Below are 281,776 nucleotides of genomic sequence, written 5' to 3'. Positions count from 1 at the left end.
AGATTGGCAGATTTTGTGATGTTTTATTTTTAATGTTAGCGAGGGCTGAAAAATATTACTGAAATAGAAAATATTTAGTACAATGTATGTATCTTTCTTTATATTTTTAACAGCTTTAATTATTTTTTTTAACTATAATTTTTTTTGCAAACAAGCGGACTATTTAAACATAATAACCTGAGCTAAATACAGAAAGCTTTTACAAAAAATTAACCATGTTAAAAGCTTGATTCTGAGAAAGACTAATAAAAAAAAAACTTGATGAACATTTTTGAAGAGGTTCAAATACAAAAATGTTTTTTACAATATCATGTAAATTAGAAAATCAAACAAAAAAAACCTGTGCCCCGAGAGTGATTCTAACACGACAAATTTTGCTTGCGAAAAGAAAAGTTTGGACAGCCCTGATTTACAAAGTCTGTAATTAAAAGAGCCTAACCAACGAATTGTCCAACTGGACAATGTTTGGTGATCTTTTCCATTCACAAAATGTCACATTCCTGGGCTCTAAACACACACACACACACACACACACACACACACACACACACACACACACACACACACACACACACACACACACACACACACACACACACACACACACACACACACACACACACACACACACACACACACACACACACACACACACACACACACACACACACACACACACACACACACACACACACACACACACACACACACAGGCTTCAGGGCACTTCAGCAGTCCTGTGAATGTGATGATGTGTTTGTAGGAAAAGAATAACTTCCTGAAAGTCTCTAGGTGGCACTGTTTCACTCTGTCACAGTTTGTTATTCTTTTTTCACATGTAAATCAAAAGCAACAATTTTATCACATGTAAACAAAACCAGGAGATGTTTGACGGTCCACCTTTATCTTTTTTTTTTTTTTTAAGAGCATGCAGTGTCGCTGGAACATTTCTGCTTCCACGCCTTCAAACTACGTGAATTTGTTTACAAAGCAGAAACTGTTGTCTTAAACTACAAGCCTAATCCCCAACTAGGAATAAAAAATATGAATGTGTTATCTAGAATTTCTTTAATAACATTGTGCGTAGATAATTACAAAATCAAAGGAAATATTTTAAAAAATACACTGAAATCAGGCGTCCCAGCTTACTGGTAAAGATGACCATGTTTGGATTGAACTTGCAGACTTTTAGCTTCATTTCTCTGTGTCTCCCTCTCTCTCTCTCTCTCTCTCTCTCTCTCTCTCTCTCTCCTGTCTAAAGTGGAAAACTAATGTCTCAAACCACATCTAAAAAAAAACAGGAGGCAGCACAAACACATGTTTTAAAACTGACTTAATGAGAAAAAAAAAAAAGTCCCTTTCCTTCAGTCTGCTGCTCATGAGTCATAATAGTCTTTTGGAAACACAAACGCAGAGCCTGCCTGTTAAACAGTTTCTTGGCCTGTGGTGCCAGCGAGGCCGGACAGACGCCTGGGCACGACCACGAACCCACTGCACCCCGGGGCGGCAACAAGGAGATGGAGATGCTCTGAGTAAAATGGTGAGCTGTCTTGTTGCACTGTAATTAAAGCACTTAGTGTGAAAAGAGACTGTGCTTCAGTGGGACAATCTGGTTTCCGTTTTGTATGTAATATGATAAAGGCCACATGTCAACCAGGTCACTAACAAGTCTGCAATCTAATCTTCCAGTGTCCTTTTTTACAGTGTACATGTGGTAGTGTGAAAGAAATTCCCCATCATGCACTCTCATGAGAAAATGAAGTGCAAATTCATCTTTCACAAGAATGAGGATGATTTCACCAAACTCGATGGAATCATCATTCTTAGTGACAACAAATTGGCCCTTCTTGTAAATGATCCCATTATACTGCACGTTAACATGAATTGTTGTATTTCTTTCAGTGAAGCCAAAATGGAGGACTGTGCCTTTAACTTGCTCACTGTAAAGCTCTGAGTAAAATGGTGAGCTGTCTTTTATTTGCAAGGCTGGAGGACTTACTGACCCAGCAGAAAGAAAGGCCTGAAACATCTGATGCCTCTCTGAAAGAGTCAAACACAGATTTTTGAAATTCTTCAGATGCCTTGTACATCTTTTGAAGTAACTATGTTTGCTCTCAAACCGCATAGTCCATAGCCTGATGAGTGGGCCAAATTTCAGAATCAGTCCTGAATAATGCCGCAAATAATGATGTTTAGGTCTCAAGTTGATTTCTGGAAATAGTGTCTTCCTGGTTTCCAAATATTCTTGGATGAGTACATCCAGATAAGCGACCTGAGCTATGGAAATTTGCTGAGCACAAATCAGGTCAACAATGTCCTTAAGCTGCAAAATTAACTGCCACACACTATCTTGGGGGTCCTGCACTTTGTCTCCAATTATAAGAGGCAACAGTCTCAAGAAGTTCCAGTTTTGGACAGCATGTCCACTCAGTTTTAGTGTTTGAGGACTGACCTCACAAGGTTTGGAACAAGCATCTGTTGCTTTGTATTCAAACTGCTTGATTCGCCTGTTCAAAATTGTGTAGGTGAACCATTTCTTTTTGTTGATGAAGTATTTGAGGCAAATAGCAACATCATACGAGAGGACACCCTCAAAGATGTCATGACCGAGACAGGGAGGCAGGCCAGGTGAACAAACATCAAAGTTTTGCAAAGTATTAAATACCGACCTGAACTTTATCCCTTGTACTTGTGGCGAATCCTCCTTCTCCAGCTGTTCAATGGCAGATCTGTATATTTCTGGAGTCCGCTCCAGTCCACAGATGTTAGGATCAGCACCCTGAAATTCAGTTCGAGAAATCAGACAATATCTGCAGAAGTACTCGGAAGAACTGAAATTTTCTGTAAAACCACCAATTGCGTGAGAGCCCAGGTTGTCTCCAGCAATGCAGTAGAGAGCTCCCTTTACTACAGGTTCATCTCCTATTGTTATCCCATTTTCCTCCAGTTGTTTCAGATCAGTAAGCAGTTCAGAAAAAACCTTGGCATGGCCAAACTCCTTAAAATCTTTCTCTCTACACAATAAAACCAGCTGCATGTGGTCAACATTTGATCGCACATGGGGGGGCATGTTGAGTAGAGAGAAGTACACAGCCAAAACCTTGTGCTTCTTTTTTGCAGAACCTAATGGGTTCACAACTTCGAACGCATCCTGGTATAAAACCAGCTTGAGACAGTTTGGGTTTTCCTGAAAAAATGTGTTTGACACAAACACCTTACCATCACAACTGTCAGAGAGAACATCTGTTTTGGAAACATCATTAGGATCCACTGACATGAGGCCCTGCCAAAAACCAGACTCCAGCATACCCTTTAAAGTGTCTAGCACAGGAATATAATAGGCACACCTCTCTGTCCTGTTCTCATCTCTGCCCAACAACACTTTTTTGGGCTCCACATATTTGAACATGTCTTTAAAGCTCTGGGCCCTTGAGTAAGCAGTTCTCATGGGCCCTCTGTGGCAAGCTGTAAACAAGTCAGATTGTTTAATTGTGTCACAGATTTTTACAATGTCTTCATCTGAAGCTGACATATCTTTTAGAAGTAAGTTAAGTTGATTCAAAGTATATGTCTGTCCCAACTCGTGTATATTCTGTATTTCTTCAACAATGTTTTGAATGGTAGACACTGGAAGAAGATGCTGTCCCTGCAGTTTTATGTAAAACATACATATATTTCTCAGATACAGGTCACTGAAATTAGACCCATCCCCAATAATGTTTTCAGCATCTGACATGCTGGCAGCTCCCTGTGTGCTAGCACTTGTAGTGGGACTCTCACACTGTGTATCTTTGGTTGATGGACAAATCACATTTTCTGACCAATGTCTGTGCTTTCTGGACATGTGAGAGGTAAAGGACGTTTTTGCAGTGAACACATTTTTGCATCCTCTCACTGGGCAAGCTACATGACGCCCTTCTGCTATGTGCTCCTTTAAGTGAGCGACCAACGATTTAGTTCCCTCACACTGGCGTTCGCAAAGTGAGATGGTGCATTTTAATGGCGCTAAAGTCGTATCCTGAGTAACTGTTGGTGTACTGCTGTGGTGACGATAGAAGTGCGACTTTAACGCGGTATATCCAGAAAACACCTGCTTACAACTTGTTCCAACACATTTGAAAACACGTCGGGGTTCATTGCGGTGCAGTTTGCAATGTAAAAGATAGGCTTTTACAGACGTAACGTTTTCTCCACATACATTACAGGAATACATATTCAACAGTCAAAAACACACAGAGCTTATATCCACAACACGAGCAGCGTAGTTAGCTAACCGGAGGCTTCAGCACAGACGGACCCGCTTTAGCTTGATGCTAAGCGGCTAACTACACAGCGCATTTTTTTTAAAGCAGTCAAACTGATTAAACGATTGCTAATAATTCACTCGGTCTCTTTAATTGGTGTTGCTGTACTTACCGAGGTGTACTGACGACAGGCTTTGGCTGGAAATCATAAAAAAGTCCAGACGCTGATGAAAGCTGCTCCTCTGGTGAAGACCGTGAACCGGAGTGTGTCAGAGGTTAACGTACGATGCGTCAGATGCGATGCGCTGATTGGCCCGTTTTGAATTTCAGGCGCGCTGTCAAAGAATGCACAGTCTGTCGAACGAACTGTAGGGGGGCATACGACTTCTACTCAGTTTAGATAGATAGATCAGATTAATGTTTTAAAACAAATGTGTGTGTGTGTGTGTATATATATATATAATACAAAAGTTCATATGAGAGTTATTTTCAAGATATGAATTTAAACAACATTTTAAAACATTTAAAGGCAAACTGTTGTCTTAGGATAGATATTGTTAATATAATTCATTGTAAAGGGAAATAAACAGGCTCTTCAACCATATGAAAAACAATGACAATTAGCATTGTAACAACAGAGAAATAATCTAAATAAAGTTAAAAATTAAAAATAAAGTTTTCAGTTGTTCGGTTATCAGCACAATAGTATAGTACAATAGTAGTTACAAACTGCATTCTTTATGAGAAATGAATGTAAAAACTGTAGTGTGACCTGTTATAAATATTAAAGTATGTTTCAGTGATCAGCACAACAGTACATACATTTAACTGTGAAATATTGTATTCTTTTCAAGAAATAAATGCAAAAATCACAGTATTGAATGTTATACATATTACGGCATTTTTCCATTAAAAAAAACTGTGCAAGAGTAGGGAAACGTATTTTTTCAAGAGAAAAAATGTAAAAAAACACAGTTTTTTCCTGATTAACTTATTTACGGTGATTCTGTGTTATATAAACAGTATCAAACTGTTTTTGAGATTTACAGATTTTTATTGTCACGATTGACAGTTTTTCACCGCAAAATTTACGAACATTTCTTACAGTGTAACAGTGCGTTTAAGATTAGATGTATGGCCTCTGTAGGTGTAAAGAGAGATGTGATTTGACCACGGTCAAGGTTTCCCAGAACTCTTTTTTTATGCAACATGACCTCTCCTCTATGCAGCTCTTTGTAAGAATAGCACCTTCATCATAAAAGCTTTACAGGACTTTACTGCTGTAGGTCAACGTGTGCAAACAAACCGGCGCTCTGTGATAAATCAACCGCAGTCAGACCACTGAAAATAATAAGTTATACATATACATATTCAGTGTGTTCAGGTGATTTCAGTGCGGAAAATTGTAATGTTTGAACAACACAACACAACATTTGAGCAAGATGTTGATTTATTGTTGAATTAAAGTTGAATTATTGAAAAAGTTTATAGACATGCTCGGAGCAGACGCTCAGGAAGAAAAGACGCTCGAGCGCGGCGCTTTTTACTCCAGGTGGCCGCTTTCTGCTGCTTTTTGTGAAAAAGACTTTCCCCCGACAGCTGCTGACTTTTCCTCCTCTGAAATACTTTTACATTTTCTTTTTCTAAGGGTGAGCAGATTTGTTTGTCAGTGTCTACTTTTTTCCATTTCATCAAGTTTTTAATGCATTTTTCTCGCCGTGCTCAGTCTGACGCCTCAAAACAGATTTAAAGGATGAAAGTGTTTGATTCTAATTGTTCAAATTGGCCATTTTAACATTTGTTGAACAAGCGACGAAGGAGACCATTTAAGAAGAGAACTAAGAGAAAATCTTTCCTAAAAACTTGCAGAATTGTCAGAAAAGTGTGAAATTACTTGTTGTTATCTCTAATCCAAACTGTCAATTCTCTCGATGTCATTTTGAGTTATATTTGAAAGAAGGTTGAGTTTTATGCAGTCTTTGAAATCCCCCGCTTTGCTCATTGATAGACTGAAACACTCTGATTTTCTCTCGCCTCTGAGGCATGCTTTGATGGTACAGCACATACAGTAAACGCTTCATGTATGACATGAGATCTTTGTAGCTCAGATGTGAGACCCGGGCCAAGTTCAGAGTATAGCTGCAGGGCCGGTTTTGACCTCGCAGAGAGACGGCAGGACTGCGATAGGTGAGGAATGTTTGGTGCCTCTCTCTGCAGGCTGTTCGCTCTGCACATGCTCGTGTCAGTTTGGTGGAGGGAGTGTCCAGACACTTTTTATAAAGAGGCTTGAGTTAGCCGAGTCTGAGTGCGCGCTGTCAAGTTGATTGGGTTGAAGCTCTTCGGCACACGTGGAGCAATAAATGATGAATAAATGATGAAGTGTTGGATCTGTTTTTTAAATCATTTCTAGAGGGACAACTTATTTATTTCTCTGCTGCAGACTTTGGCACACCGACCCCACGACTCAATGAGCTCGTCTTCGGGGGGCGCTGGAGGTGCAGTGTCCTCATCAAGGCTATAGTCCTCAGGCGGGCGGCCTGCATGTCCATCCCCACTCTCGCTCCCTGATTCCTGTCTCTATCCTCTCTCCTTTATCTGTAATAAAAATATAAATCTTTAAATGATCTCGTCTTCTTTCGGGTGCTTTTATGCCACGACTGACTCAAAACAAAAGCCGAGTTGAAAAATGGAGCTGCAGTTTCAGGAGGTTCACTTGAATCTTGCAGTCTGTTATTTTGGTTCGAGATTGAAACCTTCGTCTGCCAGATACTTTTTTTTTTAAGCTAAGTGGGAATCCCATGCTCATGAAATGCTGCCAAGTCGAGCAGAGACATTTGCTGTTAGGAGGGAGTTATAAAAGCAGTCCGGTGTGCAGAGCTGTTAAAACCATTTATATGCTTTAAAAAAGACATGTGAGAAGGATTGAGACTGTTCAACACATCATGTTGCAGCCTGAAATATGAACGTTAAACTGTTTTCCTGCCATGTGACACATCTGAAAGGCGTGTAATGTCTTAAATCCAATGAGCGCTCGTCCTGAATGCTCTCATTCACACGCTGCAGCCCGGCCCCTCGTCACAAGATCTCTAAATATAGAAGTGGACTTATTCGGCCCGCAACTCTTTGACTGCTCCGTGTGTCTGTGGGAGCAGATGTTTCAGATGCCAGTCCGCGGAGATCCCTCCATCCGTTTTTAGTCCGTGATCAACCTCCACGGCTTTACAGAGATACGACCTCCAGCATGTAAAAAGCTGCATTAATGCTTATACATGAAGTGTGTGTGTGTGTGTGTGTGTGTGGTGGAGCACTTAATCATGCAAAGACTAACTCTTCATTAATCCAATTTCTTAACAAAAGTGCAGCGTATGGTGAAGGGAAAAAACAGCAAGTGTCCCATATTTAGAGGTGCTATGGAAGCCTTTAGCAGGCGTCCATCTCGACTTTTTATTTTCTTTATTTTCCCGTCAATGATTTGACGCACCAGCAGAGAAAATGTTCCCTCCTCACGACTTGCAGGCCTGGTCCAGAATCACAAAGATGAACATTAAACTCGGAGCTAACACGTCACGATGGAATAATTCATGGATGCAGTTTGCAGGAGCCGATTCCTGACAACCCTATTTTTGACGTGATCAACGGTTCACCTTATTGACGCTAGCACGCTCGCTCCGGTCTCCTCGGTCTGACTCAGTTCAGCCCAGGGCGATCCACCATCACCGTCACCCTTCACATGACTTTGGTTCCCAGGCGGCTTTAAAAAATCTTTTTTCTATGCTTGGGGTCAGGTTGCCTCACGACCCACCGTTTTCATTAAATCTGATTTTATTGACATTATTGACTTGGAGGGTCCGCGCACAACCTCGGGCTAAACTGCTTCATCTTGCTGCATTCTTACCTGACAGAGACCTCAGGAGGCTTGATGGGCCTCTCTCTGAGCTGCGAGCTGAAGTTTGTGAGATTGCCTTTAGTTTACTTATTACAGTTCTTTCTAAAGAGAATCCTGAGTGTCTGAGAGAGGAAATTGAGAGCAAAGTTCAACTGACAAGTGATGATATAGTGAAACACTGGAGAAGTGGGAGGAGAGATTTGTAGGACGAGATACTTTGAGTCAGGACAGCTGACTTCAATCCCCTCAAACTTGCCTTTTTTCCCCCCACAAAGCGTGGATGAGATGTAAGACTCTGGCAGCGTGCCTGCACAAAATGTTCCTATATGTGAGACAAAAAAAACCAAACTGCATTCACTGTGTGCACCAATATCCTGCATGTACATGTGTGTGTAAGGAGCTGCGTGGCTGTTCAGTGAAGAAGCAAGCTTTGACACGATTTCATCCAACACGTGTTGACGTGTTTCTTTCAGCTTCTCCTCTAAAGTCCTTATCAGGAGAGAGAAAAGCCCCTCCAGTGTCAGCGGGAGCATGAAGAGCTTTTTGCAGACTTTGTGTTGAAGGAGAATGAATCAAATCATTATGGTGCTTTTTTTTCTTTGTAATTCCCCTCCAGATTGTGTTGACAGTAACCGCCCAGGTGCTGCTTTTGTTCAAACCCTCCTGGAGACTGGTGTCTGTGAAAAGCAGAGTCATGTATTAGACGCTCGCGCGGCGTCAGACAGATAACGACGGGAGAGAAAAACCAGGCCTCTTCAGCGTCAAAGAAATATTCAAACTAATCATGCGGAAGCAAAAAGTCTTTTATCAGAGACTGAAGCGAGGCGAGGCGAATTTATTTATGTGGCACTTTTCAACAACAAGGCGATTCAAAGTGCTTCACACGAGACATCAGAAGCATCATGACAGACGAAAGACGAGAAACATTAAAATAGAACATTTAAAAAAAATTATTAAAAATAAGCAAGCAAAAATAATTCAAATAAAATGACTTGAAGTAAGAATATAAAACGAGTTAAAAGTGACGGTGCAGATCGAAGGATTAAAGTCTTTATTAAAACAGTTTAGTTAAACAGGTGGGTCTTAAACCTGGGTTTAAAAACGCTGAGTGATTCAGCAGTTTTCTGGAAGTTTGTTCCAGATATGCGGAGAAACTGAAACGCTGCTTCTCCGGGTTTGGTTCTGACTCTGGGGGCAGACTGCAGACCTGGACCAGACCACCTGAGCGGTCTGGACGGTTTGTAGTTAATCAGGAGGTCACTCATGTATTCTGACCATAAACCATGAAGCGCTTTATAAACCGGCAGCAGGATTTTAAAGTAAAGTAAAGACAGACTGTGTCTCTATATCTGTGTTTTTGTTCATATCAGACTCACAGTATTGATTAAACTAGAGGAGGAGGAAGATACACTTCAGTAATCCCTGAGGACACACACACACACACACACACACACACACACACATGCAAACCCTGTTGATATGCACGATAGTGGTGGGATGTCGGAGTGAGGGGGCTGCACACAAATAAATGCTCAAGCAGTTTGGCGCCTGAAGGAGACCTCAGCACCTCGCCAGCTAGCGTAGCTTAGCGTAGCTTAGCGTAGGAACAAGCTAGTTCGGATGGGAGGGAAATTTGATTCACAGCAGAGGGTAGAAACAGAACACATGTATTTATTTGTTGGGGACGGTGCATATTAATGAACAGCTGTGAAAGATGACAGATTATAGCAGAAGAGCTGGTTTCCATCTGTTGGCCCTCGGCAGGTAACAGAGAAGTTGAAAAGAGGAAACACAACCTGATGTCAAACAGCCAAGATAAGAAAATGTAAACTGTTTAAAAGTTTAAAATAAAGAGCTGTAGTTGTGCTTGGTGATCTGGTACGACTACCACCCGACGCCCACCAACATCCATCGGGCCGTGTCGCCCGTCAACAACCGCCGTCCTCATTCATTCACAGCCTGCTCCGACCTTCACCTCAACGGCAAGGACGTGTAGAGAAGAGGAGGAATCCTTCCTGTGTCTTATCCCACATGCTCGTTCGTAAAGCGTCTCGAGATAACATTTGTTATGAATGAAAGAGCGATTGATTGAAGACTGCGTGTGAGAAAAATACAGAAATGTGTATCTGTTGCTCTGAGCCTTGAGCAGCTTGAACCTCGAGGTCAGAAGAGAGGACTCTGGGCAGAGCTGGACCACATCGACTTTGCTTTCTTCACAATTTGTCTGTTCCAGACTTCGGACGAGGAGAGCGGCTGTGTGCCAATTATTTTACTGGCTGTTTTTGGACTGCACTGAAAGGTTACCATGACATAAAACAAAAGGCTCAAATAGACTCAATAAAAGATCTGTGGGATAAAAATGTGTGTGTCCTGCAGTCTGTGTGAATTTTTCAGCTCTAAAAGTTTGTTTGGAGTAAAAACACTGAAATCTTGGATGAATAAATGTTTTTATGAATAAAGTGTCTGTGACTAACGCTGCCATCAGGCACAGGCAGTACTTCATTTTTCAGAGTTCAGTAAAGGCCTGGGGCAAACTGTGAATGTCACAATGAACATGGAGTGATTATCAGCTCCGAGTCGAGGTTCGGAGAATAAAGAGCTCGTCTGTTTAGTGAGCGGGCAGCAGCCAGCCAGCCGCCGGACAACGCTGGGATCAACCGTCCCAATTTATTCTTCTTATCCAGAGTCAGAGAAGAGAAAAAGTCTTCTCAAGGCTTCAGAAACCAGAAGACAAAAAAAAACGTGCTGAACTGAACTCAGGCTGAGAAGAAGAGGTGACGAGAGACAAATAATGGGTCGACCCTCCGAAACAGCAGCTGGCTCATTATCTACACAAGAGGGAACATGTCAGACGTGTTATAAGAGGAAGAAGTTGTGTCGTAGTCAACACCACACTAACCAACAACGAGCCGGGCGGCTGAAAAACTTTCTTTGAGTTTGAAAGTTTGAATGAAGTTGTTATGATTTGGGTTTTGTTAGTGTGTGCTCTTGTGTTGTTAGTTTCCCTGTTTGTCTTCTCCTCCTGTGCTCCCCTTCCCCCTTGATTGTCATTAGTTTCAGCTGCACACCCAGGTGTTGCTCGTCCCACTGCTCATCAGCTCCTGCTCTTAAACCGGCTCTCCACATGCAGCCGGCGCCAGATTATTGTCAACTCACCGTGGTAGCGTACCGCTAAATCAGGCTTCCCAGTATTTTGATGTTCCTCGTGATTTTCTCGTGCTTATCCTCTCCGTGTTTTCTCCTCGTCAGCTCCCCGTCCAGACTTACCTGCCCTCTCGTGTCCTGTCGTCTCATCATGTTCACTTTGGATTCACCTCACGCGTGCTGGATTTGGGATTTTGGATCGTCACCTGGATTGTTGTCTGCACTGCTCACCTCTGAGCTTGGACTCTCGCTCATTGTTATCACTAGTGTCACTACCCCCGTTTATAATAAATTGTTATTGGTTGGATTTTATCGATGTAATTGTTTCTTTATTGTTTTTATCTTTGCTTTGTAAAGTGACCATGAGAGTTTCGAAAGGTGTCTTTAAATATATATAGCAGGTGTTTGCAGGGTTTGTGGGTTTGGACTGGTCGTCTAATTTCACTGAGCGGGACAAAATGAGGGGACATGGGGGGGGGGGGGGGGGGGGGTCAAGCTCCTGTTGCCTCTATGTGTCTTTACATGTGTTTTTATATACAGTACATGTGAGTCACCTTTTGTCTGTGTGTATGTTATCGTGTGAAAATATGCATACACACATTCATGCAAAGAATGAAAGATCCGCTGCAGAGCACTCTGGGAACTGGAGGGGTTTTTCTAACACAAACACGCAGAGGGAAGGACCCCACTGACGCACTAATGCGGGTGCAGAGGGGTTAAAACAACAGCCGTGTGAATGCCCGGCACGCACACGGGGAAAATAACCCACAAATCCCACGGCAACCCCCCAAGCTCACTGTTTACAACGGCATGAAAAGCAGACGCCGCGCTCGGCTCAGGTTTCAGAGAGCCAGAGACTATTTCTGACCACGCTTTGACTGAAACTGAGAGGAGACGAGGAAAGCACGTCTCTGCTGGTGCACTTTTATAGATGTACGTTTGAGTAATACAACAAACATGTTCAGATATTGAGGATCCAGTTCTCCCGTCAGGACGAGGCAGAAGCGGGACAAAAAGATTCGACCCCTGCACAGCACCTTTAAAGAGCTCTTTATTCTGGGTCACTTTAATAAAGTTTGTTCCTGTCCTTCATTTACTTCCTTCTCTTTCCAGTTTCTTCATTTGATTATTTATTTCACCTGAAGTGTTGTTTCCTGTTTCAAAGCAAATGTCAACATTGCAATGTTAAATTAAAAAGCTCTGGAAAATTCCTCATGGTGCCCCCCTAGGATTAGTATAAAGGACAAATCTCATATAGTCCACAAATTAATTATTTTATTTCCATGTGATGTTTCAACACACAAATAAAACAGTATTAAAAAAAAAAAGAAGGAAGGAAGTAAAAAATAATAAATAATCAAAGCGAAGCTAATGAAGAGAGTAACGTACAGTCACTTTGCTTGGGTCATTCTGTACATGTGTCCTCATATTATCATTTGGAGTTTTAAAAATAAAAATCACACATAAATATTTTAAGACTTTACACAAGATCAAATCACTTTCCAAACATTTTCAGTGTTAATTGTGGTCACATGATCTCCTCCCTTTCAGTTTAAATCAGTGTCAGAGCTCCTCTTCATCATGTGTGTGAAGTGTGTTGTTGTATATCCACTCTGATCCTGTATTTGATCATGTCTATAAACCCCTCTATTTCAGCCCTGCTCAGAACAGGCTGTTTCTGTGTCTGTAGCTTTAAATATGTAAATGAGCTGTGTCTGACCACGCCCCCTCTCTGGAAGGGCTCGGGTGTACTCGCTGCTTTCTGGCTCCATGTCCTATTGTTTACGGTGAGAAGGCAGACTCAGAGGGCAGAACAAACACCTAGCTGTGGGAGTGTCACCCACCTGGGGGAGGGGCTACTGCCCTTTGTGATGTCATGAAGGGAACAGCTCCAAACGGCCTGTTTGAGCAGGCAGAAGACGGAGAGGATGGACTTTTCTCATCACTGGGGGGTTTGTAGACAGACTAGAGACACATGTTAGAGGGACATGGGGAAGGAGGATTTTACAGAATATGTGACCTTTGATGAGCGTAGTAGCGTTTTCATTTACCTGCATGCTTAGAACAGTTTACATCATCTCATGAACTCCTACCTTTTTTTTTAAAGTTTTGTAATGGTCGTTTTTGCCTTTATTGGAAAGGACAGCTGAAGAGAGACAGGAAATGTTGGGAAGAGAGAGCAGGGGTTGACATGCAGCAAAGGTCAATATTAAACCCTCGGCCGCTGTGACTGTAGCTTTGCACATATGGGTGCAGGAAATAACCGCTAGGCTATTGGTGCTCACGAGATCTTCAGCCAGCGCTGACTGGTTAAAAATCCATGCTGAAGACTTTCTCTTCTCTCAGGCTTTCCCTTCACATCTCTGTCTTTTATTAGAGGAGCGGAAACAAAACAAAAAAAGTGAATTCCATTCGTACACGATGTAAATGACAAATGCCCCAGGATGAGAGAAAGTTATAACAGGAACAGAATATATACGTACTGATGGCAGTGCACTCTCCTCGGGGGAGAGAAAGAAATGAAGAGGAAACCCGGTTTCTGTAAGTCAAATGTCACGCGACTCACTTCTCATCTTAGAAAAAGACGTGAACGCTTCTTTAACCTCAAATGACCTGAATGTTCGTACAGTTTTAAGAACACATTTAGAGATCCTTCAGTAGGCTCATTATAATTATCTTTTTAAAACAATAAATTACTTCTGACTTGTCTTCATTTCTCTGTTTGGATTTTGGATGACTGGCGGCCTGAGGCTTTCGCATAGTACTGTAGCTTTATATTTAAGAATTGGCACATACTGAATAACGCTGAATAATTTTAGCTTCAACCTCATGTAGAAAGTGAGCGTCCTGTATGAGGACGCAGTGAATTCACAGGCACCATCTCTCAGTCTCTCAGTCTCTTTGCTCTCACGTCAGTCTCATGCATTCATTGTGACGACTTTGATCCCGTGAGCGTTGATGTAGGTGAGGAGCACCCTGACCCGCCTCTCGATGACGTCGATCAGTTTGTCGATGCCCTGCCGGCCGCCTTGGCTCTCCCAGTACGTCTGGTCCATGAACAGGGACTGGAGGAGCTTCTCCCCCAGCTTCCTGCTCCTCAGCACGGACACGGCCTGCTCAGGAAGCCTGCGAGGACAGACAGCGAGTCATGAAAAATGTTGTTGCACATGTCTCAGGGCTGCAGAGAACATCTATATTCTTAATGCTCACTGCCCTTATATCAACCTGAACATGGTGATGCAGTCAAGTGTGTGTTCGCTGCAACTTTATCTTGGTTGTTTAGTAACACATAGCAAAGATTTTTGGCTTGTGACTGCAAACAACAACATGAGCTGTGCAGAAAAAGACGAAGAACCAGGACAAACGCCACGAAGTCTAGTAATCTCTTGCGCACCGCGTGTGTGGGTGCAATGCTACGCAACGAGGTAAACAAACTTCCAATAACTAACAAACGAGGACAAGCTGCAAGTTAGAACTTCTGGTATTTTGTTTTGAAATGTGAACAGCTTGCATGTGGGTGAAACATCCTGTCGAGGGGACAGATCCGCTCAGCAGGCTGGTTTCTGTTCAGCTGTGCAGCCAGCGCTCAGGTTTGGAGTTTTCATCAAGTTGTAATTCAACGAGAACAAGATTGATCAAGCCATGTTTGTCCTGAAAGCACTGAAGATGAGAAAGTATTGAGACTTAGCTGTGTTTTCCTAAAGCCACTCTTCACATATCAGTTTAAAGTGCGCTTCGAATAAAATGTCAAACATGGGTTTATTTCGTCTTCTCGGCGGTTAAAGGGGAACTTCAGATCTGACGCAGAAAGAGCTGTGAGTTCTGACATCTGGGATCTAAAACAGCTTCATTTACATTCATGTTGACTTTATGTCCGATGTGCGGCACAGATTAGAAGCTGAGGTTTTTAAAAAGGACCAAAGAGATTTATATTATGGAAAGACACCAAGCCACTCCTCCGTGATTTATTTATCAAAAGGTGACAGATCAAAAAAGGATGTTAACATGCTCCTGAACACACATCAACGTTGAGTTAACCAGATATAAATATTTACCAGGATTCCACTCTGCGGTGAAAGTTAAGATTTATTTTTGAGGTTTAGGAACAAAACAAAAAAACAACATTTGAACGTACTCTTTGATTCCTTCCAGGAGCCTGAAGTCCAGGTTGTCCTCATTCCGGTCGAAGAATCCCTTATTGTTGGTGAAGACCAGGTGTCTGGGGTCGTGACCTCTGCGGACGATGTTCGCCAGTTGTATGTTGTTTTGGACGACACATCCGGAGTGGCGTCCGAGTTCAACGCACAAATCCTCCTGCCGCGGCCTGAAGCCGCAGCAGCTCTGATCCAGACGCTGATGAATCTGACCACAGAAAAAAAACAACAAAGTTTACAATAAGAGTTTTGACATGTGACATTTATTTATTAATAGAAACGGAGAATCTAAAAGGTCTGACGGGAAAGAAAAAGAAAATCATTTTGGGGCTTTCAGTGCAGTCAGCACATATCCGGCTGAGTGATGACGGATGTCCAGAAGATTTCCTCTTTCGTGCCGCGGCCTGAGAATGAGGTCGAGGTCGAGAGACAACATCTATGACTGGAACATTGTCTGTTTATAGAGACGAATAAAAGCTGCCCTCAAACGGGACTCTCTGTCTTCTTGGGTCAATAAACTCACCACCTCCCTACGGAGTCTGCCTTCAAACGTGAAATCTGTTTTCCACTTCCTGTTTGGCCTGAATACTGATTGTTCCCCTGATTTTACTTTGAGATTACTCAGATCTCTGGACGGCCGACTGACATGACTTCACTCGGGACTTTCCTGAGCCTGCGTGGGAGTCACTGCAGCTTCACCCTCTTTGTGCTCAAATGTGACTGACGCGAGTTAGCGAGGTTGTAAACATTAAACGCAGCGATGTCTCTCTCAGGGTGAAGAGAGGACTCTTAAAGTCAACGTTACATGCCACTCACAGGCGTCTTTATGACACACTTTGGCGTCGGAGTGACACGTTTGGATGAGCTCTAAGGCAATGAAGCGTGACAGCTGAAATGCTTCCTGTCAATCGAGCCGACTCGCCTCTGAGCATGTTGTTTTGTAACACCTGATATCCAGAACAAAACCTTCACATTTCTCCAAGTGATTGTTTGACGTGCACATGATTCCAGGCTCAGCTGGGGACAATAAAGCAACTGAGAAGTAATGAACTCTTTACATCTGTTCGCTCATATCTTCCAATATTTGTTTTATATTCTCTTTTCATGTTTCAACACATTTCTTACGACGTACTTTGTGAACCTGAAATCAGAATAATAATGTGACACAATGGACCCAACAAAGTGTAAAGCGATATCCAAACTATTTCTTCTTCTCTTTCTACACTCTGCTCTTTTTTGCTCCGACACGACGAGAGGACGAATCAAAGAATCCCGCGGAGACGTGTCCTAAATGCTAACGTCTGATCAGAGATCCGGGCTACCCACACAGGAAACAAGACGCGCACTCAGCCAAGAGCAATACTTCTGAGAATATCCAACCTAGATCTTGTTTTACCAATAACAGCTGTAGGAGTGACACCATCATGTTTGCTGGAGTCATTACTAATCTCTTCAGTAAAGTCGGAGGATGCTGTTGTTGCACAAAGAGCGAAACCAAAGCACAGAAAGACACGTAGGAAGTTTTCAAACTTTAACCTGTAACAAGAAGTCAAACAGAGCCAGTTTGCTCCACTCGTAGTGATGAACTGTGGAGCAGCCAGAGTCGGGCTTCGGGCTGATGTTTTTGTGCCAACATCTCTGTTTCAGGGAGATCTGGTACTCCCCCCACGTTAACCTCAGGGTGGACGAGCCTGCAGCAAGGCCTTCTGGGTAGAGAGATGCATCCCATGACACCACTGGACAGGGCTGGCCGTCTGAAGAGGGAGGATAAACGGATTATATGATCAGGTTTCAGCAGCTGTTCTGTCTCAGTGAGTCTCTTTTAAAAAGCTATTTTTATCCAGGAGAAGCTTCAAACATCTGCACACATTTATTCCACCGTGGATTTCAATTTGGATCATAATTATTAACTGTAATTAGTTAAATGATGTCTCAAGGTATGTTCACATGTTTTCTCTGCAACTAAAAGCAGATCATGTTTCACAATGCACAGTCCAAGCTCACTATTGAAGCTACTTTAAAAATCATTTTCACCGTTTTTACAGAATTTATTGTTAATTAGAGAATGATGAAACAAAAATAAATAAAAACATAAGACATCCAGAAATTCTCTGATGTTTTCTTCTCTGACACATGTAAAAAACAAAACAAAAAAAACAATCTAATTTTCCCTTTTTGCAGGTTGGAATAAAATCTGTCACCTGCTGTTAAAAACCTTCGCAGTTGATTCTTGCACCCTCGGGAAGAGCTCATTATAAAGTTCTTCTGCCTTTCTCAAAATGAAAGCAAAGTTAGAGATCTTTAAATTTGTTTCATGCCCTCCTCTTGTACTTTTTATTTCATGTGATTTTAGGATATTAAAGAGACACTGACGTCACTGAAGACTGAATATGAGAGGATTTGAGGGCCGTGTCCCACCGTGACCCTGAGTGAAAAGGTCAGCTGTAGGTCAAACGAGGACTGCCTTCAGTCTCATGGCTCTTTGGACACTGTTTGATATCTGATGATATAGCAAAGTCACACACATATTTTGCACTTTGAATGCCTCTTGTGTTTTTTTTAATATCTGGACTTATCGACTATTTTTCCATCAGTTTTTCAGCCCTGACTCGTGTGGTGATGGAAACATAAAAATGTGAATAAACAGTTCCTGCCAGTGGCTTTCAACAATGCTATACACAACAACCTTAATTAGAGCCATGATTTAATGGAGGATTCTCTCATTTGTGACATCCAGTGAGTCGGGGATTTGTGCAGGATGAGGGGATAAAGGGGATTTTGATTACTTTTGTTGACTTTGTTTCTCACCTATAGCTGTGAAGATTCCCTGAACAGGGGGAGATGATGATGTTTCAATATAGTTCTCAGGAGAAATGAGTGTAGCACCTGTGGTGTTTGTAATGCAGTTTGCCATTTTAATAAAAAACAAGTCTGAGCAAGAAAACTAAATAATTAAGTTAGAAAATATGACTTATCTCCCAGAAATAAACTTCCCCACCTCTCGAGATTTACTAAGCACTGAATTCAAAAGCTGCAGGCACTTGTTTCCTTATTTATTGACTGAAACGGTGTCAATCCTCCTGCCACTGTTCTGTTGACATACCGTGGAAGAAGCTGAACTTCCTGCTCACAGCCGGTAACGTCCTGTTGAGCCCCAGCACCCGGTCCAGATGGAAAGCGAAGACCTCCGTGTTGTCCACGGGGCTTTTGATCACACCACACTGCCCTCCACACACATCGAGTCTTCCTGAGAGTTTTTGGTCGGATCCTGAATCACTAGTCTCCCCCTGAAACATCAGAAGTGACGGAGACTCCGCTTGGGAAACTTCTTTGATGCGCAAAACTTTGGCATCCGCGAGAAAGCGCATGGCGCTCACGTCCTGCGAACTGAGCCATGGCGGTGACGTCTGGCTGTAAATTCGGATAGAACTAACACGAGTGTCTGCAAAGTTTGAGTTGTGTATTGAATCCAAAGATTTATAATCAACATTCAGGGTTTCTCCCCAGGAAGTGTCGAAGTTGCTCTTGACTTGTCCCGCGTCCTGCTCCAAAATAGGAAGTTTGTTCTGCGTAAAAGCTGAACTCGCCGTGTTATTCCTCCTTAATTTCCTCCTGAGTTTTGGTCTGATTGTACCCCGGATATTGGCTGGTTTCAGCCGCTTAGTCTTTAGCGTTATGTACACTACATTAGACCTTGTTGGGACAGAGTCTAGCAGCGCATCACTAGTTTCTAAGTTGTACAATCCACGGGTGTGTCGGTACTTGTCCTTGTCAGTCCTTCTCTCCTGCTCTTGCTGCGAGTACCCAAATTCCGAGACTACAAAAAACAAATAGATAACACAAATAATCCCAATGATCAAAGTCCTTTTGGTAAGAGGGCATCTCCGAAAGCTGCCGGTCAATCTCAGGAAAGGGAAGCAGAGCCAGCTGAAGCGAGACTGCCCCATTAGAACTAATGATGTGATCATGGTTGAGTGTCTTTATAGCGCCAAACTCAAACCAGGAGGAGCGCTCAACATCGGAAAACTCATTTTGGGAAGGGAGGATTTATGGCCACATTGTGCACACAGATAAGTGAGCAGGGGATGGACAGGCTGGGAAACAACCCTCCAATCCAGCATGGGGGAGGGGGAGGGGGGTGGAGGGTTGATTTTGTTTAACTTTCCTTTTCCTGATAAATTCCAAATAGTTAAACACATTTCCAGAACCGTGACACCGAGAACATCAATTAAACACCTCTGGAAAAATAACTTCTTTATAAATGTATAAAAGTACGAGGCCACTCAACACTGGTTTACACTTGTTTATTATATTCTTGGATAACCTCTCATCGGCCTATCCAATGAAAGTGTTTTTAAAAGCATCGTGATGCTGTAGCTTTAATGGACAAATTATCAAAATAAACAGCCCTATAGTTTGTGTATTTAACACCTGAATAAATGTCAATACTGAGGTTAGAGGTGAAGGCGATAAATCACTTGATCCATTAGACATCCGCGAGTTTAAGGCGACATCTGCTGGTCAATTTACGCATTAATAATTAACTTAACGTGTTACAGGCTCATTAGAATATTATAGGAGTGAAGAGACAGAGAGAAGGACACAGTTTCTCTAAGAGCAGGGAAGACATGACTCATCCTGTTGGCAGGAAATGTCAGCACAGACAGGATTTCCTGACCTGAATATAAATAGGTTTCCCTGAGAGCTCCAGGTCCAGGTGATCTGAGTCAGACTGGTTGATTCCTTTAAGACCAAGGGAGACAGAACTGAGGCTATCAGGAGAAGCAATGGGCAATGACGTCACATAAGTGTCTACATGAATGCTGCAGAGAAAAGTCAAGGAGGTCCTGAGCAGCGGGATTGTTTGGGTGGCACGTCTAATTATTTTAATGCTACAAATAATTAGCATTATTGTAGCTACTTTCTCTTTCGATACAAAACAAAACATCAGCTGTGAGAATAATAAAAAAACAATAACTAACTGGCCTGTTCGTTCAACGTTACTATGGAAACAGCACATCTGCCAACTTTCATTTTCATCCTCCATGTGACACAACAGGCCTGTAGCATCCTCACTGTTGGTAGCATTAGCAGCCTTTTGTTATAGCTACAAACTAAAGGATTTATTTTTTCCACTTATCGTTTGTCTTCAGTCTCATTTTGTAAAAGTGGGAGAATCGTATCTTGAGTTTAGTAAATCGTTACATCCCTACAATGCCATCAACTTTGAATTGCCCTCCCCCAGGTGACAAATAAAGTTTTTTTTAAATTGAATTAGACCAGATCATAAATATAAATCCATATCACTGTAATGACATTCCATAAATTCTTTATCACAACATTATGGAGGGTTTACTGAGGGCTTAGGAGTTTAAATCCACCAACATGGCAGACATGGATAGTGTATGAATACAATTAATGAATATGTTACTGTAAGGTGGTCACGTGTCATGATTGGTTAAACTTTGTCATATCAAAGACACAAAACACCTGGCAGAATGAAGATTACCTTTTATTTCTTTTACATTTAATGGTGATAATATTCAAAAACATTTTTCCATCACCATTCAAAGCCCTCGTGCACTCACTCACACTCACGCACTCACGCGCCTGACGTCAGTTTAATCCATACAGTTTTATCATGCATTCACGTGCTGGGGAAATTATCGGAAAATGTAGATTCCTGCTGTGAAAACTGTGTTGAGGGTTCCCCAAAAAATGAAAATAAAACCTTTGGGACGGTGGTTTAAATTCAGTCTTGTGTTTTATGACTTACTTTAAGTTATATTAAGCCGAAACATGGTTGACCAGTTAATTTAAAGACATATTTTTAGGATAGGATTTTAATTAATTTAGGTATGCTAATTTCTTAATAGTTAGACTATGCAGTGACTATTCAGGATGAAACTGTTAGCTGCCGCTCACGCAAAGTGATGGGATTTCGTTCTGGCTGATAAAAAAAGGATAAATCTCGTTTTTCATAACGATTCAATATTTCTACTTGAGGTCCGTGAACGCACCGAAGTCGCATGAAAAGACTTCCTAACTTTGGGAACCCTGAACATCTGAGCAGCACGTGAGCGCAGGAATGGTGCCTCGGCTTTAAGGCTTGAATAGTGTTTCATTCTCCTCTCGCTCATGTCTATTCGCTGCAGCCTCGATGCGTCCGGCTCGTTGATTGGATGATTGATCGCACCTGGATGAGAGAAACCCCGCAACCCTGAAGACACGCACGCGGGCCTGCTGCTGGGTTTTTTTTTGTTTTAAACACAAGGAACCGGCGACATCAAAGAAAAAACAAGTGTTTGATTTTTAAAATGCTTGAAGCAAATTCCTTCTCTTTGCTTTTATTCTTCTTAGCGTTTTTGATTGTGAGCTGTCAGGGCACCGAAAATGGAACTGAAGAAGGTAAGTAAAGGCTGAAAGTGGAGTCTTTGTATGGGGAGATTTTGTTTTATTAAAATAATGTTTGTTTGTGTCGCTTTACTTTATTTCAGATGTCAACAATATTGTATCTGGCGAAATGGGGCTATTTAATCACACCATTAACTCCACCAATATGACTCACTTTGCTTATGGAATCACTGCTAATGTGGTTGCTGTGTTGCTGTATGGAAGCAACCTGGTTCCTGTCAAAAGAATAGAGACAGGAGATGGTGAGCACGTGACTCTTTTCTGCTCAGATTTGACACTGCGTGACATATCTCTATCGTTGTGGTATTTATGACTGTGGATTTTTCCTCTCTTCTGTCCACAGGTATGTTTTTCCAGTGGGTCACCTGTGCAGCGATTTGGGTCGTCGCCATGCTCGGAGACTTGATGCTTCAGTCACCCAAGTTCCATCCTTTCGCCATGCTCGGCGGCTTCATCTGGGCCACAGGTTGGACCCTTCAGTCATTCCCAGGGCTCTTTGTGGTTTAGCTCAGGTCGCTTTCAGGAGGATTAAGTTTTCTCGGAGAGTGCAGCAGCTGGATGCTGCGATGCAGAAGTTGGGATTTAAAGGATCCCATTTAAAAGCTCTGCTGCTGTCCAACTTCAAAAACACGACGCTGATTCTGTTTCTCAGAGATATGAGACGAGCTTTGAGGACATTGATGTTTCCTAGTTTTATATTTCACATACTCTACTTTCACACTGCTGCCTGTCAGTGCACCTCACCTGTGTTTGTGCCATAGATGATACGAACTGTGCGCCTGTAGTCCATCTACTTGACGTGACTTGAGTTTAAAATGATCAGGAATAAGAAGCATTTCAATCGTGCTCTTCTAAGCTACCAACACCAGGTCACTTATTATTATTTTTATGAGGTCACATGATGTCACAGGGTCTGTCTTGCTGTTGTGAGATGATGTCACATTAACGTAGCGGTTTTCTGCCTCTGTGTCAGGACCTAAAAGTGGTTAAAGGAGCCATTTTCAGTGGGTTGAACAGAAACATCAAAACGTCTCTGTGAAGCCCCTTTTTAAAAAAAAATTTTTATTTATTTATTTTGACCACGTTTGTTTTGTTCGGTCTCTTTGTTTTCCAAACGGCATCATTATCCATCAGATGAATCTGATCGGTTGATAAATGTCAGAAACGTGGGTCGATGTGTCTCATTATGGAGATGTTGGGTCCTCAGGCTAATCCATAATGAGAAGTGCTGAATTAAAGAAGGACATGGTGTACAGCCGTGTTAAAGCTCCTGGTTAGGAAACCGACCTGATATCGACACTGATGCCTCCGTGTGACCACAGAAGCAAAGGAGACCTGAGATTAAAGTCAGATCTTCTTGGTGTTGTTTGTCATCTCTGCTGCGGGCTCGGTGTCAGAAGAGACGACGAACAACATGCTGCTCGATCTGCCTAAAAAAAGTTCCTCACAAAAAACTGAGCATTATATTTTTTGACAGAAATATGGCAGAACAAGATCAGCTAAGAGAAACATTCTCCCTTTTTCACTGACGCAGTTTGTCGAACTCGACAGAACCAGGAAGTTCTTCACAATTAGCTTAAAAAGAGCGATTTGTAACTCCAGACTGGAGCGCCTACTGTCTCTGGTCCAAACAAATCCAGACCCTTCAGGAGCAGAATCTAAAGTTAGCATGAGGACATGCTGGCTGCTGCATTGTTGACAGAGAAGCTTCAACACTTCTTTTTTTGAGTCTTTGTGGAAGATTTTCACCCGGGCCGGTAACGCACGTGACGCTCTGCGGTCTTTTATCTCCGAGCGTACTCACTCACTTCTCTCCCGCCTTTCTCTCTTCCTGCAGGGAATGTTCTCGTTGTTCCGATCGTCAAAGCGGTCGGCCTGAGTCTTGGAGTTTTGATTTGGGGATCCTCCAGTTTGTTGATGGGCTGGGCCAGTACGAGGTAAGAGGAACATAATGCTTTTATTTTGTTGACTGTTGAAACAGAACTTGGTCAGGCCCTGTGGTGCTAAATGTAGTGTTATAAGTAGGAGGGGGGCTGGTTGATGTTTTGAGTGTTTTTCTGTTTGTTCTTCACAGATTTGGCTGGTTTGGGATTAATGCTCAGGATGTCTCCCGGCCTGTGTTAAATTATTGCGGCGCGGCGCTGTGTCTGCTCAGGTACAGAACGCCTCCCGCTCTCCCAGCAGCAGTTCAGCAGCTCTCCTTTATTTTCACTTCAGTGTCCAGTAACAAACACGACTCTCGTTGTCTTCTCCAGCGGCCTCATCTTTTTCTTTGTGAAATCAGACGTGGATCTGCACAACACGTCGGAGACCATCCCCTTACTTATCGACAGAGTAAGTCCATCGATTGGTTGGTTGATTTTAATGTTTGACCTCGCGCTCGACGCGTATCTAACTGAACCGTTCTTCTCCGTAGGAGGATCAGTTCCTGCCACTCGGTCTCTCAAAAGTGAGTCGACTTCTTCTTCTCTTCGACTGTTTTTTTTTTTTTATGAGACTGTAAAAAGCCTCCATGTTGACACGCTGTCTCTCTCTCTCTCTGCAGAGACCCATCTCAGGCATCAACGGGCCGAGCTCGACGCCGTTCTGGATCGACATAATCGGAACTAAGACCAGGCGGTTCATGTGAGCTCAACAGATTAGCAGTCAGTGAGCTGTGTGTGTACAAATACTGAGCAGTCAAGTAGACAAGGAAGGGTTTATGTAACGTTGACTTTGATTTTAAATAATCAATAGAAATGCTCCATGAGGGAGAAATGCAGAGATCTTTGAAATGAAGCCTCAGGGTTCCACTCGAGGCCTTTGGATCCCGGCTGCAGCACATCTCGGTGTTGATTTCTGAAAGCATAATTTCATGATAAATAAAACACTTTGATATCATTAGTGAGATTAGTTGTACCAGCAACGTGATGAAAAAATCATGAGGTGATGGAAGCAGGCAATTAAACCGGGAGAAATAAACACGAGGAGATGAATTCTGCAGACCTGCTGACAGAGGTCAGTCTTCACTGTGTTCCCCACACACAGCGCACAGTAAATCCCTCTTCATTAGAGGTGTGTGTGTGTGTGTGTGTGTGTGTGTGTGTGTGTGTGTGTGTGTGTGTGTGTGTGTGTGTGTGTGTGTGTGTGTGTGTGTGTGTGTGTGTGTGTGTGTGTGTGTGTGTGTGTGTGTGTGTGTGTGTGTGTGTGTGTGTGTGTGTGTGTGTGTGTGTGTGTGTGTGTGTGTGTGTGTGTGTGTGTGTGTGTGTGTGTGTGTGTGTGTGTGTGTGTGTGTGTTGTAAATGAAACGGACTCCACTTGATGTCAGCGGCGGTTTTCAAACCCGTCCGTCACTCGGCTTGTCTTTGCAGCGGCTGCATGCTGGCCGTGTTCTCCGGCCTGCTCTACGGCTCCTCCTTCACTCCCATCCTCTACATCAAGGCTCGCTCCTCGTGCACCGACTGCATCTTCAAAGGAGCCAGCGCGTTCGGTGAGTTTCGTCGGACCGTTTCAAGCTTTCTGCCTCGTCGTCTTCAAATGTTGCCCTGATGATTCTGAACGCACGGCTCACTGTTTTTAACGGTTCTTCTGTCTTGTGCGATGCTCCCCCCCCCCCCCCCCCCGGAGTCAGTAAATTATATTTAATCACATCTAATAAGACTTCTTGAAGCTCGGTGTATGAATAACTCAGGCTCCTGCAGAGAGCAGCTTTAATATCCTCCTGCTGCTCTGATGTGTCTCTTAAGCTCTCGCTGTTCTTGACGTCATCGTGTGAACCTGACCTGCACGTGATCGATCGAACCTTCAGGAGAATTCGCTGCCTGCTTTAAATCTTGTTTTTCCCCTCTCAGACCTGGACTACGTGTACGCACAGTGCTCTGGTATTTTTGTGGCGAGCACCGTGTACTTTGCCATCTACTGTGCCGCCATGAGGAACAGGCCCAGAGTCTACTCCAGGGCCATCCTGCCAGGTAACTCGCCCACTCCCTCACCTGGATCCACTCGTGACATAATAATAATGACCTGCTGTGAAGTTTCCTGAATGTGTGAACGTGCTGAACGTGTGAGAGCACGACACGACTCGAGTTTATCTGCTTTACGCTCAGTTTGCAGAGAATTATTTAGAAGTTTAATGTCATTAAAGTAGTTTCTACCTGACAGAGGTTGACCCCCCCTCATATGACCTGATTTGAGAAAAGAATTGCCCGTGACGATCCCAACATACAACGGTGTTCATTTCCTCTCACATTTCTCAGATTCTGGATTTCCTGTCCGACTCTAAGACGTCTTTCAGGCGGGGGAATAATCATTCACATGAAACGGCCTGAACAGAAAATCTGTTAATGCCTAACTTCAGACCTGAACTTGTGATGAGGGTGCAGCCAGACTTGACTTATTCAATGGGCCAGAAGCCAAAAAAAAAGAAAAGTGCCGGCTTAGAGCGAGCGTGCAGGACGTGCACGTCATTCACTACACTAAAGAATAATGAGAGTACATGCAGAAGCTTCCTTTAGCTGTGTGTGTGTGAACACATCCACCTGGGGGAGGTGTGTGTGTGTGTGTGTGTGTCTGGACTGCTGGAGGCAAACATCAGACCCACAGCCTGGCAGGCACAGTGAGCCTTTAGATCAGTCCTCTGCTTTAACAGCTGGCTCTGCATCTTCCTCTTAACTCCCGTTTTTAAAGACGCTGAAAAGACAAACTGGATCTGTGTGTGTGTGATTGTCACGGTTCACATTTCACGCCGCTGTCTGAACACGTTTCACGGACACGCTGTGGTTTCTGTCTGCTCCTCAGGTATCTTGTCGGGTGTGATGTGGGGACTGGCGACGTACTGTTGGTTCTTGGCCAATAACTACCTGAGTGCAGTCATTACCTTCCCTATCGTCACAGCGGTAAGTACTGTACGCCGTGCTGTCGGCGTGACTCGTCTTTTATCAGAGCGACTCCAATTAACACTTTGCTCACACCGGCCAGCTGCACTGAAGGACGTATTGTCCCCCGCTGCTGCACTGTGTCCCTGCAATCACATCCCGCGTCTGCACATACATGAGCGCTCCTTGGAGTCGTGTTAGTCGGATCCAGCCTCAGTGTGCGGGGTCGTCGTCTGACTCCACGGATTGTTTCAGTGACGTCACAAAGAAGAGCGAGTTCACAGTTTGAGAACGAAGCGTCAGTAAATAAAATGTGCGTGTTTGTTGCTTTAAATTAGGACGCACCTTGTTTTTCTTGTGTGTAGCTCTCAGACCTGAACTCGTCGGTGTAACGAGTCACAATACTGAACTTAAGCTTTTTACCTTTTCAGTTTAAAATTGTATTGTACAAAAATCACATTAATCTTTCGGAGAAAAGATGCTTCATACCAGATTATAGCAGTTTGCTCACTTCCATCTGCAGGACACCACAGAATACACACACACAATAAAACACATCCGTTCACATCACAGTGCACGTGTGCAAAGACGCGAGACGCCACACAAAAGCTAAAACATGTAAGATAAACGTTTGCACCGTTACATTGGGAGTCGGAGCTCGTGGATTAGACGACGCAGATGCAGCACAAAACGTGGGCTCAGAGTCGGACAGGAAACGGCCTCACTGGCGTTCACACGATGGAAGGTTGTGATTATTGGTAAATCTAAAAGGAGCAGCTGGACATCAGGAGGACAAAGTGAATGCTGCTGATTGTGATGTTGGCTCTCTGCAGGGATACGGTCTGGTTGCAGCACTGTGGGGATGTTTGGTGTTTAAAGAGATCAAGGTGAGGATCACTTCCTGTTTCATCTTTCATTTTAAAGCGTGCAGACGATGTTTTAGCATTTAGCATAAATTAACGCTGGCGTTGACCACGTCTGTCTCCCTCAGGGCTTGTCCAACTGCTTCGTCTTCCTGCTGGCGTCCTTCGTCGTCCTCACCGGCTCCTTGCTGACGGCCATCTCCAAACTTTAATGTTTGAATGTGTTCTTCACCGTTCTTCTTTTCTCGTTCTGGAAAAGGAAAACGCCCTCGGCTGTTTAAAAACTGTCAGACTGTGTCGTTGAAACTGAATGTAAGTGCCTTTTGCTTTGAAGCAGAGCGGGGGGGTTAAAACCCCGGACGGACCCTCGTGCCCCCCCCCCCCCCCCCCCCCCTGCTGTGATCTCTGTATTTGTAAGTTTCATAACGTGTCACTGTTTCAACGCGTGTGTTGTTCTAATAATTTAATTTATTTGTTTTAAGAATATATTTTGTCACATGATCTGTGTTCGGCTGCTACTAACGGTGTCCTCACTTCATTTTTAACACTTTTTTTCCGTTCGTCACTTCAGAGGAAGACGTTCACTGCACACGTTTCTCGTTCCACGTTCACTAACAGAGCGGTTTGTCTTCACCTTTCAGCACAACAGAAATCTAATGAGCTGTCGGGGTTTTCTCTGTGTTTATTTTTTTCACACATGCTGCTATTAAAAACATCTGATACTGACACATCTTTGTACTCGTGTTCTTACACTTTGTTGTGTATCGCTCCCGTCTGTGTCTTGGCCTCATGTCGGCTGTAACATGAAAGCAGTGAGCTCTTAATGATTGGATGAACAGCTGTCTTCTCTGAATATCAATTCTCTCTCTTTCTCTCTCGGGGTGGCAGTAGCTCAGTCTGCATGGAGTTGGGATCTCCAATCACGAGTCAGACATTTTTTTTATTTTTTTAACAGGCTGTCAACATGTTTATTTATGCTGTAAAAAAAAATCAGCAAGTCGTGTTACTTCCTGTCTTCATGGAGTCGGCTTTAAGCGAACCCTCGATGAACTGCAGGATTTTACACTTCATATGCAATGGCTTCATCTGTATCTGAATCACAGACGGCTGTGAGGTGGTCACTCACTAAGAGTTGAACTAATTAAAATAATCCTGGAGTGTTTGTGTGTGTGGACAGGAAATGTTGGGGGGGTTAACATACAGCAAAGGTCAGAGGTCATGTTCGAGCCTAAGTCTGCTGCAGCGAGGACATGAGATGCACAACATGATGGTCCCGTCTCCTGCGTGTTAATGAGGCTCATTAAATCTTTTAAAAACAGATACAAGTTGATTCCCAACCTGAAGGGCTGAAACTTTTAACTCTGGGAATTTATTTTCATGAAGGATTTCAAAACTGTCACCTCTTCTTCTGGTGCCGTCGATCAACGTGTCCTTCCCTCTCAACACGAACATCATCAGAGACCTTCTCAGTCTTTCCACTATAATCTAGGTGCTCTAGCATTATTTGTCACTCCCGCCCTTCTGGAGACACAATCACGCCGTGACTCAGTGTTGACGTGGGAAGGTGAGACCTCAAAGACCATCATTTAAAGTCTTAAAATACAGACGGGTTGACAGCTGTCACAAAGAAACGGAAACAGCCTCACACGTTACTAAATCACAGCGGCGGGACGAAGTGTAGACGGTCAACAAAAAAGATGAAGAATGACTCGGCACACTCATCAAGGATCAATGATTCTGCACATCCGAGGTCGTCCGAGGGGCGGAGCTACACGCCGACCGAATAGTCACAAAAAAACATCCCAGAAATGTCTCCAAACCCAGAGGATGTCTAAACGCTGCATTTTGTGTCGAGTGGTTTCTCGAGCACATTTGGGATAATATGCGTTCCTCGCTTTCCTGTTGGACACACTTCCTTGCCGCTGAGGTCGGAGGTCGGAGCAGGCCGTGCATGAACGAGGACGGGACGACACATTTATTTTGTAACGACTCAACTTTGTTTTGAGGAAGCGTTGAAGGACACTTCGCTTTGTTCTTCTCCAGCATCGTTCCCCCTGGTTCCACTCGCACTCTGGAAAGATTCGACTTTTAATTTTCTTAATAAGAAATCTCTTGGCATTCATGGTTCAGCACACAGTGACAATAGAGGGACATAAAAGGAAATGAGAGATGACAATCAGACACTTTCTGACATTTGGCTGAAATGTTCCCGTGCCTTTTTGTCTCATTCTTGAAAAAAAGTTTCTTCAAGTTTGGATTTGATCTCATCTGCTGCAGACAAAAAGAGTTGGAGGTAGATTTCTGCTTGAATACTTCTTGATTCCTAATCTCTGAAATGTTTACCCGCCTTTCACACGACACATTTTCAAACAGCTGGAGACGTCTGATTTTAACTCGTGGATTAGCATGAAACCTGTCTTCAGTGCTTTTTGTAATCTTTTCTTAGATGCAGATTTACGCGTTCGCAAAGCTTCCGTTTTTAATTAATTTTCCGTGAGCTGGTAGAAAGAAAATCGACAGTGTGGTGCAGCTGAAATCTGGGCGGCCATGTTTAACTTGCTTTTTACTAAACCCTTTTGGCTCTGCAGAGAAATATGCCTGACTAAATATCCTCCTCCTCCTGTTTTTGCTATAAATGAAAATGTGAGCCGAACGACTGGTACGTGAAATGTTGTGACAAATTGAGCGCTGGCTTCTGAGTCGCTATCTTGGTTCTATTTAGCAAACGTAATCCGGACGCCAAATGAACCCTTAAAGAGAGCGAGCGTTAAATCCAAACAGGCTGTCCTCTGAACTAAATCAGTAATGAGGCTGCAGCGTGTGTCTTTGCGTGAAGAGCTTTAGGTTGGAAACAGGATTTATCATAATGTTGTTCAGCTTTAAAACAGGATTATCTAACAGGGAGAATTGCTGGTTACTTTGCCAGTTGTCCTCCTGGGGTCTTATTGGTCCATTATCTGGTTCAATGTGACAGACAAAAAAAAAAAACTTAAAACTCCAGAACTTTTATAACATCTGTGTTTTCATAATCTTTCCTCCTTTCAGCAAAAGAAAGAAAAAAAAAACATCTCTGAACAGTCAGTTATTTCATGTGGGCCATTCATCTTTGTAAACATATCCAGTATTGATTAAAAGGCTCACCGGCTCATAGCATTACCTCCCTCAGGGTCCTGATATCCTAATGTTACATAAGTAGACCGAATGGACCACGATGCTCCTGATCTCACAAAGTACAGGACTTAGAGAAGACGTATTGTCCGTCTTTTCCCCCCCTTTTTCAAACACTCCCCCTTGTGGTCTAAATGAAAACATCTGTGCTGTGGTCCAAATATAACATGAATCAAGCACCAGAGGTTTGTCTCTCAGAACGCTCCATTTTGGTGTGTGTTTGTCTCTTTAAATGCAATAAGCCCCGCCCCCTGAGCGTTTCCCAGTAGACATCACTCCTTTGCTCGCGAAAATAAAAAATGGCAGACGTGCTTCAAAGTTTAGCTCAAGGCTGGAGGTTGAGTCCATGGGTGGAGATACAAGTGGAGGGGATTTTTTGTTTTTTTATTTTTTACCAGAATCCCACTGTGACATCACAAGGGGTGGACATCAGAAACAGAGTATTTTTCTCTGGGTTGTAATATAAGACTTCTGCATGGATAGATTTATTTCACATGTTGTGGGTCTGCAAACACTCAGGTTTCCCAAATAAATGTTCAAAAACCCCTTTAACAGTGAATTTTTCACCCTTAACCATTTAAAATGACAGAACATAACCCGGAGACGGAGGAGCGACTGTTAGAAGACGTATGTCTCTCCTGGTCAGGTTTCATTATTAAAAATGTCACCGCTTCTCTCGGAAGCACATGAATGTACCCGGCGGTTTTAAATTGAAAGCTGTATTTTTATCTTTCCACTTGATGTGAATACCGGACAATAAATTCAGATAGCACAGTGATTTCATGTTTCTAGGTGGAACGTATATGCTCCACATAGTTGATGGACTTGGTGTGAAAAGATAAAAAAAAAGATAGCCACCAGGTGGTTAGAAAAATCGAATCAATCTAAAGCAGACAGGTGGCGATCAGGCCCGGCGCAGAGCGCTGACATATGATGGATCTTGGCAGGCAGAGATTTATCTATACATAGCATCTGAGCAGACGCTGTAAAGGCAGAGTCGTATAACCAACTGATATAAGTCCATTAATATTGAGGTGGACAGGCGTGGAACCAGATACCTGAAATGACAAGAACATGTTGGACTGAATGAGTGGAAGATTCTGATGAAGAGAAGTGGACGGACGGAGAGGACGAAGCAGCATGAGAGGAATAAATGTAAATAAAGCAGGATTACGTGATACGATCACTTTCAGTTGTAGCTGACGCACTCAGAAAGAGGCGTGTACGACAAACCTGGCGAAGGATAGAGGTTTTTTTTGTTTCCTTGATGTTCAGATTAAAGCCGCGCGGGAAGCAAAGGTGCTCTTTGGATCGATCGGGTTTGAGAGCATCATCAGAGTGTGCAGCGCCGGCTTCCCACAAACATCGTCGCCCGCCTCGTGTCCACAAGATAAAACAAAAATCACACAGCTGCATGCGGTCATAATGTATTCGTTCCTCCTGTACTCCACTAACTCAACTAAAAATAGTGTTATTGATTTTTTGAGGCTGCGGTGAAACAAGAAACAACACGTTTCAATCAGGACAGACTTTAGAAGGAGTTTATAATCATTGATTTAACCGGTAAGGGAAAGATGAACATGCAACATCTTTGGTGCCCAACAAACTGTGCACACAATTTAAGTAAAGCATGAATTTCAAAGTAAGGTGGAGGTAGTTAAACTTGATGCAAGTGTTTGCATCACAAGTGGAAACCCTCAAAAAAATGAAGCCAGAGCGGAAAGAATTATCTTTAAACAGAAGCACCTTTTAAAAGTAGTTAAAAAATCTGCATTTCCTTTGTCTTTTATCGATGTGACGTCCAACATCAGTGCACAGCAACACAACGCCTCTCACCAAACTAAAACAACTTGAAAAAAAACAAACATCAGTTTTGGAATCACAAAGGTCCGAGCACCAGGGTCTCTGATTTAAAGCCTGGGCTGCAGAGCGCTCTGCTGGAGGCTGTTTAGCGTCTCTGGCATCACTCGAGCTGAAAAACAAATATTTAGCTTTCACATGACTGCGCTGGTCATAAGTGCCTCATTCAGGACTTTTTGAACACCCAGTGAGCAGTGAAACCGCTTTTTTGTATCATCAGAGAAAAAAGAAAAAACAACAACAGCAGCAGCTGCTTTTATTTTCACCAAATGCCGCTGATTTCACTCACACTCCTCCTAAAACTGTGATCGGTCGTCCAGCTGGCTCATGTGTCGGACTTTGAAAAGAATAAACAGGCTTTGCTGTTTGAACCTGCCAGAACTCATTTAACATTCAGGATCCGTTCTGTGCATTTAAAATGTCACATCACAGCAAACGCAGACAAATTATATCTTCTGTAGCTCAAAATGATTCAGTTTAGAGAAATAACACAATTACTCTTCTGATGTGGAGTCTGAACTAAAGAGGAATACCTCCAAGCTTTTACTATTCTCTTCATCGTGACCTTAAAGCACTTTAAGCTGCAAACCCAACCTCCGGAAAGGCCACAGCTTTGTCCTCCTCCGTGTATTTCACGGGAATCCAAAGCCCAAAAATGATTGCTGGTATATTTCTCTCTGCTCATCTCTCACTTTAATGTCTTAGATAAGACCCTCAGTGCCTTCCTGAAGTATTCCTGCCTCGTCTTGTGCTCGTGCAGCTAATGGTCATGTGGGTCAGATGTTGTAATTAGAGTGATTGAAATGATGCCGATGCTAACGGCGTTCTTCCCTGGTTGCATGATTAATCCGCATGATTCCGAGAGGAGGATGTTTTTAGCATTAAGTACCTGGGATTAAGATTTAAATTGAATTAAGAGTGTGTGTGTGTGTGTGTGTGTGTGTGTGTGTGTGTGTGTGTGTGTGCTCAGTTTAGGGAATAACAGTTTGATTTCCGTTTTCCATGTTTATGTTTTTAATCTTATTCGGAAGGTGCAGAAAGTAAATCCAACACATAGCATGCACAAAGCATTTAAACTGTGTTCACTCATTTATAGGGTTATGTGATGATACGTGTGATTACTTATTCGTTCATGAACTGCAGTACTTGTTTGAAATACTTCCTGCAGCGTGATAACTCCCAGATGATCGGAGCTTTTCCATCGTAGCGCACGCGTTGAGATGTTTCAGAGAGCTTTTCAACACGATTAAAGAAATGAAGGATGCGTGACCATCCTGTCACACGGTGCAGCGTGAAGGAGGCGAGGCCCGTGACCTGCTGCGTGTCAGCCTGACAACTCCAGATTGCACCGATTTCACACTCGACACTCGTCATTATCCACAATCACCCGACAACGCGCCCTTTTCAATTTGCAGTCTATTTACGCCGCAAGATTTCTCGTCCTTCCCTCGGTGCTCTCTGACCTGCAGCAGTTCTGCACACTCAGTCCCACTTGCACTCATCCACTTCTAACTTTCCCATCCTCAGCTATACATGCACAGATGCTAGCATGCAAATGCTAAGAGCTAGCATGTTGATCCAGTTTGCATGAGGTTTACATTTTTTTGCAGAACAGCATTTAAACCTGACACTGGCGTGGCTACCTTCTGCGTTTCCACCACCTGATTTGGACTTTGGATCATTATTTCCCCAGTTAAGATGCAAAATCTTGCATATCTTGTCGATCATTCCCTTTTATGAGCTAATCTATAAAATGTCATGAGGTTAAATTAGCAGCACCTTCCTTATTTGTAGCTATGAGTCATTGTTAAGTGTTTCCAAAACACTTCTTCTCATGCATTTTAGTGTCCTTAGGACCGCCTATGACCTAAAGGTCAAAAGGTCATTGGAGCGTCGTATAAAGCAGCAATAGTCCAGTCTGTGCGAGTCAACATAGTGGGAGAGCGACTGACCAGACTCACCTCATGTAAACAAACAGTGTCGCACGAGGACGTAAAGTCAACTGTATTTATGTAGCACATTTATAACCCAGAGTGCAAAATACATTTCATCCAAACGTCATAAAGAAACGTCGAAGCAAATTTAAAAAAAATAAATAATAGTAACAGTTCTAGTGGACGCGCACAACTACATTTAAAAGCCAAGAAAAATAAATAAGTGGGTTTTTAAAAAATGTGTTCAGTTGTGGCAGCAGATCTTGAAGCTGCAACAGAAAAGGCTCGAGTTTAAAACCTCGTTTTGGGCTCGTTAGATAAACATCCAAACAAACGAAAGTGAACACACAAATCATGAAATCATGTATAAAGTAACTGCACTTCCTGCATACTCCATCCAAGTGTTTGTTTAGCCTACATGAACTTACTTAACATGATGTCGACCAAATTCTTGAAAAGAAAAAAAAGGCCTGAGGAGGAACTTCTTCTGCTCGAGATAACGAGTTAATGAAGCTCTCAAAATCTGCTGTGCAAGCTTCCCGCTGCCTCACAGAATCACAGCGTTTAAATATATTTGATGTCTCAGACTGGTTCACTGTGTAGTCCTGATGCAGACTGGGGACAAAAATTGGGGCTTAATAAAGACGGCGGCGGCGTCAGGCGGAAGAATGCCATCTGATCGTGGCGGTCGGAGAGAATAGAGACGAGGAAGCCTGTCGCTGATTTAAAGCTTGTCTGAAACTCCAGCTCAGAGTGTTTAGTGTGAACAGGCGAGGTTGTCTCGGGGGTGTTTCACAGAGGGCTGCTGGAATTATATGCTGCTGATATCTCCTCTCTTTTCAAACAGGCAGACGGAGTTGGTTGCTCGGCAGACACTTTGTACTTTAAGCGAAAGTCTCGCCACTCAGCAGCGCTGAACCCGAATGTGCACGGCTCTTCACACGTCGAGGTGTCGCACATTTACACCTTTCATCATCATGCCTATACCGTCCATCGTGATGATGTGGAGACGGTCACCCTGACATGCAGAGATCTGCTGATTGTGGCTGAGGTCTCGATGGCGATCAGCTGATTTGGGGCGTTTTTACTCTAAAAGTGATAATCCAACCCGACTCCGTCTCGACCTCTCGCCATCAATCATCCTGCTGCGGTCAGATTTTAAAACCTGTTCTCTCTCTCTCGCCCCCGTCGCCCCCCTGCAGAGTTCAGATCTTAATTAAGACTCGACTGAGAGAAATGTCCCCAGTGAATCTGTACCGGGACACATTTGTATTCTGAAATACCTGATCAGGTGTTTGAAGGTCCAATCTCGCCAAGCGTTGCCTCTCATTATGCTTTTTATATATTACGAGCATGTAGAGAGAAAATGAGACGTAAGAGCCAAAAGGTTACGTGAACAAAGATCTGAGAAAACTGTTGACTTTTGTATTTCTGCTGTTTAGGTGACTTATAATAAGAGGCAATATTTTTAAAAAAAGCTTTACTTTGTACAGTATGAGCGTTTATGTTTGGGACTTATTTACTCTTAAAATGTTGATCTTATCTTGTTTATTTGTATTTACTGACTTAGAGGAAGCTCATCTCATCTCCTGCGTTCTGCTCCTGGGCCTGAATGGAAATATTTGTAAAGATTAATCTGTAACTGTTTGGCTTTTTTTTTTTTTGTCCTCAACCTACAGTGTACATAGAGCTGCAGGGTATACACACTCTTTTCTTCCCACACACTTACAGACTGAACAATTTCACAGCCGACCCTGAAGGCCGAAAGGAATGCCTCTGCACAATAAAAAGTGGAAAGTGTAAGTGTTGTTTTTTTAATGTGAGTTTCACATTTAGTGAGTTTTATGAATGCATACTCTGTGTGCTCGAGCAGCTTCGACTCTGACAGCTCATAAAAGTCTGATTTCAGCTTTTAGACAGAAAGAAACACGACATGCTCGGCGGCTTTGTCCGTATCTTTTTTACAGCAGCAAAGAAGCGGATGAATGGACACACCAATTAAGATATTAATGCATAAAATGAAGCCAGCAGGCAGTTCCAAGGCCATGTTGTTGTTTGTGCATTTTTCATTGAAGCAACCAGCGGTGTTGTAGTCCAGATAACGTTCATTCCTTCTCATTCAGTTGGTAGGAGTTTGTCTTGGTGTGCTCACTTGAACCACACAGTTACATCGATGCACAAACCCGTCATGATCTGGTTCTCCGAGAAGCTCCAAAGTGCTCCTCCAGGCATGAGGAGGGAATAAGTGCTGTCAGTCAGGACTACAATAAGAAGACATGTGAGACCGAGGCGTGACCAAGACCGTGAATATCACTGAGTCTTTATCTCCCATTCAGTTTGTCCAAACTCCCTCTCAGCCGCCTGCAGGATATGTTGTCTTCTTTCTTTACTCTGACAGGGCGGTTCAAACCCTTATATTTGACTTTTTTTTGTTTTTTTTTGTTTGTGGTCTTTTCACCGCCAACCTGTTGCATTCTCGCTGTCCTTTCAGTCTGTCAGTTCGATCTGCATCACAGAGCGGCCTCTGAAACCTCACACGGCCGTTAACATTTCAAAACAGACGAGTGGACAAAAAATATGTAGCTTTTTTTTAAAAAATGCTTCTTTTGTATCTCGAAGAAAACTGTACCGGGGTTATTGGACCTGGATTGGTCTTTTTCTATCTCCGCTGACATTTTGTTTTTCATACACTTCAATGTTATTACACACACTACAGAACTGTGACAGGTCGCACTTCAGAGTGTTGCATTTATACGGGTATTGTCAATCATGGTTTTTATTTATTTTATGAGAAAGAAGTGTTTTCTTCAGGCCGTGATAAGTTCTGGTGTCAGGTTGGTCCGGGAACAGTGCGGGCTAAAATAAAGATTTTGACCCCAATCTTTGCAGCTTTTGTGACAGTCAGACTTCACAGACAAATAAAAAAGTTTGGCTGATTGAGAGAATATAGAAATGTGTATATAAGAATGTGAATAAAGACTCTGACACACCAAGGAGATCATTGGTCTGAGCGTTCGTTTTTGGGGTTTTTTGGACACTGTAGCTTCAGTGTTTAGCCAGCTCTGCATGTGGTGCACACTTTAGCTTCAGTGTTTAGCCAGCTCTGCATGTGGTGGACACTGTAGCTTCAGTGTTTAGCCAGCTCTGCATGTGGTGGACACTGTAGCTTCAGTGTTTAGCCAGCTCTGCATGGGTCTGTAAAGCTTTCTGCGTTCTAACCTCTCTCCATGTTTCAAAAGCATCTCCAACATTGATCCTAGTTTGAGCAGCTTTCTGCTGCTGGAGCTTATTAGAAACATGCAGAGGCTTTTTAGCTCGGGTACAATCACTTCTATCTGAAGCGCTTCTCTTTATAAGATTATTATTATTAAAAATGTGGTCCAGAAAGTGTCCTAATCATTCATCATTCAAGCATATATCACACCAAGACGGCAGCTGGTCTGTTCAGTGATTGGTTTAAGCTTTATGTATTTTACTAATCTGATATTCATTCATTCATTTTACAGCAGCTGTTGAGGTCAATGTGTGCTTGCCGTGTTTCATTTAAGAATCATGTCATTAGCATAGGAGAAGCAGCAGTGCAGGGTTGGGTGTGTGACAATAGAGTCATTTACATAGTTGCCATAGTTATACATCACCAAGTTGCATTCAGCAGCGTTGTTACTCTCCCTGCTTCATTATCGTCCTGCTCTCTGAACTGAAAACATGCAGAAACTGCTGCACTTTTCAACAACCTTTCATTCGGTGTTAGATTGATTTATTGTACCAGGAGAGAGTTTAACTTTTCGATCTGAACTTGTTCTCTTGCCCGCCTCCATCGTTACAACACCTGTGTGTTTGACCTGATAAGTGTTCTCTGGCAAACCTTCAAACTGTAAACAAAACAACCTGGTGAATATACGGTTCTGTTAAATCAGAGAAATGGGCAAACAGGAAAATAAAATCCGACCTGATCTCAATCAAAGTGAGCTAGTTTAAACAGAATAAAGATGCAATGTAAATATATATTTAACTGTGAAGATTTATTTTTATTATTGGTGAGAAAGTAACTTCCACGCATTCCTTTCAAAGCGGTTAAAGAGTTAAACCCACCAAAAACTGACTGTTTGCCTTCAAAGGTCCACGACAGAAGAACAATGCAAAAAATATTCAGCTCTCAGTGTGAATGAAAATGTAAATAAAGCACTTTGATGTGACAGAAATGAGTCCTCGATAATGTTTCGGGATTGCTCATTCCCAAAATGACGAACACACACACACACACACACACACACACAAAAGGGATTTGCGTATAAATGTTTGCACAGAGCTGACTGCATGGGTGGTGCATCTCATTTTCATTCATGTTCGTCTCGTGTCTTTAGCATTATTTGAATTGTGATTGTGGCTATGTAAGGACAGCCTGCGTGCCGCGCAGGAGACACTAAATTGCTGTTCTGAAATGAAATCGAAAGCTCACAGCGGTGTGTTACAACAAAGTTCCTGAGGATGCGCATTTAAACGCTCTGCTCCGAGGAAATCAAGTCTTTGAAATTCTGCCTTTTGAGAGCAGGAACGTGTGAAATTATCCGGAGGGGCTTTCAAGCTAAACTGGATTGAATCCTGTAGACTCAAATAACCGCGTAGCGTAAACAGCGGTGCTTTTGAGATGCAACCAATGGTAGGAAAGACATCGGGAACAAAAACACGCAGCAGATGAGACTACCTCAGAACACCTTGTGCATAATGGCAGATCTCCGAGTGTCTGGCCTAAATTATAATCCGTAGGAGGGAAGACTGAGGGGACGACTCCTGTAAGCTTGAACGCTACCTTTGGGAATAAATAAAAAAATTCAATAAAAGCCATCATTACACGTTAGTTTTTCACAGGGAAATTGTGAGGCAGTTAAACTCTCCACTGGTACAATAAATCAATCTAACACCGAATGAAAGGTTGTTGAAAAGTGCAGCAATTTCTGCATGTTCTCAGTTCAGAGAGCAGGACGATAATGAAGCAGGGACTCCGAGTAACTACGCTGCTGAAAGCAACTTGGTGATGTATAACTATGGCAACTATGTAAATGACTCTATTGTCACACTGCACTGCGGCTTCTCCTATCCTAATGACATGATTCTTAAATGAAACACGGCAAGCACACATTGACCTCAACAGCTGCTGTAAAATGAATGAATGAATATCAGATTAGTAAAATACATAAAGCTTAAACCAATCACTGAACAGACCAGCTGCCGTCTTGGTGTGATATATGCTTGAATGATGAATGATTAGGACACTTTCTGGACCACATTTTTAATAATAATAATCTTATAAAGAGAAGCGCTTCAGATAGAAGTGATTGTACCAGAGCTAAAAAGCCTCTGCATGTTTCTAATAAGCTCCAGCAGCAGAAAGCTGCTCAAACTAGGATCAATGTTGGAGATGAAACATGGAGAGAGGTTAGAACGCAGAAAGCTTTACAGACCCATGCAGAGCTGGCTAAACACTGAAGCTACAGTGTCCACCACATGCAGGGCTGGCTAAACACTGAAGCTACAGTGTCCACCACATGCAGAGCTGGCTAAACACTGAAGCGACAGTGTCCACCACATGCAGAGCTGGCTAAACACTGAAGCTACAGTGCCCACCACATGCAGAACTGGCTAAACACTGAAGCTACAGTGCCCACCACATGCAGAGCTGGCTAAACACTGAAGCTACAGTGTCCACCACATGCAGAGCTGGCTAAACACTGAAGCTACAGTGCCCACCACATGCAGAGCTGGCTAAACACTGAAGCTACAGTGCCCACCACATGCAGAGCTGGCTAAACACTGAAGCTACAGTGTCCACCACATGCAGAGCTGGCTAAACACTGAAGCTACAGTGCCCACCACATGCAGAGCTGGCTAAACACTGAAGCTACAGTGCCCACCACATGCAGAGCTGGCGAAACACTGAAGCTCCAGTGTCCACCACATGCAGAGCTGGCTAAACACTGAAGCTACAGTGTCCACCACATGCAGGGCTGGCTAAACACTGAAGCTACAGTGCCCACCACATGCAGAGCTGGCGAAACACTGAAGCTCCAGTGTCCACCACATGTAGAGCTGGCTAAACACTGAAGCTACAGTGTCCACCACATGCAGGGCTGGCTAAACACTGAAGCTACAGTGTCCACCACATGCAGGGCTGGCTAAACACTGAAGCTACAGTGTCCACCACATGCAGAGCTGGCTAAACACTGAAGCTACAGTGTCCACCACATGCAGAGCTGGCTAAACACTGAAGCTACAGTGTCCACCACATGCAGGGCTGGCTAAACACTGAAGCTACAGTGTCCACCACATGCAGAGCTGGCTAAACACTGAAGCTACAGTGTCCACCACATGCAGGGCTGGCTAAACACTGAAGCTACAGTGTCCACCACATGCAGAGCTGGCTAAACACTGAAGCTAAAGCATCCTCCACATGGTGACCTGTGTGAGAGGAGGGGGGGAGACAGCTCTCTGTGATGATTAGAATTTGGGCTGCAGTACCCATTTTAAACACTAGGAGTCAGAAATACAATATCTCTTTTTTTATTGTTGTTGAAACTGCTGTGATAAAGTTTTGTGAAGCTGTTTGTGAGCTCGCTCTGTCAAAGACACCACAGACCCAACATCAACGTTTCACAGGTTTTTTCCGGCTGCCTCTGATGTCGACTAATATGTAATCCTTCCAATCATCGAGGAGACGCTTTTTATCCAGAGTAACGAACATCAGAGCAAGCGAGGGTCGAGATGCTCCGGCCTCTTTTTCACGGTGTAAACAGCAGCAGTGACAAGCCTGCTGAACTTTGTCGGCGTCTGATGGCTGTCGGACAGTTCAATGCAGCTTCTGTCCGTCACTTCATTACTGTGATGTTGCAGGCTGCACTTTATATTGACACATGTTGACTACAAGCTGACACATGATTTACTTCTGCGAGCCAGTTATACTATTTTCCCTTCAACATAACTGGCGCGAAAAACATCTTCAGACACGCTCATTCAGGATCTGACACTTTGATGGCATGTATAAATGTCATTCCTGGTGAAGGACGGGGATAATTACACACACACACATCACAGCACAAACATGTGTATCACACAGTCCCTGTCGCTGTAAACTCAAGGTTACATATCCTAAATGCACTTCACCGTGTTTCTCTCATTCTGCTCCGTTAATTATTTAATTGTTATAGTCCGTTAATTATTTCTGAAAGTTGTCTGCAAACGCTTGGTATTTTTATCGATCGATCAATAAATCCTGTAATTGTTCTATTTCCTCGTGAGCACTTTGAGCACCGGCCTCCTCCTCCTCCTCTGCAGGGTCCTGTTCTCTCCCGTCCTGTCACAGCTGGCTGAAGACGCTCTTCAGTTCACAAACTTCACACAGCTATCTGAGTCCTTGAACCTAATCTTCAAACACGCCGTGGGTCCGCTTGAGCCCAGAGTCAGCTGAGCTCCCAGGAGGGAAACTCTGACCCAGATGGTGAGCGAGCACACGGAAGGAGCTGCGGGACAGAGATGGATGTCTTGTTCAACATAACTAATCACAAAGACCACAGCTAAACCTTGAAAGGAAGAACTCCAGAGAAAAGCTGGAGAGGGGGGATCAGCTCGCTATATTTCCAATACATGTAATTCTCTTTGGACATCAAAGAATCACCAGCGTCCGTCGACTCCCTGAATGAGTTGGATCTGCATTTCCAGTGTCGAAGGATCCTCGACATCATTAGCGGAGAATGGTTGTTGTTTTCTCAAAAAAATTCCCCCTCCAAAATAATGGCTTGAGTGTGTCTGACCTGCCAACACACCTGTTGTTCTCAGGTTTCACAGAAGCAGGAGGGAGTTACATCACGTTTACATGCAGGACAGCAAAAACACCAGACTGAGGAGAAAGAGTTGAAATGTCTCAGAAAGGTTTTAAATCACCACACTCACAATGTTTCGACCATGACGTCTTCTTCACGGGGTCATTTTCAAACACAAAACAATTATCAGCTGTTGTGACGTACTGTATATGGTCATAGTGTCGTGATTGTAACCTGTCATCTCGTTACATCTGGTGAGCTGAAGCTGCTGCAGAGATGCAAACTCTCCCTCGGCTCTGTTTGGTCAAGGACAAGGTCTGTAATGTTCTTTATGCTTTTATTTTGAAAATCAAACTGACGCGATCTTGGGGAAGTTACATTTTCTTTCACATTTTGCAGATGTTTTTGTTGGTGTCAGATTGTAAGATAATGACGACCAGAAAAATGTTCACGTTTATATCCTGCGACTGGTTCACTGTGATTCTGTTTCACTTCACCTGGCATTGATATCCAGGCACATATTCCCACTATGGTATCGTACATCGACATCAGCCTCTTTCCCCTCGTCCCGTCTGATATATGTGTGAACAGATTTTTATCGCTTCAGTTCAAATGTCCCTGCACACGTGATTCCTGGAGTCACTGATGAAATATCATGAATGCAACATTTTCCTGAAGCTTCCTCAGGTTTCACCCTAAAGTGACGACAGTCTTCATTTCCTGTTTTATTTTGGACTTACCCATGTCCCCGTCCTGCAGATCCTGCTGGTTTATACTCACCTGCGTCTCATTATCCCCTGATGTCCATGTGTTTAACCTCGTGTCTCCTCCTCCTCGTTACTAATCCGTCGCCTCGCTCCAGACTTCACCTCCACGTGAGTGTTTTGATAGAATATTAGGCATTTTTCTGCTTATAATCAAAGTGTTTACTGCAATAAAGTTTCATCACCCGATCCAAAGGAAAGGTTTGATATTTACAGTTTGAATGATGTTCGCTTACATTTATATTATACCAGTTATTTTATCATGTTTTATTCCAGGTTTGTGTGTGTTAATAAAATTGCCATACTTTTCAGTAAGGTGTTTGTGTGAAGAGGGCTTGCAGAAGTGAGTGCACATTCCAACATGTGTTTTTGGCCCTTTAAACTGAATCACTCACCAACTCAAACATAGGTTTAGTTCAAGGCCCTGAACAGTTAATTACTCATCCACTTTTATATAGGTTGAGTGAGTCTTGATTCTTAATTACCTAAATTGTCTTCTCCTTAAAAGGAATTGGTTGTTCTCAGGTTTCACAGAAGCAGGAGGGAGTTACATCACGTTTACATGCAGGACAGCAAAAACACCAGACTGAGGAGAAAGAGTTGAAATGTCTCAGAAAGGTTTTAAATCACCACACTCACAATGTTTCGACCATGACGTCTTCTTCACGGGGTCATTTTCAAACACAAAACAATTATCAGCTGTTGTGACGTACTGTATATGGTCATAGTGTCGTGATTGTAACCTGTCATCTCGTTACATCTGGTGAGCTGAAGCTGCTGCAGAGATGCAAACTCTCCCTCGGCTCTGTTTGGTCAAGGACAAGGTCTGTAATGTTCTTTATGCTTTTATTTTGAAAATCAAACTGACGCGATCTTGGGGAAGTTACATTTTCTTTCACATTTTGCAGATGTTTTTGTTGGTGTCAGATTGTAAGATAATGACGACCAGCAGAGTGTGGAGTTTACAATATTTCATTCCTTTGCTTTTTTTTTTTTATCAAGTAACACAATTAAAGAAATGTACTCTTAAATCTGCTCTCTTTTTATCCTGAATAAGTTATTTTTTTATTTTTTTTTAAGTGAAGCACAGATTTCTGATTTACTTGATGTAAATCTTCACTCATAAATACCTGGAGTGACATTTTTCAATTTTTTGGAAATCATTCATGACGTGGAGATAACAAGCCGTGCTGATAACTACAAATTAAAACAATTCATTGCACTTTGGATCGTTAGTTTTAATTCACGACAGAATTGCATTTTCATCTCCTCATTACATTTGTGCTCTTTCTGTTTTTTTTTTTTTTTTTTCAAGTCTTTCAGATTTTAATTTCACCTGATTTATTCCACTTCTCTTAAACCTTATTTTGGATCTTTTGGTCCAGGAAGCCTCGGTGCTTTTACAGCCGGTACAAACCACTTTGCATGATGCAGTAAATTTATTAGAAGCAGGAAGGTCATCAGCTGTCCCCCTGCGCTCTCGTGTCTGCACCGTTTGTTCTCAACCCAGCACCTCTGTTCGAGCACATCATTACACTCTGCTCCGTTTCCCACCCGGCGTCGCTCGTCAGTTTTCATCTGGGACGTCTCTTATCGTCTCAGAACAGAATTGAGTGGAGGACGTCGACGGTGCATTCACACATTCGTTGGGTTTTTCCTTTTCGTGTTAAAATCTGCTGCCAGATTTAACGAAAAACCTTTTATGGAACAGTTTGTATTCTGAACATTAACACACACACACACTCTCTAATTTAATGCTTTGGCTGTATCTTTAGAGCTCCTGCAGCTTTTTAACCGATCACAGACGTGAAAATGTAATTATATAAAGGTGCACTTAGGTTTGACGAGGTCCACAAATTACACTTAAAGCAGCCGGATGGATTCACAATACAAAGTTCACTAGCATCCTTCTATCTCACCATCCATGCACAAACAATTTCCCCAGATAATTTGGCCCACATCTGAGAGCATCCATCAGGTGACTCCTGGAGGTTTGTATGTTTTAAGTGCACGCCATATCTCTCTGTCCTCAGCACACTGAAAGCCTTCTCTCAGGTCGATGGTTAAAGGCTGAGTGAAACACTGAATGCTGCTCCCTTCATCTAGTAGACTCTTGAATGAATAACATATTTCATTCATTTTTTTAAAATTTCCTTTTGAACCTTTTTATTCATCTTTCTCTCACCATTATAGATTATGTGAATTGATCGTGACAGTATTATTAGAAACTGTGTTTTTAAAGTAAAAATAACGCTCGCACAAAGGTTTCTTTATAAAATGAGATTAAATGTACTTTGATCATAAGTTTAAGCTTTAAACAAACATGTGTAGCTGTATATTTCTCTCTGCCCCTTCGGTACACAGCACAGACACGACTGATATTAAAAATCCCAGAATGCATCACAACAGCCAGTGCAGCAATCAAGACCTGCAAGCACCAACTCCCACCTCGAGCTGTTGCTGTTGTTTCTGTGCAGCATAACAAAGTGTGTCTGTGAGCGCCAGCTTCAGGGACTGTGTGATCCCAGGCACGTTTGCTGCAGGTGGAGCTGCGCCTGTGAGGGACTCAGAAAAAACGATGCCTAACAATGTGCAAACCAGGGCAGCACCACTGTCTTCTCAACTGCACATTTCTGTGTTAAAGTGAGCACATTGACGCTTCAAATATCCATCTCGTTGCTCAAATTCAATTTGGAACTTGTGAGTATTTTCATGTGCAAACATCTCAATGATCCGTCAAAACGAAGCCCCTCCGACTCTGCACATCTGCTCCAACGCTCGGCTTCTTGAACTGAATCTGGAGCCAGTGGCAACCTTGAAAAGAAACCTTGAAAAATACATGAAGAAACGTGCACAGCATAAATAAACAAGTTTACAGCATGATACAAAAACACACAAACAAATCAAATAGGTCTGACTAGTTCTTGTCATCACTGGCACACGGGGGGAGCTTAAATCCCATCTCAGCATCAGCTCTTTCAGGATTTCCAGCACGGCGCCCCCTGCAGGCACAGGCTGGTGGCGCCACTCAGGCTTCGTCCAATAATATTACAGTCTCTGGTCTGGAAGCACAAAGCTGTGTGAGCAACTCTGCTGTGATGAAGGTGAGCGTTGTTTCCTTCAGTGTAGAAATAAATAGTGGCATGTTTCTCAGGGAGTCGAGTGCACTTCAAAGTGTTGTTTTCCCTTCCTGCTGTCATTACAAAGTCTTTGGTTAAATTATTTGCACACTCCTGCGAGTCAAATTGACGTGCTATTATTTTGCTTTAAAAGAAAGAAAAGCAAAGTACTCATGAGGTCTCATTTAAACTAAATCCAACCCCGATCCTTGAGTGAGTTTGACGCCCCTGCTGCTGTAGTGCCCAAAGACTTGAAGACTTCAGGGAGTCAATTAAGTGTTCTGTAAAGCAGATCAAGAAAAATAACTTTTAAAAATATGGAGAAATTCAAGTAATGCCTTTGAGGAAATAAAGTTTCCGAATGAGGTTTTTAAGCTTTTATTTGAAAAAAAAAAAAAAAAAAAAAAGATCCTTGAAATGTTGGCTGTCTCTCATTAAGTTGTTAATTTTCTGTCATTTTAAATCTTGGTACCCGCTTGGTAGAAATCCAAACTCACATTGTGTTCTCACTACATTAAATGCAGAAGTCTTTAAATTGTTAACACGACTGTAAAATGTAAAAAGAAGCTGAAAACCAAACTGACAGCGCTCAGTGTAAGGCTTCTTTCCCCTCACAGACCTCACAGGGTGTTTTTTTCTTCTTCACAGCTCGAACGTCTGAAGCAACAACAAACATGATTGCAGGTGAAATCCCATTAAAAGACAGGCCGACGAGAGAACGTCTCGTTTCACGCTCCATCCTCCCTGCCGAGCGTCTTCCTCGCAGGCGCACGCCAGGCGACGGATATGATGAGGGATTTTTACTTGGGAGTGATTCACACTGCAGCTGGAGAGAAACACCTGAACTTCAGTTTATCTGTAACCTTCAGCAGCTGTGAGCGTGTCACTATCCATCGTGGCGATGGCGCCCTGGTCCCCCGTCTTTAGAACCAAGTTTACGTTTGTATTGTTTAGTTTGTCTATCACAATAAAGCATATTTCAGGCATCTCTGCAGCCTGCCTGCCTTTGTTTCCATTTCCCATGTCAATGATTGACCTCTGAAAGAAAGCAGCAGGAGATGCTCAGCAAGTAAAGATTAAATATTTTTTCTTCTTCCTCCTCAAACATCCGTCAAACGTCCGGTCAGAACTAAACTGTGTTTCTAAAAGTGAACCACATGTTGGATATGCTTTTCTCTCTCTCCACCTGTCTCAGAACTGTAGTTCAGGCATTGAGTTTAAATAAAAACACCCCTCCACAACCACATAATGCTGTGTTTAGAGTTGCCATTTAGGATGTTTGTGGGCGGGCGGGGTTCAGCCCGCTCGGGGGGCCTCTGATGCATCTGTCTGCTGCTGTGAGTTTGGGTCAAAGGTGAGGAGTGAAATTATCTTCTCAGCCTGATGACAGTTTCATCAGAGAGCCTGGAGAGTTTGGAGCGCCTGCTCTGTGAACTTTGTGCTCGCAGGGCACCTGGACAGTTTCAACCTGTTTTACTCATCATGTTTTTTTTTTTTTTAAGAGGTTATACTTTTCTTTTTGTGCGTGAATGTTGAAGTTAACCATTTCCTCCTGCAGGAGGGACAGGCTGTCTCTTCAGTAAGGACGATATCGGCCACACACGTGGAGTCTGTTCCTGTGGTGTAAAGTTGCAGGAAACTCCAGACGTGATCCGGAGGAGTTGTACGTGTGAACGCAGACTTCACTCAGACTTCACCCGGAGTTTATCCTCACTGCCACCAAACTTTCTTTTTCTGCAGCGAGTCTGCGTGGGACGATGTGAGAGAACACATCGGGAGATTATCCGGAGAACTCGCCTCAAGCAAGTGGAAAAATGTTCACGTTTATATCCTGCGACTGGTTCACTGTGATTCTGTTTCACTTCACCTGGCATTGATATCCAGGCACATATTCCCACTATGGTATCGTACATCGACATCAGCCTCTTTCCCCTCGTCCCGTCTGATATATGTGTGAACAGATTTTTATCGCTTCAGTTCAAATGTCCCTGCACACGTGATTCCTGGAGTCACTGATGAAATATCATGAATGCAACATTTTCCTGAAGCTTCCTCAGGTTTCACCCTAAAGTGACGACAGTCTTCATTTCCTGTTTTATTTTGGACTTACCCATGTCCCCGTCCTGCAGATCCTGCTGGTTTATACTCACCTGCGTCTCATTATCCCCTGATGTCCATGTGTTTAACCTCGTGTCTCCTCCTCCTCGTTACTAATCCGTCGCCTCGCTCCAGACTTCACCTCCACGTGAGTGTTTCTACTAAAAGTCTGATTTTATCAAACGTTTGAGTCTTCTCTGCTTTCAGTCTTTTGTGTTAAAATTTTAAGTTTCTTTCTTCGATGTGGGGACAAGCTGGACTTGCTTGGTTTGAATCTTCTTCTTGTAACATGAGCCGAGGGTTCACTCAGCTGAGTCGTATCTATGGCCGGTCCTCTTTACCGACATCGCCGACTCGTTTCTATGTAAGATGTAGACAATGGTCCTTCAACTCGTGGTGGCGTATCCATAATGTGGCCGTGCTGGAAACAGACGAGGCAACAGATGGACGAGCACCTCCACGTCATCCGTCGTGATCCCTGATAATGGACGACTCTTTTATCCTCACAGAACAAGTAAAGCAGAAAAACAGCTTTATGTCAATAAAGAGGAAAAAAACGGTCTCTCAACGTGGATCGATACCTTTTTGTTTCCAAACAAAGGATCCTTAACAACAGAGCAAAATCTATAAACTAATGCGAGGCACCGACCGGGGAAGAAACAAACACAGCTGTTGTCCTTTTTCTTCGTATGACACGTGACGGTGTTCTTCTGTATTTAGAAGAAAACACGCTCAGCTGACACCTGCAGAGATAAGACCTGAGAACACACTGTGGCACGCTGCATTTGCTTTCCCCCCCCCCTCTCTCCACACCTTCGCCTTTCACAGTTTCTCTCAGTTTGCACGCTCGTATGGCAGGTATACAGTACACGCCAAATCGGGCGCCGTTCAAAATGTCTGAAGGCGGCGTGTGAGTGGGCCACAGTGCAGTCTCAGAATAAGCAACAATAATGTGCTTAAAAACAGAAATGCCACCAAAGAAGACAGAGATTTGTTTGAGGGATTTAAAAAAAAAGGCGAACTGTGTTTCCTGCAGTTTAATTTAACCCGTGGATCCAGAATCTGAGGTGTGAAGCGTTTAAAGGAGCAGACACTCTCTGAGGCTTGATCCCAGGCCACATTACGGATAGAAGGACAATTATCTATATATTAATTTACAGTCAACTTATGATTTATGCATGAGTGCAAGCAGGGTCCGAAATTAACTTTGTGACTGACCGGCCAAGGTGGCAGACATTCATGATTGAGGATTACAACACATCTGTTGTTGTCATTATTACAGTGATCTGCTCAAGTTGATGATATACTGTAGATACCAGTACATGCTAGTTGCTCACATCAAGGTGGAAAACCAATGTCTTACCAACAGTCATATTTTTTGCACCTTGACGTATTTGTGTGCCATTAGTGTTTTTGTTTAACTGTGTTTTTTTTTTTTTTTTTAGTTCAGAGCGCTCAGACGAAAGCTGGACAGAAAGGAGAATGAAATATAAATTTCTGTAAATTTTGCCGTTGAGAAATAACATTAGAAGTCACACCTATCCACACATTTTGAACAGCTTTAAATCATTTATTTATTTTATTAACTTTATTTTTTAAATAGGTAGTCAAGTGGCGCACAGCCCTCTGAAATCTACCCGCTAAATGAAAAATCTACCCGCATTTGGCGCTTGTTGATTTCGGACTCTTAGTCTAAGTCTGCAAAACTTCACAGTGCCTCTTAAATATTGGTCAAGAATATTTTAACGAGTCTTTTTTTCACATTTTCCTGCAAAGGTAACCTATAGAAGTGCTTAATATGGTACAATAAGGGAGCTGAAGGGCGATTACTCAAACTCCACCCACTGGTTCAAACTGCAGGATGAAGCTAACGTGACGCCCCAGGATGAAGCTAACGTGACTGAGCGCTGGCTGTTCAATGCATTGAGATGTGTCTTTGTTGGAGGCGGTCTGCTTCCAGCACTATATGTCTCTTATGACCAGACAGCTTTTTCCTCCTGCTTAAAAAAGAAACCCCTCAGTGTGTGTGTGTGTGTGTGAGTCCTGACTGTCTCCAGTGAGGGAGAAGCTGGAGTCCTGCTGGCTGTGTTGTTGTCAGAGCTGTGTTTACATGGACGAGACGGCCGGCTCCTCCTCCTTGTGTATAAAAGCTGTTTGAGTCAAGAAGAAGAAGAACATACTCACGGATTATTTGGATGTCACGTAAGCGTGTTTAAATCACGATCATTCTGTGTCGATTTATGTGCAACAGAGCTCAAGGGCGACACCTACTGGATTAAAAATAAATAAAGCAGACCAATCTCATCAGACTGTAACAGTTTGATTCTTTTTCTCTGTTGTTACACAAAAGGTGACAGAAAGAAATTCACCGGTCAAATGGATATTTTTCCACTTTCTCTCAACGTGTCTATCTGCTGGACTAAAGCGTGTGACCCAAAACGACCCCGCCAACTGTTTAAAGTTTTAGATTCCCCACATATGAAAGCAGTGCCGTGCTGTCCCAGTTAAAAAAAAAAAAAAAGGTCTATTATGTTCTGCAGCCTAATCTTTTCAGGACATTAAATACTTGGACAGAACGCCCCCGTAACTCTGCGGCGCCATCTCCATATTCATCACAACATTAGCTGGAGTCAAACACAGACCTCCAGGCACTTGACTATTTATACATCACAATGTACACTTCGATAATTCAGCTTTCTAACAGCCTCTTTTTAAGGACCTGACCTCCCTCTTTTTTCTGTTACAGCAGATTTCAACAGGCAGAAAAGCTGGTCGCTGAGGCGCCGTGTACTTTTGGCAGTCTGGGCTCAGTGGCTGAGGCTAAGAGACGGGACAGGAAGGTTAGGGATGAAGCTAAGAGACGGGACAGGAAGGTTAGGGATGTAGCTAAGAGACGGGACAGGAAGGTTAGGGATGTAGCTAAGAGACGGGACAGGAAGGTTAGGGATGAAGCTAAGAGATGGGACAGGAAGGTTAGGGATGTAGCTAAGAGATGGGACAGGAAGGTTAGGGATGTAGCTAAGAGATGGGACAGGAAGGTTAGGGATGTAGCTAAGAGACGGGACAGGAAGGTTAGGGATGAAGCTAAGAGACGGGACAGGAAGGTTAGGGATGAAGCTAAGAGATGGGACAGGAAGGTTAGGGATGTAGCTAAGAGACGGGACAGGAAGGTTAGGGATGAGGCTAAGAGACGGGACAGGAAGGTTAGGGATGAAGCTAAGGAGAGAAAACAGAGAGAGAGAGAGAGATCGAGCAGGAGCAGAGGGAACATCTCTGCAGATAATCTTATTCACTTATTTACTCATTCTTTTGTGAGTAGAGCATGAAAATAAGACGGGGTAGGATCAGAATAGTTTGTTTTGACTTCTTCCGCTCTCTATTGAACATGAACTATATTATAAATGGACAGAGTTTGGTGCCGTTGTTTTTGTTTTCTTTCTTGCTTAAACTTCTTATTTGTGTTTGTGTTATTGCATTTTAACACGTTCAATAAACTGAAAACATTTATTATCCATAACCTGGGTCATCGCTGGCTCGTCGTTAGCAGCTTCACTGTGTGAGTTATGTGTCAGGCACTCGCCCGGGTGTTTTTACAGCACCGCCGTAAAGCGACAGGCTGAGAGCTGAGGCGGGCGTTAAGCTTCATGAGAGACCTTTACATCGGGTCCACCTGTCAATCATGTCAGCTAAACTCAAATCAAAACAGAGCCGTTTATATATTTATGTGTGTGTGTGTGTGTGTGTGTGTGTGTGTGTCAGTAACAATAACTAATCAGACCGTTTGGGGTTTCTGTTTAACATCGTGGTTACACAACACGTTGAAGTTTGTTACTGTGATGGTTATTTTCTAACAACACAAAGATTGCATTTTTGATTGAGCTCCGTCTCCACTGAAAAACTATTTCATGTCGTAATTGAGAACCTTGACGACAAATGTTCGACCCGTGCGGTGAGCTTTTCCATTTCCTGCTTTGAAAGCGTTTTTTTTTTTTTCCAGGGACAACTTCCATACGGAAAAGAAATAGAAAAGAACGCATACAATTGTTCACTGCCGACAATATGAACTCTTTATGTCTTTATGTCTTTATGTGTTACATGTATTGAACACATACATGTTCTTTAAGACTTGTGTCCAACAAATAAGGTCTTAAAAAAACTATTTACTTTAGTTACATGAATAAATATGTTTGTTTTTTTGTCACATATATTAAATAAGAAATAAATTAATTCATGATTGTTGTGCACAATATATACTTTTCAGCCATAAGTTTATACAGTAAAAAAAGATAAATAAATATGAATGCAGTTTTAAAATGACTTAATCTGTCATTAAATTGATGCCGTCTGTAATCAGAGCAAAATGAATTTTAAAACATGCAAGAAACAGTTTGGTCATCATGTCCTTCATTAACTTGAAGTTATTTGCAGAGATTTGACGTAATGAGAGTATTTCCTCAGACAACGCTGCGAGACACGTAAGCACTCAAATCTGAAGTGAAGGATTACTGATGCAAAAGAAAAGAGCCGAGGCGTCAGGAGAAATGTAATTATTTTCTAGTTTTAAAGTGGATGGAAAAAAAAAATCCCCTCTTCAAATGATGACGAATAAGAAGATTACAGAGTCCTGCTTTTGTTGTGTGTGTGTGTGTGTGTGTGTGTGTGTGTGTGTGTGTGTGTGAGAGAGAGAGAGAGAGACCACCCAACATCAACATTGGTTTAAACATGTAATTCGGTGTATTTTATGTATGTGCATGAAAGGAGTGGAGGTGAGAGATGGCCGCCGTCCTTTGGTGATTATTTGGGAGGTTGATCAGAGATCGGGCGAAGGCAGACTCAGAGTTCAGGTTCTGATTCTACCCGGACCTGATTACAGACCTGAACCTGGAATAAAAGAGAGAGAGAGACATGGGAGAGATGTGCCAGGTTGAATGATCCCGTTTTATTTCATATTCGATCATACCGGGGGAGAAGAGGAAACATCGCCGGAGACAGTCGCAGTAAATTCTTTGTAAACCAGAACCGGATGCATATTTATTTTCTGACCCATTTCTAATAAAAGGTTCAGAACTGCTGGCTTGCAACTCAAACGTAAGAGGTGCGACGTCGGCTAACGTGGTGTGTATGATCCGTCTTTGAAGAAGGAAGAGTGTGTGTGCGCTTTAAAAGGCCAAACCTGCAGGATCTAATTTCAGGTCATGTCACCAACTAGGACAAACAACAAACACTCGGGCTTTTGATGCTGACTAAAATGGGCTGCTGGTTGTGTAAGAGCAAATGTCTGCAGTCTGCTGAAAGTGTCTGACACGCAGTCCTGAGGATTAATATCGAGGTCGAATACAAGCAGCGTCTTTAATTTGTCTTCCGTCTCTGCTGTCGTGTGGGTTTCTGCACATCTCCTGAAGGGTGTTGCATAACCAAAGGAACTGACTTTGATTGTTTGATAAGTCAGGTGGCCAAAATCACAGCAAAGTGAAAGAGACAGAGGAGGGGCTGAACCCTTCAGCAGAGAAAACGAGAATCCAGACCCTAAACTATAAATAACCTCAACCATACACTCCTCACGATTTGTCTATATTTCTCCGAGCAGCAAATTCCTGGTAACCGTGGTAATGAGTGTGCACGCAGCATGTGTGGGTAGGGGGGTTTCCACCAGGCAATTAGAAACTAATTTACACTGCAGTGTGTCTGAGAGGTATCTCACTGAAAGCAGTGAAATGCAGCCACAACACAGGAGCTGTATCTCTCACTGTGAGAGTGTCCAGCTGCACGGCGTCTGAGGATCATTTAGTGATCACAGCATGTAAAGTAATGATCCAGATAAATCCCCAGGGCCTGGCTTCCTTTATTCCATCTTGTAAAACATGGTTTGCAGTTTCCTTCTGGGAGGTTATCGATTGTCTCTCAGGTGGGCGTCCATGCCAAAGGCACCTTCACAAAGGCATCCTGCTTTTTACTGGACCACGCACCGTGGACTGACGTCGCCAGAGACAAATAATAAACGAGTTACTGGTTTAAACTTAAGCCGTCGATACAGACGTGGAACAAAGAAAGGAGCCTTGAAGACGTTAAGCAGATGTCGAAGAACAGTTGGATGGATGGCGTGCTTTGCAGCTGTCAGAGCCTGACAGTACTTACAGCTTGAAAACAAAAAGATCACCTGCAGAGAGAATGGATCGCGACATTTAAGCTAATTACAGACTTTGCGGATCCAGAGGGATCAGCCAGTCTTTACTTGAGCCATGATAAAATGTTACCTGTGACAGAAATGTCTCCAAAATATAAGAATTGTTAATTCTCACACAGGATTTTTTTTTTTATATATATATATACGTGACTGCAGAGAGACGACGTTTCAAAACGATTTTCTGGAGAGAATCCGCTCGTTTGCTTCTTGATCAAACGCAAACTATACACGCCATCAGCAACGCCGTCGTAAAGGGGCGATTACACTTCTCGTAAAAAGTGATGTAGTGGCACCGGTCTCTTTCTTTGTCCTTTGTACCACTTATTGGAGTCAACTCACAGTATTTGCAACGCGAGCGAAACTTTTCTTCGTTTTAAAAAGTTTACTGTAAAAATTTCAAAGTAAAATAAAAGTATAACAAAGGTCGAAAGCACGGTCAAAAAACTGTGTAGCTTCCATCAACACTTGACTCCAACTACCTACGTTACATTTAAATACGCAGTGATGTCATGACCAAAAACATTCAGAAACATAAAAAATAATTTATAATGACTAAATTATGACTTTACAATTTTAAACATTATGAATTAACATGAACTTACTGAAAATCAAATTTTAATCATTTTTAACTAAATATTTATAATCAAATCAACAATATGCATATTGGCTCTTACAAGTGATAAAACAGACGTAAAGTCGTAGAATCAGTAAAAACCAAGACGATCCTGCATCTTAAGACTCCTGTTCCAAAGATTCCCCGACAAACAAACACCTCACTCACTGTTATCTTATCTACAAACACCCGACATCAATCCGTCATCAGAACAGCACTAATAATAGTAAAAGATAATCCCGTGTAAATAACGCTTCAATCCACCTTCAGAGCGTCTTTTTGTTGTTGTTTATTTGAAGCGTCTCCATCAGGTCGAAGACAGGATTTGCCAGACTTTTAATTTGAAATTATTGACGGCAGTTTTTGCGTCACTGTTTTCGTGTATCGGGATCATCGCACGCTCCGTGATGCATTCTGATCATTTACATGTACAGGGCAATTTTCCTTTCACGCAAATCAATAAATAACCATGGAGGGTCTTCCTCCATCGATGTTGTTATTTTTCTGTAATTAATCCCCCGGGTTGGGAAAGTGTCGCTCAGCGGTGCAGCGAAGCACAAACTGTCTCTGAACTCTTCCCTGCTGCGCTGGAAGCTTTCGTTCCGTCTGCAGCTATTAAACAGAGCGCAGCTTCAGATCATTGGCCACAGTTTAGTTAAATGATTCATGAGATTGAACCATTTCTCTAATCTGCGTTTACATTCTGCATGCTAATATGTCCATTTCTGGATTCACAGAAGTTCGGCAGAGTCGAACGCTTTGGGTTTCCTGCTGTGAATAAATTGCATAAACAAGAAGCGAGTATTATTTCAGAGCGTGCAAAGACCTGTAGATATAATTATGAAGCTTTTACGTGTCATTTCAGAGCAATCAGAAATGCACCAATCACCTACCTCTATTCTAAACAACAACCCAAGGCCTTCAGCTCGTGTTTCAGAGTGTCTGAACGGTTGGACTCGATGGAAGTCAAAGCACATAACGTGAGTGTCAGAGTTACAGAGAAGCTACGCTAAGCTAAGTCCAAAAGCGAGAAAGGGGAGGAGCTTATTGATGAAGGTGTTCGTCCTGCAGGCGTCTCATTGAAGACGGCGTCGTGCAGAGAACGTTTTTTTTTCCTTCTTCTGCCGCTCCGTGTTTAAGCTGCAGTTTGACGCTGGGAGGAAAGATTTCCTCGTTGCTGAATCCTCGTGGTCATTCAGTCGAAACTGATTAAGATCAAGCTCGGTGTTTTTTTTTTTTTTAATGGTTCGGATGCATCTTTTAAGGAAATGAGTTGTTTTTTAACACCCACAATGCCGTGCAAAATTTAACGTGGGACGTCATCTCACGTGCGCCTCCTCATCAAAACAAAAGGGAATGACGATGTGCCCTTAGGCAAGGCAAAGCAGCTCTCAGTGACATGTAGTGTAACATTGAATTTCCCCCTCGCAGGATCGATACATCTTCTTTTTGTTTTGATTCAGCTGATCATCATCGATCAGACTGATGTTTTTGCGGATCGTTGTCAGGCAGCTTTCATCTATTCAAGGAGCAATGAACCGGTTGAACTCCACAGAGGTCAAACCCTCCTTCAGACGTCTTTTCCTCGTGTTTCGCTGTGTCACCGTTTGGACGACAGATTTGTAGAGGATAAAAATGTCAGCTCTCAAATCGATGCCTTATAGAGGAGAAAGAAGAGAAAGGTTGTGTTTTAAGTGTTTGCATACCGAAGTGATGAGTGTCAAGTACGGGAACTACGACTGTTTGTGTTCGTCTTAAGAACCTTAAGAGGACTTTCTGTTCAATATCAAAGTGTGAAACACAAAAGATTTACAGCTGTTTCTTTTAGACGTTATGTCGCACATTCAGAGACAGCAGAGTGTTTTATATTTCAGCTAAAAATAAATAATCAGAACGTAAACATTAACAAAACATTTTTCTCCCCACGTGACGACGATTCTGACTTTAATCATTTTTCTGAATTTCCGTTGATGTCGTTCATTTTTACAACTTGGAAACTTGTTTTTCTGACACCACATGAATGCAGCGTTACGTACTCGGAGCCACAGGTGCACAGGGACAACATGCAAACCGTGCAACATACATCCAACGCTTTATACCAACACGGCCTGAAAAGATAAAAGACGCTTACATCAAGGAGAAGTCGAGGGAGGGGTTGTTTTCTTTTCCTCCTGGTATGTTTTCTTGAGCTGGAGATTTTCCACTTATCAGAACAAAAACCGTACGGATATGAACTCGGATCTTTAAAGTGACAGCTTAACGACAACACACTGAGAAGCTCTGCTGTTTACGAGGCTCTCATGACAACCTCCCACACAGAGTAACCCTGCCGTGACACTTCTGCTCCCTCGTTAGCTCCACGCCTCACGTAATGTGAGGCTCTTCAAACACGCTGTTAATTTACAGCCACTTCTCAACACTAAAACACTGTTTTGATCTGAAACAGTTAGGCACTGGAGTTAGCAATGCATTGTGGGATATGCACCTCGAAGCAGCAGGGCAAAGGCCCCTAACCAGTGATGATGTTTTGAAAAGTGTTCTCGTGGGTTTTCTGCGTCTCGTTAAGAAATCTCCGGGGTCAGAACGTTAAGTTCTGTTAAGACTTACTCACTTACACTGAATGACAGGGAGTTCATTAAAAGCTACAGATCGTTTCTTCTCCCAGGTGCATCGACGCTGTGCCACACACGGTGCTGTCACGCGTATCAGACCGAAGACACCGTGCGTCTGTTTACCAAGTGAAAAAAGTCAACGTGACACGACAGGGTTCACTGATGTTACTGGATTTGCACAAATATAACTCGTAGTTTTCAAACCTGTTAGCATGTGGAGTGTGTGTATGTGCATGTTAACATGATGTCTCAGTCTCTTTTTTGGGAGATGGGGATTTCTTCTGCTGCTCTTATATGGAGACATGACCTTAAACTTAAAGCTGCAAATCATGAGGCAACGCTGACCCAGATAAGGACAGCCTAAAGTTACGTCTTCACCTGCTAGGAATAACATGTGCAGGGATGTGCTGGACTCTCTCTCTCTCTCTCTCTCTCTCAGCCTTTGTATGAAACCGTACACAGACATGCTGGCTTCTTTTTATAACTGAAGGCTTGTTTGTTAACACGGGTACATAAGCCTTTAAGATGACCTTGGCCCACTGATGAAGTTACATGACAGGACTGCAGGGTGCACAAAGGAGAGAGGTCATTCTCCCTGTTGGTAATGACTGGGCTTATAAATCAACATTTGAAGCGACTTTTTCAAGGTGAAAAGTCAAACGTTGTTGCTTTCAACCATTTGCAGGCTGCGTGAAGTTTATTTCACCCCACATCACCAGGTCAGGCTTTTTGCTGTTGTCTATATTCCGTCTATATTCAAATCACAGCTTTAACACTCATGCATGAAAAACTCAGACGGAAATGTAGTTATAAAAGCTACAAAAGCCAAAAATAAACACGTAATCCTCTTTTTCAAAGAGGGAGAAAGAAAGGATGCGTTGGAGGGCAGTAAATCGACTCATTTATTGACTGCCAAAACATTATATAGGCTTGCTGAGCCCCCTGGGGGCTTGTTTGCATCGACGATCTGACAATCCCACACTGGTTGGAGACTCCCAACAGCAGAAGAAGAAAAACACAGAGCATGCTTTGCAAGACAAGTGTTCAAGGATTATCTGACACAAACACAAAATAGACGTTCAGAGACAGGATCTCGCTCATCGCTTGCACAGTATTCATCATGAGTCCAGTGCTGACATTGGCTTCTGAAGAGCTGCACTTGTTATATTATAAAATAGCAAACTTTCTGTCCACCTGACTACAGGCAGAGAGCTGGACCTGAGTCGGGCCTCAAGCGTCAACAAAGTGCTGCAAACTGCTGCTTGCTTCTGATCTGTCACACCCTTTATCGTGCATAATTTATACCCTTCATGAAATTAAAATGGGTGAGTTATAAAAAAAAAAAAAAAAAGTGCCAGTAAAGACATTACCTAAATGTTCCTGCTGCTGCACGCCACAGAGACCAAGACGTACCTGAAACCAGACAAGACCTTTGATGTTTTTAGCTGTTCGAGGGCCACATGCTCCTGCTGCAGCGGCACACTGACAGGTCAAAGGTGGCTGCATCCTCTGTGCCGGTCACATGACAGAAGGCTACAAACTGGTTTACGCATTTTAGGTAAAAAACAAACAAAAACAAATTAAAATGTGCACCCTGTAGGGGCCCGAAACTTTTTTTTATGAGAGCACAATCCAACATAAGGAGGTGTGGCGAGCATGTGAGGTGGATTGGAAAACTGCTGCACAGTATGACAATAGAAAATCACTTGATTTTGTTAAGCTTTCTCAGAGTGGGGCCAAAATTGCACAGTGCCATCTGCAAAACAAACACACCCGGCTGAGCCGCACCAGGTGGTGGAAAATCCAGTTTGCATGACAAAGTCTCGTAACCAGCAGGAATGCATCTTTTTCCCCTCATGATAATAGTTTACCTTCCCCTTATAATAGTAATTAGTTACTAACAAGAGGACAGGTGTGGCTCAGTCTAAAGGTAAAAAGGCAGGCGCAGATGCACCACATGTCAGGCGATGGATGTTGAAGGTGGAAAGAAAATAAAGCAGGTAATCAGACTTCAGGCTTACAGTATTTCCCCCTGACTGACTAAATGTGAACCTCAGCGTGAAAATAACACCAGTCAATGATGTGAACACACAGCTGCTTTCAGCGCTGCATTCTCTTTCACTTTAACACCACGGGACATCTCGCAGGTCATCAATCAAGGATCACTTTGTTTTCGTGAAAAATCAAAAAGTGATATCTGCCTGAGGCTGACGTCCGTAAGCTTGTTTGAATGCATCAGTGCATCTGATACGAAAAATAATAGATGGAGGAGCTTCTCCGGTTTCTTCACGGCTCACACTTTCTGCCGCCGCTTGGAGATTCGACAGAGACAAAAGAGTCCAATGAATATAAATTGTTCAGGGTGGCCTTGGACCTGGACTTTTCATTGCTGCTGCGGAGCATCTGATTGGTGCGTAACTCCTCCCACACACAGCGACCCTCGCGCTCGTGCTCGCGCTCTGCACGCTGCACCTGTGCTGCTGCTGCTCGTGCGTCAGCTGGTGATGAAGACTCAGTCTGTCGCCCTCTCTCTTCCTCTCAGACTCTATGGCTGCAGAACGAGTCGACCCACTGTAGTGGCGACAGCTTCTCCTCACTCGGACGCTCCACTCCACTCGTGTCTTTTCTGTGAGGACATCATCAGCAGCGCAGAAACAAACTTTTGGTGATATTTTACGCACAGGGGGGGTTCATATTCTTTCAAGCAACCGAGACATTTTCCTGCTCCCTGTCCTTTTTGTTTTGTTTTAACACACAAAAACAACTTCCAAGACGTACCATGCAACTTTATGTGGCTGTGATGTTCGTCTGTGGAGTCTCGGGTAAGTTCAGCAACCTCTTAACTGTTGTGTTTAAAAAAGCCTCGAAGAAAAAATCTCAGTCAGTCAAATCTGCTTAAAAAAGAAATGAACTCTGTACAGGGAGGAGGAGGCTTTTCGAGCAATTTGAATTCTGCATGTGAGTGGACATGGGTGCACAATATCAACAGGGTGTCATAGAAGAATAATTCTGTACATTACTTAAGAGCTGCATCAGTGCTTAAAAAACAGTATTTACACCACATGTGATGCAAAAAGTCCGTCAGTGTTGTGAATTCTGTGAAGGTGGAAGAGATTGCAATAACTACGAGGAATATATAGCTTATAAAAAATATACTAATGACATCCTCTGTGTGTGCCTCAGTTATGGTCCTGTTTCATATGAATGTGCAGCCTCTCCAGTATAAATATGGTCGTGTGTAAGTCCTCTGTGTTTTGCGTGTGTGTATGTCTGTGTGAGATTGATTGTCTCTTTGAAGCTCTTTATAAATGTGCTTGCATTGTATGAGCAGTTCAGAAGCTCATCTATCAGTCATTGGAGGGAGCTGTTATCAGTCAGTGTCCAGCTGTGTGCTGTACTGAGGGAGCTCCGGTCTGAGTGAAGCCTGCAGGACAGCGTGCTGCTTTCAAGCTACCAGTCCTGTGTTGACTAAAAAAAAAAAAAAAATTCTCTTTTGTGGCATAATGACATATCCCGATGCTGTGAGGTCAAAATATTGCTTTCAATATTTATCAATAATCAGCTGAGTGTATTTCTGTTTCTGCACAGATGATGACAGACGGACATAGATGATCTATTATTTAGCAAATGTCACATTTTGTTTCCACAGTCTGCACAGAACCTAAAATATATTTGACAGTACAATGAAACTACATGAAAGACGTGTGGTACGTTCCCATTGAACCACTCAGCGAGCGAGTGCACACACACACACACACACACACACACACACACAGACGCACTGATGTGTTTTGTTTGCAGGATGCTTTAACAGATGGGACAAAACTCCTGCTCGAATGCTAAATGGACTTGAGCTTGAATAGCGCCTTCGTAGTCGCCACAGCAGGTCACACCTACGCACTCACACACTGATGGTAGAGGCTGCTGTGTAAAGTGACCATCAGTATTTACCCACCCCATTCATTCACATTCAGAACCTGCAGACGAAGCAGAAAGAGCCAGATGGGCTTTAGTGTCTTGCACATCGGATGTGTGGCTCCAGGAGCTGGTGACATCTGGACTCTAACGTATGTCTTTATTTTATTGTTATTTTACAGGGACCATGCATATTAAAAAAACACATTTCTGTTAAGATACAAGCCAAAGGGATCATTTTCATATTTTGTCCCTGGACAGATTTTATGAAAGGCTCCCTGGAAAATCAAAACAAATTCAAACATTGCTAAAAGCTACTAATAGAAACAAGGTGGAAGTAATTACCGAGCGCCAGCCGCCTCCAAAACATTTTCACATCAAATCAAGCATTTGCATTTCAGCTGTTGAAAAATATATCCAGCAAAGTGCATCGTTTTAAATTCCCCAACAGAAACTCTGCAGTGGAAAAAGTCAGTGGAGATGGTGAAATGTTTGCAGCCTGGGGATCTGATGTTTACTCGGGACTGTTTCTGGGTTAACTGCAGACTTTGCTCAAACTGAAGACCGGTTTACCTCGGTGCATCGGAGGGAGTTTAACTGAGGCAGCCTTGATCAACACTTAAAATACTGCATTGTGTGTCAGTTAAACTGGTGCAGCCACTGGCCAGCCAGTTAATCTGTGTCTCTAAAGAGAAAACACTAAACGTGCCCTGCTGTTTGGTTGTGCATGAAAAAGACAAAGATGCCTCCTGCTGTGAGAACCAAACAATAAAGACTCTGTTTATGAGCTTTTCTTCAGCAGCTCACAGATCAGTGCGTCAAAGATCTGAAGTAGACGACTGGCTGACCACGTCTGTGGTTTTCGTGACACCCCCCCAGCAGTGCTGGTTTGTGGGTCCTTATCAGCTTCTGTTTGGCTGAGCCTGCATTGAATCAGCGCTGGAGGCAGTCAGTGAGAGAGAGAGAGAGAGAGAGAGAGAGAGAGCGTCCAGCCTTCCAAATCAGTGTTTCCAATTAGTGCGGCCACTCGTGTGTTTTCAGTTCCTCTCTGAAAAGCAAACGATGTGAGGCTGACAATGTGAGCAAGCTGTATTGATTGAGCCTTTTATTAGACCGACGTTTGTTTCACATGTAGAGAAAGACTTCTGAATATTAATGGATCCATGTTTCCCTTGAGTTAAAGGAAAAGAAAGTTTCCCAGGAGGAAACCTCAGGAAAGGAAAGCTTGGATTCCATCATTTTCTTTGGAATATAAATGTGGGCAAAAAGTACATTTTTCTTCTTATGCATGGCTCACAACTCGCATCCATTAGCTTGCTAGCTTGGGGAAGACAGCTTATGGAATAAATTACATTGTATTCTATCCATCCATCCATATTTTAATTTAATGTTTGATGTCTTTTTTCAACACCAACTCAAATTCCCAAGCAATTGAATGCACCAAAAAGGAAGTCTTGACCTGAAGCCCCTGAAAGGTCATCGCTCCCTGAGATTATTTCCAATGGTTTCCAAAACTGCATTGTAGCCCAAAGTGCTGCTGGGTTTTAACAGAGGTATCATCTCGGATGCTTAACAAAACCAGGGTTGATCAACCGCTGAGCCACAGCGTCCTGCCGTTTCTTCCTCAGCTCTCACTTACAAAGTAACGAGTTAGGTGAGGATGCCTTCGTGCCGCTGTGAGACCACGCCCCCTGCTGAAAAGACCACGCCCCCTGCTGAAAAGACTCTGAGAAAACTCTTTTTATTCATAACAGACCTGCAGTCTGAGAATCTATTTTTGATTCTGGATTCATGATTCAAAGTCTTATTTTTGAATCAGTACATACTTCAGGATCCACTCCAGCCGTCTGTGAGACTGGCTAAGAGCTAGCGTTAGCACTTAGCAGGGAATAGTCGAAAATAAGTTATGAATCTATTCAGACTCTTATAAGAATCTGAATTTTTACTTAATTTTTTTTTTCTCACCTCAAGTCTTAACGACAAGATTCAAAAGATGTTTGAGGACGGTTCCTGTGTGACTGCCTTCATTACTTTGGAGTTGATTCACTTTCTATCCAAAGTCTCAACAGATTGCTTGAGCGTGCGTAATCCTTGAACTTTCAAAGCTCTTCCGGCTGAATTCATTATTTTTAATTTTTTTCTCGGTTGTGATGCAGGCATTGTAATCTCCACACATTACGAGAACGTCTGGCTCCAAGATAATTGCATGTTTGCCAAAGGTTTGAACATCTTTACTCCAAGGAACGCTGATTTATGTGGCATTTGTTGGAGGAGAAACCGACTCATTTTGGCCTCCTTCCATCTGGCTTGGTGTCATGCTGTGATTCATCAGTCGCGGCAGGCACGCGGGAATTTCACAGTCGAGTGCAGGCACTTAACTATAACCTCATGATGGAGATAATAATGAAAATAAGGGATATATAACATTTTGGGGGGCGGCTGTGGCTCAGTGTCTCCGGGGGGGGGGGTTTGATCCTCCGCTCCTTCAGTCACATGTCGAAGAGACACCGAACCTCTCATTTCTTCTGCTGCTTTATCAGCGGCCTGTAAAGGGATTAGATCCTACAGGTGGACACTTCACAAAGCAGGTGTGAATGTGTAGGTGTTGTGACCTGCGGTGTGAAAGAGCATTATGACCCCCGCAAGTGAAGATTCAGTGTGTTTCGGTGAACAGGCAGAAGACACATGCACAAACAGGATCCAATGGACAGGTGCTGACGGAGAGAAGGAAATCGTCTGCTGCCTCTCCAACTACCACACAAATTACCAGATTTGGTCTGCACCGGGATTTGAACCAGCGACCTTCCGGTTCCCAACTCTGAGATACTAAAGTAGTCAGAAGATTTGGTTGTTTTTGTTTGTGACCTCAACTTTTTGCACATGCTTAGAAAAAAAACCTCTCAGACATCTTAACGTCAAGTTTTAAAGGAGCAACCAGTAAAAATATCGTCTGAACTTTCTGTATCAAACAATCAGTTCATCAGGCGCTTAACAAAGACCTCATTGTTAAAAAAATATGGATAATATGCAGGAAGGATTTCTTCTTGGTATTCCTGTCGTCCACACTTCCTTACCGCTGAGGCGGAGGGCGATTGTCGTTCTGCTCCTGAATGCTCTGGATCTGATTGGACCAGAGAAGGTAGGCGGGGCTTTGAAGGCCGTTTTGGACGCCCCTGGGTTTGCCAGATATGAGAGCAGTTATCAGGTGAACAGGTGTCGCAGCGATGGAAGCGGGCAGTGGAACTGCTTCAGATAGAAGTGATTGTACCCGAGCTAAAAAGCCTTTTTTTTGTATCTTTGCTTTTCAAGTTGAGATGAGACGAAAACGAGTGAATCTGCTCAGTTCAGCTGAAGATCCACTCCTCATGTGAAGTGTAAGAGAAATGAGAAGCAGCAGAATTCTCTTTAGCGGTAGAATCAGAAAAAGACTGAAGTGATTATCTTGATCAGTAACTCAACGTTAACACGCTGCTGCAGTGCCTGATGTTGATGCTTCTGATCGTATTGCTTCCTTTATAAAACATCAACTATAACCACTACATCGAGACCTTTGAGCTCCATATCGCCTCCAGTGTTATAATCATTTGATGCCAGTGTAGGAATGCATTAGGCAGAGATGTTGCTTTTAAGAAAGATGGTTTCTGGTTTGAATCTTCATTTGGACGAGCGTTTTCTGCGTTATGATGTCACTTCCTCCCCGTGCAGGCATTCTTGCTTTCTTGATGTCTGAGTTTTGTCCTCCAGCCTTAAAAAAAAAAAAAAAAAAAGGCTTATCAGGTTAACGAGCGATCCTATTTTTATTTTCATTTGACCTTTTACTCTGCCAGGAACTTTCTCGTTAAAATGCAAAATATTTTTTTTTACCAGCAAGTCCCGGCCAAGACGTCTGAAGTTTGACTCAAATAACAAACAGTGGAAACTAAGAGGCAGCACATTTCACCAAATGATAAATTACATGATGCAAGGATTTATGAGCGTTTAATGAAAGACTCTTCATGCATTCTCTTCTCTGCACATTCGCTGGTCCAATGATTTAAAAACATCCAAGCTGACATGATGCTCTTTTATAATGTGAGCCTGGAGCTCAGACGAGGAAGAGGGAGCAGAAATATTAGAATCGAAAGTACGTTTACATATATAGAGGAATTTCTCCTGGTGTGTTGGTGCGAAAGAAAAAACGGGTACTCAAATGAAATAAGATATCAGGAGCAATGACCTAAATTTAAAATAGAATTAAAAAAAATGAAAATGAAGAAGTCCAGTGAGTGTTAATGTAACGCATAAAGAAACAGTTTGAGTCTTCACATCACTGTGATGTTTTCTGACTGTGGGGCTGATGACAGTCTGTGTTATTTGGGGGGGGGGGCATGATCATGGTCCATGTGACTAAAGGTGAAAGCTCCAGTCAGCTGGTTTTGAAGTCAGTGGAGAACATAAGAGTAAATAAGAAGGCATGTTATGTGCCATCCTTTAGCACTGAACACAAACCTGTCTCAGATGAAATGATTTTCCTAGAATCCCAAACCACCGACCAATGGGAATGTGGCATTTTCCCCTGAAGATGAGGCAGCATGTTACTGAAAAATATTCCCGCTGTCTATCCCTGAATTTCACACGTTTAAAAAGTGGAGATAATGGATGAATTGCACTGTTTTCATAAGACCCATGCACAGATAGAAACGCCTACAGTGTGGTTTTTTTGTACTTCCAGCTGATGATGCTGATTGCTTCTTTGTTTACTTGTTGTTTTATCGCGCTCCAAGCGTGGCGGATCCTGTCGAGCCTGAGCAGCAGCACTCTGGATATCATTAAGGAGCCTCATGGAGCAGGGGTCAGAGTTACCTGAGGTGATTACTGTGCACCGGTGGTGGGATGACTCATCCACAGTGTCGGAGACTGGAGGTGTATCATAAACCACCGTCATAAACAGACACTCCCAGTGTTGTCCAGTCATATTTTCACAGACTGTAAATATCACCGGACGCAGCCTGAGTGACGTCACCCTTCTGTTCCTGCAGGGGGCGCTGGAGTGCCATGGATGGCCGTCTCTCAAAACATTCAGCTCCAGCACAGCGTGTGCCGATCGAGACAGGAGCTAATAAGACCTTTTTAGCTTTTTTTATGACCCTTTTTTGTTGGTTGTTTTTGGGCTTTGTATGTAATTATTTTAGAGATACGAGAGAGAGAGAGAGAGAGAGAGAGGAATGTCATCCAGGGAAGGAGCCTCAGGTTGGATTCAAACCGTCTGCTAGGAGAAGAATTTAGTTTTTTGAAGCAGGCTGTAAACATGTTCATGTCTGCTGTAAAAACAGGCTTTTTGAATGGGTGTGTATGTGACTTCCTGTGCGTCTGCAGCCAGCCTCTAGTGGACACTTGATGAACTGCACATCCTCATCAGCTTCTTTTTCCAACATCGGAGGTTGCAGCTCGGACGATCCTTATCCTCTCTCGCCTGCTCCGTGCTAATGATAAAAATCCCTCTTTAATGCTTCCGTAGTTTTTGTTCCTGTCATGACTCATCACATGTTACATCACGGACTTCTTTACTTTGTGTCATCAGGAATCACCCAGAACAACGAGGTGTGGGGCGCCTCCTCTCTCTCTGGAGTCAGTCGCGACGAGAGGACGTGATTGAAATAGACGAGGAGGATGTGGATGTTTTGCAGCCAGGCGGTTTCCTTCAAGTCTGTTATTTTATAGGATTATATCTGCGTGCATGCTCTGCAGACAAAGATGAACCATCCGAGTAATGTTATTGATTTAAAGGTTCGGATAAATGTGGTGCTTTGGTTTCTCTAAAATGCTCATTTTGCATAACTGCAGACAAATTGCATAACCGCAGGCAGAAGTAAACAGGTCAGAGATGTATTTTTGATTGGATTAAATCTTTACAGCAAAGTGCTCCAGGACACAGAGGTCATATCAGATGTTTTTAATTCCAGCTGGATGATTATTTTTTTATTAAATTTGAGTTTTTGTTGCGTTCAATTTCACCTCGATTAATGAAGAAATGTTTGTTTTTGTTGTTGTCAAGATTTAAGATTCAGGCAGCAGTATCTGTCTGGAGGGACTTGGGTTCAAAACTGGAGGGTCTCTGGTTCAAATCCAGATGTGAACCAATCTGAAAATTGGTGTGGTACCAGTTCACTTTCTGAGCACTGCTGAGGAGCCCTTGAGCAAGGCATCACCTCCCCTTTGTACACTTGTGCGTAAACATTTCGGTTGTCGACCTTCACCAGGCAAACAGTCGTAGTTATGTATGAAACCACGCTGATAAGTGCGCCATACAGGATCTGAAGAAGCTTGACTCTTTCCTTAATTGGGTGTCGGTGCAGGGATGCCAGACGTGCTCTGACGTGCTCTCTGCAGCTGGATTCTGATTGGCTCGTCCGCTCTTCTCTGAACTTAAAGCGAGATAAGGCCGACTCCCCGTGGCAGATTAACGAGCAATTTAGAAATCAAGACAGGACGAGAGGAGGGACGGAATAATATAAGCTCACAGCGTGCGTTGCATATGACGCCTGTTTTTTTTCTCCAAGCTGTACTGTTTGTTCTATGTGGACAATTAAGAGTCCAAAGTTTACAAAAACAAGAATATCCACTCTCAACATGGAGCTCAATAAGGACACAGCAACAAGTCGTGTTAGCACCAATTCACTCAAAAGCTCCTTCAGACGATGACGAGGGCCATCAGTGACTCTCTGATGAAGGTGAGAGGCGTACATATTCATATGCTGGGATGTTCTGCTTTGTTTGCAGCACTAAACATCACAGAGGAGAGGGGTTCCTGCCCACTTGGATATTTCCCCTGCGGCAACCTGACCGTGTGCCTCCCTCAGCTCCTGCACTGCAACGGCATCGACGACTGTGGGAACCAGGCAGACGAGGAGAACTGTGGTGAGTCATTGTTTGTGCTAATATCACCTGCTTCTTTAAAACGGACCCCTGATCCGCTCTTGGTTGTCAGGAGACGCCTACATACATAGAAAAAATACAAAGCGTCCAAATGGCCCGATCAAACATGAGGGAGACGCTTTGTGCAACATGTAAATGTGTTGTATGAGACTGGAAGATACACTGGTCAGGGGCACGGATGACTTGTTGTGACGGGGACGGGATGGATGATGATTGGCGGTGATGGGGAGGTGGAGGGGCGTATAAAAACATCAGCATTGAAGGAAGTGAACAAGGCACAAAAAAGAACCATCTTCAAACGATGACAGGCTGACAGTGAGGGAGGAACGCCGTGCCCTTGGTTTGATGAGTGCCGCTGATGAGACAGCTGAGCACCAGATGTCAGCCCCAGAACGTGTCAGCAGAAACGTGAGCGAGCGAGCGAGCGTGAGAGGGATGAATGAGCACCGTCTGAACTCACGCTGCTGCTGCTTGAGTAGAATCATTTCCCCCCACACTTTATTAAAAAAGTTTCTGGATTCATTCGACATAAACGTTCTGGACGCGCTGGTCGCTTTGATAGCGGCCTTCAGCTCGCCTGTATTTTTGACTCTCGTGTCTCATCTTCCTCTTGGACAGGATCCCAAATTGAATCTATTGTGTATCGACTTCTGCACGCTGTTCCACCTTCTTTTGCTCTATTGTGATTTCTTATAATCCCTGTGCTTTTTGTCACTCAATCTTTAATCACTGTTGTCGTCTAGCAAACACTCATTTGAGTGACAGCAGCCACACACCGGCTCTAACCGCCCGACAAATTGGTTGAATTAACCCCTCAAGACCTGTTGTCGCAAATTTGCATCGAACCTCTTCCGCTCCAAATGCGGCCAAATTAGCGTCCGTATTCCTCCACTGCAGGTCGATGCACTTTCAATACAAACCGAGGAACCTTTAGCGAGCATCAGATTGTCACAGGAGCAGTCGGAGACATGCGTCATGAGGAACACTGTAACCACATTCAACCACATTCAACCACAAATTCACTCTGTTTGAAACCGTGAAGTGGACGCCACGTTGAGCGAGTCAGCTGAGCTGTCTGGGAGGTTTTTGTTCTGTTTGAGTGAAATGAGCCTTTCAAAGATGCAGCGAGGTCGTTCTTTTCAGTGGCTCACCTGCAGTCACACCTGTCGCAGTGCTATTAACACATTTTTATATTCTGTCACAGAAAGCCAGCTGCAGAAGCCACACATATCCAGCATCACGTTAGTGTGAGTTCACTGCTGGCTGACTCAGTGTGAGATGACAGTCTGCAGAGGATGGACCTCGCGTCACTCTGAGAGGTGTCGGCACTTTATTGGGACCCCAGAGTCGATCGCTGTGTGGTGATTAATCCCGCAGCAGTCGGCACTTTTTGTGGTGGGAAACCAAACAGCTGTCCTGATACCTTCTTGATGTGAGGCCACAGAGCAGGACAGGAAAGGAAACGGCTGTTTCCGTCTGATCATCTTTTTATTTTTGGATATTTGGAAAGGGACAAAGTTTGGTAACGCGGAAAAAAAACTTTAAACGTTAAAGAAATGTCATTTTTGTAAGCTTCGTGTTGAGTTGTTCCCAACGTACCCTAAATAAAGCAATCATTATCCCTGAAGGTGCAGTGTGCAAAGTCCGCCACCAGGGGGCTCTCAATCAAAGCAATAACATAAAGATGATGTCGAGGCTGGCGGGGAATCATGGGAGTGATTCCACCCCACCGAAAAGGAAGAATTCAGACGAGTAGTAAAGAAAACGGGTGAAACCGAGCGGAGGAAGAGATCGTGGTTACCAACGAGCGAATGTATCCGAGTGACGTTTTCTTTTTTGTTTTTTTTTTATCGCAGGAGCTTTTCGCACTTCCTCACGCAGCGGACTATAACGTAACAGCTGGTGTTTCCATGGCAACGATAAACATTTGTCTCTCATGGCACAATCAAATTAGGCATCTCTGTCTGTTTGACTGCTGTTGGAACTATTTGAGCAAACCAACAAATAAATAAAATAGTTTCAGTCTTTCATTATGATTTCAGACATTTTCATAGACAAAATCTACTTTTATCTGAAATAATTAAAGGAATATTCTGAAAAGGTTTCTGTGCCTTTTGCTGTAAAGATGACGCTTCTCAGATGAAGGTTGCGCTCTCAGGTGATCAAAAGGACTTTGAGAAAGATGAACATTTGTGTCTTTGGAAATCAAAACGTATTCAACGTTTTGTGCTTTTGGAAGGTTTCACAAGCGAACTCAAGAACTACTTTGATATCATCCATGTCAGCAGAAACACTTTGCCTGTCCTCATCTCTGAGGGTCACTGATCCTCTCAGGGCACCAAGACGATGAATCCCTCTGAATGAGTTTGAGGATTAAATGCATCAAACTCCTTTTTGAAGGATAAAGAAACTTGAGATTCCTGAGCTACAGATTGAGGCGAGATAAGTCATTGGAGGGAAACTTAAAAGCTGTTTTTGAGTTTCTGAATGAAGTAGCAGCTTTTGACAATCCGGGAAAAAAGAGCGGGACTCGTGTAAGAAAAAAAAAAAAAGAAAAAAAAGCAGCCTGCCTCAGAGGTCTGAGGAGAACAAAACACTTGTCCCAGTTGAAAACTGTGTGATCAGCAGCAGGCGGTGAGCGGTGGGTAATCAGAGCGAATCTCCATTTCATAGGGACGAGGATTTGATACTGAACCAGCCTGATGGGGTCTCCCCATTGTTCATACAGAGGATTATTCTGAAATCCCCAGGAAGCATTTCCTGATGAAAGGTGGGAAAATATCCACTGATGTGTAAATCACAGAGTTGACTTTGTTAATGTCACACTTCACTGTGAAATGTGTCTCACATTACAATCTCAGAAATCACAATCACACACAAAAGATCCGGACCGCTTCAGCACCATGGACAGAGCCCGATGCACATAATGCATGCAGCTCTGAGCGGGGCAACAAGAGTCAGCTGGGGCAGCTTTAGGACGGTTTTTTTCTTCCTGTCTAAAGAAAACTAAATGTGCAAACTGTGGGCCAGTGCCCCCCCCCCCCCCCCCCCCCCCCCCAATCCACAACAAGGGTCTGAATCTGAGGGGTGTTTAGTGTGTGCAGATACTTTAGTGTGGGTATTTGAATCTAGTCAGGAAGTGGTAAAACAAAGAAAAACTGTTATAATAACTTCTCCCTTTCAAAAGGAAGTTGTAGAGAATACGTTCATTTTTTAGTGTTTTTGATTTCTGCATCAAATCAAATGATCTCAGTCGTTCTTTCTCCAACGGGAGTGTGCAGGTTTTGTACGTATTGTTTCCAAAGTCTTCTCTCGACCTCTCTCTTATAACAGGAGTGAGTTCAGTGTCAGATGCTCCGTCATTGAAAACATCTTCTATGCTGGATTGACTTTTACCTTTTTTCTTTCATGTGGACGTTGATTCAGAGGTGGGCGGGTGTTTATCTAAATATATATCTTTTTCTTTTTCCTACCGTTCACCAAAGTGTCATCTAATCAGAAAAGATCCAACAGAAAAAGAAAAGTTAGTCGAGTCTTTGTTTCGCTGCATTCAGAGCTTCGTCCTTTGAGAGTCTTCAGATTTCACTTTGACCTGAAGAGGAGATGAAAGACGTGTCAACCTTCACAGCTCTTTGATAAGACAAACGGTCAAGTAAAACAATTCAACGCAGTGAGTCTAAAAATGTCTGAGCGTGGACCGTTGTGTTTTCAATCTCATCAGACGGATTGTTGTAATTCCTGGTGAAAATATTTGCACAGCGTGCTGAACCAAGACAGAAACAGCAGACGCTGTTTTAGCTGTTTTTATCCACATTCGATTGCTTCATCGATCAGAAAGTCAGCATGCCGAGGATGCTGCAAAGACCGAGGATTTGACAGCTCGGACACGTGCTAGAGTAAAGTATCTCCTCTAATGGTTTAGACACATTTAAAGACATAACATAATGAGCATATTTAAAAGAGAGGAAAGTGTTGTGCTGCTGTCGTCGAGCTCTGGAGACGGAAACTGGAGCCTTGATGAGAGGAGCAGGGAACCATGCTGGATTGCATGGCACCGGTGGATCTTATATTGTTTGCAACTTAATTTTATTCTACGTTTGTTCTTCAACAGTTTCCTTGTTGGGGGGGGGGGGGGGGGGGGGGGGGTCCAAGCAGATCTGGATTGCTGATCTGATGTTAGGACAAGAAAAAGATCTTCATAAGCATTCAAAAGAGCCAAAAATCTCTCCTAACATCAGAGATTGTTAAAACAGCAGGGGGGCTGGAGAGGCATATTTTCAGAGTGGGTGGTGACTGTGTGTGTGTGTGTGTGTGTGTGTGTGTGTGTGTGTGTGTGTGTGTAGCTTTGATGCAGAGTATAAAGATAACAAATTCTGACAAAAGAAGGCTGGGGGAGGAAATCTCTCTCACTGGTTTCATGAGTTCAGAGGACTCGCTTCATGAAACACGAAAACATCTGCTGAGTCACCGTTGCGTGTCAATCAATGCTAACGCTAATTTGTCTGTTCAGCAGACACAGCAGGTCTGTGTTTAAGAATCGAGCCAGTTAGTTAAAGAAGGGCTGTATTTGTAAAGTAGAACGATTCACGTCACAAAACAAAAACAAGGTATAGTCTTGAGAAAACTCGTTTTTTGTTTGTTGTGAAATCTGGCTGAAAACTCAAGTCATCAGTATGCTAGTAGCTGAATGTGGTTTATGCATTTCTCCTGAAAACTGCTGATTATCAGAAGACGCCGCCCTGTGAAGCTCCTCCGCTCAAATCCCTTTTATGCCTCTGCACCTGCTGAAGCCTCCTTCTTTCTGTGACTTCTGTTTGCACGATCCCGTGTGGATCCTAAGAAAGAGATCTCTCAGAAAACATCTAGAGGAAGTGGCGGCTGGTTGCATTTTAAGCTCCGCCCACATGAACTTCAGGGATTAAGATTATTCCGAAACACCTGAGCCCAACCGATATGGGATTTTTCAGGCTGATACTGAGGAGACACCCTGGTGGTCTCTGTCCTTACTGCAGCCTTTTTAAAGGTGCAATTCAAAATGTCATGCATAAAACATAAAGCATCCAGAATATCAGGCACAGACGTGTATTACAACCATGACATTTACAGACGGACACGAATTCATACCTTCTCCTCACAACATGCAAACTGTAATGTGTTTCTGTCTTCGGCCTGTGCTTCGTCTTTGCCTCCTTCTGACCTCTGCAGACTGATGTTCTATCAGTGCTGATGCACGTCAAAGCCCCTTTCTCCGTCTCTGCCCCGGCGTTCGTGTTTTACTTTAATCAGTGTGTGTGTGTGTGTGTGTGTGTGTGTGTGTGTGTGTGTGTGTGTGTGTGTGTGTGTGTGTGTGTGTGTGTGTGTGTGTGTGTGTGTGTGTGTGTGTGTGTGTGTGTGTGTGTGTGTGTGTGTGTGTGTGTGTCCACTGGCTCAGCAGCACAGTGCATCAGTTAACCTCAGAGCAGAGCGAGTGGGACTGGAAGTCAGACACTGAAACAACATTATAAGGTCCAGCTGATTTTCTGAATAAAACCCCACGACCTTCTCCGTGTTTAATGTGTGTTTAAACCACATGTATCGTACTCTCTCTCGTGACTCTGTAGATAGATAGATAGATAGATAGATACTTTATTGATCCCGAGGGAAATTCGTAATGAACGAAGACATGAACGAAGAGACTCCTCTGTTTGGGGAGTCGAGCTGGCCGGCGGAGCTGCGCTCTGATCGCAGCCTCGGGGAGCTGAGGGAGCTCATTTCACCACGCACGCCGATCTGCTGCAAGTCCTGGCCTTGAACCCTCTGCAGATTCACAGAGCTGTCGAGCCTTCCTCCTTATTTATGTCACATTTTTTAACGTTACGTGCTGGAAGTTGTTTCTCTTGCTAACAGACAAGGCGAGGTGCAGAAGTTGTTACAGGTTTTAAAATAATCACTTCAACCCTTTTTGAAGGTTTGATGAAACTTGGCAGCACTCTCTTACAGATGATTGGTGTGCTTCCTTTGTTTCGTGTTTCGTGTTGGAGGTTTAATCAGCCGCAGCTGTTTGACATCCGTTGGCTTCCTCTCCGCCAGGATGTCGCCCTGTTTCAAGAATGCTAATGCATTATTCTGATTGATTAATGTGCAGACTCGGGCTGCGTGATAGGACACTAAATATGATCAGGAGTAAGTTTGGGCTTTTTCTCAAACCCCCCCCCCCTCTGCTTGTGTGCTCACTGACGCGGAGGTCAGGTGTGTTGCATCACCCTCCAACAGCGAGCCTGAACCGCTGCAGTCATAAGTCATGAGGAGCAATGTGTCATATTTATGAATAGCTTGTGTGCAGTCACGTAGTCGTAAGGGAACAGCTGTAACTTAAAAACAAGAACACACACACTGCAGACTTTTAGGGTTTAGCGGCTTCGCGATTGGAGCTTTCTTTTAAACACTTGAGACGTTAAAATGATAATTCAGTGGACTCCTCCTCTCAGGCAGGATCCAGAGAAAGTACTTGAGTGAAAAAGTTTGCTCCAACATAAATATGCCTGGAGTGTTTTCTTTGGAGCCTGCCTGAGAGAAGAAGCTTTATTTTTAGACTTTGGGCTGCAGAGCTGCAGAATCACAACTTCAGCTTGTTAGCTAACGAGCAGCTTTACAGAGGAAGCAATTAAAAGTGATTCTTTAAGCACGGAACAACAGCTTCGATCTGTTAATGTGACAGCTTTAATCTGAAGAACAACTCCCTGCACATAAAATAATGATCACGCTCTTCTACTTCCAGTCCTGCGATCATTTGAAAGTCTCGTTGTTTCGTGCGACGGATCTTCTCGAGTGTGGGGATGCAGCTGTGAGACGGACACTCCCAGTTCATGTTTTAATGTCCAGCTTGGATCTCTGTTTTATTTAGATTGAGGCAACAGAGGATAAAAAACTTCACTCACTCACTCATGAAGGAAGGAAGGAAGGAAGGAAGGAAGGAAGGAAGGAAGGAAGGAAGGAAGGAAGGAAGGAAGGGGAAAAGGAGGACTCACAGTACAGGTGAAGCTACGATATGAAGATACAGCTCTTCATGTTTGTCTTTGTTTTACCTGGAGGTGTTTTTTTTAAGGTTTGTTATTTTACTTTTCTGTGCGTTTTTAATGTAGGAGAGTTTATAGAGTCATAAATCACTGAGAGAGACGCAGCCGAGCAGCCTCAGGTCGACTTCATCTCCAGCCGCTTGGAGCCTCCGCACATGTGACACACATACTAACCACTCTGCTTCCTGCACCCCGAGGTTTACGCACTTTAATTTCTCACTTGCAGCCGGGGTCACCTGCATGCACAGCCTCAAAAGGAGACGTCAGAGGCATTACTCACCAATGCCATGTACACACACTCAGATTTCTTGTGCAGACAAAGAGCTTTTTATTAGTAATAATTAGAGAACATCTCAACCTGACGGAAAGCCTTTGTTTCCACGCAGAACAACTTCCCTTCTCCTGGTCTGATAATCAACCTTAGCTCCATGTGTGAGCTTATAGATAGAGATTAACAGAGCTCTCACACCTCAGCCTCCCATTCATTGGGAGTCTTCTGCTCGGCTCCACAATCCCTTCCATTCCTCAGATGCGTTTGCACAATGGACCTAATGGCTTCATGAGTATTCCTCTAACCCTTGATGGTAGCAGCAGCACCATCTCTGTAGTGTAAGGTGATGGAAAAACCAATAAAGAAGAAAAAACTCAAAGAATCAGCCCGGCTGTGCTTGTACCACTCGACAGCTTTTTCTTCCTCTTTGATATTTGTGGATTCGCACAGTGCGAATCCTTCAGGCTGAATAAACAGGATGAGCGAGGAGTTCGATACAATTCTGATCCTTCAGACTGAACCTCTTAGGAATATTATTACCATCATGCTTTCTTAAACCCTTCAACATGAGGCCAATACGTGGTCGTCTGCTCCTCCGTATTTATCATCAATTCAATTAAAAAAAACTTTATTTGTCCCTGGGGGGGCGATTCAGGGCACACAGAGCAGCAAATAACGACAAACACATTTAACCTATCAATACGAATAAAGTGTAGAAGAAGAATAAGTGTCAGGATGTTAGTACAGGTTAGCATCCAATCACAGAGTTAGATACGACGAACAGCAGAGAGGAAAGTGTGTAGATGTTCGTACAAGTTAAAAACACACAAGTCACAGTTAGATTCAGAGGACAGCGTCGACGTGAGGTGTAGAAAGACATGATGATCATGATGAAAGCAGACATGTGAACAGGTGTAAATGATGTAGACATGCATGTATCAGATTTTTATTTGTTTATTTAAAAGGATCCCCATTAGCTGACGCCAAGACGACAGCTAGTCTTCCTGGGGTCCAGTCCTGACATACAAAAAAACAACAACAACAACACTTAGGCTATTAAAAATAAAGATAAAAACAATGAGATATAGAAAAGCAACATACATTTTCCTTGTGACATAACACAACCTTTCTCAATCAATAATCAAGGTGGTATTATGGCTTTGAGAACAAATCCAATCTTAGTCTCTTTTTAAAACCAGTTGTGAACAGGTGTAAATGATGTAGACATGCAGTAGACTGTTGAAACGGGAATAAATGATCAGATCAGATATTGATCCTCATGTTTAAACGACACCACAGAAGAATTACGCGAGCGATTTGTAAGACGAAACCAAACTGATTCCTGACTGATGCCGAGTTAAGACACGATCCCTCTTGTCTGTTACGATGGCGATCACACCGCCACACATTCGCAACGTGACGTTAGAGGGAAGAGGGGCGGGGCTTGATGACGCTCGGACAGACGGCTGTAAAGAGAGCCAGAGCTCTGCAAGCGTTTTCCTCTGTCAGCACCGACTTCATCATCGTTCTCTTCTTCGCTGCGTTTGTTTGTTTACGCTCAGGACTGTCGTGTGTGCACAGAGCTCAGAGTCCAGCGCCGAGAGCAAAAAAAAAAAAAAACCCGCTGTGTCGACTTTCTGTCCCACACGTGGACCTTATTTATCATTCATTGAGACACACGAGGCGGGACAAGAAGCGTTGTGTTGGGTGGTGGTGTCCTCCGTCTGCTGGATGGAGCTGTTATCATCATCACGTGTAACGTGAAGGCTGAGCTCAAACACACCTCACCTCTCATGTGCTCTGCATTTACAATCATTCATTTCCTTTAAGAACATCGACTCCGCTTGCAGCCTTCCGATCAAAACGTCTCTTTCCTCACACACGGAGGCCCCCCTTCCACACGAGGAGGCGTGTTTGCATCCCAGAGCGATGGCTCCCAGATAACTGAGCTCAGCCGAGGAGCACATTGACAGGCAGTTTGGGGTTTAAATGAATTTGCAGAAGCGAGCTCGTTCTCATTATTCATACTTTTTCCTCAGATGCTTGAATTAGGAGTCATTCTAGTGTGGTGCACGCCGCACTGCTATCATATCTGTTCTTCACACTTAATCCCTTCTTGCATTTGCTTAATTGCGACATTATGCTAATCAGGGAGCGGGGTGAGCTGCTAACTCCGTCGCCGTGCATAGAATCTGAGATAAAGAAAAGGTTTAAAAGAGTGTCACGTTTGTTGCTCGTGGTCGGGTTTCACATTTCAGCTCTTTGAGGTTTCGTAAAGGTATCAGCTCTCCTGTGCACGGCTCATATTTCTGCATCTTGCACTGAAATGTGATTTGCTGCTGATGAACAAGATACATATTTTAGCTCAGCTGAGGTTTTCGTAACGATTGCAGCAATCTTACGTCGCGCTCCATTTCTGTGTCTTACACAGATTCTCTCCTCTTAGTTATGAGTCGGTGGACGGTCGGTGAGGTGAATGATTTTGTCTTGGACGTGATGCATTTTGTTGTAAATGGCAGCATAATTGTATAGTGCTCTTATAATTACAATGTCCCCATAATGGGGGAGTGTTTTCCGTGTTGCTGAGCATTCAGCCTCTTTAGATGGAAACAACAGACGCGTGGGAGATTAGAGTTGTGTTTTCATACAGCGGTGATCCGAGGGTCAGTTAGGCATAAACTAATTTGGGGGACCTTCAACGAGCATTAATCACCATCACGTCTGCCAGAGAGTCCCGACGCCGTCTCCTCGTCCACGAGAACAGCGCGACACGGCTGGCAGGGCGTGCACATGTGCTGAGAGTTTTAAAATCTTTACAAAAAAATAAACAGAAAAGAATGTAAAGCTAGAATACGTGCACGTAAGTCATATGCACTGATGCAGATATTCTTCTGAAACAGGCGCCTTAAATAAATGAAATTTAAACCACTACTCTAAAATCTCTAAAAACATTTTTGTTTTCACCTCAAATCAGCGTTTAAATTAACTCGTTAATGATGATGGATGTGGCATGTGTTGTTTACAACTCAGCTCGGTGTAAACTGGATCTGTTCAGCAGTAATATGCAAAGGACACACGAACTGTCAGGGATGGTTTTAATAAAGCTTTAATATGCACATTGTACATTTCATAAAAGTTCAATAAAAACGTTAACATAATATTATATTATAATATTTTATCTGTGAGGTTCAGCACATCTCATAATGTTAAAACTCTGTATGCACACCACTGTACATGTCAAACCCTGGTTGCTGCCTTTCCTCCTCACCATTCTTATCTCGAAGGATGATTCATGTCTTCTCGTGTGCCGGCGCCTTTTCTAAAACATTCTTCTTGTTTGTGATTAATGTTAGCTGTACGTCTTCTTGCTTCTTAATAAGGTATCTGTCTGCAAGAGATATGGCAACGTCACAAAGTACTGAAAACACGACACGAGTAGAGCCAAAACAAATAACTCTGGAGAGAAAGTGTTTTCATGCAAAGTGCATCAAGAAGTTGATACAGATTGTGAATACTGTCACGTACGAGGGCCACACCATGACATGATGTGTATTTTAATGTGCTCAGAAATGTAACCCGAAGACCTCAAGGGTCTCCAGAATAAAAGGTCCTTACTCTAATGAATTAAAGTAGACATCCAGGCGTGCATGGGTCTTATAATAACCTTTACTTGATGCTGGAAAAAAAGACTCAACGTGGCTGCAGACTGCTGGACATCTCAGTGCACTGAGTCACCTGTGTGCATAACACTCACACACGATGCAGTAAGTGTCAGCATACACTGTAATTCTTACTGACGCTCAACAGTATTCTGCACTATTTCACTATAAATAATAAAGCAGGCTTCAGAGAGTTTAGCTACATTTTGCTAACATGCAAAACACAGCAGGTGCAGCGGTCACATGTCCTGTTTTATCCACTTCCCCATCTTCCTCTCACTCTAACATGCGTCTCTAGTCTGTCTTCAAACCTCCTATTGATGAGAAAAGTCCATCCTCTCCGTCTTCTGCCTGCTCCAGTTTTCAGAAAATGTCTGCTCAAACAGGCCGTTTGGAGATGTTCCCTTCATGACATCACAAAGGGCAGTAGCCCCTCCCCCAGGTGGGTGACACTCTCACAGCTAGGTGTTTGTTCTGCCCTCTGAGTCTGCCTTCTCACCGTAAACAATAGGACATGGAGCCAGAAAGCAGCGAGTACACCCGAGCCCTTCCAGAGAGGGGGCGTGGTCAGACACAGCTCATTTACATATTTAAAGCTACAGACACAGAAACAGCCTGTTCTGAGCAGGGCTGAAATAGAGGGGTTTATAGACATGATCAAACACAGGATCAGAGTGGATTTACAACAACACACTTCACACACACGTCTTGAACATAAATATTTGTAGAACATTTTGACTGAGCGAGATGATTAAACAAAAAATTAGTGCAAACCAGAATTTCCCCCCTCGACGATTAATGAAGTATATAAAATGAAAGAAAAAAAAAAGAAGAAGACAAATTGAAAGAGGATGAAGCACGTTGGTTTTCATACATTGACACAGATATGGAAGGACTGTTGAGACGAGGAGCTTAGAGGATTATGTAAGAACCAGGGAGAACATTTTGTCAGCGACCAGCTCCGGGGTTGATCATTGTAAACACAATGTTCTCTGTGGAGTCCTCATGAAAGAAATCCAATCTTATTCTGCTCAACAATCACAAACAGAAAAACAACACTTACGACATATGGAGCGTTCTGTTGAATCAGATGTGATGAAGGACACATGGGCGGCGTGCGCGCTCTGGGAAAGTGCTCCACACTGACATGATAGACAGTTGTAAAAGCGCTGATTATCTGAGGGAGCATCGGTGTCCTCCGAGTGTGCCACATGAAAGCCAATTTAATAGTTTAATTAACATCCTCCTGCTGATGCTTAATTAAGTGTTTGTTTTGGGTTTGCCAACCAATCATCTCTGATTTGAATCCTCGGTTTTCATAAAACACTCGTTAGCGTGTGCTCATCCACACGCGTGTGGCCTGTAATTGCACGTTATGAGACCCCTGACATTCAGACTAATAACCGTGGCTCGGAGAAACTTGATGTTTCTGCAGCGCTTGATTGATAAAGAAAATGAAACATGCTGGTGAATATATTATTTTCTCTTTCTCACACGTGGAACGGAACATTAGCCAATAGGGAGGCAAGCCGGCAGAAGCAGGAAGCACAACGAGCATTACCATGGCAACGCCAGCAAAAAGAGAAGCGTGAAGTTACACACATGCGTCACAACTTGTTGATTTGAAGTTAGACGCCACACACACACACACACACACACACACACACACACACACACACACACACAGCCGGCGCCGTGGTCCGTCTCTGGAGCGCCGCTACACCTGAGTATTAGAGAGTCAGGTGTGGACAGATGCGTCGATCAGCTCTTACACTCTGGTCTAATCCAGGAAGCATAAATGTTATACTGTCAGGGCGTGCAGATGGCCTAGTGGTTCGGTTATAGTCCTCCGAGCGGCCGGCCCGGGTTCGAGTCTGACCTGTGTGTACTTCCCCCGCTCTCTTTCTCCCCGGAGTCCTTCTCCCTCCACTCTGCTGACAAGTCAATAACCAAAAACATCTCTCTCAAAAGAAACAAAAAACAGGTCAAATAAGGAAAATCACTTAAATTCGTCTCACAAGCTCGGGAACGCTCTGCGACGCTCCTCCTGCTTCTAGATGTAAGAGCAGATAAGGCTCGGCTTTTCTGTCCAGTGTTCAGGCCTCCGAGCTGTGACGGTTAACCTTTTCATGCTCTCTGGTGGGGATTGGATCCATCCGGCTGCAGATGAAACGTTTTCTGTTTCTGACGGGTTTTTAAATGTCTCATCGTGGGTTTTTGTTCGTGTGAAACTAAACAGGGGGGGGCGTGTCCGGCGTCCTGAAATCTGATTTGCCACCCCAAAATCCTAAACAATGGTTGGCATTGAACCTGACCTGCAAAGTGCATCTTCTATTTTGACATTTAGAAGCACAGATTGTGTTTCTTCACACACATCAGGAGGATCTTGCAGACCGCCTGCAGAGCGTAAACCCGTCATCCCAGCCGATGCTTTGCAGCTCCTCTCTTTGTTTCTGATTCCTCAGCTGGAAAAACACGGCTCTCTTCTCGACTGACCTCCCAACGAACGTGTGCTATTATCCATGTTTATACCTGGAAGCTGGACGGAAACATCAGTCGGATTTCACCCACTGATTGTTTGGATCTCTTGCTCGGACGGATCGTGAAGCGGCGTTCCATTAACGACCTTTTCCACATATCAGCATGTTTGTGAATGTGTGTTTTAAAACAGTTTTTTTCCACATTATGATCACGAGTCTCCGGCGCCATCATCGGCCCGACGTGGATAATTCGTCGCAGCTTGTGAAAAGGAGGCTTCAGATACAGAACCTGCGTTCATATCATCAATCCTGTCGGCCAGCTGGCGTTTATTGTTCCCAGAACTTAATTGAAATATTTCTGTGTTCGCTGCGGCTCAGTTTGCCGGGGTGACTCTGGTCCTGACAGGTTAATCCTCTTACTGAAGATCAGCTCCCGTGAAATCTTCGGTGCATAGCTGAGAGCTCATTGCTTAAACACGGTTGCATCATTTTCAAACGTACGGCCTGCTGGATTTATCCTCCTTGTTAGTGAGTAACATGATGATGGGAAGGTCAGCTCAGCAAACAGCGAGAGCCGTGTATGTTTTTAGTCCAGCTGCACAGCTCGCTCGCCCCTCACCGTCGACGGTTCTGTCCACACTTCTTGACAGTTTTCTCCTCGCCTTGACTGACGTGAAACAGAAAAAAGTTTGACTGATATCATAACAACGCTTCCTTCCTGGAGTCTCAGAGAGCAGCTGCAAAAAAATCTCACTTCACCTTCTTTTCTTTGTAGCCAAAAATCCAAATTATCTCTCTCTCTCTCTCTCCTTCTCCCTCTCTCTCTCCCTCTCTCTCTTTCTCTCTTTCCCCCTCTCTCCCTCTCCCTCCCTCTTTCTCTCTCTCCCTTTCTTTCTCTCTCTCTCTCTCTCTCCTTCTCCCTCTCTCTCTCCCTCTCTCTCTCTCTTTCCCCCTCTCTCCCTCTCCCTCCCTCTTTCTCTCTCTCCCTCTCTCTCTCTCTCTCTTTCTCTCTCTCCCTCTCTCTCTCTCCCTCTTTCTCTCTCTCTCTCCCTCTCCCTCCCTCTCTCTCCCTCTTTCTCTCTCTCCCTCTCCCTCCCTCTCTCTCCCTCTTTCTCTCTCCCTCTCCCTCCCTCTCTCTCCCTCTTTCTCTCCCTCCCTCTCTCTCTCTTTCTCTCTCTCTCTCTCTCTCTCTCTCTCTCTCCCTCCCTCTCTCTCTCCCTCACTCTCTCTCCCTCCCTCTCTCTCCCTTTCTCTCTCTCTCTCTCTCCCTCCCTCTCTCTCTCTCTCCCTCCCTCTCTCTCTCTCTCCCTCTCCCTCCCTCTCTCTCCCTCTCCGTTTCTTTCTCTCTCTCTCTCTCTCTCTCTCTCTCTCTCTCTCTCTCTCTCTCTCTCTCCACTTGAATCTGCATTTTTAATAATGAGAAGAATAAGGAGTCGAACTGCAGTACTTGATTTGGATGCATATACTGAACATGAGCAGGTATCCACATCTGACATTCCCCGTCTGCTATCGAGCCCTGCTCAGTTAAACTCCACGTGTTTCTCCTTCCAGCTGCGTGTAGCCTTCCGATGCTAAAAGCTAAAATAATGACAAGAAGGTAAGCGGCACTTGTCATTCTGTCACTCTGTGAGGACACAACGTTTCTTCTTGCCAAAGTACATAATTACATTTTCTGGGCGTCCCAGGTTTGTTCCTGATCAGATGACGAGAATGAGAAACAGCAGGGGCTCCGGGTCACCGAGACCTCGATTGAGTTTTGAAAGCAGCCTCTTTTGCTTGGTAATCGTGATTCAGGGCTGATGACTGTTCAGAACGAGGTCACAGCTGTTGTGAAGTTTGTGCAGCAGTACGAACCAGGAAGTGCAGCAGTGCACAGAGGAACATGAAGCCTCAGACTGAAGGACATGTAACAGTATGTAGTCCTCTGTTTGTATCTGCAGTCATGTCAGTCCTGTCTTCACATCCACGTGATGTTGATCTGTATTCCCTCTGGACGCCATCAGTGTTTTAATTACCGGTCGTTCATTTGTCTGTTTGTCATCATTAAATGATTACTGTCTAATCAGCCTTTGAAGCTGAAAGTGAAGAACTTCAAAATAATTCACGCCCGCCAAACGACGCACGATTTCAGTCGGAGTTTGCGTCGCTAGTCGTGCGGTGTACACTGAGGCTCTGATCAGCTGTTCAAGACCGCTCCGATGTTTTTTTTTGTCTCATGAATGGACACGTTTGGCAGAACGTAGCGCACAGCCAGGAAGTCCATGTCGGGCTTTTTTTTTTTTTTTTTTTTTTTCACGGTAAAATCTGAATAAGCAGCGAGTACCAGAGTGCTCATGTATAAAGTAATGTGAGTACTAAATGTGGGAATGGGAACCAATATGTAAGGTAGGAATCCGAACAAGCTAAAACGTGGATGGGATGTTTGGGAAGGAGCCAGACTTGAACCTGGACCGCCCCCCCCCCCCCCTTGGAGGACTGTAGCCTCCATAACAGTCCACGGGGGAGCGACGGAGCCGCCGTGCCCTCACGCCTCCCCTCTGACCTTTAAGTTCCCGTGGGTGTCTTATTCCACTTTTGTTTTGTGCTGCACATTCTTGGCCAGATTGACGGGATCCAGTGACCCGCAGCCTGATGGTTTCCCAGAGGTCGGTGTGAGTCATGTTCCTGAAAGCAGCACTCTTTTCTGTCACTTTGTGTTAGCGTGACGTCCACAGACTTGATATGTTCCATGAGGATACCCAGGAAGTGAAATCCAAACTAAAGGCTTAACGCTGTTACGTGACACGTGCCCGGAAAACGACCATTTTCATCTACTGGGAAAAGTCTCTTCTTGGAAATCCTTGATTGTCAGTCGATGAGGAGACTGAATGTGTCGACCCGACGCTCAGCATGTCGCTCGTCTTATCAATTTATACAAACATAACGTCAGTGTGCTCAAAAGGTTTTTTTTAAAGGTCTGACCTTCCCGCTCCAATGTTCTTCTTTTAAGACATTAGCATTAAAAAAACGTGATTTAAAGGGCGTCTCATTTATGCTCATTATAGAATATCTCGGGGTCTGGTTCACGAGTGAGGGTTCAGATGGAGCGTGGGATGGACCGGTGGAGTGGCTCAGCGCCTGCAGTCGTGCGGTACAGATGAAGAGCTGTCGCCCTGTGGTCATGAGCTAATGTCGCTAATGACCGACGTATTGAGATTACGGATGCAAGCTATTCAGGTCTGGTGAGAAGCTGAAGAGCTGCTTCACCAAAAGGAGCCAGTCGAGGTGGTTTGATGGATTTAATGTTGTTGTTTTTTTAATCATTTAACCCCACCATAACGAAACAACATCACATCTTCATGAATGTCCTGTCATGAGAGAGAGAGAGAGAGAGAGAGAGGAGAATGTGTAACCATGAAGCTTTGCTGTATACCCGTCTGTGTTGTCAACAAAAAGCAAACTGCAGTCTGGCTCAGGGTCACGGCGACGGCCGTCTCTTATCATCAGGTCTTTGTGTCTTCTGCAGCAGGTCGGTGCTGTTTCACATCTCGTGACTACGTGTTACATTCGTGCAAGTGTCGTTGTGCACAAGCGTGACATTTGCAGGGGTGTGTGTGCGTGTGAGAAGTTAGCATGCCACGCCGGGTGATCTCTTCTGATTGGCTGAGGGAGGATCACATGCTTCTCGACCTTACTCAGGTGCAGAATGATGGCCTCATGTAACGTTTGTGGAAATGACCAAAAATACTGACTTGCCCTATAAAGGGTTAACGTGCAGAACGTACAGAACATGGAGGACTCGTGCATGTTGCATCGGCGAGGTCAGACATCTGAAGAGGTCAAATAAAGGCCGTTAGTTGGAGTTTATCTCGACCTCACTTTGGAACAATCTAGAAACAGGCAAACAGGTGCAGTAGAGGTTGTGTGCTTCGTTCACCACTGACTGTAAATATTTAAGATCAGAGGAGAAAAGGATCTTCTGATCAGTTCATCCGTTCATCATCAGGCTTTAGCAGATGGAGGAAAGCCCTCGGTTTCACACAAGCAGGTGAAATTAAACCCTTTTATTCAAAATCTTTCTGGACTGCAGCTGCTCTCCCATTTTCAATCTTGGCTGAACGCTGCACGCGCAGCAGTAACCCCGGAACAGGAAGTGAGTTAACAATTGATTTTGGACTTTTCTGCATCGATGCAGAATCTTCCAACAGAGCGTCTTCGATCTGATGATTTGTCCTGTATGTGTCACCTGATGCATGGACGCTGTCATGTGAGGTTTTGATGCACATGCTCAGTGCGAGAGTTCGTCACCAATCGAGTTTTGGCTCAGACAATTTCTCTTTCATCAGAAAAAGGTCGGACAATCTTCTTTTCATGTTGCAACATAAATACTGAATATTTAAAATCACGTAGTCATACGATAGCAGTTGTTGTGCTGCTCTGCTTTCTTGTGCTTCGGACGCTGTTTGATATCTATGTGGTTTGGTTCTACACTGTATTGCATCATAAGTTGTTTTTTGGTACGGCGAAAATAATAAACTTCAAATCACAGCAGGGCGGCGGGGAAAAGAGAATCTGTGAAGAAAGGAAAGATGTCGCCTCTGACGAAACAAACATCTTGAAAAGTAACTCGTGGATCCGTTTCTCATGCAGCAATAAGATCCATGACTCGGGGGCGGGATTAGATCCCAGCTGTCATTAGGTGAGAGGCGGGGCTACACCCTCGACTGCTCGCCAGCCACGCTCACACTTACACCTACAAGCAATTAATTAACCTCCGGAGCCTGTGTGTGGACTGTGGGAGGCTCCTGGCACACCAGGATTCAAACCAGGAACCTCCTCAGTGTGAGGCTTCAGTGCTCACCATGACAACACCAATCAATGTAAAAAAAAAATCAATTATTCCAGGGAAGTTTCATAATAACACGATCAATGCACAAACTAATCATTAAAGGGAGATGTCTCTTTAAAACGTGAAGAAAAGAAATCAGTCGACTGAGGACAAGATGAACGGACATCAATATTTATTGATTTATCTAAATCTCCCAGTCAATTCAGTCCAGATTTTCCCCGTCAAACAGTTTCTAGGAAAGCAGAACAAGTGTGTGTGTGTGTGTGTGTGTGTGTGTGTGTGTGTGTGTGTGTGTGTGTGTGTGTGTGTGTGTGTGTGTGTGTGTGTGTGTGTGTGTGTGTGTGTGTGTGTGTGTGTGTGTGTGTGTGTGTGTGTGTGTCTTCCGTTTTGCTACAGAATAATTAATTACATTGTGCAGACAGAAAGTCGGAGAGATGTTTTCTCACTGTGGAAGTCGGACTTGATCTTGAGTTGCCTCTTTTCAAAGAGTATGGATTATGTCTCTGCTCCGTGCGCTTCGCTCTCGGAGTTGTTGTCGATGCTATTGGCCGACATTGACGGAGGGGGTCAGAGAAATACGTGCAACGCCATTTTAATCTGCCTAATTATTATTCGGTGTTTGTGTCGCATTCAGAAGCGTTTGAATTCATCCACAGCCGCCTTTCTCCTTATCACCGTCGCTTTCATCTCCGACGATGAGACGCAAAATCAAACGGCGTGCGGACCCCCGCCCGACTTCCATCCACTGAAATGAAACCTGCCAATCATAAATCTAAAGAAAGGAGGGATCACAGTAGAGCAGCTTTGAACATCAGGGGTAGAAAAGGTTATTATTGATTATTGTTTATATGAAGGTACCGTGTGCGTGTGTGATTGGCACATACACACAGGATCAGATCAGTCACATTTAACCCTGAGTGAGACGTCCAAGCTCCACATAATGACCTTTAAATAACCAACACATGCTAACGAGGGATGTGACGATTATCTTTGGTTTCGAAAATGACGCCTGATTTTTACAACAAGCCGCTCGTGCTCTCCAGCTGCTGACTGCGATGTGAACCTTAAATCAATAATCGATGAACTGCCTTGTGATTCATCTTTACATCCCTGAACTGTTTAATGATAAACAGCAGCAGTCAATTTACATCTAATTATTTTTGAGTTTCTGTTAATATGCTGAGCTGGTTCATTCTTGAAACCTGTCAGCGGGATGTGGAGCAAGATGAGCCTCCTGAATCTGCAGGAAAATACAAAAAATTCTCGACCGTGAAAAAAAGGCACGAGAGACACTAAAACATCTATAAAAAAAAAAAGAGTTCAATGACCCAGAGTCAGATATCAGGAGATGACCTTTGTGTGTTATTATTTTTATTTCTACAGGTTGACGATGAGAGGGGAATAAGTCTGAGGTCATGCTAGAGGTGTGCACACAGTTTTATTTTACATCTGAGCGTGCTGTCATCGTGTCAAGTTTTAGTTACAAACCCAAAGACCTGGAAAAAAAACTAAACCTTGAATGTCTCTTTCATTGCGATCCATCCTTCAGTGGTCCAAACATTTGAATAATCTCTGGATTTCACTGCAGTAAAGGTCAGAGGAAATGGACTCGTTGTAATGGATGTATCTCGGGGCTTTAAAGCTTTACGGCACTATATCCAGTCGGAGATATATTTCACTCTGAACCCCTGATGTCACTCTCGAGGTGCTCCGCAGGAAATGCAAGAGGTCACTGAAGAAGGATGAATTCGTGCGATGGGATCCACGGATGTCTTTGCCAATTTCCACGGCGATCCTTCCTGTTTGTTCAGATGTTTCAGCGTCCAAGAGAGAGGAAGGAACAAATATAAACGCCGCCAACCAATCCCACACACGGCTTACTACCGATACAGTAAATCACACTCGATGCTGCTGAACATAAAAACAGAATCTGTTTGAAATGTAAATGTATACGTCTGCATGAAATGAATATGCATGCTTAATAGTTAGAGAGCAAACACAGCTTTATTTGTACGCCAAAACACAGAATGTGTCCTGAAGAACAATCAAACATGTAATGCATTTTGTACCTCGTGAAGTGAAAGAACTTTGAGCTAATCCTTCATCCGTATTTTGTGTAAGTTCATAAAGGATCAGATGAAAACATAAAAAGGGAGCCATACATCAAAACGAGCTCGTAGCCCTCATTAACGCTTCTATAACACGAGGGCTTTTTCTTTTATGTTCATGTGTTTAATCCTTTACTCGCACGGGAATTAACACGATGCATACAAAGAGAATCTGCTAAATTATTAAAGTTTGTGTCAATATCTCACTCACAAGTATTATTTTTTTTTAAATCACAGATTTCAGTGAAGTTGCATCATGGCTGTTTTTTTGTTATCAAAGTTTGCAGCAATGTGAAAAACAATCTGCAGCTTCACCCAAGAATGTTCACACATCATGCAGCCGGGCGCCTTGCAGGTGTCTTTAATATTTTCCTCTTGATCCAGTTGTCATTTAAAGCTCTCAGGTTGTTTTTGTTACTAAATGCACCCCGGGGTTGTGTTTGTTTAAATGAGATTTTTGCAGGTTTAAAACCTCCAACCATCTAAAGTCTCCTGTATGTTCCTGACAAGAAGAAAGACAGTCACACGAGTTAAAAATCTGCACGTCAAAATACACACACACACACACACACTCCTGTGCAACAGAGAGTTGGATTTATAATATAATCATATACATAACTATGAGTGCCACCAAATATAGCCTACAGATAATAATACAGACTTTCCAGAGTCAGATTGTAGCTTGAGGCTTCCAGCAGAGAAAATAAATGTTTACAGCCAGTATTTGATACTGAGCTCACAGAGAATGTGTCAATGTAGGTCAGAGTCCAATCTGGTGGAGATTTGAAGGATTTCGTGCCTCTCGTGGAAATGTTTGTGAAGTGTGCTGTGTGGCTGCTGCATGTTCAGCAGCAGCACGATGAGAAGCAGCAGCAGCCTGAATAAAAACTGAAAACACGTCATGTAAACAGCAACGTGCTCTACAACCTCTCTGTGCCTCACAGAGCTGCAAACACACACACAGACAGCTTCATCACTGCTCGGAATTCAAAAACTGCAAGAGTTCGAAACAGTACGGGCGACTGTCGTCATGGCAACAGTCACCATGTCACACAGGTAAATTAAGAGGCCCACAATATATTCTGTGTTAAGGAATAAATCCGTAGAGGTGATGATGGAAACGTTTGGGTGGTGGATAATCATCGTCAACGATCTCACCACCTGAGAAAAAGAGTTGTCAGACAGGAGCTGGAGTTGTGTGACATTTAGTGTCTTTTATTTTTCTTCTACATCTTTAAAAAAAAATCTCGGTACTTGCTTCTTATATTCTGTTGCTATTTTAGCCTTTTTGTGAACGTACTCGGCGATAGAAAAAGATTCTGATTGAAATAAAAAAAAAGGTAACGGACGGTAAAACACTTAGGAGAAGGTCTTGAACCTGGACTTGCACGTGTGGAGACTTGTGAGCTGGATTCAGGCTCGTGCGTTGGGGATTCAGTGAAAGTGCATCCAGAAGAACCAATCAGTGGTGAAACTTTTCTTTATTGGACAAACTTAGTCATGCACGAAATGTATTTGCAGACTCTGGGGAGAAATGTGCACATGTATGATGTGTCGTGGGCGTTGTTCGTCTCTCAGCTGGAAACTCGCGGGTTCGATCCCCGGCTCCTGCAGCCGTAAGTCTGACGTTTCCGAGGGCGAGACACTCAATCCCGAGTTGGAAGAAATTGTAGATACGTTTTATATTATGTTCAAGTTTACACTTTGCTACATACATGCATACTACATACTGTAAATACATGCATAAATTCCCAATCATTTAAAAATGCTGAATCTGAGAAGCTTTCTCTTTTCACCCACACAGCGGGCAGCACTTTGCTCCAGTCTTGTTTTTTGTACTCGTCTGAAGAATCAGGTCATTCCCCCCCCCCCCCCCCCCCCCCATTTTAAAATCTGACATCGCCTTGGCTGCTGCTCACATCCCTCTATCTAAAATAATTCCATCTATGTGCACGTTTGTGCCAGCTGACCTGCACTAACAGTTCCCAGGAGGGTGAGTGAGATAAGCCAACGGAGAGATAATGTTCCCCCCGATCTGCAGCCTGCAGAGCTGCTCACAGGAAGCGTGTGACGGGGACGTTCCGGGTGACACAGCCGATGATACACCGACAGTCATTTTATTAAGACCACGCCCTCAGCTGTGAGTGCAAAACAAATGTTTTTTCCGCCCCAAAAAAAGGCGGCACAGTGGATTTCAGATGAGTAGATCTCAAATGGATTGTTTAAACGGTGTGAATCTGAGTAACTCAAGATATCATACAATACAATCAGCAATACTCACACACATTCAGAAGAACTTCATAAACCAAGTTAAATGCATCAAAAGTCGGCTTTTTTTGTGTTGATTTAAAGGGCAAGTCAATCAAACATCCAATCACAGCGACTCACTTTTTCTTTTTTTTTCTTTTTTTTGCAAGGCCAGTGGCTTCATGTTTATTCAATCAAAAGATTATAAAGCAAAGAGAACGGCCTTGACCTTGTCCAAAGCAAAAATTTAAAAAAATCCTATTAGTCATTGTGGAAAGAGCGAAAGGCAAGAAGAACTCCACTGAAGTCTGACTGAAAAGAACCAATTAAAATTCGTTGTTATGGGACGTACCGGAGGTTGTAACCCCTCGTTTTCTCTCTTCCAGGAGACAATAACGGATGGCCACATCTCTTCGACAAGTATTTTGGAATGCCGAGCTCAAAGACCGGGACCAGGTCCAACCTATGCCGTGAGTATCCCGGTACTTTGTCTGTTTCCTCCTTTTACTGTAACATGGCTGCAAAATTAAATCCTCTGTAATAAACCGGTGAAAGGTTGAACCTTTTAATTTGTTTCAGTTGAAATGTCGGACATATTCTCTCAGGGACCTGTTAAAAACTTTTTCTGTAAAGCATCTGGGGGCCTGATGCTTTCTTGCGTCAGGTCTTTGTCTTTAAGTGAGAAGCCAGGGAGGGATCATTTTGTGGATGTTGGGTGAACTTTCTCAGGATGTAAGAATAAAGTTCGGGATGGATTATTCTTATAAATCTTCTCCCAGATCGATGAGTGCTATCGGCCTTTATTGGTTTATATATGAAGCTCTTTTTTCTGAAATTCATGAGTTGGTCAAAGCTGGGAGCAAACAAAACGGAATAATGGATGCTCACGCAGGTCAGCATGTGGTGGACACTGTAGCTTCAGTGTTTAGCCAGCTCTGCATGTGGTGAACACTGTAGCTTCAGTGTTAAGCCAGCTCTGCATGTGGTGGACACTGTAGCTTCAGTGTTTAGCCAGCTCTGCATGTGGTGGACACTGTAGCTTCAGTGTTTAGCCAGCTCTGCATGTGGTGGACACTGTAGCTTCAGTGTTTAGCCAGCTCTGCATGTGGTGGACACTGTAGCTTCAGTGTTTAGCCAGCTCTGCATGGGTCTGTAAAGCTTTCTGCGTTCTAACCTCTCTCCATGTTTCAAAAGCATCTCCAACATTGATCCTAGTTTGAGCAGCTTTCTGCTGCTGGAGCTTATTAGAAACATGCAGAGGCTTTTTAGCTCGGGTACAATCACTTCTATCTGAAGCAGTTCCACTGCCCGCTTCCATCGCTGCAACACCTGTTCACCTGATAACTGCTCTCATATCTGGCAAACCCAGGGGCGTCCAAAACGGCTGCCTCCCTCCCTCCCTCGCCTACCTGTTGATTTGACGTTCACACAACTGTTCCCAACATGCCTTTCATATATTATCTGTAATAACTTATTTCCTTTGAGTTGCAGCATTGTGCCTTCAGAGAGTAGCTGACAAGATTCAACGTCAAATCACTTTCCTCCTTTGTGTCTGGGGATTAAAAGAGCACTCGCACACAGTCAATCTAAACCACAAGAGAGAGACTCAATAGAAGCTGTTTGTGCGTCATGTTGTCCGACCACATGTCAAATCAGAAGAGTCTATTGTTGTTCTGACCATTATAGAGAGAAAAGCAATAACAGCCTCTCCTCGAACGGATTCACTGTTTCTGTGACAAGTAACGAGAACGTTAGGAAATAAAAAAATAAACCAAGAGCGAGCGAGCGAGGATGTTCGTAGCCTGCCTCTTATCTCTCCTCTGCACAGCTGCTGGATCACAAAGTGAAGTCGGGGTGCAAGTTGGATTTATTAGTTTGAGAAATTAAACACTGAAGATTATTTTTCTTTTTTTAAATAAAGCCCATCACAGTTTCTGGAGTGGAGAATATTAAGACAGACTCTCTGCTCATTAAAGTTTTCCCTCTGGAGAGGAAGTACTTCCCGGGGGTTTGTTCTGCCTTTATTAGAGATACAGCCCCCTCTCATGCAGAAAATACACATTTCTATATAACATAATTGGATATTTATATTATAATTTTACGTAATTTCTGTTTCTTGGCAGTGTTGATGCTTCACATTGTAGCAGTAGCTCAGTCTGTAGGGACTGGTGGGGATCAAATAAGGAAGTTGAGGGGCGCTGCTGGGCGTCCCATATTAGGAGGCTGTGGACAAATCGCCACTCCCTCTTTGTGATTTCCATCTCTGTGCATGTTTTTTTCCTGTCTCTGCAATAAAAAGCACAAAAAGCCAAACAATAAATCTTAAAAATAGGAATAAATGGAAGTTGGTCTGGAGAGGTGCCAATTCACTTCCCCTACTCCTCCACAAATAAGTTTTTTTTATCAACTTTCGCCGAATCTCTGGGCAGGTTTTCTCTCTTCCTGCAAATAAATGTAGTTAAGAGTTATTGCCAACCACAGCATCTGTTTGAACACTAGTAATGCACTAAATATTGACATACCATGTCTGCACTAAATCACTTCAGAGGAGGTCAAATTGTCCAGGCCTGGTTTTTAAAATAAAAAATGACACAGGTTTTTTTTTTTTGTGCGTAAGCTTCTCTCTGCTCAGTCGTCCTGCTTCTCCCAATAATCTGACAGCAGTTTGAAAATGTACACCCACGCCTCCTTCCTCTATTATCACGAGCAGCTGCTGAATGTGGACTGTAAAAAAAAACAAAAAAACAAACAGAACAGCCGAGCAGGTTTCGGTTTCCTGTTGTTGTCGTTGTCGGTGTTCGTCTTAAAGAAAGAGGATAGAAAGTTTTGTTTACACCGACGGGATCCGGAACAGCTGAACGTAACTTCTAAAAAGTTTTCTATGACGATCAGTGTGTCAGAAACGTCTTCTTCTTCTTCTTCGCTCTTTTGGTCGACGCGATGGAGGGGCATCAGGACGCTGTGACAGACGAAGCAAAGGCAGAAACTCGGACATACAGCAGATTGAACATTGATCGTCAGGATAAACAGAGCCCGAAAAAATCAGCAAAAATCAACAGTTATGCAGATTAAGAGCTGTGAAAGTGAACAAAGGAATAAAAGCACCAGGATTAATGATTATAAGAAGATTATGAGGGGATTACAAGACGATGACATCACATCCCAGGAAATAAAAACATGACTCGTCGTTTTAAAACTTTGAGCTCAGCCTTTTTTTTTTTTGTTATTATGCTGCAGGATTGACACTGTCACACCTCACTGCTCTTCATCTTTTTTTTTCCAGTGCTCGGGATGTTTCCTGAGCTCTGCCAGTGTCGAGACTTGGAGCTGGACTGTGACGGCGCTCAGCTTCGAGACGTGCCGGCGGTGGCTGTGAATGTAACGATGATGTGAGTGGAAAATGAAATGTTGCTCTTATTCAGTGTGGTGAGGTTCACACACACACACACACACACACACACACACACACACACACACACACACACACAGATGAAAGAGAAGCTCTCCATGCTGAAGGGTTCTGGTCTTTGCCATGAAGTGATTTAGTGACTCACGCAGCCCACGCTCACAAAGCATGCTGAACTGTGTGAGTCCTTTATGTTCCTTCAAGAGCTGGAATCACAAACTTCCAATTTCGTCAAGTGATAAAAAAAAATTATTTCCCCCTGAGAGTAAGAGTTTAGTCTTTTAAAGATATTTGAACGTGTTGAAGGTCAGATATCGCACTCGTCCCGGGTGGTCCGACCCGACCCGCCTCGAGAACAGATGGTGTTTGTCAAGTTGAATCTATTTGAGTTTGAGAGCGTTAAACCGTCGGCTAAATCCCAAGAATCCACCCAACAGGACGTGAGATTAACGCTTTCTAACAAGTGTTCTGTGTCTCACGACGAGTCCGTCAGAAATGCACCAGAATCTTATCGAGTCCATAGAGACAGAGTTTAAATAATGTTGTTTGAGTGGATTATCCTTTAATCAGATTTTAATCCCTTTAAAAGCTTCGCCGTCTCGTCTCGATCGTCTATCAAACGCTCAATCAGAGAAGGCTGTGATTGGCCAGTTTGACAGATTGGTTTATCTCTTCATCGTCTTCATTGAAGATGATGGTTTAAAGTTTTGAGATATTTTCTATCCGCCCACTAAAAGTTGCGATCAGACAAGGCGACAGGTTTAGTTTTTATTATAGACGAGATGATTCACTCGACTTCACGCTTCCTCACTCCTCGTGGCTGTGTGTGTGTGTGTGTGTGTGTGTGTGTGTGTGTGTTAGAGGGAATGCATGCAGGACGGACTCGCTGGGACCCAGGTCTCTTTTCCAGCCGAGTCCTGCAGCGATACAAACGTTAAAAAAACCCAGAATAAATAGAAACGTGAAGATTTCAGTTGCAATGTTCTTCCTCGAGCAGTTCAGACTCGAGATCTTTAATAAAACGTAAAGTCATTACTTATAATGGATGCTGCAATACTGACAACAGTGGTAGAGTCGGTCAGCCTGAAGGTTGGGGGTTCGATTCCCAGCTCTTGCAGCTGTAGCTCAAGTCCTTTTCAAATTCAGCCCTAAACGTTTTTCCAAAGAGAGCAGCAGAAAAGTCCTTTACTTTGTGTTTCTCTGCTTCTTTTTTGGTTCGTTTCATTTTCACGTTGCACTTTTCACCAGACGCCCACAATTTATAAATAAAACCTTAATGTGCAGAAGACTGTTCAATCATTGGACCAAAAGGATAAACGATTACAGTCACGAGCGAGGAGAGTCGGAATGATTGGCTCAACGATACGATCAACAAGGGAGGAAGTAGCACAAGACAAGAACTACAAAATAAAACAGGAAGACAAGTATTTTGAAAGGAAACAAAACAAACAAGGAGTGAGAAACACAAGGGAGGAAAAAAACCCAAAATAAAACAGAAAAACACAGAAACTGAATCAACTCTGATTCGTTTTATAAAACCGTTTCCTGTCTTTCAGGTCTCTACAAAGAAACCACCTTCACACACTGAGAGCAAACATATTCCTCAAATATCAGAGTCTGCAGAAGCTGTGAGTATCCCATGAATTATGCATTATATGTCATTTTAATATTAAAGGTATGATTAGATATCCCGGCATGTTTAATGTATTTTTACACATTTGTTTCTCTCCTCTGTCAGAATCAAACACTGTTATCACCGCGCACAAGAGGCTATATGATTAATTGAGTTGAGTTTGGCTTCCTCCACATGAGCAGAGATAATAACTATCTTTTGAATGACAGATGCAACAAAAGCGTTTTCTGAACTACAAAGCGGACGTATTTAAGGCAAAGACGACTTGAGGGAACGCTGACGGAAGCGATTGTTCCGTTCTGCACGCGGATTCATTCATCGCCGACCTCGTTCTTATCTGGCACGCTGCAGAGACCGGGTCTTATCGTCAGCATGGAAACTGTTTGTTGTGTCAGACTTTCAGCCTCCAGCTTCTGCTTCTGAAGGTTCAAGCGGAGTGAAAACTTTCTATAGATGTGCGTAAACAAAATCTGAAAGGCGGGAGGTCTGTTGGGATTTGTGTAACGAGCACACTAAAGGATCTATTGTACTCCCTTTCATCAGTCATTATGTCAGTCTGAGACTCCTATTAGGTAGGAATGTTTCACATCAGCTGCTGGCTTTTTAACGCCCGCCCCCCCCCCCCCACACACACACGTTTCCACGTTCCTCCGATTGGCCAACTCTCTGTTTGCACTTGCACAGAAATTTGAGTGAGCTTCAGGGTGGGCGTGTCCTTGACAGAGCAGCCAGGAGGGGCGTGTCCTTGACAGAGCAGCCAGGAGGGGCGTGTCCTTGACAGAGCAGCCAGGAGGGGCGTGTCCTTGACAGAGCAGCCAGGAGGGGCGTGTCCTTGGGTTTTTGACCAAGTCGAGCTGTATTACAGCCACCTGCCAGTAGAGGGGGCTGTAGCTCCAGGAAATGGCTACTGCCATCATGTTCTACAACCCAGATGTAAACAAGTAAGGCTGTGTCAGGTCTGATGGGAGTAATGGGTGACCAGCGCAGGTGTTTGGACATCTACCTGCGAAGTGGACCAAAGGACGGCCTTGCTAGCTTATAGATAACTTTTTACTCCGTGCAAACACTCGATCCTTCTTAAAACACTTGTTATATATTAGAGTCCTTAATAAGGGGACACTTATTAAAAAATCAGAGCTGAGGAAAAGTCTTTTTTTACGATAGTTAATTATAAAAATCAAAGCAATTAAAATCCACCAATAAAACTATCAAAATGACATTTAGGAAACACAAGCAATTACAAAAGGGACTTAGGTTTATTAAAATTGAATCCGTACTTTTCACGAAAGTTCAGATTAGTTGAGAGCGTGCGTCACATGCACGAAGGTCACGCGTCTCGTCGTGTCTGGGGTTCGAGACCCTCGTCATTTACACGTCATTCCCCTCGCTCTCTTTTACCCGTCACTCTTCACAGTCACATCCCAAACCTGAGCAAAATGAAATAATTAAAGTGAGTTAGGATTGTGTAAAAATGAAAGATAAAAGTTTCTTTAAACGTCGGAGGAGGAATTAAAAGTGAGGTAAATAAAATAATCAATGACACGCAGCAGACTTTAATTTCAGAACGACGTTTGTTTGTTTTGAATGAAATATGTTCAAATGTTGATTTCTCTGAGATCGTTTTACAAGTCTTTGTTTCTGTGCTTCTTCTCATAGATATCTGCAGCACAACAGAATTCAAGACGTGAGTCCAGACGCATTCAGAGGCCTGTATAATCTGACACGACTGTGAGTTCTGCTCCTTCCTCGTCTGGTGTCTTTGTAAGAAACTGCTGTTATAAAAGCTGTGTCGTTAGTTCATCTCTGCCGGAGCTCGGACGACTGAAGCTGAGCTGGCAGAAGGTGAAGCGCTCAGCTGTGTGCGGCTCAGCTGGAAGGGAAAGCACAATCACACTCAAGGCAGCGAAATCAAATCTCCCACTTCTCACTCTTTCCTGTTTGTTTGATGTGAGGTCGTCGGTGCCCGAGCCCGCCTGCAAACCAAAACAGAAAATCGTGCATTAGCGCGCGCACACACACACACACACACACACACACGTCCTCATGTTGATTTGATTGAGTTTATTTTTAAGGTAGCAGAGAGACTCAACGTCATCTTTTGTTTTCTTTTCTGTTTTGATTGACAGCGGCACATTTTTACACACTGCACGCTAAAATGATCAATAACATTTATTGAAAGGGGAAACATGGAGATTATCACAGTGACGTCACATATTGGTTTTACTGAAAGAGAAACCGCGAAAGAGCTGGACCTACACCCATGTGCACATTCAGAAGGAGGACATACTGGCTGCTGCATTGTTGTCAGAGCTTCCTTCATATATAGTCAGGTTATCATTTCAGTCTGTAGATATCTTACAAATGTCTGCTTTAGGCTCGCTGCACCGCTTCAAGTTTAAATGTGCACTTTTCTGTGCAGCTTCATCTGCAAGTCCTCCAACTCTGAGCCGGTCCTTATCACGCTTGTGACCTGAATACGAAGGCTGTTGTGTCTGAAGGGGAGCAGCTCCCTGCAGTCAGACACCAAAGATCCCCCCCCCCCCCCCGGAGGGAGGAAGGATATTTTTACAGCAGCCTGTGGTTTCAAAATAAATCACACAATCACTTCGGTGTCAGTCTGAAAGGTCCAGGATGTAACCCTGCAGGAACAGCACAGGGGTCAGAGTCGAACCCGGGCCCCCTCTTTAGAGGACTACAACCTTTAAACATGTAGCTAGCGCATGCTACCTGCTACGCTAACAACACCCGATAACACACATTTTAAATATATATATTTTATTATTATATCATTACTTGGTCGTTATTTCTTGTCTCTTATTATAATAATCTTTATTTTTTTGACTTGTTATTTGTCTGCGTTGATCTCGACCTTTGTTGTCGCTTTTCTGCTCTTCTGTGAAGCACTTTATGAACTCTGAGGTGTGACATGAATACAGTGTGATTGGTTAAAAACTATTCTGGAATATTCTTCCCCGTTTGTTTAATGAGCTCTCTGTTTCCTCTCTTAGATATCTGAGCTATAACAAGATATCCGTGCTGATGCCCGGTGTGTTCAAGGACCTGCACAAGCTGGAGTGGTTGTATGTTCATCCTCCTCTGCAGGAGGCTTTTTTAAAAGAATATGCACTTCGGCATGCGTGCAAAACAATGATGTATTACTTTTTGTGAATATTGTTGTCGTGGCATTCGACTCCTCTGATAAATAATTTATTTTCCTGATCGTGTTTTCTATTACTGCAGAAGGGAAATGTCACAACCAAACCAGATTCTGCAAATGAGAACGGCAATATATTTATATCTCTGTGTGTTTTTGTCGTTTTAGGATCCTGGAAAATAACAATATCCATCAAATGTCCTCCTTGACCTTTTCTGGACTCAACTCTCTCGTGTTGCTGTGAGTCGTGATTCATCTTTTCCCTCTTTTACTTCGCTGTAACGTCCTTCTGTAACCACGGAAAAGTTTGTGGTTGTTGACTTCAGATTGAATAAGTGCTCCTCCTGTGAGCGTTGAAGGAGAAAAGCATTACGGTCCTGTTACATGGTGCGTCTGTGATTGACAGGGTGATGTTGAACAACTCTCTGTCAAAGCTGGACGACATCTGTCACGAGATGCCGCGACTCAACTGGCTGTAAGTAGCACGTGGACACGTCACAAGGCTGCATGTTTGATGAACGTGCTCTGTCACTTTTCATGAGTGGGTCTCTGTGTTGTTGTTTTTTTCCCTTAACGTGTGAATTTTCCAAAAAATGTTGTCGCAGGGATTTGGAGGGAAATGTCATTGAAACCATTGGAAATGTGTCGTTACACTCGTGCAGCATGCTGACAGTTCTGTGAGTAGACATTCATTTATCCGCTGCAGCTGCTGTACACGCTCATCCTGAATTGGATCCGGGGGGGGGGGGGGGGGGGGGGGGGGTCTAAAATGGGATTTGTTTTAACGTTGGTGTGTTGCCTCTCTTCAGGGTCTTACAGAGGAACAGGATCAAACACATCCATGAACAAGCCTTCTCAGTCCTGCAGAAGCTCGGAGAGTTGTGAGTTCATTTTGTTTTCTTGTGCAAAAAAAAAACACAAATAAAATGAGCAACTGTTGTGGACTGTGCAAACATAAAAAAGAGGTCTAGATGTGAGGCCGGGGTGACAGACTGTGGATTATCCAGCCGACGTCAGACAACACATGCTGCATGGCATGAACGACTCACTGAGCTTTCATCGTTACAGTCGACAGACTTAAAAATGTCCTTTTCTTTCGAGCGCTCTTCTAACTGGCAGGAGACACGACCTTCACTTGAACCTGTCAGACATAAAGATCATAAACACCTAGAGATGTCTTACACACACACACACACACACACACACACACACACACACACACACAGACCTAAAGGAGAGTTACCCAACGATGGAAGGCTGATTTAAAATCCAACAATCACAAAAGTTATACAGATTTAGGCTCCGCCTCTGCTCCGTCTCGGCGCCGTCAGTCCGGCGTCCTCTGCAGCAGATACACAAGGCTTCTATGTTTGCAGGATGCTGCAGCACAGGTGATCAATTTACCACAGAAAAGGTCAAACATTAACACATCCTCTCCGTGACCTCATGTGTGTTTGTAAGAGTGGGACCACATACATGGTGTTATCTTAATTATCTATAATTACAGCAGGAATTCCCTTTTTCTCGACACTCCAGCTGCGTTGCACACGAATCACTTTGAAGTTCTGAGTTAATCCAGAAGATGCATCTTTCATGTGGATGAGCTGATGAGCTTCCTTTCTTGTATTGTTGCCAACATCCGAGCGATTAAAAAGCATGAAAATGAAGCACGGCGTCGACGAAGGACCAGAGGAAGTGAGATGTTTTATTTTTGATTGACGGCGATGCAGAACGAGAGCCGCGTGCAGGATGTAGCTCCTGCTGCTTCGTCGGCCGTGTATGAGCGTGAAAGGATTAGTTCATACTGATGGACTCTTTCCAAAGCAGCTTCTGCCGTCAGTGTGTGGACGGGTAAAGACGAGCTGTGGTGTGTGTGTGTGTGTGTGTGTGTGTTGATTGACTGATTCACGCTGCACCACGGCATTGATGCACCTCTTGAAAAATCATCGTGGTGTTCTTTAAACTCGAGCATCAATCACGTCATTATTCAAAATCAAAGCGTCTCCTTGTTTTTATTCTTCAGCCCGCACGCCTCTCTCTTCAGGGTCTCACTCACAAACATGTCAGGAGGAGCTCGTAATGCAGCGTTTTCTTTTTTACTTCACTCTCGAGTGTTTTTGTCTTTGATCCCTGCAAAGTGTCGCCTCTTTGTTTCTTTCCTTTTACGCTTTTTAAATCACAGGATTACACACACTTAAGAGCCTCTTGAGTCCAAACAATTCTTCGTCTTCTGAAATCTCGACTGATTTAGGGTAACAACAATCAGTCCTCGCACCAATTCTCACATCAAACATGTTTCCTATTTAAAAGGTTAATGAACAGCAAACAGATAGAAGTGCAAAAACAACCGGATCAGGGATTACTCGAATGGAAGCTGGCGTGCTCACTGCGTGTCGGGTCGTGTTCAGCAGCACCGTGGCCTCTGAACAGGTGACAGGTCAACGAAGAGAGGAAAGGCGGACCTGTTTAAGCCTGATGGGCGCCGTCAGGGCGTTCGTGTGCTGCAAATAACTTAAGTGCTTCCTTGTTGTTGGCAGCAACCCGACGACTTACTCTAAGCAGCCATCATCCTCAAATCAGGTACAAAAGCGTGCTGACTGGGCATCCAAAAGTGGCATGTTGTTTGTCTCCGTCTTTGAGCTCCTCAGCCGCTGTGACAATAAACACTGTCATTTGAGGCAATTTTGCGAGCGCTGTCTTGTTGCTGTGGCGACATACAAGAACAAGAAATGTGCGTTTATCGCTTCGGCTGAAAGTGGTGCAGAAATAAAAAGCGTGGCTGTTTGAGTCACGTCGGAGAGGAAGCAGGAGAGCCAGCTGATGCCGTCCCGCCGAGGGAAACCGCTCGGCCGTCTGGAAAGGTTAACCTCATCAGGAGGAACGTCGGGGGAGTTACACCGAGCGATGGAGGGATAATTGTAATTATATAAATGAAGCTTCATGTTGCTCCTTTCAAACAGGAGCGGGAAGAAGGAGAGGAACTTTATCACGCTTCTAAACCAGACTCAGTTGCAGAGAAATCCAGGACACAAAAAGCACTTTGAAAGTTCTTTACTAGAAAGCAGTCGGTCAAAAACCAAAATCCAAAGTCAGAAAAAACCGGGCAAGTAAACACGAGGAAAAAATGGCTGGAAAGTCATGAAACACTAGGAATACAATGACACTCTGGCAGAGGGCTGGTGAAAACACAGGGCATATATACAGGTCGGACTAATGGGACAAAAGGCGGGAACCAGAACAAAGGCGGGAAGCCAGGCGAGAATTCATACAAAACAGCAGTCAGCAAAATAAAACAGGAAGTCAATAAAAATAAAAACAGGCAAAATAAAACGGGAAGTCATTCAAAAAACATGATGACAAACAGAATATCACATGAAGATGTAAAGGAAATAGTAAGAGTACAATACTGACACTAAATCAAGAAGTTACATATGTGAGGAGCGATGAAACACGTGTGATGAAACATTGATCAGACGTGGAAGTCGTCAGAGTCGGAGAGCTGCAGAGTTATTTCAGACTTCACGTCAGAAGTGATGCAGCTGAGAGTGTCGCGTGTTAGCACCTTTTAAAAAGCTTGTGTTCGTCATTTACACCTTAAAGAGCTGCGCTTCTTTGGACTCATGTTTACCCAGGGTGCATTGCAAAAGCAACACTTCTCGGGGAAGTGAGTTTCTGAAGTGTTTCCTGAAGAGCTGTTTTTATGTTTCATGTTTTAAAGTCCCAGAAGGATGTTGATTGTGTTCTGAAGCTCTGAAGTTTGTTTTCTGTTTTGGTGAACTGATGCTGGATTTGTCTCCGCTCGCAGAGATCTATCCAACAACAGACTGGTGGCGATTCCTCCCAATCTCTTCGTCCTGCTGGAGGATTTGCTCCAACTGTGAGTTCTGCTGAAAACAAACACGACGGGATAAATAGTTCTGTGTGCAAGCAAAACCGTTTTCTTCAGATGTCTTCAGTTGTCTGTTGAGTAACGGCAGAAAAAAAAACATTTTAAATGAGATAACGATTAAAATCGTGTCGTTATCGTTGACGTCGTTGTCTCATTTTTAGCAGCTTCACCAGGTGCAGAATCTTTCCCACAAAGGAAAACTCAATATTTCCCTTTAAAGGTCTAAACGTTTAAGGTGCTTTTCACCGCTACATTTCTAAAAAAAAAAATGTGTTTGTTTTTTTTTTCTTTCCAGGAATATTTCATACAATCCCATCATGGAGCTCCAGGTCAACCACTTCGACAAGCTGCATAAACTGAAGTCATTGTGAGTAAACACAGCATCGTGCTGACCGGCCCGTGCTGCAAATTAAAAACCTCTTTGTTCGCGATAAAGAGAATCCGACGTTGTTTGTGTTGTAGATAAATATCCACAGAGAGTAACAATCCCGAATAATGACAAAATGAAAGGAGAGGGGGAGAAGTCATTCATTCTCACATTTTCCGTCGCAGCAGCGTTTGCGACACGATTGTATTCATGTGTTGTTTGGATATGTTGTTATTTCTCCACGGGGACACAAACATGATTAAATCAAACGGTGACAGTTTTCGTGCTTTTCTTGTTTTTGCATAAAATCGATGTTGTTTGTTTGGTGTCGGAAGACAAAACGCCGACATGTGTTTTTTCTTCTCCAGGAGCATCGAGGGGATAGAAATTGAAAACATACAACGGAGGATGTTTGAACCTCTGAAATACTTGACTCATATGTAAGTACTCCTCTGCCCTGTTTCTAGTTGATCCTGTTGACCTTTGACCCCTTGACGCCTATATGTCACAAATTTGCATCAAACCGCTTCCGCTCCATATTCCTCCACTGCAGGTTGATGCACTTTCAATACAAACCAAGGAACCTTTAGCAAGCATCAGTTTGTCATAGGACCACATCTATTTTATGTGCTGTTTTCAAATAAACATTTCTTAATTTAGCATCGACTTGAAAGCAGATACACGTAAAAAAATGTCTTAATACAAATTCAGGCGTCGAGGGGTTAACATCTGATATGCGGACTGTAGCGTCGGTGGTATTTTTAGAGCTCTGTAAGTCCCACGCTGTTCCTATCGAGATCGTCAGGCTTCTCCTCCACCTGGGCGATGACGACGTTCGGGTGTTTAATCCGTCGTCTCTCTGGGTGGAGCAGCTCAGGGTGCGAAGCTCAGGGTGCAGGTACGAGTTACGATGCAAGACGGACAGAAATCTGTCTAAAGATAGAGAAAGATCAAGCTCGAAGACCAATGAACCAAAACGTTTCTCTCTCGTTCAAGTAAGAATCCCCAAAGCTCTTTTTAAGTCGCTTCTTGTTTCTCAAATCATAAGAAAAGAAAACATCTGTTTCACTCCATCTTCTGACACGTTTCCCTCGTCTGTTGTCACAGCTACTTTAAGAAGTTCCAGTACTGCGGCTACGCTCCACACGTGCGCAGCTGCAAACCCAACACGGACGGCATCTCGTCCTTCGAGGACCTGCTGGCCAACATCGTGCTGAGGGTCTTCGTCTGGGTGGTCTCTGCCACCACCTGCTTCGGCAACATCTTCGTCATCTGCATGCGCTCGTACATCCGCTCGGAGAACAAGCTGCACGCCATGTGCATCATCTCCCTCTGCTGTAAGTCCTGTCGCCTTTCACACAGAGGTAACGTCTTCGAGGATGGAGGGCTGAAGACCCCCGTCCCCGTGTTTTCAGATTGGACGGCAGCGTCTGGATAACGACAGAACAGATGTTGTGGGAGGAAACCAAATATGAAAAAAGCTGAAGTTTACTTTAAGACTTCCAAGTTAAAGATCTGCTTATCAGTGTGTTTCAAATCACACACACCATTAGGCTCCCTCGTGAGGACGACTCCATGTTATCTCAACCCATAAATTAGATATTTATCTGATTACACTGCATTTTATGATAATATTAACGGTTCAGGTGTGACACTCTGGAGACGGGAGGATTTCAGCACTTTCTCCTCAACCAATCTGTTTTTCTTTATTTATCTATCAGACAAAAGATGAGTTTCCATCCTGTCGTCCCTGGATATGTTTTAATGGCAAAAAAAAAAAGTAGAACTTGGATAAACATTTTGGATGCTGAAAGTCAAAATGCCAAAGTCTGCAAGTCTGGGGTTTGCTAGTCCTGGTCCTGGTCCTGGTCCTGGTCCATGGTTTGCAGCAGGTAGGTCAATCTGCTCCTTGAGAGGTCTGTTGAGCTCGCCACTGTGAAGAGCTTACGTTCCGGGTAAACAGGACCTGGATGTTAATGAATTGAAGTGATTTGACATTATGATCGGAATGAGAGAAATCTGTTCCGCTTGTTGTGCTTCGAGGTGCAGATAGAGAGGGTGCGGTTCCCGTCCCCCGGATCTGTACGGGCCACAGCGGAGCAGAGTCCTGTGTCGCCGGGTTAATGAAGCTGAATGACTCTTTTGTTTCTGCTGAACTCTTTCACACAATCACATGAGGTATTTTGTCCTGATAGATTGATAGTTCAGCCAGGCCAGTCACGTTTGTATCAGCTGAAATATTTATTGCATGAGAACATAGTTTGTTTTCGCCTCCGACCTCTTCACTCCTCACACTCTTATTTTACGTGCAGAAATTTGAGGAGTGATGGGATGATGTTCCCGTGTTCCTACAGGTGGACGCTCAGGGTGGAGGGAGGGAGGGAGGGGGGGGGCAGTATAATGCTGCAGGTCAGAGCTCTCTATGAAACAGCAGCGGGAGAGGGAGAGCGGAAATCTTGCAGCTGGACGGCTAATTGGAAGGAGGGGCTGTCAGGTGATTGTCGAGATTGAGCGATGTCGAGTGTGAAATCAGCTCGGCTCCAGTTGATTGCCTGAGCTAGCTCGCAGGTGTCGCCTCACTTTTAGTGCATAACCTTTTGCTGTCTCTGTGCAGTGTGTCTCACATGAATAGAATGGCTTCCAGTATATCAGATATGCAGCGTTATCCTCATTCAGGTAAGAGCGGCGAAAGCTTCCAACGAGTGTAAAGAGCGAGTCGGATTCATTTTTTAGTTTAGTGTTTGACCTCAATCTGTCTTCGGCTGTGTTCTCATGCACAGACAGGAAGTGGTTGAACATCACTGCACAGATAAGGCTTCATATAAGCTGCGGTCACTTTTTTGGGCACGTTAGCTTCTGTTTGCCATACGTGGAAGACACGGATACATGCACAGATAAAGAGTGTCCACGTGCTGCAGCTTCTCGTGCTGAAAACGATTTTCGTATCACGAGCCAACAGATGAGTGCAGCAGGTATTAAACGCAGATAGTGTGCATTATTGTTGGGTTTGTATTCCCACGTGAACGCTTCAGTTGCACATGGGAGAGAAACAGAAGCAGCACATGTGTAGAAAGAGCAGCTGAGATCAAAGAGCTGACAATCTGCTCTTTTACCTGCAGGCACGATGAAAAGAGAGAGTGGCATGTCGTGTTCATTGATATCATTTTAGGCTCAATCAGGTGACCTTTAAAATCTATTATTATTATGTAGGGTCCATTTTTCTGCAGCAGACTAATTCCTAGTGACAAAAAAGTGTAATTAAGATAACTAACACACACGAGTCTTTGGGTAGATAAGGTGCATGCGTGGGAGCAGTGTAAGTCATTAGCAGAGAGCAGCTTTATGAACTTTAACACATGCATTCTCCATATTGAATCTTTTCTCCTCCTCACACCTTCTCAGTTACCGTCTCTCAAAACACTCTTCTTTTTAATTCAGCCAGCTCGGCGTAGGTCGCTTGTATCCCGTCTGCCCTTCATGTCAGCAAACCTTGATCCCAAGCAGAGTCAGTACGTGGGAAATTCACGACACCAAAGAAAACAGGCAACAAAAAAACTAACTCGTTGATGAGCATTCATTTGCTTCTGTGCTTTTTTTTCATGGTGGAAGAAAGCATGTTACACGTGATTTATAACAGGCGTGTGTGAGGGTGGGCTGCTGTGACGTGCAGTCTGGAAACGTGTTAGAAAAACATGTTGGTGGATTTGCAGGTGAAGTCGGTGTAAAACAAGAAAAACCCGGCGGGATGTTTTGTTTGGAAATCGTTGTTGACAAAAGTTGAGAAATTTGAATTGAAAAGAGAATCGGTTGATTGTCGGCTCCTGAAAAGGTCGAGATAATTCCAGGAGGACTGCTCCGGATATTCTCCTGATCTGGCCGCTCACATGATGCTGCTCACAGCGGGAGGAGGGTGGGGGTCCGCTATAATGAGAATGTTTGCCTTTATATCAATGTTACGTGTCGTTTAGAGGAATCACCACGTCAACAAAAGAGCAGAGAACAAAACACTGTTTAATTATGTACATTAACCCTAAAGCTTAATAAATCGTGCTGCGCTCTCCAATCAGCTCCCTCGGACTCGTTGCAGAAAAAATAATGGGGGTCAGGCAGGAGAAACACGGGGTGCAGCTCCTCCGGGTAATATGAGGAGCTTTCTTCAAGCGTGAAAGCACTTTATGTGAACAGATAAAATGTGTCTGTGTAGAGTCCATCCTCCAGATGTGTTCAGGACTTTTAAAAGAAACAAAAAAAGGAGCACACTCGACTCGGTTAAAGGTCCTTCGACATCGTGTTGATGAAGGTTTAGTGCAGAAAAAACATCCGTTGTTTTTGCTGCTCTTAAAGAAACCTAAAACCTTCAAACATTTAGATCTGCCCTGTTCTGATTCTTGTGATTTTTTTTGTGAATGTTCAGACTTTAGATTTTGTTTCCTCTTCTTTTGCATGTTGTGCATTGATTTGTGTCGCAGTCTCATAATTGCCTAACCGAGTGTGTTCTGTAAAGAGAGTGGGAAAAGACTCCTTTTGATCGGTTTCATCCCTAAAAGTATTCATTTGTACATTTCAGGATGTAACCATCATATGATTCTGTTTTTTTTTATACCTTAACAATCTTCAAACTTGAAAGATATACAGTAAAAACAGCTCTATGGATTTGATATTCCCAGTGGCGTGCACCGGGGGGGCCCAACGCGCTCCTCTATCGGCCCCTTTTTTTTCTCTTTTCGCCCCTGAACTTTAAGAAGTCTTTGCACGCCACTGAATCCTCCTGTCATCATCCATCTCTGTCACCATTATAATAATGGCTTGTCAACACTGGTGCAGAAACCTTTTGACCTCTGGATGATAGCCATAGATGATCACTTCATGGCAGCCATTCACACAGAGGCGCCGTAAGTGAAAGCTATTATGGGAAATTGAAAGCTTTTACTGTATAGGGCCTTTTCCAGTCTTCAGACAATCAGCCTTTCAACCTCTCTCTCTGTCTCTCTCTCTCTCTCAAACTCACAAAGTGATGGCGGCCATCAGGAAGCTGTTTCAAGATCAGGATCGATGCCCAAAGGAAACTTTGGTGTGCAGGTTAAACAGCAGATCTAACAATTAGTGGTAAAAAAAAAATAAAAAATCTGATCAAGCTGCTGAGTCACAGCTCGCCGTGTTCATTCATCCAAGAGAAAGGAAAAAATTTAATTTGAAAAGAGTAGCTCGACATTTTGGATGAATGGGAAGAGTTAAAATATAAAGTCATTTAAATGATCAGGAAACTACGGCCTGAAGCTAACTAGCTTAGCATAGCATAAAGACTGTTGACAATTGAAAGGCTCTTTCAGCCAAGCCATGTTATGATATAGTACAGTACTGTATGATACGATACAATGAGGAGCTGGCAACAGCTTGGGGCCCCAGGCTAGTAGGGGGCCCCACAACGGCTGACAAACCTTAAACCACAGCATTGCCTCAAAATGTACAAATTTTGCAACAACAGTAGGAAACCTCCCTAATGGGGCCCCATCTGAGAGCACTCACTCTCAGTGCCCTGATAAGTGTCATTAATAATAGAGGCTGGTTGGAGGGGCCTAATTGTCCTCTTAAAATACAGAACAAAGACACACGTGAGCAGAGAAGCTCATACCAAAGAAACATCCTCCGTGATGCGTGCACAAATCACTTCGACTGTGTTCGCTGCACGACGGAAAGAGAGGTCGTACCTCAGAGCCGAGGATTTGAGACGGGTCAGGCAACAATCTGCAAGTGTTCATATTGACGCTTTTCAGTCCTCCTCGTAATCTTCATGCCAGTGTGTACCAGAAAAGCTCTGCTGAGAGAGATTAAGCATCCCCCATACCTGAGGATGTTCTCCAACGCCGCTTTCTTTGATACTAACAAGTGATCGTGTGAGGGACTCCGGACATGCTGAGGTGACACAGTTCAGTATTTAATGTGTAGAGATTGATGTTTATATCCACATGTGAGTCTTGGACAGCGAAGTTTATATCTCTAAATGTCAAACTTGCTTTACTCCATATTTCAGTCTGTCACTCAAAACGTTATTTCACACCACTGAGCAAACATTTATTCATAAACATACACCCTCTTTGTGTGATGCACACTACATATAGAACTGAGTCCCATTGTGCAATCAAGAAAGGACTGGAAGGTGTGTGTGTGTGTGTGTGTGTGGATATTATCATTCTGGTAAAGCCGTTCTGCTGGAGGCCTGAGCTCACACTCCAGCTGTGCTTTGTTTAAATCCACAGCGCAGCATGATGTGAATTCTTTGTGTGCATTGCAGTCTAATAAGAAGCAGCATAATACAGAATCAGTTTTAGATCTGACACCCTGTTGGGGTTTTTTTCTGTCTGTATATGAGATACAATATCCAGAGGCTGATTCCTTTCATTATCCGTGGATATCAAAAGTTGAACTTTATCTCCATTTAAAGAGACGGGAAGCCTTTGAAGTCAGACTGTTTGATGCTGTTGTCCGTACATTTAGGTTTCCCGTGCTGTTTGAAGAAGACTAATGTATAGAGAAGTACATTATCAGAGAGCGTTGTTGGTCGCCAGCTGACATTGTGCCAGCTTCTCTGAAACCAACCGAGCTGAACATGTGTGTTTGAAGTGCTCAGATCCGATGGGGCCTTAATGTACCTTTTTAAAAGTTGTTCTGTTGCATCTTAACAGAGTCTTAGTCAGAGATCAGAGCTTTGTGTCGAGTTAAGGTTTCATTTTAACTCCGCTGTGGCTGATTGGTCGAGTTGTGCCGGCTGTGCACGTCCGTCCTGTCTCCGTGACAATGACACTGCTCCCTCACTTTTTGCTAAATGTTTCACATTTGAGATCTTTTTTTTTTTTTTTTTTTTTTTACCCAATCAGACACGGAGTATAGAGGACGTTGGTACAAGAGACGATCCGTAGACGGCAAAATATGAGGAATATCAAACCTTTGGAAAATGATGCCTTTCTGAAAGGTTGAATTATTCTCAACTTTGAGCGGCCGCACAAAAAAGGCGAAAAGAGAAAAGTGTGCAGCTGCTTCCTGCTGCTCATACTGATTCCACAACGCTGTAGAAGTCTTGTCACACTCTGGGATTATCTGGAAATAAGCCTCATTCTGGTTCTGATTCTTGCAGGTGCAGACGGGCTCATGGGCATCTACCTCTTCATGATCGGCGCTTATGACCTGAAGTTCCGCGGCGAGTACAACCGGCACGCTCAGGCCTGGATGGACAGCAGTCAGTGTCAAGTCATCGGCTCTCTGGCCATGCTGTCCACTGAGGTGTCGGTCCTTCTCCTCACTTATCTCACTCTGGAGAAGTACATCTGCATCGTCTACCCTTTCAAGTACCTGACGCCCGGCTGGAAAAGAACGGTCACCATCCTTTTCGGGATTTGGGTGTTTGGTTTTATCGTCGCCTTCCTGCCGTTGGTCTGCAAGGGGCTTTTTCGCAACTTCTACGGGACCAATGGCGTGTGCTTCCCCCTGCACTCTGAGCAGCCGGAGACACTTTGGGCACACGTTTACTCCATCGTCATTTTTCTAGGTGGGGATTTGTTCTTAGTCCAAAACATTATGTTGTTGTTTTTTCCTCTTTTATTCACTATCAAAGACCACGCCAAGAGAGTGAGGTCGGATGATTAAAGGTTTAAAGTGATGAAGGTGAGAAGCAGCATCAGAGGAAGAGGATTCAGTAAGGCATGCTATATCCCTCTAATTGCTAAATTACAGGCCCATTCTCGTGATCACATGTTTATTTTTTTATTTCATCACCTGAAGTGCACTGGTGAGTTTGAATCATTAAGCGAGGATGCAGAAACTGAGCGAGTGTCTCTCCGCAGGTCTGAACCTGGTGGCGTTCCTCATAATCGTCCTTTCCTACGCCAGCATGTTCTACAACATCCAGCGAACGGGCACGCAGACCACCAAATACAGCAACCACATCAAGAAGGAAGTGACCATCGCCAAGAGGTTCTTCTCCATCGTCATCACCGACTCCCTCTGCTGGATCCCCATTTTCGTCCTCAAGATCCTGTCACTGCTGCAGGTGGAGATCCCCGGTACAGTAGAAAACAAAAAAAACACAGTTTTTGAAGTTTTGAAGTTTGAGGCCTCTCGATGCTGCGGCTCTGAAAAGTTTGTCGCCCTCTTCACAGAAACGTTTTGCTTTAATGTGGCTGACTGTGATCGCCGTTCATCTTAATGGCAACCACTGCTAATGACAGAACAAATACCTGCAGGAATGGTCTCCAAACAGCTAATGGGCTGCATAATTCACATCCAGATAAATGACGCAGATCACTTAAATATTCACATACTGAAGTCCGAGGTTGATTATAGTGCGCGTGTGATTGCTTCAGTTTTATGGCTGTGTTAATCTGCTCTGACGTCCTGTTTTTGGGGGTCAGTGGACTCAATTAAGTGTGACTGCTGACACTGCAGCTGCCCCCCCTCCTCGGCACATTTCAGGGGTTTTCTTCAAGCCTGCAGGAACTCGAGCATGAAGTTTGTCTACTTTTCCTCGAAAACGTTTGTGACCTGATTCCTGGAATATTCTAAAGGTGTTTGTCACTGCGTGAAGAGCATCGGAGCATGGCCACCTTGCTGCTTTTAGTTTGCTCTGTAAACCCCAATGACCCATTAGTGATTTGCAGAATCCATCATAAACACATCCTGGTGAGCTTTGGCGCCCTAATTGGGGCCCCCTGCAGGTATGAAAAGGCTTTTCATTAATTATACAAATGTCTTTGATGAAAGGAGTTTCTGCTCGCCAGACTCATAACAATGTTGAATTTTAAAGGTCTTGAAACACAATGGATGTTCCAGCTCTCTGGGTTTATTACTTTCTCGTTAAGGTGCAGCAGTAACAGCCGCGGCTGGATGCTTTAAGATGTGGGGCCGATTTGTTCCATCCCTTTTTCTCTTTACATATCTCTATACGAATCTAAAACAACGACAACAACATAAATGCACCAGTTCGCAATCTTGCTCAAATGTTTAAATATGAAATCATGACAAAGTGCTGACAGAAGCTCTGGTGTGACAGTCCGAGAATCCCCCCCCCCCCCTTTCTTGTCTTTTATTTGTATCAGCCTTGGATGTTTGTGCCAAATCCGGGGTCCTGATGATAATCTCCAAATGAGAGAAGAACTGATACGATTTTAGGACTCACTCACGTCTGTTCCTTTTCTCTGAATTTCACGTCCTGGCAACTGTTTATATTGTCTCCCTACATTAACCCTTTGTGTACCAGCTCCTGTCCTGTGTAATGTTGGCCTGCTTGCACCATTGTGTATTTTTTGGGTGCAATGCGGTAATTCTAGTTTTCCTCTCGTGCAGGTACCATCAGCTCCTGGGTGGTCATTTTTATTCTCCCCATCAACAGCGCCCTAAACCCCATCCTTTACACTCTGACTACACGGCCTTTTAAAGAGACCATTCTTCAGGTGTGGGCCAACTACAGGCAGAGACGGCCTCTGCTCAGCGGGAACCCGGCTCAGCATCCGTCGCTCACCTGGCAGGAAATGTGGCCGCTGCAGGAGAACAGCCAAGGCATCACTGCGGGGCACGCCATCGGAACGACAGGCACGATAGCCAAGCTTACCCCTGTGGAAATAACAAACGATGGATACAGTGACATCACCAGGTGCACACAACAACAACAACAACAACAACCGAAGCAGCATATCGTGCTGTCGGTGTGTTCACAGAAACGAGCACCCACACACACAAACTCGAACACATGCACACCACACACGTGAACTCTGTTTGGGAGTGAGGCTCCTTCTCCTCCGACGAAAAGAGAGTGGAACTTTTTACACTTTGAATTCATCCGTGTGTCTGCACATCCACCCTGCAAATCTCCTTCCAGAGCAGCAGCTGTCAAAGTCAGCGCAGAAAACCTGTTTTCAGCAGTCCAGCGACTCTAATAAATATTACATGTTAGGTCAGAAAATACATCTATTCTTTCATTGTTCAAGTAAAACCATTTATGGTTTCTCAAGGTTTCAAAACGGCTTCTTTCTGTAAGCTAAAACTCAAATACAGTTAACTGGAGAACTCATAAAAGTTCCACTTCCTGTTCGCATTAGGGTTCAAATGTGGAAAATGATTTTTTTTAGCATGACGCTTTGGCCAATTATACTCCTTAAATGTGTTGTCGAGTGCCAATGAAATAAAAGTGAGCAAAGACGTCTTTCAAAAAACACCAGAAATTTGAATTTAACTAAATCTATTCTTTCCCCAAACCTTCAAAGTTCATCTTACAGTGGGAACTCATTATGGAAAGAACATGTGTTTTATTGTGTTTGTTAAGATGATGATCAATCCCCGTCCTCCGAGTCCTGGACGGCCAGTCTTGAGATCCTACGTCTGACACCAATCTGACCTGGAAATGTCCGTTATCAATGCAAAAAGAAAGAACCTTGAGTTAATCAATGTCTGTGTTTGGTTTTATTCTCCTTCCAAGTGGAAGGAAAAAAAAGCTTCCGAGTGTCGAGACAGTCTCAACGTAATCACGATATGCTCGGGTCTTTCTATGCTCCACAGAAAAACCTTCATGCCTAAATTTGGAGTGTCTATACAGACACAGTCAGAAATATCAACGACATTTTGTCATAGATTTGAACACGTCGTACAACAGTAATCAAGTCAAGCAAACTTCAAGTGTGGGTATCTTTGATATTTCGCTATTTGTGAGAAACCTTCGTCCGTGCAGCACAGACTAAACAAACCATTACTTATTAAATTGTTTTTTGCGAGAGCTGTGAGACGAACACGTCCTCGACAGTAAAACGGAAATTTCCCCCATTACAGTGTTCAGATGTTATGAGCCACACGTTAGCGACAGTTATTTATGTTCTGAAGATCAGAGACAGCACAAACACCCGCCTGTCCTCTGAGATGATGTACATGTCAGTATAATGGTAGTTTTTCACCTGAGCTCGGCCGCCCATAAGGTAAGAAAAGGGGAAACGCTTTCTTGGGCTTAGCTGGTCCCATGAAGGTTTTAAAAACCTCAACACTCACCATTTCTCATGAACACAAAAAAATAGACTTTTCATCTTTTGTTGCCTATTTTCAAAAAAAAAAAATTCAGTCAGCTCCACAAGCTGATCACATCCAGGAGGAGGAGGTGAATGTTAGCCAGGAGGCTAATGCTATCACTACTCATTCAGCATGCATGCATTGATGTTAAATGACATCTGCAGAGGGCTCATTCACCCTGCCTTTCAGGGGCTCCGCCATTTCTGTGAGCGGGCCTGCACATGACGCCACGAATGATTGTCGAAGAAGAAAAACTGGAGAGAAATAAAAAACGTTTAACCAACAAAATACACTTTAAAATGTTTGTTTCCACAAACCCCTCACTTAAAAAGAACAGCCCGTCCTTTCCGTCTTCTGCCTGCTCCACTTTTCAGAAAATGTGTGCTCAAACAGACCGTTTGGAGATTTTCCCTTCATGACATCACAAAGGGCAGTAGCCCCTCCCCCAGGTGGGTGACACTCCCACAGCTAGGTGTTTGTTCTGCCCTCTGAGTCTGCCTTCTCACCGTAAACAATAGGACATGGAGCCAGAAAGCAGCGAGTACACCCGAGCCCTTCCAGAGAGGGGGCGTGGCCAGACACAGCTCATTTACATATTTAAAGCTGCAGACACAGAAACAGCCTGTTCTGAGCAGGGCTGAAATAGAGGGGTTTATAGACATGATCAAATACAGGATCAGAGTGGATTTACAACAACACACTTCACACACATGATGAAGAGGAGCTCTGAGAGTTATTTACACTGGTTGAAAAGGAGGAAAATATGTGACCTTTAAAAAAACAAGTCATAAGTCATTTTAAGCATTGGTTCAGGAGTCTCTGGTCAGCTCTTCTGAGAATCTTTGGTGGGTGTTTTTTTGTGAGCTGAGTGAATGTGTCCATTTTTGTTCTTTGCTAGTTTCATCTCATATTGATGATAAAACTTGCATAAAAAAAAAAAACCATTTCTGAGTTCAACATGTGATCTGAGTTTTAGGATTTATCCAGAACTTCAGGAATAACTTAACTACCTTATTTAAAAAATCTATATGTTGGAAAATGATTGAATGTAACGTATAAGATATTTTAAATGACCTTTTATACTACCTGTCTTGTAATTCCCCAGCTGGTCTGGGAGATTAAAGATCCGTCTCAGTATTGGTTCCTAACCACCAAAATACAAAAGAGGATTTGTACTGTTCAGCCATTTGCGTACAGATCATAAACTCTTTTGTGCTTACTTTGATTAATTAGCTACTGATTCCTGTGGGAGTTTATATTTTCAGACATTGTAAAAGCATGAATGTATAGCAACCTGCTGTATGTCAGAGGGGAATGAAATATAGGTGAATAGATCGTGTGCCGTCTACATGCATCGTCTGTGTGCTGCTTGTGTTTGCTCACAAAGAAGAGACAGAGAAGCCAGCAGTTTATACAACCAGAACATATGCAGGCTTACATTCATTATTCATGGCAAAAATCCACTTGTATCATCATGCAATTTGTTGTGTTGACTTGTGTCCTATAAATGTGTTGGTTTTTTTTGCTTGTTTTTTTAAAAGGTTGTGCTTGTTTTTGTTTTTTTAAGATTTTATTTTAGTAAAATGTGGACAATAAATATCTGTGAACCTTAAACGCTGCTTTTTGAATACTTATTCATTTAATTTCATACAGGTTATGTATCAGAATAGTTAGGATCTAGATTTAGTCAAAAATGAAAAGGAACAGACTGAGGCTGTTTCTTAAAATAGTACTTCAGGCCTGGTTTGTGATTTCCTCCAGATCCTCTTTCTTAGATTCTGGTCATAATGAGTCTTTAGGTCCTGACAGAAATTAATAACTCATCTTCTCTGAAAAAGGAACAAAGAAAATCTGTCATCTGTAGCAGCTATAAGAATGTAAAAAAGTTTGACGAGGTACCAATCTGATGAACCAATCACAGGTGAGAAGTTTGCCTTCTCACTTCACGTTTCCTTTTAGATAGTTTGAAAAACAGCTTGTGTAAGTTAAAACCTTTCTGTAAACACCGCAGGGCCCCTAAAGTCCCGAAAAGTAAACATGTTTAATTTGTGTATTTTGTGACGTTGTAAAGTAAAGAACGTGAAGGAGAATTTTAAAATAGAAGTTGTTCAAGGTAACTTTATTGTGTTGTCCTGGTGAGAGAAATTTGGAGGTTAAACTAACTGGAGTAGGCTTGATTTTAAATCAAGGTTCATTTTAAAAGCAGTTTGACTTGGATTTTTCTTTGGACAGTAGACAGAATTGGAAATCAGGCACACACACACAGAGAGAGAGAGAGAGAGAGAGAGAGAGAGAGACTAAATATTAGGGGAAGGACATGCCTGCCCCACATTTTTATTTATTTTTGAATAAAAAAAAGCATTTGTACACTTGTGAATAAATATATGGAGCGCCTGAAATCCCAAAAAGTAAAAAGAAAAAAAGGAATTTTCTTGCGCACACCTATAATGACGTATGCAGATAAGATTGGTAAGATGTGTGCACAACGATTCTCTTGTGCAAGTAGGTTATCTTGTGCACACGAACTTGATGATAATGATTCTTCGGCTTGCTGTCTGTTCTCAGGATAGGATTAGTCACCTTGGATGACTTCTTCTGATTCCTCCACTCGTCTCCTCTCAGATTTACCTCCCCACAGACAGCGAAGTGTCTGCATGTGCGCAGTTACCTCTGTCATGACCCGGCTCAGTGGGTCAAAACAAATGAAGGGAGACACACCAGATTCAAAGTACAAATAATTATTTTATTAACCAAAAAAATAGCCAGTCAAATCAAATTATATCAATTATCAAATGAAATTAATCTTTTATTTTGAAAGGGCGAACAAAGTTAAAAGTCTCTAACACTGAGTTACTCCAATCAGTGCTTCCACCAGACCAACACACCTCCACAAAGCAACCAACACAAAAACATCTGTAGTTTCTCAAGTCCTTGACGACGATGATGATGTGTAGATGATGAAGAAATATCCGCTGACACTGACTTGCTTGTAACATAAGAACTTTATTTACAAAGACAAGAAACAGCATCATTCCAGGTTAGACATGATACCTGAGAGAGTCACCGGCCAAATGTGAACCCTCATGAACAGACACCAGTATTTATACAGCATTGGTCTTTATTTGGACTCAGGTCAACAAATGTTACCCGTCTTCCTCAGGATCAACACCTGTTTACTCCTGTCTAGACCCAAATGTTATCCTACTCCAAGGTTCAAGGTTCAAGGTTCTTTATTTGTCATTTCCAAAATTTGTCAGACATACAGTGAAATCGAAATTACGTTCCCCCCCTCCCCACGGTGCAATGTAGATAAAAAGGGGTACGGTAAATAAAATAAAACAAGGTAAAAAAGATAAATAATATTTACATTAATAAACCTAAATGTGCAAAAAGTACAAAGTTAAATAAAATGGAGTATAAAACAAGATTATAAGAAAAGTGAAACTTGTGCAATGTGCAATAAGTGACCAGTACTCAATCTTAAGTACACAACCCCTAATAAACCACTTCATGCTCTTTGGTGTTAAACCAAGCTCTTCTTGAGACCACTAACTGCTTTAACATAAGTTCACATTTTAACAGCACACTTACAAGTCACATACTTGTTCATATTCTATTGTGTTGCATGTAAAATACACTACAAATCCCCTTGCTGACTGGGGCATCACACGTCTCTGTTCAGCGCAGCGCAGCAGCAGCGCAGCTTTTGACGCAGCTTTTGACGCTCGCTGCTGTCACTGTTATGAGACCTATTTTATAAGGTGCTGCAACTCAGTGTTTGTTTTCTGAGCGGCTGGGTTACACAAGCGAGGAGGAGGACTACGACTCCACAGCTCTCTCTGTCATAGGGAGAAAACAGGGTCTGCTTAGTGAAGAGGACACATCATGTTTCCAGCCTGCAGATATTCGAGTAAAGGTAAGTGAAGCTAAAGGCTAGTTAGCTCAAATGTTGACAACCATGCTGTGTTGTTGTTATTTGTTGTTAAATGTTGTTGTTTGTTGTTAAATGTCCTGCATGCTTGTTGCAGACACAGGTGTTGCTTATTGTTGTTTCTAGTCGCTGGACTTGAGAGGGTATTTGTTTAATAGTGTAAGAGTTAGCATGAGCTGAAACAGGCTAATGTTAGCATCGAGCTAAAAGTGGGTGAAAGTTCAACACATTTCTAGGTCATATGAACTGTGTCCTTGTCCCGGGTTACATGTTCACATGACACTTTTGAAACATACAAACGTGTGTGTTTCTCTTCTTGACTTTCTCTCTCATGTCGTGTTGAAGTGTTTCAGTTGTTTTTGAGGTAAGTTAGACTTTGAAGTTAGCTTAGCATGTCATGCTAGGTGTGAATGCTGCCTTATGTTGGAGCCTCCACAAACATTGTTTTTGTTTTACAAACTTTTTATTTGCACATAGATAAAGAGGAGGACGCAAAAGATGAAGATAAAAAGTAAAGTTAGTGTAATCCTTGTTACTACAATAACATGATGACGTCATTATGAAGGGGCCTGTCCACTTTCTTTTTGGGACTGGGGGCCCACCTGAGGCTCTGCAGGGGGGGCCATGTTTGTATACAAACAGATGAACACACACTATGAACTTCCGGTTGCATTTTAAGCCTGATTAGTGGATTTAGCCCTAAGTCCCACCTCTGGCAAGGCAAATAGCTGATCACAGTTAAAAACTTGAATTTCCCTCGGGATCAATAAAGTATCTATCTATCTAAAGATTTGGACACACTACTGTCAGTGTATTACCTGTGCAAAATATCATCATACTGAAACGACAAAAACCTAAAACATCTGGAACAGCAATGAAAATATACACAAGATGAATTTCTGACATGACAGAAATAAATTCCACTTTGCATTTGAATCCTTTTTGGCTGTTTTGTCCGTAGAAGTCGTCTCACTGTCACCAGCTCAGGCTTCATTTGTACATCAGGATTTTTACAGCACCTCATTTAAGTTATGTGTGATCAGTCACTGAGCACGCCGTCTGGCTGATAAAGGCACGTGAGCGCTCGTTTCAGCCGGTCTTGACCGGTACCTGCTGTGTTTCCTGCAGCCCACAGGTGTATCCGGGCTTTGAAGACGGTTCAGACAGAGTATGCGTCGCCTCAGCTGCACAGACGGGCGTGCTCTTCTACGTCGACGCCGCCAATCACGACACACTACACCATCCATCCTCGAGATAAAGATCCAAGATGGGAAGGTAAGATACTCTTCTTCACTTTATTTTGTTTGAATTAAGGTTGTTGTAATTATTCACTATTTAAAGGTCTTTACTGGACGTCTTAGGTGGGAATAATAAAAGAAAATAAAGAAGCTCTGTCTGTTGAGTTAAAGTTTGAAACTGACTGAGAGTGCGTTGGTCGTCTCGCAGGTGTGGAGATGGAGAGGTTTGCCGACGAGGCAGACGTGGTGATAGTAGGCGGCGGCCCTGCCGGTCTCTCGGCAGCCATTCGCCTGAAGCAGCTCGCCAACGAACAGGAGAAGGAGCTGCGAGTGTGCCTTGTGGAGAAGGCCTCTCAGATCGGAGCGCACACCCTGTCAGGTGCCTGTCTGGAGCCGTCTGCCCTTAACGAGCTCTTCCCTGATTGGAAGGAACGAGGAGTGAGTGTTAATTGTGCACAGAAAATGTTTGAGTATTGTTTGAGTGTCGGTCAGCCTTCGTATGAACTTCCTGTAGTCACAGCGATGAAGAAGAAGGACACTTTGAACGTCTCACTTCACTTTAACAAACGGCTCAGCTGACGAGTCAGAGTCATATCTACCTGATGACATCACACATTGACCTTTGATACTTTTTTTTTTTTTTTAATATCAAAACCTTCGATTTTATTTGAAGTTTATTCAAAATCAAAGCAGATTTACAGTCAAACAGGAAGTAAAGTTACTTCCGTCTTAAGACAGTAAAACATTTCAAAATTTCAAATTGAATGCAAGATAATAGAATTCCAAACATGTGAATAAAAACGCCATTTATCAAAATCGACTATTAAAATACAGAAATGCAAAAAGTCGACTCTTTGGTAGCAGACTGTCAGAAACACGCTCTGATCTCCTCTGTAAAGACGGGCTCTGGGCTCAAACTGATTAGTATTTTCTACTGTACTTCATAAAGCTACACATGACATAAGAGGATTTCATTAGGTGTGTATTAAATCCCCCTCCACGCCATCGATCTGTCAGAAATGTGACAGCGGCCGTCTGGTCCGTGTTGTCGAAGATGTTTGGAGCTTTAATATAAATATTCACGCAGTGTTAAGTCGAACTCACAACAACACACATTGTGCTCTGACCACAGGCGCCCATGAACACGCCGGTGACTGAAGATGTTTTCAGCATTTTGACAGAGAAACACAGAATCCCTGTCCCCATGTTACCAGGTAAAAGCCTTTTTTTATTCTCTCTGCACTTCCTGTTCAGACGTCATGATCAGGCTCTGCCCTGCAGGTTTCAGTCAGAGGTCAGAATAGGATCCAACATAATCAGAGGTATCTGAGTTTCAAACAGAGGGAATTAAATTAACCATTAAATACAGTCAGTTCAGATGGAGAATATATATTTTTCTAAATATCCTTCTTTGCATGAAGTTATTTAGGGACGCATGTTGAAGGCATCATGTCCGGTCATTGGCAGCAGCTCCGGTCCTGGAACTTGTACTCTGCCGTTGTTGCTGACAAAGTTGATAATTATAAGTCCCGCCCCTTCTTGATTGTAATTGGTTGGTGAGGAAGAAGTGACATTGACGAGCACAGGCCCGTTCTGACACTTACACTAAATGTGTCTTCATATTACGGGTCTTTTGATGTCACCGAGCAGGAAGTAGATCAGCTTGTTTCGACTGGATAAACCGCTGAAACGACTGGTTAGAGATCTTTATTAACCCCCTCGTTGTCTGCAGGTTTGCCTATGTGTAACCATGGTAACTACATTGTGCGGCTGGGGAACTTTGTGCGCTGGCTGGGCGAGCAGGCCGAGGAGCTCGGAGTGGAGATTTACCCCGGATATGCTGCAGCTGAGGTGAGTCATCCACAGGTTTTTACTCTTTATGCTCATTTAACAGCCTCGGTTTGAGCCTGAGGATTCAAGAAGATGCACTCGTCTGTCTAACAGCCAATATCCACGTAATCCACCGCGATTCGCTGCCACTCAAGTCAGTGATTGTGTTTCTCCAGAGCGTGCCCGCCGTGCCTCTACGCTCTGTTAATGGCGCACGCTGCAAGCTGGACAGAATAAAAGAATAAAAGAAAGTCAGAGAAAGAAATGCAAAAGAGCGTCGGGTCAAATTCAAATGGGGAAAAAATTAATTATGCGTCTCTCTCACTCTTGTTTATGTCGTTCTGCTGTGCAGGTTTTGTTTCATGAAGATGGAAGTGTGAAAGGAGTCGCCACTAATGACGTGGGCATCGCCAAGGATGGTTCACCTAAGGTACTGTCTGACACAAACCCGGCTGTCGTCCATCTGATTGGATTGGAAAAACCTTTTCTAAAAGATGCAGACAAACACTCACCTGACCTCATTTATACAGAATGAGTTTTTATGTTGCACCACAGTCCAAACAAAGCTCTCTCCATGTGTTTTCTAATGTCATGCAGAGAATCTAAATCTGCTGCGTGTTTATCACATCCTGTTTCTGAAATGTGTCCACGTGTGCTCATCTGCTCTCGCCTCAGGATGTTTTCGAGCGGGGGATGGAGCTCCACGCTAAAGTCACCATGTTCGGAGAAGGCTGCCACGGTCATCTGGCCAAGCAGCTTTACAAGCAGTTCAACCTGCGAGAGAACTGTGAGCCGCAGACCTACGCCATCGGCCTTAAGGAGGTAAATACACCGTGAGTCTGACGCTGGGTGGAGGCGCCGCTCGCTCCCTCTCATATCCGACTCGCCTCCCCTGTGGAGATCAAAGTGTTTCTCCTTAATGTCTCGACCTGGCGTGCGAGGTCGAGTCACTGCAGAAAACCTGAATGCAGCTTTTTCTCCACGTTTTCCTTTTTTTAATTTCATCCTGAGACAAACATGGCTGAGAGGCTCCAAGCTGCTGATAACATCTGCTGGAGTTTTTTTTTTTTTTTTTTTTTTTTTTAAAGGGTTGCCATAGTAACTTGTTACTTGACCCCGTTTGCTCTGATATCCCCGGCCAACACGAGCTTTAGAGACTTGAGTCTGCAGCTGTTGAATATTTACCAGAATAAACCAGTGCGACCAGTATAAACAGCTGATTCATTACCACAGCTTATCCCCGGTTATTGTGAATGAAAAGCTGGTGGGTAACGACGTTGTAATCCTGCGTTTACAGGAAACGGTTGGAGATGGTGAGTAAAACTTGTCGAGCGCTCTTTTGATTGAAAGAGTGGCCGGCGGAGTCGGGTGGCGTGACGCGCCGCGCACGCCGCAGGTCTGTGCTTCCCAAGCTCACTGAAAACAATAAAAATCATGACGCAGGAAGACGCTTAACATTTTTATTCTCTTTTAGATCTTCAGATTCGATTTGACAGTTCATATAAAAAAAAACTGATTACAATATCATATTCTCCCCTCTTCCTCTTTTTTTATTTATTTATTTTTTTCCAGGTGTGGACGATCGAGGAGCAGAAGTGGCGTCCGGGCCGAGTGGAGCATTCTGTGGGCTGGCCGCTCAACAGGAACACGTACGGAGGCTCCTTCCTGTATCACCTGAACGAGGGAGAGCCGCTCGTGGCTTTGGGCTTTGTGGTGAGCAGCTCGCTCCGCCTCACATAAACAGATGTGACAGCTGAATATGGAGCCGCCTCGGGCTGTCATGCACTGATCTCTTGTTTTTATTATTATTATTCATCCTGCAGAGGAAATCACAAACAGAGAGCTCGACTTGATTAGAGTGAAATCTATATTCTGCCTCGTCTGCCGATGATCATATTCATATCACCATTTCATGAACTGAGTTATTTGGTCATCACGTTACCAGTTAGGAAAGTGACGGTATGATGGACAGGTTTGAATACTGGCCTCGTCCTTCAGCTGTCTTATCCAGTGAACACATAAAAACAAACTGAAGAAGTTTAGACGTTTGCTGACCTGACGACGGCTCCTCTCACAAAGACATCCGACAGCACAGATAGGAGGTCAGTTTGAGCCCTGAAGGACGTGATGCAATCTGACGCAGCTCTTTGTTTTCTTCTTTCCTGAGATGAGAAAGGGAACCGACAACGGTCTCGGCAAATTCCTTCTTAGACTGTTTTTTTTTTTCACCTCTGGGTCAAAGACGTCCGCACTCGGCTGTCTGTCACTATTTTACCAGAAGAAGAAGACGGCGGTGTGTGAATGTGGAATGTGACCTTTTACAAACGAGGGCTGATAAAACTGAGCGGCTGCCCAGGAGGGTTCGATACCTTGCTCAAGAGAAGCTCGGCAGTGCTTCAGGAAGTGAACCGGCATCTCTAAGTTAATGTCCAGACGTGACCAATCACAAACGGTGACGTGGACATTTCACAAGTCACTTAAAAACACCTCACGGAGGCACAAAAACACTTCCAATCATTTCAGGTTTTCATCCTGCTGATGAGCCGCACGACATCCTGCTGTGTCATTAAAGGACGCAGCCCGCCTTGTTTTCTTTTTATTCATTAGACGTGTCCATTTAGAGAAGTGAAGACTTTGTCCAGACAGAAGCTGAGACATTGACGCCTCTTTTTTCAGATTTTCAAAGTCAGCAGCAGGTCGGCAGAACTTCCTGTCTTTGCTTTCGTTTGACCCTCTGACTGTGATCTTTTGTAGCTTCACGATGACGGCTTAATACGTGCTTATTATTTTAATTTTCTGTATTTGACCTCCAAACCAATTTAAGTGGTGTCGAGATAAATCCCATTTTTATTCCATTTAGATAATTGGAAATGCAGCTGGAACACGAGAAGACAAATGAACTCCACGCTCGGCACATTTTTAGCATTTGACTGCACGCGTCTTCTCTCCCCTTCCAGATCGGTCTGGACTACAGCAACCCGTACCTGAGCCCCTTCAGGGAGTTCCAGCGCTGGAAACACCATCCCTTCGTGGCTCGCACGCTCGAAGGAGGAACCCGGATAGCGTACGGAGCCAGAGCGCTGAACGAGGGAGGATTACAGGTATAACTCCTGCACGTCCGTCCTGTTTCCATGACAACGGTCTGTCAACAACGGCTGCTGTATGTCCGACACGGCTCCGTTACTTTTTACTGCGTGTTTTATATATAAGAGGATTTTTTTTTTTGACTCGGAGCGAGGAGGATTTGATGGTAAAATACGGGGAATTTTGTAAATTCAGAAAAGAGAAGAGCGCCTTTCTGAAAAGATGGAACGTCAGAGCGCGTGTTAAAAAGACGCCTGGCGCTGCACTTTTTCTCCCGCCGGCTGCTTTCAGCGGAGAACGCTCTCTGCCCGTTTAAAGCTCTCAGAGCATCTCCGCGTCCTCGAATGCAAAACAATAAAAACAAGAAGGGATCATGGAGACGTTTCCTCAGGATGCTTCACAACTCTCTCTCCTTTTGCTCTGCAGTCTGTCCCTAAGCTGACCTTCCCTGGAGGCCTTCTGATTGGCTGCAGCCCCGGCTTCATGAACGTCCCGAAGATCAAAGGCACCCACACGGCCATGAAGAGCGGCATGCTGGCCGCCGAGGCCGTCTTCCCCAAGGTCACAGCCGAGAGCCCGGAGTCAGAGACCACGGGTACGGAGTCCAACAACGAGACATCTGTGACCAATTCAAACTTTTCAGGAAAAAATGTGCTGAGTCGTAAATAAAAGAGGAAAGACGTCCTGTAGCTGTTAAACTGCTGCATGTGTGAACGAGTTTACCTCAGTGATAGTGTAAGGAGTCTCTGTGCATTACATTAGACATTAAAGCTCCTCAGGAGGAAGGTTGGGCATAAAAGAGTGTGAGGGGGCGAGATCTGACAGGTGTCAGCGAGAAGTCTCAAAATCGAGGGATTCTTTCAGAACTGACAGGCTGCTGAGAGAGAGAGAGAGACTGTGCTTTCCACTGTGGAAACTTTCAGTGCTCCTCGTTCATGTATTTGTGAATTCTCTCAGGACTCCACGTCGCCGAGTACTCTGATAGCCTGAAGAACTCGTGGGTGTGGAAGGAGCTGCATGCAGTGAGAAACATCCGGCCGTCGTTCCACAACTACTTCGGCCTGTACGGAGGGATGTTCTACACCGGGGTCTTCTACTGGATCTTCAGAGGGAAAGAGCCGTGGACCCTCAAACACTGCGGTGAGTGCACCGGAGCACAATCAACGTTTAGATGTTTTGATTTCTCCGAAGCAAAAGACAAAGAAGGACTGTATTTTTTATTTTTTTAATCAATCTGTAATTTGAGATTTTACATTTTCTGCAACTTCATTCACTTGTGGAAACGTCGTACTTGTCAACAAAGTATTAACATTCAGATCACCAGTTTGACCTTTAGCTTCATGCACGGACTTGAACCACACACGCTGGCAGGATTGAGGTCGTCTGACATGTCGTGCTCCGTCTGTCTCAGGCCTTGATGCTCACCAGCTGAAACCGGCCAAAGAATGTACGCCCATTGAATACCCGAAGCCTGACGGCAAGCTGAGCTTCGACCTGCTGTCCTCCGTGGCTCTGAGCGGCACCAACCACGAGGGGGACCAGCCCGCCCACCTGACCCTGAGAGACGACAGCGTGCCGGTCAACAGGAACCTGGCCATATACGACGGGCCCGAGCAGCGCTTCTGCCCTGCAGGTAACCTAGCCTCGCCTGCGTCCTCTCAGAGCGTCTCACACTGACGAACACGTGAAAATGAATCACTGCGAAGATTAATCTGCAGCATCTGTACGACTAATTCACCCCTCTTCACCTCGCCGGTTTCTGCCGCCTCATTTATCTTTCATAAGACACGCTAAAGAGGCGATTAGTATCCGTCCACGAACCTCCGCACCTTTCTTTCTTTTCTATGTAAATATAGAGAGCAGCTGATTAATGACATCATGGAGAATGAACGAGTCTAATCATGAGGCCTGTAATGACAGAGAGTGAGGTGTCGTCTGAGCCAGCTGGATCCTCGATTTGGATCCGTGTTTATGTGAACTGAGGTTACAGCAGCCCGCCGATTCAAACCGCCATTTTTACGCCCCTGAACACAAAATCACCAAAAAAAACAAAACAAGTTAAGTGTCTTATCTTTCTAACGTGTTCACCGTTTCTCCTTCGACCCGCCCAGGTGTGTACGAGTACGTTCCCATGGAAACCGGAGACGGGATGAGGTTGCAGATCAACGCTCAGAACTGTGTCCACTGTAAGACCTGCGACATCAAGGACCCGAGCCAGAACATCAACTGGGTGGTGCCCGAAGGCGGCGGCGGGCCCGCCTACAACGGAATGTGAACGCCCCCGTTACGTCTCTGTAACTTTTTGGTCTTGAGAAACGTTTTATGCATTTTATCTGGCGTTCAGGGCGAACGAGCCTGAACGTGGGTCAGAGGAATAACTCTAGAGCTCCTGTTGAGCGTGTCATGATTAAAATCTGTAAAAAGCTGCGTTAAGAGTAATTTATATCGTGGAACAGGAAGTTAAACAAAGTGTCTCAATACAGGACCAGCGCTTGTTTTTCTTCTTTAAAATCCACGCTGAGCTGTAAAACACAACAGGAAATGGATTAGTTTGTTTTATTAGACGCATCACACCGACGAGTAATGGATCATATATTCCAAGCTGTTCTTAAACAGTTTATTTGCAGGTACATAGTATCAGTATTGAACATATCATTGGATAATTAATAAAGAACACTTGACTGTTGTTGTTTCTGCTTTATTGACCTCTGTAAAAAACATAAATAAGAACAGATGTTTCTGAGGGCGCCGTATCAAAATCTCTTCAATGAAACGATAAGACATACAACTTCAACCGCTACCGCTCAAACTAAGGTTACAGTGAATATACTTGTCAGGATTTAGACAGGTCCAAGCTTACAACACTCATTCCCTTGTAATAGAACACGGAGAGGATTCAGACTTGTCAAAGTGCAGCTCCCGGCGCCGAGATGACTTCACACATTTAGAACCGTTACAGACGAGAATTCAGTGCATGGTGAGGTGAATTGTTCAAGCAAACATTTTGGCATAGATTTTCTTCTCTTTCTCCTTCTCCTCCTGGACTTTGAGCTGCACCCTCTTCATCTCATTGCTGATAGCTGAGGAGAGGAAGAAAAAAAACAACACTTAGTATGAGCTCAACAAGGCTGAGCTCTCAGTGAAGTATCCACTAGCACGGGTCGTGAAGCCGCTAACATCTCGGAGCCAATGACGTTTCTTTTTTTTTTATAAATATCAAAAGAAGTAACACGCGTGTTCACCTTTAAGAGTCTGCAACTTTTGGTCATTTAAAAAGAAAAATGTCCAAAGTGATGGGTACCTAGGGCTTCTGGTTTTGTTGCCATGGCATCAGAAAAGGGAACGTTACTGTTTGAGTTTTACTTTAATCTTATTGAAGATTAAATATCTGGCGTGATTTTATTTTAAAGGCTGGTTTAAAAGAATCGAGGTTGGACACAAAGGAGACCGGACTGGTTGAAGATCTCTCCTCCTGAAAGCCTCTGGGAGGAGATGAGAAATGTCTTCAAGCAGTGCAGCCGCCTTTGGATCAAACCTGCATGATTGAGAAGCTACATGGACGGGGAACACCAGCAAACACTTGCTCTGATTGGACCAACAATGTGTCAAGCCGAGGTAAAGAATCCTCAAACATCCATTCATCACTGAGCTGCTGTTTACTCATCTGATCTTTATTAAGTCCAATCAGGAGGAGGAAAACAAACCATGAGCGAGCATGCATGACATGCTGAACACAAACTGTGGATGACATACCTTTATCTTCTGGAGCGATCCCCTGAGCGTTTTTCAGATCAGTCTGGAAAAAAGAGAGAGAAAAAAAAAAGTCAAATTTAACGGACGTGTCACGACTGAATATTTCTATATCATAACGATGGAGAGAATCCTGCTGTAAGGTTTATCACACAAAGGTTTGTAGCACGTGATGTGTAAATATTCAAAAAGTGTGTGTGTGTGTGTGTGTGTGTGTGTGTGTGGAGATGTTACCATGGCTTGGCTGTATTCCTTTAACCCCTGCCACGCCTGAGCTCTGCGAAAAAGTGCCTTGGTGTTCGCCTTGTCCAGCTCTAAAGCCTGAAAACCCGAAACACAGGAACCTCCTGTTATGAACCTCTGTCCTCTCAAAGCTTTACAGAACTCGCTGAATGTTTCAGAACTCATTGGTTAAAGGGCGTACCTCGTTGCAGCTGTCCACAGCGTCCTGCCACAGCTGCATCTTCAGCTTGCACGCTGCCGTGTTGAGGAAGCAGCTGAGCGCGGCGGGCTCCAGCTTCTGCTGAGCCTCCTCCTCCAGCTGCTCTCCACCCACCTCCAGGTACCTGCAGAAGACAAGACGCCTCACTGTTACTGAGCGAGCCACCGTCCAAGCGCTCTGAGCTGAACGACAGGCGGAGCTGCAGCGGGAGCTCGGTGACGACTGCAGGAAGAGATGGACGGATGTTTGTTTCTTGAGCAGGATTCACAAACTGCAGCCAAGAGATAATTCTATTCTTTGGCACATTATCCAAAACACCAATGTGTTTGTGTTTATCATGCTATAATATTAAAATGTGTTTTTTTTTTTTTTTTTTTTTGCTTTTTAAAATCGGCTGGTCGATAAATCAGTCAGACTCTGGTGAGTGAGATCAGTTAGATCATGTGTAAAGCTGCTTCTCACCGTCTTACTTTGATTAGATGAAGACGGCTGTGTTCAAATGTAAAGCACACACACACACACACACACACACACACACACACACACACACACACACACACACGCAGAGTGCGTTTCCTACCTCAGGGCTTTACTGTATTTCTTGATGGCACCGCTCCAGTCTTGATTCTTGAAGAGATTGTTTCCGATGTTCTTCACGTCCTCAGCGACTGACAGAACTTTGTCAACCTGGGAGCAACAAGATGGTCTTATTCACACGTTTATCTTTATTAAAACGTTACTTCGAAGTCTGGCTCACTTCTTGGTACACGGAGAAAAAGATAAAACAAAGTTTACTTGGCAGGAAATGAAGTCGTCCCAACATTCAGAGAGTTTGTCAACACTAAATACCGACAATGAGCCTTGATGAACAGCGTCTGCTGTGCTGCATATTTTCTGAGTCTTGGTGTCGAGGTGACATCCATGTTCTCGTCTAACACAGAAGTCCGATGGAAGTTCACCGAAACTCACATCTCTAAAGTCGACGTCCGAGTCCTCGGGGAAGTCAGGCACGGCGTCCCCTGATCCGTCGTTTGGTGTCGCGCCCCAGCTGTCCCCTTCCTTGTGCTCGCCACAGTCTCCGATGACACACGGCTGCAGAGGGGGACGATACACATCAATGTGCGTCACAATCATTCTCATCAAACCTTTCTCAAAGGCGTTTGAGAAAACAGGATGTAAAATACAAAACAGTGCAACACCTGAAGGCATCACGTTTGACAGATGGCGTTACCTTCAGAGGAGTATCTTCATTGGTTTCAACGGCCTCCAGCATCTTGATGATACCCATCCCTTTCAGCAGCTGGCCAAACACCACGTGCTTGCCGTCCAGGTGTGGCGTGGGGACGGTGGTGATGAAGAACTGGGAGCCGTTGGTGTTCGGCCCGGCGTTGGCCATGCTGAGCAGACCCACTTTGTCATGCTGGATGAAGAGGAGGAACAATCAGTAAATGATCCGACTTCTACTGGGACCTCCATGAGGAAGTTTCCATTGGTGGAGATGTGTGAAAGACTTCAACATTCCTCGCCTTAAACCTCGACAGTGAAATGTTTGGAAGTTTACCTTGTAGTGGAAGTTTTCATCCTCGAACTTCTCCCCGTAGATGCTCTCGCCGCCGGTGCCGTTCTGGTTAGAGAAGTCGCCTCCTTGGATCATGAACTGCTTGATGACTGACACAAACAAATGAACACACATTAACACGCCTGAGAAGAAACCGAATAAAGTGTGTGTGTGTGTGTGTGTGTGTGTGTGTGTGTGTGTGTGTGTGTGTGTGTGTGTGTGTGTGTGGAGGAAGGACATTTACTTCTGTGGAACGGGCATCCTTTGAAGTGCAGCGGTTTTCCCGTTGATTTGCCGACGCCTTTCTCTCCTGTGCAGAGCGCCCGGAAGTTTTCAGCGGTCTTCGGAGTGACATCGGTGAAAAGCTCGAGAACTATCCGTCCGACTGTCGAAACAAAAAAAGAATTAAGTCAGCACACAGATGATACGCAGGTCAAACAGCCGCTCTCTGTTGTTGTTTGCTGCATTAATCGATCACCTGTTTTGATATAAAACTGCAGAAATTTGGGGGAAAGTTCAAATGACTGTTTCCAGGGTTACGATATTTAGTTTACCGTCACAGAAATAAAACCTCTCCCAACTCCAACCCAAGCTCAGAAAACACCTCTACAGAGGAGTGATGTCTAGGGAAAACTCAGGGGGCGTGGCTTATTGTATTTAAAGAGACACACCAAAACAGAGCGTTCTGAGAGAGCTGGTTTCTACAGGGTCACAAAACCTCCTCTGGTGCTTTATTCAGGGTCTATTTGGACCAAAACACATGTTTCATTCAGACCACAGGGGGCGCTGTTTGATAAGGATAATAATACTAATATGTCCCCAATAAAACACCAACAAAGAGTCAGTTGATAAGCTTAAAGTAATCCGATACAACTAATTACAGTTACACTTGTTAATAACCGGATTAAAACTCAAACGGTGAAAGAGGTAGAGGTTTAAAAGCAATGTTAAAGTGAATGATAGAGAAATAAAACAAGTGTTACTCCTTCACATGAGCACGTGGTTCACACGTTTATTCCACTTTAACTTTAAACTGAAAGGTGGTCAACGTTTAACACAGGTGAAGCACGTCACGTGGACCTCGTTCACATCCACCCTCGCGTGCTCCTCGAGGTGTGGACTCAATTGTCAGGTAACAACGATGAATGAAGTGACTGTTTCTAGAAGTCAACACGACGAGCTAAGCTAACCGTTTGAGTAACGGTCAAAACTGGCCTTTTTTTAAATAAACGATGACGTCATAATCTAGAATGTTCTGACCTCTTTCTCCTCCGATGTCCACGTCGAAGAAGACCCGCGGGTTTCCGGGGTTTGAAGGCTTGTCGGCCGGTGTCGGGTGAGACATTTTTTAAGACACTTCAAGTCTCTCCGCTCAGCTAGCTTAAAAAAAAAGAGACCCGGCCGGTGCTTTCGTCGAAGAAACCGGATGATGTACTCTTCGATTTCCGGTCGCACATTTCAAAATAAAATATTTTCGAGAACGTTCTTCTTCGTGGGTTTCAAAGACCGTTGGCATTCAAATAGATGCATTACCGCTTATTTCTGGATAGAGGAGACAGCTGGGACATGCATTTTATAAATGACCTTAAAGCTACATTTAGCCTACACTAATTATAATTGTTGGTGTATTTAATGGCATATGAATTAAATTAATTTAACCATACCCTTATGCCTTATTCTAACACTGCAGTCTGTTTCTATTCTTTAGGGTCTCCCTCTTCCCATGCGTCTCATGATTTTCTTCACACTGATTACATTTCGATTCTTCCTCTGAACATTTGCTCATTTGCACATTTGCTGCAAATCCCTGAATAATACCTACACACAAAGAAACCGTGTCCACATTTCCGGCACTTTCTGCACTGCAGGGGGCTCTGGAACAAAAGTGCTTTACTGGATAAATGATGTGATCTAAAAATATTCTATCCAGCAAGAACTCTGTTGAGAAAGTACAGCCGAGTGTTATGATTAATTCTTCGTCTTCGTCATCTTTGGTTTGTAATGGCGATGGGCAATTAGCTTAGTGCATTACATGCATGTGTCACTCAGGCTTCATCCATTAATATTTACAGTCTGTGGGCTAGAACATAAAGTAGCCCTGACCACAGGGTTCACCAAGATCAACAGAAACCCAAAGATCCTCACAGGAGCCTTGAGAAGTCTAACAAGATAACGTTTGATCTGGGAGAATTTAGATCATGACAAATCACATCACAACATTACATTTAATTAAAATAAATCTCAGCTCTTCATTAAGTTTACTCTCATTAATCATGCCCTTGACTATAAATAATCTACTTTGATTTTTTGAGCTTTATGTAATCCTGTTTTTGCACGTATATACAGGGTAATTGCCTCCTCCGGCCTCAGACTGAACATTCTGGAAAAAACAAGTAAATACATACTGTGTGTGTGTGTGTGGGTTTTTTTTTCTCAATAGAGTTAAACAACATCTTTCTTGCAGGTGGGTATCAGATTGAGAGCAGCCTATCGAAGTGAAGGTTTTACCACCAAATTGCAGGTGACCTCAAGAAATGGAAGTCTGTGTGACTCATTATATGAAAAATTGTGTTTTTGTCTGAGTTAAAAAAAGGTCTACAGTTATCTGCACCAGACATAAGTGGACGTGATTGCTGCAGCAGTGGGGGATGGATTACCTGGTGCCTCTCACACAGGAATCAAACTTCCATCTGTGACCCTGTGAAGGGTGAGAGGGACCTGGAAAAACAACACCAACTCGTCTGTTTTGGAGAGAATCTTCTCCTCTTCTTTAGCTTCAGGTGAAGTTGACTCGCAAACTTGACATGCTGTGACACATAAGTTTATAGTTCTGCAAGTTAATGCTCATTTATAATCTCAGATTGACTCAGTCAGGCATGATAAACTGTTACATTCTGCTCCTTTAAAATAACTCATATCCCTCAATATGCACATAATACTGTATTGCTGCCACCCCCCGTCGCTGCTCATTTTGCAGAAGTGAAGACACTCAGAAAGGATCAGTGGCTGCTAATGAGCTGGGGTCGGCTGCCTTCACTCATTTCCTCTCACCATCAATGATTTGATTACCTGCTGTGTTTTACCGAGTCTTCCTTCTCCTGGGAATGCTCGTGTAAGTTTACAATCTCTCCGAATGTTCTCGTTCCCTGAAGCATGGAGAAAAAAAATCAATAAGCTCCCCGCTACATTGGTCCCACGAAGGGCTGCAGAAACCAATTTAGAGACTAAATGAAAAATAGGCTAATACAAACAGGAACAACAACATAGATTTAAAAAAATGAAAAGAATGAAATGTCTGAGTCATTATGTATCATCCTGTATTGCAACCCCGTTGACCCACTAACTACTGACAGAGGGTGCATCTGCATTACAAAGTGCTGTATAATTTAAGAACCTCCTGTTCAGTGGGCTGATATTTGTTCCTGTTCATCTGATTCATTCAAAGTGGAAGAGGAGTCATTAAGGTTACCAGAACAGGCGACATCCGTCCTCGTTTTTTTGTTGAACTTTATTCAAGAAGAGTATATATTAGGTAAACAAAAAAAGGGCCCAGAGACAAGCGGTATACATAATGGATGGATGGAATACAAATGAACACACAGATCAGACCCACATTTCAAATTAATATTTTTATTGACATGAAAAATAAATGTGAATGTTTTGAAAAACTGAAAGGGACTACCATAATAGGGAAATGGGGCATAAATCACCATCCAGCATTTATTTGACACAAAAGAAATAATGTAGTTTCTTTGTATTCAATATTTTTTTTAAAAGGTGTTAAAAAAAAGAAGAAAAAAACATGGAAATTGTTGGTTTGGGTCACTGTTTGTGTGTTTGTGTACAGTAAGTGTGTCCATGTGAGTCGAGCTCATTTCTCAGCAGCAGCTCGAGGCGGTGTGTGTGTGTGTTCCAGCTCGAGTGGAAGTGTTGCATTATAAATTAAGGGAGCAGATAACCTGCAAAGAGTCACTCAACACTGAACACCTGAGATGTTCTCACTTATACATTTGAAACAGCACATTGTCGCGTGTAATACGATTCTGATGGAGGGAAACAAAATACATCCAACACACAGGTAGCTACATGTCCTGTGTGACTGTTGAGATGTCGTCTTAATGTCACTTCTGAAACCTTTGAGTCGCTTTGTCCTCCAGCGCGGCACGAAACTCCGTCTTCTGAAGAGAAAAGAAGAAAGTAAAATGTTCATTTTATTGTATTTATGGGACATTTAATAATCATATCTCCAGTCCTGGAGAAAAAAAACAAAAGTAACATATGAATTCAAATCTTGATCCAAAGGCAACTTGACTTGGCTGAAGACCTTGAAGACGTCTCATCTCAAGATCTGCAACCAACCAAGCCCGGTTATCTTTGGATCAAGCTTCAAAATGTACGATGACCTGGATGACTGAGAGCCGACAGTTTAGGTCAGATATAGTCACTTTAATCTGAAGCAGTTTCACTGCCCGCTTCCATCGCTGCAACACCTGTTGACCTGATAACTGCTCTCATATCTGGCAAACCCAGGGGCGTCCAAAACGGCCTTCAAAGCCCCGCCTACCTTCTCTGGTCCAATCAGATCCAGAGCATTCAGGAGCAGAATCTGAGAGGATATCTTACAGATTGCTCCTTTAAACTTTGAAGAAATACACACAATAAAAGACAACGATTTAAAAAAGGATGCTAATAAATTAACTTATCTGTACATTTAATGTGTTTCTTCAACAGAGTGATCATTTGTGTAGCATGTACACATTGGTACCTTGATTTGCATGTTGCTGTGCAGCGTCCCACTGTTTAACATCTGGTTGTACTGCAAGCCCCAGCCCACCTCCCCCACATAGCCCTGCCTGGGGACGGGAGGGGGGGCGTGTGGTGCTGCTCGACACAGGTAACCGAGGTCTCCTGTGGACTCAGGTGAGGACTCGCCAACACCGATGTACCGGGGGAAATAATTTGATCTCGGCCTGTAGTCTCCGATTCCATCTGGGCCTTGTTAGAAACACAGCGGAGGTGTCGAAGCGTCATGAAATACACGGAGAAGCTCCGAGGAACGAATGAACCCAATGAGCAAATGTTAGCAAACTGGAAGACGTGAAACTCTGCCAGTATTATCTTCTAACAATGTAAGCATCAGCTACTGTGTGAATTCAACAGGAACATAATTAACATGAGGGACACAGAATAGAATAGGTTGTTTACATTGAGTTAGAGGAATGAAAGAGAACATCTGTTCACACTCAGCGTGTCGGGTTTAAACTAATTATCTGTCAAGAGGTGGAACAGAAAAAAGATTCTTTATTAATGTTGTGTTTTTGTTTTGGTGTTTACTCCGTATGTTGAATAGGAAAAATGCATTATGAATGTAAAGACAGCACTGACGTGTTGCCTGGCTCTATATGAGAATAAAGTCTCATTGTGAGTTTATGTAACGCATGAATTATTTCAGTGAAAGCAAAACATCTGCCTGCACTCTGACGGACTAAACAACATGCTGCACAATAACACAAACTACTCCTGCTGGCACATTCACGCTGAGGCAGTTTGTCAGTTTGCATTGGCCCCAGCTGACAGTGCCATCATGTGTCTGATTACACTTACATTTGCTCGGACACGCACCATATGCTTTGCCTTTCATGTAACTGTTGAACAATGCATGGGGGTCTTTGCCTTAAATCAATCTTAAGTCGCACATTTACCCACTAATAAGCCATTTGCTCAGTGAAAACAGCCGATTGTAGCTTAATCAATAACTCAAGGGTATCTTATAAACTCTTCATGTTGCACTCAGTTTCATGCACACACACATCCTCTGTATTATTCTCCTACCTGTAAAGATCATCCTCTGTCCATGCTGGGACTCTCCTGCAGCAGCTCCACTGTTTTTCAACATCTTCCTCCACCGTTATGTTGGAGAGGTCACATCAGGTCTGTCGAGTGCCCCCCCCCCCGGGCTGAAAACTTGAGCCCAGCCGTCTGCTCTGTCCGTGGGGCCATGATTGGTTGTCATGCAACCACTGGTTGCCGTGGCGTCAGTGGTTGTGTCCTCGTTAGGCTGCTGGTGAACCGTGTCCACTGCATATCACCTATACATCCTAAATGTCAACTTGACCTCTGGTGTGTGTGGAGTTAAATTTCAGACATGATTTACTGTCATCGTTGAGAGAATGAAATGAATGTGCTGTGAGCAAAGCTGCACATCCTTGCTCTTATATAAGATAACTGTGTATTTAAGTCAGGCCCTGCACCATGTTGTCGACTTCAGGAAAAAGGAAGGACTCTGTTTTAGCTCTTAGCTCCTGTGTGACTGGGTGTGTGGAGAGGAGAGTTGACTGGCATATGGCTTCTCACTGTTACGCATGGCTGTGGGAGACTTCTTCTGAACAATAACATCTGTCTTCTTGGAAAACCTTTGAACCAAATCAATAAGACATGTCAGTTCAGATACACCAGCCAAAGTGGTCTCACTACACTTTGAGAGGACGAGGATGACACTTATTGAGCGTTTGTAAAAACTCCAACAGCAATCTGGCAAAACATAGTTAAAATTTTAATTCAGTGTTTTCACTATTGCGACACAGTTAGTAATGCAGACATGTTTGAGGGAAATTGTAATTGATTGAATTAAAAAAAGAAAAAAAAAGAAAATGTTTATGTGTATGTGGGGGGAATTCTGCGTTGTGTTTACCACACTGTGAGGAAGAGTAACACGCAGTAAGTAGCTGTAAGTGTGAGGAAAACATAAAGAGGCAGCACGGCGTTCATTCACAAAGCTGCAGGCCCGTTTCACACACAGAGAGAGAGGACGATCAGAGCATCATGTGATGTGAACAGGACACACACTGATTCAGATATCAACCTGATCAATACACCTTCAATAAGGCAACATCCACATCTCAACATGTCCACCCTGAATAAAGGCTAAACACTTTATATAGATCAAACTGTTCATGGGATTTTATTCCACTTTATTCTGCTCCTACATGTCATGTGCTTTCATGTTTCATTACTTATTGAACTTCGAGCTGCTGAAGTCAGTGAGTTCGTGTTTCTTTAAATTGTTGAGATGTGAGACATGGAGAGAATCCCAGTTTAAAAAGTCACCGACACACCTGACTGATTAGAGAAGGAGAAACCCCCCTGATATGAATGTGTTTGTTTCATTTAGTGTGATGGACTTTGTTCAGCCTGAGGGCGCCCTCTGCTGGTGAGGACGAGCACTTCAAGAAACAGGTCAAATGAGACGTTCACTGACTCATCGTCCTGCCGGGAAAATCCAGAATCATCTCTTTTTTTCCTCTACATCTTCTACGACAGATCCCCCCCTTTAATATACCCCAGACTCTTTGTGAGCTTCACCTGTCCAGTAAAGAAATCAACTTTAATGGCCTATTAGACTCTCTTACGTTTTCCTCCGCCCTCTTTAATCTGGCCTGATGCAGCAACATGCCTGTTGCCGTGGTAACGTCTCTGTTTCCCCTCCTCTCCTGGGTGTGTTTATGACAGGTTTTGAAATTTTTCCCCCTGCGTGCGTGGGGGGGGGGGGGGGGGGGGGGGGGGGGGGGGGGGTGTCTCCCCACTTCCACTCTGAGTCATGTGTGTAGATACTTCGGATGTGATTTATCATTTACTTCTGGCCCAAACCAGCTTCCAGAATTCGCCCTCACTGGCACGCAGCAGATAAAGCGAGCAGCTCCAGAACATCATGCTCCAGGTCTGCTGCTCCTCTTCATCACTTCAGGATTCATCATATCACAGGCTATGAGTTCACAAATATAACCTCGATGGATGTCCTGCAACTGCTCGATCTGACCCCTAAAAATGTGCGTCTCATTGAACTTCTTTAGAAACACATTCTGCACTCTGAGGTTGATTTCAGATGATATAACCGGTTTGATATCGTGCAGCGTTTGCAGAACTTTTTCAGCTCTGGAGAAAAAAAGAAAGAAAAGTAAGACTTTAATCCAGCACCCCTCCCTGCTGCCTGTCTCTGGCCATTTCTACTACTCTCGTCTGAAACACCTGTTAACTTTTATGTCTTGTTAGAGGAGTGGCTGAATGGGGGAGCTTTATGTTCCGTGCTGGCTGCAGCCCCGGTACAGGAAAGACCCCCCCCCCCCCCGTCCTCCTGTCTCTGTGTGAGGATGTGTGATGAGCACGATAAGATTAAGCTCAATGATTGAGTTAAGTGACTCTCTTGACGTGAAGGCAGCACAAACAAGTCTGCAGTTAATCCCACATGAAAGACTCTGATCTGGTGTTGTCTCATGATGTGAGGTCCCTGAGCAGCTCAAACGTTAATCATCCTCATGTTGTTATTCAAACGACCTCTCAAGTGGCGTCAGTGAGTGAAAGGAGCGCTGTTTATCTGCCAGACCAATGACAGCCGATCCAAACCTTTAAATTAGAGGAGCTGCTGGGATAACACACCTGGGAGAGGTGCACCTTGAAGGACTCATCCATCCGCAGGAATGGTTGGAAAACTTCCCCTGAGCGATTAAAGCCTCCCAGCGTGTTAATGATGGAGGAATATTTCATTCCCAGTTTGTCAGTTTTATCCCCCATTAACAGGCAGGAATGTCCTCTCCTCTTCCTCGCTGCCACGTGATTGGCTGATGCCTTTGGTGGCTATTTACACATCACGGACAGCGCATCCATCCAAGGAAGCACAGCGGGGGAGAGATAGCGTCTGCAGACATAATAAGGGTGAATGAATGATAAAAAAATAAAAGAGGTTTAATCTTAACCGTGCTCGAGATCGTCTTCTTGTAAACAAAGAGTTCAAATCGAGGTCATCGGAAGGAACGGAAGAAACTTTGATTCCATCAAAGATCGAGAGCGAGATTTTTGGGGAGAGGGAAAATATTCTAGAAGTTCATTCTGCTCACCTCATTCCTTCTATGACTACAGAGGCAGGTACCTGCAGCCTGCCTCTAGTGGACACTCGGGGAACTGCAGGATTTTGCACTTCAGTTTGGATTTCAGTTGTAGCCACAACAATCGTGTTACAATATTTTTGCTAAAGGAAAACTAATCTAGAAGTTTCGTCTGTTTCTAAAAGTGGGAGCTTATTTAAGCTCGTGGGAATCCGGCCAGGATTTCTGTTTTGATTTCTTAAGAATTTGAAATTAAAGATGCTGAAGTCGTTCAAACTTTAAAAAAATGAAGCAAAAACTGTATTTTTGTACATTTATGAAACGTGTGTGTTTGCACTGACAGGTAAGAAAGATTTCTAACAGATATATTCACAAACAGTTCATTCTAAAACAGTTTAAAAAAAAAAAAAAAAAAAAAAAGACCTCGGTGTGGGTAGAAACGTCCAGGTACGACACACCTCACCTTCTCACTTAACGCCCGTCACCTCCTGAACGCCACGTATAAAAGACTAAAACTTAAACGACTCCTTTCATTCACAGAATGAAGACAATGATTCACGATGACTTCCTGGTGAGCGGGTGACGGCGGCGTCTTCAGGCCTCTGATTGACTTGAAATAGATGCAGAGGGTCCGGTCCGCCTGAGTCCACGGAGGAATGATGCAGGAGGGGTCCTCAGGCCGACCCCTCTGAGACGCCCCGGAGCGCCCGCCAAGGAGAAATACTTTCACTGCGTCGTGGAGCCTCTGCGGTCAGAGCCAAACATCGCCGCCTTCATGTTTTTGTTTTTTTTCTAGCGTTTGGCTCTCTTGGACGGGGGCTCCTCTGACTTCTGTCCCCCCCGCGTTCGCACAGCAGGGGGGCTGGCCTCCCTTTTGCGGCCCCCCTTCGCCGCTGCAGCCTGGCCCCTCGTCGTCCCGCTGTGGGAAGGAAACAAGGAGCAAGTGTCAGTGCGTTTCATCTCCAGGCGCTGTGACGATTTGTCTCCGTCGATTCAGAGAGACCCGTTTGATGCGTCGTCATGGTTACATGAGTTTACGATGAACCGCGGGACGACGAGCACCTGCAGTGAAGTAAATTCATCTGTCGTGTAAAACTCGGAAATGTTCAGATTCCAGATTTTGGTCAAACTCACCGCGTGCCCGCCGCCGTCTCCTCTTTACCGGTGTGACGACTCGCCCGGGTCGACGGTTTGCTTGGCTTGTTTCTGCAAAACAAAGAAACAACAAAAATGAAACAACAGTCTCTGCTTTGGCGCTCTTGATCGAACAGGAAGTGGCGAGAGTGATGTTGGTCTGTGACGTTCAGATCTTGGCCCTCGCCTGTCCTGGTCCTGGTCTTGACTGGGTTCCAGTCCCTAACTGTCGGGGTCTTGGAGCCCTCTGCACGTCTTGTATTCTGGTCAACACTAACTCAAACCCTGAACACAGAAAGTTCTGACCACGCCTTGTAATGACCTTTCAGCCTCCAGACGAGACGCCGCCCGTGTGGTCGCTCTGGTCGCCTTTCCTTTTCCCTCCTCGTCTCTCTCGCCGCCGTCGTCCTCGTCTTCGTCATCGTTCTGCTCGCTGTCCTCCGCCTTTTTGTCCTTCTTGTCTGGAGGAGAGAGAGAGTTTGATGGCGTTATATCCCCGCTGATAAAATGAGGCTCGTTATCGATGTTCACGACGGCGTCTGGCGAGATTCTGCTTTGCGCTCAAACAATAGTTTTCTCCTCGCAGGATAAATTCATGCTGCGAAAGCGCTCGCAAAAAATTATATGTTTGATCTCATGTCAACTCTGGATTTTTTTGGGGCATTTAAAAAAATGTGGGACGGAGACGTCTGATGACTTCCTCACCTGAGTCCTCGCTGGCGGCGGCGGCGGCGGCTGCTGCTGCTGCTGCTGCTGCTGCCTTCGGCGGTCGGCCCCTCCGGCCCGGTTTCTTTGGAGTCGCCTCCTGCTCCTCCTCAACCTGGAAAAAAAAAAAAAAAAAAAGAAATATTCAAGTTTCCCCCAAATTCCCCCAAAACATTTGGAGCTTTATGTTGGTGTATGAATCGAACCTTATCTGGAAGCTTCTCGCTGCTCGTCTCCTCCTCCTCCGTCTCCTCCTGACCTTCGGCCTGGCGAGCAGACGGCGTGCAAACTAGAGGAAGAAAAATGAATTGAAGTGTTTTGTCTGTATGAAGACAGACGGGAGACTTTGACGTCACGTGCTTCTTCTCGTTCCCTCACCTCCGTCCTCGTCAGGTCGTTGCTCGCTTTGATCCGGCTGCGTGTCGTCCTCCCTCGCCTCCTCTTCAGTCGCCATTTCCTGCAGACATATTTGATTTGAATCAGGACTCACGGTCACACGCTTCAGATCGGATAACAGAGAAGTCGACAAAATTCTCACCTCGACATTTTCCTCCATTTCCTCGGAGCGCTTCCTCTTCAGAGTTGGTTTCCCTGGAAAAGAAAATATGATCGATATTTGAAAAACACCAGAGAAGCAAAGGTGTCAGCACGATGAAACCATCGCTCGTTCCAGATGCTGACCTCTTTGGTTTGTGACGTGTGCAGAGTCTTCCTCGACACTTTGTAACGTACGTGTCTCTGTGGCGCCCGCGGCGGCGTCGGAGCCTCCTGCAGCATCGCTTCCTTCAGGAACAGAAGACGACACGTTCTCCTGACCTCCGCTGTCCTCTGATCCACTTCCCCCCTCAGGTCGCTGCACATCAGGAAACAGAAGGATTCAGTGTCTGTGTCGTGTCAGCTGGCGATGCGACTCGTGGCGTTTGTTTACTTACCGCTTCAGCGTCCGCCGCTTCATTGGCTGAACTTTTACCGCTTCCGTCTTCGTCTTTATCCTCCTCCGTCATCTGGTCGTCTGAGGCGAAAGATAAACGACATTCCGGACGTGAATAAAACTTCTCACCAATCGCACGCCTTGTTCAGATTGTGACATCATCAGAGGTTAAAGGTGACTCTTACTAGCTCCTGAACGTCTCCCCCCACGGCTCGGCGTCTCCTCCTGTCGCTCCTTCTCCGTCTCCTCTGTGGTTCTGGAAGATCGACCCCTGCGCGGCGTTCTCGCCTCCACTTCCTTCCCCCGATCAGCTTCCTGTAAAATCAATCGTACTGTTCTTAGATCTCCCATCGTCTCCTCGTGTTCGGCAGTGTGGGAAACCTTTCAAACTTAGAAAACCGGCTTCAGTCATTTCAGCAGCTGCTGCCCCTTTAAGGCCCGCCTCCCCCACATCCCCCCTCTCTTCTGATTGGCCAGCACTCTGGAAGCCTCCCTGGGAGAGCAGAACGCTGCAGGGCTGCCGTGCTCACACAGCATCACTTAGCATTTAACGATCATGATGGAGACGCTGCGTACCTCTGCAGCCGGCTGCTCTTTACTCCTCTTCTCGTCGTTCTCGTCACCTGGTGAAGGTCAAATAAATGACACAGAGTCACAAACACGCCGATTTATCTTTAAAGTCTGACGCTGAGATGAAACCACTGCTGGTTTTACCGGACTCTTTCCCCGACGCGTCTCTCTGACAGGACAGCTTTCGCTTGCGTCTTCCTCTCGTCTCCGTTTTCTCTTCCTGACGGACGGAGAAAAAAAAAAAAGAGCGTCATCGTCATCCTCCACGTTTTCCCAAACACAAGAGCTGGATTTTTTTTTTTTTTTTTTTTTTTTTTTAAAATGGAGAATGTGTGTGTTACCTTTTCTGACAGGTCAGACGCCTTCTCCTCCTCCTGGCTGTCCGTGCTGGAAACATCACCTGAAAGTTCAAACGAACAGCGAACCATTGAATGGAAGCGTCCACATGGGAATTCATCCGTTTGTGTTCAGCACGAACACATCAGGAGGTTTTTTTTTTTTTTAAGGAGTTGGTCAGACTCACTGATTTGTTTGAGCAGCTTCGAAGGCTCCGGTCCGGTCTCGCTCAGCTTCTCCGTCTGCTCCAGGATCACCGGCTCCGCCTGAACCTAGATCACACAGTTTGAACAGATTCGTTCACATCTCTTCCTTTGCTTTGAACATCCTAAAAATAAGATCTGATATATCTGGACTTGTTCGGTGAACGTGGTTTTTATGACGACATCGTTTAGTGAAGAGGGATATAAAAACACACTCAGAGTCATCAGGGACTGAACACTCACAGTTTCATTTTCACTCTTCGTTTCTTCCTCCTCCGTCTTCGTCTCAGCTTCACCTGGAGAAAAAAAAAAAACACTTCATGAGTCTGACAGCACACAGAGCGATCTCTTCACGGACGACGGAAAGCCAAATCCGTTCCCATAATCGATCCCTGAAACCCGACGAAACACCCTGACCGCGACGTTTATTCAGCTTCACATCTTTGAGATCAGACACACATCGAGGACCGGAGGAGAAATCTAAAATATCCGAGGTCACATCATCGTCGTGCCCGCTGTGTGACGACTGAAGGCCGGCGTGTTTCAGGATGTTCGGACACCGGATCGGGAGCAGAGGAAAGGTCAGGTCGCTGCGTCTCCTCTGTAAAGAAAACACTCACTGTGCTCTGTGTCCATCTCAGCCCGCGTGTCTTCATCTTTAACTTCCTGTGTCTGCGTGTGGAAACGAGGGAGTTTAACATTTCATCTCACGGAAACATTTACAGGTTTTTAAAAAGTTGAATCCCGTCACCTCAGGTCTTGTTTTTGCGTCGGTCACATCCGGCTGACTTTGCTCTGAAGGAGCCGACTCGACGACAGCCTCTCCTGACGCAGCTTCTACACAGCAGACGGTTATGGAGGATGAGCAGGATGCAAACGTCACGCGGGGACGAACAGAGAGAGAGCGCTGAAGCTTACCGTCAGGAGCCGCCTCGTCACCGCGCGTCTCCTCCTCCTCTTTTGATTGGTCCTGAGCTTCATCTGAGGTGGTCTCGACTTCCTGTGTTGAAGATGTGAGAAATGACCAGTTTTTAAAATTCTTTTTTTGTTGTTTTTTTTTGGATCCAACAGCAAAACAACAAACGTCGATTCGACTGGACGAGAAAGCGTCAGGCTGAGAAAAATGTCCTTTCATGACGACGAAGGGCGTCGGACCAATCGGAGCCCTCGTTGCAACAAGGTGAATAAAAACAGCAGCCTTGGAGTGTTTCACAGCGCAGGTCGGGGGGTTCGATTCCCGGGAACTAAAGACCCAGGGACCTGCCGAGCCTGAAGTTTGATATTTAAATGACATGTTCAGCTCTTTGTATTACATGTATCAATAAAGCTGATTGATTGATATATTTGTGCGCTCGGTTCGGGGTCAGTCTGGAGGTCCCAGGTCTTCGGGAGCCGGCCTTTCCTCCTCTGACGGTCTGAGTTCATTTTTCTCAGCTTGTGGATTTTTCCTTTCAGTCCAGTCGAACAGATGTGTGATTTGTACCTGTGGAGCCGCCGGCTGGGAAACGACCTCGGAAACGACCTCGGAAACATCTGTTTCTTTCTCTGCTGTTTCAGACGAATCTTTAAGAGAGAAGGATTTTTTTTTTTTTTTAGAGGAACATTTTGACATCAGCTTTTCAAACGAGCACTTCTCAGATCTCACCTGCAGCTTCTGGTTTTTGGAGCTCGACAGCTTCCTGAGATGTGACTGTTGACGTCTCGTTGGCTGAATCAGCCGTTGTTTGCACATCCATCGGCGGCGGCGGCGTTTCCACGTGTTGAGGAGGACGAGCGGCCTCGCTCCCCTCCGCCTCGGGGCAGATTAAGGTGGAGGACACCGTGCTGTCAGGATCCATGGAGAGCAGAGTCAGAGCCGCTTCTTTCATCTTCATGTCGGCGTCCTCCAGCTCTGGCGGCGCCTCCTCCTCACGTGGCAGCCTCGCCTCCGCCGAAGTGCAGATGTCCATGAGAGCCAGGAGGGCGTCGGCCTCCGCCGGCATGGCTGGCATCTCGCCCAGCCGGGACTCGGTTTCGCCCTCCGGTGGCTCGGGGGTGATGTCGCTCAAGGCGTCGCAGGTGTCGTCGGAGAAGGAGGTGGTGACGGTGGTGGTGACGGGATCGGAGTCTGTGCTGGCGTCTTGGAGGAGAGACGGTTTCCTCAGCGGCTCCTCGCCATCGGGACTCTGAGAGGACACCACAGACTTTGAGGGCCTCTCAGATTTGTCCGGTTTGTCGTCTCTGGCTGCTTTCTTCTGCTCCTGGCCGTCGTCTCTCTTTTCTGACACTCTCTCCTTCTTCTCCACTTTCTTCTTCTTCATTTCTGATTTCTCCTGGAGAGGTTCCTCGGCCACTTTCCTCTGTTCTTTCTTCTTCTCAGGTTTGCTCACCGCCGCACTTCTTACTTCTGGAGCTTTACTGTCCCCCTTCGATGACGACGCCGTCTTTGCTTCCTCTTTGGATTTGGATTTAGATTTCTCTAAGCTTTTTCCTTTCTCTGTCGTCTTCGCTCTTTTTGGATCGCTGTCAGAGCTCGGCTTGTTCGGCTTCAGGCCGTCTTGGTCTGCTTTGCTCTTTTCCTTCTCGCCTTCTTTCACTTTGGGTTTTTCTCCGGCTCGGTCCTCGCCGTGGCTCTTCGACCTCTTCAGAACTTCCTTGGAGTGTTTCTCTCTCTTCTTGCTGCTGTCGGACCCGGGCTCCAGATCGGAGCGCTCCTCAGAGGAGCCGGTGGAGTCGGGTCGGAGCAGCTGCTTGACGTCTGCTTTCGCTGAACTCTTCTCTCCTTTGGCCTTGTCTTTGCTCTTTTCTTTCTCCTTCTCCCTCACTTTGTCTTTGTCCTTCTCTGCTTTGCCGGCCTCCGTGGACGCAGCTTTCAGCTTCTTCACGGGAGCATCTTTCGGACTCTCGTCTGCCTGACCGTCTGACACAGACGACTTCCCTTCCTTTGGAGTCGACGCCGTCTTCTTCTCCGTTCTAACCTTCGGCTTTTTGTCCCCCTTGTCCTCGGAGGACACTTTCACAGAAGCCCCTTCCTTCTGCTGAGCCTCGTCCAGCTGATGCTCCGGTTTCTTCTCCTGCTTCTGCTTGAGTTTGGCGCGCTCGTCCGTCGAGCTGCGCTCTCTCTCTTTGCGCTCTTTGGAGAGAGAGAGATCTTTGCGGTAGAGCCGATCAAACTTCCCGACAGTTCGCTGTCGGAGCGCCTCTTGGGAACCTTGCTCCAACTCCAGAATGAAGGAGTGCGTTCGGCTTTTGTCCGCCAGCTTCTTGGTGTCGCTGGAGTCTTCAGAGACGCTGCCGCTCGCTCTTCTGTGCCTCTCGTCAGAAGACGCCGACTCGGACGGATTTCGACCTAATCTTGGTTGCGTCATCTTTGCTGCTGTAGATTTCACTTCCTTATTGAAACAAAAGAAAAGCACAGAACATCAGTTTCAGTCGTGTCACTCCTGATGAAATCTGGTCCATCACGGACACTTGGACTTACCCCTTTCTTGGATCCTTCGGAGTCTCCTTTCCTTTTGTTGGACACGTCTCCCTCCCTCCTGAAAGGGAAACACATTCAAAGCATTTTACCTCACATAAGACACGACGTACACATGATCTATAGAGCGTTTTGAGAGTCTCAGGACGGAGCGGTTTCCCTCAGTTACCTCCGGGGGGCGCCAAAGCTCATCAAACTAAAGAAGCAGCTGACTGCTCCATGTCCTACCTTGAGTCGAGCTTCCTCCTCCTGCTGAGGGCCATCTTTTTCTCCAGCACCTTCCTCTCTTTGCGGGCCTCTTTGGCCCGGGGGCCCTCGAGCCCCCCAGAGTCTCCGCTCTTTTGTTTCTTGTGATCTGTGCAGAAAGTCAAGGTCGTGAAGGATGCACACAGAATGAATATGACAACACGAGGTGTGACTTTAACGTCACATCGATACCGACGACGCCAGGAAGAGAATAACCTGAAAACTCGATTCGCTAATTCTTCGAGCGTGCAAAACTAAATCTTGAAATGATCCAGAGGAAAGAGATTTAAAGGCGTGCTACACGTCTCCACTCCTCGTGTTAAATAAAGTCGGGGTACCTTGCTCTTCAGCCTGCAGAGCTTTCTGCTTCCTCTTGTCTTCCATGCGCTCTCGGTTCTGTTGTCTTTTGAGCAGACGTTTCTCTTTGTCCTTCGCCTGTCAGAAAACGACCAAAAGACAGACGTTCACTGAATTCATCCAGCTCCGTTAAACATTCAGAAACAGCCGATAGATTTTGAATATTGTCTCTTTAACGTTGACAGAACTCACCGCAGATCTCCGACGCTCCTCCACGGTGATTTCATCATCTGAGTCGCTATAGTAACGGGAGTACAGGAACGGCTTGTGGATGTAGGCTTTGCGGCGAGGTTTGCGCTCTTCTCCTGCGTCACCTTGTTTCTTCTCTGCTCCTTCACCTTCGTCTGCTGAGAGAGAACAAAAGTCACTTCCTGTTTATCTGACCAACCGTTTTTAACGCGTCCGGTAAAAAAAAAAAAACCGGAAGGAGGAATGAAAAGGTGAGACCGTCTGATTGAAGCTCGCCCTCCTCAGAGGAGTCCGACTGCAGCTCCTCATCCTCACTCTCCTCCTCGAAGGACGACAGGTCGCTGGTGTGGACCGAGCTCACCGTGATGTCGCTCAGGCCCTCGAGGTCGGAATCCTCCAGGAAGTATTCTGCATGGATAAGAAGCATGTTCATGTCCAAATATTAAAGCAACAATCTGGGACTTTTTTAGCATCCTACTTTTTTTTTTTTGTTGTTAAACTTTAAGAGGATGCCGCCCGTTTTGACCCCCAACAGCTAAAAAAAACCCCCAAAATGTTTAAACTTGATATTTATTTAAATCAGAGAATGAGAGGATCTTAAAAAGCTCATTAAGGAGCAAATAACAGAAAATGAAAAAAAAAAAAAAAAAAAACCCAGTAAGGAAACGAGAATGTATGTCTATGTATGAAACAGGATGTGTTTCTGATGTGTGCATGCTCTGTGTGATTGTAGTGTGGATATGTAAGCACACGCTGATATTTTTTTATTTATTTCTTGTATTGTCTGCAGTAATTATATCCCGTATCCCAGAAGAATTTCTCCCCAGGGAGACAAATAAAGAAAGCTTGACCTAAAAGGTGGATACAGGAAATAAAAACATGCAGGTTACACCGAGGGTCCTCACCTTCTTTCATCCTCTCTCGGGCTTTCTGCTTGGCCTGGCTTGTAGATTTAAGCGGATCATCCTCCTGCTTGTCCTCGTTTGCATTTTTGTCTTTCTCCTCCTCCGTCTCTTCTGACTCCTCATCTTCTATTTTCACCTCCACGATCAACCCTTCCTTGAGGGGATCTGAGTGTTCCTGAACGTCCTCCATCTTCACCTCACACTCTTGAACCTCAGACGCGGACTCCCCAGTCTGCTCCGGCGTCTTCCCCTCTTGGATGCTGTCTCCTTCCTCCATCATGACCACGTCCTGCTCTCCCTCGTCCTTCGGCTGCGTCGGCTCGTCTGGAGCTTTACGACCTTTGTCCGTGCTGGAGCTGGCCCTGACGCTGGCCTCCTGGTTGAGGGAGGAGATGGTTTCCAGGATGGACATGGCGTCGCTGGGGGGCGGAGCGGACGACGTGGCTGTAAAAAACGGCATGAAAAAAGTCAAAGGAGTGATGAGTAAGATATCCAGGGATCTTTACTTATTTAATATTTTATCGCAAATCCGACATGGCGTTCAGCGAACCTGGCTCGAGGAAGCTGCTGTCTGGTTTGGTCTCAGTCAAAGGCAGCGGGGGAGGCGGCTCCTCGGAGCAGCTGCCAGGCGACAGAAACTCCTGGACCACCCTCTCCACCTGCGGCCTGAAGATATGGTTGATTTTGGGATCCACCACCTGGGCCACGATTCTGTCCACGCCCTGCTCCAGCATCCCCGACCTGAGAGAGACAGCAGGCTTTAATATGAAAGCCTTTCTCAGCGTCTTATACACACTCTCACACACACACACACACACACACACTCACTGCAGCACCAGCTGTCTGATGTTGTTTCTCAGCTGGTTCTTGTTCAAATGAGGGCTCCATGTGTGGTTCGAGAGGTGATTGGAGACAAAGTTATCCACTCTCTGTTTCAGGTTCAGGTAAGCAGGCTGCAAAAGAAAAAAAAAAGAAAAGACATCCAGTTAAAAATCTTTTATGAGTATTTGGGCAGTTTCACCTGATCACAGGAACGTCTGATTGCAAACCGCCCTGATGCCTGTTGGAGGTCGCAGCATGAGCGCTTCTTAGTCAGCATCAAAGCTGGGCTCGGTTTCTTGTGCATACATTACCCACAATGCAACTGAAAAGATATCAACAGTTTGGTTTGTTTGAACTAATTCGGCGAGTATTAATAATAATAAATAATTTTTTTGTGTAGAGCTTTTTTACACTTGAGAACCTCAAAGTTCTACAAAGTTTAAAAGAATAAAAGATTTGTTAAAATATGTAAAACATCCAAAGAGAAATTAGCAGAAAGCTTTTTTTTGAGAGATGAGTTAAGGCTTCGTTTAAAAGCAGCGGGACCCTTCAGGTTGTCTTGGGGGGGCCTTCAGGTTGTCTTGGGGGATGAGGCGCTCCCGGAGGTAAGGAGGAAGCAGATCCGTGGATGCACTGATTTGTGAGGAGGGAGACCTTATACTAAATCATGAGTTTGACGGGGAGCCAGTGAATGGATTTGACCAAAACGGTTGTATGTGTGGGCGGGGGGCCTTAAAACAGCCTACCTTCTCTGATCCAAACAAATCCAGACCATTCAGGACCAGAATCTAACCTCTAAAGGAGGACACAGCTTTAGTATGACAGACCCTTACACATCACTATATTACAGCCAATAAATCCAACAAAGAAGAAAGAAGGGTGACACAACATGAAGTGAAGGTTTGAACATGATCAAGTGAATTAAAAGTGTTTAAAGTTTAACCTTTGTGTCGACATCAGCCAGGCAGTCCCTTCTGAACTGGTCGAAGAGCCCCTGAGTTTTTAAATGATTCACGATCATGGAGACCAGCTGCGGGTCCCCGGGAGGTAAACCGGACATGTCGGGTCTTTAGTACACGTCCTGAGTCTCTCCTCTGTCTTTAAAAATCATTAAAAACCTGAAACACAGCAGGTGAAAACACAACGAAAAGACGCGAAAACCGCTGTTGTGGTTCGGCAGTTCGAAGCAGCTTTGACCCGGAACAAGTAAACCGGAAGTAGTAAATAGAAGTTTCTTTTTTATAACACATTTTAAAATACGTTAAGATTCATGTATAGCTTGAGGTTAAAGGGAGCAGTATTTCAATTTCTAATCATATTTATTTGAGTATTTAATATTAAATATTTGATCTTATCGCTAACCGAGAATCTCCGCGCGCTCTGAAGAAGCTATGTTGCTATGGTGACCTCTAGCGACGAACAGCATCAATCAGACTTGATTCACTGAGTCTTATTTTTATTTTATTAGTAAAGAAATAGCATACACAACTAATATCCACAAAGTAACATACAGCAAATTAGCAGTAGCAGTTTGTGGTCAACTTCCTGTTTGTTCAAATTTTAAACGTTAAATAAAGAACGTCATTTTAACCAATAAAAAAATAAAACAATAGTAAGACTGACTGCTTGGTTCGGCTGTGCTTCTTTGCATAAACACATCCAACAAAAATTCTATCTGAAAACAAATCACCGTGGTTGTATTCAATCAAAAGAATCTTGGCAGCGGTGGGATTCGAACCCACGCCCCCGAAGAGACTGGAGCCTTAATCCAGCGCCTTAGACCGCTCGGCCACGCTACCGTGAGACAGCATAACCGTATATTGGCGTTATCAATGTAAAACCTGAGAAATGACGCTGACAGGTATTTTCAAAGGCATCTATCTTCGTGCTCACCTTTCACGTTGTCAGTGTGTGAAAACTTTAAAACAGCTTTATATGTTATTTATCTGGTACTAGAGTCAGGTAAAAGCCCTCATATCAACTACTGTCCCTTTAAGGCCCCCCACTCCCCACGTGCACACTTTCTCGTGGCTTGAAACATCAGTCTCAGAAAGACGATAAAGCGGTTTACGTACTTTTAAAGCCATCTGGTGAAATTATTGGTTTCATATCTGGGAACTATGACGTGATTTGCAGAACATGCTATGTAGCGCCCTCTACAGACGCACCCTGGGATTACTCCAACATACGTCCACCTCATGATCTGAAATGTCGCCCTCATTCAGTTTGGGCATGTAGCATATTAACACTATTTGGGCTCAGCTCATTAAAAACTCCAGAATCCTTTTAAAAATATTTATTAGAAATTCAAACAACATAATTCCCCCCCCCCCCCCCAAAAAAAACACGTCATCTTACACTACATGAGGATTAAGTTTAGGCAGAGTACAGAAGCACTTTGGTATCGACATCCAGAGCAGAGCCGTGTCCATTTTAAGAAATCTTCAGAGGAGAAAGAAAAAGAAGCAACATCTCAAAGAAACTAGACATAGATAAAAACATCACACTGTACAATATAACATTCTGGGTATTTAAACCAACCATAAAATGTGTTTGGCAGTTTGAAGCCTGCGGCAGTGAGAGCCAAACATGCTGAAACATGCAGTCTCTGGTGAAGGATAGATTAAAGACCCCCCCCCCCCCACGCCAGTGAGAACGGGGGTAAAGCAGCCGCACTACGTGGACTCAGGATTTCTTCGCCGGGAAGATCGGGGGTAGGACTCGGCGGGAGTTAGAGCGCACCCAGGGGTGGTCGATCACACTCTGCAGTGAGAGCCGGTCGGTGGGGTTGTGGCGGAGAAGTTTAGAGATCAGGTCCTGTGCACCCACCGAGATGTGTTTAGGGAACTTCAAATCCACCTGCAAACAGGAGCATGGTCTTTATTCACTTTAAAAACCTCCCCAACAGGATACAACAGTCCGAGTAAGGAGAGCAATTAAAATCCTCCCTGATTTCTAAACCAGGATCATCAGGCAAATGTTTCCAGTTCCTCAAACTCAAATAAATTAAGCTGACACTAACCTTTGTAATCCTCTTGTATGTTTCTGAGTGGCTGGCAGTTTCAAATGGTGGATTTCCACTTAAGCACTCATAGCAGAGGACCCCGATGCACCACAGGTCCACCTTCTCGCTGTGGGTGTGACCCTCGATCATCTCGGGGGGAAGATAATCCAGCGTCCCGCACATTGTGCGACGCCTGGATCGAAGGTTGGCGGAGAAACAAGAGTAGCAGATTATTGATGCTGCAGTGTCGAACAGCTTTATAGCAGCAACAGGTGTGCGTTGATTTTACGACGCGGCCCGTGGATCCTCACCTGAGAGACGGGGCGTGGACTGACCAGCCGAAGTCTGCGATTTTCAGCTCTCCTCTGTAGCCCAGGAGCAGATTCTCTGGCTTGATGTCCCGATGAATCACCTTCCTCTCGTGGCAATACAGCAGGGCGTCAGAGATCTCCTCCATGAACTGCGAACGTGAAGAGGTTTCCAATTTGATTTAAAAGATAAACACGCTGACAAGGTCGAAGAATTTAACTCACATGGTTCACCGAGTCTTTTAAACACAAGATAAGAGGAGAAACAGCAAATAAGGGGATGCCACATTAGGGACCCGGATCTTAGTTTACACACAAGTCCATCCAGCTACAGAGTGAGTGTACTCGGGTACGAAACGATGTTGCTGATGTGAACGCAGACCAGCGGGGTAATCGGCTCAGACAAAACGACCCACCTAAGGTGTGAAACTCCCCAAAGTCATACAACACATTCCCCCCCCCCCCCCCCAAATCTTTGCAGTCTTACTGTTGCGGTGCGCTGGTCATCAAATCTTCCACATCTCTGCAGCTCCTTGTACATCTCGCCACGCGGGGCATACTCGAGCACCAAATACACCCGCTTACGGTCATGAAAGTAGTTGTAGAAGCGCAAAATGTTGGGGTGCCTGAAGAGAGACAACGATTTAATGATGGTCCACAAAATCAAGTCCCCCACGCCCGCATCTCATCAAAGGGGGGGCCGTTATTTTATCATTCAGGGTACTCACTTAAGATGTGCCTGAATCTCAATCTCCCTCCTGAGTTGATGCTCCACGCCTTCCTTCTCCATCTGAGACTTGAACAACACCTTAAGCGCCACGATGGCTTGCAGCTTCTTCACCCTTGCGAGGTACACGTTGCCAAATTTGCCTTTTCCCAGCGGTCGACCGATGTCGAAGTCATCAATGGAAACCTTCCTGATGAAAGGAAAATTAGAGGGGAAAAAAAAAATCAAAGGAAAGCTCGAGAAACCGAAGCAGAACCTGAGATGTCTAAAGACGTGAACTTACTTTGAGACTGAACTCGAAGACGGGCAGACAGGATCCCTACCAGGACCTTAAAGGAGAACACAATCAGAGCTCTCACATATCTTGTCGTGTGTGTGTGAAGTAGGGCTGATAATAAGTTATCACAACGTCAAGTCAGCCCTCATGTTCAAGGTGTTCACGTACCTGTGATGGCATGTTTGTCATCAGCTCGTGGCTTCACCAGAACACGCTGAGGTCCTCCCAACATGCTGGGAGTAGTGAACTAAAGAAGGCAATCAAAAACACAAAATTCATTTTGGAAGCAAACAAACGTTTCAACAACATTTACAACCTCATCATCAACCAGTACTGTTCACGAAAGATTAGTATATCTTACCGTTCCTTGGAAACCTCTGGGCTCATAATTCTCCTTATTCTGTTGAGACACAAAGCACAAACAGCTCAGATAAACTCTGACCATTTGAGCCATGTGGTGGACACTGTAGCTTCAGTGTTTAGCCAGCTCTGCATGTGGTGGACACTGTAGCTTCAGTGTTTAGCCAGCTCTGCATGTGGTGAACACTGTAGCTTCAGTGTTTAGCCAGCTCTGCATGTGGTGGACACTGTAGCTTCAGTGTTTAGCCAGCTCTGCATGTGGTGGACACTGTAGCTTCAGTGTTTAGCCAGCTCTGCATGTGGTGAACACTGTAGCTTCAGTGTTTAGCCAGCTCTGCATGTGGTGGACACTGTAGCTTCAGTGTTTAGCCAGCTCTGCATGGGTCTGTAAAGCTTTCTGCGTTCTAACCTCTCTCCATGTTTCAAAAGCATCTCCAACATTGATCCTAGTTTGAGCAGCTTTCTGCTGCTGGAGCTTATTAGAAACATGCAGAGGCTTTTTAGCTCGGGTACAATCACTTCTATCTGAAGCAGTTCCACTGCCCGCTTCCATCGCTGCAACACCTGATAACTGCTCTCATATCTGACGGCCGTGTGGAGGGGTCTACCTTCTCTGGTCCAAACGAATCCAGACCATTCAGGACCAGAATCTAATGTTAGAAGGAGGACATACTGGCTGCTGCATTGTTGTTGCTTTTTATTTTCTATGACAGGAAAATAAATCAACTGTGTCCCAGGATGAGAGGAAACACAACAAAGGGTCGACCATTAAAGATCTATTCATCCCTGAGACTTAATTTATCCCGAAATAACTCGGATAAAATCCAGGGGAATAAACTCACCGAGCCTCCTTAAATATTATACGTGATAAAAATATATAAATTATTAAAGTTGTTATTGTTTGTGAGGGGTAAACGTAGACATTATTAACGCTAACGTTAGCTGGTTAGCTCAAAACCGCAGACAGCTCGAGCGATATGAAACTACAACTCTTATTCGGATTGTTTTTAATGTGTTCATCATTATTTAATCCTTTTTTTCTCAAAAAGTGAAAACTAAACGTACCTGCATCTCGAAGTTTTAAAAGTGTTTTTAAAAAAAAGCGACGTACGTCCTCCTCCGGTGTTTTTAAACTATCTGTCCTGGCCGCCAACGTTTTCAAAAAGATTCCCTTCTACAACACGATTGGTCGATACGTTGAACACAGAAGGCTCCCATTGGTCAGTGCTGCCTCAGGGAGATGTGTGTGATTCGTGCACAGCGTTGCCAGTCAAAAACGGACCCGCCCTCTTCTTCTTCTGTTTAATTGAGGGTAGCAAATGGCGTTTAAGACCTTTTAGTGCCGCCTACAGTGCTGGAGTGAAAGAGAAGAGTGGCTATTATAGAAATAGTAGAAATATATTTTTATTTCCCTTCTTCCATACTTAAAAACACTTTAAAATATTGTTATTTCAAACAACACGTTTTTCCAGGCCCCCCTCTATTTAAGTTGTAGATTAGTAAAATGTAAGAAATATACTAAAATAAAAATTAAACAAGCCATTTATTGGAAGTTTACTTAGAATTAAAGTGACAATTTCCTGCTTGTAACAGAAAAGTGTCCTGAACTTGAACAGGAAACAGCTTCAGGTCTCTGCATTTGCTGCTCACGCCTGCTTATGTCGCTCTAACTAAACTGTGCGAGTCTTAAGACTAATATTATCAGATCATCAAACAGAATATTTTTTCATCAGGTTGTTTCATTTGATTTTCTAGATTTAGAACAAAAAAAAAGTTACAATGTCACAGTCATTATATATCTCCATTAAAAGTCAGCTTTTATTCAAGTTTGACAAAAAATGGTTCAAAAAATATCCTCTCATTACAGAAAAGAAAGACAGGAGTGAATATTACAGAGAAGAGAGGCCCTGAATTAGATTCTACATTAAATTTATCTAGAACGGTGGTTCTCAACTGGTGGGTTGGGACCCCAGAAGTGGGTCTTGGAGCAGTTTTCAGCGGGCATGCCTGGCAAGGAGGATTCAAAAAGGTTGTCTTTTTTTACCTTTATTTACCATGAGAGCGGATAGTCGAATCATCTTTTAATTAAAAATTTACATTCTATTTCTTTGATCGATCACGTCTTTATTCTGAAGTCCGAGAACTTTTTTGTAAATATCACAAATTTTGGTCACAAGATTTCACGGAGGAGTTGTTTGTGGGTCATGAAGCCGGACCAGCTGAGAACCACATATCTAGAAGGTCTAGATCCCGAGTGAATCCTGCTCTGGTTACTGACGTCGAGGAAACATCTAGAGGTCAGTCTGAGTGTTTTTTTTTTGTTCGATTATGTAAATGAAGCACACTTGAGCAGCATCATGTGACTTTGTGATCCTATGACAGTTAATACTCAATTATTTATTGAATCATTACCATTCTGCACTTTTCTAAAATAAAGTATAAATCAGTCTGTGCTGATCTGGACGGAGCAGTTCGTGAAAACGAGAGAGCAGGACGGCAGCAGCACGGCCAGGGAGCGACGTATACTCGGAATGGGATCGTTCGCGTCCAGCGTCTTGTTCTCGTCGTTCTCGCTGTTATCTCCACCCGCAGCCTCCTCGCTCTCCTGCTCTTCTGCACCGCTGCCACCCCCTCCCTCGCCGTCCTCGGCCGGTGGACACTGACGAGGCTGGAAGACCACGTCTAAGAACTCCAGCCGGCGGAGCCCGCGGAGCATCCTGCAGCTTCGCACGATCTGCATCTCGCTGAGCGTGCAGGCCCACAGGCAGAGACACTTCAGGTCTTTCAGACGGCTGGCACAGAGCAAGCCTGGCCCCACCTCCTTACCGCCCAGACTGAGCTCCTCCAGGCCGAGCCATCCCGCCCCCAGACCCAGCGAGGCCATCTGTAACTGGTAGCCCTGTCGCCCAGTGATTCCTATTTCCAGAAACTTGAGACCAGAAAGCCCCTCCACACCACAGACGCCGTCCTTGGCAGCGCAGCTCCTGAGCCCGTTTGCCGTCACACGAAAGGTGTCTTTCAGCTCCAGCCGACTCAGCCTGTCCCAGGACGTCAGACTCTGCAGGTGCTGGTCCGTGAAAGAAGGCACGTTGTTCAGGACTAACCTCTCCACACCAATCCCCGATCGAGAGGAAACCCCTTTGCCTTTGTGGTCCCTTTTCTGCTGTTGACTGGCGACACTAGAGGTGGCTTGGGACTGAGCGGGCGGCGCAGGAGTCTGGTTGAAAAAATCCCTCGGCAACTCACACCCACGCAGCTCCAGCACACGCAAAGACAGAGGTAGGATCTGGCAACTGGAAAGACTTCTCAGGTCTGCGTGGAGCAGATAGAGCTTACTCAGGCGAGGGCACTTTGTGGACAGAGCTTTGAGCCACGACTCGGAGAGGAAGGTGCCCCCCCGGGCAGAAAGCAGCAAGCCACGCAACCGTAGACACCTCAGGCCACAACCCAGGTACTGACGCAGCAGGAGCCAGAGGATACGGGATGTCACCTGACACATGGTGCACAGCAGAGAGAGAGAGAGAGAGGTTTCTATCGGAAGTAGCAACGATACACACATATTGATTTGCTCTCAGGAAATTTAAATCCTGAGGAAGATTCACAAAAATCGTGTGTTTCCAAAATACAGCACAAGTCTTTGACTCAAACACATGGATACAAGAGATGTGTGTGCAAAATAGTTATGTTGGCTGCACAAGATATTGTTTGCTCCAGCATGAAATACTAAAACTAAACTGACATTGAAGATAAAAACTAATGACATATCCAGTGTTATAAGTGTTATAACCTGTCTGAATTTCTCTCATTAAAGAGACGGCACACTGTAGAGTATGTAAAGATTAATCCTACAATCCAGATAAATCGATTCAGAGGTGTCGAGGTTCACACCGGTACTCTGTAAAAAATAAATTTTGATAATTTGGTGAGCGTTAATTCAACTCTCAACTCAGCTTTATTTATACATCACCAGAGAAGAAAAGACAGTACAGAATAAAACACAAAGAATGTCAAGTTCGCCGAGCTATTATTATTTTGAATGTGATTCAAAATAATAATAACAAATATTTTAAAAATATAATAAAAATAAATAAATCGAAGGTGTGGAAGCATTTTGGCTTCAAGAGAGAAAATAAAAAGCGGTGAGAAGACAACAGAGACCAAAACTGTGTGCAGATATCACAAGAAGACTTAGAACAACACAAACAGCACAAACCAACATGATGCAGCATTTAAAGAGAAGCTCCACACTGACAAATAGGAATCTGTTTCACTCATCATCATGTCTACAGTGTCATTCTGGAAGGTAAATCGTTAACCCAGTATCATGAATCAAGAGTTTAGTTTCTATCCCTCCTTTAAAATAAATAAAAATGTTTAAAGGGAGATTACAACACAAACTTTTCTTACTCCTTTCCATGCAGTCAGGTCCACGAGTCTCCAGAGTCTTTGATCTTTAACGAGACGTTTCCATCTTTTACACACCCTGCAGACACAATCAAACCCGACAGAGAAGTTTAATCATGATGATGATGATGATGAGAGAGGATTCACAACAAAGACTTAAGAGCTGACTTCAGTTATAACACACACGAGGAGTCACACTGTTTACCTTCCGGCTCGCACGAGCTCCCGCACGCTCAAATATGACAGCACGTCTATTAAAATGTTTTCGGGGAAGAAGTCCAGATTACAGCCTTTAAATTCATCCATGTTGTAAACAAAACTCTGGAAAAACCCCTCGGACACGGACTAAACCCGCGACGCACACAGGTTGCGCTCACATCAGCAGTCCCCAGGAAACATCTGCACAGGACCTGTCGAGGTCCCCCCCCCCCCCTCTCCCACGAACACCGAAGACTTTAAATATATTTCTTTATGCTACACAATTGATTTCCTCTGATCAACCCAGTCGAGCTTCCTATAAACCAATATATGACAGTAATGTAGAGCATCCTGGGCGGCTCTGGTTCCGGAAGTAAATAACCCTGTTCAAATCCTCCATTGACATTTCAGAAAATCATGATATTAATGTTTTATAACTGGAATAAAGCCAAAAATCTAACGGAATACTACGGACTATGACATATTTGATTCGGCCTAAAACGGCTTAAAAAAGGAATTAAAGGCAAGTTTTCCAGACCGTGGAAACTATTTTTAGTACAAGGAACTACACATCCCAGAATCCACTGCGATTCCTACGTTCTGTCTGACAGTCTATGGTCTGAACGTACACGAACCTTCTTTCTAACTCTATTTTTTTTTGTAGTGTTCATATTGTAAATATTAATGTCCTAATATATTCTAGTTTGTGTTAAACTTCATGGAGTGGCAGTACAGCCGAAGCACGCGGGGGCGGTAAATATTTCTATGGTTACAGCGGTCTCCAACAATCAGAGACGTCGCCGTGACACTGAAGGATTGTGGGTGATGTAGTTATTTTCTTAGAGATTAATGCGAACAAACTGTTTTAAAGCTAGGTTAATTGAAGTGTTTCGAGAACAGGTTTCGGGGCCAAAATTAATTATTAGCCATGTTGGCTCCAGTGATAAACTTGTCAAAGGATTGTGGGATGTGTAGGGCTTTAATTATGGAAAACACATGTATACAGTCTTTTACCTTTGGCTTTTCTACGTTATTTAAAGCCGTTCTTACGCTGAATAAATTTTTTGAAAATCACGAGTATTGGAGTCATGGTTCCATGCTTCAATCTCTTTTTTGTAAATTGTCAAAGGAGGATTTGAATGGTGGATTTGTACTTCCGGAATCAGAGCCGTCGGAAAAAAGCGGGCGAGCTCTTTTCTGAGAACAGTGCAGTGCGCCTGCGCGGCTTACCGGACAAGATGGCGACCAGCAATGGTGGAGGAATGGAAGTGGACGGGGCAGGCGAGTATTTCTCACTTATCTTTATATTTTTAACCGGATATCAACATGAAACTGTGTGCAGACCGTCACGCGCCTCCTTCCCTTATGCTGTGAGTGAACGGAAGTGATGAGGTTTGTGTTGTTAAAGGTGAAAGTGTGTTAACGTCCACGGCTCTGCTGTTAAGCTGTCAACAAATCCATCTCTCTGTCAACCGAACCATGAACCCACCAGAACACACGAACCCAGACCCGGTATCCCAAAACCACAATCCAAGATCTACCGAGGCCTTATTAACTGACCTGTCAGACAAAAACCCCGAACCAGACTCATGTAGAACAGGCAGGAACCTAGATCAGAACCAGACTCATGTAGAACAGACAGAAACCTGGAAGAGAACCAGATTCACGATGAACAGACAGAAACCTGAATCAGAACCAGACTCATGAAGAACAGACAGAAACCTGGATCAGAACTAGACTCATGAAGAACAGACAAAAACCTGGATCAGAACCAGACTCATGAAGAACAGACAGAAACCTGGATCAGAACTACACTCATGTAAAACAGAAAGTTTGAGGATTTTAAATGTGAAGCATCTGATTGGTTGGTCAGATGATGTCAGAGGTGTTGATGGTCGTCTCTGTGTGACTGTAGCCGGCCCCAGCGTCATGGCAGCAGGCGTCACTGGGAGCGTGTCGGTGGCCTTACACCCGCTGGTCATCCTCAACATATCGGACCACTGGATCCGCATCCGTTCGCAGGAGGGGCGCCCGATGCAGGGTGAGTATGACGGCAGAGACACACGAGCGACGTCACGCACAGAGTCATGTGATTTATTCGATGCTGTTGCTGCTCAGTGATTGGAGCGCTGATCGGGAAGCAGGAAGGGAGGAACATCGAGGTGATGAATTCCTTCGAGCTGCTGTCTCACACCATCGATGAGCGCGTGCACATCGATAAGGAATACTACTACACCAAGGAGGAGCAGTGTAAGAACGCAGCTCCAGCATCGGGCCAGCTTTTGTTTCAGGAAGTGACATCATCAACATGATCTTGACGCCATTTTCTTTGTTTCCCCCGTCTCTCAGTCAAACAGGTTTTTAAAGAAATGGAGTTCTTGGGCTGGTACACCACAGGCGGCCCCCCAGACCCGTCTGATATCCACATTCACAAGCAGGTAAATCTCCCCCCCCCTCCTCTGAGCCCCCCCCCCTTCTCTGAGTACCGTGTGACCGTGTTTCTTCTCGTTGTCTCCTCTCTCGCCTCTCTCAGGTGTGCGAGATCATCGAGAGCCCTCTCTTCCTCAAGCTCAATCCGATGACCAAACACACGGATGTGAGTCGACGCCATATCCACGTAAAGAACCAGAAAGCACCACAACATAGAATATCAAATATGGTGGCGTTTAAATAACGTCTCCTTTTTCTCTCTCTCTCTTTCAGCTTCCTGTTAGCGTTTATGAATCTGTGATCGACATCATCAGTGGCGAGGTAGTTTTTGTGTTTCATACCGTTTACGACGCACGCTTCCCACAGAGAGATGAGTCTATTGTTTATTTATTTGTGTTTCATTTCACCCAGGCCACCATGTTGTTCGCCGAGCTGACGTACACGCTGGCCACAGAGGAAGCCGAGAGAATCGGCGTCGACCACGTCGCTCGCATGACCGCCACCGGCACGGGGGAAAACTCGACAGGTCAGAGGTCACTCGCAGACGTTGCAGCTGTGTGACGTCCTCTGTGCAATCTGGTTGTCACGGTGACGGTGTCAGATAAGTTGGAGGAGGAGGAGGAGCGGAGGGTTTCAGCTGCGTGCCGAATTACAAACCCCTCAGGCTTTTGTTTTTGACTCCTGCTTCAGTTTTCCATGAGCCCCGGGTCGTTTCGTCGTCCAATCACGGACGGGCCGTTAAATGACCTCCTGTGGTGGTTGTCAGATCTCGCCACTAGATGTCAGCGTTGTTCTGGTAGCTGCAGGCTTCAGCTCTCTCCTCGTCCTGACGCTTTCAGATCAAACAGACATTTATGTTCTGTCTGAATTAAACTCTCTCTCTCTCTCTCTCTCTCTCTCTCGCTCTCTCTCCCTCTCTCCCTCTCTCTCCAGTTGCTGAACACCTCATCGCCCAGCACAGCGCCATAAAGATGCTGCACAGCCGGGTGAAGATCATTCTGGAGTACGTGAAGGCCGTGGAGGCAGGTGAGTGACGGCAGGCTTGTTTTTTATTTACGAGGCTGTGAGAGTAAAGAATGTGACATTAAGTGAAGGAAACAGCTGTTCTGAAATAAGGACCCTTCCTTTCCTCCCTCCTTACCTCGTTAAAAGGAAGACCCCCCCCCCCCCCCCAAAAAAAAACACGCCCCCGTAATTACTCGTTGTTTCTGTGATTTAACATGTTTGTTTTTTCTCTCTTCTGCGTCCGTCTTCGTGCACCACAGGAGAGGTGCCGTTTAACCACGAGATCCTCCGAGAAGCCAACGCCTTGTGTCACAGACTGCCCGTCCTCAGCACCATCAAATTCAAAACGGACTTCTACGATGTAAGCGAGCCACACACACACACACACACACACACACACACACACACACACACACACACACACACACACACACACACACACACACACACACACACAGCTGATGGAGACTTAGTAACGATGTCCTCTTTCCTCCTCCTGCAGCAATGCAACGACGTGGGCCTCATGGCGTACTTAGGCACCATCACCAAGACCTGCAACAGTATGAACCAGTTCATCAACAAGTTCAACGTTCTGTACGACCGGCAGGGCATCGGCCGGAGGATGAGGGGACTCTTCTTTTAAGGGCGGGAGAAGCAGAGAGACGAAACGAGCGCTGCAGTTTCTTTCTTTTCTCCGTTTTTTTGTGTTTCTGTTTTGAGTTTGTTTGTATGTTGAGCGTCAGCAGGAGAAAAAAAAAACACTTAAAGCTTCTTCAAACCCTGTTCAGCCACGAGTGTGTCAGAGAAGCACTTTAACACATCGATCAGTAAGAGCTGCTCACAGACTCTTCCTCCAGCGTGCACACACACACACACACACACACACACACACACACTCTCACCCCGATGAATCCACTGTACATGTTTTATTATTTCACCCTGTTTGTTTTATTCTGTCATGTTTCTGTATGTAATAAATCATCTGCTGAGGTTTTTTTTTCATGGGACTTTGACTCCTCTTCTTAATGAGCTCTCGTATGCTGGACGCTACACGGGTTGGCGCCTGCACGAAACACACGAGTCGTTAAAAAAAGAGCCGCGTGGGAGAGTGAAGCGGCGCTAATGTATCTGCAGGTTTTATTGTCAGGCGTGTTAGCAGTGAGCTTGGTGTTTGAAGTAGGGCTCCTGCTGTTCGATTGGCCCTGCAGGTCTGAATGCGTGGGGGGGGTATGGCTCCAGAGTTGGGGGGTCTAACAGTAGTCAGCGTTTTTATGGGTATTAAATGTAGAGCGGAAGTTGAGGTAACGACCTCCAGCCTGCGAGCTTGCACCGCTCCCCGCTCGGCCAGGTGGTGCAGAGGAAACATTTTCACCTTCACATTTTCAGCTCATTATAAAACAGACTGGAGTGAAAACTGATTATCAGGGATTAGATTATTTTAAAGGTCTGAAACTGCAGCTTCTCTCTCTCTCCATGCAAAGCGTCTTAAAGAGGGAAACATTCAACAGTCAAATGAAAGCAGGATGACTTGACTTCTTTATTCTTTAATTAACCCCAAACATCATTTGCATTACATGCACCAAGCAGAGCAGTGACGCTGAAAGAGATACAAAAAAAAAAAAAAAAAAAAATACAGTTTTTAAACAAGTGCTGCAACTTTTCAAAGCTTGAGCTCGGCTTGGAAGTCTGGATGTTTAAAAGTGTCGGGCTGAAGAGGTCAGTCTCATTTTTACGTCCTGGATGTTTCACTGGCTGTCCTCTGCAGGCTCGTCGGCTGAAGCGGCGGGCTGCGGGTACTGGAAGCGGGCCGGGTCGTACAGATCATCTCTGGGGTCGTAGGGCATCGGGTGGTAGTAGGGGTAAGGGTACAGGGCGACTTTCTTGGGGACAAGAGCGGGCGGCGCCGGCTCCTCTGCGGGCCCCTCTATCTTTTCCGCTTTCATGGGAGGCGGTGGCGGCGGCGGTGGGGGAACCATGACCTTCCCTTTCATGGGCCTGGGTGGGTGGTCGACCAGGCAGTCGGGGTCCCAGTAGGGGTCGCAGTCGTACTCCATGGCCTTGAAGGTGCGGACGGGCGCCGGGGGAGACTTCTTGACGAGGACAGGCGGAGGCGGAGGAGGGGCAGACTTCATCGGAGGAGGAGGAGGGGCGGACTTCATCGGAGGAGGAGGGGCGGACTTCATCGGAGGAGGCTGTTGCACTGCGACCGGCTCCGGTGCAGCTTTCTGGGGCGTGCAGTGGGGGTGGTAGCGGGGGTCGCAGAGCACGGGCACGGAGCCGGTGGGCATGTAGACGATGTGCGGCTTGCAGAGGGGATCCTTCTTGTTGCACAGGTAGAGCACGTCGGCCTGAGAGATCAACGGAGCGAGAGGAGGAGTGGCCGGGGGCTCCGTGGGCCTCGGGACCCCTTTCATGGGAGGGGGAGGGGGGGCGGCTTTGCACTTCTTGTCCGTGGCCGGGTCACACATGATCACGGGGACTCCCAGCTTGCTCTGAAAGTAGGAGGCGTTGGGGCCGTAGGTGTGCTCCAGGTACCTCATCTGCTGGTAGAGCATCCGCAGCTTGTCGATCTCGTACAGCTGAGAGGACAAAAACAAGAACCTCAGCTTCGGTTTAGTCAGCACTCAGGGGCCCCCGCCTTACAGGCCTGGGGCCCCGAGCAGCTGCATGCCTTGCCTGTTAACCAGCAGCGCCTCTGAACATATCATCACATCTTGGAAACTGGTGTGTGTGTGTGTGTGTGTGTGTGTGTGAAGCGTCTCACCCCCTCGGTGTGTCCGATGCTGCTGTAGTAGCGGTAGTACGCCTGGAAGTCCGGGTTCCCCCTGTACCACCTCGGGTCCGCGTTACGCTTCGGTCTGGAGTGAGTCAGGAAGCCGTGTGCTTTCTCTGAGTCGATGCTGAGATCCCCGACAGGGACCATCTCTGAGGCGAGCGAGAGGGGAGCAAACTCAGTCAACCTTAAAAACAAATAATATAATAATTCTTTAAAAAAGAAGTAAAAGTTGAAGAGGAGTTCTGACCTTCCTGCTGGATGATGTTTAACAAAGATTTGGCCTCCAGCCGGCCTGGAAGAGAGAAAGGGGTTTTTAAACATGACATGGTTCAAGGTGTTTTCTGTCATTTTGGGGATTTGTTGGATGAGATCTGACCTGGGAGGAACATCAGGCAGCAGATCGCTCCCAGCAACCATAATGAAGAAATCATCATGAACCTGAAAAGAAGAATAGAGTGAAGAACACACAAACCACACATCATCAAAAATGGGATCTGATAACTTCCCGACACAAGTTGGAGCTCTCTCCGGATCCTCATCATACTCACCGTCCTCAGGAGGCCGTCTTCACAGCGCCAACAGGACCGGCTGGGTTAAATACACATCCCGGGTGTTGGACATAACCCACCTGACCAATAGGACTCCATCAAACCTGAAACCCCCCCCTGCCATCCCTCTGCAGTCTCCACCTTCCTTTCCATACAGTTTAATAAGCAGCCTTTGGTGCCAATTAGGACTGAAGGGCCCGCGTGCCTTTGAGCAGCAGGGCCGTAAAGAGAGCAGACTTCAAATGGAAAAGTCCCCATTAAGTCTGGGGAGGAAAGCATCACCTGCTGGGACTCGGCTGCAACCCAGGGGGAAAAAAAAGCTGCCGACTAACACAATAACTCCGCCAAGAAAGACGAGATGTAAAGATGACAACGTGCACCACCTCTTCCCGTGTCTGAAGGACGTTATTTTACACGCGTGTGGGGGGGGGGAGAACATCTGCTTTGTGACTGAAGGCTGCAAATCTGTACGTCTGCGTGTTCACACACACACACACACACACACACACACGTCATAAACTTAATGCATCTTTATGACCTGCCCGAAACAGACGTCAACTTCACACACGCTGTGAACTAAAACATGAAGCCTCCTAACAAACCCTGTCAATCAGCTCAGCTACACGCCTTATTGTGAATCACTCTGATCCTTCATCCAATCAAAACTGATGAGTCATCAAAACATTCCCCCCGTACAGTGTGTGGATGGAGACATGAGCTAATCACACCTATGTGCTGTGAACATGTTCATGTCTGTCTGTAAAAACAGGCTGTTTGAATGGGTGTGTATGTGACTTCCTGTGCTGCTGCAGCCAGCCTCTAGTGGACACTCCAGGAACTGCAGGAGTTCATATTTCAACACTGGAGGATGCCGTTTAAGTTTAGTGTTGGACCTCAGATCATTACCACTGTACTATGAGAGGTGGAGAGTTTGGACCAGCTCCTCCATTATGCTGAGACGACAGGAAGGAAGTGACCCGTCTCTCTCCCCGTGTGTTCACACATCACTGACTGGAGATCAGAGTTACTAACCTCAGATTATCCTGAGAGCTCCTGAAGATTAATGCCTGTTAGAGGGAGGTTTTTATGACTGATTAAGATGGGATCTTATAATAAAGAAGAGTAAGGTCCTCTAGATTGATGATGCGTCTGAACAACAGGACATGAACCTCCTCTGAGCAGATCAATCATGATCAAGTTCTCTTCGATCAGATCAGACGATTAACCTCAAGAAAAAGAGTCACCCACTTTCAGATTAACGGTCTTTATAATTTTTTTAAAAGTACACAGGGGTCATGACGGTTTTTTTAGACACTTCCGACACTGGGATCAGGGGCGGGTCCAGGACTTGGTCCTCAAGACTGAGTAGTAAGCGAGCATTTTTCCAACTGGCAGAGCGGCGGCGTTACGACCTCGCCGTGTGTCGGGGGAGTTTAACGAGAGAGGCGGCTCCAATAAGGAAGCAGGTGTTCGAGGTCGACCTGTTAAATGAAGACGAGGAAGCCGAGTGTCAAACCATCAATTTATTACAAACTACTCGTCACAACGCCAGACGCCGAGTCGACGCCTGGCGAGCGCTCAACATGAGACAATGTACAGAAAAGCTCCGTGACGAGGAAACAAGCTGGAGATCCATATTTACAAACATTTACTGAAGACGATAAAACGATCCGACGACAGGAAGTGGAGCGCTCCAAGGTCGTCCACGTTGTTCTTCATCTTTATTACAAATTGCTGCAGGATGAAAAAACACAAAGTCTGTAGAAAACCCACGAAGAAGAGTTCTCCGAGGCGTGGCCCCTCCCCCCGGGCGCTCCTCTCACACGAACGTGATGCGACTGCGCGCCTGGTTGACCTGCCACACGTTCAGCTCCTCGTACTCCTCCAACGCCTCCTGGAACTGAGCCGGGGTGAAGCCGCGGGAGACGCAGCGCTGCTCCGCTTCCGCCATTCGCACGACCCCGCCCGCTCCGCCGCGGCCCGTCACGCCCTCCGCGGAGAGCTCGCGCACCAGAGAGAAGATGACATCAGACGGCCGCTGAGTCCTGGAAGCACAGAATAAAAGAGACGCTTTGAGAATCCGTTTGTAGCGCTGGTGTTACGTTTATGCCCCGCCCCCCACGCCACATGCGCTTTGAGAACGCCACACTGACCTGGCGCTGCTCGACTTGTCGGCCTGCAGCGAGTCCTTGGACATCTCCATGAGCCTCATGGCCTCGTTCACGTCCTCCTTCTCCACGTTCTCCATCATGCGCAGACGAGCCTGCAGACGGGCCACAGAAGAAGAAGAATGAAGCGCTTTGAGGAATCGAGGTCGGCGTGCGGCGAGGAGAGACGTCGTCTCGAAGAGGCTGCGCTGTGCCGGCACTGTCAGACCGAGACAAGTGCAATGCCCTCTGGGAAGGCCGGCAATTGCCCAAGTCTCCGCCTCTCAACACCGGCTAGTCTCTCAACACGGGTGAAGTCCGACACAGATGGCCGTGGTTTTCTCGTGGCGTGCGGCGTGACGATGATGATTCTGACCATGGTCAGTTTTGCATGGGTTTGCACAGCTGCTCCTTACGAACACAGGCCGACTGCCCACCCTGCAAAGCTGACCAGGACCAGACGAGTCCATCCGTGAGTGGCGCTCGCCCCCCCCCCCCTCGTGGTCACCCGTGTGCACTACACTGCCGTCCGCTCTGCCTGAAGTGCTGGTTTTGCAGTAGGTGGATGACTGCTACCTGCACAAACAGCACTTTTAGCAGCCGGGGACGAAGACGCCACGGTCAGAGGTGAGAGAGAGAGAGAGAGAGAGCGGCGACTTGGCGAGGAGCGGCGACTCGTGTGCAGCGTGGGAAAGAAGTGCTCACACTGCAGTAGGCCAGGTTATCATCACTACCTGCACTGTAAGCACTTTATCGCACACTGGACCGACTCCATGACCACGACCACGACCACACACAAACCTCACGATCAAGAGAAAAGGTCAAAGGTCGTTGTGAGTTGGCGTTCTCACCAGGGCCGTGGACAGACGCAGGATGGACAGGAGGGTTCGAGCTGAGGTGAAGGTGGTGTCTTTGCTGACTCGGGCCTCTTTCCTCATCTCGACGTACGCCGCCGTGATGTAATCGGCGAGCGCCTCGGGCACGACGGGCTGGCGCTTCTTGCACAGAGCGATGTAACGCCTGAGGGGGGAAAAAACCCGTTAAAAAACGCCACAATCACGATTTAGAAACGGCGGCTTATCCGTGGACGTTTGGTCACCTCATCAGCTTCATGTCGATGGGCGTGAAGTGCGTGGGCGGCTGGCGGCAGTGCTGGTGCACGTAGGTGATGTGCTGCGCCAGACGCAGGTCGGCGTCGGCGTCCGGCTTGTCTTGGATCAGCCACAGCAGGTCGAAACGGGAGAGCAGCGCGGCCGGGAGCTGGATGTTCTGCTCGATGGTCTTGCGGGGATTGTAGCGGCCGTAGGCGGGGTTGGCGGCGGCCAGGATAGAGCAGCGAGCGTTCAGGGAGGTCATGATGCCGGCCTGGAGGGGGAGGAGCAAACGTTAATGCGGCGCCGGGTTCAGATTTAAATTCACGGAGGTTAATGACGTCCGCCTACCTTGGCGATGGAGATCGTCTGCTGCTCCATCACCTCGTGGATCGCCGTGCGGTCGGCCTCGGCCATCTTGTCGAACTCATCGATGCAGCAGATGCCCAAGTCGGCGAGCACCAAGGCGCCGCCTTCCAGGGTCATTTCTCCGGTCACGGGGTCACGCATCACCGCCGCAGTCAGACCGACGCCGGACGAGCCGCGACCTGTCGTGTACTGACCTGAAGACGACACGGGAGAGCGTGAAGGATGAGACGGCGTTCAATGCATCAACGGTTAAACCGCCATAAAAGGAAAAACGCGGGCGCACTCACTGCGAGGAGCCAGGCGGTCGATGTACGACAGCAGCTGGGACTTGGCGACTCCCGGGTCTCCCATCAGGCAGATGTTGATGTTGCCTTGACGACGAGGAGAGAAAACAGGAAGTCGTTAAAGTCGACCTACCTCAACAGGAGGAGTCCACGCCGGCGTTAAGGGGCGGCGCTCACCTCTGATTTTCATGCCTTTGGGCGCCTGCTCCACGCCGCCGACCAGCAGCAGGAGCAGAGCCTTCTTCACGTCTTCGTGCCCGTAGATCTCAGGAGCGATGGAGCCGGCGAGCTTCTCGTAAAATCCCTCCTCTGCGACAGACGAGAAATCAGACAGCGGGAAAAGAAAAGCGAGCGTTCACGTCTCGCCACGTAACCACGAAGGAAAGAAACGCCATCAGGAAGTCAAACCTGTGATGCTGCGCAGCTCGTCGTCGCTCAGATCGTCGTTGCCGAGCTCGTCGTCCTCCGACTTGTTCATGAGCGTGATGCTGTGAGCCTCCAGGTAGGTTTCAGACAGAAGACCCTGAAGAGAACCAGAACCAGGACCAAAGATCAGGAGCGTGCAGGACGGTGGCGGCGGCGTTTAAACAATCTGATGGTTCATCGTAAATAAAAAACGTTTGAGTCCTCGTACCTGAACCGCCTGTGAGAATCCCGAGCGCAGGAGGGGGAGGAAGACTCCGGTGATGGCGACGTGGTCTCCGGGCTGCGCCAGCCGCGTGTTCTCCCCGCGGGCGTACACGGACATGCTCCTCGGGATGTTTCCAACGGGCACCTGGTCACTCTGCGGCGGGGGGAGGGACAGGAAGGACTCACAAGGTCAGAAAAAAAAATGGCGAGCGGTTGAAACGCGGCAGCGAGACGCTCTGATTTAAAAACGCTTCCTCACGTGTTCCTGAATACGCAGCTCCTGGAACTTGACGAACTTGGAGCCTCGAGTCTGCAGGTAGAGTCGACCTCCGGACTTGTTGGTGACGCAGTCTTGGCTGGGACACATGATGAGGGGCATGAAGGACGGGGACTGGATCTGCAGGACGCCACAGACGATTAAAAAAAATAATAATAATAAAGGCGCCGGATAAACGGCGTCGAAGCGACTGGATCTCATCTTACCGGTTGGTAGGTCTCGGCGCCGCACTGATCACACGTGTACGTAGCCACCGCCATCATGGGTTTCACCTCAGTGGCACGGGTCACTATTCCTCGGACCGTCACCAGATTCCCGATGCAGTCTGCTCGCACGTCACGCACCACTTTGGGCTTAGTGGTGCTCGGAGGCTTGAAGTAAAGCTCGCTGTGGACGGAAGGCGGAGACCGTGAGGACGGCGCCGAAGGTTTCTAACGCGAGACAGAAGCGCCGTACACGTCGACGCCAAACTTACAATCTCCTCATGAGCTCAGGCGGGTATTGATTGCGAGCGTCTCGGGTGTCCGCCGGGTCGCGACCCCGCTGCTCCATCATCAGCCTGTGCTCGATGTACACGTCCAGAGAATCCTTCGCCACAATCTGCGAGTCAGAAAGAGACGAGAGCGAAGGTGAGGTTAAAGGTCGAGCGTGTTGAGATCACGCGGCATCGTCTGTGCTCAGGAACGTACGTCTCGTTCTTTGTAGTCCGGCAGCAGCTCGTGGATGGCGTCGGCAAACAGACCCGTGTAGCGCTTGGCGTTCTCGCAGATGCTCTCGACCAGCTCGGGATCCTCCTCTGCGACGTCGTCCAGATCCACGCAGATCGACACCTGCTCCCTGTGTGCCAGCGCCACCTAGAGGCAGACAAACCAGAGACGTGAAAGCGGCTCGAGCGTGCTGATCAGGTCAGTTAATTCACGCGTTTCTGTCGGTTGAGGATTCTTACAAGTTGAGCTCCATATTTGAACGCCTTCTTCCCGTTGTCGTCCTCGGAGTAAAACTCCTGCAGGAATTTTTTGCATTTGTCTGTTAAAGAAAAGAAACAAGAGAGATTCAGCATGATTTCACAGCAGAAACACGTCGTACACAGGGATTCAAACCCACAGCTTCTGCGACCAGGAACACGGCGTACACGAAATTATCCAGCACATCAGAATCACCTTGATTGGACCGGTACGCTCGAATTAGACGTGCTGAGATAAACATGATGATGTAACAGGTGATTAATGCTTGAGGGTTTTTACAGTAACAGGGTGCAAACAAACAAGGTCGGGATGAGATCTGTGAACAAAGGAGAGAACGATGTGTTCGCCTGCATGAGCGAGACCATCTGCACGTTTGTGAGTTTTAGCACGAAGGCCACGATGAACAGGATAAACGTCTTATAGTGTAATTTAGTGTTTGATTCATTGTTATTCGTCTTCGTCATGATATAAATTATATTGAGTGTTGTATATTTTATGTTGATAATATAGTGATAACTGAATTGAATTTAAACATCTCGCTGTTAGAAAAAGTAATAATCTCAGTGTTGATGTAAACCAGCAGCAGGAAACACCCTGTGACAGAGCAAATATCTCAGTATTAATGTCCAGAGTGTAAGATACAAGATGTAATTTATCCAGAGTGCAAATTTAGCATTGTGAGTTAGACTATCACTCTTCCATAATGCTTGAAAAGCTGTTGACTGTGCATCAACAACAGGATGCGGCCCGGAGACCTGGAGCGGATCTGTAGTCCTGCGACGACCCCTCTTTGTTGAGTAACATGGCACCGTGTGATCCCGATGAGTCACTGCAGCCTCTCCGTGGAAGAAGCCTCTCCGTGTTTTAAACACTTCGGAGTTTTTTTTTTTTTTGAAGACAAGAAGCTGCCATCACGCACAAGATCGCATGGGAGTGAAAATGTAAAAAAGAAAAAAAAACTGGGCGCGCTCACTTCAGTGTCCATCTTTTATTTTTATTTTCACTTCTCCAAAGAGCCATAACTATCATTATTATCGATTTTACGACAAGAAGACGTTAGAGCAGTTCGAGTTGGATGGTTTAAATATTTAACTTACTTTGACGCCGAAGAAGAAAAGCCGCAACTCTGCTTTCTCATTTCTCTGTCCGAGGATGTTTTTGTAAACAAAGCAGCACATGGCTTTGTGCCGCGTCACTATGAGATCCCTCCGAGAGTGTGCCGTGTCACTGTTAAGATCCCTCCGCAAGCCATCCACAAGAAAAAAACAGTCCTCAACTGTTTTTAAAAAATAAAATAAATAAACGCCGACAGCCATCTGTCTCAAGTGAGCTAAGGTTGGCGCTTTCCAAGCAGTTGACGATATTTCAATTTTAAAGCCTTTATTTTAACGTATTAATCACTTAACGGCCGATGATCTCCGGCGGTTGAGACGTTGACGTAATTACGTCACCACGCAGCGATTGAAGATTTCCAACGGTCGACGTTTATAAACTTATAAAAGCAGTTTGATAAGTGACGCAGGTTTGAATTCTCGGTTGTAAAAGTTTAAAAATGTTTTAGATAGACGATATTTCTTCGTAAAGCAAACAGTTGGAGAGCTGAAGAATGGCCGTCGTCTTTTGATGTCAACAATCGCCATTGTACCAGTAAACATTAAGGTGTTACATCGAAAAATGCACCCCTGTTGAGAACAGGCACCCCATGAAGTATATAAACCTCACCTCCGGGGGCGCCTCTATGATGACCAAGTATGTTAAGTTTAGAAATAATTAAGGGTCAAGTGTCCATATTGACCTGTAGAAGATGCGTTAATATAAACCGTGCTTCGCCTTTTCAGTGGATATTTAAGAGTGGATGCTCGACTTGGCAGGGATGCATTTCTCGGCGTAACACCGGCAGGGGCGATGCCAGGAACGCCAGGGCATCACCATGGCAACAGGACGAGTCAACCTAGCACCACAAAAAGGACTTTACATTTAAAATACGTATACAAATTTGTGTTAAACCCACACATAATACATACATAAACACGCTGTTGAGTTGAAATATTAGATAAATAAATACACAAATATACCTTTAATGTCATTCTCTAAATGTGGTGTTTGTGTGGACTGTAGAGCTATGTTTAAGTTTTATAAACGTGAAGATATGTATAAATTGTATGTGGACACCAGAATAGCTGTGCTCTCCACTGTAGGTCCAGGAAGTCCTTTTCAAATTAAAACCTTAGTTTGAAGAAATGCTGCTTGTTTCATATGCTCCTCATAAACTCGTTTTCTTTCACCTAAAAATGAGAAATGCACCTTAATAAAAGTGTGATGCGTTTTACTCCTCGGTGCAGGTTTATTGTTGGGACATGTGCTCGCGCCTGCTCCTTTGTTTAAACGGGATACATCCGGGTCACTGAGCAGTCACAAGCCTCAGAGACTGAACCCATCTGGATCCCAAACATGTTTACCAACATGCAGGAAACGTTATGTACAAGAAATTAACACAAATTAATTCAAACTAACATCACAACATCGACCATTAAGTGAAGGTAAATGAAGAGCATGGGTGATTTACACACAAACAATCAGGTATGATACTTTAAGAAAAATGGATAAGCTCGCTTTACATCTTGTTGGATGAAATGTACACGCAACAATGCACAATAATTTAAGGGGTGGAAATACGCAGTTTAAAGCTGATAATTATAAGTCAACCTGTTACTGTTACCCTGCCGGTGTTACGTTGAAAAATGCTACCATGCGGTTTTGTGCAGCACTACACGCTTTTCGAGAAAACCTCCAATAATGTAAAAAGTTATAAAAACATGCTCCGTGGTACCTGTAAGTGAAGATTAAGCGATTGGAGGGGTTTCAAGTGATTCTGTACTGGGAGAATCACTAGTTAGGTGGTTATTGTCTAACGGGATTTGCTTCAACAATGGAGCACCAAAACTTCCCTGACATACTCAGATCATCTGCACGGAGTGAGCAGACTATTTAAACTGTAAATATATTTCATTAAAATATCGTTACTTGACCCTTTGTTGTAGTTTTGCGCTGTGGTAGCATTTTCCGACACGGTAGCACATCTCGACGTAACACCCCTGTAGTAAAAGTGGACCTGTACCTTTCTCTGCCGCGTAATCCTTCCGAGACATTTCCGCACAAGTTGATCCCTCAGGTAGAGAAAAAAAGTTGTTTCCCAACTCTTTCAAGGGCGCACCTGGAAAAAAATCCACGCACGTTAAATTCACGTTTTCTACACTTAAAACACACCGGAGAGCTCGTGCTTCTCTCTCTCTCAAATCGCGCTGCAAAGAAGTGGCGCGAGTCTGACGTCGTACACCGACCAATCAGGTCGCTTCTCACAGTTGAAAGAGGCGGGACTTTATTGTTGGCGCGAAACTTGTGGGGCCCATTGTGCGTCACGTGACTCCTCGAACTTCCGCCCAATGAGTCAGAAATGGCGCGAAAGTCAGGGATGGGGTTCCATTCAGAGGGAAACTCCCACGTAACGATGATTTACACGTTATTAAACTTCTGTTTTATAATAAAATGTATCCTCTAAACTAAAACAACGTCCATATCATGAATAAACTGTGAAAACAATAAATATTCCGACATTTATCAACAGAAAGCAGGTACAAAAGTACGGAGCCCCGGAAGCCCCAAAAAACCGCACAAGATGCACAATCTGAGCCACTGCTGCTGTTTTAAACATGGTTTTAAAGTTTGTCAGCTTTTGGGTGACTTCTGCTTGGACCCCAAGTATTTGCCTGCCTTGCACTTTGTCAAGCAGCACCTCTGATCGTCTCTTAACCAGAAGGTTGAGGGTTCGATCCCCAGCTCCTGCAGGTATCCCAAGTCCTGACTACCACACAAGTTAAATCACACTTGAAGTATTACACTCAATCTTCGTTTTATTCAACAAATTGTGCCAAATTAAGCGCCGTCAACATCAGTGCAACAGTGACATAAAAACAAAGGAGAGACTTTTTATTTTTCTGCTGTACACAAAAGAAACACGTTTGAATATTTGGTACATTTAATTTAATCGGCAACATCTTTATGAACACAAACCATAATAGTTGTCTCTCCTCCTAAAACAGAACTTGTGAATGACAGCTGTAGGAGAACCCAAAACGTAGAGACGTAGAACTGTGTGTCCAGGTCTCTGGTGTCCTTAGTCAAAGAGCTCGTCCAGGACGCTGGTGGATGTGTGGCGTGTGGAGGGCTGCGGAGGACAAACGGTTAAAAAAATGTTTAAATCTTTCAAAGCCTGCAGAATTCAAGCTCCTCCTTCTCCTCCTCTTCAACCAGTGTAAATAAGTCTCCTCTTCATTAGCGTGTATGAAGTGTGTTGTTGTAAATCCACTCTGATCCTGTATTTGATCACGTCTATAAACCCCTCTATTTCAGCCCTGCTCAGAACAGGCTGTTTCTGTGTCTGTAGCTTTAAATATGTAAATGAGCTGTGTCTGACCACGCCCCCTCTCTGGAAGGGCTCGGGTGTACTCGCTGCTTTCTGGCTCCATGTCCTATTGTTTACGGTGAGAAGGCAGACTCAGAGGGCAGAACAAACACCCACCTGGGGGAGGGGCTACTGCCCTTTGTGATGTCATGAAGGGAAAATCTCCGAGCAGCCCGTTTGAGCACACATTTTTTGAAAAGTGGAGCAGGCAGAAGACGGAGAGGATGGACTTCTCATAAATGGGGGGTTTGTAGACGGGCTCTCTCACATCGTCTCCCGTTAAATATTACTCGAGTAATTCTAGCGGGAAACGCTGGACTCTGTTACCATAGCAACCGTACACCTGATATGAATGAGTGTTTAATGTTATAACCATCATGAGCACTTTGTCCGTTTACCAGCGTGTATCCAGACTCATGGTCCGAGTCACTTTCGTAATCTTCGATCTCGGCTTGCTCTTCATCCTCATCCTCGATCAGAGAGAGCCTGGGGACGGACACACACACACACACACACACACCTTAACTGCCGTGTCATCATCGGCCTTTTCCCGTTTGACTGATCAGATAATATTTAAGCTGAACATTTGCACGCTCCGCAATGTGATGCGTCGTGAACATCATGCTACCCTCCTCCCAGTCTTACAATGTGAGGTGCGACTCCAGGTCGTGGTGGTCTGTGGAGGGGGCGGAGCTAGAGGAGAGCTGGCGTCGTATGGGGGGCTTCACCTTCTGCATGCGAGACCTGTTGAACGTATATTTTCTTTCAAGCTTCTTCCTCCTTCTGCACTTCAACAAATTCATCTTTATCTCCTTATTTCAACCACAGAGAAGAAGTGTGGCAGAACGACCTTCACTCAAGAGGTCGACCAGATTCTGCAAATCTCCGGCATTTGGTACACGACCGGCAGGAAACCAGGACTGATGAAACCAGGATGATTACAGCTCAACCTACCCCGAGGAGAACTCATCCTCAGACTCAATTACGTCTTCGCTGACGTCAGGCTCCTCGGCGCCGGGCTTCCTGGAGACCAGCTGCTGAGCAGGTCGTCTCTGGGCGGTGGAGGTGAGGGCCGGCGTGGGCAAGCTGCTGTCGATGCTGCTGCTGTCCAACCAGGATCCTCGGACTGTGCTGGGCGCAGAACCTGGAGGAGACGAAGGTGCCAAAAACCGTCTCACTTAGTGAGTGGATCTTCTCTGTGTCACCTGCTCCTTCTACATTGTTAAAGATACAGACACACTGAAGGGGTTTATTTCTAAAATAAGGAGGAGTAGGTTGAGGGGGGAGGGAGAGGGGGAGAGAGAGAGAGAGAGAGAGAGAGAGAGACTGAACACACATCTGTCAGTCAGTCTCACCCTGATGAGCGACCCTCCTGCGCTTAGTCGCAGGGGTGTTGAGTGAAGAAGCAGCGCCTCCCCCTTCCTCCTCCTGCTGCTCTACGGCTTTAGAGGAGGAGCGGCCCTCCAAGGAGCGCTGATACATTTTGACTGACGGCCAGGAGAGGGCAGCATCGGGACACTCAGACTTCAGAAACCCAACCCTGCAAGGAGAGGAACGGATAAAGCTTTGTTAATATTCAGCCTGATATTAAATTTGAAAGAACGAGAACATCATCAAAGGGGATCAATCACCCGCTGAAAAATAAAATCTGTATTGACAACGGGTCATATATGTCATGTGGTGTTTGAGTTTCTCACAGCAGGGCGCGGTCCTGCTGAAGCAACTTGAAACTGAACTCGCTGAGAATTTCCAGGAAGGTCACATTCGGGTGCTGCTCTTCCACATCCTGCGGTTCTCGAAATGCAAAACATATACCATCCCTACAAACAAACAAAAACAAATTCAGCCGATCGTCACGTAAGACCTGCTGTCGTCTGTCGTTGTTTATCAGACGTGTGTGCTCCTTACGTGTGCAGGGCCACCAGTGGTTTGCGTACACGATGCAGATCGATGCCAAAGCTCATGGCAAGCCTCTTGGCCAATTCTCTAATCTCGACGAGATCCCTCCTGCTGTGCTCCTCCGTCAGCATCTCCGAGAACAGCTGAGCACACAAACACAAACTTCACACCAAGCGGACGCAACGTAAACATCCCTCCAGGTGAGGCCTGACGGTTCGGCTCGTTTGCTGGAAGGTCAAAAAACACTGAAGGCTTTGTGAAGAGAGCTCGAGCTGTATTAAACAGGAAATATAAGTTTCTTAGACTTAAAGCATGAAATGTAAATAAACCAGAGAACTGTATGTGCAGCGAGGAGCAGCACGCACACGAGAAGGAGCAAAGGCGCCCCATAAAACGAGGAAACATTTAGTTAACTGTAATCAATCTGGAAACACGCAGAGCGTCATCATCTTGATTAATCACATTTTTGACAAACTGATATTTTGAAGTTCTCGTTAAGCAGTTAACCAGACAGAGATCAGAGAGGAGGAGGTGCACACCTGCTGCAGACTCAGGCACACGGTCTTGGCGCTCATGATGGGGTTGATGAGCTTGCTCTTGCTCAAAGTCTCTTTAACGATGTCGCCGAAGTCTTTGAAGTACTGCGGAAGAACCAGAACGAGATTTAAAGTTAATGAAAGGAGGCTGAAAGTGTAAAATAAATCCTTCTCCTTTTAGTCACCACTCTTCCCTCTGACTAATCGTTAGCACCTCGCTGCTTTTCAGACGCTCACCCTCCTCCGAATCTTTTACACATCCTCTCTTATTTCTCCTGTTTTAACCCAATTCAATCCTCGGAGCGACGAGGCTTCAACACAGCTATAAATTTTACAATCTCTGAACAGAATGCACTTCACATGTGCAATCAAATCTGTAGGGACCCCACAGAGTGTACACAGACACACACACACACACACGCACGTCAGGGCTGAGTCTGGGCTTGTTCGAGGCCTTTCGCTCGATTCAACATGTAGATATACCGACACAAACTCCAGTTCCTGGATGTATATTCCGCTTTATTTAACGGCAGATAAAAACTCGGCAAACCTTGCTGTAGTGCTTGAAGACGTTGGTGGCAGCGCTGAGGTCCAGCACGCCGTAGACCACCAGTTTACAGTAGCCAGCCAGCTGGTTGCGCTTCCTCTGGAGAAGAGTGATCCTCGACTCCTCGTCATCCTCGTCTAGAGGAGGAGAGACAGACGGAGAGAGGAAAGGTAGAAGATGGAGACTGGAGCGGCAGAGTGAACATTTGAACGCTGCGATGAAAGACTGGAGTATGACTTGGGAATTGGTAGTGTAGTGTGAAATACTAGGGGGGGGAAGGTTGGTTAGAGCAGGAGATTCTCAAAACAAGACATCAAAAGCCGAGTCTGCAGGCGTTAAGGAAGAAAGGCTCCTCTGGGAGAGAGCTGGCACTGTGAAGACGGAGCAGTTTGTTTCATAAACTGCTACAAACACACGAGGAGACACAGTCAGACTTCTGTAGATTAAAAATTGTAGACGAGGATTGGATCGTCTTTTTGCTGACGGAAAGAACCAAACATGTGCAAAGCAAAGAATTTGAAGCGAGTCAGAGTACCGTTGAGATCAGCGTCCTCCGATTCGGAGAAGACGTAGTCGAGGAGGAAAGCGGCCATCTCCGAGCGCAGCGTGTCGGACGGCTGGTGGACCAAAGGCTGGAGTGCGGGTTCATAGCGAGCTGAAGTCGTGCTGTACAAGAGCAGCACGTCACAGAGCAGCTCGAACGCCTGCAGAGAAACACACAGACTTTCATATACACATCACATTTTACACACAGAGTCAGTCAGCATGCAAAAACACACAAACTATTTGAACTGTTTATTATGTACTCTGAGTATCGACAGGGACTGAAGCTTTCTGTAACATTAGCGCCCTCTGCTGGTGCCCCTGCAGACTTGCACAGTGCAGCCTGTGTACGTCTGCACTCTGCTGTCCCCCTGTGATGAGTCGATTCGTAAAAATCTCAGCTGAAATTCGTATCCAGAAAAATCCACAATGCAAGTCGCACCGGTATGAGACACAAAGTTTTAAACTGTCGTCCTTTGTAAGGACCACATAAAGATGCTTTTTAACCCAGAGACCTTCAAGAAGTCTCGAGACCGGTCTACACAGATCCTACCTGATCTCTCATCTCAGCCTGGTTCACAGACAGACAGGCCTGACAGACGCTGCAGAAGGAACGCATCTCATTCTTCAGAAGCTTCAACTCAGCCTGAAAACAGACACAGAGGAAAAGGAGGTCTCACATTGTGACACAGGAGCGTCGCAGGTTCATGACAGGCAGGGAGAGAGAGAGAGAGAGAGAGAGAGAGAGAGAGAGAGAGAGAGAGAGAGAGAGAGAGACATGTTTCTAAATCTTGAATAAAAAAAAGAATCAGAGGCGGCGTTGGAGCGGGCGGCGATGAGATCAAAAGGAGGAACCTTGGATGGCGTGGAGTTGACTGCGTTTACTTTCGCCCACATCAGGTGGAAGGCTGCACACTTCAGAGCCGACACCGTGAGCTGGAATCAGACAAAGAAGAGAAGAGAACATGATCTTACTAATTTCACCGGGGTAGATTTACTAAAAACAAAACAAAACAAAAACAAAAACGTAAACCCCCCCCCCCCCCCAAAAAAAATCTCCTTCCCCACAGACCTCCTTGTCGAGCTCTCCAGACTCCATCATGCTCTTCAGAAGCTCGAGACAGGTGTTGAACAGCTTCCAGCCCGTCACGTCTTTGGCACTGGAAGGTACACAAACACACCTTTGCGTAAGACGTGGCGTTTACTGCACGACTGTTTTTTTTTCTTCACACGTCACGAGGATGCACGTTTACCTGCTCAGGGCCGCGACCCTTTTTAAGGCAGTGGCTGCGCCGTACAGGTCATCCTCATCTGCAGTTCCCTTGTAAACAAACAGAAGAGACGTTCAACACAGACATTTCTGACTCCTGCAGCAACGTGTCCGTTGTGTCCTCGGGCAAGGCACTTAACCCAAAGTCACCCCCCCCCCCCACCCCCCCACTGTGTGATAGCTCCACACCTGCAGCAGGTCATTTAAGTAAGAGCTGAAACACTCCGTCAGGTCATCCAGCAGCTGGCCGAACGCCCGGTGAGCCCGGGAAGAAAAGGTGTAGCTGTCAGAGCAAAGGGCGCTCGCCAGGTTTGCACACGCCTCCAGCACGGTGACCTCCGTGTGTTTCTTCACGATGCTGCACGTCTGAGACAGCAGCGAGTCCAGATGCTGAAAAACCAAGAGAGGAGGAGAGGTCACCAGTAAAGTTCTGCGTCTTTGTTCACTTGATCAGCAGCAGACGGACGCCAGGAGAGAAGGCGCATCGCCCTCTTTAAAAACAATTCACCTTAGAGAAGGGCGCCGTTATATGACAATATGACACTCCCAGTTTTTTAACTTAAGGATGTGATGGTCTATTATGTTGGTCCCAAACGTTTCCACCCCTCCTACCTTCTCCAGTGTGGGAGCGCTGCTGTACATCTCAAGGTCGAAGTAGAGAGGCGCTCTGAGGAGGAGGCTCACCTTCGATGCGTCTGCCGAGTACTTCAGGTCAGCGAGGAGACGAAAAAAAACACACGATCGGTTTTTAAAAAACGGTCATGAATATTCAAACTGTACATTTGGACCCTTCACAGTAACCTCAGCTCTCTTCTCGATGTGAACTACGCGGTGTACCTGGCCTCTGAGGTCAATGAATGACATGAGCGTTATTAAGTGTGCACACTGAAGCTCGGGGTCGAACCTTGGCCAGCAGCTGTGGCAGTAAGGGGATGAAGTGTGTGGTGAGTCTTCTCCTGTCCTGCTCCTGGACCTTCCTGTCCTTCGCACTGAGGATCTGCGAAGGTACGTTCAGACACGTGTCAGCAGTGTAACCATGTTCATAATCACCAAACGTCGACCTGCGACTCACAATGACATCATCAAACGGTTCATTGGACGATTATTTATTTCCCCATTTCTTTTTTTTCCCAGTTTCCATCCTTTATTCATAAACAGAACAGACAAAAAGTACAAATATTTGATCTGCAACCGAGGTCGGGTTTAGGTCCTACAACGTCCCCACCTTCTTGCCTTGTGTTCTCCCCACAGGCGGGGTCGCCTGTGCTGCCTGTCTGATGGCACACATCATCAGCTCTATGAGGGTCCCCTCCTCCTCGTACACCAGACCTGAAGCGCAGAGAGGGAGAAGAACTGAGTGGCTGATGACGACATCTCGTGGTGTGTGTGTGTGCGCGCTCACGCTCTCGTCCCGCTCCTCACCGGACTCCTGGAGCAGCAGCATTGTCATGGTCTCCCAGTCTCTGAGCACTGATCCTGCAGAAGACCACAGACTGTCCACCAGGTACAAACCGTGCTCATGGAACTGGAAGGAGAGTGAATAAAAAAAGATTTGGAGATACTGATGTTTGGTGCCGAAAAACTGGACCTCTTTGGCCCGACCGCTACTTAAAGGCGCCCTCTGCGGTCCTTTTGGAACTACGAACTACGAGCTGAAAGGCTGAAGCCTGTTCCCAAGCCACTCACACTGCATGTCTAAAAACATGCATTAGAATAGATGACTTGGAGGAGTGAACGTCTGCTCCTCCACAGTGCATCTCTCATTTTAGGCTGAACGGAGGAGACGGCCCAAAGATCAAATCAGGATCACATCGTGGACTTGAGTCACGCAAAAGAGACCCCTGTGTGACCTCACACCCCCTTCCACCAATCAGGTGAGGAGTGGGGATGTGGACGGATAAAAGGAGACATTACCTCGCTCTGGATGTAGAAGCAGATGAGGATTTCAAAGAAGGCGGCTGAGTCCCTTTTCTCACTCTCCTGGTCGTCACTGGAGATCACACTTTTCAGCCTAACACAGAAAACAAACACTTCTGAATCTATGAGAAATATAAAAGATATAAACAATAATATTAATGCTTTTGGATACGTCTGATGCCACTGACTGTGTGGACATAAAAATCTGAATTTAAAAAGTCAGGGTTGGACACTTCCTGACATCAATAACTGTTGTGCTCTGAAGAAGGAAATACGAAAAGCCGGTTCTGTTCAATGCCGCCGTTTGCTTTAAATGCACCACAATGACGTCATGACGGCGAAAAGCACCGTCAGCCTCGTCTGCATCGCTACGTATCCTCGCACAGCCGCTTCGACGCTCAGTCTGACCTCAAACTTACGTACTTGTTGTAGAGAAAGACCCCGGCTGCGGACGCCAGGCCTCTGTGTGAGGCGTAAACCAGGGGATAGATGTGGCCGCACTCTTCTTCTCTCAGGCCGTCTTCTGTTTCCCTGCAGAGGGGCAAATGTAAAAATCACTAACAGATCAGTTCGGGGGATTTACATTCAAACACTTAAAAAGGTTTAAAGGCCCTAAAATCAGAATTTTTTAAAATATCATGTCATCTTTCTTGTCATTGGTCCTAAAAGCATCTCATTCACACGGGACGTGAGTCAGCGGTGTGACACGTTGGCCGACGTGTGAGATCACGACTCATCCTGTGAATCATCAGCATCCATGACAAAGACTGTAATCACACGCGTGAGTCACCGCTGCACCTCTATTGTTCAGGAGCTGGACTTTCATTTGTGCAAAAAGCAGGGTTTTATTTACAGATACTTTACACTCCAGAGGAGACGGCGTTTGGCTACACAAAGCAATGATTCAGTGTTAAGTGGAACTGTCTGATTTTTAAATGAGGGGGCACTTTTTAAAAAAAAAACTCCTCACTGGTGGATCAGCAGCAACAGATTGATCACTTCCACAGCCACTTCCGAGTCCTTGTCCAACACCATGCTGAGCATCCTCTCCTGCACACACACACACACATATTCAAATGTGCCTTGGCACAGTCAGACATGCCTGATCATACCAGCACACAGAAAGGCTTAAAAGCAAAAAAAAAATGAATCAATGTAACCACAGCGAGAGATATGCATGCATACACACGGCATGAAAACCATTTATCTGCTGCAACACATGTGGATTAATGGGGTTTAAATGTGCTAGATAAGGGCTCATTAACTGCCAGAAAATTGGCCACAATTAACACATCCAGACACACGCAGAGACAAAGAGGGAGACACACAACAACAAAAAAGCAAAAAAGAAAAAGGGAGGGGGTAAAAATACTGTGAAGAGGGACGCAGACAGACACACAATAAGCTGAAACAATAGATTAAAGAGGCAGACAGACAGGCTGAAGCAGACAGACAGCAGGGAGTAGAGATGTATTAAACGTGGTGTGAATCCAATCCAGAGGGACGCCTCACTTTAAATCTGCTGGTGAAAAGCTCCAGGCGGCCAATGAATTCCTTCTCCTTGTACAGACCCTGCAGGGCTCGCACACACTGCAGACGCACCGGACTTTGCTGAAGGAAAGTAGAAGAAAGTAGAAAGAACAACACACACACACACACACTTATTAGTGTCTGTACAGACAGAGAGCAGATATCTATTCGCAGTGGACGTCTCTCTTTGTGCGAGTCTGAAAAGTATTACTGAGTGAATATTTGTGCGACGTTGTTGAAAATGATTAAAACTGATGTCAGGGGGGAAAAAACTAAAAGAACGAGCAAGATTGAAAATGCTTGAATGAGCTGGCGTCCTTGAAGGTTTATAAATCGAAAATGAAAGACGTGGGAAGCAGATTTTACAGGATGTTGATGTTTGCAGCTCGACTGTCTGAACTACTCACTCCCAGATGATTCTCTTTTCATGCACACTTTCGTGTCTCCGTCTGTAATTTTGTGTTTTTGTTGCTGAATGTCCCGGCCTGGTCTCCATTAAAAAAGACCTTCTTAATCTCCCTGAGACAAATCTGACATATGATATCCCCACAGCTGCTACGTAAAGGAACAAGATGACAGTGACACTCGGGCGTTGTCGTCTGTGTGTGCGTCTTTACTTTGTCGTGCAGGGTCCATCCCAGGTATTTCAGATATCCGTCATTCAGGAAGTCTTCAGGATCCGTTTTCATCCACACGCTCAACTCCTCCATACAAGCCGCCCGGATCTCTGGCAGGCGGTCTCGATAACGGTGCACAAACACGCCGCGGAAGGTGACGTTCATCATGGAGGACACCTCCTCTTGTTTCTCGCGCATCTGCCAACAGAAAGACGTGAAACGAGTTCACAGTACCCCATCGTGTTTGACCCCCCCGCAGTTTTCTCTCAACATTCATCGTTTTGTTTTTATTTCAGTTGACTTGTGTTTCTAACGCTGATGTGGCTGCTCTGTTTGACCGTCCTGACCTGCCTGTTTTGTGTTTGCATCGTGTGCATGAGTCACCTCACTGATGGACGCCTTCAACTCCTCCAGCCTGTCAGAGGCTCTGTCGTGCGCCCTCTTGCTGCTCTCCGCGTCGTATCGCCGCTGGGTGGTCTGCAGCTGAACGGACACGATCACAGCCGCTTCCACCAGCCCGGTCATCAACTTCAAGGCTAGAGGAAACATGCAGGACGACAAAGCTGGTCAGAAATCCTCAACCGCATGTGTAACAGCTGTGTTGTGTTAACGTGCTCACCGAGCAGGGTACTGGTGTGTCTGAAGGCCCGGACCTGAGAGTCAGACAGGCCGGTGAGCAGAGCCAGCAGGCAGGGAAAGAGATGCTCGTCGTACAGGAGGCTATTCTGACAGGAACGCACCAAAACCTGAGCAAACTCGCACAGGCCGTTTTTGAAATGCTTCATCCGGGGGCCGGGAGTCACCAGAGGATAGTTCACTGAATCCTGGAGGAGGGGAGGAAAGCCTCTCAAACTGTGCACAGTGTTGTTATGGAAGCGAGAAGCGTGGATTCTACTTTGCTAATTACATCAGGGGAAAAAACAATGTGATTAACTTATTAACACGTGCATTTATCTTCATTAGATTTTAATTAGAATGTACCATCACGGCAGACTCAATCCCGAGGATAATCACCGGGGCTACGGATGTCGTTTGACTTTTTAATATTCCAGCAGGATTAATAGAAGTGAGAAGACGACAAACTAGATTCAAACTTTAGGAACAATCTTTGCTTTGGGGATTCGTAAACGCACACTTCACCTCGTTGAACTCTTTGGTTAGCTTGCCGATTATCTCGGCGTTCTGCATGCTGTCGAACATCCCTCTGCTGACCACACCTGGACAGAAGCAGGAAATGTTAACAATGAAGTGACATAAACAGCTGATCAGAGTTCAGTTTTATGAGATGGTCTGATTTCATTTCACTCTGACAGATACTGATACTGTGTGCTGTGGATAGACAGGCGATTAACGAAGCACTGACAGATCAATAGCTGACTGCTCATCACTGCCTACGCTCAAATCGGAAAGATAATCTATTGAACTTTGACTCCCACCCCTCAACTCGTTGGCTCTCTGTTGATCTCTGACCTTTGCATCCACAGGAGCGAACAATGAAGTTGACGAGCACCAGCAGCCCCGCCTCTCGGCTTTGCTTGTAGCTGTCCAGCCACTCGTCTACCACCGTCTTAACATGACAAGGAGAAAGCAGCCAATGAGAACGCCCGGCTCAGATCAAAAGGGAAGTTGGTTATGATAACAACAAAGCTTTAGAACAACATTATTGATGGTGGTTTTTCACATTTCTTCCATTATCTCTTTATGTTTCACTCAGTAACATTTGAATCTGTTGCACTTTGCTCACATTTTCATCTTCTTTGCATAATCATGTTTGGCAAGCATGAATCCCTTCAAAATAAAAGGCCACTGCTCGAGAACAGCTGTCATGTTGCTAGGAAGAGTGTAGGCTAACTTAAATTGTTGGAACATTTGTGTTGCAAAGAATAAAATCTGTGAAAAGCACTTTGTTGGATTCGCTGGATGTGCTTCGTGAAAGTGGGCCGTCACCCAGAATCACCATCTGTGTTGTGCTGCTGCTCTCCACTGTAGTGCCAGACCCCTTTTTATTCCGGCTCACCGTACTTTTTTTGTCTCTCTTCCTTTTGTTACGTCTTCCTTCTTTTCTCGTCTTTTACCAGAGGAGATCGGGGCCCAGCATAACAAAGGTAGGGATGGACGCATGCTGTCAATCATTGACCACACAACCTAGCTGAAAAAAAACACTTTCCCCTTATTCCCGTATCAAAGGCAATTCTGTAGAATCACATCAGTCAGCCCGTGACAGCAGATGATAATCTCTCTCATTGTCAGCTCTTAAAGCCTTGTTTCTGTGCTCATTACATATGCCTCCTTCACCACCTCCCTTCCCTTCATGTTTCCCTCTGTACCCCCTTCCCCCCTTTGCTCTTTAGCTTGGGTTCACTCACCACCATGGCACTTTTTCCAGAGCAGACAGCATCGTAGATATCCTGTGCACTGATGTCCACTCTCCCTACAGGTCTAGGAGAGGCCCGCCTGGACGTCCCTCGGGGGTGCTGCTGCTGTAGGGAGCAGTTTGGAGGAGAGGGGCTGGACGACACTCTTGACGCAGCTTTCCGCCTGGGTCTCTTGGGTGGCTTGAGATGAAAGAAAAATGGGAGGGCAGCTTAGCAGGGGGTCTTAAGTGAATTGATGTTGTCAGCTGCATTAGAGGTAGCCATGGCAAGATGAGGCGCACGATTTAATCACAGTGTTACTGTATTATGAGTTACGTGTTGTAAGAACAGAGCCCTGATACTTACCCTCTAAATATTCTGAATGAGAGATAAAATAATTCACCTGAGGACCAGGCACGGCCGGTTTTCTCCTCTTTGTGGCGTTTATAGTGGCTTCATAGTCACTTCCAGAATCAGAGAAGTCATCCAACTCCTCCAGACTAACAGACAAATAGGAAAACATTTTAAAGACAAAGCTAAGAATCATTAACCACTTTTATTTAAATGATTAAACGAACAAACAGCTCGGCAGGTGTGGTGCAAAACAGATGCTTTAAGCTTTCGTTCGTGGAGGCTTGGAGGGCCAAAAGAGCTTATGAAAGTGGTGTCCACCCTTCAACACGATGTGGAGCTACAGCACGAGCTTATTTACCATCTCTTCAAAATGACACGTTTACCTCACCTGACAAGCTTTGAATGGTCAGATAGTTAGCGATCAAATTTGTATTCATTTATTTTTTTGGTTACCATTATACATGATATGCTATCTTTGACATCCTTAAATTTATGCAAGGCTCTAGACCACCACCACTGTGCAGAGACCATCTGACCAAGAAAAGGAATCTGGAGAACTAGAACTGACAAACTGCACTGATGGTCAATGTCTGGATATGAATCTCAAAGAACAAATTTAGGATTTAGTAGATCTAAATATTGATCACACTAAAGTTTAATTTAAAGTAAGTCTGTGGGAACAGCTAGAAACTATCTGGAGCTAAAAAACAAGAGACAGAAAAACAATGCCAGCAAGAAGGCAAGCTGTTATCAAGGCCAAATAAATAAAGATGTTTAGTTTTCAACAAGTTTCTGAAATATTTGTGGTCTAATACTTTTTTTAGGCATTGAATGTTCAACAACTTCTCAGAATTATTTACAACAACAACAACAACAACAAAAAATCTAAACAGTCTTCACACAGCATCAAACGGTTGGTTAAAGTTACCCTTCCAATGTGGAGTCAACGTCAGACATATTCGGAGCACCGGACCTTCCTACGGTGTGGGAGAGGGGACAAAATTAAAAATGCAAAACTTGCTGAGATAATGTCAGTAATATTAAATTACTGATAGCGCCAACAGCACACAAACATACACTAATAGATGTTAAGCCAACTACGTAAGTTTTTTTAACCGACATATTTGACATAAATTCACAGGATTACATTTTTAATCCATAAATCTTTTTCTCATCTGTTCAAACATAGGCTGCTGTCAATTTAGCTAAGTTTATCTTTTTGATAAGTAGCTAGCTAATTTATAATGCGGAAATTAATCAGTATACATAATCCGCATACTAATAATTACAGAATGAAGTTACCTGAATGCAGCTATTGATAATAAATCCTTTATTTTGTGCTCTGGTAGATTCTTCTCTGTGGCTAACGATATTAAAAGGGCGCGAAAGAAGTGTCTTGCGCTGGATAATCAGCAACTCTTAAAATCACAGATGATTGGCTCTTTTTTTTAGGTTCGCTTGATGTTGATTGGTCAATGCAGTGCGTTTCAACGGTCACGTTGCTATGGGCAGAATAATTTAGCTTTTTTTGAACATTTTAAAACATTTAGCCTACAATTAATCTCCGATTTATTTAAGAACATGTAAAAGGAAATGTTCAACTAAAACAAAACAAAAAGACACAAAAAATGCTATGATGATGATCCCTGTTCAGAAAAGTCATCAAGTTTTATTCACTTGATATTGGGTTTTTTTGGGCTCCTAATGCTAGTTAATCAGTTTGTCTTACTTAAAGCTTTTAAATCCCTTAAATGTATTTTCCATTTAGTTACTATTTATTTTAGACGGAATGGTTTCACCCAGAAATACCTGGATGGGTTGCTCTCCAACCGTCAATATTATTCAAGCTCTCATCAATGAGTTGAAGTAATTAATTTAATGATTGGTGAATATCTAAGAAAACACCTCTAAACTGTTTTACAGTTAATTTAATCGTCCCTCTTTTCAAATATATTTTCTTATACTTATTTAAAGACAGTTCCCGTGAAACCTTGTGAAAAAAAAAATCCACTCTGTGTCCTTCTGTCCAGTATTTGGGACCCTGAGGTGGTGGCTGTTGTTGGTGGGCTCAGCTGCTCCCCGCCCCTCCACCGCAGGCTCCTCACCCTGACCCTTTCCCCCCCTCCCTGTTGGTCTCGGTTGATTCATTGTTCGTTTGATAGGCTGCTGTATCAAGAATCAATTCAAGCAGAGTTAAACCCAAAACTTCCGGCGCCAACCTTCAAAATAAAGCTTCTACTACTGAACACATTTGGACTGAACAATGCCCCCCCTACACACACACTTCTCAACAATGTCAGACACCTTTTCGTAAAACTGCTTGCAAGATTGATTATTGCTGTAAAAACATTTGAGCATTGAAACAGTGACCAATTAGAAAACTGTGTAAAAAAAAAAAAGGCTGTCTTAGATTGTCTTTTGTGACAAGCAATTGGAGAAACCGTGCTGGTGAGACACCAATATGTTAGGATATACAATTTTGTCACAGGAATTTTTTTGTCATCCAGCCACCAAGAGAGTTTTGTTTTTTAAACTCTTGAAGCCCTTCCTATCCGTCTCTTTTATTTTGTACTTATATTGTTGAGTGATATTTACTTTCATTGGGTAAAGCAGCTGAAGAGAGACAGGGAACATTTGTGAGGGGAGAGAGAGGGGGAACGACATGCAGCAAACGGTCAAGGATGGATTCATACTCACGGCCTGTTTCTAATGATGGAAGTCTGGGTTTGATGAAGGCTGAGGCTGACCGTGGGTTCAAAGAAAGGATCCTGAGTGGATATACCAGTATAGGTAAACTAGGGCCAAATCTCAATGTCCACAATGTTTAAATCTGTGAGGGTTCAAGGTTGACCCACTGTCAAATCATAAAATGTGTGAGGGATTACAAGCTCTGTATGCACCCTGATATCACAAGCATATAGGAACAGCTGATAGAAATTGTCTGGCTACATTTGCTTTGAAGAAACTGTTTGCACACTGTCCCAGATTCAAATAAACTAGACTGTCCGTAGGTGGGCTTATCTGCAGATTTAAAATGATACAGAGCATTAAGATGTGAAACAATCTCAGGGGAATTCCACAACAATGCAAAGGTAAACAAACACCATTAAACAATAAAAAATTTGATTTTGTTGAATTGGGTTTTTTAGTGAGTCCCATCTATGAAGAAGAACACCACTTCCCCGCAAAACTTTACTTTTATTTTGAAAAACCATCATCTTCCCCGGCGTAACGCTGCTAACTCACGTTGTCTTGACAGCCAGGCTGCTGCTGCTGGATGAGGAGGGTCGGGAGAGACCCATTCATTCACTCCCTTCACATCTCCCCGGGAGGACAAATTAACTGCACACGGTCGGTGGAAACATATGCGTGATGAGACAGAACATCCCGGATGCATCTGTTAATTGCACTCATCATCAGGAGGGGAGAGCTATGAGTCATTTAAACCACTGACGATTTGGGATACTCTTTGGACTTTTGCGTGCTTTCAAACCGGCCACTCATTCATTTATTTATAAAGGAGCTGCACCCTCAGTCTGGTTTCTTAGACCCCCCCGCCCTCTGCTCTGCTGTCAGTGTCTGAGTCCCCCGCGGTGCAGGATGGATTCCCGACTATGCATCTCCAGGTATCCGCTGCTGGTTCTGTTCTGCGCGGCGTTTGCACTTTCGGGGACCCGGAGCCCCATGGCTTCAGCGGGGAGGAGCTGCGCCGACACCCGGCAGGTGTACTCAGAGAAGGGGTACAGCACAGGGACTGCACCGATGACTCAAATCTCCGGTAAGACTCTGCACCTGGCTTGCAAAATTTAAAAAAAAAAAAAATGAAACTGCTCACCAGTCCGATCTTTTTCGGTTATTATATCTGTTTTATAATGAAATATGAGTTAGAATATCCCCAGAAGTGAGTCACTCATCTTTCTCTTGCTTGATTAAGGTCGCTGTAAACTGGCTGCTCACCACCCAAAATATTCTGAAGGGGAACTTTAGCAGAATATGAACCTTTTCACGATATCCAATAAAATGCAAGGTGGCTTTACACTGCTCCATCTGCACCTGGGACACAATGTGAGAGATCATAGCGAGTTTCCCCCTCAAGAGAAATAAGGCAGGGTGGTTTAAAACAAATTACACCCAGCCCCCTCCTCCTCCCCTCTGTGCCGTTTAAATAGGATGATTAAGGGGATGAGCAAATTGCCAACACCGGTGCAACAAAGAACCTCGCCCCTAATTAGTCTTTGCCTACTGCCCCACTGGTAAATCCCCTGCATGCACCCATAGGCTCTACTCACTGTGATAATCTCATCTGCAGGATTTAAAAATAGTGTGTGGAATTCAGTCTGCTGCATTTTGAGTAATGTAAAGTTTTGTTCCCAGGCTGGGATAAAGACATCAGCATGGGGGCGTTTAAATGTGAGGGAGTAAATTCTGGATCACTTAAAAAGGGTCTGAAAATGTTGCCCACTTTGCAGAGGTTCAGCTTTGCATGTAAAGCAGTGAGAAAGTGAGTGTGTGTGTGTGTGTGTGTGTGTGTCTCTGTTAGTGTGTTAGCACCAGATAGATCTGCAGCTTCATCTGCACACTGTCTAAAATATAAGTGCAAAATCCCAGAGCTTGCAGATTTCTGAGGATTATTTTGGGGGAGCTCTGCTCTCTGTGTGTGAGTCCCAACTGCAGTATTGATTGATTGTGCGTGTGTGTGTGTGTGTCTGGTGTGTGAGTGTGTGTTTGTGTTGGGCTATCACTGCCTGAGTCTTGGCTCACTGTCCCGTGGGCCAGGGGAGCAGATGGCCGGGAGAGCTAAGGATGAAGAGAGGCAGTTTAGAAATGGAAATAGAGGGATGAGAGAGGGCTAATATAGTGAGACACACAGCGAGAACAAAAGGAGGCGAAAGAGACGAACATGAGCGAGGGTGGAGTTGAGAATGACACTTTCCCTCACTGTAGTATCAGCAGTACTATTCAGAGTGTGTTTAAGATGACAGAAACACAGATTTTAACCCGTGTTCCTCGTTCAGCGTGCGGCGGCGGCGGCGGTTGCTGCTGCTGTGTGTTTTCTTTTTGTCTTCCTCCCCTGGTTGTCGTTTGCATATCATTACCTCTCTGACATATCAAAGAGCCAACCTGAGCTGACAAAGAAAGACCGATTTGAAGCTGAATAATTCATGCAGGGAAATTACAATCCCTCTTTTCCATCACACCTTTTTATCTTTGATAAGATTTCCTGCACACAGGAAGAATCGTCTCTCCCATAAAATCTGTTGACCTGATAAAAGACTCTGATTGAGGACAGACCTCATGTGTCTGTGTGTGTGTGTGTGTGTGTGTGTGTGTGTTCAGGTCTAATAATCACTATTATTTCTACCTCTTTGGGGGGTTTTTATGCCTTAATTTTAAAGATGGGATAGTGGATAGATTTGAACCCGGACAATCCGCTTAAAGGACCACAGACTCCGTGCATCAGGCGGGTACTTACCACTATGTTCCCGGTGCCCCTGTGATAATTCCCTGTTGATGTTATTTCTCCACTTTTTTTCCCCAAACTTGTTTTTTTTAATCTTCCAGGTGAGCACCTTCGGCTCTGCCCTCAGGACTACACCTGCTGCTCCAGTCAGATGGAGGAGACGCTGGCCCTCCAGAGCGAGAGGGACTTCCTTAAAGCGGTCGAAGAAAACAGCCAGTTCCTTCTGACTACCTTTACCCAGAGACACCGCAGGTTTGATGGTGAGAGGCCGACCCTGACTTATCAGTCGTGCTCTCTGAAACGTTGTGTGGTCTGTAATAATAATAATAAAAAAAGCATCCCTTATGAAGCCTGAACAGGGACATTTGAAGCAGCACTAACCGCACTGGTCTCCTGGTCTCGCCCTTCCCATCTACCCACTTTGAGTGACAGCTGATTAAAAATCTATTTAGGATCTCCGCCTGCACAGTTCCTCTCAGATGGTCCGGTATCTGGGAGGCAAAATTGACATTGGCAGTTGAAAGCAGCGATGCGTACACACTGCAAAGCTCTTAGCTGTATTTTATTTATTTTTAATTAACTCGACTCGAGTCGACCGCGGCTAATTTTGAGTTATATAAACTTAGTCAACTCACAAGAGACAGATCAGTTCTGAAGCAGCACAGGTTGAGATATCCTGACTTGTAGTTCTTTAAAGGTCACATATTCTTCTCCTCTTCAATAAGTCTCAGAGCTCCTCTTCATCATGTGTGTGAAGTGTGTTGTTGTAAATCCACTCTGATCCTGTATTTGATCATGTCTATAAACCCCTCTATTTCAGCCCTGCTCAGAACAGGTTGTTTCTGTGTCTGTAGCTTTAAATATGTAAATGAGCTGTGTCTGACCACGCCCCCTCTCTGGAAGGGCTCGGGTGTTTACTCGCTGCTTTCTGGCTCCATGTCCTATTGTTTACGGTGAGAAGGCAGACTCAGAGGGCAGAACAAACACCTAGCTGTGGGAGTGTCACCCACCTGGGGGAGGGGCTACTGCCCTTTGTGATGTCATGAAGGGAACATCTCTAAACGGCCTGTTTGAGCAAGGGGCTACTGCCCTTTGTGATGTCATGAAGGGAAAATCTCCAAACGGCCTATTTGAGCACACATTTTCTGAGAAGTGGAGCAGGCAGAAGACGGAGAGGATGGACTTTTCTCATCATTGATCGAGTTTGTAGACAGACTAGAGAGAGAAACATGGGAAAGTAGGATAATACTAAATATAGGGAAGACATCGGGCATCTGTAACCTGCTGACATCATTATGACATCATCAGTGCTGTGACCATAGACCTAAATCAAAGTCTTCTGGGAATCTCACCACGGCCAAAGAACGTACCTCTCTGCTTAAATGAGGTGTAATGCCCCTTTAATCAAAGGTTTCAGTGTAGGAAAGTTACCGCCGTCTTTAATGACTGTTTCGGAGGATTCAGCCCACGCTGTCTTGCATTTTGCATGCATGGCTGTAGGTCTGTAGCGGCCACAGCTTAGATTTTACACTTTCTCCTTCTACCTGCTGTTGACTGCTATCACCTTTTTTTCTTCCCCTCCTCATCCTTTTATATAATGTACGCGATGAATCATTTAAACACGTCGAAGGAGTGGGAGACTGCATATGAGTCCTAAATAGAGTACATGTTGTTACACTCGTTTACCAGCATGCAGGATCTGATGTAACTGTCCCTGTGAGCTGTTCATCTTGGATGGGAGGGGGCCGCCTGTGCGCCCACATAGGTGGAAAACCGGCCAAGATATTAGAGGCAAATAGGAGGTGGGTGACAGATTTATAGCTTATCCTTTTTTTTTTTTCCATCCCTCTGCAGAGTTCTTCAGGGAGCTTATAGACTTGTCAGAGAAGTCCATGAACCAGATGTTTACCAAGACCTACGGCCGGCTCTTCACCCAGAATGCACACGTCTTCCAGGAGCTGTTTGTGGAGCTGCGCAGATACTATTCAGGTTTGTGTAACGCACCTCACCTCTGTCGCCGAACCGCCATCATTCGTGTTCAGACAGACTGATGAGTTTGCAAAGTTGTACAAATTGAATTTGGCATAGAAAATAAAAAGATGGCCTCTCAATGCCCTATCCATTCTCATAAAGGAGCAATCTGTAACGCTGACCCCTAGTGTTTAAAATGAGTACTGCAGTCTAAACTCTAATCACCACAGTGAGCTGTCTGCCCCCCTCCTTCTCACACAGGTCAGCATGTGGTGGACACTGTAGCTTCAGTGTTTAGCCTCTGTTTATCAGTGTTGACCTGATAACTGCTCTCATATCTGGCAAACCCAGGGGCGTCCAAAACGGCCTTCAAAGCCCCGCCTACCTTCTCTGGTCCAATCAAATCCAGAGCATTCAGGAGCAGAATCTAAAGTTAGAAGGAGGACATACTGGCTGCTGCATTGTTGTCAGAGAAGCTTCAACACAGCAGGTTTCCTTCATGTCTGATCAAAGAGCAAGAGAGCTTTATCATTTCATTCACTACTCATCTGACTGATTGGAACTTTATGATAGATTGCATTCAGACACATTTAAGACGAGTTATTGAAGCAGAGATCGATTGAAGTATTTGGCAGCTTTCTGATTAAAGTCTGTTAAGTTCTGAGATACTTTTTCTTTGCAGTGGGTGGTTTAGTGTAATTTTATGAGGACAGCAGAAAAGAGGCAGAATTGACTTCCGAGGAGAATTGAGATGCCAGGAAGATAATGCAGAAAAAAAAGGAAAGATTTGGAAATCCCACAGCTGACTGTTTCTATTTCTGTTTCCCATCGCTCTGTTCTGGCATGACAGCCACTCGCTGGCGAGTCTATCCGCAGGCTGTCGCTGCTTAGTCAGCCAAACGGCATATATTGAGTCTGTATAGTAGACTGCAGAATGGGAGAGGAGCGTAATCTTCCACTTGACTCAGGGGTTCCCAAACTCCTCGGCTGATGACCTCCAAAATAAGTCGTTTTCTTTACGTTGTAGATTCTCTCTTGTTATTTCTCTCAGCTGTAAATAAATATTGTGCACATATATCTCATAAGACATTTTCTAAGGCATTGATTGCGGAAACTCCTGCACACTCCTCATGTTTTGTAAACCACTCACTAGCATTGTGAGGGTACAGCATACTGGTGCTTAAAATTGTGCCTTTTTGACCTCTGTCGCCCCCCGGTGGTGAAAAGAACTACCGACCTCCATTCGATCTGTAGAGTCCTTTATTTGAACTCTGTCGATGTTGTTGTTGTTGATGACTATATACAGTATTAACATTAGACCTCTGGTCACTTCCTGTTGCTTCCCCAGGTGATGAAAAAGTCTCGACATGGCGTTCATCCCAAGTTAATTTTTCAAATTTGATTTAATTGGATCTTTTAGCAGAAGCTGTTTACTTTTTACGACGGGCTTCAAACAGGTGATAAGGATTTTGCTTCCTGTGAGCCGCAGCTGCTCCAGCAGCAGGACGAAGCTGAATGTTTTCTGCGAGGTCAAGCTCGTTATCTTCCAGCCAATTCACCGTGTTTTTCCCGAGCTTCCTCGGACATGTTGAAGCTTTTAAATTAACCCCTTCATTTCCCTGTAAGGCAGCCTGTGTGGGACAGCTGATACAGTACTTTGCCATATCCCCGTCTTTTCCCAAACCGTGGACATGAACCGTCTTTTGTATCCAAGCATGCAGACAGTCTCTCACAGCTGCTCTGGTGTCCACAGGGGGCAGCGTAAGTCTCTCTGAGGTGCTCTCAGACTTCTGGTCCAGGCTGGTGGAGCGGGTCTTCTCTCTGGTGAACCCCCAGTACCAGTTCAGCGAGGACTACCTGGAGTGTGTCAGCAAACACGCCGAGCAGCTGCAGCCATTCGGGGATGTGCCTCGCAAACTGCGTGTACAGGTATGTAGCTTCAGGTAGAAATACGTTAACATAGAACTAACACACTGTCCAGATGTGCACGGTAATCAGTGTCTGTTCTCATCCAAACTCAGGTGTCGAGGGCGTTCATCGCAGCCAGGTCTCTTTCCCAGGCTTTGGCTACTGGTCGGGATATCGTTAACAAAGCAACAAAGGTGAGTGTTTCCTCTTTGCTTTTCTGCTGTCTAACCTTAAAGGTCCCATATTTAAAACACACTTTATGCATGCTTGTGATGACTGCGCTCTAGGACGCGCCTCGAGTCTTGAACATCCGTCGTCTGCGTTGAGGTCACGTGTTTCCAAGGTTTGGTTTCAGTTGTTTTGAGAGAGAGAAATCAAAGCAGCGTTGTCGGTTGGTGATTCTCGCTCTCAGAGGAGGAGAGGGGAAACATCTTCAAGATCTTCGATCGAGTCCGGCTGCCTTTGGATCGAGCTTCGACCCGTACATGTTCAAAGAGGAGAAGAATAATCAGCTACTTCTCCACACCTGTAAAAGGCACTCAGCCTTTTTGCCGATGTTACTGAAACAAACGAAGAGCAAACACAACCTCTCCTCTTCTCTTCTCTTCTCTGACGGTGTTTGTTGCTGCTGCCGACGTGTGATGTTGTTGTTTTTCTTCCTCACACCGTTTCCCCGCTCGTTGCTTCGACAGCTGACTGCAGACGCGGAGTGCGTGCGTGGGCTGATGCGTCAGTGGTACTGCCCCCTTTGTCGAGGCATGCCCTCCCTGCGACCCTGCCACTCGCTCTGTCTTAACGTGATGAAGGGCTGCCTGGCCAATCAGGCCGACCTGGACACAGAGTGGAACAATTTCATTGGTGGGTGTCCTAATTTGTCCGTCCTTAAAGAGAGACAGGACTTTTGTTCGTGAAGCAGACTTCCTCTTTATTGCCCTGTGTCTCTCTTTGACTTCTCACTCCTCTAATGAATTCCTCCTCCATTAATCATTCATGCTGCTCTGCTCCTTCACAATCGATCTGTTTCCTTTCTCCTTTCCTCCAACCCTTTCCTTCCTGCCTTCCTTTTCCCGTGCAGTGCTTCCTCTTACCTTTCCATGTGTACCACACCTGAACACTTTTCACCTTCATCTGCCACCACTACCCCGTCTAATTCTTCTGTAATCTCCCTGACAACTTTTCTTTGGTCATTAAACTTCTGTTCACGTGACCCCTCCCTGATCCCATCACGTAGTAAACTTTGTCGCATCTCTGTTTTTTGTTTCCCCGTCTGTCCTCCATCAGATGCTCTGTACCAGGTTTCCGAGAAGCTGGAGGGCCCGTTCAACATGGAGCTGGCGTCTGACTCCATCTCTGTGAAAGTGTCGGAGGCCATCATGAACATGCAGGAGAACAGCGTCAGCATCTCGACCAAGGCAAGAAGACTCAAAGACAACTCGTACTGCTGCACGTTGAACCCTAACCCTCTAATATGTTTTAATGTGTCGAGATAACGCAGGAAAAATAAGAGTGAAGGTCAATACAAAAAGAAAAACCACTTACCAAGAACAAGACTGAGACATTCAGGGATAGAGAGGAGGTCTTGATTTTAAAGTCTGACGCAGAGACAAGACAAGTAAAAATGATTTGACGTTTGAGATGAGGCCTTCAAAAAGTTATCTTGAGAGCAAGACCAGTTTAACACGACATCAAACCGTCAAGGAGATGCCTGAATCACCTCAGCTCGCTCCTTTAGATGCAAAGAAGCCCCTCAATGTCTGAGCCTCCCTCCCAAATGTCTGAGCTCCTCCTTCTAAATGTCTGAGATCCTCCCCTAAATGTCTGAGCTCCTCCTCCAAATGTCTGAGCTCCTCCCCCTCAATGTTTGAGCCCCTCCCCAAATGTCTGAGCCCCTCCCCCTAAATATCTTAGCTCCTCCCCTAAATGTCTGAGCTCCTCCCCCTTCAATGTCTGAGCTCCTCCTCCAAATGTCTGAGCTTCTCCCCTAAATGTCTGAGCTCCTCCCCCTACATATCTGAGCTCCTCCCCTAAATGTCTGAGCTCCTCCTCCTAAATGTCTGAGCTCCTCCTCCAAATGTCTGAGCTCCTCCCCTAAATGTCTGAGCTCCTCCTCCTAAATGTCTGAGCTCCTCCCCTAAATGTCTGAGCTCCTCCCCCTAAATGTCTGAGCTCCTCCCCTAAATGTCTGAGCTCCTCCCCTAAATGTCTGAGCTCCTCCTCCAAATGTCTGAGCTCCTCCCCTAAATGTCTGAGCTCCTCCTCCAAATGTCTGAGCTCTTGGAGGCTGAGTCCAGACACCGTCAGTCGCTTGCCACCACCTTATTCTTTGTGTCACTACCTAAAGCTCATGAGCACAGGTGAGGGTGTGAATGAAGACGGAGCGGTAAATGCCTTCAGCCTCTTAAGCACGATGTTTTGTTACCACGCTTTTTTTATTACTTCTAACGCTGCACCAATCCACCTGTCAATCTCGCGGTCCTCACAAAACATGGCAGACGTCCCAGCAGTTTATCCTCCAACAGAGAGACTCTCACATCTCTCAGGAAACGGAGAAGATTCGTGGTGGCAGTGCTGTTAGGAACAGGCAGTTCTTTTCCTTTAAAGCTTCGAGTGTTTCGCTGCCTTTCACCAGCAGAGAGTGTGTAAAAGAAAAAACCACAGTCTGTTCCTCAGGTTTGATCTCCAAGCTTAAACTAAGGCTGGCTTAACGAAGACCATGTACGGCTGTTTATACTCATATTTATTGTTGTTGTTGTTGTTGTTTACCTCAGGTGTTTCAAGGTTGTGGAAACCCAAGACCAGCTCCGGGAAGATCCAAACGCTCCCCCAAAGAGTCCGGGGGCAACAGGAGGCCCTTCCGCACCTACACCCCGGAGGAGAAACCCACGACGGCTGCAGGCACGAACCTGGACCGGCTGGTGAGCAACACGCAAACACGTTTTCATCATGTCACTCCTAGAACCTTTTCTAAACGTGTTCATGCTGTTGGCAGTCTTAGAACCGCTTCAGACTCGCTGAACGTCTCCACCGCTTCAGGCGAGGACGAGTACTCGTCTACCCTCTGAGGAGTGGGCTCCACCCACTCTAGGTTACGCAATAGGTGACTTATCCTCTTTGAATGCTCCTGATTTGATAGATGCACGGCTCGTCCTGGCGGCCCCTGGACTCATTTGCGGAGAATAGAGCTCGGGTCTATTCTAGTCCGGCGAGCGCCGCCTGAGCCCCTCTCGAAGCCCCTCCGGTAGGTCTCAGGATGATTTTGATGCTGAGTAGAAGTGTCAAGAACAGCTGCTGATGTAGCTCCGCCTCTGGTCACTTCCTGTCAGCACCCACGTAAGCCGTTTTGTTTGAACTTGCTGACGTTGTCTCCTCCTCTCGAGATCCTCGCTTGTGTTCTGACTCTCTGATGTTCGTCACGTTGGATAAAAGCGTCTGATAAACGATTCCTGGAACTGTAATAAGCCAAAAGGTCGATAAATAAATAAATAAATCTTTTAAAGCGAGTTTGATGCAGGTTAGTTTGCATGTTAAAAAACATGTTGCGACTGTAACATCTGAAACATTTAGTTTCCACATGAACTAGCAGCACACACACACACAAACACACACACACACACACACACACACACACACACACACACACAGAGGAGCAGAGGGCAAACAGCGGATGATTAACGGTGACATCGGTCTCTGCGTGGTGAAAGAAGAAGGTAATAATAAAGAGAGCAGCAGTCAGAGCCCAGACGTTCTCCTGTGACCACAGAGTGATAAAAGTGCTGGAAAAATAGATGAGAGCGGCGAGCAGAGGAGGCAGAACGAGGAGCCGGAGGTGTATCTATTTATAAAACAGAAAAGACTGACCATGAGTCGTGTCAGTCGTCAATATGCTTCCTCCAGCCAGCCGTACCAAACAAGGATATTTTAACAGCAGCTCTGAGTCATGCCCAGTTTCTTTCCGCCTCCCCGCCCGCAGGTTACAGAGCTGAAGGAGCGACTGCGGCCCATGCGTGGCTTCTGGGTGTCCCTCCCACACACCATCTGCAACGATGAGAAGACGGCTGCGGACGTCACTAACGAAGGCCGCTGCTGGAATGGGCAGACCCGAGGGAGGTGAGATAAGAGGATTGGAGGGAGGGGTTCAGGAGCGTGCCCACCAGCAGTGACCCTGACGCTCATCACGTGGGTCTGCTTCTATGCAAACAGAAACAGCCTATGACCACGTATCCGGGCACCGTACGCTCATGTGTGTGTCTGTGTGTGTTGAGTGAGGAAAGAGAGAGAGAGGCGACATAATCGATGATTTAGTGTCTCTCATATTGTAGCTGCAACATTTAAAGTTTTGATGCAAGTCAGCAAGGTCACTTCAACCACCGCACATCCTTCATGGCTCCACTGTCTCGAGGCGTGTCTCCTGTTCATCATAAAGTCGACGCTGCTGTGAGAGGATCTGTCCACGCCTTTTGCTTCTTTTCACGAATGCCTGGGTTCGTTGTCGTCTCAGGTATCTCCCGGATGTGACGGGCGACGGGCTGGTGAGTCAGATCAACAACCCTGAGGTGGAGGTGGACATCGCCCGGCCAGACATAAGGACCAGACAGCTGATCATGGAGCTGAGGGTGGCGACCAATAAACTGAGACACGCTCAGAGCGGACAGGACATGGACTTCATGGACAGTGAGTGTGCCGTGAGAGCGTTTTGTATTTGTTTCAATCAGAAGCTGCTGGATAAGAATGATTTCAGAAACTGCATCTTGTCCTTGTTCCAGGTGAGGAGGGCAGCGGCTCAGGAGGCGGCGATCATGGAGATAGGTACAACGATGATTGGCCAGGTTATGGCCCAAACTCCCCGTCTTACAACAATAAAGCCCCCCTTAGCCCCGCCTCCAACCCGGCAAAGCCACCTCGGATCCGAGAAAGAAACGGGTCCAAGTGGAACAAAAACAACGGGCACGGGAAGGTCAGGTCGGCCTCCAGCCGGCTCTCTGTCTCGCTGCTTTCAGTGCTGTCTCTGCCTTTTGTGGTCAATGTCGCCCCCATGTGGAGATAGCTGGTTATTGCGATCTGTCAGTAGAGCGGTGTTGTCTTCTCGGTCTTCTAAAGCACATTAAGAAATGAAGTAATTCCATTTGGGTACACCAGCAAATCAAAGAGACTAAACAGGCTCAATTAGCAATAATCAAAAAAAAAAACCTGTTTACAGCACAACGTCGTGAGAGCTCGAAGAAAAGAGACTTCACACAAACATCACCTGATAAGTATTATAACTTTATTTTAGTGCCATTCATAAGAAGTTTGACCTTTTGGAATCTGGATCCAGAGCGGCGTTCAGAGATGGAGGGTTCACGTCGGAGGTGAAAAGCCGAATAATAATAATTTTAAAAAAGCACTGAAATGAGTTTGACGAATGTTTTGGAAGGCGGCGCTTACGGGGCAACTTGCAGGTCGAAGCCTCCAGTGAACGTTCAAGAAAGTACAGGAATTACCTGAATGTAGTTTTCCACAGAGGAGGACAGGTACGCAGGACCGGACCGGCCTACTTTCCCTCCCCTTTGTTTTAATAAGCAGAGTAAATAATCTGACCTGCACGTTGCCCTGAAAGTTCTCGTGTTCTGTTTGTCTTTGAGATAGAGATTTCGTTTCCCTCTCAGCGGGAATGTTTACCGCCTTCTCTCACGCGATAATTCATTTTCCTGATCTGTCGGTTTGTGGTCAGGAAAAAAAAAAAGTGTTCACGTAGTTTCATATAAAACCTCTGGGGTTTTTTTTTTGGCCTCGATATCAAAGAGCGTAAAACTGTTTGAGCCCCAAGCGGCGTTTTTTTCTGAATGTAACTCAGTAAAGTTACCTGTCAGGAGACGCTGTTGTTTAATGTAATATATTCATGTTTTTAATTTATTTGTAATATATTGTTTGTTCTAAATGTTGTTATGATTTATAAAGACAGGGTTCTGTGTGTGTGTGTGTGTGTGTGTGTGTGTGTGTTTTATAATGTCTGACGAATGTTCTGGTTTCAAGATGTGGAGGTCGTGTTGATGACACGCTGGTGTGTTTTCTTAATGGCGTGCTTTTCTTACTTGTTTTCAGTGAACACGTCGAGCGAGCTCATAGTTTACAGACACAAACGTGTAAAGGCATCTAAAAACCGCGACCACGTTTACACGAGAACGACGCGCTGAAAAGGGAAAGTGTGGCGTTCAGGCGTCAACGATTGATTGATTAAAAACCTTTAAAAAGTAACTCTGCAGTACCTCACCAGGCCAGTAGATGGCAGTGTGACTTTGCAGAAAAACAACGCGTGAGATGCAAACAAACAAAAAATGGCAAACACACGAATGAACTGAATTGACATGTGCATATTGTCTACATTTATAGAGAAGTCACGTTTTTCCGGTCTCCATGTCGACGGAGACGTTCCTCTATTTTCAAAAGTTTTCCGGAACGCGAAGAGGAAGTTGACCGTGTTCAGTGTTTGTCGTGTAAACGAGGCCGCACAGTTTGTTGGCCCCACAGACACCACAGAGTGTTGCACAGTATTAAAGCTGGAGTTAAGTCACGGTCCGGATGACCTTCAGGTCGGAGGTCGTTAGTTGAGTCGACTCGCAGTCATTCCCACAAATCTCCCACATTCCCTTTTTCTGTGTCGCCAGTGCACAACTTTTTAACGTCAGTGTAAACTTTGTTTCTTTGGTAATGAACAAGTGATATTTTCTGCTTCATTAAAAAAAACAATCACAAAGTTTCTCGTGTTGCTGGTCATTTTCTATTAAAACAGGCTCTTAAATGATGAGAATAATGTTGCATTACACATATCAAGCTGTTTTCTGAATCCTCAAAGATGCTCAACAAAGAACAAGAAAAAACAACAACGAATAAATAATGTCAGTGAGAGGAAGAGGAGGAGGAGGAGAGCATACAGAGGTTGAAGAGGTGAGTTTTAGGGATTTTCTTGGAGGGTTGTTCCAGAGGGTGAGAGGGGCAACAGAGACGGCCCTGTGCCCCCTGGACCCATGTTTAGTTCTGCAGGGCGGGGGGTTCTTAAACAGTGAGTTTGGAGATGGGGTCTGTGTCACGGGGGGTTTGTGGGAGAAAGTTCCAGAGACGGCAGCGGCAGGTCCAGGGAGGTTAAGCGTGCAGGAGGAACAGTACAGCCAGTTAAAAACGTTTCTTTTCTCACTGCTCACTTTCTGCTTCACCTGAGTTTTTATGACGCAATATTCAAAGTGAAGTGAAAGTAAAAGAGAAATCTGCAGGTGTTACACATCTCCCACCTCATGAACTGTGACACAAACTCTACTTCATGGAGGGAATTATCTGCGACTCCTCACGGCATTTATCTGTCCGTCTGTATGCAAGCCTTTAAAAGACAGGAGAAAAAAAAAAGGATAAAACTTTGCATTGAATTAAAACTGCCCATGTTGATTCAAATCTCACAATTATGATTTTTTAATGAAAAAATTATGACTTTTTAATCTTCCAATTTGGATTTTTTTTCTCATTGTTAGTTACGACTCCAAATTAGATTTTTCTTAAAAAAAACAAAAAAACTGCATTTTCATTTTGTTTTACTGGCACTAATGGGCTTCCCTCCTTTCTTGATTAAAAAAAACAAACTAAAAAGTGAAACCCTTGCTGCTACGCCAGAAAAATGCAAATGATCAGTACAGGTTGCTTACCTGTATCAGAGGGGACTGGGGACTGGGGGGGGACTTAGTTTCAGATGGACCAGCTGCTGCTGCACATCACACAACACTGAAATAATGTGAAGCCTTACAGAAAAAGCCAAAGGATGTTAAAGCACATTGTTCCACCAGGGGGCAGCAGAGGATATGGTGGTCCAGCTTGTGAGCTTGACAGTGTGGTCAATCTTATGAACAGCAGTTACAGACTCGGGGTCCTGGTGTGAGACTGCAGCAGCTCTGTGTCTGACAGGAACGCCCCGCAGAGATCACAAACTGGGTGACATCCACACCTCACTTTGCCGATACGCACGACATCCTGCATTGTTAAGGACTGATCACCCATAGATGTTTCATAGAAATGGATACAGCATTGGAGGCGGGGCTACGTCACTTCCTACAAAAGATGGTCATTGCACATGAAGCAAAACAAGTCTGCTGATTTATTGACGTCTCTTTCCCAATAGAAAGTTTTTCTTCGGCTGTAATGGGGAAAAAAAATTAGCAGATGTAATAAAATAATTCTGTTGTGACCTGTCTGACATTTCAGGAACTGTTTTTTTTAGATTATACTTCCCTATAAACATCTTGTTTTTTTCTCGAGGTCTTTGCTTGACCTTTGATCTCTACAAGGACGACTGCATGGACATCTGTCCTCCCTCGGTCCCAATCTGTGTAAAACTCCTTCTTGCAAGAATGAAAACTCATAAAGATTATTATTGTTTTTTATTCGTATTCTCACTGAAATATGGTCCCAATGGCGTCACATGACTCTTCCGTACCTGGCTCGGCCATCATTGGAAATTGGCTCCAATGGTTTGGCTCACTTTCTGGGAGCTTGATCTCACCCTTCCCACTACATGTTTGACCCCCTGACCTCAGGAAACTGCTGCAGGTCAATCACAACATGCACCAACAGCCTGGACGAGAGAGAGCTGGGCTCTGTTGATGATCTAAATCTGATTCCATATAATAAATCATTAAATTGGAGGTCAAATTAAAAATGTTCGGGCTTCAAATGTGACGGCCTCCCCCAAAGACAGATCGTCTTAAAGGTGCTTTACATCTTATCAACTGTAACTTGAAATCACCAGTGATGAAGAAAAGCCTTTGTGCAGCCGCGGCATCCGGCTCTTTAACTTTCAGCGAGATGAGCAGAAGCTACACCGCGAAGATTCACACCTCTCTGTGACCACGCGGCCACACTGAATTTTCCATGCATCGTTTGTTTGTGTGTGTCTGTGTGTGTGTGTGTGTGTGTGTGTGTGTGTGTGTGTGTGTGTGTGTGTGGGGGGGGGGGGGGGGGGGGGGGGGGGGGGGGGGGGAAGTGTGTTACCTCTTAAAGACTCAAAACTGTCGACAGATATCTGGAACTTGTAAAACATAAATATGTTCATAAAAACCATCAGAAGGATATTAAATTCAAATTAAAAGCATCTTTCTGAAGATTTTTATGCACATATTGGTGCCTTCACCTTCTGTGAAAAACATTTAAAATGTATTTGCAAGAGGGGAAATATATTTTAAAAGCAATACATGAAATGTTTGTACTTGTAGTGAAATATTTAATGAAATACTTGTGCAGTGAACCGGCTTGATGTGTAGTTTGTAGAAGCTACACAGGCGCAGTGGACAAGTGCATGTCCATATCCTGTTTGTGCATGTGTGCCTATGTGTGTGTTGCATGATTTCACAGAGTGTAAAAACATAATTTTCCTTCCAGGATCAATAAAGTACATCTTCTTCTTCGTAACAAACGAGGATAATTGTGCACTTTCAGCTAACAGGCTAACGGGGGTTTCGGTTCACTCTCAATGCACCAGAGTTCAGTTCTCCATAGCTGCAAACTAAATCACTTTCCTGTTCAAACAATAACTCCTCTTCCTCATCTTTCTCTGTCGCTCTCATCAAGAACTTCACGAAGATAAAACACCAAACAACTATCACGCTAACAGACATCTGTTGCACTGAGCCCAACAGCAGGCTTCATGTAACCGAAGCTGTCAATCAAAGTTCAATGAGACTGGTTATGTGTGATGGTGTTGAAAGCAGCCAATCACAAGACGGGCAGAGCCAGTCTTAGTCTCCGCCTCCAAATTATGAGCAGAACGTCACGTTGAGCGAGGAGAAAAAAGAAGAGAGAGGCCCTTCATTCTTTCTTCCACCCTCGAGCTGAAGTGTGCAGCTTTTTAATTGATGCTCTTTGTGCATGATATGTGTAATAATGTGTGTTTATTTCCATTAATGTACATTTTAAGTTTTGACTGATCTAAAACATTGCACATCCAGGATGTCAGAACTGAAAACTCTCAGGTGAACCGTCGTTGCTAAATTTAGCCTGCTCAGCCCTCCTGTCCCCGAGCTGCATATCCTGTTGATGCCACGTTTCTCGTACACTCTGAGTAAACATGCTTGGTGGTCTGGTGAGAGCAGAGAAACGGCCAACCGCAGCCTCTACATCTCACGCATCAGTCGCTGCCTGTGGGTCTTTGTCTTTGTTTCACAATCTTTGCACAGACCACAGAGCTTCGGAAAAAAAAACAAAAAAAACAACACCTGTGCACCAACGTGTGGAACATCTAATTTTAGCATTTCTGAAGAAACAAAGTCTGACAAAGAGAAGATTCACCACACACAGACAACACGTTTAGACCCCTTTAGAGTTTTTTTAAATACAAAGAAGTCAGTCAGCCTTTGCTGTCATGATTAACTTTTCTGTTGCCAGCTGCACAAGGCGTCCATGTCTAACTCTTTTTTTATATATATATATCCAGGTAACAAATAAAACTGCTCTGAGGCTCAGAGTTTCACCTGCACGCCTCGGGGTGCTGGAGGGGTTCAGGTCAGAGAGATGGTGGACTGCAGCATATCACCGTCTCTGCAGAGCGGATGGTGGAGAACGAGGGCAGGCTGCAGCGTCCCAGACTGAGACAGAGGAGGAGAGAATGGACGGTGTGGAAGTGCATCATCATGGTCATGACTTTCTACTATACCGTGCTCGTCTCTGAATTTGTTTTATACTCTGTGTACTCAATGAATTCTTCTTGCTTCTTACGCTTTCATCATTTGCTTTCATGGATTATAAACACAGGTCTTAGTCTTTGAACAGTAACTGGGCGACTTTAGAGACGTGCCGTTTGTATGTGACAGGTCTCTTACTTCCTGAGATGAGAAACACGACAGGTTGGCTCTGAAGTGGTTAGGCCAAACAAACAACAGGCTCGGGCACAGTGAGCCTCAACCATCAGAGCGCACGTACGCTTCCTGATGTGCTTTAAGGTGTGAACCAAAACTTTCAAGCTCGCTGTTTCAGAAGGTCGCCTCAAAACGAAGGCCTCACTAGGCGATGCATCTGTTTTGTAAACCTTTCATATAAACACATAAAGGTCACCTTGTGTTCATGTAGAAACAGAGTCATTGACTCGAGTGTCAGTGAACAGCGACGTGGTGCACGGCTCTAACGGGCCGCGGCGTGCACGTCCACGGAGTGTGTAAACCAGGGGTCAGTGTGAGCTGCTAAAGTCTCTCTGTAGAAAGTCATTCTGTCAAACTGTATGCAAACACAAAGCAACTATGAGAAAATCAAAACAGAATCATCACACTTTGATCTCAACCCACACGAGAGAGAGAGAGAGAGAGAGAGAGGAAGAGAGAGAGAAAGGAAGAGAGAGAGAGAGAGAGAGAGAGAGAGAGAGGGAGAGAGAGAGAGAGGAAGAGAGAGAGAGAGGGAGAGAGAGAGAGAGGGAGAGATGGAGAGATAGAGAGAGAGAGGGAGAGAGAGAGAGAGAGAGAGACAGAGCGAGAGAGAGAGAGAGAGAGGGAGAGATTGAGAGATAGAGAGAGAGAGGGAGAGAGAGAGTGAGAGAGATAGAGAGAGAGAGGGAGAGATTGAGAGATAGAGAGAGAGAGGGAGAGAGAGAGAGAGAGAGAGATAGAGAGAGAGAGGGAGAGAGAGAGAGAGAGAGAGGGAGAGATTGAGAGATAGAGAGAGAGAGGGAGAGAGAGAGAGAGAGAGAGATAGAGAGAGAGAGGGAGAGAGAGAGAGAGAGAGAGAGATGGAGAGATTGAGAGATAGAGAGAGAGAGGGAGAGAGAGAGAGAGAGGGAGAGATTGAGAGATAGAGAGAGAGAGGGAGAGAGAGAGAGAGAGAGATGGAGAGAGCTTCTTGTACAGCTTTATGTTCCAATTTTTTAATGAAACTCTTGTCATGTGGTCTCATTGTACCCAGAGCCACCTCAAAGTGGGTCAGTAGGTCAGGTTCCAACCCCAACCTTTGCAAGAAGATGCTGATGGGGCGCCTCGATACAGAAAAGCCTGCATGCCACCTCTCGATATGAGCCTCAAGTCAGTGGCTGGTGAAAGAGGGCGAGCCTGTCTGCACTGTAAGTTCAGCTCCCTTGGATAGCAGAACCAGGTCCGTGATGTTACTGCCACCTCACCTGTCCCAACTCCAGGTCTACTTACATCTCCCAGTCAGTCAGGCGTTCGATGCAAAATGGAGGGTGGATTTCAGGCCGCTGTTCTTACACTTGGTGACTTGCTACATTCCTTTTGGAAAGTCATTGTTTTAGCTAATGGCTGTCATCCTCTGCAGTTCCTTCCATTTTCAATTTCACTAAGGACCTTGTTGTGTCTCCACCTGCAGCAGCCGTCTCCCAGTGTCCCAGCCTCCTCCCCATTTGTCCCTATTCTTCTTCCTGCATCTCATCCCATTTCCCCGTAACCCATTTTCCAGACGTTTCTGTAAATGGTTGTTCATCATGAGCCTGGATTTTCCAAAGATTTCTACCTCTTAAAAGCAAGTTTTTGCTTGCTACTGTAACTTTGCTAAATGCTTGTGATGGATTAACGCTGATGAATTGGTGCTACGTAAATAAAGATTGATTGATTGTTCCAGGGTACAAAGAGCTGCTCCACGCTGCTTGCAGGAAGGATCTTCTTCCTTATCCCAAACCCAAAGGTTAGGATGGTTTTCCCAAAGCACGAAGCTTACCAGAGAGATCTTTCCAAGTGGAAAGTGGACGTTCCCATTGCGTCCACTGTGCGAGCCCTGTCACTTTCCAAACGTGTCTCTAGTCTGTCTACACACCCCCCAATGATGAGAAAAGTCCATCCTCTCCGTCTTCTGCCTGCTCCACTTCTCAGAAAATGTGTGCTCAAACAGGCCGTTTGGAGATGTTCCCTTCATGACATCACAAAGGGCAGTAGCCCCTCCCCCAGGTGGGTGACACTCCCACAGCTAGGTGTTTGTTCTGCCCTCTGAGTCTGCCTTCTCACCGTAAACAATAGGACATGGAGCCAGAAAGCAGCGAGTACACCCGAGCCCTTCCAGAGAGGGGGCGTGGTCAGACACAGCTCATTTACATATTTAAAGCTACAGACACAGAAACAGCCTGTTCTGAGCAGGGCTGAAATAGAGGGGTTTATAGACATGATCAAATACAGGATCAGAGTGGATTCACAACAACACACTTCACACACACGTTTTAGGGAGTTCTGAGATGTCTTCACTCTGGTTGAAGAGGAAGAGGATATGTGACCTTTAAACATCAAATTGGTTCAAAAAAAATTTGACAGCTTTTCTGCAGTGTGCAGCAGCAGGAAGTCTTTTTTGCCCACCTGTGTTTGACATGGCATGAAAGCTATGACTTCTTGCTTTAATTATAGATTAAAAAAACATATTTGGAGTTTAATCTGCTCTTTGTGTGTTAAAGTGTCACACATTGAACATCCTACAGAAACATCTACATTGATGTTTTTGTATTTAGTTTTAAAAAATTGATCTTTTTAAAATATAACTTGAGAAACATGAGGCCTCTCTACCAGTTAAAGGCCTCTCGATGGAAAAACTGCTAAAAAATGGGTCACTTGTTCGCAACAATAAAACAGGAAGTGCATTTTCTGTGTGTTAGCCAATCAGTATGATTTGCTCTTTGGAAACCTTGATCACCTTGTGACTTCATCTGTCATCTGTGTGGGAGACTTCAGTTGTGCAAGACGAAGGCTGCTGTCTCACAATGGTCGGAAGACTCGCTGCTTTGATTCTTCTCAGCGCTTTGTGTAAGTACAACTTTTTTAGACTTTCTGAAACAAAGCAAGGACATAAAACATTTGAGATCAATGATTGAACCCTGACACGCTTTATGCTGCTGTCTCAAAACTGATTTTTTTTTCTCCTGTCTTCAGCACAAACTGTGGACATGCAGCCCCAGATCTCTATGACTGTGGTTGAACCTGGTGAGGATTTTAACCTGATGTGTTTCCTCACCGGCCAGAAAGCCGGGTTGTTTTACTGGTATAAGCTCAAGTTCGGACACATGGTTGAAACAATTGCAAGGGGAAGTTTTGAAAAGGTTAAACTTGAAGAACAGTTTAACTCTCGACACTCACTCACATTCCAGGAGAATCTGTATTGTCTCAACATCAGAAATGTGAGCAAAGAAGATGAAGCAACGTACTTCTGTCAAGCTGGCACGGCGTACGAAATGAAAGTTATGAACAGCACTCTCATAGCTGTGAATGGTAAAGTATGCTCATTACAGTTCAGTCTTTGTCTGCATGTGTGCCTCAAACATCATGACTTAATTCCTGCTTCACTGGGACTCACACAGATCATAAAAACCAGCAGAGCTCGGTCTACCTGAAACAAAGACCGGAGACGCAGTCGGTCCAGGCGGGCGGCTCAGTGAGGCTCCAGTGTTCACTTCTCTCCAAGTCCAAAGAAAACAGAGAGCAGTGTCCGGGTGAACACAGTGTGTACTGGTTCAGAGCTGAATCTGGAGATACTCGTCCAGCTGTTATTTACACTCAAAGTCACAGAAGTGATGAAGAAGAAGAAGAGGAGAGAAGCTGTGTCTACAGTCTGTCCAAAACCATACACGACTCGTCTGACGCTGGGACGTACCACTGCGCTGTGCTCACATGTGGACAAATCCTGTTTGGTGAAGGAACGACAGTGAAGACGGGTATGTTTTATAATCTCATGGAAGTCATCGTGCATGTATTGTTATGTTGCCTTCAGGAACTCTGCGAGAGAAGTTCACAAAGTTCATCTTTGGCCTTATTCTGCGGAAATCACTTTCTATAATCTCTTCAGGCTGTAAGATCTTCTGGAGCTTCTCACTGCTGTACGCTGCATAGCAACTGTTAAAAGCCACTAAAGTTAAGAACAACTGTTAGTGTGTGTAAGGGCGACAGAAGCAGACCTTTGAAATGTTTAACGCTTCCTCATCTACCCGTCACCTCTTTGTTCTCTTTGTGTGCCTCTTTGTGTGTCTTTTTCCTGCTCTCATCTTTGTCCCATCACTTGTCTTTGTCTACACATCAGTTCATGCAGTTTATGCACAGACCTTCAGACTCCCTCATGATTGTAAGAGTGATGATTTCAGCCTAGGACATGTATGCTATTGTTCAGAATCAGGGTTTTATTGATAGGTGCATTTACACATACAAGGAATCTGAATCGGTGTGTTGGTGCAAAACAATTAACAAAGGAAATAAAACAGAAGTAGCTAGAGCTTAAATAATAAAAAATATAAGAAGTAAATTAAAAAATATATAAAATCTGCATGCATGTTATAGTAGTAGTTTTGAGTTGTTGACACCTGTAACTGTATAATATATAATTATAACCATGTAAAAGTGATTTAAAGTTGAAGCTCTGTGTGGTTTAAATCTTTTCATTCCAGAACAAGAACCGTGGCCGTTTTACATCACGCTTGGGACACTGCTGCCCTACAGCGTGTTTGTGACGGCTGCTCTGGTTCTCTACCACAGGTACCAAAGGGCCGTGTGTAAACAGTGCAAAGGTAAGTTCAGGTTGTTCCACACTGTAACAAAGTCATCATGAGCAGAGTTGGGAACTCATCTGTTAATCGCGAGCTGCATCCTCGGGTCTTGAAAAATGAAGCTGAAGTGTAACATCATGCAGTTCCTGGAGTGTCCACTAGAGGCTGGCTGCCGAAGCACAGGAAGTCACATACACAGCCCTTCAAAAAATCAGACATTTACATGTGCCCCCCCACTTCCAAAAAAAAAAAAAAAAAGCAGGTCTGATTCATTTATTGCCTTGATCGGCTCACAGGGGATGAATTTATTGATGACTCATCCTTTTTGATTTGATGGAGGATAAGAGCTAAACTCATTAGTCAATTTAGTAACTCAGTATCTCCCATCTCTGCGCATGAGCAAACAAGTTTTCCAAACAGTCTTCTATATTCAACATATCCATGATGCCACCACTTTTTGCTTTTTTCGACAGGAGAAAAAACTTCCTTTAATCAAGTCGAACGTCACAGATCAGCTGAAGGCCAACCAAATAACGAGGTAAATGTCATCAGAGTTTAATAAATCATAAAACTGAGTGAGTTAGGACATGTGGTTATTGCAAAGGGATACATGTAAATCCAGTGACGGTGTTGGGCGAGCATTTTTTTTAACTAATTGCAAAAAAAAACTGTACACAATCACACAGTGAGAGTGGAGCCATGGGCAGATTCCACGACTCTAAAAAACTTTCCACCATGATCTTACCTGAACAATCTGACAGACCGTATCGCATTAAAAACAGCATGCTACTTTTTTTTTTTTTATCTGTCTCCATCCTCCTATCATGGAAGACACGACGGCAGACACATATGCAGACCTCCAGTTGACAGAGATGATTTGATTTAGCAGCTACTCAGCTTGTGTTTAATGGTGATAGATTGTGTGCAAGACAGAGAAACCACATTTTTTGTGCCGTGCTTAGGAGACAACTGAAGTCGACCGCTGGTGCAGCTGTGGTAAAGGTTTGCTGAGGGCTGTAAACACTTTGTGGTCCAGGTTAAAAGAAGTGCTACTCTATGGTCAAGGTTACTATCATGAACAAAGGAGACGGTTGTGGGACAATTTAAGTCACACAAAACTATGTCGACGTTTGTTGTAAACACTTTCATGTTATTGATTGTATTATCACGGCTGAAACATCACAAAGTCATGATGATCTTTTACAGGAAGGTGGCGAGGCGGCTATGAACTACGTAGCGCTGGATTTTGCAGCTAGAAAAACTACAAGATGGACTACGACCAGGGAGCAGTCACTGGACTGTACATACTCCGGTGTAGGACAAAGTCTATGAAGCTCTGTCTCTATAATGAATGGGTGAATTGACACATACAAACAGAAGCTGTTGGACCGAGAAAAGTTTTTTTTCTTCTTCTCATGAGCTCCTTCACTGTAAACATTTGAATGGACTCTGAATTAACGTTTTTGACTATGATGGAAACAAATGTCTTCTGCTGTTTTATGTTTTTATTTCATTATTTATCACAATTTAAGACATATTTTTCAATACTTTGTTTTTGCCTCAGAGGAACACCACTAGGTACAATTCAATGTAAAGAACGGGACCTGTCCAATCTTTGTCAAATGAAATATAACCAAGTTTGTTCTGAATAAAAATTGTTGGTGTTATGGCACCATTTGACTTCTCTCAGAGACGACTCTGGTGTTTGCACCTGTGGTGCAGCAGCTCCTTGTTTCATTTTTATGAATAAACTATTCTGTAAGCTCCATGTACAGTATTCAATACACAGTGTGAAGTGTGAAACATCTCTTTACTGTATCTTTGTTTTACACAGAGATGGACAGTGTGTAACTTTTTAAAACGTTTATTTAAACATTGTTCTGGTGGTAATGACTCATCAGCTCAGAAATAAGTAGATAAACTTTAATAAATCACAACGTCGGTTTTGTTGGAAGGTCAATGGGTGGGCGGGCCAGTTCAAACGGAAACAACTGAAGCACAAGAAAAGAAGTTTGGGGGAAACATGAAGACTTGTCTTTACAGGTAAGTTTTTAGATGGTTCTTGAAACAGTCCAAAGATTCTGCAGTTCTGATGGTTTGTGGGACTCGATTCTAGAAAGTCAGTTTTGTTGGTGGGCCAGTTGGTTTTGTTGGTGGACAAGTTTGTTATGTTGGTGGGCCAGTTGGTTTTGTTGGTGGACAAGTTTGTTATGTTGGTGGGCCAGTTGGTTTTGTTGGTGGACAAGTTTGTTATGTTGGTGGGCCAGTTGGTTTTGTTGGTGGGCCAGTTGGTTTTGTTGGTGGACAAGTTTGTTTTGTTGGTGGGCCAGCTGGTTTTGTTGGTGGGCCAGTTGGTATTGTTGGTGGGCCAGTGGGTTTTGTTGGTGGGCCAGTGGGTTTTGTTGGTGGGCCAGCTGGTTTTGTGGGTGGGCAAGATGGTTTTGTGAGTTGGCCAGTTAGTTTTGTTGGTGAGCCAGTTGGTTTTGTTGGAGGGCCAGTTGGTTTTTTGGGTGGGCCAGTTGGTTTTGTTGGTGGGCCAGCTGGTTTTGTTGGTGGGCCAGTTGGTTTTGTTGGTGGGCCAGTTGGTTTTGTTGGTGGACAAGTTTGTTATGTTGGTGGGCCAGTTGGTTTTGTTGGAGGGCCAGTTGGTTTTGTTGGTGGGCCAGCTGGTTTTGTTGGTTGGCCAGTTGGTTTTGTTGGTGGGCCAGTTGGTTTTGTTGGTGGGCCAGTTGGTTTTGTTGTTGAGGGCCAGTTGGTTTTGTTGGTGGACAAGTTTGTTATGTTGGTGGGCCAGTTGGTTTTGTTGGTGGACAAGTTGGTTTTGTTGGTGGGCCAGCTAGTTTTGTTGGTGGGCCAGTTGGTTTTGTTGGTGGACAAGTTGGTTTTGTTGGTGGGCCAGCTAGTTTTGTTGGTGGGCCAGTTGGTTTTGTTGGTGGGCCAGTAGGTTTTGTTGGTGGGCCAGTGGGTTTTGTTGGTGGGCCAGCTGGTTTTGTGGGTGGGCAAGATGGTTTTGTTGGTGGGCCAGTTGGTTTTGTTGGTGAGCCAGTTGGTTTTGTTGGAGGGCCAGTTGGTTTTTTGGGTGGGCCAGTTGGTTTTGTGGGTGGGCAAGATGGTTTTGTGAGTTGGCCAGTTAGTTTTGTTGGTGGGCCAGTTGGTTTTTTGGGTGGGCCAGTTGGTTTTGTGGGTGGGCAAGATGGTTTTGTGAGTTGGCCAGTTAGTTTTTTGGGTGGGCCAGTTGGTTTTGTGGGTGGGCAAGATGGTTTTGTGAGTTGGCCAGTTGGTTTTGTTGGAGGGCCAGTTGGTTTTGTGGGTGGGCCAGTGGGTTTTGTTGGTCAACCTGTTGGTTTTGTTGGAAAGTCAATGGGTGGGCAGGCCAGTTGTTTTGTTTTTTGGATGGGCCAGTTGGTTTGTCTGTGGGTTAGTTGGTATGTTGGTGGACCAGTGGTTGTTGATTGTGGACCAGTAGGTGTTGATGGCAGGCCAGTGGGTTTTTATTGTGGTCCGATGGGTTTTGTAAATGATTAAATCTACATGATGCAGGTTCAGAATTAACACTTGACTTGATTAACGGTATCACAGTTTCACGTTAGAGTACACACTGTTCTCAGAAAACTCTCTCTTCTGTGTTCGTCTTGCAGAAAACTTTAAAGCAGCATAGTTCACTTGATCCTCAGCGTCGGCCTGTTGAGAAGATAAAATTGTTTTACAAACAAAATGACATGAAAATGAATTTCCTTTCATTTGGTGTGATGTCTTACAGTGTTGTGATCTTGGCGGGATGCGTTATCATTTCTGGCTTCTGAAACAGCCCTCTCCGATCCTTTGAGGAGAAATAACATAATGAGAATAAATAAATAAAATAAAACAGCATGTGAGTTTAAAACATAACGTAGCTGAATGAACACCTGTATTCCTGACTCAGCTCATGCATTGGTGAAAATACGTTGTTGAGAGTTCTTTAAGAAGTTGTTTGATACTGAAGAATATTTAAAAGCGAAGTATTTCAAAACTTTAACTCATGTCATAACTTTGAACTTGTATCGGAGTAAATTTTAGACCAGGAAGAGCTCCATTTTAAATCATGATGTTGTGAACTTTGTCTACCATTCATTGCAACTATATACAGTATTATAGTGTATAAATTCAAATCTATGATGTTCTGGGTCAAACCTCTGCTGTGGAGGTTTGATTAATGATGCTGATGAAATAAATAATTCTAGTCTTGCTAGCTTTACCTGTTTACAGCTCTTACCTCCATGTTGTTTACAGGCTCTTTGTTTGCAGAGGAGGAAAACATTTCCAACAGCAGAAATCACCAAGCAGACGATTAAAATCACCGTGGTGATAAAAACTGAATGTTTTGTTTGTGCTGGAAGACAACAAGAGCGATTTCTCATTTATAATGTCAACAACACGTTTTAAATACTAATTCCATGAAGTGATGTGATGTCATACCAACGTCCACTTTGGTCCCGTCTCCAAATAACAGGCGTCCACACGTGTCCACAGCACAGTAGTAAGTCCCAGCATCAGAGGAGCTGACGTTCTTAGAGAAGTGATAAACACAGCTCTTCTGAGACGCAGATCTCTCCTCACATCCATCACGTCTGTTTCCAGCGGTGTAGATGACGTCTGGACCAGATTCATTTGATCCGGCTCTGAACCAGAACACGCTGTGACCTCGGGGACACGTATTACTGTCCGGGTCAGAGAGGACTGAACACTGCAGAGTCATCAAGTCTCCTGGACGGAGCGGATCAGAGACTGTCGACCCCTGAACCACTGTCAGGTCTGATCTCCTCTCTGGGTTTCCTGAATGAGTTGAGAAGGTCTGATGTAACAAACAGCATCATAACGTACGATGAGGCTGAGTGAAATCTCCACCCCGATAAAGACGAGTCACAAATCTGAAGACTTTTCAAGATATATTGTTGAACTATCTTATAAATCATCTCAAAGTAGTTTGACACTAAATCAAGCTTTTTCTTTTCTTTTTAACTGTTGAGAGCACAGTGTTGCTTTCAGTGGATGCAGTAATTACTGTACTTACCTTTTATTGACAGATAGGTCCCACTCCAGGTAATCTTATACGAAGACTCCCCGACTGCACAGTGATACATTCCCTCGTCTTCCTGAGTCGTCGTCAAAATGGTCAAATTGCTCGCAGTTTTAGAAATGCTAGCACTGAATCTTGACACAGGCTTTGAATAACTCTTCTGTGTCACGATTAATGTCAGCGTTTCCCCGACGCTCTGCTTGTACCAGAAGACTGTCAGGGTTTCAATATCTGGTGAAACACATGTTAAAGTCACAGATTCCCCAAGTCCAACTGTGATCACTGGAATCAGTGAATCTAGATTAAAGCACAAGAAACAGAAAAGGATTATCACGATGAGACTTCCCATGAAGCACCTCTTCCTCTTACACACATTAAAAAGTGTTTAGTCATAACGTTTCATCACTCACAGGCCTGATGGAGGAGAAGCAGTGTGATCCACAGCGCCGTCATCTTCACTCTGTCTCGTGTGAGGAGGCTCCTCGGTCTCTTTGTACATGACGGCGGTGACGGGGTCATCAAAGTCAATCCTGCACACGCACCTGATTGGTTATCTCGATGTGCAATCAAAGAGCATTTCCTACCACACAAGGGTGTGTGTTTCTGTAAATGGAAAAAAACCCAGAGGCATCAAACAAGAGACAAAACTGACAGTGACATGATGTTAAAGACAACGAAACAACAACACACGCTGTGAGTACATGAAGAAGAAAAATACAGGATTGTAAACAAGACAACACATTTGACAAATACACAAGAATCCACTATACTTCACGACTTGTTGTTCTTGTTTAGCTACAGATTTTTTAAATTTCAGAATTCAGAAATTATTTCCTGTTTTATTTTTTATTTCTTGCATGTTTCCTCGTGTTGATTTAATTATATTCTTGGATTAAGCTCTTAGTGTGTTTTATTCCATCGTCCCCAGTGTTTCTTGTCTTTCTCCCTCCCTTTGTCTGGTTGCCTTACATTTCTGATCACTCTCACCAGTTTCACTATTAAACTATGTCGACGTTTATTGTAACCAGTTTCATATTATTGATTGTATTATCACGGCTGAAACATCTCCCCCCTGAACTGCTACCTTATCGTGGTGGGGGAGTTTGAGCACCCGAATGACCCTAGGAGCTATGTTGTTGGGGGCTTTGAGCGCCCAGCAGGGTCACCCAAGGCAAACAGGTCCTAGGTGACGGGTCAGACCAAAAGCAGTTCACAAAACCCCATGACAGAAATTAGATCAAGGACCGTGACGTCGCCCGGCATGGTGGAGTCGGGGCCCCACCCTGGAGCCAGGCCTGGGGTTGGGGCCCGCAGGAGAGTACCTGGTGGCTGGGCTTTTGCCCGTGGGACCCGGCCGGGCTCAGCCCAAAAGGATGACGTGTGCCCGTCATCCTGTGGACTCACCACTCGCAGAGGAAGCTGTAGGGGTTGGGTGCAATGTGGATCGGGCGGCAGTCGACGGTGGGGGCCTCGGCGACCCGATCACCGGACGCAGCTTCTGGCGTTTGGGACGTGGAATGTCACCTCACTGGGGGGGAAGGAGCCTGAGCTTGTGCAGGAGGTTGAGAGCTACTTCTCTGGAGTTGTCCCAGGGACTTCTTGGAGTCCCTGGGTAGGGTGCTGGACAGTGCTCCGACTGGGGACTCCATTGTTCTACTGGGGGACTTCAATGCTCACGTGGGCAATGACAGTGAGATCTGGAGTGGGGTGATTGGGATGAACGGCCTCCCTGATCTGAACCAGAGTGGTGTTCTGTTATTGGACTTCTGTGCTAGTCAGAGTTTGTCCATAAGAAACACCATGTTCGAGCACAGGGATGTCCATAAGTGCACGTGGCACCAGGACTCCCTCGGCCGGAGGTCGATGATAGACTTTGTGGTCGTGTCATCTGACCTTCAGCCATGTGTCTCGGACACTAGGGGGAAGAGAGGGGCTGAGCTGTCAACTGATCACCACCTGGTGGTGAGTTGGATGCGCTGGCATGGGAGGAAGCCGGTCAGACTTGGCAGGCCCAAACTTGTAGGGTTGAGGGTCTGCTGGGAACGTCTGGCTGAACCCTCTGTTAGCGAGGTCTTCAACTCCCACCTCCGGATGAGCTTTTCACAGATCCCGGGGGAGGCTGGGGACATTGAGTCCAAGTGGACCATGTTCTCCACCTCCATTGTCAAAGCAGCTGCTCTGAGCTGTGGTCGCAGGGTCTCTGGTGCCTGTCGTGGTGGCAATCCCCGAACCCGGTGGTGGACACCAGAAGTAAGGGAGGCCGTCAAGCTGAAGAAGGAGTCCTATCGGGCGTTGCTTGTGCATAGAACTCCTGAGGCAGCTGACGGGTACCGGCAGGCCAGGCGTTCCGTAGCCCGGGTAGTCGTGGAGGCAAAAACTCGGGCCTGGGAGGAGTTCGGGGAGGTCATGGAGGAGGACTTTCGGTCAGCCTCGAGGAAATTCTGGCAAACCGTCCGTCGCCTCAGGAGGGGGAAGCGGTGCTTCACCAACACTGTTTAGGGTGGAGGTGGGGAGCTGCTGACCTCAACTGGGGATGTAGTCGGACGGTGGAAGGAATACTTCGAGGATCTCCTCAATCCCAACGTCACGTCTTCCACCAAGGAAGCAGAGGCTGAGTTCTCAGAGGTAGACTCGTCCATCACTCAAGCCGAAGTCACCAAGGTAGTTGGCAAGCTCCTTGGTGGCAAGGCTCCGGGGGTGGATGAGATTCGCCCTGAGTATCTTAAGTCTCTGGATGTGCAGGGGCTGTCATGGTTGACACGTCTCTGAAACATCGCATGGAGGTCGGGGACAGTACCTCTGGACTGGCAGACCTGGGTGGTGGTCCCTCTTTTCAAGAGGGGGGACCGGAGGATGTCTTCCAACTACCGGGGAATCACACTCCTCAGCCTCCCTGGGAAAGTCTATTCCAGGGTACTGGAGAGGAGGATCCGGCTGTTTGTCAAACCTCGGATTCAGGAGGAACAATGCGGTTTTCGTCCTGGCCGTGGAACACTGGACCAGCTCTACACTCTCCAGCGGGTGCTCGAGGGTTCATGGGAGTTTGCCCAACCAGTCCACATGTGCTTTGTGGATCTGGAGAAGGCATTCGACCGTGTCCCTCGCGGCGCCCTGTGGGGGATGCTCCGGGAGTATGGGGTTCGGGGCCCTTTGCTAAGGGCGGTACGGTCCTTGTACGACCAGAGCAGGAGTATGGTTTGCATTGCCGGCAGTAAGTCGGACCTGTTCCCGGTGCGCGTTGGCCTCCGGCAGGGCTGCCCTTTGCCACCGGTTCTGTTCATTACTTTAATGGACAGAATTTCTAGGTGCAGCCAGGGGCCGGAGGGGGTCCGGTTCGGGGACCACAGGATCTCGTCTCTGCTTTTTGCAGATGATGTGGTCTTGTTGGCTCCATTGAACCCGGACCTGGGACGGTTTCGCTACTGAGTGTGAGGCGGCTGGGATGAGGATCAGGACCTCTAAATCTGAGGCCATGGGGGGAAGATGGAGCGTGAGATCGACAGACGGATCGGTGCGGCGTCTGCAGTCATGCGGTCGCTGTATCGGTCCGTCGTGGTGAAGAAGGAGCTAAGCCGAAAGGCGAAGCTCTCGATTTACCGGTCGATCTTCGTTCCTACCCTCACCTATGGTCATGAGCTCTAGGTCATGACCGAAAGAACGAGATCTCGGATACAAGCGGCCGAAATGGGCTTCCTCCGTAGGGTGGCTGGGCGCACCCTTAGAGATAGGGTGAGGAGCTCGGTCACCAGGGAGGAGCTTGGAGTAGAGCCGTTACTCCTCCACATCGAGAGGAGTCAGTTGAGGTGGTTCGGGCATCTGGTCCGGATGCCCCCTGGACGCCTCCCTAGGGACGCCTCCCCGAGGTGTCCCTCCGGAAGGAGGCCTCGGGGTAGACCCAGGACACGCTGGAGAGACTATGTCTCTCGGCTGGCTTGGGAACGCCTCGGGGTCCCACCGGAAGAGCTGGAGGAGGTGTCTGGGGTGAGGGAAGTCTGGGTGTCTCTGCTTAGACTGCTGCCCCCCCGACCCGGCCCCGGATAATCGGCAGAAAATGGATGGATGGATGGATGAAACATCTCAAAGTCATGATGATCTTTTGCAGGAAGGTGGCGAGGCGGCTCCTAACTACGTAGCGCTGGATTTTGCAGCTAGAAAAACTACAAGATGGACTACGACCGGGGAGCAGTCACTGGACTGTACACACTCCGGTGTAGGACAAAGTCTATGAAACTCTGTCTCCATAATGAATGGGTGAATTGACACATACAAACAGAAGCCGTTGGACCGAGAAAAGTTTTTTTTCTTCTTCTCATGAGCTCCTTCACTGTAAACATTTGAATGGACTCTGAATTAACGTTTTTGACTATGATGGAAACAAATGTCTTCTGCTGTTTTATTTCATTATTTATCACAATTTAAGACATATTTTTCAATACTTTGTTTTTGCCTCAGAGGAACACCACTAGGTACAATTCAATGTAAAGAACGGGACCTGTCCAATCTTTGTCAAATGAAATACAACCAAGTTTGTTCTAAATAAAAATTGTTGGTGTTACGGCACCATCTGACTACTCTCATAGACGACTCTGGTGTTTGCACCTGTGGTGCAGCAGCTCCTTGTTTCATTTTTATGAATAAACTCTTCTGTAAGCTCGATGTACAGTATTCAATACACAGTGTGAAGTGTGAAACGTCTCTTTACTGTTTGTTTGTTTTACACAGAGATGGACAGTGTGCAACTTTTTAAAACGTTTATTTAAACATTGTTCTGGTGGTAATGACTCATCAGCTCAGAAATAAGTAGATAAAACTTTAATAAATCACAACGTCCAACAGGGAAAATTTAAGAATCAGAAAAAAAAGACAAACAACTGAAGCACAAGAAAGAAGTTTGGGAGAAACATGAAGACTTGTCTTTACAAGTTTCCTGAAAAAGTCCAAAGATTTTGCAGTTCTGAATGTTTGTGGGACTCGATTCTAGAAAGTCAGTTTTGTTGGTGGGTCAGTTGGTTTTGTTGGTGGGCCAGTTGGTTTTGTTTGTGGGCCAGTTGATTATGTTGGTGTGCCAGTGGGTTTTGTCTGTGGGCCAGTTGGTTTTCTTGGTGTGCCAGTTGGTTTTGTTGTTGGGCCAGTGGGTTTTGTCTGTGGGCCAGTTGGTTTTCTTGGTGTGCCAGTTGGTTTTCTTGGTCGGCCAGTTGGTTTGTCTGTGAGCCAGTCGGTTATGTTGGTGGGCCAGTGAGTTTTCTTGGTGGGCAAGTTGGTTTGTCGGTGGGCAAGTTGGTTTGTCTGTGGGCCAGCTGGTTTTGTTGGTGGGCCAGTTGGTTTTGTGAGTTGGCCAGTTAGTTTTGTTGGTGGGCCACCTGATTTTGTTTTTGGGCCAGTTTGTTTTTTGGGTGGGCCAGTTGCCTTTGTTGGTCAACCTGTTGGTTTTGTTAGAAGGTCAATGGGTGGGCGGGCCATTTTTTTTTATTTTTATGGGTGGGCCAGTTGGTTTGTCTGTGGGTTAGTTGATGTGTTTGTGGACCAGTGGGTGTTGATCGTGGACCAGTAGGTGTTGATGGCAGGCCAGTGGGTTTTTATTGTGGTCCGATGGGTTTTGTAAATGATTAAATCTACATGATGCAGGTTCAGAATTAACACTTGACTTGATTAACAGTATCACAGTTTCACGTCAGAGTACACACTGTCCTCAGAAAACTCTCTCTTCTGTGTTCGTCTTGCAGAAAACTTTAAAGCAGCATAGTTCAGTTGATCCTCAGCGTCGGCCTGTTGAGAAGATAAAATAGTTTTACAAACAAAATGACATGAAAATGAAGTTCCTTTCATTTGGTGTGATGTCTTACAGTGTTGTGATCTTGGCGGGATGCGTTATAATTTCTGGCTTCTGAAACAGCCCTCTCCGATCCTTTGAGGAGAAATAACATAATGAGAATAAGTATAAAACAGCATGTGAGTTTAAAACATAACGCAGCTGAATGAACACCTGTATTCCTGACTCAGCTCATGCATGGTGAAAATACGTTGTTGAGAGTTCTTTAAGAACTTGTTTGATACTGAAGAATATTTAAAAGCAAAGTATTTCAAAACTTTAACTCATGTCATAACTTTGAACTTGTATCGGAGTAAATTTTAGACCAGGAAGAGCTCCATTTTAAATCATGATGTTGTGAACTTTGTCTACCATTCATTGCAACTATATACAGTATTATAGTGTATAAATTCAAATCTACTATATTCTGGGTCAAACCTCTGCTGTGGAGGTTTGCTTTATGATGCTCATGAAATAAATAGCTCTAGTCTAATTTGCTTAACTTGATTACAGCTCTTACCTCCATGTTGTTTACAGGCTCTTTGTTTGCAGAGGAGGAAAACATTTCCAACAGCAGAAATCACCAAGCAGACGATTAAAATCACTGTGGTGATAAAAACTGAATGTTTTGTTTGTGCTGGAAGACAACAAGAGCGATTTCTCATTTATAATGTCAACAACACGTTTTAAATACTAATTCCATGAAGTGATGTGATGTCATACCAACGTCCACTTTGGTCCCGTCTCCAAATAACAGGCGTCCACACGTGTCCACAGCACAGTAGTAAGTCCCAGCATCAGAGGAGCTGACGTTCTTAGAGAAGTGATAAACACAGCTCTTCTGAGACGCAGATCTCTCCTCACATCCATCACGTCTGTTTCCAGCGGTGTAGATGACGTCTGGACCAGATTCATTTGATCCGGCTCTGAACCAGAACACGCTGTGACCTCGGGGACACGTTTTACTGTCCGGGTCAGAGAGGACTGAACACTGCAGAGTCATCGACTCTCCTGGACGGAGCGGATCAGAGACTGTCGGCCCCTGAACCACTGTCAGGTCTGATCTGCTCTCTGTGTTTCCTGAATGAGTTGAGAAGGTCTGATGTAACAAACAGCATCATAACGTACGATGAGGCTGAGTGAAATCTCCACCCCGATAAAGACGAGTCACAAACCTGAAGACTTTTCAAGATATATTGTGGAACTATCTAATAAATCATCTCAAAGTAGTTTGACACTAAATCAAGCTTTTTCTTTTCTTTTTAACTGTTGAGAGCACAGTGTTGCTTTCAGTGGATGCAGTAATTACTGTACTTACCTTTTATTGACACATAGGTCCCACTCCAGGTAATCTTATACGAAGACTCCCCGACTGCACAGTGATACATTCCCTCGTCTTCCTGAGTCGTCGTCAAAATGGTCAAATTGCTCGCAGTTTTAGAAATGCTAGCACTGAATCTTGGTGAAGGAAACTCTGTTTCAAACACAGGCTTTGAGTAACTCTTCTGTGTCACGATTAATGTCAGCATTTCCCCGGCGCTCTGCTTGTACCAGCAGACTGTCATGATTTTAATATCTGGTGAAACACATGTTAAAGTCACAGATTCCCCAAGTCCAACTGTGATCACTGGAATCAGCGAATCTAGATTAAAGCACAAGAAACAATAAACGATTATCACGATGAGACTTCACATGAAGCACCTCTTCCTCTTACACACATTAAAAAGTGTTTAGTCATAAAGTTTCATCACTCACAGGCCTGATGGAGGAGAAGCAGTGTGATCCACAGCGCCGTCATCTTCACTCTGTCTCGTGTGAGGAGGCTCCTCGGTCTCTTTGTACGTGACGGGGTCATCAAAGTCAATCCTGCACACGCACCTGATTGGTTATCTCGATGTGCAATGAAAGAGCATTTCCGACCACACAAGGATGTGTGTTTCTGTAAAAGGAAAAAACCCAGAGGCATCAAACAAGAGACAAAACTGTCAGTGACAACGAAACAACAACACACGCTGTGAGTACATGAAGAAGAAAAATACAGGATTGTAAACAAGACAACACATTTGACAAATACACAAAAGTCCACTATACCTCACGACTTGTTGTTCTTGTTTAGCTGCAGATGTTTTTAATTTCATTATTTAGAAATGATTTCCTGTTTTGTTTTTTATTTCTTGCATGTTTCCTTGTGTTGATTTAATTATATTCTTGGATTCAGCTCTTAGTGTGTTTTATTCCATCGTCCCCAGTGTTTCTTGTCTTTCTCCCTCCAATCTCCCTCCGGGACCTGTCCAATCTTTGTCAAATGAAATATAACCAAGTTTGTTCTAAGTAAAAATTTCTGGCGTTTTGGCACCACTTGACTACTCTCAGAGACGACTCTGGTGTTTGCACCTGTGGTGCAGCAGCTCCTTGTTTAATTTTTATGAATAAACTATTCTGTAAGCTCGATGTACAGTATTCAATACACAGTGTGAAGTGTGAAACGTCTCTTTACTGTATCTTTGTTTTACACAGAGATGGACAGTGTGTAACTTTTTAAAACTTTTATTTAAACGTTGTTCTGGTGGTAATGACTCATCAGCTCAGAAATAAGTAGATAAAACTTTAATAAATCACAACGTCCAACAGGGAAACATAAGAATCAGAAAAAAAACACAAACAACTGAAGCACAAGAAAGAAGTTTGGGAGAAACATGAAGACTTGTCTTTACAGGTAAGTTTTTAGATGTTTCTTGAAACAGTCCAAAGATTCTGCAGTTCTGATGGTTTGTGGGATTCAATTCTAGAAAGTCAGTTTTGTTGGTGGGCCAGTTGGTTTTGTTGGTGGGCCCGTTGGTTTTGTTGGTGGGCCAGTTGGTTTTGTTGGTGGGCCAGCTGGTTTTGTTGGTTGGCCAGTTGGTTTTGTTGGTGGGCCAGTGGGTTTTGTTGGTGGGCCAGTTGATTATCTTGGTGGGCCAGTGGGTTTTGTTTGTGGGCCAGCTGGTTTGTCTGTGGGCCAGCTGGTTTTGTTGGTGGACCAGTTGGTTTTATTGGTGGGTCAGCTGGTATTGTTGGTGGGCAAGTTGGTTTTGTTGTTGGGCCAGTGGGTTTTGTTGGTGGGCCAGTGGGTTTTGTTGGTGGGCCAGTGGTGGGCAAGTTGGTTTGTCTGTGGGCCAGCTGGTTTTGTTGGTGTGCCATTTGGTTTTCTTGGTGGGCCAGTTGGTTTTCTTGGTGGGCCAGTTGGTTTTGTTGGCGGGCCAGTTGGTTATGTTGGTGGGCCAGTGGGTTTTGTTGGTGGGCCAGTTGGTTTGACTGTGGGCCAGCTGGTTTTGTTGGTGGGCCAGTGGGTTTTGTTTGTGGGCCAGTTGGTTATGTTGGTGGGCCAGTGGGTTTTGGTGGTGGGCCAGCTCTTTTGTCTGTGGGCCAGCTGGTTTTGTTGGTGGACCAGTGGGTTTTGTTTGTGGGCCAGCTGGTTTGTCTGTGGGCCAGCTGGTTTTGCTGGTGGGCCAGTGGGTTTTGTTGGTAGGCCAGTGGGTTTAATTGGTGGGCCAGTTGGTTTGTCGGTGGGCCAGCTGGTTTTGTTGGTGGGCCAGTTGGTTTTGTGAGTTGGCCAGTTAGTTTTGTTGGCGGGCCAGTTGGTTTTGTTGGTCAACCTGTTAGTTTTGTTGGAAGGTCAATGGGTCGGCGGGCCAGTTTTTTTTTTTATGGGTGGGCCAGTTGGTTTGTCCGTGGGTTAGTTGGTATGTTGGTGGACCAGTGGGTGTTGATCGTTGACCAGTAGGTGTTGATGGCAGGCCAGTGGGTTTTTATTGTGGTCCGATGGGTTTTGTAAATGATTAAATCTACATGATGCAGGTTCAGAATTAACACTTGACTTGATTAACGGTATCACAGTTTCACGTCAGAGTACACACAATCCTCAGAAAACTCTCTCTTCTGTGTTCGTCTTGCAGAAAACTTTAAAGCAGCATAGTTCAGTTGATCCTCAGCGTCGGCCTGTTGAGAAGATAAAATAGTTTTACAAACAAAATGACATGAAAATGAATTTCCTTTCATTTGGTGTGATGTCTTACAGTGTTGTGATCTTGGCGGGATGCGTTATAATTTCTGGCTTCTGAAACAGCCCTCTCCGATCCTTTGAGGAGAAATAACATAATGAGAATAAATATAAAACAGCATGTGAGTTTAAAACATAACGTAGCTGAATGAACACCTGTATTCCTGACTCAGCTCATGCATGGTGAAAATACGTTGTTGAGAGTTCTTTAAGAAGTTGTTTGATACTGAAGAATATTTAAAAGCAAAGTATTTCAAAACTTTTACTCATGTCATCACTTTGAACTTGTATTGGAGTAAATTTTAGACCAGGAAGAGCTCCATTTTAAATCATGATGTTGTGAACTTTGTCGACCATTTATTGCAACTATATACAGTATTATAGTGTATAAATTCAAATCTACTATATTCTGGGTCAAACCTCTGCTGTGGAGGTTTGCTTTATGATGCTCATGAAATAAATAGTTCTAGTCTAATTGGCTTTACCTGTTTACAGCTCTTACCTCCATGTTGTTTACGTGCTATTTGTTTGCAGAGGAGGAAAACATTTCCAACAGTAGAAATCACCAAGCAGACGATTAAAATCACCATGGTGATAAACACTGAATGTTTTGTTTGTGCTGGAAGACAAAAAGAGCGACTTTTCATTTATAACATATATATATATATATATATATATATATATATATATATATATATATATATATATATATATAACATATTTTAAATACTTATTCCATGAATTGATGTGATGTCATACCAACGTCCACTTTGGTCCCGTTTCCAAATAACAGGCGTCCACACGTGTCCACAGCACAGTAGTAAGTCCCAGCATCAGAGGAGCTGACGTTCTTAGAGAAGTGATAAACACAGCTCTTCTGAGACGCAGATCTCTCCTCACATCCATCACGTCTGTTTCCAGCGGCGTAGATGACGTCTGGACCAGATTCATTTGATCCGGCTCTGAACCAGAACACGCTATGACCTCGGGGACACGTATTACTGTCCGGGTCAGAGAGGACTGAACACTGCAGAGTCATCGAGTCTCCTGGACGGAGCGGATCAGAGACTGTCGGCCCCTGAACCACTGTCAGGTCTGATCTGCTCTCTGTGTTTCCTGCATGAGTTGAGAAGTTCTAGTTACAAACAGTGTCAGCATGATATATGATAAATAAAACTTTATTAAGCACCTTTTCAGAACAGAGTGCCAAAGTGCTTTACAGATGTATGAAAACAGCCACAGTATACAAAACATCCCTCCTTCCATCCATTCATTTTCTACTGCTTATCCGGGGTCGGGTCGCAGGTCAGCAGTCTAAGCAGAGCAGCTCAGACTTCCCTAGCCCCACAAACTTCCTCCAGCTCTTCCGTTTGGACCCAGAGGAGTTCCCAGGCCTGCCGAGAGACACAGTCTCTCCAGCGTGTCCGAGGTCTAACCCGAGGCCTCGTTCTGGAGGGACATGCAGACGCAGCACCGATCCGTCTGTCAATCTCACGCTCCATCCATCCCCCCACTCATGAACAAGACCCCGAGATACTTAAACTCCTCCACCTGGGGCAAGGACTCCTCATCGACCCCGAGAGGGCAAGCCACCTTTTTCTGATTGTGAACCATGGCCTCAGATTCAGAGGTTTGTTAACAGTAGCAGAAGTATTAAAAAAGATACAGAAATTGTCTTATTTGAAAAATTACCAAAAGAGCAGGATTTGCAGTTAAAACAGCCAGAGAAAAGATTAGCGATCCCACCTCCATCTTTGAATATAAAGAAATAAAATTAGGAGGAGAAGCCTCTTACAGGGCAGCACACACAGTTAAAGAAGAAATAAAAACCTAAGTCTATGTTCAGTAATAAAATCGTTTATATAAAAAGTATTATGAGAAAGGGATCTTATGTTCAAAAGTGCCAACTTAACTTCAACATGTCATATTTCTTTAATGTCCGATCATATAGTAAAGTCACTTTATCATTTCACTCACTACACATCTCACTGATTGGACCTTTAGGAGCGCTTTGAGAAAAAACTGTAGTAATATAGAAATCCTCTCACTTTGACACTAAATCAATAAGTACGTACCTTTTATTGACACATAGGTTCCACTCCAGGTAATCTTATACCCAGGCTCCCCGACTCCACAGTGATACATTCCCTCGTCTTCCTGAGTCGTCGTCAAAATGGTCAAATTGCTCGCAGTTTCAGAAATGCTAGCACTGAATCTTGATGAAGGAAACTCTGTTTCAAACACAGGCCTTGAATAACTCCTCTGTGTCACGATGAACGTCAGCGTTTCCCCAGCGCTCTGCTTGTACCAGAAGACTGTCAGGGTTTTCATATCTGGTGAAACACATGTTAAAGTCACAGATTCCCCAAGTCCAACTGTGATCACTGGAATCAGCGAATCTAGATTAAAGCACAAGAGACAATAAACAATTATCATGATGAGACTTCCCATGAAGCACCTCTTCCTCTTACACACTTTAAAAAGTCTTTAGTCATAAAGTTTCATCACTCACAGGCCTGATGGAGGAGAAGCAGTGTGATCCACAGCGCCGTCATCTTCACTCTGTCTCGTGTGAGGAGGCTCCTCGGTCTCTTTGTACATGACGGGGTCATCAAAGTCAATCCTGCACAGGCACCTGATTGGTTATCTCTATGTGCAATGAAAGAGCATTTCCTACCACACAAGGGTGTGTGTTTCTGTAAAAGGAAAAAACCCAGAGGCATCAAACAAGAGACAAAACTGTCAGTGACAACGAAACAACAACACACGCTGTGAGTACATGAAGAAGAAAAATACAGGATTGTAAACAAGACAACACATTTGACAAATACACAAAAGTCCACTATACTTCACGACTTGTTGTTCTTGTTTAGCTGCAGATGTTTTTAATTTCATTATTTAGAAATGATTTCCTGTTTTGTTTTTTATTTCTTGCATGTTTCCTTGTGTTGATTTAATTATATTCTTGGATTCAGCTCTTAGTGTGTTTTATTCCATCGTCCCCAGTGTTTCTTGTCTTTCTCCCTCCAATCTCCCTCCGGGACCTGTCCAATCTTTGTCAAATGAAATATAACCAAGTTTGTTCTAAGTAAAAATTTCTGGCGTTTTGGCACCACTTGACTACTCTCATAGACGACTCTGGTGTTTGCACCTGTGGTGCAGCAGCTCCTTGTTTCATTTTTATGAATAAACTCTTCTGTAAGCTCGATGTACAGTATTCAATACACAGTGTGAAGTGTGAAACGTCTCTTTACTGTTTGTTTGTTTTACACAGAGATGGACAGTGTGTAACTTTTTAAAACGTTTATTTAAACATTGTTCTGGTGGTAATGACTCATCAGCTCAGAAATAAGTAGATAAAACTTTAATAAATCACAACGTCCAACAGGGAAAATTAAGAATCAAGAAAAAACACAAACAACTGAAGCACAAGAAAGAAGTTTGGGAGAAACATGAAGACTTGTCTTTACAAGTTTCCTGAAAAAATCCAAAGATTTTGCAGTTCTGAAAGTTTGTGGGACTCGATTCTAGAAAGTCAGTTTTGTTGGTGGGCCAGTTGGTTTTGTTGGTGGGCCAGCTGGTTTTGTCTGTGGGCCAGTAGGCTTAATTGGTGGGCCAGCTGGTTTTGTTGGTGGGTCAGTTGGTTTTGTTGGTGGGCCAGTTGGTTTTGTTGGTGGGCCAGTTGGTTTTGTTGGTGGGCCAGCTGGTTTTGTTGGTGGGCCAGTTGGTTTTGTTGGTGGGCCAGCTGGTTTTGTCTGTGGGCCAGTAGGTTTAATTGGTGGGCCAGCTGGTTTTGTTGGTGGGTCAGTTGGTTTTTTTGGTGGGCCAGTTGGTTTTGTTTGTGGGCCAGTTGATTATGTTGGTGGGCCAGTGGGTTTTGTTTGTGGGCCAGTTGGTTTTGTTGGTGGGCCAGCTGGTTTTGTCTGTGGGCCAGTAGGCTTAATTGGTGGGCCAGCTGGTTTTGTTGGTGGGTCAGTTGGTTTTGTTGTTGGGCCAGTTGGTTTTGTTGGTGGGCCAGTTGGTTTTGTTGGTGGGCCAGCTGGTTTTGTCTGTGGGCCAGTAGGTTTAATTGGTGGGCCAGCTGGTTTTGTTGGTGGGTCAGTTGGTTTTGTTGGTGGGCCAGTTGGTTTTGTTTGTGGGCCAGTTGATTATGTTGGTGGGCCAGTGGGTTTTGTTTGTGGGCCAGCTGGTTTTGTTGGTGGACCAGTTGGTTTTATTGGTGGGTCAGCTGGTATTGTTGGTGGGCCAGCTGGTTTTGTTGGTGGACCAGTTGGTTTTATTGGTGGGTCAGCTGGTTTTGTTGGTGGGCCAGTTGGTTTTGTTTGTGGGCCAGTTGATTATGTTGGTGGGCCAGTGGGTTTTGTTTGTGGGCCAGCTGGTTTTGTTGGTGGACCAGTTGGTTTTGTTGTTGGGCCAGTTGGTTTTGTTGGTGGGCCAGTGGGTTTTGTCTGTGGGCCAGTGGGTTTTGTTGGTGTGCCAGTTGGTTTTCTTGGTGGGCCAGTTGGTTTGTCTGTGAGCCAGTCGGTTATGTTGGTGGGCCAGTGGGTTTTCTTGTTGGGCAAGTTGGTTTGTCGGTGGGCAAGTTGGTTTGTCTGTGGGCCAGCTGGTTATGTTGGTGGGCCAGTTGGTTTTGTGAGTTGGCCAGTTAGTTTTGTTGGCAGGCCAGCTGGTTTTGTTGGTAGGCCAGTTGGTTATTTGGTGAGCCACCTGATTTTGTTTTTGGGCCAGTTGGTTTTTTGGGTGGGCCAGTTGCCTTTGTTGGTCAACGTGTTGGTTTTGTTAGAAGGTCAATGGGTGGGCGGGCCATTTATTTTTATTTTTATGGGTGGGCCAGTTGGTTTGTCTGTGGGTTAGTGGGTGTGTTTGTGGACCAGTGGGTGTTGATCGTGGACCAGTAGGTGTTGATGGCAGGCCAGTGGGTTTTTATTGTGGTACGATGGGATTTGTAAATGATTAAATCTACATGATGCAGGTTCAGAATTAACACTTGACTTGATTAACGGTATCACAGTTTCACGTCAGAGTACACACAATCCTCAGAAAACTCTCTCTTCTGTGTTCGTCTTGCAGAAAACTTTAAAGCAGCATAGTTCAGTTGATCCTCAGCGTCGGCCTGTTGAGAAGATAAAATAGTTTTACAAACAAAATGACATGAAAATGAAGTTCCTTTCATTTGGTGTGATGTCTTACAGTGTTGTGATCTTGGCGGGATGTGTTATCATTTCTGGCTTCTGAAACAGCCCTCTCCGATCCTTTGAGGAGAAATAACATAATGAGAATAAATAAATAAAATATAACAGCATGTGAGTTTAAAACTTAACACAGCTGAATGAACACCTGTATTCCTGACTCAGCTCATGCATTGGTGAAAATACGTTGTTGAGAGTTCTTTAAGAAGTTGTTTGATACTGAAGAATATTTAAAAGCGAAGTATTTCAAAACTTTAACTCATGTCATAACTCTGAACTTGTATTGGAGTAAATTTTAGACCAGGAAGAGCTCCATTTTAAATCATGATGTTGTGAACTTTGTCTACCATTTATTGCAACTATATACAGTATTATAGTGTATAAATTCAAATCTATGATGTTCTGGGTCAAACCTCTGCTGTGGAGGTTTGATTAATGATGCTGATGAAATAAATAATTCTAGTCTTGCTAGCTTTACCTGTTTACAGCTCTTACCTCCATGTTGTTTACAGGCTCTTTGTTTGCAGAGGAGGAAAACATTTCCAACAGCAGAAATCACCAAGCAGACGATTAAAATCACCATGGTGATAAACACTGAATGTTTTGTTTGTGCTGGAAGACAAAAAGAGCGACTTCTCATTTATAATGTCAACAACACGTTTTAAATACTAATTCCATGAAGTGATTTGATGTCATACCAACGTCCACTTTGGTCCCGTCTCCAAATAACAGGCGTCCACACGTGTCCACAGCACAGTAGTAAGTCCCAGCATCAAAGGAGCTGACCTTCTTAGAGAAGTGATAAACACAGCTCTTCTGAGACGCAGATCTCTCCTCACATCCATCACGTCTGTTTCCAGCGGCGTAGATGACGTCTGGACCAGATTCATTTGATCCGGCTCTGAACCAGAACACGCTGTGACCTCGGGGACACGTATTACTGTCCGGGTCAGAGAGGACTGAACACTGCAGAGTCATCGAGTCTCCTGGACGGAGCGGATCAGAGACTGTCGGCCCCTGAACCACTGTCAGGTCTGATCTCCTCTCTGTGTTTCCTGCATGAGTTAAGAAGTTCTAGTTACAAACAGTATCAGCATGATATATGATAAATATGACTTCATCTGATCAGCACCTTTTAAGAACAGAGTGCCGGACGAGATGCCCGAGCCACCTCAACTGACTCCTCTCGATGTGGAGGAGTAGTGGCTCTACTCCAAGCTCCTCCCTCGTGACCGAGCTCCTCACCCTATCTCTAAGGGTGCGCCCAGCCACCCTACAGAGGAAGCCCATTTCGGCCGCTTGTATCCGAGATCTCGTTCTTTCGGTCATGACCCAAAGCTCATGACCATAGGTGAGGGTAGGAACGAAGATCGACCGATAAATCCAGAGCCTCGCCTTTTGGCTTAGCTCCTTCTTCACCACGACGGACCGATACAGCAACCACATGACTGTGGATGCCGAACCGATCCGTCTGTCAATCTCATGCGCCATCTTCCGCCCACTCGTGAACAACACCCCGAGATACTTAAACTCCTCCACCTGGGGCAAGGACGCCTCATTGACCCGGAGAGGGCAAGCCACCTTTTTCTGATCGAGAACCATGGCCTCAGATTCAGAGGTTCGTTAACAGTAGCAGAAGTGATGGGTTGAATAATATAAAATGTCCCTAAAGCTGAATCTATCAACAGACTGGATAATATTAACGCAGCATATCACGGCCGTGGATCTAATCTAACAGACAACACTGAGACTCTGTGCAGGCTGAAAGATAGACAATTTAATGTTCAGTGTGGAGCCATTATATACAGTTCAACAGGTGTCATAAATTCCTTCCCACTTTGGATATTTCTATACATGTCTGGAGAATCACATCACCTTTACTCTTTCAATGTCAAACCTCTATTTGAAGAACAATTTCTCATTCTACTGTCAACTGAGGCCATACATTGTGCGTTTGGAAAACCTCATATGACATGCTTCTTTTCAAATATGGTCATAGCTTCTCAGAATAGATCGTAGTCTGCCAACAGCAAAGTCACCTCTACAAAGTGTAACCAAACTGAACGTATTCACAGAAATTCGTACTATCAAGAAGTATTAAAAACGATACGGAAATTGTCTTATTTGAAAAATTACCAAAAGAGCAGGATTTGCAGTTAAAACAGCCAGAGAAAAGATTAGCGATCCCACCTCCATCTTTGAATATTAAGAAATAAAATTAGGAGGAGAAGCCTCTTACAGGGCAGCACACACAGTTAAAGAACAAATAAAAACCTAAGTCTATGTTCAGTAATAAAATCGTTTATATAAAAGGTATTATGAGAAAGGGATCTCATGTTCAAAAGTGCCAACTAAACTTCAACATGTCATGTTTCTTTAATGTCTGATCATATAGTAAAGTCACTGTATCATTTCACTCACTACACATCTCACTGATTGGATCTTTAGGAGCGCTTTGAGATAAAACTGTAATAATATAGAAATCCTCTCACTTTGACACTAAATCAATAAGTACGTACCTTTTATTGACAGATAGGTTCCACTCCAGGTAATTTTATACCCATGCTCCCCGACTGCACAGTGATACATTCCCTCGTCTTCCTGAGTCGTCGTCAAAATGGTCAAATTGCTCGCAGTTTTAGAAATGCTAGCATTGAATCTTGATGAAGGAAACTCTGTTTCAAATACAGGCCTTGAATAACTTATCTGTGTCACGATTAACGTCAGCGTTTCCCCGGCGCTCTGCTTGTACCAGAAGACTGTCAGGGTTTTAATGTCTGGTAAAACACATGTTAAAGTCACAGATTCCCCAAGTCCAACTGTGATCACTGGAATCAGTGAATCTAGATAAAAGCACAAGAGACAATAAACGATTATCATGATGGGACTTCCCATGAAGCACCTCTTCCTCTTACACACATTAAAAAGTGTTTAGTCATAAAGTTTCATCACTCACAGGCCTGATGGAGGAGAAGCAGTGTGATCCACAGCGCCGTCATCTTCACTCTGTCTCGTGTGAGGAGGCTCCTCGGTCTCTTTGTACGTGACGGGGTCATCAAAGTCAATCCTGCACAGGCACCTGATTGGTTATCTCTATGTGCAATGAAAGAGCATTTCCTACCACACAAGGGTGTGTTTCTGTAAAAGGAAAAAACCCAGAGGCATCAAACAAGAGACAAAACTGTCAGTGACAACGAAACAACAACACACGCTGTGAGTACATGAAGAAGAAAAATACAGGATTGTAAACAAGACAACACATTTGACAAATACACAAAAGTCCACTATACCTCACGACTTGTTGTTCTTGTTTAGCTGCAGATGTTTTTAATTTCAGTATTTAGAATAGATTTCCTGTTTTGTTTTTTATTTCTTGCATGTGTCCTTGTGTTGATTTAATTATATTCTTGGATTAAGCTCTTAGTGTGTTTTATTCCATCGTCCCCAGTGTTTCTTGTCTTTCTCCCTCCAATCTCCCTCCGGGACCTGTCCAATCTTTGTCAAATGAAATATAACCAAGTTTGTTCTAAATAAAAATTGCTGGCATTTTGGCACCACTTGACTACTCTCAGAGACGACTCTGGTGTTTGCACCTGCGGTGCAGCAGCTCCTTGTTTCATTTTTATGAATAAACTCTTCTGTAAGCTCCATGTACAGTATTCAATACACAGTGTGAAGTGTGAAACGTCTCTTTACTGTTTGTTTGTTTTACACAGAGATGGACACTGTGTAACTTTTTAAAACTTTTATTTAAACGTTGTTCTGGTGGTAATGACTCATCAGCTCAGAAATAAGTAGATAAAACTTTAATAAATCACAACGTCCAACAGGGAAACATAAGAATCAGAAAAAAAACACAAACAACTGAAGCACAAGAAAGAAGTTTGGGAGAAACATGAAGACTTGTCTTTACAGGTAAGTTTTTAGATGTTTCTTGAAACAGTCCAAAGATTCTGCAGTTCTGATGGTTTGTGGGACTCGATTCTAGAAAGTCAGTTTTGTTGGTGGGCCAGTTGGTTTTGTTGGTGGACAAGTTTGTTATGTTGGTGGGCCAGTTGGTTTTGTTGGTTGGCCACTTGGTTTTGTTGGTGGGCCAGTGGGTTTTGTTGGTGGGCCAGTTGATTATGTTGGTGCGCCAGTGGGTTTTGTTGGTGGGCCAGCTGGTTTTGTTGGTTGGCCACTTGGTTTTGTTGGTGGGCCAGTGGGTTTTGTTGGTGGGCCTGTTGATTATGTTTGTGGGCCAGCTGGTTTGTCTGTGGGCCAGCTGGTTTTGTTGGTGGACCAGTTGGTTTTATTGGTGGGTCAGCTGGTTTTCTTGGTGGGCCAGTTGGTTTTGTTGGCGGGCCAGTTGGTTATGTTGGTGGGCCAGTGGGTTTTGTTGGTGGGCCAGTGGTGGGCAAGTTGGTTTGTCTGTGGGCCAGCTGGTTTTGTTGGTGTGCCAGTTGGTTTTCTTGGTGGGCCAGTTGGTTTTCTTGGTGGGCCAGTTGGTTTTGTTGGCGGGCCAGTTGGTTATGTTGGTGGGCCAGTGGGTTTTGTTGGTGGGCCAGTTGGTTTGACTGTGGGCCAGTGGGTTTTGTTTGTGGGCCAGTTGGTTATGTTGGTGGGCCAGTGGGTTTTGTCTGTGGGCCAGCTGGTTTTGTTGGTGGACCAGTGGGTTTTGTTTGTGGGCCAGCTGGTTTGTCTGTGGGCCAGCTGGTTTTGCTGGTGGGCAAGTTGGTTTGTCTGTGGGCCAGTGGGTTTAATTGGTGGGCCAGTTGGTTTGTCGGTGGGCCAGCTGGTTTTGTTGGTGGGCCAGTTGGTTTTGTGAGTTGGCCAGTTAGTTTTGTTGGCGGGCCAGTTGGTTTTGTTGGTCAACCTGTTAGTTTTTTTGGAAGGTCAATGGGTCTGCGGGCCAGTTTTTTTTTTTTGATGGGCCAGTTGGTTTGTCCGTGGGTTAGTTGGTATGTTGATGGACCAGTGGGTGTTGATCGTTGACCAGTAGGTGTTGATGGCAGGCCAGCGGGTTTTTATTGTTGTCCGATGGGTTTTGTAAATGATTAAATCTACATGATGCAGGTTCAGAATTAACACTTGACTTGATTAACGGTATCACAGTTTCACGTCAGAGTACACACAATCCTCAGAAAACTCTCTCTTCTGTGTTCGTCTTGCAGAAAACTTTAAAGCAGCATAGTTCAGTTGATAGTTTTGTTGGTGGGCCAGTTGGTTTTGTTTGTGGGCCAGTTGATTATGTTGGTGGGCCAGTGGGTTTTGTTTGTGGGCCAGCTGGTTTTGTTGGTGGACCAGTTGGTTTTGTTGTTGGGCCAGTTGGTTTTGTTGGTGGGCCAGTGGGTTTTGTCTGTGGGCCAGTGGGTTTTGTTGGTGTGCCAGTTGGTTTTCTTGGTGGGCCAGTTGGTTTGTCTGTGAGCCAGTCGGTTATGTTGGTGGGCCAGTGGGTTTTCTTGTTGGGCAAGTTGGTTTGTCGGTGGGCAAGTTGGTTTGTCTGTGGGCCAGCTGGTTATGTTGGTGGGCCAGTTGGTTTTGTGAGTTGGCCAGTTAGTTTTGTTGGCAGGCCAGCTGGTTTTGTTGGTAGGCCAGTTGGTTATTTGGTGAGCCACCTGATTTTGTTTTTGGGCCAGTTGGTTTTTTGGGTGGGCCAGTTGCCTTTGTTGGTCAACCTGTTGGTTTTGTTAGAAGGTCAATGGGTGGGCGGGCCATTTATTTTTATTTTTATGGGTGGGCCAGTTGGTTTGTCTGTGGGTTAGTTGGTGTGTTTGTGGACCAGTGGGTGTTGATCGTGGACCAGTAGGTGTTGATGGCAGGCCAGTGGGTTTTTATTGTGGTACGATGGGATTTGTAAATGATTAAATCTACATGATGCAGGTTCAGAATTAACACTTGACTTGATTAACGGTATCACAGTTTCACGTCAGAGTACACACAATCCTCAGAAAACTCTCTCTTCTGTGTTCGTCTTGCAGAAAACTTTAAAGCAGCATAGTTCAGTTGATCCTCAGCGTCGGCCTGTTGAGAAGATAAAATAGTTTTACAAACAAAATGACATGAAAATGAAGTTCCTTTCATTTGGTGTGATGTCTTACAGTGTTGTGATCTTGGCGGGATGTGTTATCATTTCTGGCTTCTGAAACAGCCCTCTCCGATCCTTTGAGGAGAAATAACATAATGAGAATAAATATGAAACAGCATGTGAGTTTAAAACATAACACAGCTGACTGAACACCTGTATTCCTGACTCAGCTCATGCATTGGTGAAAATACGTTGTTGAGAGTTCTTTAAGAAGTTGTTTGATACTGAAGAATATTTAAAAGCGAAGTATTTCAAAACTTTAACTCATGTCATAACTCTGAACTTGTATTGGAGTAAATTTTAGACCAGGAAGAGCTCCATTTTAAATCATGATGTTGTGAACTTTGTCTACCATTTATTGCAACTATATACAGTATTATAGTGTATAAATTCAAATCTATGATGTTCTGGGTCAAACCTCTGCTGTGGAGGTTTGATTAATGATGCTGATGAAATAAATAATTCTAGTCTTGCTAGCTTTACCTGTTTACAGCTCTTACCTCCATGTTGTTTACAGGCTCTTTGTTTGCAGAGGAGGAAAACATTTCCAACAGCAGAAATCACCAAGCAGACGATTAAAATCACCATGGTGATAAACACTGAATGTTTTGTTTGTGCTGGAAGACAAAAAGAGCGACTTCTCATTTATAATGTCAACAACACGTTTTAAATACTAATTCCATGAAGTGATTTGATGTCATACCAACGTCCACTTTGGTCCCGTCTCCAAATAACAGGCGTCCACACGTGTCCACAGCACAGTAGTAAGTCCCAGCATCAAAGGAGCTGACCTTCTTAGAGAAGTGATAAACACAGCTCTTCTGAGACGCAGATCTCTCCTCACATCCATCACGTCTGTTTCCAGCGGCGTAGATGACGTCTGGACCAGATTCATTTGATCCGGCTCTGAACCAGAACACGCTGTGACCTCGGGGACACGTATTACTGTCCGGGTCAGAGAGGACTGAACACTGCAGAGTCATCGAGTCTCCTGGACGGAGCGGATCAGAGACTGTCGGCCCCTGAACCACTGTCAGGTCTGATCTCCTCTCTGTGTTTCCTGCATGAGTTAAGAAGTTCTAGTTACAAACAGTATCAGCATGATATATGATAAATATGACTTCATCTGATCAGCACCTTTTAAGAACAGAGTGCCGGACGAGATGCCCGAGCCACCTCAACTGACTCCTCTCGATGTGGAGGAGTAGTGGCTCTACTCCAAGCTCCTCCCTCGTGACCGAGCTCCTCACCCTATCTCTAAGGGTGCGCCCAGCCACCCTACAGAGGAAGCCCATTTCGGCCGCTTGTATCCGAGATCTCGTTCTTTCGGTCATGACCCAAAGCTCATGACCATAGGTGAGGGTAGGAACGAAGATCGACCGATAAATCCAGAGCCTCGCCTTTTGGCTTAGCTCCTTCTTCACCACGACGGACCGATACAGCAACCACATGACTGTGGATGCCGAACCGATCCGTCTGTCAATCTCATGCGCCATCTTCCGCCCACTCGTGAACAACACCCCGAGATACTTAAACTCCTCCACCTGGGGCAAGGACGCCTCATTGACCCGGAGAGGGCAAGCCACCTTTTTCTGATCGAGAACCATGGCCTCAGATTCAGAGGTTCGTTAACAGTAGCAGAAGTGATGGGTTGAATAATATAAAATGTCCCTAAAGCTGAATCTATCAACAGACTGGATAATATTAACGCAGCATATCACGGCCGTGGATCTAATCTAACAGACAACACTGAGACTCTGTGCAGGCTGAAAGATAGACAATTTAATGTTCAGTGTGGAGCCATTATATACAGTTCAACAGGTGTCATAAATTCCTTCCCACTTTGGATATTTCTATACATGGTCTGGAGAATCACATCACCTTTACTCTTTCAATGTCAAACCTCTATTTGAAGAACAATTTCTCATTCTACTGTCAACTGAGGCCATACATTGTGCGTTTGGAAAACCTCATATGACATGCTTCTTTTCAAATATGGTCATAGCTTCTCAGAATAGATCGTAGTCTGCAAACAGCAAAGTCACCTCTACAAAGTGTAACCAAACTGAACGTATTCACAGAAATTCGTACTATCAAGAAGTATTAAAAAAGATACGGAAATTGTCTTGTTTGAAAAATTACCAAAAGAGCAGGATTTGCAGTTAAAACAGCCAGAGAAAAGATTAGCGATCCCACCTCCATCTTTGAATATTAAGAAATAAAATTAGGAGGAGAAGCCTCTTACAGGGCAGCACACACAGTTAAAGAAAAAATAAAAACCTAAGTCTATGTTCAGTAATAAAATCGTTTATATAAAAGGTATTATGAGAAAGGGATCTTATGTTCAAAAGTGCCAACTAAACTTCAACATGTCATGTTTCTTTAATGTCTGATCATATAGTAAAGTCACTTTATCATTTCACTCACTACACATCTCACTGATTGGACCTTTAGGAGCGCTTTGAGAAAAAACTGTAGTAATATAGAAATCCTCTAACTTTGACACTAAATCAATAAGTACGTACCTTTTATTGACAGATAGGTTCCACTCCAGGTAATCTTATACGAAGACTCCCCGACTCCACAGTGATACATTCCCTCGTCTTCCTGAGTCGTCGCCAAAATGGTCAAATTGCTCGCAGTTTCAGAAATGCTAGCACTGAATCTTGGTGAAGGAAACTCTGTTTCAAACACAGGCTTTGAATATATCCTCTGTGTCACGATTAATGTCAGCATTTCCCCGGCGCTCTGCTTGTACCAGAAAACTGTCATGCGTTTAATATCTGGTGAAACACATGTTAAAGTCACAGATTCCCCAAGTCCAACTGTGATCACTGGAATCAGCGAATCTAGATTAAAGCACAAGAGACAATAAACGATTATCATGATGAGACTTCCCATGAAGCACCTCTTCCTCTTACACAAATCAAAAAGTGTTTAGTCATAAAGTTTCATCACTCACAGGCCTGATGGAGGAGAAGCAGTGTGATCCACAGCGCCGTCATCTTCACTCTGTCTCGTGTGAGGAGGCTCCTCGGTCTCTTTGTACGTGACGGGGTCATCAAAGTCCATCCTGCACACGCACCTGATTGGTTATCTCGATGTGCAATCAAAGAGCATTTCCTACCACACAAGGGTGTTTCTGTAAATGGAAAAAACCCAGAGGCATCAAACAAGAGACAAAACTGATAGTGACATCATGTTAAAGACAACGAAACAACAACACACGCTGTGAGTACATGAAGAAGAAAAATACAGGAAAAAATACAAAAAAATACAAAATACAGAAATGATTTCCTGTTTTATTTTGTATTTCTCGCATGTTTACTCGTGTTGATTTAATTATATTCTGTTAGTGCGTTTCATTCTGTTGTTTATCCCTCTTTTCCCCGTGTGCATTTCCCTCGTCTTGTCTCTGGCGTTTCCTGTTTTATTTTGTAGCTCTTGTCCCCCAGTTTTTCCTTTCTGATCACCCTCACCAGTTTCACCTGTGTGTCGTTTGTCACACCTGAGTCCAATCACTCCTATAGTTTATTTAGAGTCTGTGTGCTTTGCCTTCCTCCTTCAAACAGCATGTTGGGCTCAGTGTTAATCATTCTGATACTTAAAGAACATTCAAGAACACATCTAATATCTAATTTCAGTTTTTGTCAGAAAAATAAAATGTAAAGTCATAGTGGCCACAGACTGTCACAGTTCCTTGGAAAAACCCGAGTGGGACTCAAAGGCAGATTTACACAACTAAAGATTTAATTTGAGCAAAACGGTTCAAATCTATAAAAGAAGGAGCTCACTCTTTAAAGGTGCACACAACGTGCATCAAAAACAGGAGTTCACAGAGGCCCCTCGAGGCTCCAACATGACAGGAAGTGTGAGACATTCACACACTGACGGTCGACGCTGCTGTGTACAGAGTCTGTCAGAATGACATCAATAGACTATAATGCATAGTTTGTTTCAGTCATCAGTTCAGTGTTGCTTCCTCTGCACTCCTTTGAATGCAAACGCAGTCAAGAGAGGATCATCTGTGTTTACACATACCTGATTATTTCTGTATGTTTTCAGTCACAGCGACTTTGATGTTCAACAGAGACAGATACAATTATTAATGTGTGATTCTGAGAGAGTTTATGAAGGCCTTGCGTGCACCCACACAAACAGAAACACACACACACACACACACACATCCACGTGACTCACAGGGGACCATCGGTCTGCACTAGCCAAGCGTGACCTTCTCTTTCTGGTCATTTAAAAAAATGTAAAACTTAATAACACATTTAGTTTTCATGTCCATCCATCTATCCTTCCATTTTCTACCGCTTATCCGGGCCGGGTCGGGGGGGCAGCAGTCTAAGCAGAGACTCCCAGACTTCCCTCACCCCTGACACCTCCTCCAGCTCTTCCGGTGGGACCCCGAGGCGTTCCCAAGCCAGCCGAGAGACATAGTCTCTCCAGCGTGTCCTGGGTCTATCCCGAGGCCTCCTCCCGGAGGGACATGCCCGGAAAACCTCCCTAGGGAGGCGTCCAGGGGGCATCCGGACCAGATGCCCGAACCACCTCAACTGACTCCTCTCGATGTGGAGGAGTAACGGCTCTACTCCGAGCTCCTCCCTGGTGACCGAGCTCCTCACCCTATCTCTAAGGGTGCGCCCAGCCACCCTACGGAGGAAGCCCATTTCGGCCGCTTGCATCCGAGATCTCGTTCTTTCGGTCATGACCCAAAGCTCATGACCATAGGTGAGGGTAGGAACAAAGATCGACCGGTAAATCGAGAGCTTCGCCTTTCGGCTTAGCTCCTTCATCACCACGACGGACCGATACAGCGACCGCATGACTGCAGATGCCGCACCGATCCGTCTGTCGATCTCACGCTCCATCTTCCCCCCACTCGTGAACAAGACCCCGAGATACTTAAACTCCCCCACCTGGGGCAAGGACTCCCCACCGACTCGAAGAGGGCAAGCCACCTTTTTCCGGTCGAGAACCATGACCTCAGATTTAGAGGTGCTGATCCTCATCCCAGCCGCCTCACACTCTGTAGCAAACCGCCCTAGTGCGCGTTGAAGGTCCGGGTTCGATGGAGCCAACAAGACCACATCATCCGCAAGAAGCAGAGTCGAGATCCTGTGGTCCCCGAACTGGATCCCCTCCGGCCCCTGACTGCACCTAGAAATTCTGTCCATAAAAGTAATGAACAGAACCGGTGACAAAGGGCAGCCCTGCCGGAGGCCAACGCGCACCGGGAACAGGTCCGACTTACTGCCGGCAATGCAAACCATACTCCTGCTCTGGTCGTACAAGGACCGGACTGCCCCAAAGGGCAAAGGGCAAAGGGCCCCAAACCCCATACTCACGGAGCACCCCCCACAGGGTGCCGCGAGGTACACGGTCGAATGCCTTCTCGAAATCCACAAAGCACATGTGGACTGGTTTGGCAAACTCCCATGAACCCTCGAGCATCCGCTGGAGAGTGTAGAGCTGGTCCAGTGTTCCACGGCCAGGACAAAAAACGCATTGTTCCTCTTGAATCCGAGGTTTGACTAACAGCTGGAACCTCCTCTCCAGAACCCTGGAATAGACTTTCCCAGGGAGGCCGAGGAGTGTGATTCCCCGGTAGTTGGAACACACCCTCCGGTCCCCCTTCTTGAAAAGAGGGACCACCACCCCGGTCTGCCAGTCCAGAAGCACTGTCCCCGACCTCCACGCGATGTTACAGAGGCGTGTCAACCATGACAGCCCCTGCAAATCCAGAGACTTAAGATACTCAGTGCGAATCTAATCCACCCCTAGTGCCTTGCCACCAAGGAGCTTGCCAACTACCTCGGTGACTTCGGCTTGAGTGATGGACGAATCCACCTCTGAGCACTCAGCCTCTGCTTCCTCAGTGGAAGACGTGAAGGTGGGATTGAGGAGATCCTCGAAATATTCCTACTACCGTCCGACTACATCCCCAGTTGAGGTCAGCAGCTCCCCACCTCCACCCTAAACAGTGTTGGTGAAGTACTGCTTCCCCCTCCTGAGGCGACGGACAGTTTGCCAGAATTCCCTCGAGGCCGACCGAAAGTCCTCCTCCATGGCCTCCCTGAACTCCTCCCAGGCCCGAGTTTTTGCCTCCACGACCGCCCGGGCTGCGGAACGCCTGGCCTGCCGGTACCCGTCAGCTGCCTCAGGAGTCCTATGCGCTAGCAACGCCCGATAGGACTCCTTCTTCAGCTTGACGGCCTCCATTACTTCCGGTGTCCACCACCGTGTTCGGGGATTGCCGCCACGACAGGCACCAGAGACCCTGAGACCACAGCTCAGAGCAGCTGCTTTGACCATGGAGGTGGAGAACAAGGTCCACTCGGACTCAATGTCCCCAGCCTCCCCAGGATCTGTGAAAAGCTCGTCCGGAGGTGGGAGTTGAAGACCTCGCTAACAGAGGGTTCAGCCAGAGGTTCCCAGCAGACCCTCAACCCTACACGTTTGGACCTGCCGAGTCTGACCGGCTTCCTCCCCTGCCAACGCATCCAACTCACCACCAGGTGGTGATCAGTTGACAGCTCAGCCCCTCTCTTCACCCGAGTGTCCGAGACACACGGCCGGAGGTCAGATGACACGACCACAAAGTCTATCATTGACCTCCGGCCTAGGGAGTCCTGGTGCCACGTGCACTTATGGACATCCCTGTGCTCGAACATGGTGTTTGTTATGGACAAACTGTGACTGGCACAGAAGTCCAATAACAGAACACCACTCTGGTTCAGATCAGGGAGGCCGTTCATCCCAATCACCCCACTCCAGATCTCACTGTCGTTGCCCACGTGAGCATTGAAGTCCCCCAGTAGAACAATGGAGTCCCCAGTCGGAGCACTGTCCAGCACCCCTCCCAGGGACTCCAAGAAGGCCGGGTACTCCGCACCGCCGTTCGGGCCGTAGGCCGAAACGACAGTGAGAGACCTGTCCCCTACCCGAAGGCGCAGGGACACGACCCTCTCGTTCACCGGGGTGAACTCCAACACCTGGCGGCTGAGCTGTGGGGCTATGAGCAAGCCCACACCAGCCCGCCGCCTCTCAATGCGGGCAACTCCAGAGAAGTAGAGAATCCAGCCCCTCTCGAGGAGCTGGGTTCCAGAGCCCAAGCAGTGTGTGGAGGTGAGCCTGACTATATCTAGCCGGTACCTCTCAACCTCCTGCACAAGCTCAGGCTCCTTCCCCCCAGTGAGGTGATGTTCCACGTCCCAAACGCCAGAAGCTGCGTCCAGGGATCGAGTCGCCGAGGCCCCCGCCGTCGACTGCCGCCCGATCCACATTGCACCCGACCCCTACGGCTTCCTCTGCAGGTGGTGAGTCCACAGGAGGAAGGGCCCGTGTCGTCCTTTCGGGCTGAGCCCGGCTGGGCCCCACGGGCAAAGTCCCGGCCACCAGGCGCTCTCCTGCGGGCCTCAACCCCAGGCCTGGCTCCAGGGTGGGGCCCCGACTCCGCCATGCCGGGCAACGTCACGGTCCTTGATCTTATTTCTGTCATAGGGGTTGTGTGAACTGCTTTTGGTCTGACCCGTCACCTAGGACCTGTTTGCTTTGGGTGACCCTGCTGGGGGCTCAAAGCCCCCGACAACATAGCTCCTAGGGTCATTCGAGTGTTCAAACTGCCCCACCACAATAAGGTAGCAGTTCAGGGGGGAGGTTTTCATGTCTTTAAAAAAATAAATATAAAATAATAATAATAACATTTTTTTATTTTCATGTCTTTAAAAATAATATTTCTTAAAAACATTTCTTTTTTTTTAAAGAACTTTCAAACAGAGTTCTTTCAGGCGTGTGTGACATTTAATATCAGTTTAAATGTCTCCATAACATTAACACAAGTGCACTAAGTTCAGATTAAATGATCGTTTATCATCATCTAATAATAAATATTGTAACTTCATCACTTTTGCTGAAATGTTAAATAAGCAGTTACTCGTCGGCTTACATTAACAAGTGTCAAAATAAAAGACGCTTTTGTTTCTATCATGCAAAGAAAAAGATCAACTTCATCAACGTTTGGCTGTTTTATTTCCAGCAGAGATCGAGTCTGACTTTTTTTTTCTTTACTACAAAGAGAAAACTTTACATGAAGTCGAAGCTCTTCTTTGTTCATCTCTCTTCATAACTACTGCAAAAAAAAGTTCTGACCTAATGAATACACGCACACACACACACACACACACACACACACACAATGACTAATCTGACCTTCAACATGTTTTTGAAACATCTTTTTATTTATTTACGGTTTAAGCTTCAGATAATTTCTATAACAACTTTAACCCTTTGATGCACCAAGCGGTCGCCTTCTGACGTTAAAAAATTAAGCCGATGCTGAAGTGTGAAGTCTTGCAGTTCCTCGAGTGTCCACTAGAGGCTGGCTGAAGAAGCGCAGGATAACTGGATGACAGAAGTGAAGTGACAGAAAGCAGACCCTATCCAATCACTGATCTAACCCGAAAGCCTTCACAGCGGCGTAGATCCTCTCTTTCTCCGCTGCTTTTGCTTTCTTCGACTTCATGGAGGTGAAGACGACGGCAGAGTAAACCTGATCTCTCTGTGACGACACAGCGAAGGAGACCAGAACAATCAACACCAATAAATAATCAGAAAAGTGTCATTATTGTGTAAACGTTCATCTTACCTTTAAACTCTTCAACAGTCCACTTCTCCAAACATCAGTGTTTTCTCTCAAAGCATCAGAGGCTGAAATTAGGAGAGAGACTGAATGAAGACGAGGAAACGTTTGAATCGGACATGATTGTGTCAAAATGAAACGAGAGTAACCTTTATTAACGCTGTCGTTTGTTTTGATGGCGTGAATGAGGACGGCGATCACGATGAGCGTGAGGGTCAAAACAGCACAGAGCAGAAGGGTCAAAGTGTTCTCCTTCAGTGAAAACTTCCCTGAAACAGAATTACAAGAAAACAGACTGATTACAAGATCAGTGTGTGAAATTTATTGGATCCATCAGATCCTATTGAGGCACATTACTCTGTTGTACTGATCCTGTTACCGTCAACGTCCACTTTGGTCCCGTCTCCAAATAACAGGCGTCCACACGTGTCCACAGCACAGTAGTAAGTCCCAGCATCAGAGGAGCTGACGTTCTTAGAGAAGTGATAAACACAGCTCTTCTGAGACGCAGATCTCTCCTCACATCCATCACGTCTGTTTCCAGCGGCGTAGATGACGTCTGGACCAGATTCATTTGATCCGGCTCTGAACCAGAACACGCTGTGACCTCGGGGACACGTATTACTGTCCGGGTCAGAGAGGACTGAACACTGCAGAGTCATCGAGTCTCCTGGACGGAGCGGATCAGAGACTGTCGGCCCCTGAACCACTGTCAGGTCTGATCTCCTCTCTGTGTTTCCTGAATGAGTTAAGAAGTTCTAGTTACAAACAGTATCAGCATGATATATGATAAATTAAACTTTATTAAGCACCTTTTCAGAACAGAGTGCCAAAGTGCTTTACAGATGTATGAAAACAGCCACAGTATACAAAACATCCCTCCTTCCATCCATTCATTTTCTACTGCTTATCCGGGGTCGGGTCGCAGGTCAGCAGTCTAAGCAGAGCCGCTCAGACTTCCCTAGCCCCACAAACTTCCTCCAGCTCTTCCGTTTGGACCCAGAGGCGTTCCCAGGCCAGCCGAGAGACATAGTGTCTCCAGCGTGTCCTAGGTCTAACCCGAGGCCGAGAACCATGGCCTCAGATTCAGAGGTTCGTTAACAGTAGCAGAAGTATTAAAAAAGATACAGAAATTGTCTTGTTTGAAAAATTACCAAAAGAGCAGGATTTGCAGTTAAAACAGCCAGAGAGAAGATTAGCGCTCCCAACTCCATCTTTGAATATTAAGAAATAAAATTAGGAGGAGAAGCCTCTTACAGGGCAGCACACACAGTTAAAGAACAAATAAAAACCTAAGTCTATGTTCAGTAATAAAATTGTTTATATAAAAAGTATTATGAGAAAGGGATCTCATGTTCAAAAGTTAAACTTCAACATGTCATGTTTCTTTAATGTCTGATCATATAGTAAAGTCACTGTATCATTTCACTCACTACACATCTCACTGATTGGACCTTTAGGAGCGCTTTGAGAAAAAACTGTAGTAATATAGAAATCCTCTAACTTTGACACTAAATCAATAAGTACGTACCTTTTATTGACAGATAGGTCCCACTCCAGGTAATCTTAGACCTATACTCCCCGACTGTACAGTGATACATTCCCTCGTCTTCCTGTGTCGTCTCCAAAATGGTCAAATTGCTCGCAGTTTTAGAAATGCTAGCACTGAATCTTGATGAAGGAAACTCTGTTTCAAACACAGGCTTTGAATAACTGTGCTGTGTCACGATTAACGTCAGCGTTTCCCCGGCGCACTGCTTGTACCAGCAGACTGTCATGCGTTCAATATCTGGTGAAACACATGTTAAAGTCACAGATTCCCCAAGTCCGACTGTGATCACTGGAATCAGTGAATCTAGATTAAAGCACAAGAGACAATAAACGATTATCACGATGAGACTTCCCATGAAGCACCTCTTCCTCTTACACACATTAAAAAGTCTTTAGACATAAAGTTTCATCACTCACAGGCCTGATGGAGGAGAAGCAGTGTGATCCACAGCGCCGTCATCTTCACTCTGTCTCGTGTGAGGAGGCTCCTCGGTCTCTTTGTACGTGACGGGGTCATCAAAGTCCATCCTGCACACGCACCTGATTGGTTATCTCGATGTGCAATCAAAGAGCATTTCCTACCACACAAGGGTGTGTTTCTGTAAATGGAAAAAAACAGAGGCATCAAACAAGAGACAAAACTGATAGTGACATGATGTTAAAGACAACGAAACAACAACACACGCTGTGAGTACATGAAGATGAATAATACAGGAAAAAATACAAAAAAATACAAAATACAGAAATGATTTCCCGTTTTATTTTGTATTTCTCGCATGTTTCCTCGTGTTGATTTAATTATATTCTGTTAGTGCGTTTCATTCTGTTGTTTATCCCTCTTTTCCCTGTGTGCATTTCCCTCGTCTTGTCTCTGGCGTTTCCTGTTTTATTTTGTAGCTCTTGTCCCCCAGTTTTTCATTTCTGATCACCCTCACCAGTTTCACCTGTGTGTCGTTTGTCACACCTGAGTCCAATCACTCCTATAGTTTATTTAGAGTCTGCGTGCTTTGCCTTCCTCCTTCAAACAGCATGTTGGGCTCAGTGTTAATCATTCTGATACTCAAAGAACAATCAAGAACACATCTAATATCTAATTTCAGTTTTTGTTAGAAAAATAAAATGTAAAGTCATAGTGGCCACAGACTGTCACAGTTCCTCGGAAAAACCTAAGTGGGACTCAAAGGCAGATTTACATAACTAAAGATTTAATTTGAGTAAAACGGTGCAAATCTATAAAAGAAGGAGCTCACTCTTTAAAGGTGCACACAACGTGCATCAAACAGGAGTTCACAGAGGCCCCTCGAGGCTCCAACATGACAGGAAGTGTGAGACATTCACACACTGATGGTCGACGCTGCTGTGTACAGTCTGTCAGAATGACATCAATAGACTATAATGCATAGTTTGTTTCAGTCATCAGTTCAGTGTTGCTTCCTCTGCACTCCTTTGAATGCAAACGCAGTCAAGAGAGGATCATCTATGTTTACACATACCTGATTATTTCTGTATGTTTTCAGTCACAGCGACTTTGATGTTCAACAGAGACAGATACATTTGTTAATGTGTGATTCTGAGAGAGTTTATGAAGGCCTTGCTTGCACACACACACAAACAGAAATACACACACACACACATCCACGTGACTCACAGGGGACCATAGGTCTGCACTATCCAAGCGTGACCTTCTCTTTCTGGTCATTTTAAAAAATGTAAAACTTAATAGTAAATTTAGTTTTCATGTTTTTAAAAATAATATTTCTCCAAATGTTTTTTTTTTTTAAGAAGTTTCAAACGGAGTTCTTTCAGGCGTGTGTGATATTTAATATCAGTTTAAATGTCTCCATAACATTAACACAAGTGCACTAAGTTCAGATTAAATGATCGTTTATCATCATCTAATAATAAATATTGTAACTTTATCACTTTAGCTGAAATGTTAAATAAGCAGTTAATCGTCGGCTTACATTAACAAGTGTCAAAATAAAGACGCTTTTTTTAACATGCAAAGAAAAAGATTTTCGTTTTTTTTTTATTACAAAGAGACATGAAGTCGACATGACATGAAGTCGAAGCTCTTCTTTGTTTATCTCTCTTCATAACTACTGCAAAAAAGTTCTGACCTAATACACACACACACACACACACACACACAGACACACACACACAATGAATAATCTGACCTTCAACACGTTATTGAAACATATTTTTATTTATTTACAGAGTTTAAGCTTCAGATCATTTCTATAACAACTTTAACCCTTTGATGCACCAAGCGGACGCCTTCTGACGTTAAAAAATGAAGCCGATGCTGAAGTGTAAAGTCCTGCAGTTCCTCGAGTGTCCACTAGAGGCTGGCTGAAGAAGCGCAGGATAACTGGATGACAGAAGTGAAGTGACAGAAAGCAGACCCTATCCAATCACTGATCTAACCCGAAAGCCTTCACAGCGGCGTAGATCCTCTCTTTCTCCGCTGCTTTTGTTTTCTTTGACTTCATGGAGGTGAAGACGACGGCAGAGTAAACCTGATCTCTCTGTGACGACACAGCGAAGGAGACCAGAACAATCAACACCAATAAATAATCAGAAAAGTGTCATTATTGTGTAAACTTTCATCTTACCTTTAAACTCTTCAACAGTCCACTTCTCCAAACATCAGCGTTTTCTCTCAAAGCATCAGAGGCTGAAATTAGGAGAGAGACTAAATGAAGACGAGGAAACGTTTGAATCGGACATGATTGTGTCAAAATGAAACGAGAGTTACCTTTATTAACGCTGTCGTTTGTTTTGATGGCGTGAATGAGGACGGCGATCACGATGAGCGTGAGGGTCAAAGCAGCACAGAGCAGAAAGGTCAAAGTGTTCTCCTTCAGTGAAAACTTCCCTGAAACAGAATTACAAGAAAACAGACTGATTACAAGATTTTACATGTAAAGTGTAACATTTAATGTTATCCTTCAGATCCTATTTAGGCACATTACTCTGTTGCACATTACTCCTGTTACCGTCAACGTCCACTTTGGTCCCGTTTCCAAATAACAAGCGTCCACACGTGTCCACAGCACAGTAGTAAGTCCCAGCATCAGAGAAGCTGACGTTCTTAGAGAAGTGATAAACACAGCTCTTCTGAGACGCAGATCTCTCCTCACATCCATCACGTCTGTTTCCAGCGGCGTAGATGACGTCTGGACCAGATTCATTTGATCCGGCTCTGAACCAGAACACGCTGTGACCTCGGGGACACGTATTACTGTCCGGGTCAGAGAGGACTGAACACTGCAGAGTCAACGAGTCTCCTGGACGGAGCGGATCAGAGACTATCGGCCCCTGAACCACTGTCAGGTCTGATCTCCTCTCTGGGTTTCCTGAATGAGTTAAGAAGTTCTAGTTACAAACATTATCAGCATGATATATGATAAATTAAACTTTATTAAGCACCTTTTCAGAACAGAGTGCCAAAGTGCTTTACAGATGTATGAAAACAGCCACAGTATACAAAACATCCCTCCTTCCATCCATTCATTTTCTACTGCTTATCCGGGGTCGGGTCGCAGGTCAGCAGTCTAAGCAGAGCAGCTCTGACTTCCCTAGCCCCACAAACTTCCTCCAGCTCTTCCGTTTGGACCCAGAGGCGTTCCCAGGCCAGCCGAGAGACATAGTCTCTCCAGCGTGTCCTAGGTCTAACCCGAGGCCTCCTCCTGGAGGGACATGCAGACGCCGCACCAATCCGTCTGTCCATCTCACGCTCCATCCATCCCCCCACTCATGAACAAGACCCCGAGATACTTAAACTCCTCCACCTGGGGCAAGGACTCCTCATCGACCCGGTGAGGGCAAGCCACCCTTTTCTGATTGTGAACCATGGCCTCAGATTCAGAGGTTCGTTAACAGTAGCAGAAGTATTAAAAAAGATACAGAAATTGTCTTATTTGAAAAATTACCAAAAGAGCAGGATTTGCAGTTAAAACAGCCAGAGAAAAGATTAGCGATCCCAACTCCATCTTTGAATATTAAGAAATAAAATTAGGAGGAGAAGCCTCTTACAGGGCAGCACACACAGTTAAAGAACAAATAAAAACCTAAGTCTATGTTCAGTAATAAAATCGTTTATATAAAAGGTATTATGAGAAAGGGATCTTATGTTCAAAAGTTTAATTTCAACATGTCATGTTTCTTTAATGTCTGATCATATAGTAAAGTCACTTTATCATTTCACTGACTACACATCTCACTGATTGGACCTTTAGGAGCGCTTTGAGAAAAAACTGTAATAATATAGAAATCCTCTCACTTTGACACTAAATCAATAAGTACGTACCTTTTATTGACACATAGGTTCCACTCCAGGTAATCTTATACGAAGACTCCCCGACTGCACAGTGATACATTCCCTCGTCTTCCTGAGTCGTCGCCAAAATGGTCAAATTGCTCGCAGTTTTAGAAATGCTAGCACTGAATCTTGATGAAGGAAACTCTGTTACAAAGAAAGGCCTTGAATAACTCTTCTGTGTCACGATTAACGTCAGCGTTTCCCCGGCGCTCTGCTTGTACCAGCAGACTGTCATGGTTTCAATGTCTGGTGAAACACATGTTAAAGTCACAGATTCCCCAAGTCCAACTGTGATCACTGGAATCAGTGAATCTAGATTAAAGCACAAGAGACAATAAACGATTATCATGATGAGACTTCCCATGAAGCACCTCTTCCTCTTACACACATTAAAAAGTGTTTAGTCATAAAGTTTCATCACTCACAGGCCTGATGGAGGAGAAGCAGTGTGATCCACAGCGCCGTCATCTTCACTCTGTCTCGTGTGAGGAGGCTCCTCGGTCTCTTTGTACGTGACGGGGTCATCAAAGTCAATCCTGCACACGCACCTGATTGGTTATCTCGATGTGCAATGAAAGAGCATTTCCTACCACACAAGGGTGTGTTTCTATAAAAAGATAAAAAAAACAGAGGCGTCAAACAAGAGACAAAACTGACACTGACATGATGTTAAAGACAACGAAACAACAACACACGCTGTGAGTACATGAAGAAGAAAAATACAGGAAAAAATACAAAAAAATACAAAATACAGAAATGATTTCCTGTTTTATTTTGTATTTCTTGCATGTTTCCTCGTGTTGATTTAATTATATTCTGTTAGTGCGTTTCATTCTGTTGTTTATCCCTCTTTTCCCCGTGTGCATTTCCCTCGTCTTGTCTCTGGCGTTTCCTGTTTTATTTTGTAGCTCTTGTCCCCCAGTTTTTCCTTTCTGATCACCCTCACCAGTTTCACCTGTGTGTCGTTTGTCACACCTGAGTCCAATCACTCCTATAGTTTATTTAGAGTCTGCGTGCTTTGCCTTCCTCCTTCAAACAGCATGTTGGGCTCAGTGTTAATCATTCTGATACTTAAAGAACAATCAAGAACACATCTAATATCTAATTTCAGTTGTTGTCAGAAAAATAAAATGTAAAGTCATAGTGGCCACAGACTGTCACAGCTCCTTGGAAAAACCCGAGTGGGACTCAAAGGCAGATTTACATAACTAAAGATTTAATTTGAGCAAAATGGTGCAAATCTATAAAAAAAGGAGCTCACTCTTTAAAGGTGCACACAACGTGCATCAAACAGGAGTTCACAGAGGCCCCTCGAGGCTCCAACATGACAGGAAGTGTGAGACATTCACACACTGATGGTCGACGCTGCTGTGTACAGAGTCTGTCAGAATGACATCAATAGACTATAATGCATAGTTTGTTTCAGTCATCAGTTCAGTGTTGCTTCCTCTGCACTCCTTTGAATGCAAACGCAGTCAAGAGAGGATCACCTATGTTTACACATACCTGATTATTTCTGTATGTTTTCAGTCACAGCGACTTTGATGTTCAACAGAGACAGATACAATTATTAATGTGTGATTCTGAGAGAGTTTATGAAGGCCTTGCTTGCACACACACACACACACACACACAAACAGAAATACATACACACACACACATCCACGTGACTCACAGGGGACCATCGGTCTGCACTAGCCAAGCGTGACCTTCTCTTTCTGGTCATTTAAAAAAATCTGAAACGTCTTATATTTAGTTTTCATGTTTTTAAAAATAATATTTCTTTAAAAGTTTTTTTTAAGAAGTTTCAAACAGAGTTCTTTCAGGCGTGTGTGATATTTAATATCAGTTTAAATGTCTCCATAACATTAACACAAGTGCACTAAGTTCAGATTAAATGATCGTTTATCATCATATAATAAATAATGTATTTTTATCACTTTTGCTGAAATGTTAAATAAGCAGTTAATCGTCGGCTTACATGAACAAGTGTAAAATAAAAGACACTTTTTTCTTTATCATGCAAAGAAAAAAGATCAACTTCATCAACGTTTGGCTGTTTTCTTTCCAGCAGAGATCGAGTCTGACTTTTTTTTTTCTTTATTACAAAGAGAAAACTTTACATGAAGTTGAAGCTCTTCTTTGTTTATCTCTCTTCATTACTACTGCAAAAAAGAGTTCTGACCTAATGAATACACACACACACACACACACACACACACACACACACACACACACGATAAATAATCTGACCTTCAACATGTTTTTGAAACATATTTTTATTTATTTACAGTTTAAGCTTCAGATCATTTCTATAACAACTTTAACCCTTTGATGCACCACGTTAAACGACGTTAAAAAATGAAGCCGATGCTGAAGTGTGAAGTCCTGCAGTTCCTCGAGTGTCCACTAGAGGCTGGCTGAAGAAGCGCAGGATAACTGGATGACAGAAGTGAAGTGACAGAAAGCAGACCCTATCGAATCACTGATCTAACCCGAAAGCCTTCACAGCGGCGTAGATCCTCTCTTTCTCCGCTGCTTTTGCTTTCTTCGACTTCATGGAGGTGAAGACGACGGCAGAGTAAACCGGATCTCTCTGTGACGACACAGCGAAGGAGACCAGAACAATCAACACCAATAAATAATCAGAAAAGTGTTATTATTGTGTAAACTTTCATCTTACCTTTAAACTCTTCAACAGTCCACTTCTCCAAACATCAGCGTTTTCTCTCAAAGCATCAGAGGCTGAAATTAGGAGAGAGACTAAATGAAGACGAGGAAACGTTTGAATCGGACATGATTGTGTCAAAATGAAACGAGAGTTACCTTTATTAACGCTGTCGTTTGTTTTGATGGCGTGAATGAGGACGGCGATCACGATGAGCGTGGGGGTCAAAGCAGCACAGAGCAGAAAGGTCAAAGTGTTCTCCTTCAGTGAAAACTTCCCTGAAACAGAATTACAAGAAAACAGACTGATTACAAGATTTTACATGTAAAGTGTGAAATTTAATATTATCCATCAGATCCTGTTTAGGCACATTACTCTGTTGCACATTACTCCTGTTACCGTCAACGTCCACTTTGGTCCCGTTTCCAAATAACAAGCGTCCACACGTGTCCACAGCACAGTAGTAAGTCCCAGCATCAGAGGAGCTGACGTTCTTAGAGAAGTGATAAACACAGCTCTTCTGAGACGCAGATCTCTCCTCACATCCATCACGTCTGTTTCCAGCGGCGTAGATGACGTCTGGACCAGATTCATTTGATCCGGCTCTGAACCAGAACACGCTGTGACCTCGGGGACACGTATTACTGTCCGGGTCAGAGAGGACTGAACACTGCAGAGTCATCGAGTCTCCTGGACGGAGCGGATCAGAGACTGTCGGCCACTGAACCACTGTCAGGTCTGATCTCCTCTCTGTGTTTCCTGCATGAGTTAAGAAGTTCTAGTTACAAACAGTATCAGCATGATATATGATAAATAAAACTTTATTAAGCACCTTTTCAGAACAGAGTGCCAAAGTGCTTTACAGATGTATGAAAACAGCCACAGTATACAAAACATCTCTCCTTCCATCCATTCATTTTCTACTGCTTATCCGGGGTTGGGTCACAGGTCAGCAGTCTAAGCAGAGCCGCTCAGACTTCCCTAGCCCCAGAAACTTCCTCCAGCTCTTCCGTTTGGACCCAGAGGCGTTCCTAGGCCAGCCGAGAGACAGTCTCTCCAGCGTGTCCTAGGTCTAACCCGAGGCCGAGAACCATGGCCTCAGATTCAGAGGTTTGTTAACAGTAGCAGAAGTTTTAAAAAAAGATACGGAAATTGTCTTTTTTGAAAAATGTACCAAAAGAGCAGGATTTGCAGTTAAAACAGCCAGAGAAAAGATTAGTGCTCCCACCTCCATCTTTGAATATTAAGAAATAAAATTAGGAGGAGAAGCCTCTTACAGGGCAGCACACACAGTTAAAGAACAAATAAAAACCTAAGTCTATGTTCAGTATTAAAATCGTTTATATAAAAAGTATTATGAGAAAGGGATCTTATGTTCAAAAGTTTAACTTCAACATGTCATATTTCTTTAATGTCTGATCATATAGTAAAGTCACTGTATCATTTCACTGACTACACATCTCACTGATTGGACCTTTAGGAGCGCTTTGAGATAAAACTGTAATAATATAGAAATCCTCTCACTTTGACACTAAATCAATAAGTACGTACCTTTTATTGACAGATAGGTTCCACTCCAGGTAATCTTAAACCCATACTCCCCGACTGCACAGTGATACATTCCCTCGTCTTCCTGAGTCGTCGCCAAAATGGTCAAATTGCTCGCAGTTTTAGAAATGCTAGCACTGAATCTTGATGAAGGAAACTCTGTTTCAAACACAGGACTTGAATAACTCTTCTGTGTCACGATTAACGTCAGCGTTTCCCCGGCGCTCTGCTTGTACCAGCAGACTGACATGCGTTCAATATCTGGTGAAACACATGTTAAAGTCACAGATTCCCCAAGTCCAACTGTGATCACTGGAATCAGCGAATCTAGATTAAAGCACAAGAGACAATAAACAATTATCATGATGAGACTTCCCATGAAGCACCTCTTCCTCTTACACACATTAAAAAGTCTTTAGTCATAAAGTTTCATCACTCACAGGCCTGATGGAGGAGAAGCAGTGTGATCCACAGCGCCGTCATCTTCACTCTGTCTCGTGTGAGGAGGCTCCTCGGTCTCTTTGTACGTGACAGGGTCATCAAAGTCCATCCTGCACACGCACCTGATTGGTTATCTCGATGTGCAAGGAAAGAGCATTTCCTACCACACAAGGGTGTGTTTCTATAAAAAGATAAAAAAAAACAGAGGCGTCAAACAAGAGACAAAACTGACACTGACATGATGTTAAAGACAACGAAACAACAACACACGCTGTGAGTACATGAAGAAGAAAAATACAGGAAAAAATACAAAAAAATACAAAATACAGAAATGATTTCCTGTTTTATTTTGTATTTCTCGCATGTTTCCTTGTGTTGATTTAATTATATTCTGTTAGTGCGTTTCATTCTGTTGTTTATCCCTCTTTTCCCCGTGTGCATTTCCCTCGTCTTGTCTCTGGCGTTTCCTGTTTTATTTTGTAGCTCTTGTCCCCCAGTTTTTCCTTTCTGATCACCCTCACCAGTTTCACCTGTGTGTTGTTTGTCACACCTGTGTGTCCAATCACTCCTATAGTTTATTTAGAGTCTGCGTGCTTTGCCTTCCTCCTTCAAACAGCATGTTGGGCTCAGTGTTAATCATTCTGATATTTAAAGAACAATCAAGAACACATCTAATATCTAAATTCAGTTTTTGTTAGAAAAATAAAATGTAAAGTCATAGTGGCCACAGACTGTCACAGTTCCTTGGAAAAACCCGAGTGGGACTCAAAGGCAGATCACACAACTAAAGATTTAATTTGAGCAAAACGGTGCAAATCTGTAAAAGAAGGAGCTCACTCTTTAAAGGTGCACACAACGTGCATCAAACAGGAGTTCACAGAGGCCCCTCGAGGCTCCAACATGACAGGAAGTGTGAGACATTCACACACTGATGGTCGACGCTGCTGTGTACAGAGTCTGTCAGAATGACAATGACTGTCGATCTCACACTCCATCTTCCCCCCACTCGTGAACAAGACCCCGAGATACTTAAACTCCTCCACCTGGGGCAAGGACTCCCCACCGACTCGAAGAGGGCAAGCCACCTTTTTCCGGACGAGAACCATGACCTCAGATATAGAGGTGCTGATCCTCATCCCAGCCGCCTAACACTCTGTAGCAAACCACCCCAGTGCGCGTTGAAGGTCCGGGTTCGATGGAGCCAACAAGACCACATCATCTGCAAGAAGCAGAGTCGAGATCCTGTGGTCCCTGAACTGGATCCCCTCCGGCCCCTGACTGCACCTAGAAATTCTGTCCATAAAAGTAATGAACAGAACCGGTGACAAAGGGCAGCCCTGCCGGAGGCCAACGCGCACCGGGAACAGGTCCGACTTACTGCCGGCAATGCAAACCATACTCCTGCTCCGGTCGTACAAGGACCGGACTGCCCTTAGCAAAGGGCCCCAAACCCCATACTCACGGAGCACCCCCCACAGGGTGCCGCGAGGTACACGGTCGAATGCCTTCTCCAAATCCACAAAGCACATGTGGACTGGTTTGGCAAACTCCCATGAACCCTCGAGCACCCGCTGGAGAGTGTAGAGCTGGTCCAGTGTTCCACGGCCATGACGAAAACCGCATTGTTCCTCTTGAATCCGAGGTTCGACTAACAGCTGGAACCTCCTCTCCAGAACCCTGGAATAGACTTTCCCAGGGAGGCCGAGGAGTGTGATTCCCCGGTAGTTGGAACACACCCTCCGGTCCCCCTTCTTGAAAAGAGGGACCACCACCCCTGTCTGACAGGACTGTCCCCGACCTCCACGCGATGTTGCAGAGGCGTGTCAACCATGACAGCCCCTGCACATCCAGAGACTTAAGATACTCAGTGCGAATGTAATCCACCCCTGGTGCCTTGCCACCAAGGAGCTTGCCAACTACCTCGGTGACTTCGGCTTGGGTGATGGACGAATCCACCTCTGAGCACTCAGCCTCTGCTTCCTCAGTGGAAGACGTGAAGGTGGGATTGAGGAGATCCTCGAAATATTCCTTCCACCGTCCGACTACATCCCCAGTTGAGGTCAGCAGCTCCCCACCCCCCTCCTCCTCCATGGCCTCCCCGAATTCCTCCCAGGCCCGAGTTTTTGCCTCCACGACCGCCCGGGCTGCGGAACGCCTGGCCTGCCGGTACCCGTCAGCTGCCTCAGGAGTCCTATGCGCTAGCAACGCCCGATAGGACTCCTGCTTCAGCTTGACGGCCTCCCTTACTTCCGGTGTCCACCACCGGGTTCGGGGATTGCCGCCACGACAGGCACCAGAGACCCTGAGACCACAGCTCAGAGCAGCTGCTTTGACCATGGAGGTGGAGAACAAGGTCCACTCGGACTCAATGTCCCCAGCCTCCCCAGGATCTGTGAGAAGCTCGTCCGGAGGTGGGAGTTGAAGACCTCGCTAACAGAGGGTTCAGCCAGAAGTTCCCAGCAGACCCTTGCTACACGTTTGGGCCTGCCGAGTCTGACCGGCTTCCTCCCCTGCCAGCGCATCCAACTCACCACCAGGTGGTGATCAGTTGACAGCTCAGCCCCTCTCTTCACCCGAGTGTCCGAGACACACGGCCGGAGGTCAGAAGACACGACCACAAAGTCTATCATCGACCTCCGGCCTAGGGAGTCCTGGTGCCACGTGCACTTATGGACATCCCTGTGCTCGAACATGGTGTTTGTTATGGACAAACTGTGACTAGCCCAGAAGTCCAATAACAGAACACCACTCTGGTTCAGATCAGGGAGGCCGTTCATCCCAATCACCCCACTCCAGATCTCACTGTCGTTGCCCACGTGAGCATTGAAGTCCCCCAGTAGAACAATGGAGTCCCCAGTCGGAGCACTGTCCAGCACCCCTCCCAGGGACTCCAAGAAGGCCGGGTACTCCGCACCGCCGTTCGGGCCGTAGGCCGAAACGACAGTGAGAGACCTGTCCCCTACCCGAAGGCGCAGGGACACGACCCTCTCGTTCACCGGGGTGAACTCCAACACCTGGCGGCTGAGCTGTGGGGCTATGAGCAAGCCCACACCAGCCCGCCGCCTCTAAATGCGTGCAACTCCAGAGAAGTAGAGAATCCAGCCCCTCTCGAGGAGCTGGGTTTCAGAGCCAAAGCAGTGTGTGGAGGTGAGCCTGACCATATCTAGCCGGTACCTCTCAACCTCCTGCACAAGCTCAGGCTCCTTCCCCCCCAGTGAGGTGACGTTCCACGTCCCAAACGCCAGAAGCTTCGTCCAGGGATCGGGTCGCCGAGGCCCCCGCCGTCGACTGCCGCCTGATCCACATTGCACCCGACCCCTACGGCTTCCTCTGCGGGTGGTGAGTCCACAGGAGGAAGGGCCCGCGTCGTCCTTTCGGGCTGAGCCCGGCCGGGCCCCACGGGCAAAGTCCCGGCCACCAGGCGCTCTCCTGCGGGCCCCAACCCCAGGCCTGGCTCCAGGGTGGGGCCCCGACTCCGCCATGCCGGGTGACGTCACGGTCCTATTAGTGTTTTTCATCATAGGGGTTTTATGAACTGCATTTAGTCTGACCCGTCACCTAGGACCTGTTTGCCTTGGGTGACCCTGCTGGGGGCTCAAAGCCCCCGACAACATAGCTCCTAGGGTCATTCGAGTGCTCAAACTCCCCCACCACGATAAGGTAGCAGTTCAGGGGGGAGGTTTTCATGTCTTTAAAAAAAAAAAAAATAATAACATTTTTTTATTTTCATGTCTTTAAAAATAATATTTCTTAAAAAGATTTCTTTCTTTTTTAAAAGAACTTTCAAACTGGGTTCTTTCAGGCGTGTGTGACATTTAATATCAGTTTAAATGTCTCCATAACATTAACACAAGTGCACTAAATTCAGATTAAATGATCGTTTATCATCATCTAATAATAAATATTGTAACTTCATCACTTTTGCTGAAATGTTAAATAAGCAGTTACTCGTCGGCTTACATTAACAAGTGTCAAAATAAAAGACGCTTTTGTTTCTATCATGCAAAGAAAAAGATTTTTGTTTTTTTTATTACAAAGAGACATGAAGTCGAAGCTCTTCTTTGTTTATCTCTCTTCATAACTACTGCAAAAAAAGTTCTGACCTAATACACACACACACACACACACACACACACAATGAATAATCTGACCTTCAACATGTTTTTGAAACATATGTTTTATTTATTTACAGTTTAAGCTTCAGATCATTTCTATAACAACTTTAACCCTTTGATGCACCAAGCGGTCGCCTTCTGACGTTAAAAAATGAAGCCGATGCTGAAGTGTGAAGTCTTGCAGTTCCTCGAGTGTCCACTAGAGGCTGGCTGAAGAAGCGCAGGATAACTGGATGACAGAAGTGAAGTGACAGAAAGCAGACCCTATCGAATCACTGATCTAACCCGAAAGCCTTCACAGCGGCGTAGATCCTCTCTTTCTCCACTGCTTTTGCTTTCTTTGACTTCATGGAGGTGAAGACGACGGCAGAGTAAACCTGATCTCTCTGTGACGACACAGCGAAGGAGACCAGAACAATCAACACCAATAAATAATCAGAAAAGTGTCATTATTGTGTAAACTTTCATCTTACCTTTAAACTCTTCAACAGTCCACTTCTCCAAACATCAGCGTTTTCTCTCAAAGCATCAGAGGCTGAAATTAGGAGAGAGACTAAATGAAGACGAGGAAACGTTTGAATCGGACATGATTGTGTCAAAATGAAACGAGAGTTACCTTTATTAACGCTGTCGTTTGTTTTGATGGCGTGAATGAGAACGGCGATCACGATGAGCGTGAGGGTCAAAGCAGCACAGAGCAGAAGGGTCAAAGTGTTCTCCTTCAGTGAAAACTTCCCTGAAACAGAATTACAAGAAAACAGACTGATTACAAGATTTTACATGTAAAGTGTGAAATTTAATATTATCCATCAGATCCTATTTAGGCACATTACTCTGTTGTACTGATCCTGTTACCGTCAACGTCCACTTTGGTCCCGTCTCCAAATAACAGGCGTCCACACGTGTCCACAGCACAGTAGTAAGTCCCAGCATCAGAGGAGCTGACGTTCTTAAAGAAGTGATAAACACAGCTCTTCTGAGACGCAGATCTCTCCTCACATCCATCACGTCTGTTTCCAGCGGAGTAGATGACGTCTGGACCAGATTCCTTTGATCCGGCTCTGAACCAGAACACGCTGTGACCTCGGGGACACGTATTACTGTCCGGGTCAGAGAGGACTGAACACTGCAGAGTCATCGAGTCTCCTGGACTGAGCGGATCAGAGACTGTCGGCCCCTGAACCACTGTCAGGTCTGATCTCCTCTCTGTGTTTCCTGCATGAGTTGAGAAGGTCTGATGTAACAAACAGCATCAGAACGTACGATGAGGCTGAGTGAAATCTCCACCCCGATAAAGACGAGTCACAAATCTGAAGACTTTTCAAGATATATTGTTGAACTATCTTATAAATCATCTCAAAGTAGTTTGACACTAAATCAAGCTTTTTCTTTTAAAACTGTTGAGAGCACAGTGTTGCTTTCAGTGGATGCAGTAATTACTGTACGTACCTTTTATTGACAGATAGGTCCCACTCCAGGTAATCTTAAACCCATACTCCATGACCGCACAGTGATACATTCCCTCGTCTTCCTGAGTCGTCCTCAAAATGGTCAAATCGCTCGCAGTTTTAGAAATGTTAGCATTGAATCTTGATGAAGAAAACTTTCTTTCAAACACAGGCTTTGAGTAACTCTGTGTCACGATTAACGTCAGCGTTTCCCCGACGCTCTGCTTGTACCAGCAGACTGTCATGCTTTTAATATCTGGTGAAACACATGTTAAAGTCACAGATTCCCCAAGTCCAACTGTGATCACTGGAATCAGTGAATCTAGATTAAAGCACAAGAGACAATAAACGATTATCATGATGAGACTTCCCATGAAGCACCTCTTCCTCTTACACACATTAAAAAGTGTTTAGTCATAAAGTTTCATCACTCACAGGCCTGATGGAGGAGAAGCAGTGTGATCCACAGCGCCGTCATCTTCACTCTGTCTCGTGTGAGGAGGCTCCTCGGTCTCTTTGTTCGTGACGGCGTCATCAAAGTCAATCCTAGGAAATGCCCTGTGTGATGGCATGCACCAATCAGACGCATACCATCAAAGGTCATTTCCTACCACACGGGTTTTTGCTCGTTTACAAGAAAAAAGAAAAAAAAAAGTAGAACACGAGTGACGAAACTTACAGCGACATGACGTTAAAGAAAGCAAAACGAGAACACCCGCTGTAAGAACATGAAGAAGACGAGAACAGGATTGGGGACAAGTCAGCAAATTTGACAATTACACAACAGTCATCTTTGATGTTGCGTAATATACCTACATTTTGTTTACAGCGCTTTGTCCTGTGGAGTAAGGTTGCAGTGTTTGTGGAAATAATTCACAAGTCATATCCCTTTGTGACTTTTTCACGACACAAAACCACATATATTTCTTGTGTAAATAATAAATGCAGCAGTGCGTGAAGATATATATTTCTTTGATACTGATGCCTTCATGATTTAACATGGGCCACATGTGCAGGAAAAATCAAGTCAAATGGATTATGATGTTGGAGACCCAGATGGAATAAAAAACAAAATTCAGTGTGCCACGTTATGATGATGAAGTTATGGTTTGTGATTCTGTCACTCTGTCTCGCTCTCAGTATTTCCCTGACTGACAGTTTTCCACATGATGTGCACGAGTCCTCTGAGTTACATCCATCATCAGTTCAGTAATCTGCTGGATTTCTAAATCACCACATACATGAACATTTCTGCATGTTTTCAGTGATAACACGTTTGATATTCAAATGTTTAAACATCTACAGATATAAGTTTGTTATTATGAGTGTTTGAAGGCCTTGCTGGCCTTGAAGGCCTGATAATGTATTGTGTACACACACACACACACACACACACACACACATACACATGTACCTATCAAACAGGGGCCCATTGGTTTACACTACCCAAGTGTGAACAGACTCGTCTCTTTTTAAGTGTCATAAATTGCCTCGAGGAGACTTGCAGGCTTGAGTGATGTCTAGGGGACTTCCATTCACTGCAGGGGGGGGGGGGATATGACCTCAACACACACACACACACACACACACACACACACACACACACACACAAATAATCTGACCTTCAACAAGTTATTGAAACGTTTTTTTATTTACAGGGTGGGGATGCAGCAAGTGGTGACATCTGATGTTAAAAAATTAGCGTACAGTCCTGCAGTTCCTCGAGTGTCCACTAGAGGCTGGCTGAAGAAGCGCAGGATAACTGGATGACAGAAGTGAAGTGACAGAAAGCAGACCCTATCGAATCACTGATCTAACCCGAAAGCCTTCACAGCGGCGTAGATCCTCTCTTTCTCCGCTGCTTTTGCTTTCTTTGACTTCATGGAGGTGAAGACGACGGCAGAGTAAACCTGATCTCTCTGTGACGACACAGCAAAGGAGACCAGAACAATCAACACCAATAAATAATCAGAAAAGTGTCATTATTGTGTAAACTTTCATCTTACCTTTAAACTCTTCAACAGTCCACTTCTCCAAACATCAGCGTTTTCTCTCAAAGCATCAGAGGCTGAAATTAGGAGAGAGACTAAATGAAGACGAGGAAACGTTTGAATCGGACATGATTGTGTCAAAATGAAACGAGAGTTACCTTTATTAACGCTGTCGTTTGTTTTGATGGCGTGAATGAGAACGGCGATCACGATGAGCGTGAGGGTCAAAGCAGCACAGAGCAGAAGGGTCAAAGTGTTCTCCTTCAGTGAAAACTTCGAATCAAAGACTGTCGGCCCCTGAACATCTGTCAGGTTTGATCTCCTCTCTGTGTTTCCTGCGTGAAACAAACACACCAGGAGGTCACTAAAGGTCAAACTAGAGTTTTGTAAAAACAAAACAAAACAAAGTCTGCTCTGATGACTTTGAGCTGGCTGAAATCTTAACCGATTTTGAAAACCTGAGAGACCACAGACATGAGGTCAATCAGACCACGCGACCACACACCTGACCTCGGAGGAAAAACAAACATGGAGGACGATCAACATCATTCAAATGGCCGTGCTGCCGTGTGTTCTGTTTTGCAGCGATAAACTAATATGTGGGAAATCATGGCAATCTGCAATGTTAGCTTGAGGTGAGTTGAACACAAAACATCTGATTGGTTCGGCTTCCAGGTCGGCTCGTGTTCATTGGCTGTTGCAGGAGACAAGATAACTGTAGTGACATCACACCCACGTTCTGAAACAACGACTTCTAAATGTGTAAAACTTTAAAAACACACTGTTACCTCTGATGACTAAATACATCCCGCTCCATTCTGGTTTCCTGATCCACTCTGTGACCGCGCAGTGATACATCCCCTCGTCCTCTTCGCTGCTTCTCAGGATGGTCAGGTTGGTGAAGCCCTGATCGGACTCGATCTTGAATCTTGGCTCCGAGAACTCTGGTGAAAAGACGGGTTTTACAGATCTCCTCACGGTCACCATCAACGTCAGAGTTTCCCCGCTGCGCTGCTTGTACCAGCTCAGCTCTCGGTGGCTGATCTCGATTTTGGCCAGAGCACATTTGAAGGTCGCGGGTTCGCCGAGTTCAACCGTGATCACTGGAACAAGTGTGCCTGGATAAATCAAAACGCACAGAATCAAATGCAGAGGATGTATTCATGCTGAAGGTTCCAGTTGGCGTGCATTTAAAATGAGAAAAGGGATCGCTCACATCCTCGCTGAAGAAGAACCAACGTAACCCAAAACACCTTCATCTTGACTCGGTCTCTTCTTTGAAAACGTGTCGCTTCTTTCAAAGGACGTGAAGGAAATGCAGCTCGCGTGACAGATCAAACCAGTCAAATGGATCTGATTGGTCACCACTGAACGCTAGCAAAGCAAACATCCTGTCGTGTAGGTGTCAGACTGGGCTTGGCGAAGCATTTTACCCCACTCACACCTTTGAGTCGTTCTCTTGGGGATTTCTTCTTCTTCCTTTGAAGCGACAGTTTCTGTTACCAGTTTTCATCTGTAATATTTTACATCTTTTACTTATTCGAAGTTAGCTAGTTAGTTTCTTTATTGTCCCAGTGGGGAGATTCATTTTCACATCTGTGCAGGCGGGGAGACACCTTCGCACACACTCACACATATAACACACTACAGTCCAGATAGTGCAGGTTGTGTACAAAATTAATTTTTTATAGATATTTTTAAGGCTGGACAATAATGTCAACATCCCAACAGATGTACTGCCTATTTTCATATTTATTGCGTGTAGTGGTCCGTCAGTGAGCGCGCTCACTCAAATGCCACAAAAGGTTTTTATTCCACCTCAATCACAACAACGATAATCCTTCCTCCGTCTCCCTATTTTGCACTGCCCTGTACCTTTGTGCATATAACTGTTCCCTTTAGAAGAAGGGCGTAGTTATAACATCATACAAAGTTCTCTGTAGTGTGCAGCAGCAGTAGCAGGAAGTCTTGCTCGCCTGCCCGGCAGGGGGTTTCCTGGGTGATGATCTGTGATTACATTTCACAGCGAAACAAACAGTCATGGGCACAAATTCTCTAAGCTGTAAATCTATTATTGAAAACAAAATTTATTTTTTCCATCATGCGGTTTCAAAAAAAGTTAAAAAAAAATTAAATGCAATAAAAGACGTCTTTAAGTTATTTAAAATGGAAGCATATTCACAAACGTTCTCCTCCACGTTATATAAAAACACGCAGTCCAGAGCTAAGTCGTATATAATTGTTTTAGAGTTTCATTTCCCCTCGGCCACCCTGACGTGGGCATAGATGCTCTCTTCTTCTGCAGTTTTTTCATCTCTTGTTCGCGTTCTGCCAGATTTCCTTCTGGTGAATGTTGGCGCAGAATAAATCAGTGAGTTCTCATCCACCTTAAAATAATTTAGAAAGAGGATTGTTAGGAGATAATATTGTTTACTTTACATGACGTCTTGTCTCAGCTTTTACTGACCTGTTCACTCTGCTCATCTTCACCGGCTGTTTCTGCTCGTCCCTGCAGAGCGACGTCAGCTGTATCATAAATTAAAAACACAGTCTGAGTATCAGCTTTAATCGTTAAATCGATGGATGTATGAGGAACTATGCTTACCATTGCAACAACCACAAGATGCATTCTTGAGCTTCCTTATTGAATACAAAAGAAAGACGATAATTATGAGGCATATTGCCAAAGCGGCACATAACAGGAAGAGGAACGTGTTCTCCGTCTTTGAATCCGTGATGACGGCTGGAACAAAAACAAGCAAAGAAATCAGAGTAAGCTATTAGTGATTGAGACTCATTAAAACTTTAAGACACAAGGATTAAAAAACAAACATTTATGAATTATAGAGCTTTTAAAAGCTTCGGATACTTGATCACAACCTCCATTTAAAGAAAGTATCTGCGACCAGATCTGGTGCGTCTGGTTTCAGGAGGTTTGACGTTGAACGTCAGTGTTGTTATGTCGGTGTGCCTCAGGGTTCTGTCTCGGGCCCGATGCCTTTTTAATATGTGTATGAGCAATATTTCTTCTTCTTTGAATGTCATGCCCATCTCTATGCAGATTAAACTATTTTATATTGTACTGCAGATCCTGAATAACTAACGATAAGATGCAACTTGCATTAAATTGTCTGATAAGTATTTATTAAATCTATTATACTAATTAATGCAGTTTTCAACAGCCAGAAATATCAATAATGAGAGTGAACATATATCTTCATTATATGGCTAAAGGAAGATATAAGAAATTAAGAGAGTCAATGAATCTCTTGGCCTGTGGCTCGTTGAGCACTTGACGTTTACGCTCCATGTGAACACTCTCGTCTCTGAGTGTCGACAGAACGTCGGCTTTCTGTTCAGAAACAAACACAGACCGAGGTGCACAGAGTATTTGGTAGTTATAGACGTGGTGCAGCTTCAACTATACAGCCTCCGGATGCGTCTGTCTAAAAAGTCAGTTGGTGTTGGATCAAGCGTTGATCATCGCTGCATGTTTTAACAAATTAAATCAGGTCTCAATGAGTTTGTTACAGAATAAGGAGAAAATAACGATTAACTTCCACATGTGCTTGTGGGTGTATGAGCCATGTCGGCATTAAACAGCTAAATGAATTTCTTCAGTAGTAAATTCATTTGTTTATCGATATCCAGACTTTTACACTTTTTAAGTATTTCTTGAGGCTTTTTACAATTTATAATATTAAAAACACGTATATTGTATTAAAAATGTATATTGTATTTTTTTTCTGTGCAAGAGAATTGATTTAACAATAATGAAATAATTATAACAAAGACTGACATATTTCATAGAATAAGGTAAAAAAAAAAAAAAGCCTGGGCGATTTACGGTGAATATGTGAACTTCATAATTTCAAACACAAATTAAACTTTTACCTTCCTTGGACGCGTTTGGGCTGTTTTCCGAAGTTTTCTCCTCACACGTGTCCACAGCAAAGAAATAAGTCCCCTCACCAGAACAGCTGGTGTTCTGAGTGACACTGCAGATACATGTCTTTGTCGAGACTCCGGTCTGGTTCCTCTCACTTTCATTAACGCTGTTCTCTCGACTTAAATTTAATCGTAGATGATGTGAGTCGGCTCTGAAGCAGCACACGCTGTGTTCTCCTGGACAGGTTTGCTTCTTCTCCGACGCTCCTGGACCGACTGGATCAGGAGGAGTGACTGCAGCATCTGTAGCTTTGGCTGCCGGGATATTAAAATCAGTTTTTACTCTTAACACAATCTTGTACAAATATCTACAGTGTAAATTAGGCTTTGCTTACCTCTAACTGTCAGGTTTGTTCTTTTCACAAAAGTCAAGTTTTGTTGAGTTATTTTGATACAATAATAAAATCCTGTATCGCTCTGCTTTGCTTTTGTGACGAGCAGAGTAAATTTCTTATAGCTATCCGTAGTTGTAATGCGTGAATTTGGATTCTTGAAATTGTACGTTTTTCCTAAATATTCAGGAACGTTTCCAGAACCGAGGCGGATCCAAAAAAAGCTCCCTGTAGACCCAGTCTCACATGTCAATTTCACCTGGCCTCCGACAACAGCAGTCCTTTCGTCCAAGGACGGATGACTCACGCACCCTGAAAAGACAACATGTCACATAAATATCAGAGATCACAGACTTGTTCACTGTTAAACTTCTGTTCTTCAGATGTGCAGGAATATTTGAGAGTAAACTTACACCCCGCTCTGAGCATCATCAGCACATGAAGCACAAACAGCATTTTCTCCTTATTCCACTCGACTGATGTTTAGACTGCGAGATAAAGTGATTCACTGTTATTAAGTCATTGCATGTGGGAGGGATCAGTGTCAGGGCGATGTGATTGGCTTGTGATTATGCTGCTGCGTACCACAACAGTGGAAATGTTGAGAATCTTTCCAACCTGAACACATGAAAGAAAACCAACTTGTGCTTTGGTTTCAGACGTTGAGAACACAAGAGGTGATTAATTGTGATGTAAAGGTCGCTTAAAGAGCATCTTTGACTTTGCACTGTTGAGCATGTCAATGTTTTTATGGGACACAAACACCAACCCTTAATGAGATGTTATTCAAGATAATTAACTTTCACATTAAGGGTGAGGAGAAAGACAACATGGAATAAAACAGGACATGTATGTGCTGTGTGCTGTCCAATCCAATCCAACTTTATTTAATTAAGCACTTTAAAACAACCACAGCTGACCAAAGTGCTGGACAATAAAACAAAAAGTTAAAAAAGGCATAACACACAATACAGAATAATTTAAAAGATATAAAAAACATGGCTCATGGAGCTTCCACTGAGCTTCCGTTTAGTTTTGGGCACCCTCAGGAGCAGCTGATCAGCTGACCTGAGGGTGCGGGACGGTGTGTAAGAGTGTAGAAGCTCAGAGAGGTAGGGCGGGGCAAGACCATTGATGGATTTAAAAGCAAATAAAAGAATTTTAAAATGGATCCTAAAATGCACAGGCAACCAGTGGAGGGAGGCTAAAATGGGGGTAATGTGGTCATATTTACGAGTGCCAGTTAAAAGACGTGCAGCCGCATTTTGTACCATCTGGAGACCGGCGATGGAGGACCCACTAACCCCCACATACAATGCATTACAGTAATCCAGCCGAGTGGTCACAAAGGCGTGGATTACTGTCTCCATGTGCTGCCTCTGAAGAATTGGCTTTATTTTGGCCAGCTGCCTTAAGTGAAAGAAGCTTGATTTGACAACAGCCTTGATCTGATTGTCAAGCTTAAGCTCAGGGTCCATTTTAACCCCTAGGTTTGTGATGGACTGCTTGGAATACTAGGCCAAGGAACCCAGATCCACATGAGGGGCCCCAGAGGTACCACCAAAAACCATCACTTCTGTTTTATTGTCATTAAAATTTAAAAAATTAAGAGCCATCCAGGCTTTTAAGTCCTCAAGACACTCGAATAATACTCGAAGAGAGTATTCACTGTTCTTTGTGGAACATAAATCTGACTGTCATCTGCGTAACAATGGAAAGAAATGCCATGTTTCCTGAGTATAGAAGCAAGTGGGAGCAGATAGAGAGAGAAAAGGAGAGGGCCAAGAACTGAGCCCTGTGGGACTCCACATGTGAGAGGAGCAGAGGAGGAAGAAGAGTCACCAAGGCTGACACAGAAGGTTCGATCAGACAGGTAAGACTTGAACCAATCCAGTGCTGTGCCCCTGATGCCCACCCAATTCTCCAAACGAGAGATCAGGATCTCATGATCCACAGTGTCAAAAGCAGCAGTCAAGTCTAAAAGAACAAGGATAACACAGTCACCGGAGTCTGTAGCTAAAAAGACATCATTAAAAACTCTGATAAGAGCTGATTCAGTGCTGTTCAGGGATTTAAAACCGGATTGGAAAACCTCTAAAATATTATTATGCTCCTCCAGAAATGCCATCAATTGAACGTGAACTACCTTTTCTAGGGTTTTAGAAAGAAAAGGCAGTTTGGAGAACGGCCTAAAGTTAACAAGAACTGCAGGATCCAGACCAGGTTTTTTAATCAGAGGTTGTACTACTGCATGTTTAAACAGTTCAGGGACAACACCTGAGGACAGACTGCTATTAATGACCGCAGTAACAGATGGTCCTACAGTGGGGAAAACTTCTTTAAGTAGCCGAGTAGCTGTTTGTAAGTTTCATTTCGACGACGGCCTGTTTCAATTTCTAATTTAGGATTGCAGAATCTGCACATTGTTCACATGCGTCTCTGTTTGGGATTTTAAACACTCGGGCGATGACGTTCTAATGTAGGGATGGATTTGATTTCCTTCAGCCAACATTCAGTGAGTTGGGATTTGTTGTCCTTGTCAATATTCGTGTGAAGGTCATCCTCTGTGGGTGTCAGGCTGTCATGTTTTTTAAAAATGTCATGATTTTTATGCTGCATAAACCTCTTCTGTGCTTCCAGGAAGTCACCCTCCTGTCATCATGTTTGCCGATGCAGATTAACCAGGATGGTTTGCATAGAAGTGAAAACATGGATCCTTGCAGCTTTGAATAGATCATTAATTGATGTTTTTGACTGCTGTGTCTTCATAGTTGGATCCAGAGTTTTGAAGGTAAAAGTATTTATATATTGCTATTTTGTCAAAAATAAGTCATCAAAGGTTTTACTTCACATATTACTAAAGATGTGGAAATGGAGGCGTTAAAGATAAAGTGGCTTCCTAAGATACCCAATTAAAGGTGAGAAAACACATACTGTTTACTACATGTGGACTGAGCACATATGTTATCAACAGTTCAGGAGCTACTGATTCAGTGGCTTGCTAAAGGGAGGAAAAAATATAAAAAAAGTTATTCTACAAGCTGCAGAACTACTCACAGATTTTCTGGTGTGCAGAGCTTTGCACAGAAACAGGCATGCATTTTAGGTCAGCACTGAAAAAAACAAACAGATGATGCATGGAAACTTAAGCACTGCTGTGGTCAGGCTATAGACTGAGGTGTGAACACAGAGGGGCTTTTGTTGTTTGTCACTCTCAGTTTGAGGACTGTGAACATTGACCTGCTTTGCAGTGTGAGTGCTTTTCAAAGGCCAAGAGGCATGACATCACCCGTTTCTGTAATCATGAATCTTTAAAATAGAAACTTACTTTAGAAATAAGCACTGACTGATGTGGGGGGTTACCTTTTGTTTAGAGGTTAGACTATGGTGACTCACTGTGAGCAGTGTTTTGAACATATCAACAGTGAATAAATCCTGACATTCTTTTACACGTATGAAGTTTTCATGTACAATGTTCACAATTTAACCAATGTAATTATAAGAAATGCAACATAACACAGAAAAACTGATTACGAGCAGATGACCAAACACAACCTGTTTGAAATAATTCAAACACATCTCACACTTTTTGATCGGTATTTTGGAAGTGCTGGCACCAACGACCCAAATTAAACAACTTGATGCCTGCTTGAATTGAAAAGTACATTTTCAAGACATTTTAGAAGACTTACGAAACGGCTAAAATTGCTCACATGACGCATCAATGTTGGGGTTATTAAAGGCCTCACACGGGGCACCAATTATCTTGTGGTTTTGTGTGTTAAATTGAATATTACATTTTATATGAATAATTATGATTTATCAAATATTAATTAACAGTTTTTAAAATTTGAATCAATAGTACCGAATTAATAAATCCAACAAAACGGGTCTACGATGCATCAGGTCTGAAAGTTGCACAGTCAAAATGTATTAAAACAGCACATTTATAAAAATGAATGAAACGAGCAAAAAAAATTCAACACTAATCCAAAAAAATTGTTTAATCTGATTAGCATTTTTCTTATATAAAAATCCCCCCTCTAAATGTCTCTTTACCAAGTATCTTATTAAAACTTGAAGATATAAAAAAAGCAATGAAACATAAATCTTCGAACAGATTCCTTTAATAATAGTCGTTGCCTTTGCATCAACACAAAAATAATCTTTAAAACTGTATTAACTCAAAGAACAAAAGCAAAAGTGGACCAGCTTTTCTCTCACATGTGTTCCTGAAGCAACTTCAGAGACCTCTCATCTACCAAACAGGTCTAAGCTGATCCACTGTTTGTCCACACGACAGTGCACCATAAATGACTGAACATTACACACAATAAATACGAGAGCTCTTGTTAGTATTTTGCAGTTCTGACCCCGGTGTAGATCGTCTCTTCTGGTGCTGCTTTGACTTTTCTCTTCTCTCTTTTTTCTGTTCTCTTTGAAAAAGTTGGTGCAGCATAAACCAATGAGGCCTCAGCGTTCTGAAAAAAAAAACAAAAAAATAGTTTAAACTCAGTATGCTATTGATACAGCTGTGCAGAGTATGTATCAAGAATGTAATTTCAACAGCAATATGAGGGTGAAAAGTTTAACGAGGAAGTGCTGCTCAGATTAGTAGCAGCTGTAGCCAAAATGAAGTGAACCTGAGACATTCAAGGTGGAAGTTGAGCTGGCTAGGGACTCGACCACTGACTGATGTCTAGATAACGTTTTTCTCAGTTCATCAGTCAAAGTCTGCCCAAGTAGTTCTGACAAATAAAATTAGCATGCGTTGTAAACTCATTAGGGGATAGTGACATTACTCGTACAACATTAGGTCATTATATAATAACTTATGCTACCTGAGGAAAAAATAAGATGAACCTGCAGATATTTCTATGAACTTATAAAAAGGAAAACAATAAAACAACAATTGATTCTCGTTGAATCTTGAATCTTAAGTATCTCACCTGCTGGCGTCGTCGATCGGCTGCTGCAGGATGTGTTTGCACAACTTCAGCAGCTGATATCAAATAAAAAAGAAGATATAAGCGCTTAATTTAAACAAAGACATAGAGTTAATGTTTGTTAAATATCATTTTCATTAATTGGAGAGTACGTTCTGTTACCTTTACAGGAATCACAAGATTTTGTCTTGATGATATAAATCAGGAAAGCTATAAAAATCAAGCTTATAGCCAAAGCAGCTGATACCAGAATCAGAGCTATAACGATCTGAATGTCGGCTTCTGAAACATACAAAAACTTACTGTGTTAAGATGAAGGCTAAAGTCTTTCAGGTTGATTAAACTGTTTGCAATTTAATGTTAACAAAGGATTCATATTGAATGCTGTGCAGTTACCTTTGATGTCAATCTTTGTCCCTTTTCCAAACAGTATCTCTCCACATGCGGCCACAGCACAGAAATAAGTCCCGGCGTCGGAGGACTTGACGGTCTTGGAGAAGCTGTAGACACATTTCTGTGGAGAGTGAGCCTCAGGACTCTCCTCACATCCACCAGGTCTGTTTCCATGAGTGTAAATGACACTGGGATGAGTTTCATCTGATCCGGCTCTGAACCAGAACACTCTGTGTTTCCCTGGACATGTGTTGCTTTTAGACTGAGAGAGGACCGAACACTGCAGAGTCATCGGGTCTCCTGGATGGACTGGATCCGGTGCAATGTCTTGAACGATTGCAGTGATAGCAGGCTCTGGTCCTGAATAAATTCAATACAAAGTAAAAATGCAGGAATTTTTAAAAATATTCTAAATGGCTGAAGTTTAAAATTTTGAAAGAAAATCCTAGAAGGTATGGACATGTTATTTTCTTATTATAGGGACATTTGTTCAGTCATAAATGGTGTTGAGTATTTACCTTTAATCTGCAGAAATGTTACGTTTAACACTGTCATTTTTAAACTGTCTCGTCTGACACAAAAGTAAAGTCCAGTATCGCTGAGTTTTGCTCCCTTGATAATCACCACAAACGTTCCAGGATCTTTTTTTGCTGTGAATCCAGGAGTTTCTTCAGCAAGGGCAGAATCGATGGAGTTAGTTCCTACCAAAACCTCAGGCAGGTCTCCAGAAACGAGCCTGAGCCAGAATAATTGTGCTGAGTAGAAAGAAGCGTTACGAGGACACGTCAGAGTCACATCATCTCCAACACCAGCAGTCTTTGTCTTAAAGTTCTCATCGACGGTGCATCCTGAAGAAAATAAATATGTGTCAGTGTTTGACAACCAACGAAGTAAAAATGCATACACTCTGCTTTAACATATGAACCCTTTAAAGCTCTGAACTAGACGAGAAGATTGGACATGAACTTACCACCAAGTGTGAGCGTCAGCAGAAAAACAAGTACAGACTTCATTTTCTTCTTAGTCCACTTAAGCTGTAAAATGTGCTCGAATGAGAATCTGATTGTCCTTCACTGAACTATATAAAGTAGGAGGGAACAAATACAAACCACTCTGATTGGTCTCTTGTTGTGACGGTATTACTTTACAACCACAGTGGAAATTTTTTTGACCATCATTCAAGCCAAAGCAGATGAAACAATAGCAGCAAGCATGTTTTTCAAGTTTTCATGTTGGGTTTGGAGGGCGTTACTGAGCGGAAACTCTCTAACTACAGTTTTAGTCAGTATTTTTCACACTCTGTAGAAAAGTGTGCATCAAGAAGCAGTGGAGCTGTGGCTGCAGGGACTGTGTGTCGACCGACCGGTGTTATAATACTTGGTTGAGCAGGCACTGGACACACTGGAACCCGGAGAGGAATCTGTTGATCCGGCGTTTTCCCATCTCGTCCTTCTTCCTGCAGGGGAAGCTGGAAGGGGGACTTGACACGGACCTTGCTGAAGAACACCCAGGTTCCTCCCGCAGTGGACTCCCACTCCCAGCTGCTGGTGTGTGTTCTTCTCTGGGATCTGCTTGATATCTTTGGTCTGCTGCAACCTGCAGAGGCCTTACCGAGTCAGTGGCCTGGGAATCTGCCTCCTTAGATTGGTTGGCCGACCAGTTTCCCGTGCTCTGTTTGGTGAGGCAGGGTCCTGTTGTGCCTCGCTTCCCTGAACTCATTCACAGTCAAGCTGGTTCTGGTAAATCCCCTGGTTTGGTCCTGCCTCCACCACAGTGTCGTACAGTGTTATGCAGCCTTGCTCCACAGTGGGATTTAGCTTTTGAGCCCCTGGACAAGGTAACCATATAGGTTTGTGTCAGCTCAAACTGCCTTGCTTTTCACTCATATCAGCAAAGAGTTGTTGATTTTTGTGCATTCTCACTGGCTCCTTCCTGCCTCAGGATGTGGCCGATCACGCTGGAGAGGGCTTTAAAAAAGTCAACATCTTTACTGGCTAATTACATTTTTGTCAGGTGTCTTTCTAATTTGCTTAAAACCATAGCTTGATATGTCAATTCCAGACCGTATTAAAGGGAATACAGTCTGGTTCATTGCATTAAAAACCTCCTTACAAGTCCTCTACAGACTGAAAGTACAAATAAGCAAGCTTTCCAAAGGGTTAATACATTTGCAGTAAATAACACTCAGAGCAGTGCATCGTGGTTTGAGCCATTTACCAGGGTCTTCATGTTTCTGACCGCTGACACAGGAAGACAAAAACACAATAAAGCTGTTCTCATAGCTGCACAAGTACTCTCCCCCATTTCCTTTGAGCGCTGAGCTTTGAATGTAAACAGAAACTAGAATGCATTCAAAGTTAGGCCTGACAAACAAATGATGCACGGAAGCTTGAGCACTGCTGTGGTCAGGCTTCAAACAGAGGGGCTCTTCTTGCTTCCCCTCACTCAGCTTGAGACAAGTGGTAGTCGAGCTTTCATTTTATTAAATTATGGGGCAAAGCCAGTGTATTCATACCTCTCAGACACCAGGCATTTAACATGTTTTACACAAGCACAAAAACAATTTCAAACATTTCATTAAATTATATGGTTGTCTTTACTAAATACACAATTTCTACAGAATGCATGAACCAATTACACAGACCAGACATGTGCAAGTTCAAATGTGCAAGTACATGTAATCACAAGAAAAGAATTAAACATCTGCACGTGCAGATATAAAAATACATGAACACCTTCATGTAAAGGTCAGGTAAAAACCCCTCACTTTTAGTTTCCATTCTGCCTGAATGTTTTTGTGTCTGTCTTATGTTCTGTCCATGTGATTGGAGTTGGCATGTGGGTGGAGCTGGGAGGTTCGTCAGCTGAGGCCTCCTTAGCTGAGTCGGGCCTTCACAAAGTTCTTTAGACCTGATGAAGAGATGTGCTCAGTCTGTCTCAGCTGGGCCTGCTGCAAACATCATTGCATTCTTGTCTATTTGTCGATGACATTCATTATACACTCAACAAAAATATAAACGCAACACTTTTGTTTTTGCTCCCATTTGTCATGAGATGGACTCAAAGATCTAAAATTCATTCCAGATACACAATATTACCATTTCTCTCAAACATTGTTCATAAATCTGTCTAAATGTGTGATAGTGAGCACTTTTGCTTTGCTGAGACAATCCATCCCACCTCACAGGTGTGCCACATCAAGATGCTCATCAGACACCATGATTAGTGCATAGGTGTACCTTATACTGCCCACAATAAAAGGCCACTCTGAAATGTGCAGTTTTGTCTCACAGCAAAATGCCACAGATGGCGCAAGCATTGAGGGAGCGTGCAATTGGCATGCTGACAGCAGGAATGTCAACCAGATCTGTTGCTCGGGCATTGAATGTTCATTTCTCCACCATAAGCCGTCTCCAAAGGCGTTTCAGAGAATATGGCAGTACATCCAACCGGCCTCACAACCGCAGACCACGTGTAACCACACCAGCCCAGGACCTCCACATCCAGCAGGTTCACCTCCAAGATCGTCTGAGACCAGCTACTCAGACAGCTGCTGAAACAATTGGTTTGCATAACCAAAGAATTTCTGCACAAACTGTCAGAAACCGTCTCAGGGAAGCTCAACTGCATGCTCGTCGTCCTCATCGGGGTCTTAACCTGACTCCAGATCGTCGCCGTAACAGACTTGAGTGGGCAAATGCTCACATTCGATGGCGTCTGGCACGTTGGAGAGGTGTTCTCTTCACGGATGAATCTCGGTTTACATTGTTCAGGGCAGATGGCAGACAGCGTGTGTGGCGTCGTGTGGGTGAGCGCTTTGCTGATGTCAATGTTGTGGATCGAGTGGCCCATGGTGGTGGTGGGGTTATGGTATGGGCAGGCATCTGTTATGGACGAAGAACACAGGTGCATTTTATTGATGGCATTTTGAATGCACAGAGATACCGTGATGAGATCCTGAGGCCCATTGTTGTGCCATACATCCATGAACATCACCTCATGTTTCAGCAAGATAATGCACGGCCCCATGTTGCAAGGATCTGTACACAATTCTTGGAAGCTGAAAATGTCCCAGTTCTTGCATGGCCAGCATACTCACCGGACATGTCACCCATTGAGCATGTTTGGGATGTGCTTGACCGGCGTATACGACAGCGCGTACCAGTTCCCACTAATATCCAGCAACTTCGCACAGCCATTGAAGAGGAGTGGACCAACATTCCACAGGCCACAATTGACAATCTGATAAACTCTATGCGAAGAAGATGTGTTGCACTGCATGAGGCAAATGGTGGTCACACCAGATACTGACTGGTTCTGAGTCCCCAGACCCTCAATAAAGCAAAAACTGCACATTTCAGGGTGGCCTTTTATTGTGGACAGTCTAAGGTACACCTATGCACTAATCATGGTGTCTGATGAGCATCTTGATGTGGCACACCTGTGAGGTGGGATGGATTGTCTCAGCAAAGCAAAAGTGCTCACTATCACACATTTAGACAGATTTATGAACAATGTTTGAGAGAAATGGTAATATTGTGTATCTGGAATGAATTTTAGATCTTTGAGTCCATCTCATGACAAATGGGAGCAAAAACAAAAGTGTTGCGTTTATATTTTTGTTGAGTGTATGTATGTTTATATGTGGTACTAACCCTAACCCTAAGGCCTGTCCGGTTCCTGTATAATCGGAGCAGGAGTCTGGTTGGCATTCCTGGCAGTAAGTCGGACCTGTTCCTGGTGCTGTGCTTTGTCACCGGTTCTGTTTTATGGATATTTTTATGGATAGAATCTCGAGGTGCTGTCGGGCTTGAGGGGTCTGGTTGAGGAACCACGGGATCTCGTCCCTGCTTTTAGTGGATGACGTGGTCCTGTTGGCTCCATCGAACCTGGACCTTCAGCGTGCAGTGGTGCGATTCACAGCTGAGAGTGATGCAGTCCACAGTCATGCGGTTGCTGTATTGATCCATCGTGGTGAAGAAGAAGCTAAACTGAAACATGAGGCTCTCGATTTACCGGTCAATCTTTGCTTCTACACTCACCTATGGTCATGAGTTTTGGGTCATGACCAAAAGAACAAGATCCCGGATACTAGGGACTGAGATGGGCTTCCTCTGTAGGGTGGCTGGGCGCACCCTTAGAGACGGGGTGAGGAGCTCGGCCACCAGGAAAGAGCTCGGAGTTTAGCCACTACTCCTGCACATTGCGAGGAGGCCTCGGGGTAGACCTAGGACACAATGGAGAGAGTATGTCTCTCTGCTAGCTTGGAAACTCCTCAGAGTCCCACCAGAAGAGCTGGAGGAAGTGTCTGAGACTGCTGCCCCTGTGACCCGACCGGTGGTAGAAAATTGATGGATGGATTTAAAAACATGTTTTGTCTGTACAAACTTTTATGGATGTCCTTCCAACATGTGGTGTGATGTTTCATTGTAAACAAAGTGCTCTTGGATTTAGACAAAGAACAACACAGGAGACCCTGAAAGCCTGAATGTTACAATCCTTTAATCGAGGGAGTTTTGACAAATTTATTTTATGAAGAATTATAGAAGATTGTTGGCAAATGTGAACTCGTAAATTATTACTGCGATTAAACAAATAAAGTTTAGCGAAACAAACAGAACAAATCTGCAAACCAACACAATGCTTTGCTGCATGATCGGAAATAATATATTGTTAAAAAGCTAAATAGCGCTAATATTAGCATGCTAACAAAACAATCCAAGACAAAGGGCCTTTTGGCTCACTAATCCAAACCAAAAGCCTTCACAGCAGCACTCATCCTTTTCCTCTGCGCTACTTTTGCATCCTTCACTGCACCACGGTCAGCTTTCCTCGTGAAGACCACAGCAGAGTAAACCTGAGTCTCCTCATCAATCTGTGCAAAGACAGAGAGCAACAGTTAGACTGAAATAAACATAACGACAACATGAACGTCTTTAAGTGATTTACCGGTTGATATTTCACCCTCTCACTGATTAATTGCAGGACGACAGCAGCTGGATAATGAAACAGAAAACACATGCAGAGTTAAACTCAAAGATGAAGAAGGTGTGATGATTTATTGCTGCTTAGAGAGTAAGTTTGATAACTTGTGAAAACAACCAACAGCTGTTAGGAGGATTACAACCTGACAGAAAAGTGTTGTCCTCCTTCTGAGTAAAACATTGTTATAAAAAGTTCTATCATGTTTTTAGTCATCGTCACCAACCTTTAGATTGTTCACTTTCTGGTGTTTGAGTTCGGAAGCAGATGAAAACGACATTTCCAGTCACAGAAATCACCAAGCACAATATCGCTATCACCAGCCCCATCAATTGAAAACTTGCTGATCGTTCTAGAAGACCATGGAAATACAAAATAATGATTTTATTATAAAAAACATTATGAATACAGTTCAGGTGACTTTAATTATACGCATTGATAGATTAATTTGCAGCCAGCAAGATCAACGTCATTATGATTATTTTCATTTTAATCTGCAGATTCTTTGCATGAAATACAAGTTTGTAATGACCTTCAGCATCTACTTTTTGTCCCATCTCTAAATATGTGCAGTTACCTTTGATGTCAATCTTTGTCCCATTTCCAAACAGTATCTCTCCACATGCGGCCACAGCACAGAAATAAGTCCCGGCGTCGGAGGAGTTGACGGTCTTGGAGAAGCTGTAGACACATTTCTGTGGAGAGTGAGCCTCAGGACTCTCCTCACATCCACCAGGTCTGTTTCCATGAGTGTAAATGACACTGGGATGAGTTTCATCTGATCCGGCTCTGAACCAGAACACTCTGTGTTTCCCTGGACATGTGTTGTTTTTAGACTGAGAGAGGACCGAACACTGCAGAGTCATCGGGTCTCCTGGATGGACTGGATCCGGTGCAATGTCTTGATCGACTGCAATGATACCGGGCTCTGGTCAGGAACAAATTAAATACAAAGTAAATATGGTGGAGTTGTTAAAAATATTTAATTATTTTATGGACACCATACTTCTCATTCAGGGGACATTTGTTCAGTCATAAATGGTGTTGAGTATTTACCTTTAATCTGCAGAAATGTTACTTTTAAAACTGTCATTTTTAAACCGTCTCGTCTGACACAAAAGTAAAGTCCAGTATCGCTGAGTTTTGTTTCATTGATAATCACCACAAACTTTCCAGGCTCTTTTTTTGCTGTGAATCCAGGAGTTTCTTCAACAAGGTTAGAATCGATGGTGTTAGTTCCGACCAAAACCTCAGGCAGGTCTCCAGAAACGAGCCTGAGCCAGAATAATTGTGCTGAGTAGAAAGAAGGGTCACGAGGACACGTCAGAGTCACATCATCTCCAACACCAGCAGTCTTTGTCTCAAAGTTCTCATCGACGGTGCATCCTG

At 44.6% G+C, this 281,776-nt stretch overlaps 17 protein-coding genes and 3 long non-coding RNA genes across 26 annotated transcripts; 7 read left to right on the top strand and 13 right to left on the bottom strand.

Moving 5' to 3' along the window:
- Positions 1-12,430: 12,430 nt before the first annotated feature.
- Positions 12,431-19,490, bottom strand: gask1b (golgi associated kinase 1B). The gene is made up of 4 exons (XM_079352979.1): positions 18,530-19,490; positions 16,963-17,180; positions 15,408-15,634; positions 12,431-14,398 (listed from the first exon to the last, which is right to left on the bottom strand). The coding sequence occupies exons 1-4, from the start codon at positions 19,392-19,394 to the stop codon at positions 14,191-14,193; spliced, it is 1,518 nt and encodes a 505-aa protein (XP_079209105.1). The 5' UTR covers positions 19,395-19,490; the 3' UTR covers positions 12,431-14,190.
- A 2,067-nt stretch (positions 19,491-21,557) lies between these two features.
- On the top strand, positions 21,558-27,869 carry LOC306828832 (transmembrane protein 144-like). The gene is made up of 13 exons (XM_079351530.1): positions 21,558-21,834; positions 21,924-22,082; positions 22,184-22,306; positions 23,678-23,777; positions 23,915-23,995; positions 24,096-24,174; positions 24,257-24,289; positions 24,386-24,465; positions 25,191-25,309; positions 25,671-25,790; positions 26,617-26,714; positions 27,527-27,580; positions 27,685-27,869. Exons 1-13 carry the CDS (start codon positions 21,744-21,746, stop codon positions 27,766-27,768), a joined length of 1,221 nt encoding a protein of 406 aa, XP_079207656.1. The 5' UTR covers positions 21,558-21,743; the 3' UTR covers positions 27,769-27,869.
- A 32,514-nt stretch (positions 27,870-60,383) lies between these two features.
- rxfp1 (relaxin family peptide receptor 1) lies at positions 60,384-116,275 on the top strand. Of its 2 annotated transcripts, none has more exons than XM_079351528.1 (18): positions 60,384-60,543; positions 68,396-68,533; positions 91,586-91,669; positions 94,483-94,588; positions 96,162-96,233; positions 97,895-97,966; positions 99,247-99,318; positions 99,561-99,632; positions 99,799-99,867; positions 99,998-100,069; positions 100,202-100,273; positions 103,198-103,269; positions 103,577-103,648; positions 104,017-104,088; positions 104,756-104,985; positions 110,781-111,191; positions 111,487-111,705; positions 112,985-116,275. In XM_079351528.1, the coding sequence occupies exons 1-18, from the start codon at positions 60,501-60,503 to the stop codon at positions 113,404-113,406; spliced, it is 2,370 nt and encodes a 789-aa protein (XP_079207654.1). In that variant the 5' UTR covers positions 60,384-60,500; the 3' UTR covers positions 113,407-116,275. The 2 variants fall into 2 exon arrangements, with proteins under 2 accessions (XP_079207654.1, XP_079207655.1); XM_079351529.1 differs by having other exon boundaries at positions 111,487-111,692; positions 112,985-113,120.
- Positions 116,276-118,380: 2,105 nt separating this feature from the next.
- Positions 118,381-127,460, top strand: etfdh (electron transfer flavoprotein dehydrogenase). The gene is made up of 13 exons (XM_079353044.1): positions 118,381-118,607; positions 119,751-119,897; positions 120,069-120,298; positions 120,993-121,074; positions 121,593-121,711; positions 122,043-122,120; positions 122,366-122,512; positions 123,263-123,403; positions 124,648-124,791; positions 125,201-125,369; positions 125,732-125,914; positions 126,186-126,407; positions 126,886-127,460. The coding sequence occupies exons 1-13, from the start codon at positions 118,577-118,579 to the stop codon at positions 127,047-127,049; spliced, it is 1,857 nt and encodes a 618-aa protein (XP_079209170.1). The 5' UTR covers positions 118,381-118,576; the 3' UTR covers positions 127,050-127,460.
- ppid (peptidylprolyl isomerase D) lies at positions 127,457-131,980 on the bottom strand. The gene is made up of 10 exons (XM_079353045.1): positions 131,785-131,980; positions 130,769-130,909; positions 130,528-130,634; positions 130,198-130,386; positions 129,936-130,058; positions 129,547-129,653; positions 128,949-129,090; positions 128,759-128,845; positions 128,528-128,570; positions 127,457-127,854 (listed from the first exon to the last, which is right to left on the bottom strand). Exons 1-10 carry the CDS (start codon positions 131,867-131,869, stop codon positions 127,766-127,768), a joined length of 1,113 nt encoding a protein of 370 aa, XP_079209171.1. The 5' UTR covers positions 131,870-131,980; the 3' UTR covers positions 127,457-127,765.
- A 2,088-nt stretch (positions 131,981-134,068) lies between these two features.
- spmip2 (sperm microtubule inner protein 2) lies at positions 134,069-136,426 on the bottom strand. The gene is made up of 3 exons (XM_079352899.1): positions 136,357-136,426; positions 135,290-135,519; positions 134,069-134,702 (listed from the first exon to the last, which is right to left on the bottom strand). The coding sequence occupies exons 1-3, from the start codon at positions 136,418-136,420 to the stop codon at positions 134,646-134,648; spliced, it is 351 nt and encodes a 116-aa protein (XP_079209025.1). The 5' UTR covers positions 136,421-136,426; the 3' UTR covers positions 134,069-134,645.
- Positions 136,427-139,883: 3,457 nt separating this feature from the next.
- Positions 139,884-150,588, bottom strand: bod1l1 (biorientation of chromosomes in cell division 1-like 1). 3 transcript variants are annotated; one of them, XM_079351523.1, is made up of 29 exons: positions 150,202-150,588; positions 149,265-149,389; positions 148,987-149,177; positions 148,437-148,880; positions 147,790-147,939; positions 147,535-147,689; positions 147,324-147,420; positions 146,968-147,094; positions 146,743-146,800; positions 144,928-146,653; positions 144,766-144,845; positions 144,201-144,282; positions 144,034-144,119; positions 143,903-143,954; positions 143,526-143,578; positions 143,267-143,351; positions 143,085-143,143; positions 142,888-142,963; positions 142,750-142,796; positions 142,359-142,488; positions 142,175-142,254; positions 141,975-142,095; positions 141,781-141,833; positions 141,621-141,699; positions 141,449-141,531; positions 141,243-141,357; positions 140,860-140,998; positions 140,538-140,609; positions 139,884-140,322 (listed from the first exon to the last, which is right to left on the bottom strand). In XM_079351523.1, exons 1-29 carry the CDS (start codon positions 150,316-150,318, stop codon positions 140,196-140,198), a joined length of 4,809 nt encoding a protein of 1,602 aa, XP_079207649.1. In that variant the 5' UTR covers positions 150,319-150,588; the 3' UTR covers positions 139,884-140,195. The 3 variants fall into 3 exon arrangements, with proteins under 3 accessions (XP_079207649.1, XP_079207651.1, XP_079207650.1); XM_079351525.1 differs by having other exon boundaries at positions 143,267-143,345; positions 150,202-150,587; XM_079351524.1 differs by having other exon boundaries at positions 147,535-147,686; positions 150,202-150,587.
- A 954-nt stretch (positions 150,589-151,542) lies between these two features.
- On the bottom strand, positions 151,543-155,119 carry aurkb (aurora kinase B). The gene is made up of 9 exons (XM_079351941.1): positions 155,000-155,119; positions 153,936-153,974; positions 153,743-153,821; positions 153,581-153,626; positions 153,299-153,487; positions 153,058-153,196; positions 152,574-152,722; positions 152,281-152,455; positions 151,543-152,117 (listed from the first exon to the last, which is right to left on the bottom strand). Exons 1-9 carry the CDS (start codon positions 155,003-155,005, stop codon positions 151,944-151,946), a joined length of 996 nt encoding a protein of 331 aa, XP_079208067.1. The 5' UTR covers positions 155,006-155,119; the 3' UTR covers positions 151,543-151,943.
- A 580-nt stretch (positions 155,120-155,699) lies between these two features.
- LOC306829139 (F-box/LRR-repeat protein 12) lies at positions 155,700-159,157 on the bottom strand. Its single transcript, XM_079352048.1, has 3 exons — positions 158,544-159,157; positions 158,342-158,417; positions 155,700-157,424 (listed from the first exon to the last, which is right to left on the bottom strand). The coding sequence occupies exons 1-3, from the start codon at positions 158,642-158,644 to the stop codon at positions 156,378-156,380; spliced, it is 1,224 nt and encodes a 407-aa protein (XP_079208174.1). The 5' UTR covers positions 158,645-159,157; the 3' UTR covers positions 155,700-156,377.
- A 508-nt stretch (positions 159,158-159,665) lies between these two features.
- cops6 (COP9 signalosome subunit 6) lies at positions 159,666-162,971 on the top strand. Of its 2 annotated transcripts, none has more exons than XM_079352055.1 (10): positions 159,666-159,817; positions 160,452-160,577; positions 160,655-160,786; positions 160,886-160,974; positions 161,070-161,153; positions 161,240-161,287; positions 161,378-161,492; positions 161,900-161,992; positions 162,232-162,332; positions 162,474-162,971. In XM_079352055.1, the coding sequence occupies exons 1-10, from the start codon at positions 159,676-159,678 to the stop codon at positions 162,612-162,614; spliced, it is 1,071 nt and encodes a 356-aa protein (XP_079208181.1). In that variant the 5' UTR covers positions 159,666-159,675; the 3' UTR covers positions 162,615-162,971. The 2 variants fall into 2 exon arrangements, with proteins under 2 accessions (XP_079208181.1, XP_079208182.1); XM_079352056.1 differs by having other exon boundaries at positions 159,681-159,817; positions 161,070-161,132.
- A 523-nt stretch (positions 162,972-163,494) lies between these two features.
- On the bottom strand, positions 163,495-165,524 carry and4 (actinodin4). Of its 2 annotated transcripts, XM_079352889.1 has the most exons (5): positions 165,296-165,524; positions 165,124-165,185; positions 164,995-165,039; positions 164,736-164,896; positions 163,495-164,550 (listed from the first exon to the last, which is right to left on the bottom strand). In XM_079352889.1, exons 2-5 carry the CDS (start codon positions 165,179-165,181, stop codon positions 163,717-163,719), a joined length of 1,098 nt encoding a protein of 365 aa, XP_079209015.1. In that variant the 5' UTR covers positions 165,182-165,185; positions 165,296-165,524; the 3' UTR covers positions 163,495-163,716. The 2 variants fall into 2 exon arrangements, with proteins under 2 accessions (XP_079209015.1, XP_079209014.1); XM_079352888.1 differs by having other exon boundaries at positions 165,124-165,524.
- Positions 165,525-166,803: 1,279 nt separating this feature from the next.
- On the bottom strand, positions 166,804-174,423 carry mcm7 (minichromosome maintenance complex component 7). The gene is made up of 15 exons (XM_079351619.1): positions 174,177-174,423; positions 171,040-171,119; positions 170,783-170,947; positions 170,569-170,693; positions 170,300-170,480; positions 170,076-170,213; positions 169,821-169,970; positions 169,595-169,709; positions 169,364-169,495; positions 169,190-169,273; positions 168,885-169,096; positions 168,542-168,807; positions 168,294-168,462; positions 167,449-167,558; positions 166,804-167,340 (listed from the first exon to the last, which is right to left on the bottom strand). Exons 1-15 carry the CDS (start codon positions 174,205-174,207, stop codon positions 167,115-167,117), a joined length of 2,184 nt encoding a protein of 727 aa, XP_079207745.1. The 5' UTR covers positions 174,208-174,423; the 3' UTR covers positions 166,804-167,114.
- Positions 171,736-174,086, top strand: LOC306828884. The gene is made up of 2 exons (XR_013779804.1): positions 171,736-172,807; positions 172,897-174,086. It is a non-coding gene; the product is annotated as an uncharacterized lncRNA (long non-coding RNA).
- Positions 174,424-174,943: 520 nt separating the features above from the next.
- stag3 (STAG3 cohesin complex component) lies at positions 174,944-188,510 on the bottom strand. 2 transcript variants are annotated; one of them, XM_079353036.1, is made up of 32 exons: positions 188,390-188,508; positions 188,016-188,064; positions 187,137-187,233; positions 186,746-186,934; positions 185,850-185,946; positions 185,520-185,596; positions 184,999-185,203; positions 184,764-184,915; positions 184,380-184,577; positions 183,745-183,843; positions 183,203-183,282; positions 182,656-182,763; positions 182,230-182,326; positions 181,738-181,840; positions 181,541-181,644; positions 181,220-181,312; positions 180,928-181,020; positions 180,505-180,705; positions 180,299-180,366; positions 180,118-180,205; positions 179,901-179,981; positions 179,599-179,691; positions 179,038-179,206; positions 178,506-178,639; positions 177,959-178,060; positions 177,429-177,562; positions 177,218-177,340; positions 176,876-177,060; positions 176,475-176,664; positions 176,166-176,264; positions 175,919-176,006; positions 174,944-175,283 (listed from the first exon to the last, which is right to left on the bottom strand). In XM_079353036.1, the coding sequence occupies exons 2-32, from the start codon at positions 188,042-188,044 to the stop codon at positions 175,233-175,235; spliced, it is 3,627 nt and encodes a 1,208-aa protein (XP_079209162.1). In that variant the 5' UTR covers positions 188,045-188,064; positions 188,390-188,508; the 3' UTR covers positions 174,944-175,232. The 2 variants fall into 2 exon arrangements, with proteins under 2 accessions (XP_079209162.1, XP_079209163.1); XM_079353037.1 differs by lacking the exon at positions 183,745-183,843 and having other exon boundaries at positions 188,390-188,510.
- A 1,929-nt stretch (positions 188,511-190,439) lies between these two features.
- Positions 190,440-202,638, top strand: gpc2 (glypican 2). Its single transcript, XM_079353038.1, has 11 exons — positions 190,440-190,865; positions 192,650-192,808; positions 194,403-194,537; positions 196,273-196,448; positions 196,541-196,621; positions 197,120-197,285; positions 197,709-197,839; positions 199,196-199,342; positions 200,398-200,534; positions 200,926-201,098; positions 201,191-202,638. Exons 1-11 carry the CDS (start codon positions 190,688-190,690, stop codon positions 201,469-201,471), a joined length of 1,764 nt encoding a protein of 587 aa, XP_079209164.1. The 5' UTR covers positions 190,440-190,687; the 3' UTR covers positions 201,472-202,638.
- Positions 202,639-210,300: 7,662 nt separating this feature from the next.
- On the top strand, positions 210,301-213,558 carry LOC306829415 (uncharacterized protein; the record flags this gene model as incomplete). Its single annotated transcript, XM_079352458.1, has 5 exons — positions 210,301-210,622; positions 210,712-211,065; positions 211,789-211,908; positions 212,361-212,425; positions 213,094-213,558. The coding sequence occupies 5 exons, from the start codon at positions 210,301-210,303 to the stop codon at positions 213,217-213,219; spliced, it is 987 nt and encodes a 328-aa protein (XP_079208584.1). The 3' UTR covers positions 213,220-213,558.
- Positions 213,559-246,502: 32,944 nt separating this feature from the next.
- LOC306829413 (uncharacterized protein) lies at positions 246,503-248,264 on the bottom strand (the record flags this gene model as incomplete). The annotated part of the gene is made up of 5 exons (XM_079352456.1): positions 248,229-248,264; positions 247,077-247,436; positions 246,847-246,966; positions 246,704-246,765; positions 246,503-246,616 (listed from the first exon to the last, which is right to left on the bottom strand). Exons 2-5 carry the CDS (start codon positions 247,357-247,359, stop codon positions 246,503-246,505), a joined length of 579 nt encoding a protein of 192 aa, XP_079208582.1. The 5' UTR covers positions 247,360-247,436; positions 248,229-248,264.
- Positions 248,265-261,466: 13,202 nt separating this feature from the next.
- On the bottom strand, positions 261,467-262,848 carry LOC306829412 (uncharacterized protein; the record flags this gene model as incomplete). The annotated part of the gene is made up of 5 exons (XM_079352455.1): positions 261,467-261,733; positions 261,821-261,882; positions 261,964-262,083; positions 262,203-262,562; positions 262,797-262,848. 5 exons carry the CDS (start codon positions 262,846-262,848, stop codon positions 261,620-261,622), a joined length of 708 nt encoding a protein of 235 aa, XP_079208581.1. The 3' UTR covers positions 261,467-261,619.
- A 1,653-nt stretch (positions 262,849-264,501) lies between these two features.
- LOC306829819 lies at positions 264,502-265,016 on the bottom strand. Its single transcript, XR_013779912.1, has 3 exons — positions 264,945-265,016; positions 264,802-264,863; positions 264,502-264,714 (listed from the first exon to the last, which is right to left on the bottom strand). It is a non-coding gene; the product is annotated as an uncharacterized lncRNA (long non-coding RNA).
- Positions 265,017-266,779: 1,763 nt separating this feature from the next.
- LOC306829834 lies at positions 266,780-267,620 on the bottom strand. Its single transcript, XR_013779915.1, has 3 exons — positions 267,392-267,620; positions 267,254-267,312; positions 266,780-267,173 (listed from the first exon to the last, which is right to left on the bottom strand). It is a non-coding gene; the product is annotated as an uncharacterized lncRNA (long non-coding RNA).
- Between the last annotated feature and the right edge of the window lie 14,156 nt (positions 267,621-281,776).

This window comes from Symphodus melops (assembly GCF_947650265.1).
Source record: "Symphodus melops genome assembly, chromosome: 9".
NCBI classification, from domain to species: Eukaryota; Metazoa; Chordata; class Actinopteri; order Labriformes; family Labridae; genus Symphodus; species Symphodus melops.
Note: the sequence above shows the minus strand (reverse complement) of the source record. Positions and strands in the feature narration are given on the sequence as shown.

What these genes read in the sequence shown, in the direction of transcription:
- gask1b (XM_079352979.1), bottom strand. Translation starts at nt 19,394, where the DNA reads ATGATCACATCATTAGTTCTAATGGGGCAGTCTCGCTTCAGCTGGCTC. An exon ending in TGTTTGACTTCTTGTTACAG is followed by an intron (nt 15,635 to 16,962) that starts GTTAAAGTTTGA and finishes TTCTGTGGTCAG; the next exon opens with ATTCATCAGCGTCTGGATCA. An exon ending in CTCCTGGAAGGAATCAAAGA is followed by an intron (nt 14,399 to 15,407) that starts GTACGTTCAAAT and finishes CTGTCCTCGCAG; the next exon opens with GCTTCCTGAGCAGGCCGTGT.
- bod1l1 (XM_079351523.1), bottom strand. Translation starts at nt 150,318, where the DNA reads ATGTCCGGTTTACCTCCCGGGGACCCGCAGCTGGTCTCCATGATCGTG. An exon ending in GGGGAGACGTTCAGGAGCTA is followed by an intron (nt 142,255 to 142,358) that starts GTAAGAGTCACC and finishes CTTTCGCCTCAG; the next exon opens with ACGACCAGATGACGGAGGAG. An exon ending in GCGAGAAGCTTCCAGATAAG is followed by an intron (nt 141,358 to 141,448) that starts GTTCGATTCATA and finishes TTTTTTTTCCAG; the next exon opens with GTTGAGGAGGAGCAGGAGGC.
- and4 (XM_079352888.1), bottom strand. Translation starts at nt 165,289, where the DNA reads ATGATGAGGATCCGGAGAGAGCTCCAACTTGTGTCGGGAAGTTATCAG. An exon ending in AAACATCATCCAGCAGGAAG is followed by an intron (nt 164,897 to 164,994) that starts GTCAGAACTCCT and finishes CGCTCGCCTCAG; the next exon opens with AGATGGTCCCTGTCGGGGAT. An exon ending in GCATCGGACACACCGAGGGG is followed by an intron (nt 164,551 to 164,735) that starts GTGAGACGCTTC and finishes TTGTCCTCTCAG; the next exon opens with CTGTACGAGATCGACAAGCT.
- etfdh (XM_079353044.1), top strand. Translation starts at nt 118,577, where the DNA reads ATGTTTCCAGCCTGCAGATATTCGAGTAAAG. An exon ending in TAAAGATCCAAGATGGGAAG is followed by an intron (nt 119,898 to 120,068) that starts GTAAGATACTCT and finishes GTCGTCTCGCAG; the next exon opens with GTGTGGAGATGGAGAGGTTT. An exon ending in GCAGCGCTTCTGCCCTGCAG is followed by an intron (nt 126,408 to 126,885) that starts GTAACCTAGCCT and finishes CGACCCGCCCAG; the next exon opens with GTGTGTACGAGTACGTTCCC.
- spmip2 (XM_079352899.1), bottom strand. Translation starts at nt 136,420, where the DNA reads ATGTTGAAAAACAGTGGAGCTGCTGCAGGAGAGTCCCAGCATGGACAG. An exon ending in ACAGAGGATGATCTTTACAG is followed by an intron (nt 135,520 to 136,356) that starts GTAGGAGAATAA and finishes GTTTCTAACAAG; the next exon opens with GCCCAGATGGAATCGGAGAC. An exon ending in ACAGCAACATGCAAATCAAG is followed by an intron (nt 134,703 to 135,289) that starts GTACCAATGTGT and finishes TTTTCTCTTCAG; the next exon opens with AAGACGGAGTTTCGTGCCGC.
- rxfp1 (XM_079351528.1), top strand. Translation starts at nt 60,501, where the DNA reads ATGCAACTTTATGTGGCTGTGATGTTCGTCTGTGGAGTCTCGG. An exon ending in CTGAAATACTTGACTCATAT is followed by an intron (nt 104,089 to 104,755) that starts GTAAGTACTCCT and finishes CTGTTGTCACAG; the next exon opens with CTACTTTAAGAAGTTCCAGT. An exon ending in CTCCATCGTCATTTTTCTAG is followed by an intron (nt 111,192 to 111,486) that starts GTGGGGATTTGT and finishes GTCTCTCCGCAG; the next exon opens with GTCTGAACCTGGTGGCGTTC.
- gpc2 (XM_079353038.1), top strand. Translation starts at nt 190,688, where the DNA reads ATGGATTCCCGACTATGCATCTCCAGGTATCCGCTGCTGGTTCTGTTC. An exon ending in GAGACACCGCAGGTTTGATG is followed by an intron (nt 192,809 to 194,402) that starts GTGAGAGGCCGA and finishes ATCCCTCTGCAG; the next exon opens with AGTTCTTCAGGGAGCTTATA. An exon ending in AATGGGCAGACCCGAGGGAG is followed by an intron (nt 200,535 to 200,925) that starts GTGAGATAAGAG and finishes TTGTCGTCTCAG; the next exon opens with GTATCTCCCGGATGTGACGG.
- cops6 (XM_079352055.1), top strand. Translation starts at nt 159,676, where the DNA reads ATGGTGGATTTGTACTTCCGGAATCAGAGCCGTCGGAAAAAAGCGGGC. An exon ending in CTACACCAAGGAGGAGCAGT is followed by an intron (nt 160,787 to 160,885) that starts GTAAGAACGCAG and finishes CCCGTCTCTCAG; the next exon opens with TCAAACAGGTTTTTAAAGAA. An exon ending in ATATCCACATTCACAAGCAG is followed by an intron (nt 160,975 to 161,069) that starts GTAAATCTCCCC and finishes CGCCTCTCTCAG; the next exon opens with GTGTGCGAGATCATCGAGAG.
- LOC306829139 (XM_079352048.1), bottom strand. Translation starts at nt 158,644, where the DNA reads ATGGATGAATTTAAAGGCTGTAATCTGGACTTCTTCCCCGAAAACATT. An exon ending in GAGCTCGTGCGAGCCGGAAG is followed by an intron (nt 158,418 to 158,543) that starts GTAAACAGTGTG and finishes TTGTGTCTGCAG; the next exon opens with GGTGTGTAAAAGATGGAAAC. An exon ending in ACCTGACTGCATGGAAAGGA is followed by an intron (nt 157,425 to 158,341) that starts GTAAGAAAAGTT and finishes ACCATGTGTCAG; the next exon opens with GTGACATCCCGTATCCTCTG.
- aurkb (XM_079351941.1), bottom strand. An exon ending in CCAGAGGTTTCCAAGGAACG is followed by an intron (nt 153,822 to 153,935) that starts GTAAGATATACT and finishes TGCCTTCTTTAG; the next exon opens with TTCACTACTCCCAGCATGTT. An exon ending in ATGACCAGCGCACCGCAACA is followed by an intron (nt 152,723 to 153,057) that starts GTAAGACTGCAA and finishes TCACGTTCGCAG; the next exon opens with TTCATGGAGGAGATCTCTGA.
- ppid (XM_079353045.1), bottom strand. Translation starts at nt 131,869, where the DNA reads ATGTCTCACCCGACACCGGCCGACAAGCCTTCAAACCCCGGAAACCCG. An exon ending in AGGATGCCCGTTCCACAGAA is followed by an intron (nt 130,635 to 130,768) that starts GTAAATGTCCTT and finishes TGTTTGTGTCAG; the next exon opens with TCATCAAGCAGTTCATGATC. An exon ending in ATGAAAACTTCCACTACAAG is followed by an intron (nt 130,387 to 130,527) that starts GTAAACTTCCAA and finishes CTCTTCATCCAG; the next exon opens with CATGACAAAGTGGGTCTGCT.
- stag3 (XM_079353036.1), bottom strand. Translation starts at nt 188,044, where the DNA reads ATGTCTGACGTTGACTCCACATTGGAAGG. An exon ending in CGGCCGTGCCTGGTCCTCAG is followed by an intron (nt 186,935 to 187,136) that starts GTGAATTATTTT and finishes TTTCATCTCAAG; the next exon opens with CCACCCAAGAGACCCAGGCG. An exon ending in ACTTAAATGACCTGCTGCAG is followed by an intron (nt 180,367 to 180,504) that starts GTGTGGAGCTAT and finishes TTTGTTTACAAG; the next exon opens with GGAACTGCAGATGAGGATGA.
- mcm7 (XM_079351619.1), bottom strand. Translation starts at nt 174,207, where the DNA reads ATGTCTCGGAAGGATTACGCGGCAGAGAAAG. An exon ending in GATTCTCACAGGCGGTTCAG is followed by an intron (nt 169,710 to 169,820) that starts GTACGAGGACTC and finishes GGTTCTCTTCAG; the next exon opens with GGTCTTCTGTCTGAAACCTA. An exon ending in CGACCGCCTGGCTCCTCGCA is followed by an intron (nt 169,097 to 169,189) that starts GTGAGTGCGCCC and finishes TGTCGTCTTCAG; the next exon opens with GTCAGTACACGACAGGTCGC.
- LOC306828832 (XM_079351530.1), top strand. Translation starts at nt 21,744, where the DNA reads ATGCTTGAAGCAAATTCCTTCTCTTTGCTTTTATTCTTCTTAGCGTTT. An exon ending in CGGCTTCATCTGGGCCACAG is followed by an intron (nt 22,307 to 23,677) that starts GTTGGACCCTTC and finishes CTCTTCCTGCAG; the next exon opens with GGAATGTTCTCGTTGTTCCG. An exon ending in TCCCCTTACTTATCGACAGA is followed by an intron (nt 24,175 to 24,256) that starts GTAAGTCCATCG and finishes TCTTCTCCGTAG; the next exon opens with GAGGATCAGTTCCTGCCACT.